Here is a 288,358-nt window from a genome sequence, read left to right as displayed (position 1 = left end):
TTATTTTTCTAACATTTAGAACAATTTTTTGCTTAATATTGTATGGCCATGGGCCCCTGTGAAAAGGGGTTCCATTAAGCACTTTTGTGAGATTTTAATTATAGTTTTTAGTATATCCATGTGTAAATTTTAGTGACAATGCTCTATCTCTGAATGTCAAAATAACTATAAATACATTTAGTTCTTTTTCTATATAAAATGAAATATGCCTATTGTTATCTTTCAGAAGAGAAAATAGGTCTTTACATTAAAAGTAAGGAAACATTTTATTAAAAATGTCTTGTCACTATTTGTTGTAATATAGTGCTTTTATAAAATATCTGTCATTATTTACTCACTATTTTCACAAAAATTCGGAGTTCAGAAATAATTTTACTGTTGCTATTAGCAGTATATCCCCTTGGTGTCTGTGACCTCCATAAGCTTCTAGAGGAAGCTTAATATAGCAAGGAGACAAACTAGTCAGCATTGCAGAATTTTGGGAAATTTGAAAGGCCTCATGATGACTGTTGCACCATGGAGTTAGGAAATGGTACATACCAAGCCTAACTCAAAACTTTAAGTTTTTTCAAATCTTTATGTAGAATAAAATCCATTTTTCCATGGCAGTATTTTTTCATACTCTCCTCCATACCATAACAACCCATCCCAGTGATTGCTGGCAGGGGAATTTCCAGAGAGAGAGGGGGGTGGGAAAAATTGAGCCTCCTCAGAGAGCCCATTCAGTAATTGTTTTTCTTATGAGTTCTTGGTCCCTGTAACATAAAACAAGCACCCACAAGCAAGACAACAAGCCTCAGATGGATCCAAGAACTAATTGTATTTTGGCTCTCAAGATCTTGCTTTCTCGTAAAGATATGCTTTTCTTAGAGTCTAGAACATCAGATAATATGTCATACAGATCAAATTGTGAAAATATCTAATGCTACAAAAGTTTTAACACATATGATACAAAAAGCACAGGCAACAGAAGAAAAAAGCTAGATAAATTTAACTTCATAAAAATTAAACATTTTTGCACATCGAGCAGACACTATGAACAGAGTGAAAGGTAACCCATAGAATAGGAGAGAATATTTGCAAATCAATACCTGACAAGGGATTAATATCTACGTTAAATAAAGAACTCCTACAACTCAACAATTAAAAAACCCAAATGACTCAATTTAAAAAGGATTCAGACAGACATTTCTTCAAAGAAGATATACCACATGTAAATAACCACATGTAAATAATAACCACATGTAAAAATGTTCAACACTACTAATTGTTAGTAATGGAAATTCAAATAGGAATAGTAAAATAATAGGAATAAGAATATTGAAATCAAATTATTTTGAGATACCATTTCATATCCATTGGGATGGGTAATATCTTTAAAAAGGAAGAGAAACTAACAAGTACTGACAAGAATATGGAAAAATCAGAAATCTTGTGCATTCTTGGTGGGAATGTAAAATGGTGCAGCTGCTATGGAAAACAGCATGGTGTTTGCTCAAAAAATAGAATCGCCATATGATCCAGAAATTTCACTTCAGGGTATATACTTCAAAGAATTGAAAGCAGGGGCTTGAACAGATGTTCACTATGTACACTAATGTTCATATTTTTCACAATTCACATTCATAGCATTATTCACAACTGCCAAAAGGTAGAAACAACCCAAATGTCCATTGATGGCTAAATGGTTAAACAAAATGTGATCTATACGCATAAGGGAATACTATTCAACTTCAAAAATGTAAGAAATTCTGGGATGCCTGGGTGGCTCAGCAGTTGGGCATCTGCCTTTGGCTCAAGGCGTGATCCCAGTCCTGGGATTGAGTCCCACATCAGGCTCCCTGGGGGGTGCCTGCTTCTCCCTCTGCCTGTTTCTGCCTCTCTCTGTGTCTCTCATGAATAAATGAATAAAATATTTTAAAAAATGAAAATAAAAATGTAAGAAATTCTGACACATGATACAACATGGATAAACTTTGAAGACATTATGCTAAGTGAAATAAGACAATGACAGAAGGACAAAAATTATGTAGTTCCACTTATGTTAGGTACCTAGAGTGATCAGGTTCATAGCTACAAAAAAACAGAATGGTAGTTGACAGGAACTGGAGGAAATGGGGTATGGGAATAAGAGTTATTGTCTAATGGGTACAGATTTACAGTTTGGGAATATGAAACAGTTCTGTAGATGTATAGTGTGATAGTTGTACAATGATGTGAATATACCACTAATATGCCACTAAACCGTGAACCTAAGAATTGCTAAAATGGCATACTTTGTTGTGATATTTTATCACAATAAAGAATCATAACACAATAGGAAATGCCAGTGATCCTTATAGATGAATGACAGATGATAGATGGGATAGATAGATGATAGATGATAGATAGATAGATAGATAGATAGATAGATAGATAGATGATAGAACAAAGAGATAATGGATGGGAACTTTTGAGAATTATTTAAAGAATTTTTAACTTGAGTAAAAGTGGTAAAGAAATACAGATAGAGCAGGCTTGAATTCAGACCTTAGATGCTTAAGTTGGGAATCCAGTATAGCTTGTCCAAATTTCATTCATTATTCTTAACCTATCTCTATTCAACATATAAGACTTCTAGAATATCTCTGTCTTAGGCTGCCAAGTTCCTTGTTTTTAGAGATAAATAAAAGGATCCCAAGGTTATACTGGAATTAAGCTGGAGGACATTCTGAATAGTCAGAGGCAAACACAGTGCAAGGGGCAGGTACAGATAACAGTCAAGGAGGGGAGCCAAAGGTCAGTACTGGAAATCTAATCTCAGTTATTACATCTAAAGACCAAGTTGGGGGGATAGTTAGGAGGAAAAAGAAATGATCAGAATCTGGGATTGCCAAAACAGAGTGCAAGGCAATAAAATATTACATGGTTCAAGAAAAAAGCCATTAGCTTTACTTTTACAGAATGCTAGCCAAGTCTTACTAAGTTGTAGATCAGTCAAAAGAAAGCCCTATACTAAGAGGAACTTTGTTTTCATATTTTATTCTCTATGTCCAGATCTCATATTTATTGCATTTTTTCCATCTCCATATGTCTCTCTTTCTATCTTCTGGTCTCATTTCTTTCATCATCACAATTCAGATTATACTAGGATCTTGCCAACATTGGACAAGGAAGAAAAGTAGGAAGTTAAAATTGCGTGGAGAACAGATGGTGGCTGAGAAGTGCACTTGAGCTCAGACAGGGCTGGAGACAACTAAATAACTGCAGCAACAAATCTCAGTTAAGGCACTTCTATGGTTTATCCTATGGCCAAAGAACAGTAGGATCTCAGACAGTCAGTAGTATCGGAAGGTCCAATGAAGTGGGCAGGAAATTCCAAGTGATGGCTCAGTTTGTTCTGGGACTGAGAAGATGTCCAAATGTAGTAAGATTTCTATTAGGGGGATGGGGACAGGAAGATGAAGAATTGTCTCTAGACTCGAAGGGTAAAATTGCCTGGAACTAGACCAGGCAGTTTCATGTCTGAGATTAAAGCAAGAGGAGAGGACAGAGGTAAATGATAGAGTAGCTACAGAGAAAATTCACAGTAATGCATACATAAGTAAATAAGTCCTGTTTTTTGACCAAGGCCAGTACAGAACACAGATACAAGGAGATATTAATTCAAGGACTAATTAGGACAAATTATTGGGAACATGGTTAGATAGAAGATTGTGGGAGCTAATGGCCTATTGATTGGTTTGCTGAAACCTGCTGCTGAGAATAGTGCTTATATGTTTATTCATCCTGTCAGTGTAAACTTAAGAACCAGGGAAAACTGCATGCGGTTCAGGCTTAGTCAATCTGTTGAGCCAGGGTGAAAAGGAGACAGTCATTAACACTTGATTTCTTTCCTCCCTTATTTCTCTTTTGTTGCTGCATTTCTTTTTAATTGGATAAAGTGAAGAAGAATAATTTGACTTTTAAGTCATGTTTATTGAGTGGCATTTTTTTCATATATCTCAACTCTGCTGTTCCAAAGCAAAACAAAATGAAACTACAACCCGAAAATTACTGTGTTCTAATATATGTGGTTCTAGCATAGATCTAATCTAAGGCAAGTAGACATAAATGAAACTCTGGAATTAATAATAGAGGAATATCTGTAGTGCCAGATTTTACTATTAGGTAAAAAATTTATTTGAGATTTTAGTTTTTTAATCAGTCAGTTCTTATACAAACTAGCAGCCAGAAGAGTTTGGCTTAGCAAGTTCTGTGTTTTAAGAGAATTTAAATTATTATGATTCCAGGCAGACCATGTGTTTCCCAGTTCACCACAATATCTATGACCTCCTGCTGATGATACTTAGCTGTTATTTACGTTTTTCTAACCTGTTTGGTCACAGAATATGATTATTATTTTTAAAGAAGAACCTTGATATATTTTGAGAAATATATTTAGTGAGTTGGCAAGTTTTCAAAGCCCAGCATAATTTTAGTAGCAAACCTCAAGAAAGGAAAGACAAAGCTGTACAGATGTGATTAATGATAAGCTCAGCTCTATCTCTGCCTAAGGGACATACTCCCTACAGACCAGTTTCGTAGTCCATGTACCAAGTTTATTGTTATTGGCAGAAAACTACAAGCTACTACATGATGTAGGTTATTTATTTATTTTGTTCCCATCTCCCTACTTATTTTTTAAAATAGACTTATTTTTAAAAAACAGTTTTTGATTTATAGAAAAATTGAGATAATACTATAGAGAGTTTCCATATGTCCTATACCCAGTTTCTCCAATTATTAACATCTTACATTAGTGGGGTACCAATACTGTGACATTATTGTTATGGACTGAACGTTCTGTCCCCCACCACAAAATTTATATGTTGAAATTCTAACCCCCAAAGTAATGGTATTTAGAGGCAAGTCCTTTAGGATGAAATTAGGCCATGAGAGTAGAAGCCTCTTGAAAGGGATTAGTGCTCTCATGAGAAGACATGAGAGCTTGCTCATACTCTACTTTCTGTGATGTGGGATGACAAAGCAGGACTCAGAAGACTTCGAGTGGGGAAAGAATCCTTAATAGAACCCCGGCTGGCTGACATGAATTTCCAACCTCCAGAACTGTGAGAAATAAAGTCTGTTGTTTATAAGCCACCCAGTCTATGGTACTTTTTTTATAGCAGCCTAAATTGACTAAGACAATATTAACTGAAGTCCATACTTTATTCAGATTTTCATGGATTTTACCTAATGTTCTTTTTCTGTTCTAAAATTAATCCAGGATACATTACACTTAGTTGTCTTTTAGACTCATTTTAGATATAGCAGTTTCTCAGAACTTCCTTGTTTAAGATAACCTTGATAGTTTTGAGGAGCACTGGTCAGATATACTATAGACTGTCTCTCTACTGAAATTTATCTCATGTTTTTCTTATGATTAGAATGAGATCATAAGTTTTCAGGAGGAAGACCAGGGGGGTAAGGTGCCATTTTCATTACCTCATTGCATTCTATCAATATAATTTGTCACTGTTGATGTTTGACATAACATTTTTCAGGTTTCTCTGCTGTAAAGTCACTCTTCCTCCCCTTCCATAAGGTACTTTTTTGGGGGTGAAGTCATTATGCCCAGCCCACACCCAGGAGTACATAGTTACATTTCATCTCCTTGAGAAAGGAGAATCTGCGTAAATTATTTGGAATTCTTCTGCATGGGAGATTTGTCTCTTCTCTATTTATTTATTCACTCAACCATTTATTTACATCAGTATGGACTCATGACTATTTTTGTTATGTTTGGGGTTTACAATATTTATTTTGTTCTCAATTTGTTCAAACATTGGGCATAGTTCCAGCTTTCAGTTGGCTCCTGTTCTTCTTTGACATGCCCTCATGGGGTTTTTTTGGAGGGAGGCACTTCCTTACTTTCTAAAGCTGGATGCTTAAGACTTCTTGTATAGTCTTCTTGACCCAGTCCTCTGACCAAACATTTCTCAAAAAATCCTTGCTTCATTTTATTGGAAAATGGTGTGCTTGTTGCTACTAGAGTGTCATCACATCTAGGTCCTATCAGTAGATGAAAGAAGGAAATATTTCTGTATTTACTAACCTCTTTATAAGTATTTCCTTTTTTAAAATTTGTTCATGAGAGACACACAGAGAGAGGCAGAGATGTAGGCAGAGGGAGAAGCAGGCTCCCTGCAGGGAGCCTGATGTGGGACTTGATCCCAGGACTCTGGGATCATGCCCTGAGCCAAAGGCAGATGCTCAACCACTGAGCCACCCAGGTGCACGTCTTTATAAGTCTTTATTTATGTATCCATCTATATCTATACTAAGCTAACTATGAATTCATATTGATATCTCTAATTCTAATCCATCACTACATAGACGATTTTAATATCTTCCTCTTGCTTATCTAAGAGCAGCTACTCCAACAGTGAGGACTGGCTCTCAACATGCATTCGTTTATTTAGCTGTTCAATTACACTTTTCAGTTATATATGTAGCAGCATCAAATTGTCAATCCATATTCTCTTATACAACAGATTTTTTTCAAGAGTCAAAATTTCAAAACTTAAATCTGTAAGAACTAATGTATTATATTTAAGGCAAGTATAAAAATGGCATTCATTCTAATCCTAATAAATGCTACACAGAGCATACCATATTTAAATCAGAGTTCATCTATTTTTGTTCACTATAAAATCTGATCAAAATTTTAAGTGATTGGGGAAGGTATGGATTGAAACATAAACCACATAACTTACATTACATAGCTTACATAAAATCTATGTAATATTACTTGTACTTCTATTTTGAGATTAAAGAAAATGATAGTAACCTGGGAGAGTGAAAAGAAACCTTCAGGAAAAAATTTAGTACTAGAAAAGGACTTATAAATAGAAGTCAGCGTCCGTTTCACATCAGTGTAGAGGACTCATTCAAGCTTTGCAGGAGGATTCCATAAATAAGATATTTTTTTCCAGATATATTTTAGATAGAATCAGTAATAACAAACTTTAAGACAAGTTTCAAATGAGCTGTTTACTAAATGTGACTAGTGTATAGTCAGAAAAGAATAAAACTAGTGTAGAAAGTCAGTAGCAGGCTAACTCACATAAGTCATAATAAGGCTGCTGAAGACCAGTAGAGACCTGAGCAGAAACAGGTTGTCACTTTAATAAAACATGTCTCTATATGGGATTCCTACAAGGGGCATAGTGAAAACCTTTGGAAGCATAAGGAAAAAGTAACTCCTGGCAGACGTATCTCTTAGCTTGCTTTCCCATAAGCATTTAATTTAGGAAAACACTAAAAATATAAATGTGAAGGTATTTTGAACAGCAGGGAATAAATGGCAGATTAATTTAAGAAGCAGACAGTGAAAAGAACTACATCATATCATGATAAAAACATGAGCAAAATTGTGCCCTATGAAATCGAATTGCTTAGATACATTAAGATAGATCTTCAGCCCCAGTACCATGATTTTTTACAAAGCTGTTGGAACATTCCTCTAGATAGGTCTGAAGCAGACTTTACATGGAAATATCTGCAAATATTTTTCCCATCGTAGTTTTCCAATATACTCTTAAGTCTATCAGCTTACTAAATGATGTTGGAAAGTCTTGTAACAATAATATTTATCTAACTTACTTGATTTTTATTTATGGGAATGCAAAAAGTGTAGAAAGTCCTCTTTCTTCACTCACTGGGAGTTGGGTTCTTTGACCCTTAAGTAATCTTTTGGAGAATTCCTGATTGCTCCATGTGTAAATCTTGTGGGAACAAACAGCCTGGTATTTACTGTGTTACATCAAAAATTTCCCTATCTGTTGTCTGTGATGTCTGCAAATTCAGCTGATGGTTACTAAATGTCGGGCAATTGTTGGCTTCTGTTTTTTTTTTTTTTTTTAAGTGAGTAATGGAGAAATTATTGCTTTTTAAGCTTTTTTTCGTTATGCAGGGTTAATGCAGTCTTAAGCAATTTTTGTTTGCTGTATTACTACCACAAGCCAAAAGCAAAATTGTTTTCCATCTTTTTTTCTGAAGTTTTCAAACCTAGCCTGGATGGCAAAACAAATGTATTATAGTAAGAAATTATTTTCTGCTGATTTGCCAAAATCTTGATAATAAAAGATTTTGCTTAGGTAACCTTAACCTATGAATCTATGTCTTGGTACATTTCTAACAAACAAATAAACAGCAGTTATGAAAATTATTTGTATGTTGTACATATGATGTATTATGCATTATAGTATTTTACATTTAATGCAGTTTTAAGGTGAGCACTTTATTATTCTCTCTCTATCCCTTTTTATTTTGCGCATGTGTATTTGTATTTTTACATTTATGTTTCTACTTGGTAAAATTGGATTTGTAAGTTGTATTCCATATGAATGGATTAAAGTTATAGAGTAATAGATTGCAAGTTCAAGTTTGTGTCAAAGTCTGTGTCTATATAAATAAAACCCATGTCTAGGGATCCCTGGGCGGCTCCGCGGTTTAGCACCTGCCTTCCGGCCACTGCGTGATCCTGGAGTCCCGAGATCCAGCACCACGTCGGGCTCCCTGCATGGAGCCTGCTTCTCCCTCTGCCTGTGTCCCTGCCTCTATCTCTCTTTATGTCTCTCATGAATAAATAAATAAAATCTTTTAAAAAATTGTTTAAAAAAAACAAAAAAGCAAAACAAAACCCATGACTACACACATAATTTTACTAATATCACTTCTGCAAAATAAAACAAAAATTTTCAGTTCAGCAAATTGACTGGCTTTTCCTTTTCTCTCACTCTTGCTCTCTCATAATTCTCTTATTCTTTTACATTGTTCCTTTTTGGCTTGTTTACATGATGCCTAATCTCTAGTTTGATAAAATAGAATACTTTTTGATAGAATACTTTGCTGTCCTATAGCACTGACAACATAAACGAGAAAGTGGGGGAAAATCTGTTAGCACATTTTAAAGGTGCTAAGGATGAAAATAAGTAGATTTTTAAGGAAATAGTGATTGTTAAGATTTACCAGATTGGTGCAGTTGTTTTCACCTGGCTTCCAATGTTAGACACCGATCATATTAACAATGTATAATTATCACGGGAAAAGGTTTTGTATAAAGTTGGGAGTTCTTTGATGATTCAAATTATCTACTTATTTATCAAAATCTTGAGAATAAAAGATTCTGCTTAGGTAACTTTAACCTATGAATCTATTTCTTGATGCATTTTTAGCAAAAACAAACAACAACAACAACAAAATCCCATATCTTAACATAGCAATTACGAAAACTAGTCAGTTTTGCTTGTTAAATGTACTATGTGTGTATTTTATAATTAATGCAATTTTAAGGTGAACACTGTTATTGTCTCTAATAAAAATAATAATACAGATGGCATTAAAAATCCCCCAAGATCAGACTTTTCTTTTTTATGGCTTCTCACTTCCTTTTAGGAGGAGACCCAAGAAGAATAGCCTATTAGCTTCACAATTTAAAATGAGGGTAACTGGAATCTACCAGAAGTTTTCAATTCCAAATCTAAGCCCATTAGTGATTCCATAGTCCATTTAACATAGCTTGATCTATTAATATTTGTTCTCCTTCATGCCAAACTCTAGCCACACTGAAATTATTTCACTTCTCGATTTGTGTCATGTGCTTGCCTACAAATTACTTCTCCCCTGATGTCTAGACCACCCTTTCTCACACATCCTTCTTCCCTTTGTGGGCTAACTCCTACTCATCCTTCAGACTTTAGTTTACATTTTCTCAGTGAAGCCGAGTCTAGTTAGGTAAGATAAATCTTTGCTATCTGCTTATGAACAATCCTGTATCTTTCCTATGAACATTTTGTTAAAATCACTTGTTTGCTCTCTGTTTTGTTCATTATGTATAAGATCTACAAGATGGGAGACAGCAAAGAGTAGTAAGACAAGGGAACTTGAATCTGAAGAGGAGAATGTGGAAATGAAACTTAGGCAGAACTCTGAGGAAGAAGACACCCTATAACAGGGTCTGAGAAGAAATATAGGCAGGAAGAACTCACCTTGAGAGGGAAACAATGATTTTAGGAACAGTGAGTACCAGGGTTGAATTTCCAGTTGGTTCCTGCTTGTGCTTTATTCATAAATCTTTCATTAATGTTATTGGGCTGCACATTTTTGTGCTAAAGCATATTGGGAATTAGAGGAGAGAAAGAATTGGCTTTGTGTTCCGCACCACAGATAATGTAGACCCATAGAGGAAATGGCACCTACAGGTACCTGAGTAGTTATAAGGAGCTACATGACATTGGAAAAGCAGGTTGCAATATGAACCAATGAGTGAGAAAATAGGAGAGGACTCTCTCTCTTCCTCTCAACTTTGTAGAGCTTTAAAAGAAAGTGGACTTAATATAAGTAAAAGCATTAGTAAATGAGCTGGGAGGTGGATTAAAGTGAATCAGAGTTCTAAGATCCATCTTTCTTGACCAGAAATGTAAAGTTAGGCATTGATAAGTTGGATTTCTTGAAACTATGAGTTGTTATTCTTCTTCAAGTGGTACGTTTTTAGTCATTGTCACTTCAAATGTTCCTAACCCTTTCCTCTCTCCTCTGCCTGGAAAAATCCAACTAGATATAGTAAGACCTTATCCCTAAATCTCCCATGTCTTTTCATTATTTTTCTCTATTCATTACATCTATATCTCTCTGATGTGAACTCCAGATAAAGCTCTTTGGTTTTAGTTCCTGGATCTCTGATATTTTTTTTTTCCAGCTGTGTCTACTCTGTTATAAAACTTCTCCACTGAGTATTTTAGTCAAATTATTGCATTTTGACTTTTAAGAGTTTTGTTTGACTTATTTATAAATTACTTGGTCTTTAATCATATTTAAAATTCCTTATCTCATATGTGTCAGTTTTACTCCCCAATTAGTTGAGAAGTGCCTTAATAATAAGTATCAGCTTCCTCTTTCACGGAGTGCTCAGATGTACTAAGCTGTACAAATACCTGGGTTGGTTAATTAAAAATCGTAAGTCACTCTTATTAGCAAAATGGAATACAACTGGGGAGTTGAGAAAATTTCCATCACTCTATGGAAAGGACTACTGTTTGTTACCCATCTCTGAAAAAAAATTGTTTTTTTACAAAAGTTTATAATTTTCCACATAATATAAAAAACACTAAGAGAAGCATTTTTGTTTGTTTATTAGACTTTATTTACTTATTTGAGAGAGACAGAAAGAGAACAGGAGAGGGGATAGAGACCAAGGGAGAGTGAGAATCCCAAACAGCCTCCATGCCAAGTGTGGAAATCTATGCAGGGCTGGGTCTCATGATTCTGAGATCGTGGCCTGAGCTGAAACCAAGAGTCAGACACTTAACTGACTAAGCCACCCAGGAACCCCAAGCATTTATGCTTTTCAACTCAAAATATTATTTTAATGTAAAAAAATAAATCAATAACTACCAAAGAAAGACAAACACCTGATGACTTTGACAATAAGTTTTATTTTAAATATTTTGTAGTTACATTTCTATTTCCATAGCATCAAACATAGTAGAAAAAAAAATCTCTTGGGGAACATATAAAAGCATCTTAAAGTCAAAAAAGTCAGTGTTTAAAAACACAATAAGTAAAATTATAAGAATCTATTTGTATATTATAAATATACAAATTTTAACTGGCAAGAAATTACTTCATTAATATTGCTTGTCGAGTTTTTGCTCTTTGGAGAAACAATTCTAACTCAGGGTTCTGATCATTCAACCCAGCATTGAACAAGGCTGTCAGTGACAAGACAAGACTAGGAGTATCAAAAGTAGGATTGCAGTTCAATTGAAATTTCAGATAAATAATAATATAATAAAAAATTATTGTTTGAAATCAAAATTAAATGAGTATCTCATTTTTAATTTTGCTAAATCTAGCAACCTTGTTCAAAATAGTTCTTTAATATAACATCACTAAATACCAAAATAAATATAAATTCACTACCATCATTATACTAACTTATCAACAATGCTTCCTTTCCTATTTTTCCAAATTTATGCACAGATATTCCCATATTTGTTTCTTAAATAAATACATAAATAATAAATAGGCAAACAAGTTTCACTTGAACATAATTCAGACAACATGAGAAAAAGTTAAAGTGCTTCCATATGTCCTCATATTTGTGAGGTAGGATGCTTGCTGATACCTTTTCTCCAGTTGAGGAATAAAGAAGAGATCAAGGCAAGGTTGAAAAGGGACTCATGCATCCTGGCCTGTAGGTGAGGTGGAAAGATGTAACAACAACAAAATATATCCAGGATTTCCAGCTAAATCTGAATTTACAGCAAACAATGAATATTATGTTTAATGTAAGTGCGCCTAGACATTGAATAGGGCAACATATATGAGACTTTAGAAAAAACTATTCATTGTTTTTACTTAATATTCAAATCTAACTGGGCATACTGTATTTTTATCTGGCAATCCTACACCAGGTCTACACGGGACATGAAGTACTGAAATAGATTTTTTTGAAGTCTCATTGGCATCTTTCCTGAGAAATTCTTGGAAACCACAGAGAATGTGTTTGTTGTTTCACGGATCTTGTTTCTCAGCCCTGAAAATAAATAAAATAAAACAAATTTTAATTAAGTGTCTAATAAGGAGGAAAGTATCATCCTTGAAAATATATATACTATGGAAATAAATAATCTCAGATATTCATGTGTTAGAAATACTCTAATTTTCAATTATGAGTAGAAAGATAAATTATCATCTAAACCAGAACACTTCTGAGAATGAAAGGGAACCATATCACTGATACAGGGCACAGGCATAAGCCCAGACTTCACTGGACAAACCGAGATGTATGGTCTTCCCAGTTATGAGTACAACAAACTCACTATTGCTACTATTTTTTTGTTTTTTAATTAAAGAGGCAAATTTCCAAAAGAGTAGATTTCCAGCAGCAAGAGGAAATTTATAGGCTAACATTTAGACTATATGTCTCAGGGTAAATGAAGAATCTAAAGTCAAAAAAAAAAAAAAAACTTACTTCTTTAAAAATATCTGCACAACCTTTTGTACCCATTTTTCCTTGGGGTCCAGGCACACCTCATTTCCATTGAAAAGCTTTACACTGAAATAAAAGAGATATGACTAAATCAGTATTTAGCAGGTTTCAGACATCCCTTTGCCCTTCAAGTTGTAGTTCCTGGAGTATAACCATAAAATCTGAGTCCAAGACATTTTTAACTATGGTGAATGGAAGGTACCATATTTAAATGTCATAGAGACAAAGAATCTTTCCTTTCTGTTCTGCCCACTGTTGTATTCCTACACCCTGAATTTTGTTGGATATTTACACCTTCCTCAATTATGGATTTGCCGAAGTAAAATATCTTTTGAAAGTACTTACATGATTTCTGAGTTTTCACAATGTGGGCCACTGTCAATCACTCTCAGTTCTTTAATATATTTGGGATGGAAAGGTGTGGAGTGTGTTTTTATACACTGGCATCGAAGTTCTGAACTGACTCTTGACAGAACTGCAGCTGTGAAAAAATAATAAAAACTAGGATTAATTTCATCACAAACATGACTCTGCTGATCACTTACTTTCTCTCCTTAATTCCAAGTTGATAATTTGGTAACTGTATGTTTGGTAAACATCACATCTTTAGTAAACTAATTCTTGAAGGAGAAGGCTGGATATTCTCCTAGCCCCTAAATTCAGTTTTAAAAAAAATGCTATCATTAATGACAACATTGATTGACTTCCTGCATAAGACTTGGAGTTGACTTTGTGAAATGTTGACATCCTTATGGTACTTTTTTTTCTACTTGATATTGTGTAATCTTCTATGATACCACAATGCTATTTATAGGATATAACCTAAAATTCAGTAACAGAAAAATTGCCTTTGGAAAGAATTAATAGAAATAGAAATTGCACAAAGATGTCTCAGATCTTAGCAAAATCTTTAATGCTTAGCGGAAAAAAGAAAAATGTAAGAGCTCTATGCTATAAACATTTCTAACTGTATTTCTTTCATGGGAGGGATTCCCAGAAGATTTACAATTTGTTGGGGTGTTGTCTTTAAACCAAACAGGAAATGATAGTTGTCTGAAGTTCGTCAATAAAACAGTACATGTAGTAAAATTACCTGAGTTATCTGCTCAATATTAATAAATAATATGGGTAATTGCGGCCCTAATAAGATATACTCTAGGGCGCTCAGTTGGTTAAGCATCTCACACTTGATTTAGGCTCAGGTCATGATCTCAAGGTGGTTAGATTGGGCCCCACATTGGGCTCCACACTCAGCTGGGAGTCTGCTTGAAATTCTCTCTCTCTCTCTCTCTCTCTCTCTCTCTCTCTACCCCCCCCTTTCTCTCACTCTTTAAAAATAAATAAATATATCTTTTAAAAAAGATACACTCTATAGATGTATATTAATGCATTTATATGTATGCATCCTATAGAGCACGAAAAATAGGAACAAGATGTCTATATTAATTAAACTTTATACTTTTCTAAGTGTTGTAGAGATAAAATCTAAACAAAGCTTCAATTTAATGTTAAGTGACTGCAAATATTATTTCCTTTACTTGAATAAAAAGGATGTTTGTTATTAAAGCATTAAGGGTAATCTTGCTATCTGAGGATCACATTCAGACACAGGAAAACTCTGTAAACCAGAAAAGTCTGCTTACCTTCACACAGAGCTGCGGAAAGGACAAAAGCTGCCAAGAGAGCAACAGCCAGCTTGGAAGTCATGTTTACACAAGGTGCCTTCGTTCTGGTTTCTTTCTGGCTCTTGTCCCAGAGGCTTGTGAGCTCTGCTGTCCCAAAGGACTTCTGTTGGATGGAGAGTTTCTGTGGCATTTTATATTATTCAGAGCAGCAGAGAATATGCAGCCTCATTCTTCAATTATGTCAGAGGAAATTCCACAATATGCAACCAACCTCCTGCCCTTTGAGGGCAGAAATGAGTCATCATCAAATTTGTCTCATCAAAATTTTGGCATGATTGAAGTTCTATTTGATCTTTAACATGATTTAATTTATTTTATTTAAAACATATGTGTTTTAAAACATGTTTAAAAATATTTGTTAAATTTTCAAGCTTCTTCGATACATTATCAGTTGTACTTTTCCATGTATAAATAAATTTATTGTTGTACTATCTGACAGTTGTTAGAGTAAGGTCATTTATGATTACTCTTTTAGGGCATGGTCATTTCTTTAGGTAAATTACATGTGTTGCAATGATAGAGAAGGCGATCTTGTCAACCACTTTTATTGAAGACAGTTAAGTGGCTCTGATAGATTAATTTCAACAAGGGCATAAGGACAGAATATCCCATAAGCAGTGTGAGGCAAATGTTGAAGAATGAGAAGATGGAGAAAAACAGCACATTCTACATAAAGACATTGCTCAAGGACAGGTGAATGAAGATATGTCTATGCTCCAGGAAGTGGTTCACTTGGTTGGGGTGGGATGAAGTGGTATTTAATGGGAAAGTAAGCAGTGTATGTGTAGTGGATAAAAGCATCTAGGTTCAAACTCTGGTTCAGCCACCTAATTTTTGTATGACTTTTAAACTTTCTGAGTTATAGCTTCTGTATCTACAAAATGAATTTAATAATACCCCCCCCCCCATCTCTTAAGGTTAATATCTGTAAACTTCCTGGCTTAACTTTTAAACTGGTAAATTCTCACCTATTCCAAATGCCATAACTTATATTTCTCATTTTTATCAGATATTGATTTCCATACTACAAGGATATTCAACCACTAATTATTTCCTGAAAATCTCATTTGCCATGGAGGCATTCTTGATAAAAGATCGGTTTCTGAAATACCAGTTAAGCCAGCTTACATCCTGCAATGTAACAATATAATAAAACAGAAACATCATCAGTTATAGTTATAGTTTGCTAAAATTAAAGTTCCAAATAAAAATGTGACTGCATTAGCATGCAAGTTGCCCTTTCAGGTAACTGGTTGTATGTTTTTCCCTTTCGCATTTTCTATCACCGAAGTGGGTAACTGGTTCAAGTTGCCCTTTCAAATGAAAATCTAGAATATGGAGAGTTTCAAAATCTGTAGAATCCCAGAACACTTGAGGAAGTAACTCATTTAAACATTGATATGAGATTTAAATTAAATTCTTTGACAAAAAATGATTGAAAATTAGGGCAGGAGTAACAATGTTTCAGAATCTGAGCATTTGTGGTTTGGGGAGAAAAGTTTCTTTGCTGAAAGATTTGTGTGGTGACCACAGCTTAACTTTTTATGTATCACTTCAATTTTCTTGATGTCAGGGACTATGTGCATGGGTGTATTAATTATCCTCACAGCAATGCCTTAGGTGATCATGTTCATTTTACAGACGAGGAAACTTAACAATGTCTCCAAGTTCGTATATCTAAGTAACAATGGTGATGGTTCAAAAACTTACTTTTATTAACCCTACTCTAAAAGCATTCACAAAGGGGACTGGAAAGAACTTCTCTTGAGGATACTATGATACAAAGACATCTTTTTATGACTCAGTGAAGTTTGTGAAGTTTCTTATTCTCTCCTTGGATCCTCAGAGATTAGTATGGGGTGTTTTTTTTTTTTTTTTTTTTTTTTTTTTCAGATAGAAAACACTGAGAGAAGGACTAAGACTCTGCTCACCTCTGGGCAATTACACAATTTATAAATAATTCAGTTGATTCACATCTTATTTCCTAGGAAGCTCAATAAAGCAGTAGCTTGTCCACACTAGTGTATGGGGAGACAAATGTCATGTTTGAGTGTTTTACAAAGAGGTTATACAGTTTCTTAGTAGAGGCATACATCATTTTACTGTGCTTTGTTTTACTGCACTTTACAGGTATTGTGTTTTTTATAAACAGATTTGTGGCAACCCTTTGATGAGCAAGTCTGTAGCTATTGTCTAACAACATTTACTCACTTTGCATCTTTGTGTCACATTTTGGTAATTCTGACAATATTTCAGATGTTTTCATTAGTATTATATTTTCTATGGTGATCTGTGATCAGTCATCTTTGATGTCACTATTGTAATTGTTTTGGAATGCCACAAACTACACTCATAGAAGATGACAAACTTAATAAAGGTATGTATTCTGACTGCTGCACCCACCAGCTGTTTCCCATGTTTCTCTCTCTTCTCAGGGCTCTCTATTCTCTGAGACACAACAATATTTAAATTAGGCTAATTAATAATACTACAATGACCTTTAAATATTCACGTGAAAAGAAGGTAGCACATCTCTCATTTTAAATCAAAAACAAGAAATGATTAGGATTAGTAAAGAAGACATGTCAAAAGCCAAGACAGGCCTAAAACTAGGCTTCTTAGGCTAAACAGCCAAGTTGTAAATGTAAAGTAAAAGCTCTTGAAGATATTTAGAAATGCTACTCCAGTGAACACAGGAATGATAAGAAGGAAAACAGCCTTATTACTGATATGGAGAGAGTTCAAGTGATCTGGATGACATATCAAACCAGTCACAGCATTCACTTAAGCCAAAGGGTAGTCCAGAGCAAGGCTTTAACTCTCTTCAATTCCATGACAGCTGAGAGAGGTACATAAGCTGCAGAAAGAAAGGTTTGGAGCTAGCAGTAGTTGATTCATGAAATTCGAGGAAAGAAGGAATCTCCACAACATCAAAGCGCACGTCGAAGCAGGAAGTGCTGATGAAGAAGTTGCAGGAAGTGATCCAGAAGATCTAGCTAAGATTATTCATGAAGGTGACTACACTAAGTAACAGATTTTCAGTGTAGACAAAATAGCCTTCCGTTGGAAGAGATACCATCTAGGGCTTTCATAGTGGAAGAGGAAAAGTCAATGCCTGGCTTCAAAGCTTCAAAAGACAGGCTGATTTGCTTGTTAGGTGCTAACAGAGCTGACGACCTTAAGTTGAAGACAATGCTTATTTGCCATCTCAAAAAGCCTAGGGTTTTTAAGAATTATGCCAAATATACTCTGTCTGTGGTGTCTAAAAGGAACAGGGAAGCCTGGATGACAGCACATTTATTTACGACATGGCTTACTGAATTTTTCAAGGCCACTATCTAATGCTCAGAAAAAAAAAGATTCCTTTCAAAATATTACTGCTAATTGACAAAGAAACTGGTCCCCCAAAAGCTCTGATGGAGATGTACAATGAGATTAATGTTGTTTGCATGCCTGCTTAACGTAACACAGCATCCATTCTGTAGCCCATAGATCAAGGATTGATTTCAACTTTCAAGGCATATTATTCAAGAAATACATTTCATAAGGCTATAGCTGCCATAGATAATGATTCCTATGATGGATGTGAGCAAAGTAAATCGAAAACCTTCTGGAAAGGATTCATCATCATTTTAGATGCCATTAGGGACAATTGTGATTAATGGGAAGAGGTCAAAATATTAATATTTTCACAAGAATTCAAAGAAGTTGAATCCAACCCTCATGGATGACTTTGAGGAGTTAAGACTTTAGTGGAGGCAGTACTGCAGATGTAGTGGAAATAGCAAGAGAATGAGAATTAGAAGTGGAGTCTGAAGATATGATTGAATTGCTGCAATTTCATTGATAAAACTTGAATGGATAAGGAGTTAGTTCTTATGGATGGACAAAGAAAGTGGTTTCTTGAGATGGAATCCACATCTGGCAAAGATGCTATGGTGAATGACAAAATGATTTGGAATACTACATAAACTTAGTTGATAGCAGCATCAGGGTTTGAGAAGAACGTTTCTAGTTCTGAAAGAAGTTCTACTGTGGGTAAAATGCTATCAAACAGTACTTCATGCTACAGAGAAATTGTTCATAAAAGAATCAACCAATGTGGCAAACTTCACTGTTGTCTTATTTTAAGAGACTGTGACAGCCACCTCAGTCTTCAGCAAACACCACCCCGACTGGTCAACAGAGCAACTTGGAGGCAGGACCCTCCATCAGTAAAAAGATTATAACTCACTGAAAGTTCAGATGATGATTAGCATTTTTTAGCAATAAAGTATTTGTAATTAAGGTATATATATTTTTCTTTAGCCATAATGTTACTGCACATTTAATAGACTGACATATAGTGTAAACATAACTTTTATAGGCACTGGAAAACCAAAACATTTATTTGACTTGCATTATTGTGGTGATCTGGAACCAAACTCAAAATATCTTTGAGGTATTCCTGTAATTGTGTTTCTTTTTCTTCCTTCAAATAACCTAAGACTTGAGGAGTAAGTAGTACAGGAGTTACATTGCCTTTTGTAGGAAAGTAAATGTTTATATATAATACAGTTCTTATTGTTTTTAACTCTACTTAATTTCAGGAACGTGATTGTTCATTTATTCATTTAATATACATTGGTTATTTGCTAATGCTAGACACTGTAGTGGGAGATGTAAATACTATGTAAATAAGATACAGTCTCTGACTTAAAGGAGTTTCCAGTCTAGTGCAGATTATGGATAGTTATACAAACAAGTACAATACAGTGATGGGGAGCAAGTAAGCAGGACCTCTGATGCAGTTTTGATGAATAGAGGTTTTCTGAAGAAATGACCTCAAAACTATGACCTAATATTGGTGTTGAGAAGACGAGTGGGGTGGGGAAAAGGAATGACTAAATTGCCAGTGGAGGGAATAGCAAGTACAAGGTAATGGGATGTAAAAGAATGTGGCCATTGGGTTCCAGATATTTTAGAGCACAGTATGAAAAACAGAATTTGAAGTGAGGAGTGGAAAAAGTTGGGGCCAGATATGTTAGCAAGACCTACATATTATTTTTTAAAAAGATTTTATTTATTTATTCATGAGAGACACACACAGAGAGAGAGAGAGAGAGAGAGAGAGGCAGAGACACAGGCAGAGAGAAAAGCAGGCTCCATGTAGGAAGCCTGATGTGGGACTAAATCCTGGGACTCCAGGACCATGCCCGGGGCCCAAGGCAGGTGCTAAACCACTGAGCCACCCCCCTGGGCGTGGCTCAGATCTACATCTTAAAGAAAATTCCCAGTCTCTGCTTCACTCATGATGGTTTGTCCAGTGAAGACATATTCTCACAAGGCCAGATTCTGACATGACTGAACCAGTTCATTATGATTAGGACCCAATCACACTAGTGACACCGCTAAGATGATCAGAGTTCTAAGGATTTGCAGATACTCTTCTACTTTTCCCTCATGGTTGCCTTTGTACATCTGCTGAATCTTTCTTATAGAAGGACCTCATTTCCCTCCGTTCCACGTCCTTATCTCATTCCTTAGATTATCTCATTCCACATCTCCTTATCCTCATTCCTTCAATGTCTAAGAACATCATCCTTAGATGTTGAGCTAACAAGTTCTATTTAAACCTAGATACTCACTTTTTTTTAAATGGAGGATTTATTTATAAGGTGAAATGACCTCTTTGCAAATGTTGTTCATCTCTCACAATGTAACCTTGATGCATTATGTCCTTGGATTCCTCTCTCCATCAAAAACATGGACAAAGACAAAGTGACTAGAGGCAGAATAATTCAGGCCTTGTTTCATCTCTGTAAAGGAATCCTTGTGAGGCATTTCATAATAACTAGGACTAAGTGAGGTTAAGTAGGGGGAAACGGGATAATTAGCATGTTTGAGGAAATGCCACTTTGAAATAGAGCAGAGAGAAAATTTTAGCTGAATAACAAAGCTGCACACAATTACAAATGTTTTGTTACCCTCTAGGGATGAATGCAGAGTTCTTGGATCTATCAACCATTGAGCTGTTCATTTAAGTTTCAGCCAGCTCCTGAGACATAAGAAGTACTTAACAAAGAGAGAAGAGTATCCAGAGAGCTTCACCATAGCCATGGGACCAAGTCTATCATTCAAGAAAGAGTAAAGTTCAAAAAAGCACCAATATGGGGATCCTTGGGTGGCTCAGCAGTTGAGCTCTGCCTTCGGCCCAGGGTGTGATCCTGGAATCCTGGAATCCTGGGATGGAGTCCCACATCGGGCTCTCTGCATGGAGCCTGCTTCTCCCTCTGCCCGTGTCTCTGCCTTTCTCTTTCTCTCTGTCTCTCATGAATAAATAAAATCTTAAAAAAAAAAAAGCAGCCAATATAAAGATGGGTATTTAATTTTCTGCATTGATACATAACTTCTTTCATCAAACTCCCCATGGGAAAGGTGAGTATCTTTTTGGTATATTAAATCATCCAAGTCCTTCTGCCCCCACAGCAAATAGGTATTTTAGGGTAGGGGCTATTTTTAACTATTCCCCAAAGTTGTATCTACATAATAAAGCAGAATGTGGTGGGGAAACATGGGCTTTGAAGTGATATGAATCTGGGCTTGAATCTTGTCCCACAGTTATTAAGGAAGAGACCTTGAGCAAGCTGATTCTATGCTGGTGTTGCAATCGCTGCTGCTAGTATTTGAGCTACTTTCTCAATCCTGATAGCAAAGTCTTAACTGGCACCTGGAATTTTTTCTCCATTTGAGAAAATTAGTTTCAGTTTAGCAGTTCTCAAGATTAAGAGAACCATCGACAGATGCTAAACATATATCATGGAATTGACTTACAATGTTATTAATGCTAAATCATAAATATAAAATATCTAGCCCCTGAATTTTTTTAAAAAGATTTTATTTATTTATTCATGAGAGACAGAGACAGAGAGAGGCAGAGACATAAGCAGAGGGAGAAACAGGCTCCACGCAGGGAGCCTGACGTGGGACTCCATCCCCAGTCTCCAGGATTAGGCCCTGGGCGGAAGGCGCGCTAAACCGCTGAGCCACTCAAGCTGCCCTACCCCCTGAAGTTTTAATCAATGAAACTCAGCCGAAAGATGTAAAACACACTCTTACTTTTGACAGATAATAAACACGTATATTTACCTTGTTAATAGCATAACTTATCTGCTCTAATGCCTCAAGGACATTTCAGTTCAATTTCCAAGTTCAAATATCTCCAGTTTACAATTTGTAAAAATGCTAAGTTAAGTTGGTTCATGCTGCTAAAAGTGTTCTCTACCTTGAGATAAAAGGCATTTTCCAGTCTTGACAAGTTGGAGAATCAAACAGCTAAATGCATTGGTTTTGGGCAATGGCAAGTCAGAATAACTTAATTTTAAATGTATGCAGCATAGGTGTTGGATTAAGACAAACCTACCTTCAAGCCTAGTTCCCCACTTAGCAGCCTAACAACCATGAGGAGTTTTTTAACCTCTGAATGTCAGTTTGTTCATCTCTAAAATGATCATAACACCAGTTCCAGAGAGTTAAATGAGGAAATAACTAAATTATGCCAAGAGTGGTGCCTGGCACATAGAAGATACTCAGTTAATGCCAGTTTTCTTCCCCTCTAATCTGTCACATAAACCACACTTTGCCTGGAGTGGGAGAACCACATTGCTTTGTAAAGTTTGCTAGTCAGGGGCACCGGGGTGGCTCCATTGGTTAAGCATCTGCCTTTGGCTCAGGTCATGTCCTGGAATTGAGCCCCACATCAAGCCTGCATCAAGCCCTAACCTGGCTCCTTGCTCTCCCTCTACCACTCCCCTTGCTTGTTCTCTTTCTCTCTCTCAAGTAAATAAATAAATAAATAAATAAATAAATAAATAAATAAATATTTTAAAAATAAAAGTTCACTAATCAAAAAGTAAAGATACATCAACACAACAAATCTCTTCAAGGTTCTATCTGGCTGCTTTTTTCCCCTTCCACTTGTAGAACTTTTTTTATACCTAATGATTAAATTTATTTATGTTTGTGGGTTTTAAAAAAGTACTGTTGACACACACAAAAACTGAGTACAGTTTAAATTCTATCTCCCAAATCCATGGAGATTTTGAGAGGATGTTTAAAGAATGGGATTGGAGGAAGAGGCTAGTTGTAGAAATAGGCATTTATAATGAACTTGGGATATCTGTCTTCAATATGGGAAAAAAAAATCAAATGAAAATATTTACTTGTAGTCATTTCTTTGTTAAATCTATAAAACAAAAGTTTGTACACATATTTTCCTTAGAAAATAGATTTATACTAAATTTATATAGATTTGTGCTAAATGTATATAATTTATAAAATAGATTTATATAAACCATACTAGATTTATACTAAAACCACTTAGAGATTATTTACTTCAATGTTCGCAATAAAATATATCTTCAAAATAACAACAATTATATATTATTTGTCACTAGAGTTTCTTTCGTGTGAAGTAAAGTTCATAGGAAATGAAATCACTTGGCAGAAAAGGAAGTTGCTATGTTAGAAATGACTGGACTTATGCATGTGTTTATGTCTGGAGTAAACAAGAGTCACAGAAACAACTGAGTCAAGTAACAGAAGAAAAAAAAGTTATGAAAATGTTGAAGCAAGGTGATACGATTTCTTAAGAATAGTTTTCTTTTCTCAAAAGTTCTTTTATTATTTTTATCCTTTGCTTGTACTAGACGTGATACTTTAAAAAGCTGTGTTGAGAATGAAACTCAGCAAATGGTTTAAGAAAGTAGCTTAAGCAGAAAACAAATCTTATGTTGTAATTCCTTTATTTTGTTTCTCACAACTCTCCTTCTTAAAATTTTGATTGTTTTAAAGTGTTGCCTTTCATAACATGAGGTTCACCTTAACTAGTTCTTTTCCCAACCTTGGCATTAGGGATTGCTGAAATATTTAAGACACCATTTGTCACCATTTGTACACCATGTTGGTAGATTTTGTTAAAATGAAGAACACTCAACCCGTTTGTGTAATTGTTTGTTGCTATATCTCACTCACTTGCCTGGAAATTCCACGAGGTCAGAGGCCACATCTATCTTATTTACACTGTGTGCCAGCACCTGGCTCAGTACTTGCAATTAACAGGTGCTCTAGAAACATCTCTTGGGTGAAAGTACAATTCTCAGAACCTTCCCCAACAAGAGCAATATCAACAAAAGGAAGAAAAAATGTTTATCTTTGTCCATTGTTTTATTTGCATGAACCCAGAAGAATCTAACATGGAAACTACAGTTTTAGTCCATGCTGTCTTTTAGCGGCAGATAAAACAATAACCAGCTCAACCAGGCAGCAGTTTCCTTCCTGGGTGAATTAGCCTTCTAAACTCTTTTAGTATGCTTCCGGGCTGGGGTGAGAGGCCAAATACAACAGGCAGGATAAGAAATGGAGAGCAGCATGCAGGGGATTCCAGTGACCTCGTGGACTTTCCGCATTGAGGGAGGAGAGCTCCACTGCTTCCTTCTTCCCATTGCCTGTCTTCTGCGGCCTGGAGAGTCCAGAACACGACACACAATCTTTCCAGAGGTCAGCAAGTGAACATGAATGGTGTCTCACAGGTTTAGTCTAATAAACTTTAAATGTGCTAAGACTAAACAGATTAGCTTTCTTTTTAGGTATTACCTCAGTGGTTCCTAACTTTTACTTTTTAATTCTAACCATTTAATCCTTTGAACATATAATGAAAGCTATATGCCCTTTGCTTACCTAAACCCAAATGTACAAAGTTGTACATTAAGTTTCAGGAAGTTTACTGACCATCAAAAACTCCTAAGGAGTAAGATCAATGAAGAGTAAATTGAAGGTATAACACTTGGACAATAGTTGATGAATCTCAAGTTTACTATTTCTAGATCATGTCAACTGAAAGATAAACAGTATTTTCTGAATGCTGCTTGCTGTCTCTAGATATCTCCAGGACAGAGATTTAAGAACAAAAATTCCTGAAGTTCAAAAGAGAAGGTGGAGATGGATTGAAACAAGAATGAGGAGGGCGACACCTGAGTGGCTCACTGGTTGAACGCCTGCCTTTGGCTCAGGACCTGATTCCAGGTTGGGGAATCGAGTCTTGAGTCCCACATCAGGCTCCCTGCGAGGAGCCTGCTGCTGCCCTCTCTGCCTATGTTTCTGCCTCTTTCTGTGTGTCTCTCATAAATAAATAAATAAATAAAATCTTTAGAACAAACAATACAAGAATGAGCAGGAGGAAGAAAATCTTCATATTATATGAATTCAAGGTATGAATGACCTTTGGTTTTTTTGCTGTCCATGGGAATAAACTCCAAATCCATCAAAAAAAGATGAAAACTGAGCAGTACTCTCAAATGACGCAACCTCCTTAGATAATCTGCTAAAAGACAATGTCAGTGGCAAAACGTGTCTGAGGTGGGGGGGTAAAATTTTAATCCTTTCACGATTTCCTTCAACTTGCCCAAGAGATATGTAATTCAAGAAAAAAAAAAAAGATTGTGATGGTTTAACATAAAAAGAAAACAAAGTTGGGAAATAATTCAGATTGTGTATGGGCTCAGAGATGTGGCCACATCTCTCAGAATTCTCCAAAATGATGCAAAAGAAAGATATAAAACTTCTTTTATCAACTCTACTTAATCTGGTGCCCTATGTTGTCTGATTTCTAGATGTAAGCCCCTTTTGTTTCTAGGTAGTATATTTTCCTATGTAGCAAAATTTCCTATTTGCCACATCTAGAGTGTTCTTTTTCCTGACTGTATCACATGACTCAACAAAAATAAATCCTTCCATGTGGTCCCCAAAATAGAAAAGAAGAAATCACCACCCACAAAATCTAGTTGAGTTTTTGAAACTTAGGAAAAGCTGTCCACTCCAAATCTGTTGGATGAACTTTCTGTGCACTTCTCTTTCCACAGTGGTGGAAATGCACCTGGAAAACACCACTAGCACCATCTCCTACAAAGCTGGAGATAAAAGCAAAATGGACAGGAAAGAGGAGAAATAACACACCCAGCCAGTGATAGCAAGACATGGAAGAAACCCAAAGAGAAATGAAGCAGGTATTGGAAAGCCAAGTTTAATGAGAAAAATTAAAATGGCACATTTCTTTTCTGGACTTAATGTACTTACACCTCAGCAATGAGTGCAGAGTCCTAACTCAAGAAGTAATTGCACTAACAGGATCTTGCTAGGTGAGTCAGAGGTTTTATTTGTTATAACATTCATAATAACTTACATTTTGATCTCATTTATTCTCATTTAATCAATGAGGTAACAGACTCAGAGAGGTTAAGGAATTTGCGGATGGTCACCTGGCAAGTAGCAGATAGGGTTGGGGTTTGAACCTAAACAGAGACTCTGTTTTGCCTCAGGAAGTTTCTCTCACATGTCTTTGAGTCTTAAGACTTGGTCTGGAGCACACTTCCATTCTTTCTCCCATCATCTGCTGCCTGAGAACATTTAGAAGGTTGGAAAAGATGGTCTCAGTCTTGATTCAGTGTAGGGAGAGGACAACATAATTTGATAGGACTAGTTCCTCTTCCTGTCAAGGCCTCAGGTTTTTCATTTGTACAATGGGGGAATTTGCCTATACTGTCCTTTCTGTCCGATGTATTATTCTAAGAAGCACAGAATATATAGAATAGATGGAGAACTTCCTCTAGGAAATTTGACCACTTATGTCAGGAGAGGATACTTGCCCAAACCTCAGATTCAGCAAAACTTTAATTAGTACTGCCCTTAAATGTAGCTAACTAATAAGTATCATTTTCAAGGCTCTCATCATCTGAGAGGAGAAAAACTTTAATGTGAATAGGTTTAATGAAGAAAGAACCCAGAATCAGAGGTCAGGAGGATGATGTGAGTTACCATCCAATTCTTGTCCACCACCCATTCCCACCCAGAATGAGAGGAGATGCTTCCTGTGTGTGATCTTCTTTTTTCCTGACAACCATTTCCTCTAACTTGGTTTCCTTATGACTTAGATAAGTTGCAACTGTTGGCTCTTTATTGTGAAACAAGTAATGTGGTTGGGGTTGGAAAAATTGTTCAGAGAAATCAAGCAATCAAGCCTACATGGTTTGCTGGAAAGCAAAACCATCAAAGTTTAGGAATATCATTTGAAAAATACAGGTCAAGAGGCTTCACTTTTCCATTTTCATCTATTCAACAAATATTTACAGAGCACTTTCTATATTTCAAGCACTTTTGTAGTTGCTTGGAAAAAGTTAGTGATTGACAAATCGAAATGGCTACCCTTGAGGAGTATCTTAGGTGGATAAATGTTACAGAAAAAAAACATCAAAGCATGGTAAGGGGATCAAGGGGTCAGATGGATAGGAGTGTGAGAAAATTATAGCACTGGGGAGTTAGGAAAGCCTCCTAGAGAGGTTGAAGTTGAACTAAGAATTGAAGGCTATAGGAACTGACTAAGTGGCTATCTGGGTAAGTATTCTTTTTTATTTTTTTTAAAGATTTTATTTTTTTATTCATGAGAGACAGAGAGAGAGCGAGAGAGACAGAGAGAGAGAGAGGCAGAGACATAGGTAGAGGGAGAAGCACGTTCCATGCAGGAAGCCTGATATGGGACTCAATCCCAGGTCTCCAGGATCACACCCTGGGCTCTGAAGGTGGTGCTAAACCGCTGAGCCACCCAGGCTGCCCCTGCAAAAAGACAACCAGTGGTAACAGAGTTGTGAGAATGGCTGTGGGTGTTAGGGGCAATGAGAAGGCTGGTGTGGTTGGAGCAGAGAGGGAATGAGTAGGACAAGAGGACAGAGAGTTAGGGGCCAGATCAAATAGGCTTTGTAGGTCATTATAGGGATTTCAGCTTTTACTTTGAGTGGAGAGTCATTTCAAGGTCTAAAGCAAATCAGTGACATGATGACACTCCAGCTGCTAGGGGGGAAAAGAATTCATAGTGGAGACAAAGGCAAATCGAGATGACCACTTACGGGTTATTGTGGAATACAAGAGAGAGATGATAATGTTTATGCCAGACCATGATGGTAACAGCAGAAGTGGTAACTAGTGGTCAGTTTCTGGCTATTGTTTTAAAATTAATTAATTAATTAATTAATGTATTTATTTATTTTTGTTTCTGGCTATTTTAAAGATAGCACAAAATCCTGAAGGACTGGGTAGGAAATGTGAGCAAAAACTGATTGGTCATGAAAAATTTAAGTGTATGCAATTGGAAGGATGGCTTCTCTATGAACTTAGACACTTGAGAAAGTGTTTAAACTAATGTTGCAGAATTATTGGGAAATGAGCCAATTGTTGTTTAATAGAGCTCTTTCAACTATATCCTGAATAGAGCTCCTTAATTACATTCTAGAGTTGCATGAAGTGGTGGCTTATGGCTGGTGGTGCAAGAAGACCAGGAGAGGAAGCGAGATAAGGAAGTGAGAGGTAGATTAATATCTGTGTTCCAGTCACTGTGCTAGGTTTTTTAAATATAAAAATTGTATCTGTGTAAGCTGTAAAACCTGATGATTTGATATACATATAGATAGTGAAATGATTACTATAGCCAAGCTAATTATCTCCTACCATTTTTTTTTTTTTTGGTGTGTGATGAAATTACCCAAATTCTACTATCTTAGCAAATTTCCAATATTCAATACAGTATTATTAACTATAGTCACCATGGTGTACATTATATCTCTAGACCTATACACCCTATATATCTGCAACTTTGTACCATTTGACTAATACCCTCCTACCTTCCTACCACCTCTTCACCACCGTTCTACTCTGCTTCTGCGCTTTCACTTTTTAAGATTCCACATATAAGAGAGATTATGCAGTTGTTCTTTCTGTGTCTGGCTTATTTCATTTAGAATAATATCCTCCAGGTTTATCCATGTTGTTGCAAACGGCAAGATATCCTTCTTTTTTTTTTTTTAAGATTTTATTTATTTATTTGAGAGAGAGAGAGCAAGCCTGAGAGAGAGAGCATGACATGGGGTCAGGGGAGGGACAGAGGGAGAGGAAGAAGCCGACTCCTGGCTGAGCAGGAAGCCCAACACAGGGCTCCATCCCAGGACCTCAGGATCATGACGGAAACCATCCAGGTACCCTAAGATACCCTTCTTTTTTTTTGATACCCTTCTTTTTTATATTCCATATCACAATTTCTTTTTTTCTTCCAATTTTATTGAGATAAAATTGGCATATAACATTGTATAAGTTTAAGGTATATAATGTGTTGATTGCTCCATTCAACCATGAATGGACACTTGATTTTTTTTCCCCATATTTTGGCTATTGTGAATAATCCTGCAGTGAACATGGGAATGCAGATATCTCTTCAAGGCACTTATTTCATTTTTTGGGTGGCATATGCCCAGAAATGGGATTGCTGAATCAGCTGGTAGTTCTATTTTCAGTTTTTTGAGGAACCTTCATACTGTTTTCCATAGTGGCTACATCAATTGATATCCCCACCAGTACTGTACAAAGCTTTCCTTTTCTCCACACCCTGGCCAACATTTGTTATATATTAGTTATTTTTTTTTTATAATAGTCACACTAACAGGTGTGAGATGATATTTCACTATGGTTTTGATTTCTATTTTTATGATAATTAGTGATGTGGAACATCTTTTCATATGCCTGTTGGCCAAGTATATGTCTTCTTTGGAAAAATGTCAATTCAAGTCCTTTGCCCAGTTTTATTTTATTTTTTTTTTAAATTGAGAAAGAGTCAGAGATAGCAAGAGAGAGCACCAATGGAGAGGAGAGGGAGAAGCAGACTCCTCACTGAGTTGGGAGCCTGACACGGGGCTCAATCCCAGAACCCTGGGATCATGACTGGAGCCTTAGGCATATGCTTAACCAACTGAGACACCCAGGCGCCCCAAGTCCTTTGCCCATCTTAAAATCAGGTCGGGTTTTCTCTTTTGTTTTATTTTGTGCTATTGAGTTGTATGAGTTCCTTATGTATTTTGCACATTAACTCCTTATCACTTACTCGTCTGAAAATATCTTCTTCCAATTTGTAGGTTGCCTTTTCATTTAATTGTTTCTTTTGCTGTGCAGAGGCATTTTGCTTTATTGTAATCCCACTTGTTTATTTTTGCTTTTGTTGCCTCCACTTTTGGTGTCATCTCCTAAAATTCATGGCCAAGGCCAATGTCAAGAGTTTTTTCCCGATGCCTTCTTCCAGAAGTTTTGTAGTTTTAGGTCTTACATTTAAGTCTTTAATTCATTTTCAGTTAATTTTTTATATGGTATAATATATGGGTCCAGTTTCATTATTTTGTATGTGGATATCCAGTTTTCTCAGCAGCATTTATTGAAAAGATTATTGTTTCTCCATTGTGTATTTTTGGCACCCTGGTTGAAAATTAGTTGGTCATGTACACTCGGTTTTATTTCTGAGCTCTCTATTCTGTTCCATTGTTCTATGTGTCTATTTTTATGCTGTTACTGTTCAATTTTGGTTACTACGGCTTTCTAATATAATTTGAAATAAAGAAGTGTGATATTCCCAACTCTGTTGTTTGATCTCAAGACTGTTCTAGCTATTTGGATTCTTTGATGGCTCCATAAGAATTTTAGAATTATGTTTTCTATTTCTACAAGAAATGCCATTGGAATTTTGATAGGGTTTGTGTTGGATCTGTCTATAGCTTTGAGTGTCCTAGGTTCTTTACATAAGTTAGCTCATTTGTTTTCACCACAAATTTATGTGTTTGGTGCTGTTATCTCCATTTTACCAATGAGAAAACTGAGACTTAAAGAGTAAAAATGGTGCACATATCGCTAGCAAACATCTGGATTCAAATCTGAATTCAGCTCTGAACCCTGAAGCCTGGGCTCTTTCCTCTCGATAGAATGAGGTTCAGGCTGGATATAGAGAGTTTATATCATGGTGTCCTAAGTCCTAAAACTGTATTTCAAAAGATCATTTTAAGCTTAGAAATGAAAGGAAAAGCTTCTGGTAGATGGAAAGTTGCTTACAAGAGCAATGTGTGTCCCATCACCACCGCCTCCATTAAATCTGTTCAGTAACATCTGTAGTTTGTAAACAGTTTGTCAAAGGGGTGGGGAAGAGGGGTAGGAGTATAGTTGCCCAGGATCTTGCATTCACAAAAAGTCTTAAAGCTGGTCTTTGATATTATCATTTAATTAAGTTATACCCTCAGTCACAGAGATATATTGATAGAATATTTAATATTCAACTTTGAACTGTTTATCCCATCATGGACACAGTCTGAATGCACTACAGAGTAGTACATATGTACATATTTTTAGATTTAGTTCCTCTTTCCCTTTGTAGAAAGGCCACAACACTACTTTGGGATTCAATTATTTCATTTTTATTTTTTATTTAAAAAAGTTTTTTTAAGAATTTACTTATTTCTTTGAGAGAGAAAACAAGCAGTGAGGATGGGCAGAGGGAGAGAGAGAGCGAGAAGCTGACTCCCTGGTAGGCAGGAAGCCCCATGAAATGAGGCACTCAATCCCAGGATCCAGAGATCATGACCTGAGCCAAAGGCAGACACTTAATTAACTGAGCCACTCAGTCACCATTATTTTTATTTTTTATTCTCTTTATTCTCTTTATTTATTTATTTTTAAATTCCAGTATATGTAACTGCATTATAATAAAACTAATATTCTATCAGTTTCAGATGTACAGTATAGTGCTTCAACAATTCTATATATTACTCAGTGTTCATCATAGTAAGTGTACTCTTAATCCCCTTCATATATTTCAAGAAGTGCTTTTTTTAAAATAACACCAATATATTGCAATCTTAACATAAATATATTGCAATATATTTATGCAGTCTTAAAAGTGTAATTTATTAAACATAGGCAATGGGTTTATTTTAAGAAGTCTTATAATCTTGTTATAACACTTTTTTTCTTCTTCCTCTTCTCCCCCTTACTATCTTTAATACACTGCATTTAATATACTGAATTCCAGATTTAGTATCTTGGGCTTACCTTGACTTCTCAGGGGCTTTGTGAGGGAATCCTGTAGCACAGCAAAGCCTTATCTACCTCCACAAATATACCAAGGCAAGGGAAAAAGAATTCTGAGAAAATAAGATATTTTATCTTTCCTATGATAAATAAGTGTTCCAGATGCAGGGTTTAAGCTGTGCACTAATTCCATTCTGGGCGCTTTTGTTTTTTTTTTTTTTGTTGTTGTTGTTTTTTTTTTTTCTGGGCGCTTTTGGAATCCCGCAACGCAGTAAGGGAATGTGTAGTAAGCTACTCCAGGTTGCCCTCAATCATATCTACGTGACAACATAAAAAGTGTTCTAAATGGAAAAGGCTAACACAAACAATCTTTAATGTTCAGTATGTTCCAATACAAGCCCCACCCTGGGTCAGAAAGCAGCAACACCACACTCCCGTCTACAAAAAATTTGCCAAAAGGTGGGGCTTGGGAAAGTTTCAGGAAATGCAGCCAGGATTGTAGGCAAGCACGTAGCCTTCTATTCTTCATATTTCTCATTTCTCTGGAACTATATTGGTTCACCTGTTCATTTCCTCTGTGCGTGTGTGCATGCATGCACTGTTCATGTAAACATCTGGGCTTGGCATCTGTTCTGGCTACTTTCACCCAGTTTCATCTTCATCAGATTTCCACACTTCTTGGAAATTTGGCTTTCCAGATGTCTCTTTTTCCATTGACAGTGTTGGTGTGAAGTTTGTTCTGAGTCACCTCCATTCTGAAACACGATGAGGACCAAGGTGTAGCCTCAACAACAGTGGCTGGTCAGAGTGTGTGGCTATGGACTGTGTGTGTAGGTGTGAGTCGGGGAAGGGGGCAGTCTGTCCATCCATCTGTTTAGAGAGAGGAAAGAGTGAGAGGAGGAGAAAGGAGGTGAGAAAGAAAGAAATGGGCAGGGGTGTTAGGATACCTGTTCTTCTCTCCAAAAAGCAACATTTCCTTCACACCAAGGACTGTTAAAACGGTCACATCAAAATATCTTTGGAATATGTACCAATGTAATGTATAACAGTACTTTTATTTAATTAATTAATTAATTAATTATTAATTAATTTATTTATTTATGAGAGACACACAGAGACACAGAGAGAGGCAGAGACACAGGCAGGGGGAGAAGCAGGCTCCATGCAGGAGCCCGACGTGGGACTCGATCCCACCTCTCCAGGATCATGCCCTGGGCTGCAGGTGGTGCCAAACCGCTGCGCCACCGGGGCCACCCTCTAACAGTACTTAAAAAAAAAAAAAAAAAAGAAAAGAAAAACAAAAAAAAACCACTGCGATGAAATACACATAACATACAATTCGCCTGGAAAAAAAAAAAAAACATACAATTCGCCATCTTAACTTTTTTTAAAAAAGATTTTATATATTTATTCATGAGAGACACACCAAACCGCTGAGCCCCCCGGGCTGCCCCATCTTAACTATTTTTAAGGGTACAGTTCAGTGATGTCAAGAAGTGCGTTCTCATCGTGGGGCTGCCATCAATATTGCCCCTCTTCTGAACTCTTAGTACTGACTTTTGAGGATAAATGACCTTAGCTTAAGTTGAGACTCTGACACTTAATGGAACCACTTTTGTCTGAGGCTTCTGTCTGTCTCACCTATAAATTTTTTTAAGCAAACTTACAGGATTGTTGTGAGGATTAAATAATTAATGTTTGTAAAATTTGTAAAACAAATACCTGTGTGAGGGGGTGGAGGGGTAAAGGGAGAGAGAGAATCTTAAGCAGGCCCCACATCCAGTGAGGAGCCCGATGCAGGGCTCAGTCTCACAACTCTGAGATCATGATCTGAGCTGAAATTAAGTCCACACTCAACCGACTGAACCAGCCAGGTGCCCCTAAATGATATTCTTACTGTTATTATTATGACTTCCTGGAATTCTAGCCACTTGTTACTTCTCTGTGAATGAGACGATCCCAAAGCTTTCTACAATCGTCTACTGACATCTTGTCCCTCACTCCTAGATCTTTGGCAAACATTCCCTGTTGCTCCACAGATTTTTTTATATTATTATTATTATTATTATTATTATTATTATTATTATATTTTAGAACTGTGGGTCATTTCCTATAGCAGGGAAATGGGCCCAGAGGGGGGAAAGAAAAAGAAAAAAAGTAGCTGCCCAAGCAATCAAAGAACAGTCGTTAGCACAACTCTGTTCCAACACATTCAAATTATCAAATTATCTCAACAACTAGAGCAGCAAATGCTCTGAAACAGTGGGGCGGGGCCAAGGTCTGGGCAGCCAGTTCCTAGCACAGCTTTTGCAGGGCAACCTCCATCCAAAAAGTCAGACACAGTATGCATGCCTCACTGAGATAAAAGTCCTGCTCCAGTGGACCCAAACTCTTCAAACTCCTCTCTGGCTCTGTCTGTGTCCTCTCTCACCCTCAGGTTCAGTCTTTCCATTCTTGGCTCTTGAGCCTTAGTGCAAGCTGTATTTGGGACATCCTTTCTCCACCAACCCCGTACCCCCCTCCCCGCCCCCCCTTTTTTTTTTTTTTTTTTTTGCTCAACAAACTTATTGATCCTTTGCAAGGTCTGGGCAGAAGCATTCTCTTTCCCTTGCATTCAGTCTGCCCCTGTCTGGGTTCCAGTCTCCTGATCTACTCTCCCCTAAATCTGTGGGCCTACCTGCACATTAGAATCACCTGGAAAGTTTGTTGATACACAAATCACAAGACTCTACTTTCAGACTATCTATTTCAGAAGATTTAGGAGGCCCAAGAATTTGCATTTCTATAAGTTCCTAGATGAGGTTGATGCTGTTTTTCTAGGGAACAGAATTTAAGGCCTACTGCCGTAGTCTAATATACTGTGTCTAAGTAATTTTGTTTGTTTCTCCCTTCTGGACAGTGACTTCTGTATAACAGGATGTGAACAGAGTCCCAAGATTATAGTACATAGTGAAGGCATAAAAACATTTCCTGATACCGGAGCCCTTCCAGGCTCAGCAGTCACAGTAACCATGACCATCCACAGTCCACTTCCTCTGTAGGCTCCATTATGAGAGATTTCTGAAGCATGACTCAATATATATTTCTGTCCAATCCCTCTAACTGACATGCTGCAGGAGTCATGGTATGAGTCCATTGACCACGTGTGGGATTTCCCAAGGATTTTGGAAATCTCCCTTCAAATCCCCTTGCTTCAGTGAATTTTCCATCACATGTGCCTCAAAGGTAAGAACGATAAAACACTGTTTTCCTGTGGATAAATCACCAATTGTGTAAATGTCTGTCATTGACTTTGCTATTAGGAGCCACAAAAAGAGAGGGGAAGCTACATGAGGTTTATCTTAAAATTTTGGTAAAATATTTTCCACATATAAATTATTTATATTTCTGGTAAAGGGTAGGGAGCAAGAAAGGCAGAATTCTATGTCAAGGAAAATATAGTGTTATGGAAAGAAAAGCCCCTTTGAATGTGACCTAATGGTAGTTTTTCACGGGACTAATTCTCTTCCACCTACTACTCTACTCTCCATATCTGCTTTCATACAGATGACATGACAATTTAAAATCTAAATCTACCAAATTCGGGGGAAAAATGGCTTGTTCAACTTCCGTTAAACACTTGAAGCTGGGAACCAAAGTGCTGCTTCCCAAAAGTGTTCTGGTTTCATTTTCACATGTGAAACTTGTAGGAGTTAAGATAGTCTTTTAAACTGTGCTGATAATTTCCATTAAGAAATTGCTAATAATTTCTACAGTGGTAGCTGATGAAGCTCATCCTGGCTCTGTATTTTCCAAGACTTCTGTAAAAGAAATTTCAGTTTCCTCAAGCGAGGTTAGAAGTCAGCTTTTCTGTCTAGGACTAAAAAAGATGAAGCAAGGCAATAGGAGTGATCCAGCTCCCTCATTACATATTTTCTTTTTCTTTTTTTTTTTTTTTTTGCAAATGTTGCCCAGTCCTTATGGGGTCACCCAATTCAATTTCTTTTATTTCTTTATTAACATCATAATTACCAGGTCACATGTGTTCATGTACAAAGAGCTGAGTTCAAAATGACGATTCTAGTTCATACCTCATGAATGATCAACAGTTAACTTACAGATAGTCAGAAAAAAAAATATAGTGAACAACACTATCTTTCAAGTGTTGACTATATTTCAAGTCATTTTTACCTATACACAAGTCATAGCTTTTAACGGTAACTAAGGTTGACAAATGGAGGCATAAACACAGGAAAGATTGTAGGTGTTAAGTTGCAGGCTTTCATACCTCCAAGCAACGGACCGGAGCATGCTAGACCTCGGGATTACACATCTTTATACCAGATTCTACAAGAAGCCCTTAGACAAAGCTGGGCATCTCCCTGGGGTGTTAGTTTAATGGTATGTTGAAATATTACTTTTATGGTGCACTAAAATAATCAAGAAAAAACTATTCGGTAGGAAGTGCTGTTTAAATCTTTACATTAAAACAAATGCTTTCAAAAGAATTGTACCCTTGTATGGGCCATCGGGCTTCTACTGGTGGTCCCCCATCCCTAGGCCCCAAATGCTCTCCTATGCCGTTAGAGGTACTCTGGTTGCAAGAGTGAGAAGTGCCGGTGTACCATGATTTCTGCTGACTTCTACTGACTCCTGTCAGCTCTGCTGTGTTTACCAATATGTTGCAGATAAGTGTGTGTTTATATTTTGTCTCCTGCTAGAGGCGGCACTCTGTGAGGACACACACTGTGTCGTTTAAATCTACCCCTTCCACTGTGCTCAGCACATGGCTTACTGCACTACAAACAGAGTAAGACCCATGAACTCCGGGGCAGATGTTACTTTGGGAATATTCCAGTACAGAACTGATGACAAGCAAAATTGTGGAGGAGTCGCTGTCAAAGTTCTCTCACCCGGAGAATACACTGTTAGAGAATACAGAGAATACACCCAGAGAATACAAAGTTCTCAACCACCCACTTCCACACTCTGCTTCCAGGGCCCAAGACCCTCATTGTCTTTTCTCCCTTCCCCTTTCCAAAACTCCTTCTGATTTGTCTTTTGTGACATCACATAAATGATTAATAAAACCTGGAGTGTTTCCCCCAAGAGAAAAATACATATTTGAAGAGGGAACAAATTTTTAGACCAAAGAAAATGGCAGGCATCAGTCATTCATTGGAGAGAAATTATTTTTGTCATAGAGCATTCCCAGTTCTCTTAACACAGAGACAATTACATATTCCAATGACTTATAAGGCCAGACTTGAAGTAATCCTTTGCTGGATCACATGAGTCAGACTGAACTTACTTTTTCATGGAAAAAAAAAGGAGAGAGAGAGAAAAAGATTTTCAAAGTCCAAAATAAGCAGTCTGTAACAGATAGCACTGTAGAAACCATTGGGATTAATTACATCAATGTAAGCCTTATGGCAGACAAAGTTCCATTCTCTGATATTTAAAGAAAGCCTCTTTATCCTGATGAGTCTCATTTTCCTTGTCTATTAAAGGAGTATCTTAGACAGTTATAACAGAGATTATTTAACAGTGTATTCTCTGGGTGCCAGGAACTTTCCTTAGTGCTTTCCATGAAGTAAAGTCATTTAATTCTCGCATCAACCCTAAAAAGTAGCTACTATTATTTTTTTTTATTTAAATTGAATTTGCCAACATACCATACATTATGAGTTTCAGATGTAGTTTTCAATAATTCATCAGTACTATTATTTTTTAAAGGTTTTATTTATTTATTCATGAAAAACAAAGAGAGAGGCAGAGACATGGACAGAGGGAGAAGCAGGCTCCTTGCTGGAAGCCCAATGCAGGACTCGATCCCCAGACTGGGATCATGTCCTTAGCCAAGGCAGCTCAACCGCTGAGCCACCCAGGGGTCCAATAGTATTCTTTTTTTTTTAAGTTTTAAAGTTTTAAGTTTTATTTATTTGTTGAGAGAGAGTGAGCATGGGGAGGGGCAGAGAGAGAGGGAGAGAGGACAGTCTCCTTGCTGAGCCCGGAGCCTGACTCAGGCCTGGAGACCACAACACTAGGTTCATGGCCTGAGCTGAAACCAAGAGTTGGAGGCTTAGCCAACTGAGCCACCCAGGAGCCCCAGAAGTTGGTACTGTTATTATCCTCAGTTTACAGATGAGGACACTGAGGCAGAAGAGGTTATACAGCTTATCCAAGGTCCCACCTGGACTAATGGCAGAGCAAGATTCAAACTCTGATATCAAATTCCAGAGCCTACATTCTTGCCACCTCCCATTAACTACAAAGCTCTTCTAGAAATAAGAATCTGTGACTCTTTTTTTTTTTTAAGATTTTATTTATTTATTCATGAGACACACAGAGAGAGAGAGAGAGAGAGAGAGAGAGAGAGAGAGGCAGAGACACAGGCAGAGGGAGAAGCAGGCTCCATGCAGGGAGCCCGATGTGGGACTCGATCCCCCTTCTCCAGGATCACACCCTGGGCCGAAGGCCCCGCTAAAATGCTTAGCCACCCAGGCCGCCTGTGAATCTTTTTCATTCACCCTTGCTACCTGTCTAATGTCACAGCAAAAGCTTATAAAGGGTCATAACAAAGAAACTTCACGATATGAAACACCTGCATAATGAAGAAATTACGATGACCATATGTGCCTTGTTTGTCCAACTTTCTCAGTCTATAATAATGATTTGAGAAAGAGTTATCTAAACCTCTTTGTTTCAGGCTATTTCAAAGTTGTATAGTATGTGGATTGTGGATTGTGGAGGAATACAAAGGCCACTAATATAAAATCATGGATGTTAAAAAATTTTTTCCCTTCTTTGTTGATGTTGGTGGAATGGATGAGTTTGTTGCATGTAATCCCAGTGCACATGCAGGTTGGCAACAGCCAGGATACTCAAGGTCATACCTAGAATTGGAGAGCTGTAAGTGTCCTTGGAAGTTATCTAGCCCAAATTCTACATTACAAATTAGATCTAGTTTTCACTTGGGAAGACTTTTCATAAGTCCTTCATTGGTGCTTCTGAAATGTATTTTCAGAATAGATTCACATTAGCAGGCCCCATCTTGTTTGAGCACTGTCCTTGAAGGAAAAAAATGATCAACATTCTCTAAACAGAAACCAATTTGGGAAAACATTCACTGAAAAAAGAGATAGTGCCAAAAATATTTCATGGGAGACTTGAAATATTTCTGTTTAGCAATAACATTCTTACCCAGCTTCCTCAACTTGGGTTAACCTGATCCCACTATTGATAGCATATGTTTATCTTTGCAGCTACCAAGTCTGCCAAACCCATCAACTACCCACATCTTCTTCCTACTTTTGAACCATGTACTCTCAGTGACACTGAAACTTTGAGCAAGCTTGCACATAGGATTGGGAGGATATCATTTCCCAAGCCGTGAAATATGTGTCAAAGACAATCTCTTACATTAGCCCCATTCTCATATGAAATAATTATACCACTCAATTTCTCACTTATGATTCCCCAATGAATAATGGCCCTTCCTTAGTAACTCCCTGGGTGGTTCTTCTAAAATATTTAAGCTAAGAAAAGTTTATACTATGATACTTACCCACCTTCCACATTCTAGTGTTTAGGCCTCGGTTTAACTTATAAAATAAAAACGTGAACATGGACTTACTTTACCTTCATGCAGCCCTAATTCAGATAAACTGTGGTCAGATAAATCTGGCTTCCAACCCTAGGTCTGAAGGTATAACCTTCAGCAAGTTGTTAAATAAAGGAGTTTCTAGTTCCTCCTGTGCAAATTCGGGCTAATTATAACTACCTTGAAGAATTAACCAATATAATGAGTGTATGAAGAGTAATCAACACACAATAGACATTCAATAAATAGTACAATTGTTATCACTACCATTTGCTGAAAGAATTACTCAGAGTTGTTTATTTTGAAGACCTAAATCAGCTTCCAATGGGTCAAGAGTAGCAATGAGCTATGTCAAACATTCTAATTATTTGAAAGTATGAATATTTGTAATTTGTTGGGAAGTTGATAAGGAAGACAACCTGACATGGAGGACAACATCCTATCTCACATGTGAACATCTCACATGTGAACATGTGAACATATCTCACATGGCACTGCCATAAGACAGCATTTCTTCTAATGATTTAGGAAGCTGTATCATGTATGAGAACATAAATGCTGTCATTTAGATATGCCAACCATTCCACCAGGGTTCTGACCCAGAAAATGTAAGAAGTTATGACTACTCTTTCATGTCATGAGTCTAACTTTATATATTAGTAATACAAGACTATAGTTTTATTAGTTCTGTTCTTTTTTCTTTTTCTTTTTTTTTTAATTTCAATACTTAGCTTATCATTTTCACGTGTGCTATCTTATTTAATCCTAACAACTGTAAGATTGGCATTATTACTCCCCATCAGCATTGTCAGCTACTTATTGGCCGTCAGCTATCAGAGGAAGGAAGTGTTCTGTATAACCACTGCAGACAAAGGCATTTTTTCTGGCAATGGGGCAGCTATGAGTTGTTATCAGCCAGCACTTCTAGCAGCTGAGGGATAGGTGCATGGCCTGGGAGAAAGGGGATAGGGATGGGCACCAGCAGGATCTACTATAATCCCATTTTGCAGGGGGAAAATGAGAATCAGAACATTTACATGACTTTACTATGCTCACATATCTGATAATGGAAAGCCAGATCCCAAATCAAACTGCCTGATTCCAAGTCAGGTTCTTTTTCTACCATACCACAGCTGGTTTACTGAAGGATCCTGGAGGGGCAGTTATGAATTTATATGAACCTATTATGAAGTGGTAAGTTAAGAGAATGAGTTAAGTGCATTACTCACTGTAAAAAGTAGTAGTTCCTTTAGATTTCCCTACAGTAGCCCTTATCAACTTCAGCTATTATCCCCTTTACTTTTGTTTTATGGGAATTAGAAAAATCCATGGACATTCTGTCCATGTAATCCATGATTGTACGCACCTTGATCTCAAGTCTTCTCAGAAATTCGTTCCAAACTTGAGTCTTGTTCCTTGTCTGACCTGATAGAGTAGTTTTTCATTTCCTTGGAATAAAATTCAAGTTTGAAGTCTGACCACAGAAAGCCTGATGTTCAACAAGTCTGTTCTTGTATGCTTTATGTCTTATAGATTAGTTTGGATGACATCCACAGTGAGCACTTGAACTGTGACCTCTATAAGGCATCACAATGATTGAATGGCCAGCACCTAAATTCAGTAAATTAAGGATGCTATTTTGTCTAGGGCATTACACAGGCATAGGCTTGCAAGGAGATCCTTACTCTCATGACAATTTCACATTTAAGACAAAAGTGGAGAAATGCCTGAGATATAGAAAACACTGGAGCTAAGAGGAAAGAAGTTTATTCTAATTGAGAGGACTGGGAAAGGTTTCTTGGAAAGGAATGCAAATAAATTAAATTTTGAATATTGAAGAAAATTTGAAAGACAATTATTTCCTTCCCAAAAGCAAAGGTGAGAACTGAAATCAGGAACTAAATCTACTAACTCAAGTAGATAAATATTTGGAACCAAGATCTAACAACACTAAATTCAGAAATACAATAAGGGTCAGATTTAGGATGCAGAGGATAAACAAATCTAAAATCAAAACCAAAACCTGGAGTCACAACTAAAGACTGATAGATAACCAAAACAAAACCCAGAAAAATGACAAAAGCAAAATGAAAACTGAAGATAATAATATGGAAAGTTTGACACAGAGTCTTTTATTGAAAGAGTTTTCAGAACTTAAGTTACCTTGGCATCATCTGGTCCGAAGTCACCTTGAGGCTTCTAATCGGGACCTGACCACTACTTTTAGGGATGGTGGCTTATGAAGACTTTCTGTCCAAGAATCGCTTTGGAGGAGCAAAACATCTTACTTGCTCACATTCCCAGAGAACAAGATCCTCTTAGCCCAGTCTGGGTTCTGGAAAGTACAAAAAGAAAAGTCATCTTCTCTGATATCTTAGGTCTAATATCACAAGTTAGCAATGGCCTATAACATCATAGGGTTTTTCTTCCTTCCTTCTTTTCTCCCTCCCTATCTTCCTTCCTCTCTCCCTTTCTTGTTTCCTCCCTCTCTCTCTCCCTGTCTCCCTCACCCCTCACCTTTCTTTTTTTCTTCCTTTTTAACTGTCCCTTAGCATCTCTTTTGTGCCTAGTGGCCTAGGTATTATCACATTGAAACTAATCTCAACTACTTGAGTGTCCTAATTTGTAGTTAAAAAAAAAAAAAAAAAAGAAGAAGAAGAAGAAGAAGAGGAGGAGATATGGGGGAAAAGAGTAAGAAGGAGATACTTAGGGTCAAATCTGAAAGCATTCCTTTCAGAGAGCGGAGGCATCAGGACACCTACGCATAACGTAGCTGAAGTCAAGATTCAGGGCTCTCCAGGTGAAGCAGGAGAAAGAGAGAGGAGTGGGAAATAGTATTTCCAAGTGCCTATTTGAACCATTATTTTGCATGGTCATCTCCGTTTAATCCTCTTCATGTTGTAAGTTGGTAAGTTTCCAAAAGTAAATTTACTCAGAATGAAAAACATGCTTCCTTTAACTATATGAATCCAACCTCAAGTGTAGCTCAGTTTGGTATTTTGGACCAAGTAGAGGATCTTTACTGACCTTTCTTTACTCCCAGATAAATTAAGAATCTTTGCTCTGGGGCACCTGGATGGCTCAGTTGGTTAAGCATTTGCCTTCTGCTCAGGTCATGATCCCGGAGTCCTGGGATAGAACCCCATATCATATTCCCTGTTCAGAGGGGAACCTGCTTCTCCCTCTTCCTCTCCCTCTGCCACTCTCTTGCTCTCTCTCTCTTAAATAAATAAATGAAATCTTAAAAAAAAATCTCTGCTCTTATGAGATTAAAAATCTAATTTGTTTGATTTTTACACAATTGAATAGCAGATATAGCCTAATTCATGAATGGAGAAGGAATAAGAAGTATATCATATGTTTCTGTTTTTATTGGACTATTTCCCATAACTGATATCACAGTTCTAAGAAAACCACTGGTATAACAAAGTATAACCATATACAGTCCCTGGGGATGAAAACCATTACTGATAAGTGTTGCTTCTTCAACATTGAGGGATACTAATTTCATATAAAGATCTAAACAGTTTAGCTTTTGCTTATCCACTGTGTAGAACATTTAATTCAACAAAGATTTGAGTATTTGAGTATTTCAAGATGTTATTGAAGTAGCTAGAGTTTCACAAGACTGTTTTCAAAACATTTCGCCTACAGATTCAAGATAACAATAAGGGGCACCTGGGTGGCTCATTTGGTTCTTCTGGCTGAGGTGATGATCTTAAGGTTCTGGAATCAATCGGGCTCTGTGCTCAGCAGGGAAGCTGCCTGAGCTTTCTCTCTCCCTGTTCCTCTGCCCCTCCCCTGCTCACCCACTCTCTCAAATAAATAAATAAGTAAATCTTTTTTAAAAGATAACAATAAATAAAAATATATTAGATAATCAGATTCTGAACACAATTTTTTACATTAACTGTCCCATTGATTTAGCCAGTTTTCTATTAATTGAAGAGCTTTCTTTTTTTGACATCTCTTGTTTTCTTTGAGTAAAATCTATCTTAACATAATATTTCTTGGGTGCTTATCCCTAAGAAGTTATTCATTACACAAAAAAGATGAGAAATTCATCCAGTGGAACTCATCACAAGACCTTCATGAGTACCTTTACTTTAGCACTTGACATTGGTTTAGTCCATTTTCATCATTGCTATTCATCAAATATCTTTTTCGATAAACTGTTTAAAAACTAATTACTAATAGTGATAATATAGGCCACGTACTAGCAAGTTTCTTGGGATCAAACAGTGAATGAGATAAACACAGTTCCTACTCTCACAGAGTATACAGTCCAGGGGGGCTCAACAGTTCCCTTCCCTGCTAGTTGAAGATTCTGAATTTCTAAGTATGTAGTTCTACATTTTCCTGAGCAATTATTCACATCTCTCTATCCCCTGGTCTAAATTGGTGACATTAAAAGCAGTCTATGTGGGCATCTCTTCAACCTATGATAGAATTGAGAGTTGGCAGGCCTGTGAAATCAAGCAGACCTCATTCATACGGCAAATGTTTATTGTGTACTAACTATAAACTAGTTGGTGAGGGTTACAAATTTGGCAACCGTAGACATGTTTTAGATCTCTCTGAAGATGACACATGGCAAGTATACTCCATGATAGTCTGGGATCACCTGCTCACAGGCGTTGTGAGTAGGCATCATAAGCCCAAAGCTGAGATCTGGTACTCTTGGCTGTGCCTCCCAAAATGTTTCCTGTCATCTGGTAATGTGATTGGAAGAAAGTCATTTGGCTTTCTTTATCTTCAACTGAGAAGTAATGAATTTGGGTCTGAAAAAAGAGAAAATTCTGATTCTGCATTTACTTAGCCACATCATTCCAAAACTTTGATGAGTTAAAGAGACCACTTGGCACAAATGCCCATCTCCATCCTTTGGTCATTTCACTTTTTAGTGTAAATAATACAGCTTCTCCCTTAGGATAAATGTTTCTTAGCATTTGGAGAAAACACTTAGATGGCAGGCCTCAGCCTATACCTCTCATGGCAGGTATCACCACAGCAGATACATGCAGGCACTCTATTTCCACTGTTTGAGAAGAACCATTTTCAATCTACGGGGTTAATGTGTTGAGGAAGATGTACTTATAAAGCACCAAGTAGAGTATCACACAGAGTAATCATGGAGATTGTCTTATTTTATTCCATTTTCCTTTCATCTCTCCCTCCTTTTAGCTGTCCCTTAATGCATAAAATGAATTATCCCTAAAAAGTCATTTAGGAAGCAAAATTCTATAAATCATATCTGATTCTTCACTATTATAATTTATTAAAGTATAAATTTTATAGGTAAAAGAATTTGTCTTACTTAAGATTTTATGAAATACCTCTCATTTTAAGTTTCACTGTCTTTGGAGATATAAAGCAATGCTTTCTATTAGCAGATAAAATATCTTCATGAAATTATGAATGGGACTAAATTTTACTTTGGGAAGTCCCAAGTAGATTCTTTTTTAATTGAATAAAGCATTAACTAAAGTCTTTGCCAAGCATTGTGATAGGTATTATGCTATGTTGTACAAATATTGTTTTTATTTAATTCAAACCAGTTCTGTTTGACTCTTTTTTTTGTTTGTTTGACTCTTAATAGTTTCTGTTCCTGAGCTACCAGGCTTTGATATTTATTTATTTGTTCTACTTGGCATCAAGTAGCTCCAGACTTGAATATCTAACTGTCAATTTGATTATCTCCCTTGGGAAGCAATAGGAACCTCAAACATAACTTGTACAAAATGAAAAATGATCATTTTCATCAGCAGACCAACGGTTCTGAGAACTAGGAACTAGGTTTCCCTCTTGGAAATGTCAGGATTCCTGCGCTGGGAAAAGGAAAAGACAGATCAGAGCTCCTTTCTCACAGAGCCAGGTGAAGTGGTCCTTCCCTTGCACTCTCTCATCAAGCTCAAGGTTGTATGTGCCACATACCCTATTTCTCCATGCTTTAAGGCAATGATGGACAAATTAAATTTAATATGGAAATTAAATTCTAGGAAGAAAAGGTCTATGAATTATAGAGTTTATTGAGTTATAATTTTCAGCAGTGCTTGGAAAACCTTCCTCTTTGTATGACTATGACCATATGGGACATTCTATTTCCATTCTTTTTAAGATCTCAGATGAAAAAGAACAAAGTCATCAATGGAAAACCTGGAAAACTGATAAAAGCTTGATATGCATGTATGTATTTTTGAATTATACAGAAAATTGCACACATATTTAGTTCATTTTAATTAAATTAACAATCCAGAAGAATAGAATAGAATTATGGTTAAGAATATATGGTTTTTGGAGATTCAAATTTGAATCCCAGCTCTACTAACTATCAGTTTGTGATCTTGAATGAGTTATTTAACCTCTCTGCATTCAGTAGCTACTCCAAAAAATTGAAATAAAAAGAGTACTTGTCCAACAGTGTTGTTGTAAGGAAGATTCAGTGTGTTAACAAAGGTGCTCTGAAAGTATTCTTATTATGGGGCACCTGGGTGGCTCAGTTGGTTATGAGTCTGACCCTTGGTTTTGGCTCAGGTTCATGATCTCAGGGTCCTGTGATCCAGCCAGATGCTCAGTGTGGAGTCTACCTGAGATTCTTTCTCCTCCTCCCACCCCGCACCCTTCTTCCTCCTATTCTTGCACTCTTGCTCTCTCTCTCTCAAGTAAATTAATTAATTAAATATTTTAAAAAGAAATCTATCATTATTATTATTGACCGTGATCTCCACTTATAACAATGTGACTGGAAATTTGTCTCAGTGCCAAAATGGAGAGGCTGCTTAAAACTTACAGGATAGTACTGAAGAACACATGTCTACAGTCAATTAACACTGGGTTGAACACTCAAACCACCAAACATTACCACAGATTATTGTTTTATGGACTTGTGGCACATTTCATTCTTTCTACATCTGCTTTCTCAGTCTAAAACATATGGCAGGGCATCCCAGGTGGTTCAGTGGTTTAGCGCCGCCTTCAGCCCAGGGTATGATCCTGAAGACCCAGGATCGAGTCCTGATTCAGGCTCCCTGCATGGAGCCTGCTTCTCCCTTCTCCCTCAGTGTCTCTGCCTCTCTCTCTGTGTCTCATGAATAAATAAACAAGATCTTTAAAAAAAAAATATGGTAAAGAATTTGGTTAGGAAAGAATTAAGTTAACATCCTAAAGCCTTCAGATAGAACTTAGTGCAAAATTAATGCTAAATAATTGGAAGAATTCATTTTTACCACAGATAAATTAAATTAAATTACCAGGTGGAAATTAAAAAATTTAGTACAAAAAAGTAGCTAATATATGCAGACTTGCATTCTATTCTCCTGGCGCTCCTGGCACTTCCATTTTTTACAAGTCTGCTCTGTCATTCCATACTAAATGAGGCCAGTTGCCCAACGAACCGATCACAAATGGAGTTCAAAAACTCTTGATAGTTTCTAAGTGTGGTCCATAGACCACTTCATCAAATTTGGCGGGGGGTGATTGTTAAAATAAGCAGGAACTCGAGCCCACCCTCTGTCTGCTGTGTCCAAAAGAGGGCAGTGGATTGGGAGGTGTCTACATTTTGAATAATTTCTCATGTGTGTTGTGGTATTCATTCAAGTTAGAAAGTCACTATTGTGAATTGTGACAAGGTGTTCTTAAAACTTTGGAAACAAAACAAAACAAAACCTCCTGATATTCTGGGCAGATTGTTCCTCAAATCTCATCAAAGAACTCATTTCCCTTTTTACAATGACGCAAACCCCATTCAGAGTCCTGGCAAGAAAACAGAATGTTCTTGCATTGGTTACTGGTGTCATACTTATTCACCTAAACATGGGATGTACATTTTGGGATAAACTTAAGCAATGACAGGAATTAGAAAGACCAGACCTTCGTCACAGTGGACCCAATCCTTAGAAATGTTGCCTAATAATACATTTTTTTCAGCATCATTCCTCTGTTGATATCCTGAGTCAGGAAGAGAAGCAGCAGAGCATTACCTAGCAGTTCAGGCATCTGTTCCTGGGCTGCACTTTACCTCTCCATTCGCTCCTTTTCTTCATCTCTCAAGGAAGTAGAACTTCAGACCCCAGTCTATCTGGAAAGACTGAGATAAATGTAAAGCCCTTAGTCAGCACAGGGCCCCATAACAAATACCATTATGTGATACTTATTATTATAAAAGTTGTCTGAAATCCAACTAATCTTCTTAGATAAATAATCCACCAATTTTTGTTGAACTATAATCTAAATAAATGCAGTGTTCCAAACTAAATCTTTAATCCTCCACTGAAGTGTTCTATTGTACTTTCCCACTTTCGGAAAGAATGATGGTAAATATCCTATCAGAAGAATATTTTTTAAAAAAGATAAATGATCCATGTAAATTTTTATAGTTTCAAAAAGTCTCCTCTGACCAAAAGATGCTATCATTCTTTCTTTTAGGAAAATTGCATTTTGGTAAAAACATGTATGTAGTAGGTTCTTTGATGGTATTATTTATTGGATAAGAACAGACACTTAGCTCAGTTAAAACATGAGTTATAAAGTCAAATTGTTCAGAACTAGAAACTCCCAGCCACTCAGCTCATGGCCTATGGGACTTTCGGTACCTCTCTCAGTCTCAGTTATTTATCTATAAAATAAACTAATGATGTCTTTTCATAAGATTGGTATAAAAAGTAAGTAACTGGAACCACATAAAGGTCAGTACATTGCCTAGCCCAAAGCTGATTCTCAATGTAAATTTGAATTTTCACCCTCTTTGTAACCTTTGCTCTACCATAGTCTCAAAATTCAATAGTCTGACATGATACACATATTTATAATGACTCAGAGTAACAATTTAGAGTTTGTGAATTGTTTGCATTTAGACCATTGGAAACTGAAGTCCTGGGAACCTTATTGTATTTGCAAGGTTGCTGAAGTGCAGAGCTGAGAAATCAGGGCTCAGATCCCCAGGCCTGGAACCCAGCAGACAGCCCACTTCCCCTTCCCTCCTTCAGGGGCTCTTAGATAGCCAGTACCAGGGTGATCTATTCTTTACTAAACAGTTTTCATAGAATGTACCCTATGTCTGTGAATTATTACTCTGGCTTAGGAAATTTCAATAGAAACACTTAAAGTAAGATTTTAAATTGCAAGAGGAAGTCATATGTGCTTTCCTTACTGTCCCGAAGAGGATTTTCCACATAGTTCAGGTGACTCAGCTCCGTTGCTGCAGACATCTGGCCTATCCTGAGTGCTGTGAAGCATCATGGTATTTGAACTCTGATGAGGTCTATCAAAGGAATTAACCAAACCTCTGCTAAAATGTAAGTTCTCACAGTGTAGGGAATTAGGTCGGTTTGTCGGTATGGGTGTTGTAATTGTCTAGATTAGTAGCTGGTACATGGCAGTGCACCAGGTACCAATGTAACTCAATATACATTTTTTAATGAGGGAATCCTCCTTCATATGAATGGGATTCTGACTATAACTTCCCATGAAATCCCAGACAGCCATGATGTGGTGCTCATCTCAACTGCTCTTAAGCTTTGAATAACTGACCAGGAGTTGTCCTGATATCTTTCCAACACAACTGTAAACTGGTCTAGGGCAAGGGCTGGATCTTGCCTCTTGGGGAAAGAATACTTAGCTTGGCATGTATTGAATACACAAATAATTTCTCTTTGAGGAATTACTTTTGTCTAAATAATCAAGTCACTTTTATAGACACAATTCCTTTCTAGAAGAATTCAGACAATTTGGTCCACATGCAGTGCCATAGGTAATATTTTCTTTAAAAAATCTAGAATGCTGGTATCCTAATCTGTAACCTAGTCAGCAGAATGCTGAGGTGGAGGGTCAGAGAACTCTTTCAGCCAGGTTAGGGGGAGGCCTCTCCACAGAGAACCACCTGCCAGTGACTTCACTGTTGGAATCTCCTCCTGGTTTCCCTAACTCCTTCTTTATTTATATTTCAGGAGGTAATTAATGTTTTTCAAAGCAGCATTTTTATACAGAAATATTCATAGAAACTCTGACAGTATCACCCCTAAGTAAGGAAAAAATAGTAATTAATGTATAACAAATTTCCCGTTTGGGGTAAACTCCTGTTTTAGCTTTTTGTAGTTGTTCCTCTGATGATTGCCTTTCTAGCAGGCCTTCTAAGTAGCCCACATTCCTACTATGATTATTGTGGCCACAACTTCAGAACAGGGCAGCTAACCCCAGACCTGTGCTCATACAACCAGAAAGCTTTAGCCTGGAAATGCAACAGATGTCAAACATGCACAAACATTTCTAGGACAGCATTGCAGCTAGCCACTTTCAGTGGAAATGATCTCATTGTACTCTGTGGCTACTAAAGGTCGTAACCATAATGTAAATAGTGTTTTTTTTTTTTAAGATTTTATTTATTTATTTCAGAGAGAGAGTGAGAGCATGGGGGGGTGGGGCGGTTTGCAGAGACAGAAACAGACTCTTTACTGAGCAGGGAGCCCAACATGGGGTTCGATCCCAGGATCCTAGGATCATGACCTGAGCCAAAGGCAGATGCTTAACAGACTGAGCAACCCAGGTTCCCCCAAACATACTGGAGAATAGATTTTTTGCAATCTATTCTCCAGTAAATGTGAAATCCAAGAGAGTAGGATGTTTGTAGGTGTATGTAGCACCTAGGTCTTTGATTAGCACATGGTAAGCCGTAATAGTACATGGTGCAGAGCTTATATCCCTTTTTTGGATTGAGTGCACTTTATCGTGGTCCTTATAATAATGCTAACATAGTGGATATCATGGTATAATTAACAGTGCCCAGAAGTGGAAATCAGGGACCTGACTACCACCAACAAGCAACTTTGAATGAGCAACCTCTCTGAACCTCTCCTTGAGTTGGGGTAGGTTATTTTTTAGGCCCTTCATATTTATAAAATGTTCTCTCTCTCCATCTTCATCCGGGATAATTAAACACCTTCCACCAGGGCAAGGAGACTTTCTTTGGTCACATCTTGGAACGGTGTTCCCAGGAGAAATGGGGGTGGGAATAATAAAAGTGGAACCAAGGCTAGTCGCTGAGAATTTGTACTTGGAATCTACACAGGGTAATTTGGGGATATAGAATGCTTCACCAGTTCAGGACATTTAGGAAGAGATATTTAATCTATGAGAAATAAGTTCTGATCTTTTAACACTCCATTTCTAGGCCTTTGGTTGGCATCAAAGAACATCTTCACCACTTAGTCCAATGAAGGCAAACTCTTAGGACAAACATCCTCCACCACAAGAGCTACCTGGACATATAAAACTAGACAACTGAAAGCTAAGGGAGAAAATGGAGCCACCCAGTAGAAAACAGTGCCGGTGGACGACAGAGTCCCTAAGGGGGACAGTATGTTCATACTGGGGACAGGTAGAACTCAAGGGCTGTACATGATGTCTGGAAACACTTGCAGACCAACAATTAATCCTACAGGGTCAAGAGACTATAATTCCTCTATCAAAGAATACTTACTCTTTCTGGATATTTATTTTATTTCAGTGAAACTTCTTTCTGATATATTAATGACTACTGCATTTTCACTTTAGGGAATCAGTGTACATATCCTATTAGTCAAGAGGAGACCCGGTTTTGTTTTGTTTTGTTTTGTTTTGTTTTGTTTTGTTTGAGTGGGAGTTGGAATAAAGATGTGGTTTCACCCTCAAGGGCCAGGCACCTCTACTCCCAGGATTAGATGGTAATTACTATTCCTTTAGCGAAACCTAACTACTCTGAGATGGGAGAGGGTAGGAGACAAAGAATTAGAATGTCAGTGAAACTGCCTAGTGCTGTCTCCCTGCTCCAGAGCCTCCCACTCCTAGACCTGCTTGTAGGGCCTTGGCCTTTCTGTGAAATAAACACCCCTTAGCCCTAGCCTGTAGGAAAATTCAAAGAGCTAGACTCTAAAATAAACTAATATAAGCGATATAAAGGAAGGGAAAAGAAATGTTGGGAAATATCAGGAAGGGAGACAGAACATAAAGACTCCTAACTCGGGGAAACGAACTAGGGGTGGTGGAAGGGGAGGAGGGCGGGTGTTGGAGGGGAATGGGTGACGGGCACTGAGGGGGGCACTTGACGGGATGAGCACTGGGTGTTTTTCTGTATGTTGGTAAATTGAACACCAATAAAAATTAATTAAAAAATAAATAAATAAATAAATAAAGTTCAAGAAAAAAAAGAAAAAAAAACTAATATAAGCGATAGTGTAGATGAAGAAAAAAGAAAAAGAAACACTTGGCAAAAAGAAATTGCCTTCAAGAAATTATTTTCCATGTTGTATTTGCATAAATTTGTCATGGGCTTACCATTTCAAAAGGAGGGGTAAACAGTCTGACCTTGAGTCTGCTGGCATCCTGTTGCCCTTTGCAGCCAAGGTCAGACTATGTCAACTCTTACTTCATTTCTGCTCCTCTTCAGGCTCTCAAAGCTGGCACACGATCATATTTAAAATCGTATGCAGTATGAGTGAGCAGCCTGAATTGTGCAACATTTCGTTTGGCTAATATTTCAGTTTCTTGAGTCATAGCCTGACAAGCAGCTACCCAGCGTGAAGCAGCATTTCCTGAGTCAGTGCACACTAGAAAGAAGTTAGGGATGAAGGTTACACACAGCAGACACTCTTGGGACCACCATCTGACTCCTTATTTTACAATGTAGATTCCTCTCCACTTAATTCAATGACTCACGCCTATAAATTTATAATAAACGTCAGACCTTTGGAAACATATCCCAGGACACAAGATGAACAGCATTGGGTATTCAGTCTCCTCTTGCCCTAATGGTGAAAGTTCCCCACCAAGAAACGATAGTAGCTGTCCGCTTATTAATTCGGGAGCTATTTGATGTCTCTGAAGTGATAAGTGCCAGATGGGAAATGAATTTCCTGCCACTGAAATTCCAATGCTTTAGAAACCTTTCAAGGAATAAATATAATTTTGTTCTCTACATTAACAGTAACAATTTTTTTCTTAAAACTAAAAAAATTAAGAGACTTAACAAATGTCAGCCTGCTGAATTAGGTTCCTAAACCATCAAACAGTGGGTCTACTTCATGTTGCATCTTTTTTAAAGATCCATTGAGGATTCATGAAATGCAAGACCATGATTCTCAATTTTTCCTAATTATGGCCCATTGTTCTGTTATTATAACATGACATAATTAAAATGTTCTTTCACTAATTGTTAAAGAACTTTTATTTGAAAGGAATATATGTTTGTACCCTGGAATATATGTATGTCTCATCTGGAAGCCTTAAGCATTGAAGCTATATCCCAGTGCCTTCCAGGAAAGTTTTCCTCCAATTCATTATGCACTTACTGGGTTCAAAATATCATACTATGAAATGTGACAGAGGAAAAAATATAAATATAAAGAAATTTTTTTTCAAAAAGATAACAAAATGTGGAATAATCATAATAACTACTCAGTTTTGAAACTCAGGTTTTCATTTCTTCTAGAATTCCTTTCTAAAATTCTTCCTGCAAATTTAACACTCTCTGTAGAGTGTTATACATGATATGCCACACTCTTTCTCTGCCTTGACTACTTATTATAACTTATAGGTATACTCCATAAAGAGAGAGGCCATGTGTACTCCTTTCTTTCAGCCCTAGGGTCTAATCCAGAGCCTGAATAAGGCCTGGCACCATCCTCACCTACTGACCTGTCTCTTCATTTATAGTGTGAGCTCCTTGATAGAAAAAACTGTTTTAGGGGCACTTGGGTGGCTCAGTGAGTTAAATGCCTGCTTTTGGCATAAAAACTGCTATATCATGGCTTTCAGAGCCCTTCTTAGAAATTTAATGTTTAACATATGCTTATAGAGTTGGTAAACTGAGTATACGTGGAGCCTCTAGAACTGTTGCAATTGAAGACATGCAGGAATAGCACAGTCCTTATCCCACGTGGCTTAAATGTTGGTCTGACAAATAGCTTAAAAAAATTACAAAGAAAATATAAGTTGGGAATAGCTTGGGAGTCCAAAGTAGCTTCTGGGCCCTATTCCACTCCTTAGTGATACATTTCTCTTATTGTTGCAAGGTTGCAGTTGTTGATCTTTGGTTCACCCAAGTGGTCCTCTCCTTAGAGTTGGGGTGAGGGACCTTATACTCCTTCCTCCTACCATTTTTTCTTTCCCAGTCTTGTTGTCCTTGTATATTCCTTCTCAGAACTTGTAGTGGCTCCTTTCCTTTTGGCCTCGTTTTCAGCCCTTCATCTCCAACTCTTCCCTGCCCAATCACAGAGGAGTAAAGGGAGGAAAGTGGTACCAGCAAGATAATTAAATCCTTCACATTACTCAAACCAACAATCTTGTCATCTGCTTTCCTTTGTCATCTCAGCCAATATGAACTTAATATCAGGAGCTAAAAAAAAAGAAGTTAAAAAACTCATCCTGCTACGTATGAGTTATGTTTCAGATAAGTTGACTTTGAGGTGCTAAAGGCATGTAGGAGAGAAAGGTGTCCAAGCAGATTAAAACATGAGCCTCAAAGCTCCAGATGGAGGTGGGTGGTTCAGCTCTCCATGGCTCTATAGCAGGAGAGATCAGAAGCAACACCTCTCTGTCTAGACCACTAGGACTCCAGAGTTCCTTGTTTAAAAACAGATAACTTAGAGAGACTTCTGCAAAATTTCATGGTTAATGACTGAAAAACATATTAACACTCATACACAGAATTCTGTGACCCTTGCCTCTGGCAGCTCTTTCACAGACTGAATGGCTCTCCCATGCAGTCTATTCCTCTGCCACTATGGTTTTCTGTATTCCCTCTTACTTAAAAAAATTGTGAGAATTGTCATATTCATAGAATAAATGAATAAGAATATATATATATAACTATAGTTTAAAACATTATTATAAAGTAAACATATGTGTAACCACCAGATCAAGAAATAATACATTACTATCACCCCCAGAACATTCTCCCCATGCCTCTGCCCCCTCATGTCATGTAAGCATGTTCTGGTTGTCTCAGCAATCATTCTCTCATCTTTCTTTATGCCTGCATTTCTAAATAATACAGCTCATTTTGCCCAGTTTTGTACATTATATAAATGGAATCATACTATTTACATTTTCGGTGCCTGATTCTTTTGCTTCATTGTATGTTTGTGTGATGTAAGCATGACATTTCAGGCAGCCGTGGTTGGTTTATTTTCTTTGCTATTAGTGGTTAAAAGCAGGGACTCTAGAGCCAGACTCCAGGCTTAAATCCCAGTTCTATCACTTTTCAGATGTGTAACCTTCTGTAAACTATTTCATCTCTCTGTACCTTCATTTCACCTTACCGGGAATTGGTTTCGGGTATGGCATGTGTTAGGAGCCTATCATAGGCGGACCTCCCTGGGAAACAATCTTTGAGCTGGTGATTTGCATACTTGTGGTTTATTGGAGAATGCTCTTAGGAACAACACCCAGAAGAAAGTGAAGGAAGCAGAGTTGGACAGAGGGAGAACTTGAATTTGAATTTGAATGGAGTAGTAGATGTATCAGAGCCTTCAGAAGATCCCATGGGGAGCTATGGAGCTGCGATAACCTTCTTAAATGCCTCAATTGATAGATTTGTACCCAACACCCACCAGTCTTTGAATATGGGCTTCCCCCAGCAAGAGAGGTACAGCCTTGAGCAAGATAGCTTTCTTAGGCCAAGGGAAATTCCTGAGGAGGGATTCTGCTATGAGCTGTCAGCTAGCAATACTCCTGGCAGCTGGAGAATTAGTCCTACTACCCTGAAAAGGAGATCTGAGAAGGTGTGCCAGCATCCAATACAGAGTCAACCTAATTTCCTCAAATACAAATACTCAGTTGTCCTAGCACCTTTCTCCACTGCATGCCCTATGTATGCAATACTGCCTTTTTCGTACTAAATGTTCACAAAGGAGTCTATTTCTGAGGGGTTTTTTTTTTTTCAATTCTGTTTCCTTGGTCAATTATCTAACTATGATAGAGTGATATCAACACATGTATTGACCAGTGGAATTGGAACAAGAAAAGATTTGAACTATAAATTATTAAGACTTTCTATGTTTTTCTTAGCTGCTAGACCATCTCTCTCTCCCTCTTTGCTGTACATGAAATATCCACACGTATCTTTTTCATCTGGGATGCACAGTTTACTACTCATCCTTCAAGACTAAGGTGAAATATGATTTCCCCTCAGAATCTCCCATTAGCCTCAGGTCCTTCTTCCCTTGTGATTCTTCAGAACCTCAAGAGCTGTCTCATGAGCTGTGTAAGTTTCAAATTTTGACTTAAGTCCTATTGCTGTATGATCTCAGACTAGCTATTTAATGTCTACATGTTTCTGTTTCCTCATGATTTTTGAGCATTCATTTTGAAGTGTTTCTTATATCGCCATTTAACCTTTATAATATTGCTTGAATTAGTTTTTTCTTTTTTAAAGATTTTATATATTTATTTGAGAGAAGGGAGAGAGAGCACCAATTGTGGGGAAAGGGGCAGAGGAAGAGGGAGTAGACTCCTTGCTGACCAGGAAGTCCAACTCAGGGCTCCATCCCAGGACCCTGATGCCATGACCTGAGCTGAAGGCAGACACTTAACCAACTGAGCCACCCAAGCACCCTTGAATTATTTTTATTTTCCATTCTATGTGATGAGTTTACGCACTTGTAGGTATATAGATTGATCATCTTTGTATCCTTGTCTCCTGGTACACAGTTTCAGTGTATGGACACCATAGAAATTCCAGATAGTATGGTTCATAATCTAGAATCCAAGAGGCACATGGGCCCACTAGAAAGAATGGTCAAGGATATTAATACACAAGTCACTTCTTTCTGGCAATAAAACTCCAAGACTGGAGAATTTAGTTTAAAACTGTGAAACTAGTAATATTTTCTTTCATTCTAAGCTCCATATCCTACTTCTTCTTTTCCCATAGTAAAGGATGCCCCATTCACCACTCTCACTGCCCTGCACAGCACCATAGATTTCCATGTAGGTTAGGGGAAACTGACAAACTGAAGAATAAGAAGGAGAATGAGGGGGAGAGGGAAAATGGGAGAAGGAGAAGAAAAGGAGAAAGGGGAAGAGAAGGAAAAATAAGAAGGGGAGTGGGAAAAAAGAAGGAGGATAAAGAGGGGGAGAAGAAACGGAAGAAGAAGCAGCAGCAGGAAGAGGGGGAAGAAGAAGGGGAAGAGAAAAATAGGAAGGAGAATAATCAACAACAACAGGAAGAGGAGGAGAAATAAGAAGAACATACAAAATACGGCAATATGTTTATATACCATTCCCAATAAAGCAAACTTTTAAAGATGTTTAATAGGATATCACAAAAAATAAATAGGATATCACTAAATATTCTAGTTTGATATCTGTGAATCACTTTTCTAAATGTCTGAGCTATCCCAATGAGAAAGAATAAGTAAGTCCCAGAAATCAGATGAACTATCTAGAGGATATACCACTTAGGACAATGAAGGATTATGCCAAAAGCAAAAAATTCTGCTTTTACCCTAGAAGTTCAGGAAGTAAATTTCTATTGAGCCACACAGAGTGGGTACAGTAGAAAACAAACTTACTAGAGTAAAATGGAACCAACAAAGTTTCTTCTTATTTCTGGACATTTCCTCAGGAAAGTGGATGTGAAATTAAACCAGTGAATTTGGATTCCAGAGCCTTATGCCTTTGCCTAGACCGTAGAAAGAGGAGCCAGATGGCAAGTGACAGGGCTGTCTTCAAGGTAGGTAATGGGGCTCAAAAATGAGTAGAGTCAAAGAAACTTAAGAGCCAGGGAGTTTTTAAGGCCTATTTACAAAGGGCAAAAGATTTTTTTCTTTGTTATAAGGTTTGTTTTGTGAGATCCATGAATTAGGAGGTTTTTCTTTCCCAGAACTACCTTTGTCTTCATTCTAAGTACCAATACACTGAGATCACATACAACTCAGTGAAGCAGAAACCTCTGTCCTTTTTTGGGGTATAATCTTTTGGGTAGTCTGTTACTTAGGTGATTGTATGACTAGGCTCGGAAGCTCAGGAATGTTAGTAGATCAGTAAGGCATTTGGAAAGTAGGCCATATGGGCTGCAGACATGCACGAACAGATCTCGGTTTGTTTGCTGTTGTTTCTTCCAGTTGAGAGAGAGAGAGAGAGAGAGAGAGAGAGAGTATTGTTACCATGTGCAACTGGTTGCCACTGTTAATTTTGGTGGCGAACCTCTAACTAGAAAAGATATTGCACTAATTAGGTACATAACCGTGAGGACTAAGAATATCTGAGGATTCCAAAGGGTTCTGTATTTGTGGCTATCCCTCGGCACATGGATAACTGAGTAATAAGTAGGTCAGGGCCAAGGTTGGTCAGTATGGCAATGGCCTTTTCAAGGGTGAGGGATGCTTATGTGATTATATGTTTTAATTCCCTGTACCCCTTTGTAGTCTCTTGCCTTGGGGGAGCTCTAGATTTATTGGATCTAAAGGAGATGTCTAAAGACTTCTTATTTTCTTTTGCATAAGGGTCTAAAGTAATTGAGATTATCCCAGCCATCCTGCTAGAGGAGAAGAAAGAGGAGAATGTCTTTAAAAAGAAGAGGCCTGAGAAGGGAAGAGAAATTACATTATCCAAGACTAGGAAAGGCAACATGATCTGAGTTTCTGCTAGGAATGAAAATCCTGAGCTTCTCTCAGATGCCCAGAAAGGACACAGGACGTTGGGAAAACGGTTATATTTTATATCTAGGAAAGTTAGACACAAGATCTGGAGTTCCATCTTGGCAAAGATTTTTGTGCTCCAGGCATGGTTTCTTGATCTGTGCTCCAAGCTTAAAGCTTTTTGTGCTCCAAGCATGCAGCTCTGCAGTTAAATAAGCCATGCAGGCTTGGAAAATGAGTCTTTCAGGGATTGCAAGACCAGAAGAATGTTCTTTAAATATTCTCTTTTGCATGTGTCTTCTAGGATCATAGTATATCTGGGAGATGGGTGGTGAAAATTAAGAAGCCCCATTAATGGCTGAAATTAAATCTCATGAAACTCTGGGGGAATAAAGAGTATGGTCAGATTTATATTCTTAACTTTTTTTTTTTTAAGGAATGTGAATTTTCCCACATACTTAAGTTTGTAGTGTAAGATTCATACTTGCTACACAAGGCTTGACAGTAACAAAAGGCCCTGGGTAAACAGCATTAAGTGTTTGAGAAATAGTAGATAATAGATGGGCTCCTCTTAGAAGGGTAGGTTGGGAACCCAGAATTTAAATTTATTCTACTGATTTTGCTATTAGTCCTAATTTTAAATGCAAAAGGTATAAAACAGAGCTACTGACTACTTCTTATCTCACAGAGCTTTATCTATGTATGTTTTTATGACTCAAACAATGCAAGAGAGGGAAAGCTGTCTGCATGTGAGTGTGTCAGGAAAGGGTTACATTCCAGATCCATATAAGAAAACAGAGGGGAGCTCTGTACAAGTCAAAAATTTTCAAGCCTTAGCAAATAACTTATTTATATAAAATAATGTTGATTTAAACAAGATATTATCATCAAAGGATGTGGGTCTTCCTTGGTAATATCTTCTCTGGGTACTACTCTTACAGTAAGTACCACTTACAGCACAATTCTTCAAAAGGGAATCTACAGTTGGCTGTCTTAACTTTTGTTTCTCTTTTGAGCTCAATTAAGACTTTCATCTTCACTATCCTATATAAAAATTTTTTGTCAAAGACACCAAAGACCTGTTACTAATCCCAATTGCCAAACAGTCCTGACCTTAATCAACCAGAGACCCTGAACACGAGTGATCTGAAGTATGTTTCTTCATTTAATTTCCAAGACACCTCTCTCTCTTGATTCCCTTTCTACTTCTGGGCTACCCTCCTCAATGTCCATGAAGAGACCTACTTTGTTAACTTCAGGACTCCATCTTCTAACTTCTTTTTTCTCTCTGAATCCATTGCCTTAATAATCTCATGCAGTTTCTTTGCTTTAGATACCATCTTTACACTGACAAATCCAGAATTTCTATCTCCAGACTAGACTTCTTTCTTGACTCCATACTCCTTTATCTAATTGCTTCTTTGCATTCACCATTTGAATGCCTAAAAGGCATCTCCGATGCAGCATTCCCAAAATTAAACTCCTGACACACAGCCTGTTTCTCCTTAAGCCTTCCCATTTCAGTAAATAGCTAATCTGTTCTTTAAACTGCTCAAGCATATAACTAGAATTCAGCCACTTCTTAATTCATCTTCTGCTACCACTAAAACACCACCATCATCTATCTCTCTCCTGAAGTATTGCCAAAGCCTCCCACTCAGTCTAATTGGTCTACCCATTTTTCTTTTAATCCTACACTCAATTTTCAATTGGAACATATTCATTCTGAATGAATGAATGAATGAATGAATGAATGAAAGGCTTTTATTAAAATACAAATCTTATCATGTTACTTCTCAGCACAGTATTTTCAGTGGTTCCCCATGTAAGATAACAGTCAGACGTTCTTGTTGTGGCTTTCAAGCCCATATGTTACCTCTTCCTGTGTGGCATGTCTCTAACCCCATCCTCTGCCACTTCTAAGCTTTGCCCTACACGTTCTGCTGCAACCTTCTGAGGCTGGGCTTCTCACAGGCACCGACACATTTTAAGCACGCTCCCTCAGGCTCCTCTGCCTTACATGATCTTTCTTGCTCCTTTTGTTCTCTTTGTAACTGCAAAAACTTCAGAGAAGTCTCCTGGCTACCCTAAAAAACAGGCACCCCTTAGCACTCTCTATTCCCTTCACCTCCCCATGGTATTTAAATTAACAATTTGCTAATTCTGCCAACACTCTTCCTTTTTTTTTTCTTTTTTCTTTTTTTTTTTCTTTCTAGATTTCATTTATTTATTCATGAGAGACATATATAGAGAGAGGCAGAGACATAGGCAGAGGGAGAAACAGGCTCCATGCAGGGAGCCTGACATGGAACTCCAGGATCACGCCCTGGGCCAAAGGCGGCGCTAAACCTCTGAGCCACCTGGGCTTCCCTGCCAACACTCTTCTGTTTCTAAATTAAGCAGTGAAATCATGAAGATTAAATAAACATTTTACAAAGAAACAGCAAATAAAGCTGTCAAAGAAGTGTCATACTATATTATTTTCTCCATTCGCTCTCTTATTACCTACAAATCAGCCTGTTCTGTTATTACTTATTCTAACATTGTTTTTTATTCTAGTGTCCACACCCTGACTCCAGGGCTTTCATCTCTGTGTACTTCTTATATGGAATTGCTTCTGAACTACTTCTCTCAAATATGAACTTACTCATTATAAGCAGGTACAAGCTTCTGTCGGCTTCACTATGTCTTCTAGTGTATCTATGCCAGAACATTATATAAAACACATTATTAAATCATACATTGATTTCTCTTTTTTTCTGCCTTATATTATGGATAGGATATTGAGTTCCACTAAATATGTTTGCAAAGAGATTATACTGCTTCTGCATTCCATTTTTGGACAGTGGGGAATAGTATAAGGTATTTAGTATAATAAGAAAGAGTTTATATCTATATGGTTGTAGACACTTAACCTAATCCCACTCCCTCATTTAACAGATGTGGAAACAGAAGCAAAGACTCCCAAAGACCATGATGCTGGTTGGCACAGGGCAAATGTACAATGACTTTCATTCATTCTTTTCCTATAAAACATTGCCTCAAAATGGTTCCAATTCTAAAGTAATTTAACAGAAATACCTGTTAAATCACCCTTCTTACCTAAGAATTTTTCTTTTAAAGGGAAATTTTAACCCTAATTGGATTATCTGAAATCACTTCAACACTTCATCTTTTTACAGAAATCCATAATTTAAGAGACTTGGCCTCTAATAAAAAAAATAAAGAATACAAGTTTGTAAATGTAACCTTTCAAAGAGCCATCATGCACAATTATATTATTATGCTGTTGGTTTTAAGTATAAGTTTCTATTGATTGTTCAGTGAAGTCACCCCAAGACACTCTTGTATTTCAGTACCAAATACACACAAAACGCTTATGTTGTAAGAATGTCTTTAATTCCATGGAATTATTCAATATTCAAACATGAAATCAAACATTGCACAGAGGTCTGCCGAATAGCAGCTTTTCAAATTTAACATGTAAATATGAAATTTCTGGCAGACAAAAGTAACAAACTAATTCCCAGATTGTGAATTAAAATCTATTTTGCTTATAAAAATGGTTTTAAGGCCCTACATCATGTGCAATACATGGCAGTCAGCTTTGAAACCAGAATTTGTCTTGGATGACCTCAAAGTTATCTTAGAGGGCAGCCTGGGTGGCTCAGAGGTTTAGCGCCGCCTTCCTAGAGACCTGGGATTGAGTCCGATGTCGGGCTCCCTGCATGGAGCCTGCTTCTCCCTCTGCCTGTGTCTCTGCCTCTCTCTTTCTCTATCTCTTATGAATAAACAGATAAAATCTTTTTTAAAAAAAAAGTTATCTTAGAGCTTCACTTCATGTAAATCTATAATTTTTTTTATTATTATCAACTAGATTGTGTGCTATGTCTGCGATCAGATACAAGTGTTTCCCACAAATATGGTCAGCAATATTCTTGTTTCTGCCATAGCATGAATCACAGTGCTCTACGTTAAAGTTACTTGGATATGTGCCTGGCCTCGTTGCAACACTCATGTTTATTAAGCAAATGTGTTTTGAGCACCTGCTAGATACTAGGTGCCAGGAATATGGATATAAGTATGATGGTTTTTTATTCTGCCATCATGGAATTGTCTGCTCCTAAAGAAGAGAAATCCATGTCTTTCATCTGTGTTCACCCATATGATGGCTCGGTAAGATGCTTTGCACAACATATGTTTATAAAGTTGAGCAAAAGAGAATAACAAGTTAAGAAGGAAATGAACATGCCTTTGATAGCAGGATCCAGAATACAGATGGGGAGGAGGCAAGACGGTGGAAGACTAGGGGTCCTTACTTCATCTGGTCCCCTCAAATTAGGTAGGTAACTTTCAAACCATCCTGAACACCTGTGAGTTCAACCTGAGATGTAAAGAAAGAACAGCCGGAATGCTACAGATAGCAGGATCCAGCAGCTTAGCCCAGCCTGGAAGCCCAAAGGCTTTGGATCTCTTTTGTCTTCTTATTTCAGTTTCTCATACTTTTACAAAAATAATGTTCTGAATAGGAGTGGGAGATTCTACTTCCTTCTTTGGGGGCTATCAAAAGAGGCAGAAAAATGTTTCCGTTTTAGACCATTAACACTCTGGCTTGAACCAAGTCAAAAACATTATCTAAATAAACCTGTGCTACACCAAAACACTCTAGATCCTCATTTGTACTGATTACCACTCAAAAACACTGGGTTAGGAGTGTGTTTCTTTTCCTCCCAAGGATGATTGATGATAAGAGCACACAAATCAACCAATGTAAAACATCAGGATGTAATTTAAAAGTCATCTCCGGTTTCTCCTCCAGAATGAAATCCTCCCACTTCCTTAATCTCATTCAAATAAAGTCCAAACATGAGCATTCCTTTTCACCTCCTCCTGGTGGTCACTCCCAGGAGATGAGCTCAGAAGCCTATCATTCTTTTCTCCCTATGAGCCCTCTAAATTGGCTTCAACAGGAGTTCAGAGGTTAGGGGCATCCCACACCTCTCTAGACCCTCCAGCCAGCCCATCCTTTCATTGCCCCTCAATTCTTGACATTTACTCAGGAAAACAGTCTGTTTGACCTCTACTTTCTCATAACATATTTGGAAACCTCACCACCTATGTAGTGGTAAGTAAAACTGCTCTCAGTCAGCACTTGAGAAACTTAGACTTCTAGAGATCTGTGAGTATTCATAATGATTAAAATAGGTAGGCAGATCTAGGGAGGCATGTAGGCAGATCTAGGTCTTCTCTTTTCCTTTTTTCTTTCCATGTGCCCACTCAGGAGTACCTGATCCTGCGGCCTGCTCCCTTCTTCCTGAAACTCTTTCTTCCCTTGGACTCCCTGACATTACACAATTTCAAATCTATATTTTCTCTATGGTCATACCACATCAGTTTATTTTGTAGTCTCTTTAATTCCATGTTTTAAAATATTGTTATTTCTCTCTCTTGTCTTTCTTCTTTCATTAGAATTCTCCTTATCCAAGTTACTACTGATTTGCTAATCACTCCCAATCTGTATTTTTAACCTAGATCTCTCTCCTGAAGGGGCTAAGCCATTTGGATGCTTCTGGTTCACACCAGCTGAGTAAATCCAAAACTAACTCATCATCTCCTTCTTGACTCTGGATCTCCTCTTCTCTTGTTTGTGAATAGAACCACCAATTCCTTAGTTGTCCAAGCAATTGGAATCTCTCTTTGACTTGTCTGTCTCTCTTATCCCTCCACATCCTATCAATAACTAAGACTTCTCCACTGACATCTCACCAGTCCATAAGCTTGCCTGGATTCCCTCTCCTAGATGACTAGAAAATCTTATTTCTTGCCTAAGTCTTGCTTCATTTAGTCCACTCTTCCCACTGCAGGCAGAGATGACGTTTCTAAAACACAAAACTAATTATGCTATTTCTCATCTTAAAATTCTAGGATGAGTTTTCCATTGCTATTAGGATAAAGACCAAATTTAACATGGGAGCTATAATGCCCTCCATTAATGAGCCCCTACAGCATTCTCCATAGTCTCCTCCACACTGTTTGCTTATACTTTAAGATCCAGCCACACTGAATTTCCCTGAGTTCTTAAAAATGATACGTTCTCTGTTACATTGGACTTCTATACAAGCTTGTCTCTCTTCTGGGAACACTCTCCCTTCACCCACATAGGAAGATTTTACACATAAGTTTTTATGTATAAAAAAATTTTATGTTACTTATATCTCAGTTTTGGGTCACAGGTAATTTAAATGTTTTGTATTTTCCTTTTTTTTCTATTTTATTTTTTAAATGTTCATTTAAAATACAATGAACATGTATTAGTTTTGTAATTCAAAACTCAACAATTAACATATACATACTTATGAGCCAGTAATTCCATTCTATATATGCAACAAAAATGCAAATATATTTTTTCTACCAAAGATCCAATTACTTGTGATAGAATTGTTGCCCTTTCAAATTAATTAAGTGCAAATATATTATAATTTTTTAAATGATAGTTACTATTAGGTGAAGTGTACAGTGGACCACTCCATACTATCTTTGCAATTCCTATTAATCGATTCAAAATAAAAATTAAAAATATAATAGTCATTGACATTAATATTATACAGTAACGATAAATAACATTCCTCTGACAACTAAAATTCAATTGGCAACTGAATGTGTGAAACACAATGAATCATTGATAAAACCTATTTTCCATGTTACTTTATGATTAAAAAAGTATTCCTGTAAATGAGTCATTTGAATTAGTTTTATTTATAGAAATATAAATATCAAAGAGATATTCTACAAATGTAGAACCATTGTTCAATAAAACTTTGTATTTTCCTTTCCTGGTTCCTAAAACTCAGTAAATCCAAAAGTTCATAGATTAGGGAGACTTAATGTTAAAACTAAAATGAAAAATAAATGAAGAAAAGTATGATAAAGTTTCAATGATAAATGAGGAGTGCAAAACATAGAATGTAGAGTCAATTGCTATTTTCCTTTTTCTGGGAAGTGCCTCATCTCAGCCCCCCAGAAAGATGGTACATGGAAGGCATGGGAGAGGAAAAGGAAGTGAACTTCTCAGGAGCACATGGCAGAGCCAAGACTGGATTGCCAAGTGTGGCCATCAACAACAACTACCACAACAGGAAGCACCCTCTCCTCCATGCTTCTGTGTCCACTTCCTGTCTTCACATGTCTTCATCTTGCCCAGCTCTTCCCATCTGATTGATCCATCAGTCATGCAAATGAAAAAGTTAAAATTCCCCCAGGATCCTATGGCCAGAACAGAGCTACTGATACTCCCTCCACAAACTCGCTCAATCATAAGTTTATCATAATTTTATAAATGGTACATTATTCACCTAGTTGCTCAAGTAAAAACCCAAAAACTTACCCCTGATTTCTTTATTTTTGGCTGCATTGCTATTTAAACCATCAATAAGATATCTTTTATATCCAAAACGCTTTTTAAATACCTGCATTTCTCCATCTTCACGTCTACTACCTGGGTCCAAACATCTCTTACCCGGATAAAACAGCTGGGGTGATCATTTAAGAAACAAGTCCAATCAAATTATTGCTTTGTTTAAAAACTTCCAATGACTTCCCACTGTAACTAGAATAAAATACTGACTCTTTATTGTGGCTCCTCAGTGGCCCATCTCTTCTCAGGCGGTACTCACTCTGTCCCAGCTGCCTGTGCCTTTTCCTGATCCTCAAACAAGCCAAGTTCAGTATTATCTTAGGGTCTTGCACTCTCCCTGGAAAACTCTGTCCCCAGAGGTGTGCATTGCTCAAGTCAGAGCTCAAATATCATTGCCATCTAACTGAAGCTTATTTTGGACCCCCAAACTAAATTAACCCTCTCAATGTGAAATAATTATTGTGTTCAACTATTCATTATTTATTATTATGCCTATTTTCAATCCCATGTAAGTTCTAGGTGAGCAGAGATCACTGATATTGGGGGGTCTAGAGTAGTCTGACACATGGTAGCCTCTTTAAAAGAACGTGTTGGCAAACTTTTGGCCCATTTTTCTCCTCCATCGTCTTTCATCAGGATGACTAAAATATAATGGAAAAAGAGAATAATAAAAAAGAAATTGTAGGGACCAAGAGTGGGCCACCCAAAATGTGCCACTTTGGCAAAATGATTACTTTAAATGAAAGTTAAGAGACAGCTTATTTGCAAGAAAGGCACTCAGACAGAACATGCTTCCTAAAAGTAGGAAATAAATACGTCATGAAATGTACACTCCCCATACCAAGAGGGAGACAGATACTTATCACCAGAGATAGGAAATTTAGAGCTAAGAAGGCTCTATAAACAAACCTTGTTACCTTTAACTAATCTATGACATTAACCCAAATCATGCTTAGAACTGCTTACTAACTGGAGCTCCCAAAGTTTAGTTTTCTTTGGACCTGTCAATTCCTCACAGATTTTTTTGTCTCTTTGTATAAAAACTGCCTGCCTTGGTCATTTCATTAGGTCTTATGGTCATTTTTGGCCCTCTGTGTGCATGTAATATAGCTCTGGTTTTTCCTCCTGTTACTCTGTCTTATGTAAATCTAACTCTTAGTCTAGCTAGAAGAACTTTGGACAGAAGAAAATTTCTTCCTCCTCTTTAAGATCAAGAAATAACAACATCAAGGGAAATAGAACAATTCCTCCAGATTGTTCAACACAAAATGAAAAAAAAAAAAGAGATAGACAAGTATATTGCCAAAGGATACCTATGCAAACTGTGTGCAGGCAGAGTTCAGTGGAGTTTCTCTTGACTTTGGTTAGTACACCGTAATAGCAATACTTCTGCTTGCTTTTATTTTAGTGAACATTATTTTCCACCATAGGTTCTGGGTAGAGTAATCATTGTGTTTCAAAGATATTAGTATACTATCCTTGAGTAAGAAAAAAATGAAATCAAAACACTGTCACTCTGTAATGACTGCCACACTGCTCAGCATCCCCCACTTGTCATAAGTCTCTTTCCATCTGAGGCATCAAAACCTTTTTTTTTTTAATTTTAAAAGAGAGTGAGGGAGAAGGAGAGGTGGAGATTTGTATAATCATCCATTGAATTTTGCATATAAAATAGCTATATATATATATATATATATATATATATATATATATCCAAGACGCATTGAACAGCTGGGGGATTTGTCACTAAATTATGACCCACAGGTCTAGTAAAAACCTACCTGTTGCCTGCAGAATTCCAGGTTTCTTGCAGTGTATTTTATCTCTATTCTTGCTGCTTGAGGACAGGGAAGATGCTTCCATGATATGAACCAATAATGGGAAGCCATGAGAAGCAGAATGTTGTCATAGAAAAAAATCCTCACCTCAGAACCAGGAACCTCAGGATTTGATTTCTCAGGACCTCATATCCCAGAATGCAAAATAAGCATGGACATCTTTTAGGTTTCATTAAACTCTAACGAAATAAAAATAAAAATAATTAAAGTCATTGCAGTAAAGCTTTCCTTAGGCAATCAGTGATTAAGATTATATCTGCACTGAGATAGCAGGAGAATAATAATGAAGACATTGTATTATTAAGGAGAATTTCATTAACAAAATCATCCCTAAAGAAACTGGGTTTTTTTTGGGGGGGGGGGAGATACTTCCTAAAAATGTCATCTGCCAAGGATGATTTCAACACAAAGAACAGTAAATCTGTCTAGATTAGGTGTGTTCTAGATGAGGTGTTTCCAGTTCAGTTCAATTAGTATTTACTGAGATTCTAATTTTCTAATTTCCAATTCTAATAAAAAACTTTAGCTTGACCTAAACATCACAAATTCTCTCATCAGAATTTGTACTTTGGGGGATCCCTGGGTGGCGCAGCGGTTTGGCGCCTGCCTTTGGCCCAGGGCACGATCCTGGAGACCCAGGATCGAATCCCACATCAGGCTCCCGGTGCATGGAGCCTGCTTCTCCCTCCGCCTGTGTCTCTGCCTCTCTCTCTCTCTCTGTGACTATTATAAATTAATAAATAATAAATAAAAAAATAAAATGTTTAAAAAAAAAAAAAAGAATTTGTACTTTGTAGGTTGTTTTTTTTTTTTTTTCACAAGTAGTAACGGGTTTCCATCATTGTTGAAGAAGACACATTGAGTATTTATTTATTTATTTATTTGCAGGGTGAGTGGGAGACAAGGGTGGTGGGGTGGGGGAAAGGTGAGAAAAGATACAGCCTGTCGACAACCTAAACTTTCCCAGTTGTAACCTTGGAGTCGAGAGCTTTACGTTCATCAAATCCTCACTATCCTTAAATGTTTGGATGTGAAGAAAGCCTTGGAGAAGCAGAGCTGGTTCATAGAGAGAGACTCTTTGCACCAAGGTCAGAGCAACTGAAAGAAAAAATAATGTGGAAAGTAAGCATCTATGAGGAGCCTGTAGCCAGTGACATGGCCAGAGCCCAGAGAACATGTTCAAGTCTGAGAGTCTGAAATCTGGGCTACCACAGAGAGCTCCTGGCAATTAGGTTAATGGGAGAAACGGCAGTTTCTCAGTGTACATGATGTGTGCAAATGACTGTGCTCCCTTTTTAATTCCACCCAGGTTTCCATCTAGTACCCGGGGTGCTGCTCTCTCTACCAATCCCTGGCTAGTCCAACAGTACTGCTACCAGATACTACCACATAGGTGGAAATGAGTGCCCGGTTCCTTGTGTTACCAGGTCATTAATGCACACAGAATGGCTGAAAGGCCTTTGCACTTGCTGCCCTCCCCAAAGATATATATATGCCTTGCTCACTCTCTCACATCCTCCAAGTGTCAGCTCAAATGTGGCACTATCGAAGAGGCCTCCCTTCTCCTCATTTGAAATGCCATTCCCCTACTGATCTCTATCCACTCATATATTTTTTTCAAAGCCCTGATAACCCCCTGACATATATTTTCATGTAAATATATTCATTTGTTTCTATGCTTTACAGGTGTCCATGACTAGAAAGTAAGCTCCATGAGAGTAGAGATTCCATGTGCCCATTGCTGAATCCTAGTACCTATAACAATGTGAGTCTCAGTGTAGGTGCCTAACAGACATTTGTGGACTGCATTAATTAAATGCAATCAATACATTTGATCATCCTCAGAACAAGTCAAACCCCTGGGCAGGTAGAAAAAGAAATTGTCAAAGCCATTTCCTACCACCTGTTTGGTTTTCCAAGTTTAGCTCTTCCAAAGGCTTGATGATGGTTTCCTCTCAAGAGAAGAATTAACAGATCATGGGCAGTGTGGAAGCTCATTTGTTGCTTATTTTCTAGATATGACCATAAAACTATAATTTCCCTAGAGGAAATACTTACAATGCATGTTTTAAACACTCATTTGTTCTGATAACAAAGCAGTGGCTCAAGTTTAAGGATAGGACCCTAGTGGGGATGTAGATGATACATAAGGTAACCTATATTTACCCCCACCTTTTAAAAATATTCCTAGCCTTGGTTTGGTTGATTTGGTTTAACTGGGCAGACTCAGGAATTCTTTGAGCTTTAAAAACACTAAAAAAAAAAAAAAATGCTATAGACACTTTTCTCTTTCTTAGTCTTTGCGGGAGGACACACACACACACACACACACACACACACACACGTGCAGTATAATTTCTTAGCTTGACATATCCTAAAGAGAATAAAGAGAGAGGAAGAAGGAGATGTTTACTTTCTCTTTCTCTCTTGGTTTTGGATGGCAAGTCACTAACATTTTGGGAACATTTATAAGTTTTAGCATCTTGAGTGAACCTAGATAAAGAACATCCTTGAAGGAGGTTTCACGTGATATTTTATTGAGTTCCTGCTTTGTATCAGAAAGTATGATCGATTCAGATGACTCAAAGCCATTATTTCCACTTCCACCCCCAGTTTCTAGACAGCCCATTGGGCTTGTCTGTTTGAATGTCCATGGACATTTTAAGAACTCTCTGAATTAAAGGATAGTGGGACTGAACGTACTTACTGAGTCTCTGTGTTAAATAATTCTGGCGCCAAGCAAAACAACTTAGCTTCTTGATCCAGGAAATATCTTTGCTGAAAGCTAAGACTATGAGCCATTTAGACAGCTTATTTATCAAAGCTTGTGCCTTGCTGTGCCCACTGATCCCTACCACCCTCCTCCTCCTCTTTGCAAAACTCACCTTAAAATTCCCTAGCCAAGGCCCTGATATGCTACAACTTCCCTCCCTTAACATTTTGAGATATCACTAAAATTACGTACCATTCTAATAAACTTAGCATTGCTTGATCAACAAGTTTTTCTGTAACCTTTTGGGGTTACAGAAATCTAGGTACAATTGTCTGAATCTGACCTCATTATTTCCTTCCCAAACATATTGTTTCTCCTTTGATGACATGTTAGAAGCAGAATTATCTTTACCTATGTTTCCTCACCCCCAATAAATAATCAATTCCAAAGTCAATAATTTTGTCTTCAAAAACTTTTCAATTTTCCTCTTTCAATTTATTGCGCTGTCATCTTACTTTTTTCCTTCCCCACCCTGAGTATTCTAGGTAATTAATTCCACCTACCTGGTTGGAATGCCTGCAGGTTGGCATCATGTATGCTGTTTAAATCTCACCAATGCTAAAATTCACATCTCCCAAAGAGGGGGTTTAGGAGCCTTCCCACCCCTTCCCTTTTCCTCACAGATCAGGAAGCAAGATTTGTCAAGCTCTCTTTCCTATCTAACAAAAGATCCCCTTTTATACAACAGTACCATCCCCTTGCCCTTACTCGCATGGTTACTGTTACTGTTGCTTGTTAACTTGGTTGTTACACAAGGAATTTTCCTTGGACTATTCTGGAAAAAATGAGGTTGAAGCCATGAAGATGATTTAGAAAGGAGGTAATTTTGAAGGAGAATGCTTTGCCTGTCCAGAGTCCAACATTCCTTCAGAGAAAGGAGCAGGTTCTTATCCTACAAATTCCATGGTTGTAGCCTCAGAATGAAAAAGAGATGGTATTATTAATTTACAATTCCAGGTACACCTCATTATCTCATGGGCCACAAATTTTAACATTTTTTACCAAATAGTTGACATCCTTTGATTGTCTTCTTTTGTTTCCCAAACTGGCTAAATGCTAAGTCAATGGCTCAAAGCTGAAGTATGTGGGTCTTGACTTGCAGGGTTCTCAGAGCAACTGAGAAGGATGTCTTCAGTTGTTTACCTATTGGAGGTTGGCCTGCCACAGGGCTTTCTCATGGAAGAAAATGTGAATTTTCCAGGTCAGGAAAACTCAGAATTATAGACTTACAACATGAGCTTCCTATATGCTGGAAGATGTGCATATAGACCCCAGTTACCATATAAGGAACTTCTTGCTGCCCTAATGCTTTCATGGGTCAATGATATTTTTAGCTGCATCAAGAGGTCAGCAACATAGCCTACCACAAGGCAATGATGAAGTTTTGGACTTTTGCTTTTGGGTCCCCACCATCCAGGTCAGCAGATGACCACTAAAGAGGAAATGAAATTAAGTTACTTGAGGGTGTGGAAACTAACTCAAAAATTCAAAACTGAACGGACCTTTTCAAAGATAACAGTTTACATTTATTAAATACTAAGCAAAACCATAGTTATAAAACCCCATGAGGTAGATATCATTATTATATTAATTCTACTGATGAAGAAAGAACAGCGTAGGTACAGAAAGTTTAAATAACTTACCTAGGTGGTAGAGCTTGAATTTGACCTCAGCCTACGCATGTCATTATTTTTACCAGGACTCTCAAAATGTGCTCTACAGGAAAACAGTCTTACAAGATTGTCCATAAAATTGTTTTTAGCGTCACTTAGGTACCTTCATTCCTGGCAATTTACTACAAACATCATCAAATAAAAGCTCTGAAAAGACAAAGACTTGGTTTTTTCTTTCTTTTTTTTTTTTTTTGAAAAGACTTAAACAAGTCTTTTAAACAATTTAGTATTATATTAACTTTCACAAACTTGCTAAAGCACAACATACTTTTCTGCATAACTACCACTAACAACACTCTAGCAAGCAAAAAGAAACACCATAGGATACTAGAGGATGGAATCTGAGATTCTCTTCACGTCCTTTCTAGATTTGGACACAGCATATCACAAAGAGATTTGTTTCATATTTCCCAAGCGAGTTAAAAAATAGAAATTCTTGTACATGAATCTCAACATCTCTGACACATCTGTGTGTGCGTGTGTGTGTGTGTGTGTGTGTGTGTGTGTGTGTGCTTAGTCTTTAGCTTTTACTGGTAGATGATCCAGGACAGGCTTATCTAAGTCCAGTATATAAGATCACTAACTAAAGTGCAGGCCATGAGTTGTAACTTCTCTGTGGTTTCCTAAAAATGAAAAAATAAAATTACAATGTACCAAGACCAGCTGGCTGCCCTCTGAGGTCAGCCAGAATTTCTATAGGTAGGTGACTGTGAAAAGATCATCTGGTGAATTCATAAAAGGAAACAGTCATCCAGAAATAAAGAAAAGGGAAAAGTTCAACAGAAGCTAACATCTCCCCTTCCAAAAAAATATATGCAGTCTATAGGACTCATCGGGACAAAGATTTTCAGACACGAAGTCCATATATCTGACATTGTATAGTGTGCAGAGCATAGCCTGGCTCTGAACAGATGACATACCTTTCTTTAATCACCTTACCTGAAAATGAGATAATGAAAGTCCCATTCCAAAAAGTTGTCATGATTAAGCAAGATAACGCATGTGAAGTGCTTCACGCAGTGCCAGCGCATAGTAAATGCTCATTCAAGTTGGCTACTATGAAGACAGTAGGAGGATTTCTACAGAAACTTGGCCTAAGGCAAGTTACTTCCTCTTTCTAGGAGCCTACTTTCCCGTGTTGACAGTTTTCTCAATAGTTCCTTGGCATACCAAAAAACAAAGAGGTGGGGAGAGAAAGGGACCTCATTGGATGGAAACGGTGTAAGAAGGTGTACCTGGTCTCAGTCTGACTCACAGCTTCTGACAGAAACAGGATGAGTATCCACTTCCAGGACCTCCGGTCTTACCAGTATTAAAATCATTTCTTGAAACACAAATTAGAGTTCCCTGACTAGAGCGGGACTTGCTACTAATCAGGAAGAACCTTTTTAAAATCATTTTGTTGTTCACCAATGCAGGGTTAAGGTGGGAAGTATCTTCAAATGATACTAAAAAATAACTAAAATGTATTGAGCTCTTACCATAAATTTTCTGGGCTAAGCACTTTGTAAACTTTCTTAAATTTGATACTCATAGTAAACTAATGATTCAGGCACTATTTTTATGTCAATTGTCTGAATAAGGAAATAGATCCTTAGACTGATCAAGGAACCAGCCTGAGGTCACAAACAAGGTAAGTGCTTTGATCTGATCCCAAGGAGTCCATTTCCAGTACCAATCCATTTAATGACTCTGCGGCATTGCCTACCTGGGCCAAACCCACTGCCCTGCTGAGACGATCCATTCTAAGTCACCTACAAGAAGCCGTAATGTAGATGCAGCTCTTCATTGATCAGAGAATTGGCCAAAATGCTATCTTTTAGACTAGGACGAACTGCCATCATGTTTTGTCAAAATTTTGTCCACCACTGATGGTTTTCAATCATCAGAAACTCTTGTGTTACTTGAATAATGCTAACTGGATATTTCTCTGGTTAAAAAACATACTAATTGCATATGACCTGTTCATGAATCTTCCTAATCTCTAAGTAGCAATTGGTCCTCAATATCACAACCTCTATCTTCAGTTAAGCCATTGGCAATCCTAGCATACAAACCTCCTTAAGATGAAAGGCAATAGTGAGGCCTAGGCATCCTAAAGTCATATGGACGTTGAGTGGAGAGATTATGTGAGAAAGACCATTTTGTCATCAGATTATTGCACAAAAAGTGAAACCAATCCTAGAATTTAACTCTTCTGAAACTAAGAGCCTTGTGACTGAACTGGTTGGTTATTTGTTTTGGTATTGTGAAGGGTTTGCCTTTCAAAAGATTTTTAAAAAAATTTTTTTAAAACAGTCCATTTTTTTTCTTTGTTTGACCGTCTATAGTACTTTTGCTTTGGGTATATACAGAAACTAATAAAGAAAGTCCTAGTCCTTAAATATTGTTTTAACTTGAAAATAAATTATAAGAAAGATATTTAAGGAAATCTAAAACAAAAATATTGATGCAAAATGGTGATTATAATCTAGTCACTATACAGATTATTTTGGCACAAATTTTGTGGAGCTAACCAATTTTCTAAATTGATGCCACTGGTGTACAGGCTGCTCGCAAATTGCAAATGCTGCTGTATGTCTGAATTGGAATGGACACAAATGACGATAATCTTACTTCCTTACCTAATATTTTCTCTGTGGCAGACAATATTCTCATTTAATCTTCATTAAAGCCTTATAACAGAAGTGAGAAAAGTGAGCCAAAGAGGCCAGGAGAGGCCAAGAGAGGTTCAGTGACTCACTTGAGGTCACGTAGCTTGCAAGTGGCAGAGCTGGGATTTAAACTCAGAAAATGAGGCTTCAGAGTATGGGGTCTTCACAACCATACTCTGACTCTATGTTATTCCCAAGATGTGAGCTTCAGTCACAATTCGTAGGGGCTCTTGGTGAGGAAGGTTTCTAGCTTTCCATTCAGAAAAGTCTGCAAGAGCTACCCAGACTGGGAGTGACTGGAAAAGCACAAACTGACTGGCGTAGCCAGGGCCTGCTACAAAGGCCAGCCTCACAGGACTGCCTCCTATTGAGAGACACTAGGTCAGGAGGACCGCCTCGAAATGCTGATGGGTGCAGTGCCCCTCTGGCCTGCTGCACTATGTTTCAAGAGGGAAAAAGGGTCTCTGCTATATATGAATTCCCCTGCAGATTTCCCCTATAGAATGTGAATTGTCACATCAGGTGACTAATAGGGACCAAGGAGAGAGAAGTCATAGATCAATGCCCTCCAGAAAATCATGTTCTAAAGGTCTTTATCGGCAGCTACTCTTCTTTTTTTTTTTTTAAGATTTAATTTTTTATTCATGAGAGAGAGAGAGAGAGAGAGAGAGGCAGACACACAGAGGGAGAAGCAGACTCCATGCAGGGAGCCCGATGTGGGACTCCATCCTGGGACTCCAGGATCACGCCCTGGGCTGAAGGCAGGTGCTCAATCGCTGAGCCACCCAGGGATCCCGGCAGCTACTCTTCGTTCTCGTTTTCCTCAGACTTTCTTCAGGTATATGTATTTAATTTTCAAGAAAGTTTTAGCATTTTTTTAAGATGTTTATTTTTTAAAGTAATCTCTATACCCAACGTGGGGCAGAAACTCACAACCCTGAGTTGTGAGATCAAGTATCATATGCTCTACTGACTGAGCCAGCCCAGCACCCCAAGAAAGTTTTAGTAACACATAGGTTCCGTCTTTATCAAACTGAGAAATGAACTGACTGTCAAAGTTAATCCATCGGCTCTTACAAACCAGCCAAACAAGTTAGGGTGAATCCTGCACACTCATGCCTTCCTCTGATTCAGACATACTTGTTAGTGAGGCAGAGGTTGCAATGAGCTGACTCCCGGCACTACTGATATCCTTTAGCTATGGACTCTGGGACTGAGAGACACTAACAAGCTTGGTTCAGACAGAGGACTTTGTGCTACAAAAACAACTTAATCCCATATCTACTATATATATGCCGAGCAACAACAAATCCTGACTTAATTGACAATGCTAACCCCTTTTGGTGCATTCACAGCAAACGGGAAGGCCATCTCCAAACTGCTTGAAGTATGGTAAGAGGAACTTAGAAGTGCTCGTTAATGCTAAGACAAGAAGCTTGTGTTATAGCTTTGCCAAATAACTTGTATGAAATCATGTGTTTTGAGATTATTTTCAACACAACATTTACTTAAAATCTATCAGGAGCCAGGAAATGTGTCAGCTTTTTGAAACACAAAGATAAATAAGACATGGCCACATCTAGTGCCAAACATGTAATGCAGTAGTGGAAGCAGTAATGTCCATGATATATTAATACAGAGGAGCAAAATTTGTCTTCTTTCCTTTTTGAGGTAAACTTAATTTGATGCTATCTTAGAGTGCTAGTTATAAATAGTTTGTCTTCTTAGTTTTGGACTTTGAGCAGAGGAGCAAAGGTTCCCAATTGCTAGGCAAAAACTTTTTTACAAGTTTTTTTGAGGGTGACAAAATAAGAATCACTCTTCTTACTAGAAACAGAATTTACATAATGCAAACTAAGACATTCTCATGTAAATAAATAAACCAGTCTGGGGCTAACAAGCCTATTGACATTCCCCCATGGGCCAATGTCTAAATGCCTACTGCAGAGATACTTTGAACAGGGAAAAACATTTACCAATAGTGTGATAGAGACTAATAGTTGTCAATCCAATAGACTATTCCCTTTTCTCCTGCTGAGAAAATCCTGATTTGACTATCTGTTCTCCACAATGTGACAGTGTGAATTCTGCCCCCGGGCCCACCCCCACCCCAGGGATGAACTATGACCGTTCTGAATCCATTTTCCTTTGCTAGTCATTGGTCTAGGGGTTGACCTGTGACCTATTTCTGGCCAGTTGGATGATAGAGCAATATACAAGAAAGGCTCCTGGAAAGGACTTTCTTCTCTAATAAGATAGAAGGATATGATAAATATGTTCTCTTTCTACCAAGGGCATTGTCCTGTGCAAGTATGATGTTTAGAGATACCACCCCCATCTTATAACTATGATGAAAGACTGTCAATGTGATAGGATCGCAAGAGCCTTGATAACATGGTCAATCTGCTGAATCATTCTCAAAACCAACCATTTCATGACTTTCTGTTATATGAAACCATAACAAACAATTATTTATAAATGAACAAAGTACATTTTCCCAGGCTTAAAGATAAATAAGAAGAGATATATCAAACATAGATATATCTGATTCAAAAGCCTGATTGGCCTGGTCCTCTATGGCTAGGCTAAAGAAGTAAAAAACTAAGAAAGTAAGAAATGAATATTAAATATCCTGGTTCTTTCCCTTTACACAGTGGATATACCTGTAGCATATATTGGGCAAGTACCAGATTTGTTCAGGAATTATTGTTTTCTTTGCCCTAGGTTAAGGTCAGCTGTAGAGCAGATAATACAATTCTGACTGGTGAAATTTAGTTAAATCATTCAGAACAAGACAGTTTGGTTTAAAACTGCTTTAGTGTTTCTAATCTATATGTTAGAAGTATCAACTATTTTTTTAAAGATTTTATTTACTTATTCATGAGAGACAGAGAGAGGCAGAGAGAGAGGCAGAGACAGGAAAAGCAGGCTCCATGCAAGGAGCCCAAAATGGGACTCCATCCTGGACTCCGGGATCACACCCTGAGCCGAAGGCAGATGCTCAACAGCTGAGCCACCCAGGCATCCTGAAGTATCAACAATTTTTGATAGTTTTCAGTCTAAACAAATATTCCCTGAATACGCATTCTTTTTGACTTTTAGTTGTGCACAAATTATCTTCTTTAAAAACTTCCCAGAACAACCAAATAAATTTCTGAAGGTGTCCATATTAGGTCAAATACTTAAACAATTTCTTTTTTCTGATAAAATTATGAGTCATCTGGTACTGAAAACAGAGGCATATGTGTCTCACAAGTCAAAATTAATTTAAGAAGGCTAGAGCAATTTGGAACACTCCTGGAGAAAGAATAACATTCTACTGTCATGGATAAAAATGTCAGTAGCCTCAGGAGAAGAAGCAATTCCTAGGAGAAGTGCAAATCAAAACCATGAGTGAGACATCATCTCATGCTTGTCAGAATGGCCATATCAAAAAGGCTAGAGATGACGGGTGTTGGTGAAGATGTGGAGAAAAGGAAACCCTCATGTACTGTTGGTGGGAATGTAAATTGATACAGTCACTGTGGAAAACACCATGGAGTTACAACTTTAAATAGAACTACCATAGGGTCCACCAATTCCACTTCTTTTTCTGAAGGAAACAAAAACACTAACTCAAAAAGAGATATGCACTGCCATGCTAATTGCAGCATTATTTATAATAGCTAAGATAAGGAAACAGCCCAAGTGTCTACCAATAGATGAGTGGATAAAGAGAATGTGGGAGGTGTGTGTGTGTGTGTGTATAATATATATAATAAACAATTATTTATGCAAATGAATAAAGCATGTGTATATATAAACAAATATATATAATGGAGTATAATTCAGCCATCAAAAAGGATGAAATCCTGCCATTTGCAATGACATGGATGGACTTTGAGGGCATTATACTAAGTGAAAAAAGACAGAGAAAGACAAATACTGCATAATATCACTTATACAGGGAACCCCAAGAAAATCAAATTCATAGAAAAAGAGAATAGATTTGTGATTACCTGAGGCAGTGGGTAGAAGATAGAGAAATGGAGTAAAGGTGGTCAAAAGATACAAACTTCCATTTATAAGATAAATATGTCCTGGAGTATAAGGTACAATATGATGACTATAGTTAACAATGCTGTGCGATAGATTGAAATGTGCTAAGAGAGCAAATCCTAAAAGTTCTCCTTACAAGGAAAAAAACTGTATGCGGTGCTGTTAGCTGAACATTGTGGTATCATTTTGCAATATATGTACATCAGGTCACTATGCTGAACACCTTAAATTTACACGGTGTTGTGTCAATTATATTTCAATAAAACTGAAAGGGAAAAAAGCAATTCCTGGGACAGAGAATGATCTTTTATAAAAGGCTCCCCTCGCCCCCCAAACTGGGCAGTCGTAGGAAGAGAGAGGGAAATAAGGTTCTTAGAGCCTTGCCACTCAAAGTGCAGTCCAGGAGCCAGTAGCAATGGCAACGCCCAAGAACATGTTGGAAATGCAGGAGCTCAGGCCCCATCCTAGACCTAGAGGATCAGAACCTGTGAGTTAATAAGAGGCCCAGGTGATTTGTATGCACCTTACAGTTTGAGAAGCAATGGCTTAGAGCAGTGATCCTCCACTTTGGCAGCACTTTGAATTTTCTCCAGAGCTTTAAAAAACACTACCAGCTAGGCACAAACCTCAGAACTTCTGATTTAGTTGTTCTGGGGTATAGAGGTCGTGGGTGCACTGAGGTTTTTAAAAGTTCTCTGGTGATTACAGTATGCAGCCAAGGCTGAGAACCACTGATTTAGTGAGCTGATGGTGGCAGCTTCAGCATATTTGTTTGTCCTCCTCAGTGATGCTGGGGAGTAGGTAAGTTTCTCAGTTTTAGACCTGAGGCCATGAGATCCCGTGCCAGGAGAAAGCTTTGTCGTCAGATGTGGGACATCAACAAGAAGTCAGGGAACTCTAGTGCAGTTGTGCTTTAGTTCAGGTAATAGATGTTTCCTTACAGCTGTCCATGTTCAATGAGTCTTTAAAAAGAAGAATAATCTTTGCACACTGTACTAGACAATTATGTCTATTCTTCTAACCATCCCATAAACTGTACAAAGAAGGTATTATTGTCCTTCTCTCACAGATTTGGAAACTGAGGCTCAGAGATATTAAGGTACTTACCAAGTTTGTGCGTCTGATAAACAGAGCTGTCAGGGTTTGAGGACAGATCCTTCTGTCTCCCGAGCTGACATTCTTTCCCTTGAGCTAATTGCTTTCATATGAACACGAACCATATTTCAGACTCACCAAGTTTATCACTTCTGAAAATAAACAAGATAAATCATTTTTTTTAAAAAGATGTATTTATTTGTGATAGACATAGAGAGAGAGAGACGCAGAGACACAGGAGGAGGGAGAAGCAGGCTCCATGCAGGGAGCCTGAGGCAGGACTCGATCCTGGAACTCCAGGATCACACCCTGGGCCAAAGGCAGGCGCTGAAGAAACCCGCCCCCCTGGTGAGTAAAACCAGGCCTGACCCGGAGACAGCCCATCCAGGCACCTTCTTGGAATCTAACATTCTGTTTTTCCGAGATAAGAACCCCCCCCCCCCCCCACATCCTGACTAGGAAGTCCCTGAACATGTTCGCGCTGACCTTCAAAGGGCTCAATCATGTCATAAAACCCAAATGCTAGGCGACTCCCGCGTTTTCTTTACCTTTAAAAGATGCCTGTAATTGCTAATCGGGGCTCTCTTCCTCCTCGGAGGCGGAGGGCCCGTTTGCGCAAACGTTCAAGAAACCCTCTTGCTAGTTGCATCTGCCTGTCTGGGGTCTGAGTCTCTGGGGCGTCCACCGGGACACGTTGGCACCCGTGAGTTAGGGTCCAACAGTGCCAAACCGCTGAGCCACCCAGGGATCCCCAAGATAAATCATTTTGAAAGGCAAAGAGTTATTTGATGCAATCACTCCTAATTTACCTACTTTATATATTACAAAGTTTACATAGATTTCCCAAATATATATATATATATATATTCTAAGCTCCGATTTTATCCCTCACCTGGGTGCGATTTAAAACAAACAGCTGGGCTTACTTCCTCTCCTTTCTCCTGGCCTGCACTCTCCCCCACCTCACCTCCTAGCCTCAATTAAAATGAGAGTTGCAGGCCAAAAGAAAATCACTTCATTATTGCCATGTAAGTATATTTAGCTTCCTAATTACTTGAGCTAAAGGAGGTAAGGAAGGAATAATCAAAACATTATTGCCCTGGATGGGCTTAGCAGGCCTTAATGTGATCATTTTCCTAACAAGAAACTATAGAGGCCCAGTAAGATAATCCTGGTACCCTATTCTCAACCACGTAAGAATAATATCTAGCCTGTGAAGGAAAGTCCCCATCAGAAACCCCTGGTCGGGCTTGTTTTTAAACATTTATGCCACTATATACCACAAGGCATCGCTGCAGTATCAGAGCACTCACTCTAGTCTCGGGGTCGAAGAACTGACTCTGCCTAAAATGAATTCAGTAACTGACAAAAATGATCTAGGAGGGGAAGAGAAGCTTCCAAAATATATTGGGCAGCACACAGATGCCTAAGCAGATAAAAATGATGTCTTTAAGAGTCCATCAAATGGCCACTTTATGTGCAAATATATTGTCTCCGGTACTTAGAAATCAACACGTACTGTGCTAAGTGCTCTGTGTGCATCGTCCCGTTGAATTCTCGTAGCAGCTCTCAAGAACGAATCTTCTGATTTCATTTTGCAAATGAAGATGCTGAGGCAGGCAGAGTTTGAGCGACTTTCCTAAAACCAGACTGCTTGCAACTATGTTAGCCCTAGGAATTGAATGGCCGCAACCGAAGTCCAGAGCCCATGTTTCGTAGCCCAATCTTGCCACCTATAGGTAAAATGGGATATCACTGCATATAGGGATAAGGTTTAAAACAGAAAGTCCTGGATAGGCCAGACAGACTGGCATCTCTTTTCTCTCTTCCCCCTACCCAACAGAGCTCTGATTTCCTTTAAGGAAATACCTGTAGTAACCATGCATTAATCATGATGTTTAAGTGGACTACCCATCTCGGGCTCCAAGTGGTGATCAGTTGTTATGTTCTCATACTTCTTGCAGCAACCGTCACTGTACTTTGGTTTAATCTGCATGAAGAACTGGAAATATCATGTGATATTGAGAGAAATGCCTCCTTCTACCCTGGAAATGAACAGGTAGCAGTTTCTGCTGATAGACGTCTTTTTGACCATGGAGTCACATCCTGGCTAATAATAAAGCCAGAATTAAGAGATAGAGACAAGACCTTGACCAAAACAATGTCTGATGCTGGATCTCCCTTTGGTTTTCAGTTACATGAGCTAATTAATTTGTATTATTAAGTCTCATTGACTCAGGTGTTCTGCAACAAGAGCTCTTAGCTGTCATGTAGAAACCAATAGTGTATACTTTGGTGCTTGAAATAACTTCAAATGAGGGATTTACTTTCTACACAGTATAGTTTTTTTAAAAAAATATTTTATTTATTCATGAAAGACACACAGAGAGAGGCAGAGACATGGGCAAAGGGAGAAGCAGGCTCCCTGTGGAAAGCCTGATACGGGACTGGATCCCAGGACCCCGGAATCATGACCTGAGCCAAAGGCAGATGCTTAACCACAAAGCCACCCAGGTGCCCCTACACAGTATGGTTTTAGCGAGAGCTTCATTGTAGACATCTCCCTGGAGATAAAAGAATTGTCTCTAGACCAAAGCAGTGATTAGGTAATTGTTACGCAGCTCATCTAGACTTAGTAATTTGAAATTCATCATGATAGGTTCATAAAAATTAAGACATTCACACTGAGTCAATTATATTACTATTCACCAACTTGTGTAACGGTGCGAAACACGATTTATCTCAAACTCAAGGAAAACAAGCCTTGTTTTCTGAGAATTTGGAGGAAATGTTATCAGGCATACGTGGCTTTTAGTCGAAGAACAGGAAATGATGTTGAGAAATAAATCATGACCAAACTGATTTTCTCGTTTTATTCAAAACCATTTCCGCCATGAGGTTTTCCTTAAGAATTCAAAGAATTACACATATGGAACATGACTCAGTCTCTCCACTGACCTTACTTATTGACAGTTGCAAAATTTGGCCTCCTCATATTGGATCTGATACCCTACCATAGCCCTTACATGCAAAACAGACCCTTCTCCAAACTACATCCTATATGCCTCTCTGCGTAGTTCCTGCCTCACCAGTGTTTCTCCTTACCCTCAGGTAGTTGGATCCATTCTGCTCAAGTTAGGAGGGAAGCCGCAAAATTTCAAAATGCCGTTGCAACCAAACGACAAGTGCATCAGCCAAACACAAACTGAATTGTCATCTCTCCATAAGCTGCTCTATGATAAACTTTTTTAAAGGGAGAAATACATAAAACACGTACATATGCATATATATGCACATACACGCATATTGAAATATTTGGGGAGAAGGAAGACTGCCAAACATTTAACAACCTATTACTTTTCTGAAGAAAAGTGCACTGAAAGTTGAGGAAATCAGGAGAGAAAATTTTATGTAAATTAAAGAAGTAAACCTGGACATAGATTAAAGTGAATCAATCTTCGCCTTCAAAGTTCTAGAAAATGTTTAAGTTGAAATTGCTAAGAGGTGAAGTAAAGAGGTTCTCCTGCCCCTCATCCCCCAGGACAGCACTGTAGTTGAACAAGTGGTTTGTGTCGCTCGTTGTGTGAGAGAGAAAGCACACCACGGGGAGGGGTGTCTTACTAACACATATATATTTCCATCTCCTTACCCCTATGACCTCCTTACCCCTAGGACCTAATCCTTTTCAAAAGGATAGGCTGTTTTGTTGTAGCATATATCAAAATATGTTTCCAGATAGCCCATGCTATATGGTAGAAATGTAGAAATGTTTATGTAGAAATGTTTACAAAGCATGGGCTAATTGGAATTTTTTTTTTTTTTACAGAAACATACTTTTTAAAAATTACATACCTAAGATGTTACCCTCAAATTATCTGTAGTAATTAACATTTAATAGCATCCTAATTGCAAACAACAACAAATTCCAAATATATTTGCTTTTAAATTTTTGAGATTGTCTATTAAGCCATAACTTAAATGATAATTACTGGAGCTATAATAGCCCATCGCCATTGGAGCTGTCCTGCTTTTAGTTAAATGGGTCTTTATAGTTCCACATAATCAGTCATTGAATGTGGGCAGGGTCTAGAAAGGTGTGACCTTGGGGGAGGAGACTCCCCAGCTGAGGCAAATGCTGAAGGATCCTGAACTACACTCTGCAGGACTCTCATAGCTGGGGCAGTGAAGGAAGGTCTGGGGGCCTAGCTCATGTGCACTGCAGCCTCCTCCAGTACTGCCAGGATCAGCTTCTTCACCTATGCACAGGAAGCAGCTCTTCCAGGATCTCAGGGGTCTCTCTTCTGGGAGCAATGTGAGAGAGGAAATTAAGCGGAAGGAACTATATTCTCTGTACTGCAAATGATCTTGGGATTTCAAGTGATATGTATCCCTGTCTCCCTTCTCCATTACCCATTGTAGATCTCCCTTCTCTTTAGGCAGCAACTCTGCTTGACCTTGGGGCTTCCTGGTGACATGGTCCAGAAACTTGTCCTTGAAGAGCCTAAAGCCCTGATCACTGTGACCTTCTCAAGTCAGGATTGCTACACTTGTCGATTTACTGTCAAAACTGTCCAAAGAGTGCCAAGAGTTACCTAAGTGCATCACCTGAATTTGATCTGCTGGTATGGGGTCCACATGATTTCATGTCCAATCAGAGGACACACTTTCCTCAGAGGAGAAGAATGAGTCAGCCCCTGACTGCGAGTTCTACTAGTACTTAACACAGGGCCTGGCACCCAGAAGGCTGCCATCGCCCTCAGCAATGTGCAAGGCAGGAAAAGGAGTTTACTGTGCAGATGAAATGACTTAGTGAGTGAACGCGTGCGCGCTGTGTGTGCGTGTGTGTGCGTTTCATTTGAGCCTCAAGCATGCTGGAGGGTCAATAAATATGAATTGAATGAACTGTAATTGTGCATGTACATTTTGTGAAATAAGGAATGTTAGGCACTAATATCGTCCTTGCTACCTCCAAGCATAGGAGCATGAGTGTCCAACCTCGGAGAAGAGGCGGCTTTCTGTTAGAGAACACAGATTTTTCTCTATCTGTTATATTCTATTACACATTCTATTTTTGTATTTCTATGATGTTAATCCTTCTTAGAGTTTCCCACACTCCTGTATTTGCCACTGCAGTAGGCTGACTCTGCTGGAGAAAAGGCTCATTACTGTTCTTCCTTTATTCATCACGAATCAACAGAATGCGTTGAAGACGACCTGTTGTATAGACCACACGATTAGTTAGCTCAGATGGGTCTCCGAATCCGTAACCTCTGCTGCCGAATAAAGCAGTCGCCTGATCTCAGCTCCTTTCCTTTCTAAACCGGAGCAAAGTTACTCGATGGAAACGGAATCGTGTCGTGGGGTACGGATTTGTACGGTGTGTGGTAGGGTTGTCTTAGAGACAATGCTATTTGCTATCATATTTTTTAAATTGATCCCCATGATGGATGCCCCTAATTGTCATCTTTAATATCAGTGGCTGAAATGGAAACACGACAAAGCATAATTCGTCTCAAGAGCTTCTTCAGACTCTGATTCAGACTCAGGAAGGCACAGCGCGGTATAGACGAAGGCGAGCCTTGTGGACCGTCGCCGCTTCAGGGCCCAGAACATTGCTTACACGGGGAGGGCGTCCAAGGACAGATTTAAGTGAACCACACATGGTCCTCTTCCATGTATATTATTATCTGGGTGAACTTGGGGACATTATTTAATTGAATATTTCTGAAAGTAGGTCCCCTGATGACCCACAGTTGAATCACCTGGGTGTTTATTTACATGTTATTTTTAAATCCGCCTTCAACCTGGTACACCACACCTGTGAGGTGACGGTGGCCTTAGCAGAGAATCCCATGTGTGTATTAAATCTACTCCTGGTCTGTTTTCTCCCTTTCTTCACTTGAGGAACTAATAAACTAAATCAGTTCTTCGGTACTGATGCATCTATGGAGTCATCACCACTTGCAAGGGGTTGGAAATGTGAGTCCTCATAGCTGCAGAAGCAAAGCTCAGCTGGGAAGAGTGAGGCTGAGCTTATTTCCATCCATCACATTAGGCCCTCCGCCACCAGCAGCAGCCATGGCTATGAGGGCCGGGGAGCCTGGACCAGAGTCCAGCATCAAGGATGGAGGAGGGGGTTTGTACCCAGCCAGGAGAGAAAGTAGCAGCAAACAGCCTTCCAACCAAGCTCGATTTCACAGTCTGATCCCTGAGCCAGCCACACAGCTTCACCTGGGAACTTGTTGGAAATGCAAGTTCTCAGAATTCACCAAGACCTTACGGAATCAGAAGCTCTGGGCCTGGGGCCCAGCAGTCTGTGTTCTAACAAGTCTCAGACACTGAAGTCTGAGAACCACTGCCCCAAGTGCTGCAGAACCTGGACAACTTGAGTCACTGTCCTGATTCCCTAAGGTCCAAGGCTTTTGGATGTGCACCTGCTGCAAGGTTGGGCCTCTCCTTCATGAATCAAACACGCTCTTTAGTAAAAAGATTTTTCTTCCTGGCAAATCTCACAGACCCTTAAATAATTATTAAAAAGACCTGTACACACATAAGTGTGTGTTTATTCTGACGCCACTTAAGAGCAGCAAAAAGAAAGATATTATCACCATTTTGTCAATAGTTTCCATAATTAAACATGTGAAGAGGGCTTGGCTTTGTTAAGATTCAGGGGAAATAATCCTTTTAAAATTCTCTGTCAGAGCATATTGTCTACTAGGCTAAAAGTTTCTTCTCAAATACGATATTGGCCTGAGGTGTTCAAATTCCTGGACAGTGACAATGCAGCATGAACTCAAGGTAAGCCATGCTGTCTCGTCTGGGGAAATGTGTGCCAGGTAGGGGGAAGAGCAATTGCAAACACACTGAGTGACCACCAGGAGGCCAATGTCACCAGTCAAAAACCGGGCGGTGTAGAGAGAGGACAGGAAAGTGGCCAGTTGTATAATGGAGAGCCAGACTGCACAGATCCCTGGGAGCCATCATCAGGACATCTCCTCCGAGTGAAATGAGCCATTTGAGCTTTATAAGGCAGCATGAATGGTCAGAGCTAAAAAACGTGCTCTAAAAGGACCACTTTGACTATGGTGCTAAGAATAGGCTCTGTGGGAGTAGCAGAATGGAAGCAAGAGATCACTTACTAGGTTTTCCAAAATTCATGAGTGAAACAATGATGCCTCCAACCAGATGGTAAGCAGAGGTGCTAATAATTGGAACATTCTAGATATATTCTGAAGGTAGAAGAAATAGGTTTTGCCCATGGATTGGATGGTGGAAAAGGGAGAGGGGTTGGGACTGTCTCTGTGTTTTATGGTCTTAATAATTGAAGGTTAGATTTGCCATTTACTGGGATGGAAAAATTGCAATTGGGGTGGGCGCTGGGCAGCAGTTTGCTTCCAAACATTAGGTCTGAGTTACATATTGGAACTCCAGAGGAGATGTTGAGTTGGCAGTTGGATTTAAGAGTCTGGAGTGGAGGGGCAGGGTTAGTCTGGAGAGATAACTTTAGAAGTCAGCCGTATATATCGACACTAGTTGTTTCCTGAGGAAGAAGAGAACAGTTTTATAAAACCAGCTTATAACTTACACAAGGTTGTTCAGGGCTGCTTTATTCATAACCATTAAAAACTGGAAAAAGCTCAGGTGTCCAGTACTAGGAGAATAGATAAACAAGCTGTGGTATATGCAATGGCATATTAGTCATAAAAAGTATATTTACTTCTGAAAATGGCCACTACCTGAATGAAGCTCATAGAAATGATGGTGTATGAAAGAGGTAGGACACAAAAAATACACACTTTATGATTCCATAACAAGTAGGACATGAAAAATACACACTGTATGATTCCATCTACATGGAACAGGCAAAACCAATGCGTATGGGGGAGAATCAGAACAGTAACTGCCTCTGAAGGGTTACCCCTGCAGGAATCAACTGGGAAGGCATATGAGAGATCTCTGGTGTGATGCTGACTTCAGTTTCCTGATAAAAGTTTGGGTTGCATTGGTATGTGCATTCATCTAAACTCATCCAATGGAACGTGTAAGATCTGTGCTTTTCACCGTATACAAATTACCTCTCAAAAAAGAAACAATGTTTGCTCATATGCAAATACTGAACTCTAGCTAATAACATTTGTGATATGCATACAAAGGTGGTTAGGGGTAAAATAAACTGATTTCTATAATTTACTTTGAAATATATACAAAAAAGATGATAATGAAGAATGGGTGGATGGATACATTCATCTGCAATTTTAAAAACAAGTAAAGTTAAAGTGTTAATTGCAGAATTAATGTGGTGAATATATGGGTATTCATCGTAAATTCTTTTTCTTTACACTGAAAATTTGTTATGAAAATTTTGAAATTGAAAATTATGAAACTGCTGAAAGAAGAATCAGTTTACTACGGGTTCAAAACATCGGTTACTTTTATACCCTTAAACTTCCATCTAAACTTACTAGAATTCAAGTCCCATGGGAGCAAAGCTTCTATCTTCCTACAGACTGTTCTGTGACAGACACCTGTCAGCACACTGGGACACACCAAATACATGTTCAGACAGAGCCACAGTTGACTCGTTAGGGTTTTGTATTGGGGAAGAAGAGTTTGTCAATAAACTGGAGGAAGTACAGGAAAAAAGCAAAAGACCCTACTGCTCGGGACATTTGAAAAAAACTTTTTTATTGGAGTTCAGATTGCCAACACACAGCATAACACCCAGGGCTCATCCCGCCAAGTGCCCCCCTCAGTGCCCATCACCCAGTCACCCCCACCCCCCGCCCACTTCCCTTTCCACTACCTCTTGTTCGTTTCCCAGAGTTAGGAGTCTCTCATGTTCTGTCTCCCTCCCTGATATTTTTGCTCATTTTCTCTCCTTTCCCTTTATTCTCTTTCACTAATTTTTATACTCCCCAAATGAATGAGAACATACAATGTCTGTCCTTCTCCCACTGACTTATTTCACTCAGCATCATACCCTCCAGTTCCATCCACGTTGAAGCAAATGGTGGGTATTTGTCGTTTCTCATGGCTGAGGAATATTCCATTGTACACAGAGACCACAGCTTCTTTATCCATCATCTTTCGATGGACACCGAGGCTCCTTCCACAGTTTGGCTGTTGTGGCCATTGCTGCTAGAAACATCGGGGTGCAGGTGTCCCGGCGTTTCATTGCATCTGAATCTTTGGGGTAAATCCCCAGCAGTGCAATTGCTGGGTCGTAGGGCAGGTCTATTTTTAACCATTTGAGGAACCTCCACACAGTTTTCCAAGTGGCAGTACCAGTTCACATTCCCACCAACAGTGCAAGAGGGGTTGAGGACTTTTTTTTTTTAAAGATTTTATTTATTTATTCATGAGAGACACACAGAGAGAGGCAGAGACACAGGCAGAGGGAGAAGCAGGTTCCATGCAGGGAGCTCAATGTGGGACTCGATCCCTGGACTCCAGGATCATGCCCTGAGCCAAAGACAGATGCTCAATTGCTGAGCCACCCAGGTGCTCTCCTCAGGACATTTTAAATATTTCTCCTCACTCTCTCGTGTGCTTGAGCTCCAAGGACAAGTGGGATGTAATTCTTATCTTAGCTCCTCTACAGGGAAGGTGTTTTTTCCTTTGACTTCATTTAGTAGTTTTAAAAAATCTTTGCTTTTCTGCAGTTTAACTATGGATTTTGTCATTTATCCTGCTTGGTGTGCTCTGGGCCTCCTGGCTCTATGGTTTGGTGTCTGACAATAATTTGGGGAATTTTTTGAATCGTTCTTGCTTCAAATATTTCTCCTATTCTCTCTCTTTCCTCTTCCTCCAGTATTCCTATTAGGTGTCCTGTTCCCACAATTCTTAGATACCATATTCTGGCTTTTTCAGTCTTTTTTTTCTCTTTCTTTTCAGTTTCGGATGTTTCTGTTGGTTGACATATTCACAAGCTCAGAGGTTTTTTCCTCAGCCATGCACAGTTCACCTACAAGCCCATCAAAGGCTCTGTTCATTTTCTTGCAGTGTGTTTGATCTCTAGCATTTCTTTTGTCTTCCGTCTTAGAATTCCCGTCTCTCTGCTTAGCTTACATGGCCCACCCATTCTTGCCTGTTGTCTGCTTGGACACTGGCTATTCACATGCCCAGGTTTCACCTCCAGAGGCTCTATCAGGTCTTCACAGTAAATGTCAGGCAACGTATTAATCACTGTCTTTAAAAATTTCTGTTCTCTGGGATCCCTGGGTGGCGCAGCGGTTTGGCGCCTGCCTTTGGCCCAGGGCGCGATCCTGGAGACCCGGGATCGAATCCCACATCAGGCTCCCGGTGCATGGAGCCTGCTTCTCCCTCTGCCTATGTCTCTGCCTCTCTCTCTCTCTGTGACTATCATAAATAAGAATTAAAAAAAAAAATTTCTGTTCTCATAACTCAAATATTCCTGCCATATCCATTTCTGTTCCGATGCTTGTTCCCATGCAGTCCCTTCAAATTCTTTGTTTTGCCTTTTAGTATGTCTTATGGTTTTTTTTCTTGATAACCAGACATTGTGTGTTGACTAAAAGGAACTGAGGTAAATAGTCCTTTACTAAATGTGGTGGTGAGGTGTGAGGAGAGAGAAAGTGTTCCCTAGCCTATGGCTGAGTCTACTCTTTCAGTGAGCTTGTGTCTCTGGACTGTGAACCTCACACATGCTTCTCAGTTGTCCTTCCCCCTCAGGAGGGACAGGATAACTAGAGGCGTCTGCAGCTCACATGGAAAGCCACAGGTGGCTGAAGTTGGGTATTTCCCTTCCTTCGGGTCCACTAGGCTTTAGTCAGCTCGCTCCCTGGAGGGCAGGCCTTGTGAGGAACAGAGTGCCGGGGTGTATTCTAAAGTGGAACCCCTCCACACCTTCCACCCCAACACAAGAAGCATGAGGGAATTGTTCCCTGGGATTTAGCCTGAGGATCTGGTAGAGCTCCTGGAGGTAAAGCTCACCAAAGTGGCCCCTCCATCACCAAAGACTGGTTCCCCCTGGAGTTTTTAACTCTCACTTGTCCACATGAGCCTCCAGCAATTCAGCAACTTGAGGTCAGGTTTTCTTATCCCAGCACTGGTTTCCCCCAGAGGTTTCTGCTCTTGGTTTCTCTTCTGGTAAGTCGTGATCTCTCTACTGGAGAAATAGGTTTTCTCCAGTTTGAGGGGAAGCAATTTGCCCTGTTACTTCCCCTCTCTGATGGATTTAGGAATTTCTGGTCAGTTCAGGTTTTTACTTATTGTTTAGCAGAGTGGTGACTTCCAAGCTCCTTACATACCAGACAGGAAACCAGAAGTCTTTACTTTGTTCCTTAGATTCACAACTGATCTGGTGAAGAGGCTGCTTGTGGCAGCTGAGGGGCCTGCCTTTGCAGGAAGGATTCTCTGAGGCCTGGACCCGAAAGAACAAGGTAGGCCAGTGGCAGTGGCAAGAGGAGCAAGAATCCTCTCCTCATGCATGCGTGCGCTACTTTGGCCCCTCAAGACAAAACACCCAGGTTTAGACAGCAGCCTGGGTCCTAGCGGAAACCCAGTGGCAGTGAAAGTGGTGTGGCTTTGAATGGTTGCAGAAGGGGGTCAAAGGCAAGAATATAGGACAACGGGACTAAAATCCCTGGGGAGATTCAGAAGCCCTTACTTAGAAGGGATTTTGCTGGGGCTGAGTTCTGGTGCCATTTAGCTAGAAAACAAATGGCAGTGAAATATGGGGCATGCCGTTTACCCCATGTTGAGCCACATTTCACTGCCTTGTGAGTGTCCACACCTCCTCTTATAATGTTTCTAGGTTAAGTCAAATGATTGGAGCAAAGACAGTTAGGAATATGGCAACTCTTTAGTGGCAGCAAAGAAAAGGGTTTCAAATTTGCAATGTAAAGAGCCATAAATACATCAGATAAAGTTGGCCCTTGAACAGTATGGGCATTAGAAGCACTGACCCCTGCTCTTTTGAAAATCCTCATGCCACTTTCGACTCCCCCCAAAACTTAACTACTATAGCCTACTGTTGACCAGAAGCCTTACCAATGACACAGTCAGCTAACACCTTTCATAAGCTATATGTATTAGATACATCTGTATTCTTTCAATAAAGTAGGCTAGAGAAAAGAAAACATTATCTAGAAAATCATAAGGAAGACAAAATACATTTACAGTGCTGTACCATATTTATTGGAAAAACCCCATCTGCACCTGTAAGTGGATCCCCACAATTCAAATCCATGCTGTTCAAGGGTCAACTGTAGTAACATGTGTAAAAAAGGGGAAGCTGGTGATTTGTGTCCAGGAACTGCAGTTTCAACACCAGGAGCTCACCATCATGGGTTCCTGTGGCCTCAAGTTCCCCAACTTTATAAAATAATGGCAACAAAACCAGACTCAAAGTGAGAGTTAGACAGGAACCAGGGAACCCTCTGCCTGTAAAATTGCGATGCGCATGTGAGCCTCTACTTTTCAGGTTCCAGGAAACTGTACCAGTAGGAGCCCGAAGCTGGAAAAGCTGACCCGCTGCGTCTTGGGACAGCTGGTGTGGAATTCCGAAGGGGATGCTGATGCATTCATCCCTTCCTGTGCGCGGAAAGCCCATAAACACATCTTGAGTTCCAGCCTAGAGGAGTTCAGCCTTCTGTAAGCAAAGCTGGTCACAGGACATCTGTCTGGATGCACGATGCTCAACTGCCTGCAAATGATGGGAGCGTCTGAACACCCATCCCAGCGCTCTGTCTTTCACTTTTTCCCAGGCCTTGATCTTCCCGGGGTGGATGCCAGGGGATGGGGGCAGCCTGTAAGATTAATGTGCTCGGTGTTCACACATGAAATTAGGAAGAAGAAGAGCCACTCAGAGAGTAGCTCTTTTCTACCTCATGCCCTGGCTTTCAGGAAACAACACTAGTCCCCAGAAAGATGCTGTGGAGATTACAACATTCCTGCTTTTGTCTACTGCTTTCAATAGCTACAGTATTTGAACACTCATTCAGCCCAAAGCTCTTTTAATTGTATACAGCACCCTAAGAAGGTCATACACACCCTGACATTAAGAATATAAAAACCTTGCGCGCGTGTGTGTGTGTGTGTGTGTGTTTACATGCGTATATGAGAACACGTGTTATACATTGGAAGACAGAAGAGGAAACACTGGCAACTACCTCAAGCATTAAATCAGTAGCGAACATCACCTACAACAGCCAAGACATGGAAATAACTTAAGTTCATGGATAACTGCACACACAGGCTGTGGTATATCTACAAACAAGAAATTCTGTCTGTGATAATGTGGATGGAACCTGAGGGTATTAGGCTCAGTGAAATAAGCCAGAGAGAGGAAGACAAATACTATGATCTCATAAACAAACAGACAAATCAAACTCATAGCAAAAGGGATCAGATTAGTAGTTACCTGGGACGCCTGGGTGGCTCAGCTGTTGAGCGCTGCCTTCGGCTCAGAGTGTGATCCCCACCCATATGGGGATCGGATCAAGTCCCCACATCAGGCTCCCTTCGGGGAAACTGCTTCTCCCTCTGCCTGTGTCTCTGCCTCTCTTTCTGTGTCTCTCATGAATAAATAAATAAAATCTTATAAAAAGAAAAAGACTAGTAGTTAACCAGGGGTGAGGGATAGGGGAGGAGCAGAGGCAGGTGGTCTAAAGGTACAAACCTCCAGTTATAAGATAAATAAGTACCAGGGAAGAAAACCTACAACATGGCAACCATAGCTCACACACAAAAACTTAAGAGCATAAACCGTAAGAGTTCCCATCCCAAAGACAAAATGTTTTGCTTTCTCTTTTTATTGCTTTCTATAAGAGATGATGGTTTTGCTTTCTCTTTTTATTGCTTTCTATAAGAGATGATGGTTTTGCTTTCTCTTTTTATTGCTTTCTATAAGAGATGATGGGTGTTAACTAACATATGTGGCGGTCATCTCACAAAACATGCAATGTTAGGTAAACAATACGCAGCACACCTTAGACATATACCGTGACTGGTCTCAACTGTGCCTTGATAAAACTGGGGGGAAAGTGTCGCTGACATGTACCCATACTTACTCTGGGCCAGGAGCTCTTCTAAAGGCTTTGCACATCCTCTCTGTTTACTCATTTTTATCCTCACAACAACCTCCTGAGACACATATTACTATTTTCATCATTATTCCTTTTCTGGGGGTGGGGAGGCTAAGGCACAGAGACATCAGTAGTGGAGAGGGGTTGGGATCCAGGCTGTTAGTGCTATGACCCCTGGCCTGCAGGGGCTTGCTCCCTAGGATCCATTTAGAACTCCCTGCACCTCTAGCAATTTTTGGGTGGTGTCTTTCAGGTTTTCTATGTAAAGTATCATGTCGCCTGCGAAGAGTGAAGGTTTTACTTCTTCATTGACAGTTTGGATGCCTTTTATTTCCTTTTGTAATCTGATTGCTGAGGCTAAGACTTCCAGTACTGTGTTGAGTGACAGTGGTGAGAATGGACATCCCTGTGTTGTCCCTGACTTAGGAGAAAAGCTCCCAGCTTTCCCCTCCACTGAATATGGTGTTCACTGTGGGTTTTTCATATGTGACCTTTACTATGTTGAGGAATGTTCCCTCTAAACCTACTCTGTTGAGAGTTTTATCATGAATGGATGTTGTACTTTGTCAGATGCTTTTTCTGCATCTATTGAAATGAGCATATGGTTCTATTCTTTCTTTTATTAATGTGTTGTATCATGCTGATTGATTTACAAATATTGAACCACCCTTGCAACCCAGGAATGAATCCCCCTTGATTGTGGTGAATGATTTTTTAAAATGTATTGTTGAACTTAGTCTGATAATATTTTACTGAGAATTTTTGCACCCATGTTCATCAGGGATATTGGGCTGTAGTTCTCTTTTTTAGTGGAGTCTTTATCTAGTTCTGGTATCAGAGTAATGCTGGCCTCATAGAACAAACTTAGAAGTTTCATTTCTTATCTATTTTTCAGAATAATTTGAGGAGAATAGATATTAACTCTTTTCTAAATGTTTGGTACAAGTAGCCTGAGAAGCCATCTGGCCCTGGGCTTTGTTTGTTATTTTTTTTTGTTTTTAAGATTTTATTTATTTACTTATGTTAGAGAGAGAGAGGAAGAGAGCTCAAGAGCTGAGGAAGGGTAAGGGCAAAGGGAGAGAGAGGCAGAGAATCTCAGGCTGACTCCATGCTGAGCATGGAGCCTAATACGGGGCTCAAGCACATGACCTTGAGATCATGACCTGAGCCAAACCAACCAAGGGTTAGATGCTCAGTTGATTGAGCCACCAGGGTGCCTCTATTGGGAGGTTTTTGATTACCAGTTCAATTTCTTTGCTGGTTATCAGTCTGTTCAAGTTTTTTCTTCCTGTTTCAGTTTTGGTAGTTTACATGTTTTTAGGAATTTATCCATTTCTACTCTATGATCCAGCAATTGCACTACTAGGTATTTACCCAAAGAATACAAAAATCCTAGTTTGAAGGGATACATCTACTTCAATGTTTATAGCAGCATTATCCACGATCCTCAAATTATGGAAATAGCCCAAGTGTCCATTGATTGATGAACAGATAAAGAAGATGTGATGTATATATACATAGTGGAGTATTACTTGGCCATAAAAAGAATAAAATCTTGCCATTTTCAACGATGTGGATGGAGCTAAAGAGTATTATACTAAGCAAAATAAGTCAGTCAGAGAAAGATAAGTACCATGATTTCACTCATATGTGGAGTTTAAGAAATAAAACAAATGATCATAGAAGAAAAAAGAAAAAGAGGTAAACCAAGAAATGGTCTCTTAACAGATGAAACTGATGGTCATCAGAGAGGAGGTGTGTGGGGGGATGGGTTAAATAAGTGATGGGGATCAAGGAGGGCACTTTTTCATGATGAGCACTGGGTGATGTACGGAAGTGTTGAATCACTATATTGTACACCGGAAATTAATATTACATTGCATATTAAATAACTGAAATTTGAAACTCACTAAATAGTACTGTATTCTCCAGACTACCTAATTCTGCAATTCGATTTAATTCCCCAATACCACTTTTTCTGCAGTACCTTCCTTGTTCAGATCTTTGCTTGCAGGAACATGTTGGGAGCTTAGAACCTTTGCCTGTAGGACAGGAAAATGACAGATTAGGAATGTCACATTTCAAGACATGTCTAGGAAAAAAATTAGAACATTGAGTTTCTTTGATTCCTTTCTCTTTCCTTTCAACAATGCCTTTCTGACGTTTCTCTTCTCATTGACAGGCATCTAATAGTCCAAGACCAAAAGGAAACACCCGTACTTTCTCCATAAACTATAAGTCTTCTGGGCATTGCAAGAACTGGGATGCATTTGTGTATCAGTGGTCAGTTGTAAAGGATGAGCACAACTAAAATGTTAGAGGAGGTTTGATCTAATGTTACATAATTGAAGAAATGTCTTCATCTTTGCAGCAATCATGTAGTTATGATTGCAGCCACCATTTAATGAGTAGCCACTAGTGGTTGGGCAGTATCAGATGCTCTCACTAACTATAAGATAACCTTATTACCCCCAGTTTACAAATGAGGAAACTAGGGCTTCTCTAGGCCTCCCCTGGCTGTCTTCATTCCAGCTACACTGAATTTTTCTGTCTTTTCATTTTCCTTTCTCCTTTCTGTCAAAAGTCTTTTGCAGATGTTGTTACTTCTGATTATATACTATTTCCCCCACCCTCTAACTTGTAATGCAGTTCAGAATTTATCTCAGTGTGTAATCATATATTCACCTGTGTCATTTTTAAATAATGTCTGTCTCCCATATGATACTCTGAAGTTCATTAGAGTGGGGATGTTAGGTGTCTTTGCTCATTACCAGATCATAAGAAAATAGTGCAATACCAGAGACATGGTAGGCATTCAATAATACAGGTTGCATTAATTAATTTACCCAAATTAGCAGGGCTAAGAGTCAAACTGAGTTCTGCCTGGCTCCAAAGCCTGAACTGTCTCTATTGTGCCCTGCCCTTCTAATATATTCATGGCACTTTAGGAAAATAAATAAGCCTTTTTTTTTTTATTGAGAGAGAGAGAGGCAGAGACACAGGCAGAGGGAGAAGCAGGCTCCATGCAGGGAGCCCGACGTGAGACTGGATCCTGGGTCTCCAGGATCACACCCGGGCTGCAGGCGGCGCTAAACTGCTGTGCCACCGGGGGTGCCCAAGGAAAATAAATAAGCCTTAACATTAATAACTTACATGGAGATGCCAAGAGAGTGGAGCCTGGCAGACAACAGGACAATCACATTGGCAAAAGGTAGGCCTTGGTATGAATGACATTGCAAAAAGTCTTTCAACCTTTGAATTTGTGGGGACCTATCTACCTGGCTTCTGTCATAGTTATCTGTCCATCTGTATATCTAGAAATCTGTGGTTTGCGTTTCCACCACTCGTCTTACTCTTTGCCCATCCCCACTGAATTTTAGTGGCTGTTGGTCTATATTTGTCACTTAGATGGGTAGACAGATCAATGTGATAAAGATATGGATGATATAGATGATACAGGTATAGATATGTGTGCATGTCCATCCTTTTGGAACAGATTAAAATGGATACTTGAGTCACAATGGAAAAACAAAACTTCCAACTATGATTGTTTTTTTTCTGAATTTTTTTTCACTGTTCACAGTCTATTTTTATTTTTCCTTTAGTTCCATCCCTCAATTATAACTCATAACTTCAGTCTTGGAAGTGTTAGTTTCTTGCCTTTGAGATCTTTGCCCTCTCCTGTTTACACCTCAGCAAACACCAATATGGTTTTCATTTATTAAACAACTATTATGTGCAAGGCACACAATACTTCTTCACTTATATGCTCCTGTGCAATAGGATTCCCATCTAAGGTCTCTATCAAAGGTTCTCATTTTGCAGAGTAGGAAAGTAGGGCTCCAAAAGGCCAACTAACTTCCCAAGGTCACACTTCCAGTATGAAGCAGAACCAGAATTCAAATCACATCTGGTCCCAATTGCTTTGTGTTCTTTCTGCCACACTGAAAAATGGCTAGAACATTTGAACCCAAAATTGGAAGCCACATATAGAAGAATGAAATTGGGCCATTTTCTTACACCACACACAAGGATAAACTCAAAATGGATGAAAGACCTAAATGTGAGACAGGAATCCATCAAAGTCCTAGAGGAGACCACAGACAGCAACCTCTTCGACCTCTGCCATAGCAACTTCTTGCTAGACACATCTTCAAAGGCAAGGGAAACAAACAAACAAACAAAAAACTATTGGGACTTTATCAAGATTAAAAGCTTCTGCATAGCAAAGGAAACAGTCAACAAAACTAAAAGACAGCCTACTGAATGGGAGAAGAGATTTGCAAATGACATAGCAGATAAAGGGCTAGCATCGAAGATCTACAAAGAACTTATCAAACTCAACACCCAAAAGACAAATAATCCACTCAAAAGATGGGCAGAAGACATGAACAGACATGTCGTCCAAAGAAGATACATGAAAAGATGTTCCACATCACTCGGCATCAGGGAAATACAAATCAAAACCACAATGAGATACCACCTCACACCAGTCAGAATGGCTAAAATTAACAAGAGGAAACAAAAAATGTTGGTGAGAATGCAGAGAAAGAGGAACTTTCTTACATCATTGGTGGGAATGCAAGCTGGTGTCGCCACTCTGGAAAATGGTATGAAGGTTCCTCAAGAGGTTAAAAATAGAATTACCCTGTGACCCAGCAATTACACTACTAGGGATTTACTCCAAAGATACAAATGTAGTGATCTGAAGTGGCACCTGCACCCCAATGTCCATAGCAGCAATGTCCAGAATAGTCAAACTGTGGAAAGAGCTAAGGTGTCCGTTGACAGATGACTGGATAAAGAAGATGTGGTCTATGTATACAGTGGAATATTACTCAACCATCATAAAGGATGAATACCCACCATTACATTGACATGGATGGATGCACTGAGTGAAATAAGTGAAATAAGTTAATCAGAGAAAGACCACTATATGGTTTTACTCATATGTGGAATATAAGAAAGAGCACAGAGGATCGTAGGGGAAGGGAGGGAAAACTGAATGGGAAGAAATCAGAGAGGGAGACAAACCATGAGAGACTCCTAACTCTGAGAAACAAATTGAAGGTTGAAGGAGGGGAGGTAGGTGGGGGAAGGGGTAATTGGGTGACCAGCACTGAGGAGGGCACATGATGTGATGAGCATTGGGTGTTCTAAGCAACTGATAAACCATTGAACACTCGATCTGAAACTAAATACGTACTTCATGTTGGCTATTTGGATTTAAATTAAAAAAAAAAAAAAAGAAGTAATAAAGCCAGTCATCTCAATGGCAGAGGCTGCTTGAGCCACATGAATACAATAAGGGTAGATGACAGGCTATACTTACCTTTCCCTTCATTGTCTCAAACTTTCTCTCCCCACTTGCTTCCTCTCTTCACTTGCTCCTGCATAAGGGAAACCAAGAGTACTCGACTAGTCATCTGGAAAATGTCTAAAACATTAATTCTACATTAGAATTAGAAAGATGAAAGATGTAAAAAGAAAAACAAGAAGAGAATTATCATTTATTGAGTGCCTACTTTATGCCAAGTGCTTTACAAACGGTGACCCGTTTACAACGCATAGAATGTTCTTCACATTTTGTAGGTGAGGTACACTTGAGCAGGATAAGAAACTAAATCTCAGCTTTTCATTGAGTCATTTCTTTTCCCTAAAACCTTTTTCTGGTCAATTTCATGGATGCATGTATAAATCACTGATTACTCCCAAAATTCAATACTCCAGGTCCCACCTGTCTCTTTTTTCCCAACCAGCAATTCTCAACTTTTTCATTTAGTGGAACTTCTTTACATTTCTCACAATTATTGACAACCTCAAAGAATTTTGCTTATGTAGTTTATATTTATCAATGTTCACTATGTTAGAAATTAAAACTGAGAAAAAAATTTAAATTTATTAGTGTATTTAAAAATATAATTCACTACATGTTAATTATATTTTATGAAAATAGCTATATTTTCCAAAACAAAAAACGATGTGCTGAAGAGAATGTCATTGTTTTGCAGTTTGCAAATCTCCTTAACATCTAGCATAATAGGGACGCCTGGGCGGCTCAGCCTTCAGCCCAAGGTGTGATCCTGTAGTCCCAGGATGGAGTCCCGCATCAGGCTCCTTGCATGGAGCCTGCTTTTCTCTCTGCCTGTGTCTGTGCCTCTCTCTCGCTGTGTCTCTCATGAATAAATAAATAAATATCTTAAAAATATGTATCTAGTGTAATAGAAATCGCCTGGGTTGTCATATCTGTTTCTGCCTTTAATCTGTTTTGATATTGACAAAAACTGGCGTTGTACACATATATAGTTAGAAAGAGGAGTATTTTTCTTTTTTCTTTTATTATTTATTTATTTATTTATTTATTTATTTTTTATTTATTTATTTAGTATATATACTTTTAAAGATTTTATTTACTTATTCAATGAAAGACACAGAGAAAGAAAGGCAGAGATGTAGGCAGAGAGAGAAGCAGACTCCAGGCAGGGAGCCTGATGTGGGACTCAATCCTGAGACTGTGGATCATGCCCTGAGCCAGGGGCAGGTGTCAACCACTGAGCCACCCAGGCGTCCCAATTTTGTATATTTTTTTTATTGGAGTTCGATTTGCCAACATATAGTATAACACCCAGTGCTCATCCCGTCAGGTGCCCCCCTCAGTGCCCATCACCCAGTCACCCCATCCCCCCGCCCGCCTCCCCTTCCCTTGTTCGTTCCCCAGAGTTAGGAGTCTCTCATGTTCTGTCACCCTCTCTGATTCTTTATCCCTTCATCTTTCGATGGACACCGAGGCTAAGAGGAGTATTTTAATAGCTGCTGCTTTTTATCCTAACTAATAAACGGACTCTACTCAGAAGATACATAATTACATTACTCCAGTGTTTAACTTTGCTCCACAAATATGTTATGATCTACTTGATGTCACAAGAGTTCTCAGGAGGGATCCCTTAGTGCAAACAGGATATACACCAGGAACTGCATGCTGTGGGTGTAGCCCAACCATCTCCTATGTTCTGAAACTATACAAGCACCTGTGTTTAGAATATGTGACCTGTATGTAGCTGGAGTTCTTAAAGGTGGGATAGAAAGCAATTGTGACCCTTCTAAGAAAAACAATAGTTAACAGTTTATGACATTTTAAGTCTGCCATTAGGTGTGAGGACTTTTGAATGAAAACTAAAAACCAAAAAAACAAAGCAAAACAAAACAAAACATACACACTTGCTTAGTTATTTCCACAATGACTACTGAACCAAGTGTGTGCTGTAAGCAATAGGATGGTTTAAATAATGTGAAAAGATGGGAGCTATCAAAACTGTGGTTCCTTTAGCAATAATGCAGACAAGGATCAAGAACACATCACTTATAGTCTGGATCAATGAAAATTGTGTTATTTGTTTAACATTCATATGTCCATGATTTCCTAGGAAATTCCTAAAGCCATGAGTTCTGTCCAGAAATCAGACCAAATATTCCATTTTTTAATAAGAAATAGGATCACTATTAAATACTCCATTAAAGAATGTCCAGGCTATGACTTGGCTTTCTTTTTTTTTTTTTTTTTAAGAAGTTATTTATTTATTTTGGAGAGAAAGAGAGAGAGTGTGCATGCATGCATGAGAGTGGGGAGAAGGGCAGGGAGAGAGGGATAGAGAGAATTGCAAACAGACTCCTTGCCTAGTGTGGACCCTGATGAGGGGCTTGATCTCAGGATACTGAGATCTTGACCTGAGCCAAAATAAATCCAATGTTCAACTGACCTGAGCCACCCAGGTGCCCCATGACTTGACTTTCAGTTTCTTTCAACTGCTTACACTGAGATTTAAGAACATTTACTTTAACTGCTTATAAGCTATTGTCACTTGGAATTAAACTTTTTATATGTTGTTGTTATTGTTGTTATTATTATTGCTATTGCTAGTACGTTATCCATCTTTTTCCAAAACTTGAAGAGTGTGTAGTGGGTGTGTGCATGTGTTGGAAGAAAAGGAATGAAGAAACAGAATGGTATAAAAATCAAATTGGCTAACCACCATATTTAGAAAAAAAGCAATCATTGTCAAATTCTGTTGGATTTCTTTATGTTTTATACACAATTACAATATTAGAAGGCAGTAACACTTGGGGTGGGAGAACAATTATTCTTTATTTCATTTGAAAAGGATTCTCCATTCATTTAAAAAGTATGTTTATTTGTTAAAAAAAAACAAAAACAAAAATTGTGAGGCTCTCACTTCTTAAAATTTATCAAAACACTTTTATACTTGGGTTTCTTTCTGTCACTGAATTTTGAAAGTATGTGTGCTTTTAAGTCTCCTCTCTCCTGTGGCAGAGAAGACTGAACAGAGTCTGTGTTATTGTTGAAGATTGTACCTCTTTGAGGGCAGAGACTGCCTTATGCACACTTATGTGGCCATGCTTACATCTGCCTGGAGCACAGCAAGTTTTCAATGTCTAAGTGGAAGTCTCTCCACTGGCCATTACACTGTTAAAAAATGATCTATATTTAGATAAGAAATTTTCTCGTAGAGAAGAAGTGTGCTTAGAAATGGAAATTATTTTTGTCATTTCTCAATATTACTTTTCGTTGTTCAGATTGTAAACGTAGTTGTGTGGCTTTTATGACAAATCATAACCTGATTCAAAAGTTACGCTGCAGCCCTACAATGTAACAAGAGACAGGAAACCTTTTTCAAAACTCATCAACTATGGAAACTTTTTAAATGACCTGTACATCAATAACAGCAATGCTTTCATGAAAGTTTTGGAAGAATTTTAAAAGGGAATTTCTTACCCCTTATCTCATTTTTCCCAATTAAGAGAAATTTTGTTTTTTTTTTTTACATCAAAGTTCTAAAGTCTTTTTTTTAAATAAATTTATTTTTTATTGGTGTTCAATTTGCCAACATATAGATTAACACCCAGTGCTCATCCCATCAAGTGCCCCCCTCAGTGAGTTCTAAAGTCTTTGTTTTCATAGGAAATAAATTATATGTTCCTAAATCTAAACATGAATTCTCGGAGAAGAATTCATGTTATAATTGTTGTAATTCACTAAGATCTTGAAGTTAAAAATTTCCAATTGAAAAATATATTTAGGGGATCCCTAGGTTGCACAGTGGTTTGGCGCCTGCCTTTGGCCCAGGGCGCGATCCTGGAGACCCGGGATCAAATCCCACGTCGGGCTCCCGGCATGGAGCCTGCTTCTCCCTCTGCCTGTGTCTCTGCCTCTCTCTCTCTCTCTCTCTCTGTGTGTGTGTGACTATCATTAAAAATATATGTATTTTTTATATATATATATTTATTTATTTTAAGCTTTCCATGTTGGAAAAGTAACTTCTCGTGTTGCCTCATTGTGTATGGCTGGCTTCCTTAATTAACAAGGCAATCCAATTAGGTTTTTATTGGGAGTCCCCTCAATGTTTAGAGTTACTTTACTTCCTTTTCTACTTCACTTAGTGCCTAGCATAGGCAAGTACAACTTCAGAAACAAAATGAGGTGTACGGCCATGAAACAAACTGATAGTAAATTGGGTCCCACAGCATTAGAATCAGGCAATTTCTTGTTCTTCGTGTATTTTCCTCAAGTTACAATCATCTCTATGTATTTTTCAGGGGTGATTTAGTGGTCTGTGGAAATGACTTAATCAGATGATAACCCACATCTCTTTTTGCCTCCTTTTCTGTTCTATTGCTATGGGTCGCTGTATCCCTATAGCAAAATTGCAGTAGGAACACATTGTAATACAAGTATTTGTCTCAACTTCCGATTAATGAGATAGATATTGGTCTGCATGCATATATTTGTGTGTGTATTACAAAAACACACCAGATGTATCCATTAGTTTGTGCTCTAAAACATCCTACCTCAAAACTTAGTGGCTTAACACAACCACCATTGATACCACTGATGGTTCTGTGGGTTGCCAATGTGGGCTGGGCTCAGCTGGACAGTGTTTCTGCTGTTCTCAGCTGGGCTCATCTGTGGGTCTTTATAATCAGCTGCAGATGAGTTTAGTGGCTCTGCCTTTAGGCTGTCAGTTATGGTAACGGGAACAACTGGGCCAAGGGTCTCTCATCATTTGACAGGCTAGCCCAGCCTTGTCCATACTGTGATTCTGGGCTAGAAGAGCAACAGAGGTGAAGCCTCAGGGCCCAGTTGATTTTCAAGCCTCTGCTTACGTCACTTGGAACAGACCCATCGATCAAAGCAAGTCAGAGGTCCAAACCCAGAACCCTCATAGGAAAGTCCTTCCAAGCAAAACTGGGAACAAAACAGAGCTATTCCTGCAGTAGCTGTAGCACTCATTAGAATACCCTACAAGAAGGCATTAGCAAACAACAGAAAACAAAACAAAACAAAACAAAAGTCTCCCTTTAGGAACCTTTCTCTCCTCCACCTGAAGTCAACCGCTAACATGGATTAAGCCTGGGGCCTAGGAGAAATTGCCAAAAACAATGGTTAATGGTGAAATCACTAAATATAAAACATCAAGGGAAAAGTAACAATATTTTAGTAAATACCCATAGAGAAACCATGTCAATAAAGGCATTCGCCGATTGTTTATGGTAACTATATTTGAGGGCTGGGATTATAGGTGAAATTTTCTTCTATTCATCTGTGTTTTTAAATTTTTCCACATTGCGCATGTGTAATTACGTATTTTTCATATTACAAAATAAAAATGATATACTTACAAAAGAGTAAGTACTCAAAAATAAAAGGAGTCACTGAGCCTCTGATTGGAAACCAGAAGTCAGATAAAGGCTTCAAGGATGCTTGTGATAAAAAAATGAAAAATAAAGTTGCCCTGATACCGATAATAAGCAAATGATCCCCACAGAGTGGAGATGGTGGAGGCAGAGCATAAGTTTAAGTTTAAGGAGACAAAGTTTAAGCCTGGGGGCTAGAGATGCTGCAGGTCCTGGTAGTCCTCGTTCAAAGGCTAGTCCATGCAGCAGGGGGTCATGGGGCCAACTAATCAAGTTAACACCTACAAGTAATCTCAAAATACACTGTCCTCCTATATGAGGTTGTAGAAGCTTTGATTGTGATTTAATAAGCTCATTGCCTTGAGTCTGCTCAGTTTATTAAAATAACCTTCCACAATGATAAAGATGATGATCACTCCTTCACACACAAGTGAAATAGATAAACCATCTGACCTCTTGAACACGCAGAATCCTTAAAACACCATATTTATGAAACAGGTAACCTGCAAATCTATAATAATGGTCAGTCACGTCTTTGACATTTGAACTCAAAAGACACCAGAGGTCAATTCTGCCTGCTGAACTCATTGTTGAAATTATACTGAATTTCTTTTGTGGGCTCTGAGGTTTACACTTGTAAGAATAATTTATTTCTTAAAAATTACCAATGTTTGCTTTACGAGAGAAACAGGTAAATGAACAATGACACCAAAAAGCGTTTGTGTGAGTGCATGTGTGTGTGCACGCCCACCCAAACAAGGGTGCTTCATATTCCCGCAGCGTCTGTCCTTTGAGGGTCTCTATGTCCTTGGTGCCCTTTTTGAAACTGGAGGTATTGAGGAGAAGCAAAGTCTCCAAGTTCAATTCAGTAGGTCAACGACTAAATTATTATCTAATTCCTCTTCTGTACCTCATTACAATAGTTCTTAAACTTTGATGGGTACCAGGTTCTTCTTTGGAGTGTGTGTGTGTGTGTGTGTGTGTGTGTGTGTGTGTGTGTATACATGCAGGTGCCTGTAGCCTACCCCAGATCCGCTAGGTCAGAGTCTCTTGGGTGCTTAGGCCAAGAGGTATGCAGGTTTAGCAAGTCACATAGTGGTTCTGGGGTGCCCTGAGATGTGAGAACCACTGCTCTGGGTGGAAAGGTGCTGGCAGGGAAAGGAGGTGGCGTTAGAACAAAGGAAAGAAAATAAGACATTTCTAATTCAAAGAGCACGTTTTTAAGAGAAAGAAGTGTGAATCATGACATTCTTTCCCAGGTGGTGTCATTTCTTATGGGCCACTCATTTCTCATGTGGGGAGATCAGAGTGGAGGTGGGTTAGAGTCCATGGGATTCAGCAGTTACAGTCAATTCCGTTCTCAAGGTGTGTGTCAGGGAGCAGAGGCCGGTCCTATCAGCTACTCCTAGGAAAGAAAGTAAACACTCCCAACATGCACTGAGGCTCAGGGAGTGGCTCAGGTCTCTAACACCTCCCTGCCCTGGCCACGGGGTAAGAATCAACAGCCTGCGGGGCCGAGGAGCCAGCCTGGGCCTGGGCCTGGGCCTCCCGCGGTTCGCGCTGGGCCCCAGCTCCCTGCAGGTGCACGACCCCGCCTTCCCCACCTGGTCGAGCAGGACCACACTCTCCGGAGCGAGCTCAGCTCAACGACTCAGGTACAGAGGCTTGTCCTGGTCACAGTGTGAATAACAGGTGAAACCGGGGGCAGGGGAGAGCACGCCTCGAATCCGAATCCGCCCCTGAGGTCGGGGTGAGGACAGGTTATTAGAAGGCAGAAGCCAGGGGCAGCCAAGCTGGACGTGCGCGGGCACACGTTGCACCAGACTTTGCTTTTCCTTTTGATTGTTTTCAAAATGCGCATTCCTGACCCAGGTAAGCTTGTGGGGAAAGAGGGAACGGCCTGGGGGTGAATAAAGGTGTGGCCACAGAAGCCCTTCCCCCCTGCCTCAGGGGAAGTAGCTCACCTAGCTTCACCTGGGATTGCACTTACCTTCCCCAAGGTACTGGCTCCTGCATGACATCCCCCTTTTTTCTTGAATCATCGGATTTGAAATGTCTCTTGTGTGAGGGTTCTGCTGAACTTGTATTTATTTCCACAAAGCAACAGAGACATATCCCCCTAAAAGTTGAAAAGGATTTCTGATGTACTTTAAGACTTCACAGACATTAAACTACTATGAGTAATTAAATGAGAGTCCGTGAGTTAAGGACGCAAGTTCAAATCCTGGCTTTGCCACTTACTCCTTTATCCCTTAGCAAGCTACTTAACCTGAACAAGCCTCAGTGGTCATCTGTAGAACAAGCACCATAAAAGGATATGCCAATAGGGCTTTGATGGGAATTGAACACTTAGCAAGCGTTCTGTAAGTGGTACCTCCAGTTAGCATTAGGAGAGAAGCAGCTCTGCCAAAAGGGCCAGATCAGGGAGGGTGAGCTAAGCTGGGGAGACCAGACAGTGTGGAGGTGGTAAAGGTAGACTGGTGTCCAGAGAGTGGGTCTAGGATGTGAGCAGATGGCAAATGGGCAAAACATTGTCTTTGAACGGCAGTGAAATGATCTGGCTTCTTGCTGCTTTTTGAAAAGTACCTGGTAACAAAAGCAAAATTATTTGTTACTCAATCGCTTTTACTTTGGAAAAGTAACGTTCGCATTAACTTATTATTTCTAAACAGAAAATATAATTTCGTAGTAGGAGAGTCATACGCAACCGCATATTGTGGCATTTAGTTTTATAAGACAGACTGCCCTTGAACAACTTTCAAAAAATAGACCATGTAGTCCGTGACCCTATACTGTAGTACCCATATTGTATGGTTTGTCCTGAAGTGTTACAGACTTTCGTTGTGTTTATGGACAAGAAACATACAAGAATGATACCTGTGTTTTGTTGGTCTTTACCTCTGAACTTAAATCATAGGGAAGTGAACTTACTTTATCAATCTGTATTTAAAGGGCACTTTCGTTAATGTTGCTGTTAGTTTTATTAATGTTGATAACTTTGAGGAGGGGACAAACTTAGAAGTTGTGACTAGCAAAGTATTTTCATTGACATTTTATCTTATTATTTCGATAATAAACATTTAAATGGTTTTCAGTTGATCCTAGCTTAATATCATCATCGTTTTAATGGATTCTTGTTTCAAACTGCAGATTTGAAATTCTCCAATGTAGTTATGATTGGCTACTAACTAAAGAATTGTGGGTAGACTTCTAAAGCCAATGAAACTGAACTTTTCCTATTTAACTGTCCTCTGGGGTTTGATTGTGTTTAGTGTTTATAGCTAAAAACGTATAAAATAATCTAATCCACTTAGAATAAATTATAGGACCAGTATTCACTAATTGTTTTTCAAAGAGGAAATATTCCTTCCTGCCAAATAGATACGGTTGGAACTTCTTAAACCAAGTTATTTGATTTACTGTTTCTCGATGGTGTATGTCTACACAACAAACAGTAGCCCCAATTGAGATTAATCTACTTAACCATATTTGAGATTAGTTTGAGATTAATTTATCTAATCGCATAACTGTGTTAAGTCTTCCTAGTTAAACTCTTATTTTATTTATTTTTTAAATTTTACTTATTTATTCACGAGGGACATAGAGAGAGAGATAGAGGCAGAGACACAGGCAGAGGGAGAAGCAGGCTCCATGCAGGGAGCCCGACGTGGGACTCCATCCCGGGTCTCCAGGATCACGCCCTGGACTGGAGGCGGCTCTAAACCACTGAGCCACCAGGGCTGCCCAAACTCTTATTTTAGCATTCATATATGTCTCTACTATTTCTAATACCTATAACATTTCACAATAAACCATCAAATTATTTGGTCCATGGAGAGAGAAATAACCAACACTGATTAATAAAAAGTTAACTTCCCAATTATCTTGGAAACTATCCCAACTATTGGAGATAGTATAACACATACGTAATATGTTTTTTAACAGGTAATTCAGAATTTCATATTTGATACTTGTTTTACTTTTAACTTCCTTAAATAAGAAGCATCCTATACTTTTCATTGAAATAGAAATCTAATGTTAACCATCAATTTCCTTGTACAGATTCATTGAAGATAGGGAATTTAGTATTAGTAGAGATACATGGGCTTCCTATAAAAGTTTGATTTTTTTTTATCTTGCCATATGCAATGCCAAGGATGGAGCCAGAAAGCATTACCTTAAGTAAGATAAGTCAGTCAGAGAAAGACAAATACCATATGATTTCATTCGTATGTGGTAAAAAAAAATATAAGAAACAAAACAAAGAAGGAAAAAGAGAGAGAAAAGCAAACCAAGAAACAGACTTTTAACTCTAGTGAATGAACTGATGGTCACCAAAGGGGATGTGGGTGGGGGTTGGGTGAAATAGGGGATGCGGCTGAAGGAGCGCACTTGCTGCGATGAGCACTGGGTGTTGCATGGAAGTGTTCAATCACTATACTGTACACTTGAAATTGTATATTAACTATACTGGAATTAAAAATATTTTTTAAGGGATCCCTGGGTGGCGCAGCGGTTTGGCGCCTGCCTTTGGCCCAGGGCGCGATCCTGGAGACCCGGGATCGAATCCCACGTCAGGCTCCCGGTGCATGGAGCCTGCTTCTCTCCCTCTGCCTATGTCTCTGCCTCTCTCTCTCTCTGTGACTGTAACAAAATAAATAAAAAATTAAAAAAAAATATTTTTTAAAAAGGTTGAGATTTTTAAAAAAATTCAAATGTTGGTCAATCAAAAATACAACCTGTGAGAAGGAACTTCTGAATATTCTCTCTTTGCTCTAAAGTCTAGTGTTAGAGAGGGTTAGGTTTTGTTGCAAAAATTCATCTATGGGGCACCTGGGTGGCTCAGTTAGTGAAGCGTCTGCCTCCAGCTCAGGTCCTGATTCCAGGGTCCTGCGATCAAGGCCCGCATTGAGCTCCCTGCTCAGCGGGGGAGTCTGCTTCTCCCTCTCTCTCTGCCTCTGCTTATGGTCTATCTCCCGCTCATACTTTGTCTCTCTCAAATATATAAAATCTTAAAAAAAAAAAAAAAAAAGAAATTCATCTGTCTTTCAAAGCTATCAGATATAGTGATTTCATCACTTCATAACTTCAAGTAGTAGACAAATGCTACTGCTTTCAGTGATTGAATGTGAAGATGTCTCCTTTTCAAGTGATGACCATGTAACCTCAGCCACCGAGATGACTGAAGGGCCACTTCTCCATCATCGTCCAAGAGTCTAGTCGATGGGGCTCAAGAGCAGACAGTGCTCATTCTGCAGCCAACAGAAAAACGATTCACACTCCCTGTGAAGTCAAGCTTAGAGTTTCCTCTTGGAAACTAGATGAAGCAGAGAATCCTTGAGCCATACCACAGCAGCAGTTCCAGAAGATTCCTTTGGCAGGCGGAGCAGCTCCCTTCTAGCCCGAGTAGTGACAAGATACTTTGAATCCTGAGGTGGCTTAAAGCTCATGTGCTTCTGCTCATAAAGCTCCAGTCCCCTGAGGACACTGAGAGGAAAATGGAGCCAGGGCATTCTTGCCCTGTCACTAGGCAGCAGAACAGTAAGGGTTGGCATTTCACATGAATTCCACCGGAACCAAGGGGAACGAATGTTCATATAGCCGTCTGGGAGGTTGATACATACCCTGTTTAGTACTGCTTTCAACTCAAGTGCTATAAGACATTTTTATTTGCATCTGGAAACAAGCATTTCCTAATTGCAACACATATCACTTAATAAAGTGATAGTTTTTATAGACCAGCTTCCCATGGTAGTCTTTGTGAATGAAGCAAATTCTTTAGAAAAATGTGGGGCCAGATGTTTCCCAGAAACCGTGCTTCTCTGGATTCTTTTCCTGTTTTATTAAGAGTTGGATAATGGATGGAATTATAGATTTTTTTTCTCATTTCCTTGAAATCATATAATTATATCTAGATCTACTGTTCTCAACTTTGAGGTTCCTGGTCAGAGCGTAGAGGGAACTGCTTTATTTTGGAGCTGAAAACATATTTGTAACTTTCCATTGCTTCTTCAGGTCAAAGCAGTAATTTTTTAAAACTCCTTATGTACATCCCTGAATATAATCTTACTTCATAATTTAAATACACATTTGCTATTCCAATGTTACTTTCCATTTTTTAGTAACTTTTATGATGTGTGTTATTTTTTTTAAGATTTTATTTATGTATAACAGAGAGAGAAAGAGAGGCAGAGACACAGACAGAGGGAGAAGCAAGCTCCATGCTGGGAGCCTGATGTGGGACTTGATCCCGGGACTCCAGGATCACGCCCTGGGCCAAAGGCAGGTGCCAAACCACTGAGCCACCCAAGGATCCCCTATGGTGTGTGTTATTAAGATAAGTTCATGATTTAGAGAGAACATACAAAATCAAAACAAAAATAATTATCACTCATACTTTCATGGCTCAGTTTTGTGGCTAATCTTTTAATATACCTCCCTATATATTGAACATATTCATCCTATCTGTTTTTACCTATATACTTGCACTCATACACTCACTCTAGGAGGTACAAAAAGGAAATAAGCAATAATCCTGTTCTAAAGGAAGAGTTACATTAAATAAAGTAAAATAGAGGTAGAGAGCAGTGAGTAATGGGAAAGCTGCAGGTATTTTGCTGGGAAAGTTCAGAGGCAGGAGAAACTCTCTTTGACTGGGGAATCTGGGGGAAGTTAGCATCTCTATTTCTCTAGGTCATGCAAACGGATGACTGTTGACACCTCACACACCCAGTGGCCCTGAGGACTAAGGGGCTGCACATACACACAGAAGCCACACTTCTGTGACTAGCGTCAGCCCCAGAGGAGGAACTCATGAAATATTTGTTGATTACATAAAGGAGCAGACCAAGTTTCCTCTTTTAAACAAGTAACCATTTAATCCATGATAGGGCACAGGAAGGTAATCTAAGTGACTGGCCCATTTGAGTTCATTGAGGCTGGGATTCGCGTCTCCGATCCTCTGGCCTCGTTTCGATAACTGGCCAGTCCAGGCTAGCCAACGTCTAGGCAGGATACAGAGCAGGGGCAGGCAAAGCATGGGTGCTTTCTGCTGCTGTCAGAAGCTTCTCAGGCTCCTGACCTCCTCTGCCTGTTCAGACCGAGTCTACTTTCCTGTGTCCGCCCTGCCCTGTTGAACCACTGAAGCCCGTCTGAGCTTAGACCTACGTAAAACTTCCAAGACTGTTTATTTCTCCAGGACTTGGTTGCTGACCTGTCTAATTTCCTATCTCACGAGCTCTGTTCTGGCTGGACAAAATGAAGAAATAAATAACCGAACTTATTAAATAATGATCTTATTTTTGGTACAGCCTGAGTCGATAAACTCTCACCCCGGGACCAGAGAGCTTATATGATTTACTCTCCCAGTTAAGTACATAGATTTGTAACAACTACCTCCCTCCTCAAGGCATAGTTTATCTTGTTCTACCAAACTAGTTGTGAAAATGTCCAATGTAAGACCTCTAGGCTTCTAGAATTATCATTTCCCCTTTTTTCATAAATCCTCATTCTGCTAATCATGACCTCTGTTATCCTTCTCATAAGTCTTTTGAGGAAACTAGCTCTGATGCTTGAATCATCAAGTCTCTATAATTTAGAACATTATTAGATTTATAATTAGAAGATTTCACAAAGGTCCTACCAGATTTTTAAATTGCTATAAATTATGGTTAATAGGGAGGGGAAACTGTTTGAATTCACAGATCTATTTCTCACCTTGACAATTAATAATAAAAGTGAGACTTTGACCAAGTTGCATTTTTACTTTTCAGATATTTGAACTGTTTGTACTGTTAATATTATTTCCTGTTCAATTAGCATATATTGCCCGTGAACAAAAATTTATCCTGTTTTTATTTTGTTCCATAAATTCCACTTAACTGTCTTCCTTCCTAAGGTCAGAGAATAATGGAAGGGCTTTTGAAATCCTTTAATCACATCTGAGATCTTCCGACTTGCTTCAGCAAAGCTCATGGGTCTGACAATATAATTCCACAGCAGTTATTTGGTATCTTTAGTGATACCTCAGCTATTTTTTTTTTTATAAAGGCAAATAGGGAGCTAACCAGGAAGCTCCTGCAATGGTTCTTCAGCCCATTACCAACCTCCGTTGGTGCTTCTTCAGTTCAGTATATACCCAACTTCTAGTGTTAGTAAAACTATCATGTTAACTATGAAGTCAAGAAAATTTTATAGCTAACAATTAATCCTTCAGGCCACATGTGCAACTTTACATTTAGTCAGCCACCCAGCAAACATTAATTGAATTCCTTCCATGTTCCAGGCAAAATTCTAAGAGCTGGATGAACACAGGTAAAGGCAAAAAGCCCTGGTCCAAAAGAAGCTCATTTTGTGGTTGGGGAAGACAGACACATACAGATAAGATCCTTTCAGACACTGTTAGATACCTAAATAGAAATCATGTGGTAGTGGCTGAGACTTGCTTAGGGAAAGCCTCTGAGAGAAGAGATACTTGGCCTGAGATCGGCATGATGGGAAACAGACATGAAAATCTAAGGGCAGGGCGCTCCAAGTTGGAGAAGCAATAAGTATAAATCCCTAAAATGGGAATGAGCTTAAGAAGTGACTGGAAACCAGCAAAAAGGCCAACCCAGAGAAAACGTAATCGATGGGAAAAATAAGGGGATGAACACTCAAGAGACTGACGGGATTTTGTGGGTCATCATAAGGAGGCTATATTTTATTCTAGTTCATTCTTGGAAGTCATTGAAAGTTTTTAATTATGAGATGATGATGTCTATTTCAGTCTTGAAAGTGATCATCCTCAGTGCTGTGTGGACGGTAGAATACTAGTCACGGTGTGGATGCTGGAAAACTAGCCATGAGACTGGTGCAAAAATCCAGGAGAAAGATGATGATGGCTTGGCTCAGGGTGGTCACATTGGAAATAGAACCTTGTGAGGTTCAGGTGATGTACTGGAGGTACAACCAGCAGGATTTACTTTTGGATTGGATGCTGGTTATAATGAGAGAGGAAAAATAAAATCTTAGTTATAGTGCCTCATTGGATAAATGGAAAATAATTTCTTTTCTTTTTTTTTTTACCTTCCTTTGGGCAGTGGGTGAGGGATTGCTATTCTCCTGGAGAAAGAGGACATGAAGTGTTTTCCAAACACGTTACTCCAACCAAACTAAGCTGACTTGGTAAAAGGAGAAAGTGCCTCCCCCTCTCTTTTAAAATAAAAAGTTGAACTTTTCTCTCTAGCCTAAATTTTTATTCTGGCTACCTACCCTATAATTCTATAGGCTTGAAGCAATAGTAATTAAATATTTAATTTCAGCAAAATGGAAGGACTAGAAAATATTATACTTAAAAAATCTCTGGTCGCACCCTAATGCCATTTAGATGAAGACATAAAAGAGGATGTTATTCATGTCTAACCATGATTTCCAGAGCCTGAAGGAAACTTGAAGAATGTTACATCACACCTAATCAACACTTGCGAGTCAGAGCTTGATTTTAGCTGCCTGGAAACCTAAAAATTGTGTTTGCAGGACTGGGGCAGGGTTCAGCCCATTTGAGTTGAGTGGCTATAATAAAAGAAACGTGTTCCCTTGCACAGAATCATATAGAAGAGAACTCATTCGAGAGATACTGCAAAAATAGACTTACCAAGTTGGCCAGTCCTTTCTTGCCTTGGGCCATTCATTGTGGGGTTTTTCAGTTTACATAGTACATTTTCCTCTTTCTTGCACATCTCCAAACATTGCCCTCGGATTTCTTCTCTCCTTTAGCTATTTTGTATTCCCATGTTGCCAAAAACATTTCAGTGATTATAAAATGCCTTTTGGGGTTGGGGGGTTGTAGACGCCTTTGGGAATTTAATATCTTCTTAAAGAAAATAACACTGAGCTGCTAAGCAGAAGTTTAGAATGGACTAAAAAAATTTTCACAAGTCTCTGGAAATTTCCTTTAAAAACATGGTAAGACATCTAAAATTTTTTTTTCATAAAATTCCGGAATTTTTACTATAAAATATAAAACCAGCAAGGCTTCAGAAACATTATTACAGCCAGGCAAAGTTCCTCATGCAGTTTTTTTTTTTTTTCTTTTTGTACTTCTCAATAAAAAGTAAGCTTTGCACCAAGAAACTTTCACTTTCAAACATTCCGAGCACATCTGTGCATTTATAGAAATATAGAACAGGAAGGTAACTGTTGCATCACTAAAACCTGGTCATATAAGAACTGTGGATAGGGATCCCTGGGTGGAGCAGGGGTTTAGCCCCTGCCTTTTGCCCAGGGCAGGATCCTGGAGACCTGGGATCGAGTCCCACATCGGCCTCCCGGTGCATGGAGCCTGCTTCTCCCTCTGCCTGTGTCTCTGCCTCTCTCTCTCTCTCTCTCTCTCTCTCTGTGACTATCATAAAAAAAAAAAATTAAAAAAGAACTGTGGATAAATTGAAAAATGGAAAAAAAAATCCTTAAAGCATATTCCAAATTAAAAAATTTCAGAAAAAGGATTTCTAACAGGAGTTATGCCAAATTGGATACATGTATCCAGCCATACTGGATACATTCATGACCAAAAGCATAGCTAATAGGGCCATCAACTATAAAGTGATTTTCAACACGATTTTGATCCAGGGATCCACCTAAAAATTTGCAAATCATTTGCGTTTATCATGGGCCAGCATTATGGTTTTATTGTACTTTGTTAGAAATATCACTTTATCTTGTTGCCTTTCTCTCTCTGTATCTCTCCATTGCATAGCTTTCAATCTCTCAAACTGATTACCAAGGGGAAGACTGTATGTCAAGTTATATATTTCTGGTTCATCTAGTATTTTTTTCATATGCCCTCTTTATGCCCATTTTCTTTTAGAGATTGTTATAATTAAATTATATGTTCATCTCCCTTTACTACTTATTTTCCCTAAGTTACATGAAGAATATAATTTTCAATTTAAAATCAAATTTAAAATTTGATATATTTCAAATGAAATATATCATGAGAAATAAAATGGATTTTTCTCAAAAGCATGTATTGAGCAATAAAAGCAGAGGAAAATACCTAAACATCTTAATACTTATACTGGGGGAGTGAAGGTGAGAGCAGAGAAAGGAACACACTATTACTTGTTCTCCAACAAGTCACTTTGTGAACAATTACGAAAAAAGAGGTTTAGAGACTGCCATTTGGAAATTCACTCTGAGAGAGTTCAACTTTGAAATCTGAGCTTAGTTTCATACCATTGAACATTTTGGAGGGCATCTCCTTTATCTTATTAATTCCCTTAGAGAAAAAGTCTTTGAAAAATATCTCAGAAGAGACCAATAGATAGGAAATCAAAAATTTTAATCTGTGTAACTTTTCTGAAATGCAAAAACAATGTTAGCGAAAAGAAGAAAGTAGAGGTTTTGAAAAGACATTCAGACTTTCTTCAAATGATGTGTGCCACTACTTACTAAGTGTCAGAAATACAGGTTAAGAATACCCATACCTTGCTGGGATGGTCTGAGGATTACATTAGAGAATATCCATAAAGTGGTTCACATATGGAGTGTAAGATCTGTGGCACATGGCAAAATAAAATCCTTCTCCTTCCTTCCCTTCCCAACCCAACCCTCATGCCCATGGATGAAACACAGCTTAAAAACTTGCCCGAAGTGGGGGCACCTGGGGAGCTCAGTGGCTGGGCATCTGCCTTTGGCTCAGGGCGTGACCCCAGGGTCCTGGGTTCCAGTCCCACATCGGGCTCCCCCCAGGGAGCCTTTGCCTGCATTTGCCTGTGTCTCTGCCTCTCTGTGTGTGTGTCTCATGAACAAATAAATAAAACGTTAAAAAAAAAAAAAAAAACTTGCCCGAAATACTTTGACACACCAGGGACATGACAAAATATTTCAGTTTAAGTCAGGAACTTATTTCTGAATGCATCACAGGAATATACCATTAATAATATTCTAATGTCTTAGGGTAAACTCAGATGACGTCAAAAAAGGGGAAAAGACGACTATGATGGCTCACCAGCACTCATCGTGGATCTTCGTCAATGACAGGACATTCGTTACGGGGTAACTATGCACCTCTATTATGTGTCCTTCTCCTCTGCCCACTCGCTGGATTCTGCCCGGCACCTGTCATTCCAAGCACCATGTGTGACCCACAAGATCAATAATATCAATAACATCAATGTTGATTCATAACACTGGAGACATTGGATAGGAATTTTTTTCTTAAAGGTTTTATTTATTTGTTCGTGAGAGACACAGAGAGAGGCAGAGACACAGGCAGAGGGAGAAGCAGGCTCCCTGCAGGGAGCCCCATGCGGGACTCGGGACTCGATCCCGGGACCCCGGGGTCACGCCCTAGGCCAAAGGCAGATGCTCAACCACAGAGCCACCCAGGTGCCCTTGAGTAGGAATTTGAATAAATATGGCCCTAAAGACTGCCAACCTATAACCTCTCCTGGAACAATCACTCATATTTCCTAAATAGTTGTCTAATTTCACTAAATGCTAAATTTCTATTTTAACAGTTGGCAGAATTTTCAGGAACAGCCTTAAGTAAAGGATCTAAGGCTCCTCAAAAATAATATACCCAAAGAATCCGTCCAGGGCTCTCCTGTCCTCTTTTCTCCCTCCCTTGCTCCTCAGGACACACTTCATTTTCACCGTGTCCCCACCTTGATGTTCGGTGACGCAACATATGGAAGGAACATCCACAGTTGTTTGCATGTACACAGCAAATAGCATCTTATATTGGTTGGAAGGTAACAGAGGAGGGATTTGAAAACTCTAAGGGTAGGGCTGAGCACTGAACTGGCTGAGCTGGGGCAGAAGTGGATGAGGAGAAAGATGCAACCGTTCAATAAAAACCCAAGTAGCCCTAGAACAGGACCCACGTCTCACCAGGGAGAGGAAGAAAGCCAAGGAAATAATGGTGGAAGGAAGTGGATATAAATGGAGCTGAATTGGGCCATGGGAAAGCAGAGAGAACAAATGTGGTCAAAAATGGAATTAAAGGGCAGCCTGGGTGGTTTAGCGCCACCTTCAGCCCAGGGCATGATCCTGGAGACGCGGGATCGAGTCCCATGTCGCGTTCCCTGCGTGGACGCCTGCTTCTCCCTCTACCTGTGTCTCTGCCTCTCCCTCTCACGAATAAATCAATAAAATCTTTTTAAAAAATGGAATTAAAGTCACAATTGGAGGACAAGAATGAAATATGAGAGGTGGGGAGAAGATGTAAAGGAGACAGTGGATTCATACATTCATTCCTCAAGTACTTATTAATGGCTCCCTGCAGACAGGGTTCTGCCACACAGCACCCCTAGCCTCATGGGCTTGCCTCCTGGAAGGAGGATACAGTCACTGTAAGATAAGTGAGGAGCCACATACATCATTAGACACTGGAAAGAATGAAGAATAAAAATAAAGCAGAAAGGGACTAATGAGTGCTAGGGCTGGACAGCAGGGAGTCATGATGTCCTAGCAGATGGCCAGCGGGGAGGCCTCGCTGAGCCTTAGAAGAAAAGGCTGGAGGAGGTAAGCGAGCAAGCTGTGCAGGTCGCTGACTGGTAGCAAAGGGGGCACAGCAGGTTCATGGCCCTGAGGCAGGTCCCTGTCTCCAAGAGTGGAGGCAGCCAGTGTGGGGAAATGAAGGAGGAAGGACAGCAGACACTGAGGCTCCTGACATTGTGGGCCGGAGCGTGCAGGATCCCACAGGCTGTTGTGAGACTTCAGCTTTCCCATTTGTGGCAGGAAAAGCCGTTGAAGGATATTGAGCACATGCGTGGATCAGTCTGGCTGTTGTTTTAAGAGCAGACTGAAGGGGCACCCTGGGGGATTCAGTGGTTTAGCGCCTGCCTTTGGCTCAGGGCATGACCCCAGGGTCCTGGGATCGAGTCCCACATCGGGCTCCCTGCAGGGAGCCTGCTTCTCCCTCTGCTTATGTCTCTGCCTCTCTCTGTGTGTCTCTCATGAGTAAATGAATAAAATCTTTAGAAAAAAAAGCATGCCGAAGAGGGGGACAAGAGTGGAAGCAGAGAAATTACCAAGGAGCTGATAGTTCAGGGTCGAGATGGTGCTTTGGGCCAAGGTGACAATAATGGAGGCTAAAGAAAAGGGCAAATTCTGCATATATTTTGATGGAAGAGAAATGGAACCACATTTTGGGGGAGAAGGGTCTGGGATGCTAGTGACCCTTATTTCATGTCATATTTTGAATTGATCAAATTGAGGACTGATCATTTACCTTCTGTAACCCAGGACCCCTTTCAGACCCTGGGTTCCGCATACTAATAGGAGCTCCAGATGGTAAAATAAAATATTATGACATTTACACAAACACCAGACTTGAAGACAGCATTTCTCAATGCGGCCCATGGGCCGCCCGCCTCCCAGTCAGACCGTCTGTTAACGGAGCAGATCCTGGGCTCCGCTCCACATAGACCAGGTCATTGTGATGCACACTTAAGTCTAAGAATCACTGCTCAGAGGAGGAAAGGATGAAGGTTTGAGAACTTCCGACCACCTGAAATAAACAAAACCCTGGGGAAAATTTTAAAAACAGTCGTCAGAAATTCTGAGAGTACCACTGGCCACCTGTGCTATCAACATGTCACAGGTCTGGCAAACACCTCCATTCACTTATCCACTGGACAAATGTCATTCAGCTCCCACTCCATCCAAGGCTTGTTCCAGGGAACAAGACAGAAATTGTGAACTTATTAAGGGAGTTTTATTTCCCTCCACAGAAATACAGGAAAGTAGTGGACATTAATAGGAAAATAGAATCTGCTTAGGGGAAATTTTGGCTTCAGCAAATTTCACGAGAGCTACGTATGATCAATAAAATAAGAGGTCATGATATTAATAGCATAGCAGCAATATAACATTTAAGTCTTACAACTGAGTGAGAATTCTCTGGGTTTAAAAATTTCCCTGGGTAAAGGGTGTTGGCATAAGTCAGCTTCATGCTCAAATGACTAAGTTTCCAGTTGCCGTTTCATTGCCTGAGGTCATCACTGCTCTGTTGCTACACATGGTAAATATTCTAAGTGAGCGGAGTTTAAACACATGGTTCCATCTGGTTGCTTTCAAAGTACTTTCCTTTCAGGTCCTAGTCTGAAATCAGGGTGCTTTAGAGGTGAGTAAATGCTGACCATATACTTGAAAAAGGTTCAAATCAGTTTGAGAATGCGCATCAGATTTCATTCTCAGAATTTGGCAGACTTTTTCTCCTCCTTGGGAACCTACTACAGACCCTTGCAGGCTGTAGCTCTTCCAGCAGCAGCCCACAAGGCATGTGTCCTCAGTAAATGACTCTAATTAGCATGATGTAATACATTTTAGCCGAAAGTGCATTATTCCAAACAGTGTCTTTTCCCAAGCATGTTGGCCAAGCACCTTTACTAAACAAAGGAATCAGCCACCTGTACCTCTGAGAATACATTTAGCACAAAGAGCCAGTGTTCCAGAGGCTGCTCCTGCCTGGCCAGCAGAGCCAGAGGGCAATGTCTGCCCAGTTTCCATGGCCAGGGTCTTCTCTTGATCAAAGGAATTGGCACAAACACTGCGTGCCCCAGCATGCTCTGCAGGTAGGCTTAGGAAGAAGACGCCACTCTTCTGAAGGCCACTGGACTCTTGTCTTTAATAATGGATAAGAGAGCCCTCTCTGACGTATTTCTTTTTTTTTTTTTTAAGTTTTCAGTAGCTTTTATTTTATTTTTTGTATATTTTTTATTGGAGTTCAATTTGCCAACATATAGTAAAACACCCAGTGCTCATCCCATCCAGTGCCCCTCACCCAGTCACCCCATCCCCCCCGCACCTCCCCTTCTACTACCCCTTGTTCATTTCCCAGAGTTAGGAGTCTCTCATGTTCTGTCTCCCTCTCTGATTCCCCCCCCCCATTTTCTCTCCTTTCCCCTAAAATCCCTTTCACTATTTTTTATATTCCCCAGATGAGTAAAACCATATGATGATTGTCCTTCTCCGATTGACTTACTGACTTATGTCACTCAGCATAATACCCTCCAGTTCCATCCACATCGAAGCTCAGGAACATGGCTCCAAGGGTCACTGACCACCTGCTGTGTTTCACTCTGTGAACTATCCCAATGGTCCAAGAGCCTGTTGCCACCCAGCCCTGTGGCAAGTCCAAATGGCTCCACCTCCAAAATCCAAACACTCCTCTCCAAGCCACCATCATGTCTCGCCTGGGCGACTGCAGCAGCCTCCTGTTGGGCTGCCGGCTTCTCCTCCCTGCCCCAGTAACCATGGCCCCCCAGCACCCAGGATGGCCCCTGACAATGTAAGGCACAGCATCCTGCTTGAAGCCTCTACGTTTCCTACTAGAGACTCCCTACTATCAGGAGGCTCTAAGTCCGACGTGATCCGGCCCAGAGGAGCTTTAGAACCTCATTAGAACTTCCCTTCTTTGTCTCCTTCAAACATGCCAAGCGTAGCTTTGTGTACAGGGCAATGCATCTCTTGCTTGGGATGCATTCCTTGACTCCTCATGTGGCTGGCTCCTTCCCATGATTGTGTGTTTAATATGTCAGTCCTCCTAGGGCCCTTACTGACGCGTCCTCTACCGTGCACTGCGTCATATGATCCTGTTATTCTCAGAGCGCTCCTTCCTAAGTAAAAATAGCAAATCTCTTATTTTGCTCTTTCGTTTTCTTCTGCCTTCCTCCTATAGAAAGTAAGTCCTGGTAGCAGAGACCTCACTAGCTGCATATGCTGCAGCCCCCCTAGCGTCCATTACATTGTCTGTTACATGGTAACCCCACAAAATTTTGCTGGTTATTCATGAGTATGGCAGTAGCCAACCTCAGAGAACTGAACCAGGACCTTGGTGTTTGACAGATGCTACCCTTAAGTACTGTTTTGCATCTAGGGGCAAAGTGATTACACCAGGGCTTACCTTTAATGTACGCACACATTTCCTTGGTATCTTGGTTAAAATACAGATTTTAATTTCTAACAAGGTGCCCCCCAGGTGTTCAGACAATGCTGGGATAGGAGTCACTTTTAAATCTCGTGATAGACATAATAACGGCTCCCAGAGATGACTACATCCTAATCCCCTGAAGCTGTGAATATTTTACGTTGCGTGGCAAAAAGTAATTCAGATTACTAATTGACTGATCTTAATATAGAGAGATTATCTAGATGGGCCCGATGTCATCCCAAGAGTCTTTAAATACGGGAGAGGAGGAGAGCTCTATGAGGAGTCTGTGTCAGAGCAACGCTGCAGCAAATGGTCATTGCTGCTTTGGGATGAAAAGGGGCCCAGAGCAGAGGAATGTGGGCAGGCTCTGGAAAGAAAGCAAACAGGTGAATATGTTTCCTGGTTCACAGCCCTAACAGCATTCACGAATCAGTACTGTTCTCTCCAATACACTCTGCTGCAACAAGAAAACAGACTATTTCATCAAAGTGGTAGTTTCAAGTCCTTACTTTGGATTGGAATAGAAATACAAAAATCAGTGTCGGTTTGTCAATAGTATTAGGGCTGTGAAGCAGAGACCATATTTTCCTGTGTTTCAGGCCAGAGAAGAGGATTATAGGGCATATGACTTCCTTCATTCTTTCTTCCCTGTCTGTGAACTGCTCGGGCTGCCCCTAGGAATTCAGCGTTGCACGTGATAACAGAAAACAGGGTCTGGTATGGAAGCAGGCTCATTGCCACTGCCAACTGGAATAACAGGTTGTGAATTTTTTTGCTTTTTCATAAAAGTCTTTAAAAACCCAAGCATAGAGGAAAAGGGAATAGATAAATATCTTCCCTCATCTGAGGTTGTTGGAAAACACGTAACTTGTTAAAATATCAAATACTGAGAGTTACCCTTATAAAGAGATTCTCTTAAAAATCACATGTCAGGGATCCCTGGGTGGCGCAGCGGTTCGGCGCGTGCCTTTGGCCCAGGGCGCGATCCTGGAGACCCGGGATCGAATCCCACATCGGGCTCCCGGTGCATGGAGCCTGCTTCTCCCTCTGCCTGTGTCTCTGCCTCTCTCTCTCTCTGTGTGTGACTATCATAAATAAATAATAAAAAATTTAAAAAAAAAATCACATGTCAGATCTAGAGCACACATGCCTGTTTTCTTCAGAAGCACTGGCCTTTTAACAAGGGATGTACTCCTTTGCTTCTCCCTTTTTTTTTTTAATCCCTTCTTTTATGTCTTATCAACATCTAGTGACATTATTCTGTGCAGCTAAAGCCCTTCTCTCCAGTGGTAGAGTTCATCATCGAGAAAATACTTGGGGGTTTTTGTTTTGTATCCACCAATTAGCCATCGCTTCAAGTTTCTTTTTAATACTACAAAATTATCCTTTAGTTTTTCATCCTTTTGCTGTTATCTGAATTCTAGGGGTTGAGGACCTGAGAGAAGCTGACAATTCTATCCACTAATGGCTCTGGCCCACTTTTTACAGGGGTCATCAGCAAAAGATAAATGCCTGGAAAATACAAAAGTCCAAAATGGCCAAAGGCAGCTGAGGGTTGATTGTGGTGGAGGAGAGGCAAGTCTGGTTATGCACCACCTTATTGATTCCTTATTGATTAGATTTCTTTTGGAGTTCGTGCAACTCCCAGATCCTTTTTATTATTGGTTGTCAGCAGTGAAGAGGGAGTTGGGTCTTAGGATAGAACTGTTGGGAAGAACAAAGCAAACAAATCACAGGCACTGTCACCTGACCACTAGCAATAATTATGGATACTTTAGCAGAATTACTAGAAATGTTAGAAGTCATTCCTTTTCTTTTCTTTTCAAGGTTTTATCCATTTATTTGACAGAGAGAGAGAGAGAGCACAAGCAGGGGGGCTGCAGAGGGAGAGGGAGAAGCAGACTTCACGCTGAGCAGGGAGCCCAACTCTGGGCTCCATCTCAGGGTCCTGCCATCATGTCCCAAGCTGAAGGCAGACGCCCCACCAACTGACCCCCGGGCACCCTGAAACCCTTCCTTTTCAAAAAGGGCAATAGCCTTCAAAGGAAGTCAGGAGAGGGGGGCAAATTCGGAGCTTCTTGATCATTTAGGGCTTGCATTTTTACTGCAGTCAAGACAGCCCTCCTCTTCCCAACTTGGCTGTTTTCAAACTGTGGAACCAAATCCTTTCATTTGCAATGGAAATGTGAATAACCTACTTTGCAAGCTGAGAAAGGTCTCTATGCAAAGGTTGAAAGGTAGTCTTTCTTCATTTGAGCCTGGAGGGGAAGCCAAAAGCAAAAACAACCCGAAGCTGTACTGGCTTATAGAAGAGCAGCTGCAGAAGTTTGCCTTATAAATATATATATATATTATTGGAGTTCAATTTGCCAACATACAGCATAACACCCTGGGCTCATCCCGCCAAGTGTCCTCCTCAGTGCCCGTCACCCAGTCACCCCAACCCCCTGCCCTCCTCCCTTTCCATTACCCCTTGTTCGCTTCCCAGAGTTAGGAGTCTTCATGTTCTGTCTCCCTCACTGATATTTTTACTCATTTTCTCTCCTTTCCCCTTTATTCCCTATCACTATTTTTTATATTCCCCAAATGAATGAGACCATATAATGTTTGTCCTTCTCCAATTGACTTACTTCACTCAGCATAATGCCCTCCAGGTCCATCCACCTCGAAGCAAATGGTGGGTATTTGTCATTTCTAATGCCTCAGGAATATTCCGCTGTATACACAGACCACAGCTTCTTTATCCATCATCTTTCGATGGACACCGAGGCTCCTTCCACAGTTTGGCTATTGTGGACATTGCTGATAGAAACATCGGGTGCAGGTGTCCCGGCGTTTCACTGCATCTGAATCTTTGGGGTAAATCCCCAGCAGTGCAGTTGCTGGGTCGTAGGGCAGGTCTATTTTTAACTCTTTGAGGAACCTCCACACAGTTTTCCAGAGTGGCTGTGGAGAAAGGGGAATCCTCTTGCACTGTTGGTGGGAATGTGAACTGGTACAGACACTCTAGAAGTTTGCCATTTTAATTCCAGGATTCAAGCTGACAGTAATGAAGGATAAAGTGAGTTAAGAGAAGTTTGCTACTGCTTGCGGACATCACGCAGACGTCAGGAAGATGATATGATGGTTTGTCTTGGCAAATGGCTTAATGATAAGGCTCTACTTATTTTTTTCTGGTGTCCTATTTCCTGGTTCCACCATTCCAAAAACTTACAGGAGTTTATGTTTTTGTGGAAGTAAAACTATGACATCATAATAATCGTATTATGCACTTACTGTATGAAGTTTGGGAAATAGGCAGAACTACAACTCCTAAAATAAATCACAATCCGGATTCCCAGCAAAGAGTCCCAGCTGGGTCGCCTTCACATGATTAATTCATAGTTATTTTATTAAAAACATTACATTTTAAATTCAGGGTTTTTTTTTAAGATTTTATTTATTTATTCATGAGAGACAGAGAGAGAGAGGGGCAGAGACCCAGGCAGAGGGAGAAGCAGGCTCCATGCAGGGAGCCCGACGTGGGACTCGATCCCGGGACCCCGGGGTCCCGCCCTGGGCCGAAGGCAGGTGCTAAACCGCTGAGCCACCGGGGTGCCCGTTAAATTCAGGTTTCTAACCTGACATGAAATTGTTGATCTCGATGCTAAAATTTAACATCGTCAACAAAATCCATGTGTGTTGAGCGGAGAACTGAATGTAGGACACGGCAACTTAGCATTTGTATCCTGTCTCAGTTTTTCATCTCTTTGAGGATATTCTTGCAGGCGTTTTGGGTTCCTGCTCCTAAACACGCTGGTGTGAACATCACAAGGTCATTTCCGATGCTGCTGTCACCATGGGGTTCAGGGAGGCTGGGCTGGGCCTGGCCGGTTTCAGCAAGTCTCCCGAGGTGGAGGCAACACAAACTCGGAGGCCAAACCTGCCCCCGCCCTGGCCTTAGCCCGGTTGTATCTTTCTCTGGTTTATTTCCTATCCTATGGCAGCCTCGGAAGTTTGTACTGGGTTCCCCCCCCCAACGGTCTTGCTGGTTTGCCTTTATTGGGTCCAAATTGTAAGAAGCACTTAGCAAAGAGGGGGACAAGGTTTTTGGTTTCTGGGGAAGGGACTGGATATCCATTTAATTACCCTGTAAATCGCCACTAACGCAGGAGCCAGACCTCTTATTACAACTAATATTTGACACCCGTTCCGTCTGTGGATGCAAGGCGTAACTCCATTCCATCCATCATGCTGTCCCATGCCCATGAATATTACAGTTTTATAAGATCAAATAAAAATTGTTTCTTCCGGCCAGCTAAGTAGCATGATAAGATTGAGGAACTCCTTTCTTGCTAGGTCCATTATTCATGGCAGACGTCAGTGTGTGGGTAATTCCCATCTGCTGAGCAGCTGCAATTCAGGCCACAAAGTACAAAGTACACCTAAGCATTTTACAGTGAGTTCTGGATCTAATATTGCTCATAAAACCAAGCTGGGAGCCTTAAAGGAACAGAAGCCGGGAGCCCTCCTCTGCATCCTTCCCCATGTTAAGTGTCTCCCGGCTTGCACTCATCACCAGCTACGGGCAACTCTCGGGCCGTCAGCTGCTGCCAGGATCTGATCTGCTCTGCCAGTGCACAGGGCCAGCTTCTGTCTTGGGAAGCTTATTATTCTATCCCTTCATTTAGGTAGTCCAGTTTACACGGAAGTTTGCCATTCCTCAGTTTTCTGAAAACACTGTCCATATGGGGGCACCTGGGTGGCTCACTCAGTTAGTGTCTGCCGTCAGCTCAGGTCCTGAGCTCAGGGTCTGGGATGGAGCCCCGACTTGGGCTCCCTGCTCAGTAGGGAATCTGCTTCTCCCTCTGCTTCTGTCCCTCCTCCACGCTTGTGCGTTCTCTCTCTCTCCCAAATAAGTAAATACATCTTTAAAACACTATCCATATTATATACTGTTTGATTTTTTAAAATCTTGTTGTATATCACATGCAGTATTTCATGTTCCAAAAAAGAAGCTCTCAGGAAATCCTTTTGTTATGTATCAAACAGAGTGTGTGGGGTCTTTGAACCTTATGTCTACTTCTTGGGTGTCCTTGTGGCTTCTGGACATCACAGATTTGTGAACTGAGAAGATTGGATGTGAAATCCATTGCTTTTTATCCATTTTATAGTTTTGTTAAGGCAGCTGAATAGCTGCTTAGCAGTCTGATCTAGGCTGGGTGAGGAACATCTTGGTGGCTGAGAGGACAGGTGCACGGATGTCTGTTTCCTTTTTTGAGGGGAGGAAGGTGCATATATAACATTTAAGTGGATCCAAGAAATCTGTTACAATTAGCATTGACAGGGCACGTTGTATATTAAATCACTGTCCCCTTTCCTGACTGCCTAGATGACGCTTTGTGATTACCTTCAGATGTATCTGAATCATGTAATCCCTATACGTATTTTAAGTCCCACTGAGACTTCATTCCTTTCTGTACATGTAGGACCCTTGAGCGTCTTTCCATGGTGCACAGCCTTGCTCCTGCACCTCTATCTCAGTACTGTTGCAGGAGTCCCACACTCCCTCTCTGCTTCCATCTTGTCCTAAAATCTGTGTCTTGTCAGTCCCCTAGTGGCCCTTATCATCATGTCTTTCTTTTGCCTAGAAAAAAAGCTACTTTGTTCAGTAGCTGCCTCCTGCCTGCAGGGTGAACTTTTTTAAGCTTGTTAAAATGGTTCACAAGGTTCCTGCCTGCTTCTTTAGCTCATTGCGCACCACTCTCCATTTACATGTTCAACTCTTAGATCCTGACACTCAGCTTTCTCCACAAAAACTATAGAAATAGCTCCATGTCCTTGTGAAAGTTATCTCTGCCTGGTAAGCTCCTCACACTCTTCACATTTGATCCCCTCCACCCCCCCAAGTTCACGGTAGGCAGTGTCTGTTGTCGACGCTCTCACCTGTCCTCAGGTTCAACTGTGTGAATGCATGAGTGCATGGCCATTCGCTATTAGAAGCCACAGTTTGAACCAGTTTGAACCAGATATGGATGATCATCTTGACAGTCACTCTTCATGTCCTTGTGCCTTCAGGGCCAACAACTCAGATCTACACATTACAGGCTGTTTTATGACCAGCGACCCATTGTTTCATCAGGTACACAAAAAAATCACCTTCAAAAGCTTCTTTGGCAGGGTACACACTTCTCCAGGCAGATAGAATATAGTGCAAACAAAACATACAAGCATGTTTATTCTCGTGGAGCTATGGTCTGGTGAGAGAGACCAAATACAAGACAAATAAGTATGCACAAAGTTAGAGGTGAAGCATGGGCTGAGGTAAGAAAGCAGAATATGAATGTTGGGAGAAGGCAGCGCTTTAGATTGAGTGGTCAGGAAGGACTTCTTGAGAAGGTGAATTCTGGGTAAGGAGTTAAAGAAAATGTGTGAACAGTGTGACAGCGTGGGGGATGCGGATGGAGGTCTTTCTGGACATAGGGATCAGTGCAAAGGCCCTGAGGTGAGAATGTGCCTGGCGTATTAAAGGAATATCAAGGAGGCCAGTGGTTAAAGTGTAGTGAGTGAAGGAAAGAATGGAAGGAAATGAGATCAAAGGGAAACAGAAGACCAGCTCACATCTGGCCTTTTAAGTCATTGGAAGCATGTTGGCTTTTAGTCCAAATAATGAAAAGATATTGGAGAATTTGGAGCTGAGGAGAGAAATGATCAGGTTTGCATTAAAATAACACCTGCTATTACAACAAGCTAGAGATACAGGGAGGCTTTTAGGAGACTGTTGCAGTAATCCAGGTGAAAGATGGACCAGTAGGTTAGCTGGGGAAGGCAAGGATCTTAGGCTATGGACGCACAGGGGAAAGGATAGAGGAGGGGCAGTAACCAGTATTCCTACTGCCGGAGCCTACCTGTCACGAAGGAAAAGTAACTCAGAAGCAGTGGCCATTTCTGAACTGTTACTATACCCCAGGTAGGAAACACAGTGTCAGGCACGTACTCGATGCTTAATTGAGGCTGATTAATGTTGGAAAACCAAAAAGAAATGTGATACCAAATCCCTGTTTGGTGGCCGTCTCCTGTCACAGAACAGTCTCCCACAACTTTGCCCTCAGTCATTTTACCTTCTTTCATTATTTATTTATGACCAATATTTGTTGCTGTCCCCAAAAGACTTCTGTTTTCAATGGCCTGCATTAAGTGAAAATGACAGCACAGTAAAGATTCCATTGGACCATTTCTATATCATACCTGTACGAACTAAATGCACTGTTTCTGCCTTTTACTGTTAGAGAGCCTGATTATAACCAAATGTAATTTTTTTTAGGGAACAACTTAATTCTTTATTGAAGAACTATAATATTTTTTATGGGAACCAGAAAAATCTGCATATTTTATATGGACAGGTAAGCCCATCAAAGAAATGCAATACAGTTTGATTCACAGGAAGAAATTCCATAAAGGTATGGAGGATTCAGGATGAGTTGGAGTCCATAATCTAGCAGCACAAGTGGTCTGGAAAAACTGGCAAATCTTTGACTTGATCATGATTTTCATTTTTAGACCAAATCACAAAATCCTAGTCCTGGAACATGTGACTTTTTAAGCAGTATTTTTAAATACAGGAAAGTATTTAAAAATAATTTTAATGACCTATTTACTTTCTATTTTTAAAAGTGTATAAATATCTTTTGAACAGCAAGTCCACCAGAAATCTATCATAATGCTTTTTGCCAAATGTACTAGAACATATAGAGAAGGTCGTGTCATCCCATGGTGACATTATGTGTAATGGAGAGAACTTGAAGATATCTTAAGTCTATCCCAATGAGAAATAGCTCAAAGAAATATGACATAGTCTGTAACATAGTTTGATTTGGTTGTTAAGATGAATCGGTTAAATTCCAATGGATGTGTACTATGTTATAACAACAAATTTTAAAATGTGAAAGAAACAATTCAGAAAAGTCCTGACGCTACAGAGCATTTTGGGGAGTGCAAATTGTTGGGAGTGCAGGCTGTTGTACAAACCGGGCTTCGATTTTTCGTTTCTTCCTCTTCGTCTCCTAGTAATCCTGTTTCCCACATGCCTCTCCACTCAGTCTTGTATTCTAATGGAGCTAACTTCACATCTTTTCAATATCTTCCTGGTCCCAGGGAACATTAGACATTTCTACCTCTGATTTAAATCTTCAAATCTGCTGGTATAGCATTGACTTTAGGCCAGTGCAATTTGGCTTAAAATTGCTTTAGAAGGAAACTTACAAACTACTCTGGTCTTTACTAGTGAGGTTAAATGATTTAGTTCAACTGAATATTTCAGTTACGTTCCCAAATGTGATAGATAGGAGAAGGAAGTAACTAATCTCTTTACGAAGAAATGGGCCTAATTTTAAATTATTTCAATATTGTCCTATATCTAAGATCTCTAATGTATATAACTGTAAAGATAATTTAAGAAAAGATCAAAACTTTAAAAAAGATTGTTTATATTTTGCTTCAAGTTTCTATAAAGTCCATAATGTTAAGTTTTTTCCTTTAGGAAAATATTTGAATTTTGATGTTATGAACATATAATTTGAGCCATATTCTTTCCAATTCTAGGAACAATGTTCAATTTATAATACAAAAGTCATTTAATTTTTAAAAATACATGAATAAAGTGCACAGTGAGACTATCAAATTGTTTAATCTTTCCATCTTTACTCACTGGTCAATAAAGTTAGAATACAGAATTTTCAAAATATCCTTGGTTACAATAACAAACACTGTTAAAAGGGGCAGTATGGAGGATAAAATGCAGCTTTCTTAATCTCTGATTAATTAAGCTAATATTTTTTTTAAAAAAATTATTTATTTACTTAACAGAGAGAGGGTGCACAAGTAGGCAGGGCAGCAGGCAGAGGGAGAGGGAGAAGCAGACCCCCTGTTGAGCAGAGAGCCCGATGTGGGGCTCGATCCCTGGACCCTGGGATCATGACCTGAGCTGAAGGCAGAGTCTGCCTAACCAATTGAGCTACCCAGGTGCCCCTAATTAAGCAAATACTGATTGTCTCCTGTGTGCAAGACACCATTCTAGAAGCTGCAGATATAGCAATGAAGAAATTGGACAGAATGCCTTTATGCTGCTTACATTATAGCAGACAGATAAGAAACAAAATATACAATATATCAAATGGTAATAAAGGTGGTGGGCAATAGTACAGCAGGGAAGAGGGCTCAGGGGTCTAAGTGGGGTGAGGGAAGAGGAGCATTCGATCAGAGACTCTGAGAGATGTGAAGAAGCAAACCTTGCAGAAGTCTGTGGGATGCACATTCCAGGCAGAGACAGCCTGAATAAGGGGACGGAGCCTGACTAGTGTAATTGAAGTAGAGCAGGGAAGCCAGGAGAGCAGGAATCTTATGAGAAAGGGGAATTAGTAGACATTGCAGCTGGAGACATAACTGTGAAAGGAAAGCACCAGAGTTTGTGGGTCTTGTAGATCATTGTGAAGACCTTAGCATGTATGTGCAATGAGATGGAAATCCACAGGGAAGTTTTGAGTAGAACAGTGACATTACCTAAAAGGATTCATTTTAAAAGGATCTCCCTAGCTATGCGGAGTATATGAAAGGACAAGAGAAGAATGAGAAAGAAAATTCTTACAATAATCCCAGCAAACATTGGCAATGGCATGGACCAAAATCATGGTAGTGGATACAGTGAGTGTGGTCACATTAGGGACATATTTTTAAGGTGGAGCTAACAGGATTTGCTAATGAGTTGGGTGTTGAGTACAAAAGAAAGATTAAAGGTGGCTCTAAAATTCCTGGCCTGAACAACTGGAAGGATAAGGGTGTTATTTACCAAGATGGGAAAGAGTTGGAGAGGAAAATATTCATGGGAGAAAGACCAAGAGGTAATTAGGAACATACTAAGTTTGATGGAAGGTGGGCAATTGGATGGCTGGAGTTCAGTGGGAAGGTTTGGGCTAGAAATATAAAGTTGGAAGCTATTAGTTTAGAGATAGCATTTAAGGATCCTTGAGATCGCCAAGGATACTGGTGTACATCTAAAAGAAAAGAGGCCTAAGGATTTAGACAACAAGATTAAATAAGTATAAACAAGACTTCTGTGATAATTTATTTAGTTGACCTCTAAAGAGACACTTTGTGCAATTAAAGAGTATTCTGATATTCCTTACATGAGAAAACCTTACATTGTCTGATAGCAATTGGAGTATTTTTTTCTTGAAAGCAAGAATTAGGTAATCTCAGAAGAGCAGTTATTCTTTGATTTTTTTGCTGTAAGGGATTAATTGAAGTGTAATTAAGCAAAGAAGGGACGCTATACAGCAATAACTAAAATGTAGGACCTGCGTCATGTACTGCCATTCCAGAGACCAAATTATGTTTGGTTGTTGAAAACAACTGATTGGTGACCTGACTTCTCAGTAATCTGAAACATGACCTCAAAAGTGGGAGAAAGAACACAATTTTGTTTCTGTCAGCCAAAGAAATAATAAGCAATAATATTATTGAGCACTTATTAACTGTCAGGCCCTATGAATTAGGGGTTATTATGATGTCCATTCTTCAGAAGCAGCAGGTTTAAAGGTGTCCAGCATCTCATCCAAAGTCACACAGCTGGGAAGTGGCGGATCCAGGGTTCAAACACAGGCCCGTCTGATTCCAGAGTCTGGAGTTTTCATTACACTCTCAGATAAAAATCGAGTCATTTACATTCTCTAATAATTGATTGGATGTCGTAGTACTTATTGGATGGTTGGAATATGACTCTCCTTAGTTTCTATATTTTTTGAAATTTCCATAATGACAATACATTACCCTAATAACAGAAAGGCTTTTACATAGAGAAGGGAAAAATTGATTAGAAAATAAATTTTATGGAAATATGCTTTGGTACTAATATTTACATCCACAGAATAAATAAACGTCTATAATCCATGCTTGCATGGAATTTCCTTCCTATGCTATATTTTCAACTTAAAAGATAGTCAAATGCTTTTGATTTTTTTCAAATAAATAATTTCTGTTATACAATTTATACTGCGTTTTCATATATTTTTCCCTCATTCTGCATAATAATTCCGTGAGCTAAAATTTCTTGCTCAGAAATGAGGAAACAGCCACTAAGTCTCTGAAGAGCTGTTCCTCTGATTTCTAGTTTAGTTAGAGTGCTTACTTCTGCTTTAATCTGAAGATAACAGAATTAAACTTCCAGTTCAGTGAAGAATCATGGAGTTCAGAAAGCATTTGAACACGCTATGCCCTCTGGTGGGCATGTCATTACCATATGACTTACTTTGTTGATTATAGGTGTTTCCAAAAATGAATTATTTTGAGGATAAATCGAAAAGCCAAACAATCCCACTGGGGAATTTATTTATTAAGATGCCTTACAGACTTAATTTCTACATTTTCAGTTATAAGATTTACCTTCTATAAATGACACAAAAACCATGTTTGAGATGATTGGTTTCTTCCCCAGACAGAAGAGGGCGGACTAATTGTTGAAGGAATGTTGGACATTTCCTGGGGAGTAAAACGGCCTATACAACTGAAAATCCAAGATGAGAAGCAAATCCCTTCTTTCACTATGTTGAGATCACCAGATGTCTTTTCCAAAAGGTAAGCTGCCTTTCGTGTTTTAACTCCTTAGGAGAGCATCCTCATCTTTACATACCTTTCTTGTGTGGATTCTTAGAGATGGGAGCGCTAATGCTTATAACACAATCTCATCTGATCCCCAGCAACTCTGTGAAGTAGGTGTTCAGAATCGGGGGCTCCAAGAGGTTAGGCAATTTGTGCAAAATCTCCAAACACCATGGAGCAGAACTGGACTGGACCTCAGGGCTGCCTGTCTGCTGTGTTGCTTCTCTCCTGAAGACTGCGTTCCTTTGTTAGAAAAGACAAAACGTAAAGGCAAGATTCCATTAGCCCTGACCTGGACACCGAAAGGGGAGATAAAATTTGAATTTGTCCTTTCCTTGGAACAGAGGGCTCTTCCTGAGGGGAGACTTCTGGAAAGCAGATTTAATGATGCTCCACCTAATTGTCCTGATCCTGTGCAACAGGGCACAACAAAATGCACTTGAAGCTCATAACTGCACAAGACCGTTCTCTGCCTGGGTTTATGCATCAGAACCCCAAATACAAAGGCTGGGCTGATTTTTTTCTTTATCCTTTGCAATTTTTAGAAAAACAAATATTCCCAGAGAGAATCATACATGTAATTTTTTTTCTTTTTCTCTTCTTCTCTACTTTCCCTCCTTTTTAATCCTCAACTTTCCAGCTTGTCTCCCTATTATGTATATAGAGGCACCAAGGTTTGTCCTCACTCATCCTGCCATCCATATATAACTAGATGGGCTGGAGTTCTAGGAAGAGAGGATGAAGAGAGAGCCAGGACCTTTTCCTCAATTTGATCTTTGGCCATAGGCAAGGAAAACCCAAGTATCACCTTGAAGGAAGCCCCATTTTTCCTATGGAAAGAACACTGATGCCCCACTGTGATTTATTTGCACCTTGCCAATTCTCTCAAACACGATGCTCCAGCAGTTCTGAACATTTTGTAATTCCCTACAGGTACCATGCAGTCTCTTACTTTTCTGACTCCTGGAAAGTCTACCTGCTTTTCAACATCCATTTGCCTCACTCCCTTCTCTCAATCTTTTAAGATTCTGGTCAGGTAACACATTCTCCAGAAAGTCTTTTCTGACCCTTCTGTCTGTACCAGGGGCATTGACAATTTTTCTAGAATCACTTTTAAAATGCACCATCAATTGGTTTTTTATGCCCCTAGCTCCTCCTCTGGCCCGAGGGCTTTCTCAGGGTATGGAACACACTTTATTCATCTGTTATGGTGGTGCTGGCATGAAGAAGAGACTCAAAATATAGTTTTGAATTAAGTCCCCACAAGCCTGGTAGTTACATTAACCTCTGCTCTGTTGTGAAAACTGTCTCCATCTACCATTCTGACTAGTTTCCCATCCAGGCTAAGGGTTGCCAGCAGGGAAAGGGTCCTGTGTCTATGGAAGAACAGAAGGGAGACCACAGACTTAGGCTCTGATGAAGCCCCGAATGCCTCATCTTCAGGTACCAGATGACTGATGGGCTGATGATTCTAAATGACTAGGAGCATCCTGTAAAAGGAGAAATTACCCCTGGGCTCTGCTCTTAGATCACTGTACAAGAGATGAATTTGGCAGAATTAGCTATCATTATTCATATTGCCTAAAAACTCATTGCAAAGTTCTCTGAGCAGCCAGCTGCTTTTGATACATTTTAATTATTTGAGTCATGAAAACTTAATAAGTATGGAACATTAAGGGAAGATGTCAAGGAGATGCAGTAAGGTACTTGTATTATCACATGAAACCTTTTTAAAAATAGCTACCTCAAGGTATTTTTGAGTTTTCAAATTAAAATTCAAAACACTTGCTCCTAAAAATCCTCAATTTGGGCATAACTTTCAAGAGACCGGGTGGACAAAGTAATATTGATGCCTCTCCATACACTGTGGCAGGTTAAATTTAATATTCTCATGACATGCCTTCCAGAGACACCAACTGCATTTTTCATTATTTATCAGAAAGCCCATTGCTGTGAACCGAACAGGAACTATCTCCTTTAGTTTAAAGTTGAGAAAGAATTCCCTAGAGAACTTTGCCTGCCCTTTACCACAGTAGTGAGACTTACTAGAGCATTCGAAGCAAAGGGCCCACTTGTGGTGTATCAGATCTTACTGAAGGTTAAGAATTATCAGAAAGAGATCCTACCCTCTCACACTCAAGAGCAAAGTTAGATTCAGTTGTGGTTAACTAGGCAAGAATCCTTCCTGGAAGCCAGCTGAACACTCAGCAGGAAGGGACAGCATGATTTGGAATGGCAGTTCCTTGGCCTCTGGTTCCCTAGTGGGGTGCTTGGCCACCTGAGGGTCCTATTCTTTGTTTGTTTTCTTTGTTTCAGTTCAATTCTAGACATTGTCATTCTGCCACCCTTAAGATGGCATTCACTTGAATTCTGAGCTTTGAAGGAAATCAAATGAAGAAAGAGACTATTCCCTCACTCTCACTTCTCAAGTCCCCTTTCTCATAAGGGTTCCTTGGTGCAGAACTTGTACCTCTGCTCCCACAGGGTCCCAGATGTGGTATCTTCAGTGGGTAGATGTGGAGCAAAAGACATGGAAGTTGTGTACTGAGCTGCAGGAAGGGCTGCAATCTTGTCTTTCTGTTCACCCACTGAGAGAATCATCAGTTTGTCATGCTAATTTGCTTTAATGATCTTCAAAATGAGTCACCCTGAGTCAGCTTAAAGGAGTGGTAGAAGCTTAAATATAAATCAGTCTGTTTGAACTGTGACCACTTGTGGTCCTTTATGGAAACAATTCTTTGGGCAGTACTTTGATCTTTCATATATGGTCCAAGTCCTTTGTTTCGAAAATCTTTCAAAAAATTTTTTTCAAAAAAAACCCAAGCCTTACTGAGGTTACATTTGCTTGCACAAGTTTTGATTTCAGTCTTTAATCTTTCTAAAATCTGTGTTTGCACATTTTATACAGGTCGTGACAGAATGACATAAACAACAGAAGCTGGACAAGTGTACATTAGAATAACATTCATAGTGTGGTTTTTTTCTAACAACACAGGTAGAAAAATGACCACATTCCATTTGTCTATCAAATTACTACTTCCTTTTTATTTTGCAACTCATCAGAAAAGCTCCCCACGGTTTAAATTTACCGATGGTATATATCCTGAAGCATGGTCAGAGCAATGCTAACAGTCCCAGGCTTGGGCAAGTTAAGCTATTTGATATTGCATTAAGTTCCATCCAGTTTCTTTGAACAACTCTGGGTAACTGTCCTCAAGTGTAGTCCTGTGCACAGTTGTACGTGGGTGATTCTTCGAATTACACAATCCAGAGCTCAAAATTGGTGCTTTCTACTATGACGGGTAGAGAGGAAGAAGGGCCAAAGATTCATATACTGAGCCATGTTTGTTCCCCGTGATACCACTAAACCATAAGGAAGTGAGGACAAGTGTCAAGTCTGCCAAGATAACTGAGGATTTATACAATACTGATTGGGCACTCCTGGGCACTCTCATCTTCCCCCATATGAAATAGCATTAGGCTGCCTTCCCATTTGAGTTTCTGCTTTTCGTTGGTATTGAGCCTTCCCCATTGCTAACTCTCTTTCTATGATAATAACATCTGCCTCTTGTGATAATTAATCTCTTGTAGATTAGGGAAGATGGGTAATTTTGTCTACCTTAAGAATAACTTGATTCTGAGTCAGGATCTGAATAGGTCTCCTTTGAGTTCATTATTACTTATAGTTCTTGGACTTTTCTGACACTCAACTATCTATATTCTGGAGAGTAAGGCTTATGAAAAAATTAACTAGCAAAAACATTAGAATTATCTTATTTACACTAAGACGTTATTTAGATCCTTATTTACATTATTAAGCTCAAATGATATAAAGGTTGTAAAAAGGCATCAAAAGAATTTAAAGATCAAGGGGGAAAAAATCATGTTTGTCATGTTCACCTCCACTAGTCTTAATAAGCATTTTTTTGTTATTGTTGCCACCAGTGGAATTTGGATAGAATTAGTGCTACAAATGCTACATTTGGATAGAGTATATGCCACCACTTACGGGGGTTTTTGTCATTATGCTAGAGATTTTTAGTAAGAATAAAACCAGTCCGAGTAATAAAAGTATCCATTAAACTAGAGAGACTCAGGAATATCTTAGCTCCCTAGTGGTTCCTTGCCTATCATGAAACGGATACAGGTGATCATGATGAGGATGACAATGAAAATGAGGATGATTTTGATAACTTTTAACACATATTGCAAGTTTACTATGCATATCAGGCACTGTTTGAAGAATTTTACACAAAATAACTCATTTAATCTTCTCAGCAACCCTATCCAACCTCATATAATTAACATCCCCATTTTATAGATAAGGACACGGGAGAAGGCACAGAGAAGATAAGTCACTAGATAAATAAAGTAAAAGTGACTCTCAGCCCAGGTGGTAAAAATAAGTAGTTGCCCAGTTTTATGTATTCTAATCACTAAGATGCATTGAAAATTGTTAGTATCCTATATATAAATCATAATGTTTTAGGAGAAAAGTTTCTCATATACTTTCCTCCTTTGTAAATTGCATTCACAGTGGTAAAGAGCCTTAAAGTTAAGCACCACATCTTACTGAGAGCCATTCTACCTAAAAATGCTTTGAATACAATAGGAACTCAAAGCATGTTGGAAGAATGAACACTTTTATATCTTAACTCTCCTAAGAGCATTGGGAGATATCTGTGTAAACAATGGATTATTTTGGTTTCTCCTAATTCCATTTGCATACACATTTTATAGAAGCTATACAATCTTGTGTTTCAGGGTATAACTGAATTGTCAATTTTGCTTAAAGTGAGGACAAAAGTATATAAAGCACATGATGACCATCATGGTGTAAATATAATTTTAATAAATGAAATTATTATAATCTGGACTATGCCTACCTGTGGAGGCTCTCCATGTTATATTAATGCTATGAATCTGAAAACCATTATGAATAGAACTGATGTAATTTACAAGATTTATTACTTTTCAGGGGAATGACACGCTGGGGGGAGTTTGACGATCTTTACCATATTAGTGATCTGGATAGGACCCAGATTCCAGAGCCTGAAGCAATAGTTTCCCAAGGAGGTAAGTATCAAACTCTTATCAATGGAGAGACCTCTTTTTTAATGTAAAGCATGAAGCCTAAAAGTTTCTCTGAAATTTAGCATTTTGCGCACCACTATTTAATAAAACTTTTATATTAAAAAAACTCTTAGGATCATATTAAGTCACTACAATGCTCATATGATATTTAAGAACTTTACTATATAAAAATATGATTTTTATTTATTTTTCAAGATTTATTTATTCATTTGAGAGAGAGAGCATGATGGGGAGGGGTAGAGGGAGAGAAAGGAGAGATTGTCAAGGAGACGTCCCACTGATCACAGTGCCCCACACAGGGCTCCACCTCATGACTCTATCTAGATCATGACCTGAGTGGAAACCAAGAATCGGATGCTCAACCAACTGCACCACTCAGGTGCCCCACAGCTATTTTTAAAATTACACCAACTCACTTAGATTTATTAGATTAGGGAAAGCTAATGAATTGAATAAATCTGTATATGTAAAATTCTTCAGTATTTTCCCCAGGGATTAGGATCATTTATTATACTCAGTAGTTTTTTATGTTAGACCAAATTCCTCAGACTGAATTCTATATCTTTTTAGAAGTTGAATGTTTTAGTTAGTTAGTAAGTCTTTACATAACATCATTTCCCAAAAAAAGAGGCAGATATACTGAAATCAGTATATTTGATAGAGTCATTTCAACCATTTCTTTTAAAAAGAGAACTCAACTTAAACATCAAATAAGTTCATATCGAACTCACACAAACCAATGGTAAATGGCAGCTCCTATGACATGTGACATCGGTAGCCATAGTGATGATGTGATAGTAGTAATATTAGTAGCTACCATTTCCTGAGACTCTGCTAAGTGTCAGCCATGATATTGTGTATCTTACATAGATATGGAGAACCAAGAAGGGAGGAGCTAGTGACTGAGGCTGGGGGCAGAGTTCATGTTTCTGGGGTCGTCCTATTACAAAGCTGATTTCAGACTTTTCTGGTCAACATTATCTTATTAATCTACCAACAACTTTCAATGTTTATTTTTTCCTAGCCTTTCTCAACACAGTCTTTTCTTCTGTCTCCATAAAAACCCATATTCAATAACTAACATAATGTTCCTTCCAAGATTCCCCTATCTTTGATGGCTCTTGGCATCTTTTATATAAAGGTCCTTCCAGTCAGCCTGTTGAAAACATTTCTCTAAACTCAGGGGAGGGATTCCTGGGTGGCGCAGTGGTTTGGCGCCTGCCTTTGGCCCAGGGTGTGATCCTGGAGACCCGGGATCGAGTCCTACGTCAGGCTCCCGGTGCATGGAGCCTGCTTCTCCCTCTGCCTATGTCTGCCTCTCCCTCTCTCTGTGTCACTATCATAAATAAATAAAAATTAAAAATAAATAAAAAAAAAATAAACTCAGGGGAATCCTAATTTCTTGGTATGGAAGATACCATAAAATCTATTTGTATCCAAGCACCAGTGCTAGAGGAAGATAAAATATCTCAAGACTATTGGATGATACTCTAATTAATTAGGAAATTTTTTAAAATCCCAAAGCAAAATGGAATACTATTTCCTACTGTTTGAAAACATTATAGTTCACTGCTTAGCTATATATTTTCCTATTAAATACATATACAAATCCACCCAAGGAGGTAGGTGGCTAAATGATATGGCCCTTATAATCTTTATTCTTCCCAGATTATTTATCTTATCACAGTAGCACTCTGAAGCCTTATGCAGAAGAAGAGCCAGAATCCCCATTGCTCTATCGAACCATGAGTGAAGCAACCCTGGTGAGAAAAAGGATGAAGTCTCCAATGATGGACAGAAAAGAGAGACAGAAGCATAGGGCCTCTATTAATGGGCACTTCTATAACCATGAAGTGAGTTATAATTCCATTAATGTCATTTAAATGATGTCTGTTTTTCTAACAATACCACTCGACTCAACTTACAATCAAAAATAGTAATAAAATAGTAGTAGTGTATCTCACATTTATTGGGTACTCACTATGTGTTAGGTATTAAACTGTTTTAAGTTGGATTTTGATTAATTATCTCATTAACCACTGAAACAATCCTTTGAAATAGGTACCATTATTTTCCCTGCCTGTGTTAGCTGAGGCTCCAGAAGTTAAGTAATTTGTCTTAGGTCACAGTACTTTTAAGTAGCAGCTCTGAACTTGAAGCCAGCTTTGTCTGACTCCAGAACCCAAGTATTAGCCGACGTGATGGATGAACCCTATCTCAGGGTCTGGTTCTGTGCCAAGCACTATAAAGATGGCTCAGTTAATGCCTCTGCCCACATGGAGCTCAGGTATCGGGCAAGGAAACCAGTACATCAACAAATGGCATTAGGATAATGTAAGTGCTACAATAGAGAATGGTTCAAAGTACATTTGAACATTAACATTTAAATAAAGAAAAAAAAACAGCTACAGACCTTTTATTCCAATGAATCAAATTTCTCATCTCACAGCGTTCCTTTCCGGGTCTTGAACATATATATGTATTTTTTATGTAAGCGTAGTTATACTTTGGATATAATTTGTATTCTAATTTTTCACTTGATGTTTTAAATTTATGTGTTCCTTTCCACAGTTTTTGTAAGACATTTCACTTTGTTGATGGTAGGAAATAGGTCAGATTCTAAGAACTGAAGTTTTTCATGTCATGTATTTCAGCAATTATTCATTCATTTAATAAATACTTAAAAAGCACTTATTCTGTGCCAGGTACCATCCTAAGCCCTTTAATACAAAATGTTAACTCATTCATCTGAAGCTTTTTTCCTGAAGGGCTTTATGCCTTGTTCTTTCTTCCACCCTTGGGAACATATCCATAGTGCGCCTTTGGAGACTGGTGGGGAGAAACCTCCCTTGTGAATTCTCTGTTCAAATTCAACATTTTTCTGGCTCAAGAATTTCCCCTTAGCCATTGACAGTCCCGCATAGATGTGCAGCTACCAATTGCCCTGGTTTTTATTCCTTAAAATTATGCTGTGTCGTCATCTTGTGGGGGTTGTTTGTGTTAAAGAAGGCTGTAAAAACCACATTGTTCCAAATGAACAGCCTCCAGCTGGGACCCCCTGTGCTAAGAATGAAATCGATGATACGTTGGCAGCAGAGTACACTGGCTAAATGCTTGACGGCTGCAACTTGACATCCTGATTTCAAATTCTTGATGAGCAAAGTTAAAAAAATACCTCCATCTCTTAGCTTTCATTCCTTTATCCTTCCTACTTTGCCGGTTGATGGGACTAAATGGAATGAGGTGAGCTAAGCACTGAGCACAGTGTCTGGCACAAAGAAAAACTCAATTTACATTAGTTTCATTTTTGTTGGTTAAAAGAGATCAAGCTGGAACCACACATATGTCATACAGATGCCATTCACTGCAATTTAATAACTAGCAGAAAACAAAACAAACCCTCAAGCCCCAGAGCACTCCATCAGTGAATGTGCTGCAAGAGGCATCTAGGAGTTTAAGTCGATATAGTCATAAGATGTGTTTTTATGTCACAAAACCCCATGATAACACCAATATTGTTAGGATGTGAATAACATCCATATTAGAGACTTAGATTATGATATTTGTACATAAGTTATGACTGTTGACTTGACCTGTGGTATGCTTCTACCCGTGCAATAAGAAATCATTTTATTCCATTGTGTGTTTTGGCCAAGTAAAACTCTGAAAAACATGATTCCAAGTTCGTTGTATGTTGGCACTTTGGAAGGGCTCTTGGAGATCATCTAGTCCCACTCTCTTATTTTACAAATGAAATCCTCGAGGCTTCTTAAGGCCTCAATGTTAAGTGAACTAACAAAGTTGGAGTTAGGAGACTCTATGATCTAGGTCTCTGAGTCTTAATCTAGTGCTGTTGCCAAACTCCATAAATATTCTTCATATAAACAACATAATCATATATGTAACATACTCTCGCCCTAGTACTAGATGAACATATGGGTCTACAGGACTCCATAGAACTCATAAGCACCAGTCAGATGTTTCACAGAGTGACTCATTAATGCCTCACAATGTGCACAAACACTGAATTTTCTCACACTTAGCAAGAGTTTATTCCAGAAATCCTCCATAGATCTGCTTCAAAAAATTATTTCCATACCCATATTTCCAATCACACAGATGTTGTGCATATATGCACTTTGATATTTACTCACTGATTTCCCAATAAAACATTCCACTGAGCCACCCCAGAGCCCACCCATCTCCATGTCTGCTGAACCGAACTCATTTCTAGAGTCTTGGAACACTATTCATATTACTTTGTATTTGTGTTTAGTTATAGTTAATTTAATTTAAAATCTTGAACCACATTGAAGAATGAGATGATTATCTAAGTGAAAATGTTTCGAACATCCTCTAATGATGTTTTACCTAACTTACTCTAGAAACAAACAATGTAAAGCTGCTTAGAAGGATACATAATATCCCAACAACAAAGAAAGCAAGCACAAAAGAACAAAAGTTTTAAACTGGTGATTTGGGATTTTTTTTTTTTCCACATAAGAAGGTAAGAAGGCCAGGTTCAACATATTGATTCTTGTTAGTTTGATGTAATGTTAAGAACTTTGTTTTCTTCCCAGACATCGATTTTCACTCCAGCCTTTGGATCAGAAACTAAGGTCAGAATAAATAGTAATATGAGGACTGAAGAAGTAATAGAGCAACTTCTCCAAAAATTTAAGGTAATCTTTATCGCAAAACTGAGCTAGAAGTATATTGTATATAATTTAACTGCAGATACATAAATGCACTCTTCTGAAAAAGACCTATCAACATGTGGTCTAAATTAAGTTGTTCACTTCTGAAGAATTCTTTCTTAAGTATAACATCTCTTTGTAAATGAGCCTTGAGAAATTACTTTAGCCCTAGTGAGCAGAGCTGTTTTCATGTCTAAAAGTGCAAAATGAGAGTGAGGAAACAGATTATTTGGGTCAGGTTAGTTTAGAAAACATCTGACAATGACCAATCAATCAAATATGAAAGAATTCATGTACGTTTATTTTTTTGCATTGACAGATTGAAAACAGTGCCCAAGATTTTGCACTTTACATTACTTTTGCAACAGGTGGTAAGTTTGATCACTCTTTTTATATGATTCCAGGAGGTTGTAGTTTTATGTCCATGGGGGAGGCAGAAGACAGTTAAACCTCATTCTGTGGAAGAAGGGGAAAGAAAAGAGCAAGATGGAAACGAGGGAGGGTGTTTTAGAAGATTATTCATATCTCAATTTCAGAGGAAGATAACTTAAGAATAAGGTATCCTAGAAGAGCTTATGAAGAGCTTATAATACAAAAGAGTTCATTTGCTATTTGGCCAGACATTAAATTACCTGAATGGTGGTCAGACCTGGGAGAGTCTGTGGAAAGTTCCCAAGGATTGTTATGCACTGAAGTTGTTGACTTCTATACCTCTTTCTTTTTGACTTTCCCTTCTCATTCTAGCTCTTACTGGAGCCATCAATGCAAACCATCTCTCTCTGATCTTATTACCGCTTTCTTAGCACTGTGTCTGCGACATTGTAGAGTGTTCTCCCTCAGTAGAGAAAAATATGCACAACTTGATGGTCAGGAGCAAAAGTTTGGCAGCTGGACATTGGGAAGAGGCTACACATGGGGTGCTGGGAGCAGGGATAAAAGAGAGATTAGAGAAAAAGCTAAAGAAATACTAAAATGAAATTTTTAAAAACCCTAAAGCTGAAAAAATTATGTTAAATTGTAGAAATATTTCCGGCTAAAGAGTTAGAGTGTTTGAACAGGAAATTGAACAGAATAAAATAATACTGGGACACCCAGGTGGCTCAGCTGTTGAGCGCCTGCCTTCGGCCCAGGGCATGATCCTGCAGACCCAGGATCGAGTCCCACATCGGACTCCCTGCATGGAGCCTGCTTCTCCCTCTGCCTGTGTCTCTGCCTCTCTCTCTCTCTATTGAATAATAAAATCTTAAAAATAAATAAAAACAAATAAATTAAAATTAAAATTAAAAAAAGAATAAAATAATACATTTTGATGCCAGGACAAAAATGTAAATGTAAAAAAAAATGAAAGTTGGATCTTTAAAAGTATATAAAATTAAAGTCCTTATAAATTGAAGCTTTGAAAATAAGAAATATATGAATTTTAAAAATTCTAAGGGTGTGTATATGTATATATTCATATTTTACTTGTTTAGGAAAAACTAAAAAGTATAAAATAAAAAGCAGAAAGAGACTCTATAAAAATGTAAAAGATACAAATAGCAAATTATGAAAACTATCAGATAAAAGGTTAATACCTATAATAATAGAGTTCTTGCAAAATGGTAACAAAAAGACAATTCAATGAAAACAGAACCCACAATGCAATATCAGCTCCCATTTAGCAGATTGGCAGAACGTTTCAGAAGGATTCTACCTATGCCTGGTGTGGTGAAAGGTAAAAGGGTATTTTCATGCAATTCTGATGAAAATATGACTGCTTTTACTTTTTTGGAATTTATTCTAACATTATTAACATTTACAGGATATGTATCCTTTAACTCAGCAATCCCACTGGTGAGAATCTATTCCACAAAAATGAAAGGACTAATACCTACAGATTTATGTGCAAGGCTATTTATAATGACAACAAATTAAAGACAAAGTCAGCTGTTATAGGAGAATGATTGCATAAGTGGTTGTTAAGCAGCCATCGAATGGAGTTGTTAGATGTATACAAGTTAAATGGAGGGAATTCCATAATATCTATTCTGTGAAAAAATGCAACATGCCTAAAAATGTACATAATATGATCCCATCTTTGTAAAAGAATTACAAATCCCATTTAAATATGTGTTATATAAGATCATATGACCAGAGAGAAAGGTATTAAATGATAGATACTGAGTCATGAGCATCAATTACCCAACTAGGAGGTTGGGGGAATGCAGAGAAGAGGATGGAAAAAGGAGAAACACAGAAGCAAAAAATAAATCATTTAAAAAAACATGTCTTAACTCCTAGAATCCTCTTCTGACCTCTACATGCTACAATAAAAATAGCAAGTTTCACACGACCACCTTTATGTATTGTGTTTGTGTCTGTGCACAAAGACACATACGAAGGGGCTTATACCCCACAAAGGGTAATAAGGCTGATGTCTCAGAGTTCTGGGATTCCAGGTGATTTTTACTTTCTGCTTTGTACTTGTCTCCGTGGTTTCAACTTACAATAGCATGTGTGGTTTTTAAAAACTTTATTAAAGAATCATTGGGAATAATTGACAAATATAATTGTATATATTTAAAGTATACAATATGATGATTTGATACACATTTACGTTATGCAATGATTACCAAGATCAAGATAATTAACACATCCATTACATTACATAGTTAAAGCTTTTCATGTGTGTGTGAGAGGCTCCAGATCTACTCTCAGCGACTTTTGAATGTACAATATCATATTATTAACTCTAGTCAACAAGCTGGACATTAGATCCTTAGAACTTATTCTACAAATAACTGAAAATTTGTACCTTTGTTATCATCTTTTCCCTTCCTGACAGCATGAGTTGTTGTTTTTTATAATCAGATAAAATGTCTATTTTCACTGCAAAAATGTAGGTCTTTAAAATTTTACCGGAAAAATCATGTTTTATTTCAATTTTTGTGTCAATATTCTAATACATAAAATCCAGAAGATAATCATAACTACCACCTTTTAGGGATCAGGGACAGAGAAAAGAATGGAATCAATAGCACCTGTTTAGGTATTAATCTGGAAAATACAGGTGCATTTAATACATTGTATCAACTAACTCATGATCAAGTGTTTTTCAACTTCTAGTCCATTTCAGAATTACCTGATATGTGCATTAAAATAAATATTCCCAAACTATCCAGATCCAGGAACAGTCTGGGAATATGTATTTCTGATAATTATCCCAGAAACAAAGTTATGAAGCAAGAAACCTTGCTCTGTGATATTAAGAATGTAACACACTGAGGATGCAAAACCAAGTTAATGTAAGATGTAGAGGTCAGAAGAGGATCCTAGTGGGTTAATAAGATAAGCTGAATTATTGGGTTTCTCCCTTGCTTCAGAAATGTAGAGGAATTAAAGCAATGAACTCTAATTCTATAGAAGCAAGAATGGATAATATTACTTTAATTGTGCTCTAGATCCTCTCCTAACTTTTTCCTGGGGCAAGCCCCACACAGGGGATGAGAACAGTTCTGATTCTTGGAACTTTGGTAGCCCAGGGTAATTGATTTCATTGGTGACAATGTAGAAAGGACTAATTGGTCTACCTTTTGCCCCTTTCAGTCTATGTCAACATAGCAGACAGATTATTCTTTAACAATGTAAATCAGATTATGTCACATCACTTCTCAAATCCTACGGTGGTGTTTCTTCCCCACAGTAAAGCCAGAGTCTTTATGCTGGTCCCACTACATGTTTTCTTCAACTTTTAGTAACCCTTCCATCATCTTCATGTTAGCCACCCTGGTCTCTTGTTGCTTTTGGATAGCACTAGGTGTGCACTGAGTTGGAGGGTGCCTGCCTTATTTACTTACTCTGTTTGGAACACATTCTTCCCCCAAATAGCTCCCTGGTTCCATCCCTCAACTCCGTCAGTCTTTATTCAAATGCCATGTCTTCAGTGAGGCCTTTTGAAGCCACCCCATCAATAATTGCATACTTGTCCCCTATGCATACCTATTTACACATACACATTCTTTCTACCCCTTTCCTTGCTTTATTTTTCTTCTGAGTGTTTGTCACCAATATATGACATGTTTTATTGTCTATCTTCCTTAGCATCTGTGTCTTCCACTAGAATGTAAGGTCCACAGGGGAAGTAATTTTATTCTGTTTTATAAGGTGCCCAGCACAGAAAACAATGCCTGAAACATAGTAGGAACTCAAAAAATATTTGAAGAAGGGGGGAAGGAGATGGATGTAAAGGCAATGTGTTCAGTTCATGCTGCATTCTGATAAAAATGAAATCATGGATGTGAAACTCTTTTGACAGAAAGCTGGAAGTGCTTTGGTGGGTGGGAAATTTATAACTTTAGGAAATTTGAAGTTCTAGGAATACACCAGATTGGAAGTTATTTTCTTTCTCATTTCATTATTATGGCTGAATGGATGAAGCCCTCAGATAAATGAAATAAAAAAAATATCTGTGATGTGAAACATTATGAGTATATGTTTAAGAAAGACCCAAGGATTGCATTGGAATGAGAAACAGAGGAACCATTGAAGATAATTACAAAATTTTGGACCTGAACAACTGGGAATATGGAAATACAGTAACTGAACTAGGAAAGAATCAATAAAAATTTGTTGAATGAATGAAAAATTATTAAGAATTTTGGGGGGCAGCCCCAGTGGCCCAGGGGTTTAGTGTTGCCTTAGCCTGGGGTGTGATCCTGGAGACCCAGGATCGAGTCCCATGTCGGGCTCCCTGCATGGAGCCTGCTTCTCCCTTGGTCTGTGTCTCTGCCTCTCTCTCTGTGTCTCTCGTGAATAAATAAATAAAATCATTAAAAAAAAAAGAATTTTATGGGAGTGTTACTTGATAAAAGCATAAATGGGACTGGGGATATACCTGAACATCCAAATCAAAGGTAAGGATGAATTCTATGAGATACAAATCAAATTTAAGAGATAGCAAGAGAAAGAAGTCCATTTGTACTTTTTTTTGGAAAGGTTTCAATTTTAATTTACTCATTTGAATGAGTGCCTCCTCTTGTATGTTCTGTTCATGCTTCATTCTGATAAAATGAATAATTTTTCGGTCTTCTTCCAACGTGAGCTAGAGAGAAAATGAATGGATGACTTACATTTCTTCTCTTTCTCTAGGATGGACTCCTGACTGTAGATGATTCTTGTTTTCCTTTGCAGAGCGGAAACGGCTAAAGAAGACAGATGTCCCACTACTGCATAGGCTCCTACAGGGACCTTCCAAAGACAATGCTCGCATTTTCCTCATGGATAAAGATGCAGAAGAAATTAGCAGTGATGTATGGATATTGTTACCCTGAATCTGTCTTTGCTTCCTCTTGACTTAGCACCTTTCACAGAATCTGCTTTCTTTTTTGTTTCATTTTGTGTTTTCTTTTTCCAGGTGGCTCAGTACATTAACTTTCATTTTTCTCTCCTGGAATCCATCCTTCAAAGATTAAATGAAGAAGAAAAGAAAGAGATCCAAAGAACAATAGCCAAGTAAGTCAGGAGCATGCATGCTGGGCACCCATTCCTTTAAGAGGTCCAGTGCACTAAAATGTGTTCAATTTTTAATAATTCTTTTTCTCCTTCTCATTTTCAGATTCAGTACAGAAAAGGCTATTATACTGAAATGTCTTCAAAGTAAACGGGCAGTAAAAACTGAAACAACGGTTTAGCAGTACAGCCTGCAATTGCTGAAACACTTCAACAAATTCAGAGGGATATTGCTGTTTGATGAGTGCATACATTCCATAGTCGAGTTCATACAAATACATATGAACTTGAATTTGTAGGCAATTTAGTGTTGAAGAAGCCTGTCTTTGAAGTGATGAGGTTAACTAGGGTTCATAGCTGCACTGAAAGGGGCTTGAATTTAGTTTCAGTAACTGGAACAAGCTCGGATACTGTGTATTCCAAATACTTTAAAACACTCAAAGAACTCGAATCTAAATGGTGTCTTCAGATGTCAAGTACCCTAAACTTCTTTTAGCTTGAACTTTCAGGAGAACTAAAACACCATCAACTGGTTATCAGACATGATTCAGAAGTAAAAGCAGCCAGCTCTGCAAATAAAGAGGCATATTCTTACCCTACCAAGGAACTGCATGGTAAGAGTGTTTCACAGCTCCCTGAAAGCTCTAGCATCTTTGAGAAATCCAGGACTGTCTCTTTATAGTCCATGACTTTGGGCCATTTGTAACATCAGAGCTAGTGGTCCTTTGGGTTGGAAAAGATTATGGACTCTTAAGAAATCCGAACTGGCAATTTTCTCAACCTGAACCTCCTTTCCCCCCACTCTTTCTACTCATGACTTCCAAAGTATTCTTGAGCATTTTTTTTTTTAAAGTCAGTTGAATTAGTTTTATTTTTCCAAACAAGTCTACCACGGACACCTCATATATTTAATCAGCTAGGACAAGATTTGGCCCACAGTAACCGTTTGTTGCCGAATGAAAACAAAGGATAATGCAAAACTTGTAGCTGATGGTAGGCAAGGAATCTGGAGCTCTGCTCTCTTTATCCAAGACAACTCATTCCACCGTATGAGTTACTTGAAAGTCTGCTAAAACCAATTGGAAAACAAACAAAAAATAAAACCACTGAGAATGCCACAAGTATCATCTCTGATTTTATTTATGAACTCTATGTTAGATTGGAGTTTTATGCAACACTGTTCCATTCTCTAAGCTACTTTCATTTGTATTCCTCAAAAGCGTTGTATTAAATTGTTTGGATACGTTGCATGTACTAAGGGATAAGGGTTGTATGTAATAAGCCCAAGTTGGAAGACTAATTATCAAAATAAAAATGCAAAATATTTTTAAGACCAAGGTATTACTTCCTAGTGTCACTGAAACCAAAACCTAAACTGGATGAAAGTAAAAGTGCGTTATGATCGGTAAGTCCTAGGAAAGGAAATCTTTTGACGAAAATAGAGGCTTGCTTCATTATCTCTCCAGCTATCAGTTAATAAGAAAATGGTCTCATCTTGCCAAAATTGGGCAAATGAAATAGTTAAAATTCAGTGTGCTTACAAAAAAATTTAAGTAGTGTCAGGTACCTGCCATAAATGACAGATTAATCATTAATACAAAATCTACAAGATGTGTAAGAAAAATACCAAGATGTGGTTAGGAAAAAAAAAAAAAAAGAAACCACATAAAAATTAAAATCACAGGAGAGGAAATTCCAATAGCTACCAAGTGCGGGAGGGGGACTTGTATCTCACCGGTGATCAACCTCACTATTTTGTGTCCAATAAGGAGACAGAAACACAGTAATTTAAGCAGAGGTTTAATATAAAGAATTAAGCTGTGATGATAGGTGAATAGTAAGAAAGAGAGTGCTAAAGGGTACACCAAGGCTGGGGAAGAGTACCCCAAAAAGGGCAAGTTTGGAATCAGAGGTTTGAAGTTCCCTGGAGAGGCTGTGGGTACAGCCCATGGGTGGTGGAGCAGTTTGCTGGTTGCCAGCACCACAGTCGTAGGTCGAACGAGAACACCCTTTGGGGGAAGTGGGCAAGTGTGCAGAGGGCCTCGGGGATTCTCTGAAGGCCCCGGGCCCAGATCACAGAGTGTCTGTGTCTGGGGGTCTGCCGGAAGTCTGGGGGCACAAGGAAAGCATAGAGGGTACTGCTGCAGGTGCGCCTGGACTAGGGGCTCAAGGGACCCTTTGCAGGAACCCAGGACAACTCTGTGCATGAACTGGGCAAAGGGTCTTCGAAGCTGTGTGGCGCAGAGTCTGGGCAAGTGGCTTCCCAGATGGCCATCCCGGGGTGGGGTTGGGGCAGGGCTCTCTGTAAGCAAGCCCTGAATTGAGAAGCTGGAGTGGGGAGCAGTGATTTGGCACCAGGGCACAGACCTGTACTCAGCTCCAGGCTATGTCACCGCAAGTGGGGAAGGGGTTGAGGGAACAAATGGGCAAGAGAGCTGCACCCTACAGGCAATCAGCCCTGGAGAAAGCACCCTGGGCAGAGCAGTGGAGGGAAGCCCAGGCCCAGAAGTCTTGGCCATCCGCCCCGGAATCAGACCAAACTTTCTCCTACAATGTTTCTTCATCGCCCTCTGCTGACGAAGCATGACATCACGCAAAATGCCAAGGAAAAAACCTTTAAAAGTTCCACAACCATTTTTACAGAACCAACAGTGAATTTGGAGCCGAGAGTCAATAAAATACCTGAGATGTCAGTAAAATAAAATAATAAAATAAAATTAAAATAAAATAAAATAAAATAAAATAAAATAAAATAAAATAAAATAAAATAAAATAAAATAAAATGAAAATGCACTTTTTGGTCTATTAGCAAAGATTAAGAAGTGATATTAAATACTCAACAAATTACAATAAGATGGTCACTCACACTACTGGTAGAAATAGGAATGGATATTAACTTTTCTTGAAAGCAATTCAGTAGTAAGTTCATCCTATAATTTAACTTACAGGATCTTATATTGAAATAATGAGCCATACAAAGACATTATGAAAGCTATTTATTATATTGCTGTTGTGGTAAAAGAAAGTAAATAGCTTAAATGATCAAAAATAGGAAAAAATAATTAAAGAAGGAAAAGAACATTTACTCATAGAAATGGTATGCAGCCACTAGAATTATGTTTCCAAATGAACTTTAAATATAGAAGAAAATTCTTATATATCTAAGTAAGAATATACATACAAAAATTCAAAATATCTTTTAGCCGTAAAATATGTGTGTGTGTGTGTATACACTAATATTTGTGTCGACACACAAACCAGAAAACATTAAATGTGGTTATATATGGGCTATAGAATTATGGGTAAATCATTTCTTATTTTCCCATGCTTATTAAATATTCTATAATAAACACATGTTACTTTTAAGTTAGGAAATGGAAAAGTTATGATCAGAGAGTTACCAATGGGGGACCTGGATGGCTCAGTTGGTTAAGGGTCTGACTCTGTTTCGGCTCAGGTCATGATCTCAGGGTCATAAGATTGAGCCCCACAGTGGGCTCTGCACTCAGTGCAGAGTCAGCTTGAGATTCTTTTCCCTTCCCTCTCCCTTTCCCTCTGCTCTTCCCCATGCTCGTGCTTTCTCTGTCTGTAAAAGAAATAAAATCTTTTAAAAATATGAAAGTTACCAACAAAAAGTAGCAAGAACATGCAAGCACAGAGTTCCAGTAGATGCAGAAATATCAAATTTTTAAATAAGACATTGACTTCACTTCCATGGTAGTTTTAAAATATATTCATAAAGACATTGGGCCTAGAAGTCACCTTGCACAGGGCCTAGACCTAGTGACTCAATCCTAATGAATAGAAGAAAGCAGAAGTGACGGTGTGTGATTCTGGGGCTAGGTCATATAACACTGTGGCATCCTCCTTGCTTACTCTCTTGGATCACGGGCTCTGGGGGAAGCCAACTGCCATGAGGGGGGCAGCACTGGAGAAAGGCCTGCGTGATGGGAACAGAGACCTTTGCCAAAGTCAGCAACAACTGAGGTCTCCCGTCCGAAGCCAGATGAGTGGGCCGTGTACTGGCCCCCATTAAACCTTCAGATAACAGCCCTAACAGTTTGATTACAACCTCGTGAGAGACCCTGAGCCAGAAAATCTAGCTAACCCACTCCTGGGTTCCTGATCCTCAGAAAACATATGAGAAAAGAAATGTTTCTTGTAGTATGCTGCTAAATTTTAGGGTAATTTGTTACATAGCAATAGGTAACAGACAAAAATCTGTTCAGAGGCATCTTTGCATAATATAAAAATATTAACTTTTGTCATAAAACTCTTTATCCTTGTTCTAGGTGGCTCAAATATTTCACTACCAGTTACATATTAGTTTGAATTCAATCCCAGATCATGTTATACTTATTAATGGTAGAGGACTTTTTGCATTCATCTTTGTATACTTCACTGTGCCTAATATTGTCTTGTGTATAGGATGTGCTTGATATAAATCAGTTGAATAAAAGACTTAGTGACTTAGTGAATCAGTGAGTAAAAGAATGAGTGAATGAGTTACATGAAATATTTTTTTCTAAAAACCTCCTGTATATAAACCTCCTTTTCACAAATCTGACTCAGTAGCTAAAGAAATATAGAATCTTTACTATATGGTTTCCCTGAATTTGGTGGTATATTTTATTATCTCTTGGCTATCTGAAATATGTAAATATATTATCTCTTGGCTATCTGAAATATATAAATACATTATCTCTTGGCTATATGAAACAGTAAGGCAGTGTTGCTATGGAATTTTGTCTAGGGCTGTTCACAGTGGTTTCAGGAAATGAAGGAGAAAGAAGTCCATTTTCAAGGCAGTTGATGAGGTGGAAAAGATGGCAGGTGTAACTGTTATGTTGGTCTATATCTACGTGTGAAAGGAAAGAAAGGAATAAGAGGCAATTAGAACAAAACCCTCAATGGCATCCATTGGTCTTTTAAATAATAATAGCTAACACCTATTAGGCTGAGCCATCTGAAATTGTCAACTTAACCTACAAAAGCAGCAATTTCATATTACTCACACTAATAATACTTGCCATTTGCCAAGTATGTTTTAAGGTTTATATATATTAGCTGATTTAGTGTTTATTATAGTCCCACGAATAAATTACCCTTTCAACCCAATTTTATAGATGAAGAAGAGAGCAAGCCATGGAGAGGTTAGGAGATTTGCTAAAGTCTTTAGCAGAAGAGCTAGGTAAGATTTGAATTATGCTCCAGAGTTCTCTCTCTTAACTGCTATAATCTAGGATCTCACCCTAAACTATATTCCCTCAATCTGGCATTCCTTATGTGTCCTCATTTGTAAAATGGGAATAGAAGTACCTACTTCAGTGGACAGTTGTAGAAGCTATAGGACTAATACTTTACACATAAAAGGTATCTTAGCTGCACTCCACTTATTTTGACATGTTCTTATACATTAGCAAATTAGATTCCAAAAGACATTTGTTAAGTTTCTATTGTATTTCATACACTGCTAGGTGCTACAGAGCATAATATGAACATACTAAAATCAGATAACTAATGAATTTATACAAGAGACAAACACATAAGGAATTATAACACTGGGCAGATTTCAAACTTCTGGATTTCAAACTTCAGTCAAGAGCAGAGCTGACTGGTGATGTGATGCACAGGAGTCTAAGATCATAGAGACCAGGGAAAGTCACGGAAGAAGTGGCCCTGGTCAAAGACTAGAAACTGGGCAGGGTTTGAACAGATAGAGATGTGGTGGTGTGTGAGGTGTTTTAGGGGATGGTGAGTGATTTGGTTTGGCTAGTTTTAAGACAAAAATTAAGTAGTTGGGGGCAACAAGATCTCAACAAGGATAAGGATACGATGGTGAGTCGGGGCAGAACTCAAATCGAGACCATCCATCTCCAGCAACTGGGCTCTTCACTAGTGCATTAGGGCTACTTTGTCATGTCAAAGAACATCATTATCTGAAAACTCAATGCCAGAGAAATCCTCCTGAAGCACTCATTGCAAATTGTGGTGATATTCTTTTCACAGTGTTGAGAAGACTTTCTGTGAATAGTTAACCAAATATCTAGGTTGTCTCCAGTTAACCATTGACTCTGCAGCTAAAGCCTCAGCCTTGGAAGAATTCCTCACATGTTCATTCAATTTCACATTCTCTGCTGTCCATTGATTCTTTCTCTCACATCTCTTTTCCCTAATATATATTTGTAAACTCCTTTTTGTATGTGTGCTCTCTTCTTAAATTTTTAAATTCACCTCCAACCTCCTCAACCCATTTTTCCCATCCCTCCACCTTTTATCTTTACCCTATATATGTGATGCTGACAATGGAACCCAGGAGCCCTTAAATTTATTAACTTGAGCTTTGAATTCTAGTTCCAAATCACCTGTAAATACTAGGGCAAGCTACTTAACCTCTTTGCGCTCATTGTGTTGGTCTGTAGAATGAGAAGGTTAATAATAGTATCTGCCTCATTAGATTATTATGAGTTATGAGGATCAAATAAGTTTTTTTTTTTTTTGATCAAATAAGTTTTTACAGGGAAAAACTTACAATAATATCTGGCACACAGCGCCATGCTAATTGCTATTACTGCAGCCAGTGACAATAACAAGCCAGAAGTTAAGTCTAGTTACATGTCTTAGGACATTGGCTGTTACAAAAGCAGACTTACCTAGCATGTAGGAGACAATGCACGGCCAATAGGACCTATTCCTCACCTCAGTCATGACCTTTTGGAGCTTTTCTATTAACACAAAGACTCTTGGCAAACAGAATGTTAAATATTTTCTTGATTTCATAATGTGTTCAATGCCATAGGGATGAGGCAAAGTCCTGATTCGTTCAAGACTAACTGATGTGAAAGAAAGAGAGAGAGAAAAAGAAGAAGAGACATATGTTTTCACCAAGCTGCACCAGAAGGTAAACTTTATGAAGATAGGGATTTTGTTCTGTTCTGTTTGGTCACAAGCTCCTAGAACAGTGCCTTGTACACAGCAGATACCCACTAAAAATCTATTGGATGAATAAATGTTGTAAGTGGTTCCAAATACCTTCCCAGTTCCATACTTCTTTAAAAAAAGTCAAAGCAGTTATAAAGGTAACTTATTATAAAGCACATACAATTCAGTTAATCAATAATCATTTTCTGCAGTGCTATCGACAGAAGCTTCAAAGCTGCACTGGGGTCTTTTTCACTCTAGAAACCCAGAAGCCAGCTCCCAGCCAGATGTGGCAGCCCATTGCATCTACCTGAGGTTTTGAAAGGTCCCTTGATTTCCTATTTCTGGTGCTGCTTTTGAGAAGCTGAGAGCTTATGAGAGAAAGTAAGCTGGTTGTATGCGGATTACAATACAGAGATTTCTCTGCTAAGTAGAAAAGGGTTTAGTGAAGCCTAGGCTAGTATCCTGAGTAACATTGTGAGTAGCTGAAAAATGATGCTGTTGATTTGTAGTTTCATTACTCATGAAAAACAAAAGGCAGATCTCAGCGAAGACTCTATATTGACATTTTTCTGGGATCATTTGCCTCCCAAGAGAGACTGGCACTTTTCAATCAGTTTGGATCCCTGGGGGGGAAAAAGCAAATAAGTACATCTGTAAGAAAGAGAAAAACAAAACAAAACACCTGAACATCTATGATCCCCAAATAGAAAATCTTTAAGACTTACCTGTTGTATGCCTGAAAGTGGCTTTAACATGCCCGTGGATTAAGGTCTTAGGATTCCTCATGGCCTAGTCTTTCACCTTAAGGATTTAACTAACTGCAATACCTCTTCTACTCCCAGGACCTCAGATTTAGAATTTTAAAAAGGTGATTTTCCTCACAAAAATATGGGACTCTTTTGCTACAGGGTAAAAACAATCTATATCAGTTTCTCTTTGTATTTTAAAACTTCCCAAGGCTAATCCCACACTAAATCATTGTATAATCAAGTGCAAGAACTCAAGAGGAACAAAACCACTAACATTGATCAGAGTGTCTCTACTGCCTTCATATATATTGGTATTGGCCTCTATGTTAAGCCCATCAGTTTCCCCCAGTTTTTACCATATAGTCTTTATTCAAGTAAAAGTCATTTGTGGAAGCCCACAGAGATCAATGAAAGTTATTTCATCTTTAGTGAAGTGGGAATGGGAGCCCCAGAACTCCACCGCAAAGATTAGCACATACACATACACATGCACACACACACCCCAGGTGATAGATGACTTGCACTCCTAAGAGCTCCTAGCACCCTGTGGGACATGGTTAGAAGTCTATTAATTTAGTCCTTCTTCCAACCCTCAAACAGTACCACATCTAAATAATCTGGAGACTGGAATCTTTTTAAGTTTGCTTTTAAAAATAGCTGTGAACTTTAAGGTATCCTTGTTTTTTGGTCACCCATGACTTTTAAAAATCCATCTTCATGGAAAGTTTTCCAATAAGCTTAACCTCAAGACCCTCACACTTAATCTTGTTCATTGGCTCTGAACCTAACAATAGTGTAAGTCATATTTCTCCACATCCGTCCTTCCTGACTTTATTTATTCCATAATTCCTCAGTAAATTTCTAATTTGTAATGATAACAAATGTGAGGGCAAGGGGAAGTTTCTGGTAAACGTAGGGTAGAAGAAAGGCATCTGAGGAACAACTATAATAATGAGAAATGTCCTGCATGAAATAAGGGATGGTAACTCTATATCTTGAGGCAAAGCCCAAGCAAGACTTTGAATAGAAAACATGAACTCACATGATGAGAGCACAGAAAAGAAAGAGGAAACATTTTCCTTACACTGACCCCAAATTAGTCACTCTGATTTCTTATAATCCTGGACATGTTGATAGACTGTTGCCATGTCACCCATCCTAAGATTTTGGAATAAATATTACCGATTTCTCCATATCCCTTTGACATGCTTTTCAATACTTTTTTTCATTCTAGATACTCTCTGGACACAACAATCCACCACTGTCCTTATAAAATGTATTGTCTCTCATCTCTTCCAAAATCCCAGTGCAATAATGGTAAAATTGTTATATAAAAAAAGAAGAAAGCCTTATTGATACTAAAAAGAAAAAAAAATCAATGTAACAGATATTGATGAACTTCTAGAAAAAGAAAAAAGAGAAAGTCATCAGTATGACATTGACCAATATTTCAAAGTACAAAAATAGGAGCTCAGAATAATAAAATGGTGATATGTCACAGCAGTAAAAGAGCAGAAAGTCACTGATTTCTTAGTTGCTTATGCTTCTTGTCTGCTGCCCAGCCTGCTTTTCAAACATCCTAAAGATTCCGGCAGCCACCACTATCCTTTCAATAAACTAATCTTTACTTAGCCAGAATTTGACCCCATGATTTACACCTAAAGAATCCCTATTCAGCAAAAGTGCTGTGCAAATATATAAACAAAATAATACTTTAAAATGCAAGGTCTCAGAAACTTTATCTCCCAAGTGCCCATTCTGAAATAACACAAACATACATGTGCACATATATGTTAAGAATGTAGCCCATGGGCAGCCCGGGTGGCTCAGAGGTTTAGTGCCGCCTTCAGCCCAGGATGGGATCCCGGAGCCCCGGGATTGAGTCCCGAGTCGGGCTCCCTGCATGGAGCCTGCTTCTCCCTCCTCCTGTGTCTCTGCCTCTCTCTCTGTGTCTCTCATAAATAAATAAATAAACAAAATCTTTAAAAAAAAGAAAAAGAATGTAGCCCAGCACAGGATACAAAATCAATGTCCATAATCAGTAACAATGAGACTGAAGAAAGAGAAATTAAGGAGTCAATCCCATTTACAATTGCATCCAAAAGCATAAGATACCTAGGAATAAACCTAACCAAAGAGGTAAAGGATCTATACCCTAAAAACTACAGAACACTTCTGAAAGAAATGGAGGAAGACACAAAGAGATGGAAAAATATTCCATGCTCATGGATTGGCAGAATTAATATTGTGAAAATGTCAATGTTACCCAGGGCAATGTACACGTTGATACATCCATGACGGCAGGGGAAACAAAAGCAAAAATTAATTATTGGGACTTCATCAAGATAAAAAGCTTCTGCACAGCAAAAGAAACAGTTAACAAACCTAAAAGACAACCTACAGAATGGGAGGAGATATTTGCAAATGACATATCAGATAAAGGGCTAGTTTCCAAGATCTATAAAGAACTCATTAAACTCAACACCAAAGAAACAAACAATCCAATCATGAAATGGGCAAAAGACATGAAGAGAAATCTCACAGAGGAAGACACAGACATGGCCAACACGCACATGAGAAAATGCTCTGCATCACTTGCCATCAGGGAAATATAAATCAAAACCACAGTGAGATCCCACCTCACACCAGTGAGAATGGGGAAAATTAACAAGGCAGGAAACCACGAATGTTGGAGAGGATGTGGGGAAAAGGGAACCCTCTTACACTGTTGGTGGGAATGTGAACTGGTGCAGCCACTCTGGAAAACTGTGTGGAGGTTCCTCAAAGAGTTAAAAATGGACCTGCCCTACGACCCAGCAATTGCACTGCTGGGGATTTACCCCAAAGATACAGATGCAGTGAAACGCCAGGACACCTGCACCCCAATGTTTCTAGCAGCAATGTCCACAATAGCCAAACTGTGGAAGGAGCCTCGGTGTCCATCGAAAGATGATGGATAAAGAAGATGTGGTCTGTGTATACAATGGAATATTCCTCAGCCATTAGAAACGACAAATACCCACCATTTGCTTCAACGTGGATGGAACTGGAGGGTGTTATGCTGAGTGAAGTAAGTTAATTGGAGAAGGACAAACATTATATGGTCTCATTCTTTTGGGTAATATAAAAATAGTGAAAGGGAATAAAGGGGAAAGGAGAGAAAATGAGTGAAAATATCAGAAAGGGAGACAGAACATGAGAGACTCCTAACTCTGGGAAACGAACAAGGGGTAGTGGAAGGGGAGGTGGGCAGGGGGTTGGGGTGACTGGGTGATGGGCACTGAGGGGGGCACTTGGTGGGATGAGCACGGGGTATTATGCTCTATGTTGGCAAATTGAACCCCAATAAAAAAAGAATGTAGCCCAGCAAAACATAAAATACTCCAAGAAAAAAACATAGTATTTTAGAAATAATTCAATTTACCCAGTATCACATTAAAATGAGATCCCATGTGGACAGCCATGAATCAGTCCTAGAAATAACTAGATCCAATTGGAAGATTAAGCCAGAGGACTTTTTGAAATTTACTTTTAAGATAACAGAATATTCTATTACAAAAACTGCATTATTAAGAGCCTGAAACAGTTTAGTGGTGTGATGAAAGGAGATGCTTTATTTGCCAACACAGGAAAAGAAAGACAATTGGTAACTCTCAAAAACCGAAGGATATACTAGGAAATTATAGTCCAAATGTCCCAAACTAAATAAAAGTGGCATGATTTTCTGTAGCTTAGTAGGTAAGAAAGAGATTTTAATGGTAAGTCATTCCGTTGGTCAATCCATTTGTGGTATTGATGTAAATAATATTGGAAATAAACACACAATTAAATAGACTATTTAATGGTTTCCAGTTTTTAGCATCAACTTACGAACAAAGCATAAAAACCTTATATTTAATAAGCAGATAAATAAACTCAGACAATGTAGAAGTAATGGTATATACAGCTTTAAAAAGAAAAGCTGGCAAGGAAGTCAAAGGAAGTTTAGACATATTAACTATGTTTTGGAAAATCAATAGATGTTGACTGGAATTCAAGGGCCAAGAAATATAACATATAACTAATAAGAGAGCTAAAAACACTCTGAAACAGATTAATACAGCATTCACAGATAGGGTTCTTGAAGTTAGTGTAAGTGTACTGTATTCATTATGTGATGTTAATATTCTAAGAAACTATTAAAGTGATGCTGGTGGTGCCTGGGTGGCTCAGTCAGTTACGTGTCACCCTTTGGCTCAGGTCATGATCCCGGGGGCCTGAGATCCAGCCCCGTGTCAGGCTCCCTGCTCAGTGGGGCGTCTGTTTCTCCCTCTCCCTCTGCCTCTCTGCCCTGCTCATACTCTCTCTCTCATTCTTGCTCCTTCAAATCAATAAATAAAATATTTTTAAAATAAAAAATAAATAAAACAATGATGGTAATCACTAGGAGAACTAAAAGTGAAAACTTAAAATTGGTTACCTTTTGGGAATGGGAAACGTACCCTGCTGTTCTGCTTGAGCTTTTACCATATTCATGTATTACTCCTATAATTTTCAAAGCTTGTGTAATGTGTTACAAGAAACTGAACATAGTAACTAAGAATGACCTGATTTACATAGGTTGGGGTTACCACGTTGCTTAATCTGATCTTTGTCTTTTTCTTTGGAAACACATCCAAGATTGCAGTAGCTCTGGGTCAGTAGACCCATCAAGTTGTTAAGTTCAGGCTATTTAACCAGCAGATCTTTTCACATGAACCTGTGTTAAATCATGTCTAAAAGTAGAACCTTGCTTTTTTTTTTTTCCATTGCTAAATTTCATGTATTATTTTCAAAGCATTGTTTCAACCTGCACACATTTCTGCTAATTCATGTTTAATTTCTTCTGTATTATATTCTATTGGCTGATAGAGAAATATCACAGGCTATAATTATCGTTCCCACTGACCTGGCAAAGAGAATTTCTCCTCGGACCTGAATTTTCTCCTTGAACCTGCTGATGTCTACAGTTTGTGTTATTATTTCATGAAATGTGAGATGCTTCTTCTTTGGATGATCCGAATTCACCCTGTATAGCTGAGTTTCTTCTTTTTTTTCTCGTTTTATATATTTAGGTTTCACTCTTGCCAGCATTCCAACATTGACTTTAGTTCACCCTTTTTCTCCTTAGAATTTGGCTTGCTTCTCAAAATATGTTTTCCATCTTGTCTAAAATGCTTTATCCTCCCAATAGCCAAAACAGGAAAGGCAGTCTTCAAACCTGCCCACTTTCTCTTTTAATAGGCAGAACAGGTTCACGTAACTGACTATTATAATCTCAGAAACAAAAACAAAGAAAATGCCTGTAGGTCCCTGGAGCAGTTAGTCTTTTATAGCTAACTTGGAACATGCCCAGACTGCCAATTGACTGAGTCTTTTCACTTCTGGGGTCTTGGTTGCATGGGGGTTCCTGGGGTATCTAGGTATTCCTTTGCACTATAGTCAAACCTAGACTCCTTTCATAAACATAGAAGCACAAAGACAAGAATTCTTGACGATAAGATTCTAAAATAGTTTGATCATCTATTCCCACATTTTTTGCTACACTATAAGATTATTTTTTAAATATTCTAGTCTTATCTTTATATTCAATACCTTCAAATTCTTTCCCTTTCTTTCATAAATGTTATTTTCCAATTGTTTCATTATTTCTGCTGCCATCTTTGGTACCAGCTTCACACTGAGAGTTGGGCCTATGAAAATATGAGGAGGGAATTGGGGAAGAGTTTATGATTAGCTGCTTGCACCTTAGCAATGTGATTCTTAAAGTGGCCCTCAAACCAGCCAGCATCAGCAGCGCCTAGGAACTTGTTAGAAGTGCAAATTATCAGACCCCACCCCAGAATTACTGATTCAAGTGGTGAAATTGTAGGTGGGAAATTCTGAATTTGTTTTAATAAGCTCTGGAATTGATTCTGATGCACACTATAATTTCAGAAACACTGCCTTAGAATAAGCATACAAGGGAAAACCTGACCAAACTTTAGAGATAATGTATAATTACAGATAATAAGCATTTTTATTATCTGTAATTAATTCTGGCAAATTTTAATTAACATGATACATTCTTCAGAGAGCTGCTTCTTCTTCTTTTTAAGATTTTACTTATTTATTCATGAGAGACACACAGAGAAAGGCAGAGACACAGGCAGAGGGAGAAGGCTCCCTGCCGGGAGCCTGATGCAGGACTCCATCCCAGGACCCCAGGATCAAGACCAGAGCCAAAGGCAGACGCTCAACCACTGAGCCACCCACAATGCCCCTCCAGAGACATTCTATTTTCTCCTTTAATTTGGGGGAGAAATCCTAAAAGAAAACAGAGAAGGAAGGGGAAGAAAGGGGAAGATAGTTGGGCTTTTCAACCACTAAGTTGAAGATTGCTGTTAGGTAAAAAGCATGGGAAAAAAGGACACAGAAATCTTCCTGTCACGCTGTTCACCAATAATATTTTGAGCAAGTAGTATTCTTATTCAGGAGCAAGATATAAGCACAGGCCCTTCTTCAAAGTGTTGATCTATGTGGCTACGGGGTTGTTACCCAGGTGGAGACATGTTTTCTGAATGCTTTACAAAAAAGCAAGAAGGCTTTAAAATAAATAACTAGACTCTAGCATAAGTGATTACTTTGATTGTGTATCAGCTAGTCTGGGAATCAGTAAAATTTTTCTGTAAGCAGCCTGAGAGTCATTTGGGGCTTGCAGTTCAATACAGTCCCTGTCACAGCCATTCAGTTTGGCAATTACTTAATTCAGCTGTTGTGGACAGAAAGGCGGCAGTAGACAATATGCAAATAAATGGGCATGACTGTATGTCAATGCAACCTTATTTATATAAACAGGAAGTAGAGTCCAGTAGCCTGAGGGCTGCAGTTTGCCTAACCTTGACTAGACTACAGGTGTATGATTTTTAACATAAACACATGTAAAGTTTAGCTAAATAGGTAAAAAAGAGCCATGAAGGTAATTAAGGCATTCATGAAAATTATTTCCTGTGAAAACATTTCCCTGGGCCACTACTAGACTTAACCCTGGTCCAAACCATCCCCAGCCACTTTCCTCTATAAAGGCTGCTTTATTATTTTTTTTCTTAACTACATTTTTGCATTCCTCTACTCAGATACTATAATCTACTATATCTGAGTTTCTGCTCTTTTGGTCATGTCTCTGGGAGAGCAGTTCGTCCTGGGGTCCCTCTGTGAATTTACATGAATTTTCTGTGCCAAGTCCTATCATGATATTCTTAGGAATTGAAGTCCTACAACTTAAAATGAAATCATTTACTTGTCAGCTATATGCAATTAAATTAATTACAGAAAACAATCTGTGGGTAGTCAGTGTGGTGGGTGAGCATAGATAGATACTCTTCATTGCTCTTTCCTCTCTATGTTCTTCAATCCCCGTTCTTTTTTTTTTTTTTTTCAACCCTGTTCTAATGATCTTTTGGCCACTGAGGAAATAAGACCCTTTTCACTGGTCCCTTCATTAAGCCCCACTACATTCGATGACTATTCCTAATTGTGACCCCATAAATTTCTAGAACAAAACTACCGTTTTCCCAAAGGTTTTTAAACTGTTATTTCTTTAAAATTTCATTACATTTCCAAGGATACCATTTCTCTACAATTACCAAAGTCTTCAGTTCATCCTTCCTCCTTGCACCCCCAATCCTGTACATCTCCACTCCATCTGGTGTTATGAATCTGGTATTCATCTCTATCTGTGTCAAACCCTGCTATTTTCCTCAACTAAACATAAATATTAACATATCTGAAACCCAAATATAATTGATTCCACCAAGCCATCCAGACTATGATTTTCTTCTCATTCACTCACAATGGGAATGGAGAACGTATTGGTTTTTTAATTTCAGTATATCCTAAGTACCCTGAGAGAACAGAGAAGGAAACAGAGATACCATACCTCTTCTCGGAAACACATTTCACTTGTCTCTGCTTGGCAGCACTTCTCCACCAGGTGGGCAAAATCTGCAATAATTGATTGGAACTGCATCTCTGTCGCGTATGGTTTCTGCTTCACGAGATTGCTGAGGAGCCTGAATCAGAAAGGAATGGCAGAAACACAAGTAGTCCCTGAGTCTAGAAGGCCACCTTGCACACCTGCCTTACTGATTTAAAGCTGGACACCACCCATGCCTCCTGGTTGCTCCCACTCTGCAGCTGGGAAGCCCTGAAAATGCCATGATGTGTCCCCAGATTTCACACTGCCCATCTCCATCTCCGTGTTTTATCCAACATACTTTAATTCCAGCACATCTCTTTTACATAATTCATATATTAAATTTAATTATTTTATACAATTATTACTAGGGTAAATATTTTTGTTTTCTATTTTTATTGCATTGGATGATAGATAAATTATACAGTAAATTAAATAGATTTTCTTTAATAATTTGTTATGAACATTTATTCTGAACAACTGACTTCCAAATAAATATTACAAGTATAACACACCTGGAAGTTGAGGGTCCTACAGGCGTTATTAATGATAGGTCAATAAACTAACTTGAAACTATAATGGCTTGAGCATCATCATCTCTGATTTCTTTCACCGAAGAGTTTCCCCCAGAACTGTAGTTTCAACCACTTTGAATATTCAAAAATGTGACCTGGTTTCTGTCTCTCTAATTAATAATATAGTATTCCTGGGGATCCCCGGGTGGCTCAGCAGTTTAGCACCTGCCTTTGGCCCAGGGCATGATCCTGGAGTCCCAGGATCGAGTCCCACATTGGGCTCCCTGCATGGGGCCTGCTTCTCCCTCTGCCTGTGTCTCTGCCTCTCTATGTGTCTCTCATGAATAAATAAATAAAATCTTAAAAAAAAATAGTATTCCAAATCTTCCAGTGTTATCTTCTCTCTCTCTCTTTACTGTTTAGACCAAGACAGATTTAACCAATACATTAATCAGCATTTTACTGTTCAACCAAAAACCTTTGCATATTCTTCATTTTCAAGTCACATTGATAATACCCAGTGGCCTTATTTCCACCTTGAATGGGTGTAAAATAAAATATGTCAAGGCTCTAAGTAGTTACTTCTTTTTTTTTTTTTTAAAGATTTTATTTATTTATTCATGAGAGACACACAGAGAGAGAGAAAGGCAGAGGGAGAAGCAGGCTCCATGCAGGGAGCCCGATGTGGGACTCAATCCTGGGACCCCAGGATCACACCCTGAGCCCAAGGCAGGTGCTAAACCGCTGAGCCATCCAGGGATCCCCTAAGTAGTCTTCTATGACAATTTAAACCAGAGGTCCAGTAAAATTACAGACAGTAAATATTTTAGGCTTTGCCCGCAGAGAAGCAAAATGAAGGATATTATAGAAATATAATGTTATAAATGTATTATATCTCGAGACAGAACACTCCAAACCTCTGCTTGTCTGGGGTGGGCTGCCCCTGTGGCAGGCGCAGTTTGTGTCCAGTTGCCATCGGCAGGCGAAGATAGAGAAGAGGGACCAGCCACTGAGGGAGAAGGTATGCCCTGGGGTCAGTGTCACTCTCGGCAGCAGACACGCCCTCCTCTGCTCCTGGCTGTCTCAATGTGGGCAGCTGGCCCGAGCCACTTTCTGAGTCATTTGACTTCTGGACTAAGATGACACCACCTTTTGCTGCCCATAAATGGCCAACAGCAAAGTCCTCAACATATAGGTGGCATCAGCTCAGGCACGTGGCAGCAGAGATCATGGTCACCCGTAGGGAAGGCAGGCATGGGAGCGACCTGGAGTCATGGGTGAAGCACACTGGGCCCTCTGAAGCTCTGGAGCCTTGCCCAATGAGGCAGCGCCTCAGAACCTAAAAAACAGCCACACCCCGTTGTCTACAGCATGGTGATCCCGCTAAACAACAAAACAAAACGTCCAACTTCACATGGTAGCCCACTGGACATGCCTCTTTGAACTTGCCATTTCAACTCTACCCTCTCCCACCACCCGCAATGCTCACACCCCTACGCTGCCTTGAGGATAGACAAAGCTAAACAACAGAATGACTACAAATATTAGGAAAGCACAAGCTAATGATTTCTTTTCAGAAACTGCCTCAAAAAGAGGGCTGGTTTGAAGAACACATAATTGCTGCCCCTTGGCTGCCAGACAGAGCTGAAAGAAGCAAAGAGATTTTAACTGCCTCCATGTTTGCCTCTAATTTTATGTCCTAGGAATATAGGAGAGAAAATCAGATATGGGAACAAAGACTCATGTGCAAAAATGCTCATTGTCACAATGTATAATGGGCAGAGATTGAAAACAATTTTCACGCCCAATAATTAGGAATGGCTAAATTCATTATGGTACCCGGATGGTGGAATATTACATTGCCATTAAATGTGATTTTGAAGAAAAATTGGTGACCAAAATGTATACATTATAACTTTTAAAAACTATATTAAAAAATAATGGCAAAAGCCAACATCATTTGAGTGTACTGATATTTACTGTGATCCAGGCAATGTGCTGAGAATTTATAAATATTATGCCATGTAATACTACTGTCTTTTACCTTTTCAATAAGGCTCTATGTCATCTCCATTTTACATTAGTAACGGTGATTTCAGACCTCCTGGGAATATTATAGTTCTGGGCGTATACAGCAAACCAGTGAGGTCAGTCTTCCTCCTAGAATGCCTGAGGATTGGGAACCACTCGGGAGGACTCCTCCTGAGACAGAAATCAGCCTCACGGACTTCCATCTGATAAGAAAGGTCAGCGGAAGACAAGAATGACTCCTTGGTTCCCCAACTGAGCCTTCATTAGACTCATTTCTGAGTTATATAGGATCAGGATGACTTAGAAAAATTGCCGAAAGAGAACTTTCACTTGAGTCCTGCCAACCATGGAGACGCACACAAACTGCACTGCCCTAATACCCCCTGAAAGTGTATGATCTTGGGGTCAGGGGAAAGGGACTATTTCCTTTTTAGGACAAAACATAATGCAGCCTTGTCATTTCAAGGGATCCAGTCTGCAGCTGAGCAGGAGAGAGCAGCACCTGGAGGGCATGAGTGTTCCCAGCGGCCCAGGAGTGGTGCCAGGGAAAGCAGCTTGGGGAATTACAGAGGGTGAAGGGAGTTTCATAAGCTCTCCCCTAAGGACTCTAGGGATAATTGCTGGAACTGAAATTTTTGCATAAGCAGGTAGTCACAAGACCGTGCAAAAATAGTATTATTAAATATTAGAACCATTGACTAACAGACAAAGGGCAACTGTGGGAGTGTGCACTGGTATACATATGTGACATGGCATCATATACATGTGGACAGGTATGTGACATTGTGCTTGTATACACATGTGACATCATATACGTATGTGACAACTACACCGATGTTTATAATGGGCACTTCTGCAGTGTTGGAGTAAAAGGGTCATGATTTTCTTCTCTCTTCTTTATATTCTCAATTTTCTGCAATGATTATGCATTACTTTAATGATAACATAAATTGATGTTTTAAAAGGAAATAGAATAGTATAAGGATTACTTTTTCTTTTCAACTGTTCTGTACATATTTAATCTTCTGATTAGACATAAACTTGATCCCACTTGAAAAAAAATGCTGCACTTGTTTTTAAGTGTCTCTATGTAATTTAGGTCTGTATGGTTATATATATCATCAAACCAGTCCCTACTATATTTGAATAATAATTATCTGTCTTTAAGAGACTAATTAGTAAAAGTGAGAAACACAGGCTATTTCCCATTGGAATTTGGCGAATTTTATCTTAGAAAATATTTTCCTACAAAAACAATATGACTCCTGATGCTGAAATTCACTGTCCAATCCATGAAAGCATAGGATTGCTTAAGTCCCAGGCAATAGAAACTGTCATGGGTAACCTACCCTGTGGGAATACCCTGTTTCCAAACATGCGTTTGGGGCTTTTTATGGTCTGGCTTCGGGGATTCAGCACCGAAAGGGCAGGAGCTGACAGGGGAAGGGGACAGAGTTTACTACCACAAAATTTGGACTTTTCTTTCCTTCTAATGTCATAAAAAGGGCACAAATTTTGAAGTCAAACTTACTTTGGTTCAATGAGTTAGTGTGAGGGTGGAGAAGATACTTAACCTCTCTGACCTTTATCTATGAAAAGAAAATGTGAACACCTACATTGCAAGGTATTTGTAAGGACCAAAAATAAGATATTAAAAGATTGAGAGTATAGTAATTGGCATTCTTAAGGCAACAGATAATGGCAAAGATAACAGTAATGATGAATAGTTAATAATGACACAACTTGGGACACCTGGGTGGTCAGCAGTTGAGCGCCTGCCTTTGGCCCAGGACGTGATCCTGAGGTCCAGGGATGGAGTCCCTCATGGGGCTCCCTGCATGGAGCCTGCTTCTCCCTCTGCCTGTGTCTCTGCCCCTCTCTCTCTCTCTCTTTCTCTCTCCTCTCTCTCATGAATAAATAAATATTAAAAATAAAATAATGACACAAGTTGCTTCCATTTCAAATTGTCAGTTGCTTCCAACCACAGTCTCCTTCTTCTCTGACTCCCACAAAAAATAGTACCTTGTCACAGCTTTTCTCCTACTTATTTATTTACTCATTCAGTCAATAATTGATGAGCATCTTTACAATTTCCCTAAGGATTTGAGCTGTAGATTCAATAGTAATAGAGAAACCTAATGGGAGAGGCAGGAAAGCTCCCCTGTCTATACTCTCCTCTTTTCTCACTCATAAGTGGGGTCCAAATGCCTTCATGGCTTGGTCTCTCCCAAACCCTCTAGGCCCACCCCAAAAGTGTCTCTCCCTTCACTCACTTATACCTCAGTCACACTGAATCACTCTGCTCTCCTTTTCCCCCTGTTGGGTGGGCTGGTGGCCAAATGCACTTCCCCAGAGGGACCAGGAGGGGGAAGACGAGCAAGACTGCTGGGTTTCCAGAACATCAGTGAGCAGCTGCTTATTTAAACCAGGAGACCCCAATTGTACTGGAATAGGCAAGTGAAAATAGGCACTTCCCATTATGAGAAAACAGATGATCTGGAAGCGAGATTCAGAGCTGGGGTATCAGGATGCCATGTTATCTCTCCTTGGAACTCCAGGTATAAAGACAGTCATTTCTACAACTGGGGTCTCTGCCACTTAGAAGCTTGACTTCCTCCCAAAAAAACTGTCAAACACTTGTGATCTGCTTGCAAGTGATTTACCTCCCCTGCCCACTTCCTCCTTCCACCACCCTGAACTCTCTGCCTACCAACCTGACTGCTGTTATTTAAAAATAGTTCTCTTAATTCTATTTTATAGCTTAAAAATTTTAATTTACCTTTTTAAAACTTAAATCCCATTTTCAATTCAAAACCATCAACTTGTTTTCAGTTTTTCATTTCTATGATATTAATCTTTTATTTTCATTACATTTACCCACATTTCATTTAAAGTACATTCTAGTCATTCTAGTCTTTATTCTAGTCTAAAGTACATAAAGAGAGAGAAAAGTCTTCACATTTCCACTCAATATTTTTTATTGGATTTTTAATCATTTTGCTTTGCACTTCCCGTTTCCTTTTGATTGTCTCTTTTTACATGATCTCAACTTCTACCTTCTTTTCTAACTTGCTGAAGTTTTCTTTTTCTTCCAGAAGCCCCTTCACTGTTTTCTTTCTTTGCTTGTCTTTGCGTTTATGCTGTGAAAGTCAGCCCAAATTACAAATGGATGAAAGTGGTAGAGACCCCTGGCCACTATCCCAGGAAGTAACAGGGATTTTTTTTTTTTCCAGTTTGGCCCTTGACTCCCAATATGGATTCTCCCAGAATATTCCAGAAATGTCTACATTAACTGTCTCTATGCTACTGCTTTCTCCATACAGAGAATATAGTGAATTCACTAGGACAAGGATAATTCCTAATATTTCATGCTTATTATTTTTAGCCCTTAGCTAGGGGCTCAGTGTTTTTGTTTGTTTGTTTGTTTGTTTGTTTGTTTGTTTGTTTTGAGAGGGAGAGAGAGAGAGCCAATGCATGTGAACAGGAGGGGAGGGGCAGGAGAGGGAGAGAGAATCTTAAGCAGGCTCCACACTCAGCACAGAGCCCTATTGAGGGCTTGATCTCACAAGCCTGAGATCATGACCTGAGTTGAAATCAAGAGATGGACACTTAACCTACTGAGACCCCAAGTGCCCCAAGAACTCAGTGTTTTAAAAATTATAACCAATATTATAAGCCCTTGATTAGGGCACACTAGAAGCTATATGTTGATAGTTAAAGCGTATGTGCCTTGAGCCAGGTAGCTTGGGTGAAAACTCTACCTCAACGACCTATTTACCTGTTGTGTGATCTAATACCAAGTCTTCTTGCCTTCTGAGCCTTGGTTTCCTTACAATTAAAATGGCCTATAATGTTATCTACCTCATAAATTTGTGGTATTTGGTGAGTTGCCATATATAGAGCAGTACCTACCTATGCCTGGACAACTTCCTCAAGAGAAAGCAAACCTGCACAACAGAAGTGACAGAGACCTCATTTTCCTATGTTCTCACATTAAGCCTGAGCTAACGAAAGAATGGCTAGCTAAATGTTAACAATGGTCTTTGGGTGTTTATTGGGAAGTGTCAAAATCTAGTTTGTGGTTGGCTCACCTTGGGACTGCAGAAAGGATTCCAAGGGTCAGTTGGCTTAAGAATTGCAAGTGCTATGATAAAACAGAGCAAGCAACAGCCTGTGCTTGCTGCCCACGAGTAAATGGATGTTCCAGAGGCAACAAAAACTTTGCCTCATTTGGAAAGATGACATTGTTGGATGAGTAATATTTAGATCCTGCAAGTGGATATTGTAGAGTAAATAAATTAATTAGAAATATAGTAGGCTACCAATTCTAACGATCCTGGGGGAGAAGGAACAATGAGGACTAGAGCTCACTTGCTTTCTCCTAAGGACAGGCTCAGGGGCACTATAAGGAATCACCCCACCATTGGGGGTTGGAGTGCTTTCAATGCATGCTGCTGATTCAGGGAAAACCAAATTTCACCCTTTGGCTTTTCCTAGAACAGTCACCTTTGGTCAACTCCAAATGGGGCCTCTAACATCATATTCACCAGAAGCAGAATTCATTCCAGGGGAAAATGCCTGGACCATGGGAGTATCTTGGCTCCAAGCTCAGGAGCAGAATAGGGATAAAAAGATGGGTGATTTGATGCCACTAAGAAAGGCGGTCCTTAGGTCTGCAGCAGCAAACAAATAGTCTCTTTTCTAAGACCTGACAATAAGTGTTCCGTTCACTCCATCTATGCAGGAGTGGAGAGAATTGGAAAAAAGGCCAACCATCTGTGAGATCTTAATCACCTCGTGCTCTCAGTGGCAAAGGGCAAATCAGCTGCCTACAGTTGGGTGTGCTGATTTGCTACTTCTAAAGCCAAGCCCCTGATGCCTCAGTCACCTCAGCCTCAGTCAGTCTGAAATCTGAGCCTCTCAGGTCATCTGTCATCATACTGACATTTGTACATTCCTAATCTGACCCATCTACTGCTCTCCTGATCCTCTGTCTCTTTTGTAACTTGAGGCTTTCTCAAGAAAACGTCCCTATATCCACAGCTTCTCTTCTGAAGCTTCTCTTCCTCCTTCTTGCTCTACATGAAAACATGAGGCTCCCCAGAGGACACAGCTTCCCCCAGGACCTTCCAAGAGGAGCTCTTTTTGCTTGAACTCCACTTACCTTAGTATCTAAGTCTCCTACTGCTTCCAGCTTCTCTTCTCTGCATCCTCTTTTATTTTTTTAAAGATTTTATTTATTTATTCATAGACACAGAGAGAGAGGCAGAGACACAGGCAGAGGGAGAAGCAGGCTCCATGCAGGGAGCCCAATGTGGGACTCGATTCCGGGTCTCCAGGATCACACCCCAGGATGCAGGCGGCGCCAAACTGCTGTGCCACCGGGGCTGCCCTCTGCATCCTCTTTTAAAAAGCCATAGCTCCTTTGAGTACATATTATCAAACTCTAACATTTTTCATCCCTACTTATTCCTGCCACATGGAGAGAGTCTTATTCTCCCTCAATTCTGATGACGTCAGACCCAGTTAATTACCTCTCTTTCCACCATTTATAATTTTCTGTAGTTTTGACAACTGCTTTAATGATCCACATGTGGCAGATTGATTATAAAAAATAGACCCATTGTCCATCTTTCTCTGTATTCATGACCTTTACAATGTGACTTTCCAACTCTTCCTATCAAGAAATGAAGTCTTTTTCTATACCCCTTTAATCTGGGCTGGCCCTATCCTACCTTACATGCACAGTCTCAAACATGGGCCTCAAGAGACCTCCACACATCCACCTTCTCCCAGCTATCATGAAGAAGCCTGGGTTAGCCTGCTGGGGGAAAAAAGATGGTGTGCAGCAGAGATAAAGCATCCTAGACAAGGCCATCTTAGGCCAACCAGCTCCCAGCTGACTTAGCAGCTGACTCTTGAGCAAGCCCAGCTGAGAATGGTTGAGGCTGGCCCAGGTCAACAGACTCTCCAGTCAATCTACACACTCCATTACTGACTTCATCCAGAAGCCCTTTTCACATAGATTGCATATTGGGAAACTCTGCTTAAATGTCTGGACATTGTATTCTACTGGCAACATTTCTGACCACTAGGCTTCAGTATTGGTAACAGCAACCAAATCAGAATAACACTTTGCAAAATAATAACATATTCATAAAATTGTCTAATTTATAAATGTTTTCATATGCATTATATATGTATATGTAATATACACACACACTTACAAATGTTCCAAATTTCCCATTTTAGGAAAAATACATTAGTATACTTCTCTGTCAATATTTTCTGATCAATAGACTTCAATAAATGTTCTAATTGAGGAAACAACCCATGATAGCCATATTGCAAAACTGCAGAATATTCTCAATTCTAGTTGACCTTCAATGTAACAATTAACTGATCCATTCATTACATAATACTTATATCTGGGCCCAGTTTACAGTTTTCTATACAGGCTCCCTTGTTGGCAGAACAAATTAATGAACAAATTAAACAAAGATCCTTACTTTTGTTTTTCAGTTTGGAATTCCTCCTCCTGAGCTTTGCACAAGTTCTCTTTAAGGCTGATGACTTGGTCACAGGATAAAGGAGGAGAAATGTAAGTTCCATCAACTTGCAGATCATCAAAGCATGGCTTCCTGAAGGCATATGAGTCATCACAGCAGTGGCCCACACCAGCATTGATAGGCTCTGCCTCATGTCTTCTGCATAAAGCTCCAAGAGTTAGTTTTGCCTTTCTCAGAAGAGAATTAAAATAAGAGCCATAAGGTTTGGTAATTATTTTTTTTCTTTTTTTTTACTCCACAGAGAATAAGATTCCTAAGCATTCTCAAATTCTGGTTTCTACTAATTTGGCCTAGATTTCACTGTTTGAGAAAAAGTAGGAGTGTCAGATGCAGTCTGGTTCCCAGACTTGTCCCCCCTCTTCCTCTCAATAAGCTGAGTTCACTTGGACTCCACCTCTACGTTCCTTCCTAGTCCAGCTTATAGACCAGTGTTGACTTAAGGTAGGAGTTTCTTATGCTTTTTAAATTAAAATCAAGCCTCAAGTCAACAGTACTATTAATTTGACTCAAATGTAAAATTGATGAGTGGAGTTCAAACTAAAAAGCTCAAATCCAATTTGTTTCTATTTCTTTAATGAATACCTGTAACCACGTAACCACCACACAACTTGGCATATGGTAGGTGCTTGATGAGTATTTATTGAATGAATGAATGAATGAATGAATGAATGAATGAATGATGTAAGAAATTCTTGGATCCTATTTATCTCTTTCATTTCCTTGTCTTCTTCTAGAACTGTCATCTTGCCTTGCTCCTTGTGTGTCTGATTCTTATCCTGATGCTGTCTGCAAGCCTGCCTATATGCCTTTCCAAGTATGACTACCCAAATTCCTGATCATTTATATATTTGGGGATGAAATAATTGAGACCAGTTAGCATCAACATTTCATGTATGAGTTTGTCCTTTTTATTTTTTTTTATTTTTTTTTTAAGTGAGTTTGTCCTTTTTAAATGTACCAAAGAGATCACTTAAAAATAAGGTTTTAGGGGCAGCCCGGGTGGCTCAGAGGTTTACCACCACCTTCAGCCCAGGGCGTGATCCTGGAGACCTGAGATCGAGTCCCACGTCGGGCTCTCTGCATGTAGCCTGCTTCTCCCTCTGCCTGTGTCTCTGTCTCCCTCTCTGTGTCTCTCATGAATAAATAAATAAAATTTTGAAAGAAAAATAAGGTTTTAGGAACACATAAGTGTAATTGAAAGAGTTCCCCAAGGAAGGCATGACTAGATTTTAAAAATTTATAATAAAATAAAAGGGAGAGAGAGCTAGGTGATTAAATTTTTTAAAAATCTGCAATCAAAATATTTTATTTTATCAGAAGAAAGACAAATTTAGCAGAAAGATGTTCTATCAAGAACATAAGGCAGAGAAATCTGTCACCAAACAAGAATTCAGTAGTGTTAAAAGAATACCACTTGAGAGAGATCTGGAAACTACATCTTGGAGAAATGAGCATACAGGGGTCTGGAGGGATGTTCTCCGTTGTGAGGAAGACATAATTTCTCATTCTCCAGGATAGCCTCGAAGAAATATCCCTTAAGACTATCCGTTCCCTTCTTCTAATTCCATTTGCACAACTAACCATATTCTAATTCAACTTCCTAAGTATTTTGATTCAGGAAGAAGTGTCCTCTAGTTATTAGGCCCAATTATTGTGCCATTGGAAAGACATTTCTCATTGTAAATGGACACACTGGTGTTATTCTAATAAATTTAACACTTGTGATTTTGATGTGAGATAATAGAATATATAAATATTTGATTTTTCAATTAGCAATAATCGCACCTCGGATAAACCTCATTGGCTACGATACTGCCACTGCGCAAAGCTAAATATTTGATTTTTGACCTCAGTCAGCAAGCCATGATCAGAAGCTTGGATTTTCAGCACCACCCTCCCATTCTTAAGAGAGGGGAGAGGGGCTGGCAATGGAGTTAATAATTGATTATGTATACATAAGGAAGCTTTTATAAAATCCCAACAGTTTGGGTGTTGGAGAGCTCCCAGGTAGGTGAACCCCATCCATATACTAAGAGAATGACACACCCTAACTCTGCAGGAACAGAAGCTTCTGTACTCAGGATGGTCCCAGACCTCACCTTATGTATCCCTTCATTTGGAAGTTCACCTATTTCCTTTACCATATGTTTTACTTATCTGGTAAATTTAAGCAAGTGTTCCTCTGAGTTTTATGAACTGCTCTAACAAATTAATCAGAACTGAGGATGGGGTCATGGGAATCTTAGATTTATAGCTGACTAGTCAGAATCATAGGGAGCAACCTGAACTTGCAGTTGTTATCTGAAGTGGGATGGGAGCAGTCTTATAGGACTGAGCCCTTAACCTGTGGGATCTGACACTATCATCAGGTAGATAGTGTCAGAATGAGTTAAACTGTAGGACAGCCAGCTGGTGTCACAGAGATTTGCTCGTTGTGTGGAAAAACATCTAGTGTCAGAAATGTTCTGAGTGTGGTAGTTATTTAAAGGAGAAATATGAGAAGTCTGTTTTTGTTTTTTTCCTATACATTTGATTAGGATGACTGAGTCTAAAATCAGCATTATCTTTGAAGTTGTTGACAAAGTCATTTTTGTTGGCTTGAAAATCCAAGAATTAGACCCTGGGGTATGATCCAAGCAAAGACTCATTGAGTCTGACACCAGCACCATTAAGGAAGTAACCATCTTACCTCTGCTGCTAATCAAGACAGTTGGCATGAGCTGGCCTAAAAGAAATTCTTCTGGGGACAAGAATATTAAGCTCTATTGAGAGATCATAGATGCATCCAAAAACATGAGATTGATTACTGGAGATTAGGACTTCAAGAACAGGCAAACATGAAGTCATGGACGTACTTACCAAGTCCTCCATGCAGGCAAATTGTTGCTCATCTCTAAGTGGGCAACATTTGGTGGCAGCAGCTGCCATATTCTTCGTGAACATAACCAACTCTTGCGCAGATAGTTGTGGGGCCTTCTTAGTATAAAGGATTATGAGCCTGAAAGAATAATTTTCTCTTACTCCTGGCAATGACTATGTGCCTAAAATGAAGAATTCTAGAGTTTCCTCATTATTTGACAATCTCTAGCTTAGGTTGAACAAAGCATTAAACAGGGTTTAAATCGTTTTAGTCCTTATTCTAATGGCCAATTACTTATTCAGTATACCTGGAATCCTCTTCACACATCACACATTACTATGATCCTTTTGAGAAGACGTACTTATCACAGACACTATGAGAGCTAATTTGTATGGCTACAAAATCAGACTTAGTAAATAGCTTCAGAAATAAATGTATACACGGCCATTAAAGCTCGTGTTGGTTGTCTATAATGTGTAGGAATAGGGGGACAGCAACAATCAGCAAATAGGCTCTACTTTCATGGGGCTCACACCCTAATGGGTGAGATAGCAGGTACACTCAATGTAGTGACTGTAGGCACTGACGGTACACAGAGAATGGCATCTATTCTGATCCCAGGGAGGTCAGGCAGGCTTCCTGGAGGAAATGGCATGTGAGCTAAGATCTAACAATAACATAAAGTGAGTCAGGTGAAGGGGAGTGAAAGTGGGAATGTTATTGTGTTTTGGCTTTGTGGTTTTTTTTTTTTTTTTTTTGCGGAGGGGGTAGTGACGGGGGACTGGAGACAGGCAAAGGAAGAAAGCTTAGTTACAGATTCAGATTTGCATTGTTCTTAAAATACTTGTAGTTGCCATTTAAAAAAATGAATGAAAATGGGCAAGATGTGATGTGATGTGAGGGAAAAAGCAGTTGAAGGCCATTCCAGAAATCCAGGTGAGAGATAGTGGTAGCCTGCACTAGGAGAGTGTTCTGGAAATAGAGGGATATGAGACAGATTTTAAGGAGAAAGACTCTACTGACCTGGTTTAAAGACAACAAACAATCAGAATCAATCATTACATTTATATTATAGTGGAGTTGGGGAAAGAATTTAGCTGTAACATCCAATGAACAGGAAACCTAATCCAGTGGTTCTCAGAGTGTAACTAATGGATTAGCAGTATCAGCAGCCCTGGGGACTTACTAGAAATGCAAATTCTCAGGCCCCATCCCAGACTTACTGAAAAAGAAACTCTGGGGACAGGGCTGTGTTTTAACAAGTCCTCCAGGTAATTCTGATGTACTCTAAATTTTGAGAACCATAGACCTAATCCTTAAATTAGACAGTAGCGACTGAACACAATATAGAAGTAATAAGCCAAATATTCTATGAAAAAAAATAGTTTTTTGTGGACCCATTATTCTGGACATTAATTTTATTTATGTATTTATTTGTTATTTTAAAATATCACTTAATTCCTGCACAATTTTTGTAGTAGTTTAAATACACTAGGTTTTGTAACAATAACAAAAACCTCAACCTTGTTGCATGGCTTCAGACCACAAAGGTTTATTTCTTACTCAAGCCACGTGTCTGGTGCAATTTGGCATGGTGGTTCTGCTTATCTGGATCATTGTGGAACCAAAGCAGATAGATCAGCTACCATCTCAAATGTATCTGGCTATTGTGTAAGAAGAAAAGGAGAAAATAGGAAAGTATGCATTGGTTGTTAAAGTTTCTGCTCCCAAAATTTTAGCATTTTATTAGCCAAATCAAGTCATGTTGTGAGAAATATGTGTTTTTTTAATGGACACAATATTTTGCAGATCTTTCAATCAGGAGGTTGAGTTTATTTCTCTACCTCTTGGCTCAGTTTGGCCACATGACTTACTTTGGCTGATGGGACAATAGCAGATGTAATGTAAGTAGAGTCTTAATTTTAAGCTCAATTTATGGGACACTATTCAAATTGATTTTTTCTCAACACTCTTCTTCTAAATAGACTATTACAGGGATCCCTGGGTGGCTCAGTGGTTTAGCACTTGCCTTTGGCCTGGGGCGTGATCCTGGGGTCCCGGGATCAAGTCCCATATCAGGCATGAAGCCTGCTTCTGCCTCTGCCTGTGTCTCTGCTTCTCTCTCTCTCTCTCTGTATCTCTCATGAATAAATAAATAAAATCTTTTTAAAAAAAAATAGACTATTACAGTAAGACTCTAAAGATGACTAAAAACTAGTTTTTGGTTTTTAGCATATTAATCTTTGAAAGACAACAGACTTACCAGTCTCTCTGCACACAAGGGATTCATGTATTCTCTCTGGCAAATAGTTATGGTGTCTATTCATCTCTACCCTCCATGGTGAAAATACTAAATTTACTATATGACATGACTTGAAACTGACAAAGCAACCCTAAAACTGCAGGTGAAACCCCAAAATAAATGTCCCGTTGGGAGGGAGAAGACCCCAAAGAGAGTGCAGGAAGGCAGCCAGGGCCTGCTTGGTTCCCTAACCTCTGGATATTGACCAGAATCCAGAAACTGGCCTAGAAAGCCACATAAAAACACTTGAGACTATGTGGACATTTGTATCATCAAGACAAAGATAGCTAGGCTAATTTTGGACTCATTTAATTTTTTCTTTGGCCTCTGAGATTTTAAGGTTGGATGTAGACTCAGCAACTCTCAGCATCAGGAGTTAAAAACTCACAAGTATAAATCTGGACAATATCTTGAAAGCATACCTGTCATGGAAGTAAGCGTCCCCTAATTTCTCATGTAAATCACAATCGTTTTTTACACGCTCATGGCTTTCACGAATCACTCTTTGGAACATCTCTTTCTGGAAAATAAAGACATTCAGTGTTTATCACTGTAACAGCGTATCTTGAGGTGAGATTGCAAAACCGTCTTCTGTAAAAGTTCGATGTAACTGTTTTCCTAAACCCAAGGCTTTATTTACTTAGTGATCTCGCAAGTCTTGAAAAACATGTTTTTGTAAAACAGGAATGGCCATGTACTTTGTGGAGAAAAGAAGCACCACAGGAGTGATATTTAGTTTCTGGTGATATAAACTCACGGGTGGGTTGAAATGGTGTATTTTACAAGCATAATGCACATCATTCATCAAGCCAAAAAGAGATCCTTAAAAGTAGTTTACAGGCCTAGTTTGGTCAGAGTGTGTGGTTATAATACAGCTTTTTTACATAAATAGCATAGATACAAAGATACAGATATAGGCATAGAAATACAGATACATATTAAAAAGTCACAGTTTAATAAAAACATGTAACAGCCTCCTATTTAGTAAAACACTTCACAAATACACATTGAAGCAAATCAAATGGAATTCTCAGAACTAACTGCTAGTTCAAAGAGTGCTTCAACCACACACATAAAATTCCAATGGGAAAATACAAGTGACCTTTCAGGCTTAGCTCTTCACTAAGAGGATCAGTTATCATAACTTAAAAGACCCAGTCTATCTGATCTTACTAACCAGTGTTTGTTACAGCGAAAATGTTAACAGATTTGCAAACTGTTTGCCTGAACTTTACCCTTAGCCTTGTCCTTACTGCCTGTGTGATGTTGGGCAAGTCTTTCAAGCCTTCTAAAACTCTATACTCTCATCTATAAAATGCAGTTAATAATTCTGGCCTTTCCCATGTAACTGGGCTGGTGTTAGGATAAAATGGGACACTGGTTGTAAAGTTACTTTGTGAACTCTAAACATCCATGTTCCTGAAGGTGCTATTATCATAACGACTATTGTGGAGGTCTACTGGGGCTGCCAAGAGTGCTCACTTACAGGGAAATAAATTACCTTCATTGATTCTTCTCCCTGGGAACAGAAAGGTGGTAGATGAACCCGCTTGAGCGCAGACAGGATAAGAGATGCCTTCAATCCTCTACCACCACCCCACCCTCTGTGAATATGTAAGCCATTGCTTAGAATAACAAAAGCCAGAACCACCTGGCTCCTGGTAATCCAAGGATAAGTGATCTTCTGGTCAGATAGGTAAGGTCACCTGCTTTTCTTTATGTCACATGCATCACAGAGCTGCTGCCTGTGAACAATATGATTTCTGGCCTGAAACAGGGACAGTTTCTAGGACTGCTTAATGGAAATCGTCAACCTTTCCCGACCCTAATATCCTGTGCTTTTTTGTTTCCTGCTACAGTGCCAAGCAGACACCCATTAAAAGAGAAGATCGCACAGAGAAGGTTTCATGAATCACAGAATCTATAAGACAATGACTCATGTACAGAGTTGTATGATGATGTGGCCTTTGGTTTAGATGGAAATCATACTTCTTGTGCAGTGTTGGCACTTAGCAAGAATACGCACAATTATTTTACAAAATATGGCACTACTAATAGCACTGGAATTTTTCCTATGTTGGTAATGGCTAATGAGCAACAAGTTAAAAAATAAAAAGGAATTTACCCCATGGCTATAGCATTCCAGAGGATTTTCTAATTTACAGCATTTTGCCAGTAAATTCTGATATACTGTATCCACTCTTAAAATCACCGGAACTGCCAATTCTGAATGTCTTCTTGAATATTCATAAAGAAACCTGTACCCATATAAACCATATTAGAAACAGTAAAATTCAAAAGCCATGAGTTTTCTTTCAAAAGCCAATCATTATTATGAAATTTATCCAATATTTTAACTGATTTTTAGGCATTTGGAAACCTTGGGAGGATAAGGAAATGGAATCAATAAACCTACATGATTTTTCCAAAGTCAGACAGGAGTGGTGTCCGATTCAGAACTTGAAATTAAAACAATCTGATTAGGGGATAGTTCCTGGCTCAGGGTCACTACTTACTTTTATGAGAAATTAATATCCAGTGTTTGGATGAGAGTACATCATCTTCAATCATCTTTGAGGCAAGATTATAAAAGTTTTAGATTTTTTTTGATAGAAAGTACTAGCTAGGTATTAAATAGCCATCTTCCCCTCTTTTCTAGATAAGCTTTCAAGCTTGAGTAGTCCAAGCATAATCTACACATTCTTCTGTGTTACAAGAAATTTGGATCCTAGAATATTTACAAAGGAATCACAGAATCATAAGAGACATCTTGGAAGGGATCTTATCCAACCACCTGAGTTAGTAGTTGGAACACAAGAGCCTAAGGAAATTAAGTGGCTTGACCTACATTCCAAAGTTTATGCACAACAAAGCTAGACTTGGAACTCTAGTCTCCTAACTCATGGCTGAATGTGATTTCCACTAGGAAGTTGTACCTATCGACTTCTCTGGTACCAAACGCAAGTTTAGGAATGAGTGCGTTCAGGCAGTGCCATTTACTTTTATAAGCCATATCAAATGTATTTTCAGAAATATAGTTAAAATCATCCTACAAAGAGCTTTGAGGAAAATTCAGATTCTTATGCTTAGTTGGAGTTTAATTGCTCCAAATAATGCTTCACAAAATGACTTAGGAAATACTTCAATCACACAGCAATATTGTTTTAATATTACATACCCAAATCAGTTTGTCTTGCACAAATTAATATGCATTTCTGAATGGACACTGGAGATGTTAATATTCCATCTCTCTAGTCTTTTAAATGCCCCACCATGGCTTTGGTAGTAGTTATTAAATTAATTAGAATAGAAGAGCTCTCCAGGCACACCAATCTGAAGCCCTTACCTAAGGGTGAGTACCTTAGGGCAAAGTTTGCAAACGCTTGACCCATACTGTGTTTTTAAGAATTCCTGTATTTGTTGTCAACATTTAAAGATCAAGCAACTTCCAGCTTCTTTCAAAATACAGTAGACCTAACCACTCAAAGCCTTCATTCATATATGCTAATGAGTGGCTGGAACTGTATAGGTAGCTGCCACGTTAGACTCCATCAAGCATCTCCTCTTGATCACAGTTCCCATGTAGTCACTGATTTACATCATGGGCTAGCCTCTGATCATTCAAGTCTTCAATCTTTCCCATAAAAATCCATAAATATAATATTCCCTTACTAAGACTTTACAAAAATCTGTATTACTCTTGTAAGAAGTCATCTTGCTTGTCCGAAAATTGTTTGCATACAAATCGATCTTCTGTAAATCTGCTGAGGGGCAAGGATGGAAGATCAGGTTTATCATCATTTTCTGAGTTGATAATGCATTCCCCTTGGAACGGCACAGGCAGAGCACAGCATGGAGCAATTTTACTGGATGGAATCGACTGTGAAGAACAGGTGTAGTTCATAAGCTGGCTCTATAAAACATAAAAAGGAGCAGTTATTCTTGATGACTTCATTCTGAACTTATTTATCTTTATTGTTATTACTAGAAAGCCAGAGAAAAACTTGGCATCATGTGTTGCTTTATCCTTGGCAAACTGAGAGACCAAAAGGTCATTTATAGTGACTTGTTCTAAAAAAGAAGGTTTCTCTATTTGACCTTACTTAAGTGTCAACAAGCTCTTTAAACATCTCTTAAACAACTTAGGGGAGACAGATGATATTATTGTTTCCATGGTTAGCTCCACAAAATACAAATGAAGGTTTTATTGTCTTGCTATTGTTGCTATTGTTTTAGGATTCCAGCTTAGAATACGTTTTGTCCCTATAATTTACCACATATATTGCTATAATATTACTATTAAGCTTACATATTTAACTTATTTATTTAAATAATAATACACAAATAATTATGTACATGTGTGTATGAATAAGTTAATCTCTAAACTTAAACTCACAATATAATTAGAGTCAAATAAGTAAACAACAATCATAATGCAATATAATGGAAGTTGTAAGAGAAGCACATATGTGACACTCTGGAAGGAAAAAGATTGGCAATCCAGACTGGATGGAGGTCAGAGTGTAGATATTAAACAATTTGAGTCCTGAAAGACAAATAAAAGTTGCTTGGAAACTAATGAAGAGGAATAATATTCCAAAATTGTTCAACTTTATACATAAAAAATCCTGGAAGTGAGAGAATATGATGTATATGGGGAAATAATATATAAGATATTTGGGGGTTATTGAGAAAATGTAGTTGAGAAATGATGGGGCTTACTCTGGAAAACAGTTTGGAGCTTCCTCAGAAAGTTAAAAATAGAACTACCTTATGATCCAGAAACTGTACCACTAGATATTTATTTAAATACAAAAATACTAATTCAAAGGGACACATGCACCCCTATGTTCACAGCAGCAGTATTTACCATAGCCAAATTATTGAAGCAGCCCAAGTGTCCATTGACTGATGACTGGATAAAGAAGGTGTGGTATATAAACACAATGGAATAATACTCAGCCATCAAAAGAATGAAATCTTGCCATTTGCAAGACAGGGATGGAGTGAGAGTGTATTATGCTAAGGGAAATCAATCAGAAAAAGACAACATATTATTTCACTCACCAGTGGAATTTAAAAAATGAAACAGATGAATATAGGCTGGAAAAAGAGGCAAACCATGAAACAAACTCTTAATGATAGAGAACAAACTGAGGGTTGTTAGAAGGCAGATGGGCAGGGGATGGGGTAGATGGGTGATGGGCATGAAGGAGGCACTTATGATGAGCACTGGGTGTTGTATGTAAGTGATGAACCACTGAATTCTACTCTTGAAGCCAAGGCCCAGCCATCTTGGACTATATGTGTAAAATAAGAAAGAAAACGGCCAAGAACAGACTACTGGCAATACAAATTTTTAAAGGGTAGTAGAAGAGGGGGAAGAAAAGAAACAAGAGCTTTAAATGATACACTGGACCAATGGATTTCACAGATATTTACAGAACTTTACATCCAAATGCAACTGAATACAAATTCTTCTCAAGTGCACATGGAACTTTCTCCAGAATAGACCACATACTGGGTCACAAATCATGTCTTAACTGATACCAAAAGATTGGGATTGTCCCCTGCATATTTTCAGACCACAATGCTTTGAAACTTGAACTCAATCTCAAGAAGAAATTTGGAAGAAATTCAAACCCATGGAGGTTAAAGACCATCCTGCTAAAAGATGAAAGGGTCAACCAGGAAATTAGAGAAGAATTAAAAAGATTCATGAAAACTAATGAGAATGAAGATACAAATGTTAAAAACCTTTGGGATACAGCAAAAGCAGTCCTGAGAGGGAAATACATTGCAATACAAGCATCCCTCAAAAAACTGGAAAAAACTCAAATACAAAAGCTAACCTTGCACCTAAAGGAGCTGGAGAGAGAACAGCAAATAGATCCTACACCCAGCAGAAGAAGAGAGTTAATAAAGATTCAAGCAGAACTCAATGAAATAGAGACCAGAAGAACTGTGGAACAGATCAACAAAACGAGGAGTTGGTTCTTTGAAAGAACTAATAAGATAGATAAACCATTAGCCGGCTTTGTTAAAAACGAAAGAGAAAAGACTCAAATTAATAAAATCATGAATGAAAAGGGGGAAATCACCACCAATACCAAGGAAATACAAACGATTTTATTCTTTTTTTATTTTTATTTTTTTACAAATGATTTTAAAAACATATATGAGCAGCTATACGCCAATAAATTAGGCAATCTAGAAGAAATGGACACATTTCTGGAAAACCATAAGCTACCAAAACTGGAACAGGAAGAAATAGAAAACCTGAACAGGCCGATAACCAGGGAGGAAATTGAAACAGTTATCAAAAAATTCCCAAGACACAAGAGTCCAGGGCCAGATGGCTTCCCAGGGGAATTCTATCAAACGTTTAAAGAAGCAATAATACCTATTCTACTAAAGCTGTTCGGAAAGATAGAAAGAGATGGAGTACTTCCAAACTTGTTCTATGAGGCCAGCATCACCTTAATTCCAAAACCAGACAAAGACCCCACCAAAAAGAAAAATTATAGACCAGTATCCCTGATGAACACAGATGCAAAAACTCTCAACAAGATACTAGCCAATAGAATCCAACAGTACATTAAGAAGATTATTCACCGGGGATCCCTGGGTGCACAGCGGTTTGGCGCCTGCCTTTGGCCCAGGGTGCGATCCTGGAGACCCAGGATCGAATCCCACATCGGGCTCCCGGTGCATGGAGCCTGCTTCTCCCTCTGCCTGTGTCTCTGCCTCTCTCTCTCTCTCTCTCTCTCTCTGTGACTATAATACATAAATAATAAAAAAAAAATTAAAAAAAAATTAAAAAAAAAAAAGAAGATTATTCACCATGACCAAGTGGGATTTATCCCCGGGATGCAAGGCTGGTTCAACACTCATAAGCAATCAATGTGATTGATCATATCAACAAGAGAAAAATCAAGAGCCATATTATCCTCTCATTAAATGCAGAGAAAGCATTTAACAAAATACAGCATCCATTCCTGATCAAAACTCTTCAGGGTGTAGGGATAGAGGGAACATTCCTCAGCATCTTAAAAGCCACCTACAAAAAGCCCACAGCAAATATCATTCTAATGGGGAAACACTGGGAGCTTTTCTCCTAAGATCAGGAACAGGGATGTCCACTCTCACCACTGCTATTCAACATAGTACCGGAAGTCCTCGCCTCAGCAATCAGGCAACAAAAGACATTAAAGGCAAAGAAGTCAAAGTCTCCCTCTTTGCAAATGAAATGATATTGTACATTGAAAATGCAAAAGACTCCACCATAAGATTGCTAGAACTCATACAGCAATTCTGCAGTGTGGCAGGATACAAAATCAATGCCCAGAAATCAATGGCATTTCTATACACTAACAATGAGACTGAAGAAAGAGAAATTAAGGACTCAGTTCCAATTAAAATTGCACCCAAAAGCATAAGATGCCTAGGAATAAACCTAACCAAAGAGGTAAAGGATCTATACCCTAAAAACTACAGAACACTTCTGAAAGAAATGGAGGAAGACACAAAGAGATGGAAAAATATTCCATGCTCATGGATTGGAAGAATTAATATTGTGAAAATGTCAAGACCACCCAAGGAAATTTACACATTTAATGCAATCCCTATCAAAATACCATGGACTTTCTTCAGAGAGTTGGAACAAATCATTTTAAGATTTGTGTGGAAGGGATCCCTGGGTGGCGCAGCGGTTTGGCGCCTGCCTTTGGCCCAGGGCGCGATCCTGGAGACCCGGGATCGAATCCCACATCAGGCTCCCGGTGCATGGAGCCTGCTTCTCCCTCTGCCTGTGTCTCTGCCTCTCTCTCTCTCTCTGTGACTATCATAAATAAATAAATAATTAAAAAAAAATTAAAAAAAAAAAAGATTTGTGTGGAATCAGAAAAGACCCCAAATAGCCAGGGGAATATTGAAAAAGAAAACCAGAGCTGGGGGCATCAGAATGCCAGATTTCAGGTTGTACTACAAAGCTGTGGTCATCAAGACAGTGTGGTACTGGCACAAAAACCGACACATAGATCAACGGAACAGAATAGAGAACCCAGAAATGGACCCTCAACTTTATGGTCAACTAATATTCGACAAAGTAGGAAAGACTGGAAAAAGACAGTCTCTTCAATAAATGGTGCTGGGAAAATTGGACATCCACATGCAGAAGAATAAAATTAGACCATTCTCTTATACTATACACAAAGATAAACTCAAAATGGATGAAAGATCTAAATGTGAGACAAGATTCCATCAAAATCCTAGAGGAGAACACAGGCAACACCCTTTTTGAACTTGGCCACAGCAACTTCTTGCAAGATACATCCATGAAGGCAAGGGAAACAAAAGCAAAAATTAATTATTGGGACTTCATCAAGATAAAAAGCTTCTGCACAGCAAAAGAAACAGTCCACAAAACTAAAAGACAACCTACAGAATGGGAGAGGATATTTGCAAACGACATATCAGATAAAGGGCTAGTGTCCAAGATCTATAAAGAACTTATTAAACTCAACAGCAAAGAAACAAACAATCCAATCGTGAAGTGGGCAAAAGACATGAACAGAAATCTCACAGAGGAAATGCACATGAGAAAATGCTCCGCATCACTTGCCATCAGGGAAATACAAATCAAAACCACAATGAGATCCCACCTCACACCAGTGAGAATGGGGAAAATTAACAAGACAGGAAACCACAAATGTTGGAGAGGATGTGGAGAAAAGGGAACATTCTTGCACTGTTGGTGGGAATGTGAACTGGGGCAGCCACTCTGGAAAACTGTGTGGAGGTTCCTCAAAGAGTTAAAAATAGACCTGCCCTACGACCCAGCAATTGCACTGCTGGGGATTTACCCCAAAGATTCAGAGGCAGTGAAAAACCGAGACACCTGCACTCCAACATTTATAGCAGCAATGTCCACAATAGCCAAACTGTGGAAGGAGCCTCGGTGTCCATCGAAAGATGATGGATAAAGAAGATGTGGTCTATGTATACAATGGAATATTCCTCAGCCATTAGAAACGACAAATACCCACCATTTGCTTCAACATGGATGGAACTGGAGGGTATTATGCTGAGTGAAGTAAGTCAATCGGAGAAGGACAAACATTATATGTTCTCATTCATTTGGGGAATGTAAAAAATAGTGAAAGGGAATAAAGGGGAAAGGAGAGAAAATGAGTGAAAATATCAGAAAGGGAGACAGAACATGAGAGACTCCTAACTTTGGGAAATGAACAAGGGGTAGTGGAAAGGGAGGTGGGTGGGAGGATGGGGTGACTGGGTGACGGGCACTGAGGGGGGCACTTGGCGATGAGCACTGGGTGATATGCTATATGTTGGCAAATTGAACTCCAATAAAAAAAAACAGGGGGAAGAAAATTGATGAAGGAAACTGTAAGAATACAGTCTTTCTCCACCTATCATCTTCTGCAATCATCACTGGAAAAATAAACCAGTACAGTGATTGACAGCTTTGGGTCTGAAGTCAGACTTCTTGATTTCTAGTCTTGACTGCTATCTTCCAACTGAGTGACCTAGGCAAGCCTTTTCTCCTTCAATTTCCTCATCTATAACATGGGGTTAAAATAATACTTGCTAAGATTGTGGGAATTAAATGGATTAATAATTATTAGGAAGAAAAAAAGGAGCCTGGCACAGGTTAAGTAGTAAAAAAGTGTTTTCTGAGTAAGAGTGAAGTGCTTAGAATTAGCAGTTGGCACAAAGAAATTGTTTTTTAAAAGTTTGTACTATAGCAATTATTATACAACCCCAAAATGTTGGTCCAATAGTTCTTTGAAGTCAAAGAACGAGAGAGAACTCTGCAATGTAAAATTTAATTATGTTTACTGAGTGATTTAATAGAGTTAACATTAAAAATTAACATCTACAATACAGATTACTTGCTGTTTGAATTGATGTGATGTTGTGAAGCATCATGTAATGTTATAAGCAGTGATAAGTATAGAAAACTTTCTAGGACATACAGTTCAAAGGTAATAACCCATGTATCATTCCTAAAAGCATTGGGAGAAATACTCTAATAAAAAGACAATTAAATCAATATGAAAAATAAACAGTAGAAAAGGTGCACTTATCATGATGAGCATCGGGTAATGCACAGAATTGCTGTATCACTACACTGTATACCTGGAACTAATATGACACTATGTTGACTATCTTGGAATTAACATTTTTAAAATGAATAAATAAACAAACTGGAAAATAGTGTATCAAAGAAATGATGTTCAACTGAAATCATTCTCATTAACAATGTTATTGAAAAAGAATGAGTACAGAAAAAGTAAGAAGTCAATCCAAACAACTGAAATAAAAACAGCTACACAAACCTGAGAGAGCTAATAAAATTAAAAGCAGAAACCTAGCAGAATTAGTAAATAAGTGCAAGAACTTTCCCTGGGAGAAGACCAATACATTAAGTAGGACCTTTGCAAAGCTAAATAAAGGCAAAAACGCAACTACATGGAGAAAAGAACTATAATTATATGCTTGATGTTTTTAGTTATCCAATAGTAATATTATGTAGAACCCAATACCTAAGTGAGAAGATGCTCATAAAGGAAACTTTATTTTAAAAATGTATATTATAAAACCTGACCCAAAAATGGTACAATTGATGCTCATTAGTCACAACAGTTATAAATTCACTGAATTTGTGAATACGAACTCATCAGCTCTAAGGGGAACCCAAGACTAGTTTCCTATAAGCCTCTGTCACATTTTTGTTGTCAACAGATCAAGATATAGCCTTGTTTTATGTGTGTTTCTATTTAAATACCCCTTGTTTAATATGTATTGATGATTTGTTAATGTTGAACTAATACATCTAACACATTAGTTTGTCCTTAAGGCACATCATGACTTTTTTTGTGTTTTGGAATCCCAGTCAGCACTTCAGCACTTACTATGCTTGAGGGCCATTTCAAACAGCTAAATCACACACGCACACACACACACTCTCTCTCTCTCACACACACACACACACACACACACAAACCCACACACAAAAAATGTGAAAAATGTGGCACTAGACTGCAGAAAGGACACTTATTTACAGTATGAGAGCTAAAACAAGAAGGCATTCCCTAGGGCTGTTGAGTCAGTAGTCCCCCCCCCCCAGCCAGGATTATGGGCATCACACAACTCCAATTCTTCACGGCTCTGAGCACACACCGGTCAGCCTGCAGATGACCATAAAAGTGCTGAGTGTTGATTTGGGGCTTACAAATGAATTTTGACAAATAGGTGAATTCACAAGTAGTGAATAAGTAGTGAGGATCGACTGAAAAATGTCAAAATAAATCTATAGCAAAAGAAATGGAAAAGCTGTCACCCAGGTTTCTGTCTCCATGCCTGCTCCCGTTTCATGGACAAGTTCTTTCAAACCTTCACAAAGCAGGTAATTCTCAATACTATGAAGATGTTTCAGAGATTTTTGAAAGGAAAAACAGTGTAATTTTTGGAAGTTAGCATAACTGAATACCAAAAGTATTGGTAGTTCTAGACTACCAAATACTGGAAGTTCTAGACCAATTTTATGTAAACAGAAATGCAAAAATTTGAAAATTATATATATGTAAAATCCAGAAATATAACAAAATTAAATTGATTTAAGCAACCTAAAGATGGTTAAAAATTAAGAAATCTTTAAATATAATTCACCAATGGATAAGTTAAATGGAAATCAAATGATCATCCTGAGAAAACAAAACATTTACTAATGTTCAGAAATCAAACTAATTAAAACAAAACAACTTCAGGATGCCTGGGTGGCTCAGTTGGTTAAGTGTGGAACTCTTGATTTTGGCTCAGGTCATGATCTCAGGGCCATGAGATCGAGCCCTTCATTGGGCTCCATGCTTAGTGTGGAGTCTGCTCTAGATTCTCTCCCCTCACACGCATTACCCACCCCCACCCCCATCCCTACCCTGTTGCTCATGCACATGCACATTCTCTCTCTCGAATACATAAATAAAATCTTTTTAAAAACCCAAACCTCTAAAATAAGAGTGAAAAATCTCTTAACATGTAAACAATACCTTTGTCAAGCCAGTAACTTTAAACCTGTTTCCTCCAAGTCTGGACCAAGACAGGAATACTAGAACCATTTATAGTTATCTATATTGTTTGTGGATACTAGCCAATACAATGAAGTCATTGAAGATTGTTCTGGCATTCCTGACATGATGTAGAACTATAAATGGAGTTACTGGTTGGGCATAGGTATTATTTATGTTTTAAAGGATATTAGAGATTTTGTTTTATTTTGCTTTAACTATGATTGCGTCTGTCAGGCCTCCACTTTCTTTTAACTCTACTCCCAAGTTCACCCAACCTTCATGCAAATAACATTCTAATTGCCTGTCCTGAAAATCCAGGACTCCTTCTAAGTAGGCAAGGTAGTGTTTGTTCCAGCACTAGTTGGGATTACTGCCATACAGAAAGTAACTCAAGAACAACATTATATTGTCTATCTCCAAGATGAAAGTAGCAGTGGCTCCTGTCACCTTTCCCAGCAGTAGGGCTGAATGTGGCACTGATTTGACAACCACAATGATACCAAAGAATACCTGTGGTCTGACCCTGGCTCCATTCCATTCCATTTACAAAGTAAATAGTTGAGGCTGTAGAATCCAAGGGATTCTACTGAGTGTCCATGCAATGGCTTTCTATTTTAATTTCCACTGTTACTCACATCCTTTAATCTTTCATGGAATGGGACTAAAATAGTAAAAGGTGGGGGCACCTGTCCATAAGAGTCATAGATATCCCCATGAAATTAGGATTCTAGTTTCTCTTTGTTCCTGGGTTTTATTTATCATGATGAAAATTAATCAATGTTCTAATTTGCAGAAAGAATAAGAACAGGACTTGTAATCTGTGATTACTAAAGCCTCATTGAATTTTTGACAGTTACAATTTTTCCTTCTCTGGCTTTACACTTGGATGAGGGGCGGGCGAATTCTAGGGTGTCTGTGCCCTCAAACCCCAGACCGACCTCTTTGTCTTCATGCTTCTTTTATCCTCCAGGCTGATATGGCCTGGGCTCTCAGTTGCAATTCTTGGGATTCAAAGATGAATGAAATACAAACCCTATTTCGAAGGAAATTAAAGGTCAGCTCTAAAAATTAAAGAGTAACAGAATAAAGTGAAGAAGGACAGGATAAGTAAGGAGGGAAGGAAGTGGGGGAGGAAGAGATGGAGGAGTAGAAGGAGAAAAGTAGGGAAGGAAGGAAGAAAAAAATCATTGCCTGACTTGGGATGAGAGAAGAGGGGAGACACTACTGTCAATTCTACTGGTAATATTGAGAAGTGCTCATTACTTCATTTTAGATTCATTACATATCATGGTCACCTTTTTTTTAAGAGTTGTAAGGTTTGTTGTTATTGTTTAGAATTTTAGAGTTTTTAGAATTGTAAGTTTTTTAAAGCCTGAAGTGAATTTTAAGAAAGGAGAGGCTCTCACCCTGCCAAGTACACATGCGACTACATCTCCTTCACAACATGTCTGATGCAGATTTTTAATATACACAGCCAGTCTGGCAATTTCAGAAAAGTTAGTTTTCGGTTGTTTTTTAGTCAGCAGAACCAATTCCCTGAAAAGAAAAATAAGTACATTTTAAACCATATTTTGAGTTCAATCCTTTCTAAAATTAGTTCTAGTTCATTGAGTAACCAAAATAATAGAAACACATTTGCAAATGTAGGATGAAGAGAGTATATTTTAAATATATACTTTTAAATGCCCTCTATTTCTTCAATGATAGCACTCAGAGCCACACAAAGATCTAAATCATAAAACAAACACCATTCAATTCATAATCATGCAAAATATAGTCATTTTCATCATTGAAGTTATCACTTAAAGAAGCTGAGTTGCTTAGATGGATAACTTGGAAATTTATCTGACCTGAATCTCCAAGTAAAATTCTTCATCATAAAGACAATGATTACAAGAGTCTTGGGTCTCCCTGGCCTCTCCCTATTGACAACTGAGCAACATCCCCAAAATGTCTCTGGCAAGAGGAAAAATGAGACTGCCTTGTAAGGAGAACTAAGCTCCTGTGCAGCCCAATGCTGTCCCAGATTGGGTAAGGAGGTGATATAAGGGAAGATACATCTCTTCACAGGTAAACTTGGACAGAAATACAATCTGGACCAGGAAATAGGCACACTGAGTAAAACAAAGTCTCCTCACCCCACACTCTTCCATCAAAACACCTACAAAACACCACTAAATTTTTCTGTTCTGCATTCCACTGGAGCCAAAAATCTTTCCTATCTTCTCAGAGGAAAGAAAATATTTCGTCTTCCAGCCTTTATCATGTGGAACAATTAAGTGCCTGCATCTTCATGTACAGAATCTTTTGTGCACTAAAGGCATAGGCTAAGGGATCTGACCAGATGGAAGAAACTGAGGCAGGAGATAGTGAGTAGAGAGAAGGATTGGGCGGTCTCAAGCCCAGCTCTCTGTGTCCTATCAAATGGGCAAATAGCATATGTGTAGAGAAAGGAAATAAGTTTGCATTGAGAGACATTATTAAATAAAAGAAAAATAATTTTTCACATGAGTTTGATCAAATGGGGTAATCCAAAAGCAATAAAATTCATGTATCTCAATCAGTAACTTACACTGCTTTTGCTACTTTATGGTTGAATTTAATTCCAATTTCACATAAATGGTGATGCCTCCAAGATATTTCTCTAATGTATTTTCTGATGGGTTCTAGCTGTAATTAGAAAAACAACTCATCACAGAAATGTGGTAGTAACAGAAAAAGCCACTCGTGTAATCAGTAAACAAGAAAGGAAAGTACAAAAAAAAAAAAAAAAGAAAGAAAGTACAAGTTGTTTATCTCCTCAAAATTAGAAAGTCCTTATTGCCTTATTTAAAAGAGATCAAATGTGGTTGGTTGGTTGGTTTTATAAAATAGTATCTTACTTCCCAGAAATCACTTGTTCTAGAACCTCAAACATTTGGAATGAAAAGAAGACATGAAATTAAGCAAACAAAAGTCCAGAGAGCCAAAGGAATACATTTCAATTAGGTCTTATACTTGTATCTTGTTTTTATTCAAGTTCCTAGCTCTGTCATCTTAGACATGTCTCCTACTGCTTATCTAAAATATATGCTCCAGTTTCACAATATACATTAATGAAGTCCCCCTCCCCCACAAATATGTTCATAGTTTTTAACCCAGGATTTTTACTTTTGAAACTATTGCAAATAAATTCTTCTACATAAATAAAAACATAGTTATGCAAAAAGAAGAGCATGCATATTTTGTTATGATGGTAAAATTTTGGAAACAAATAAAATGTGTCTCAACATAGTGATGGTAAAGTAAATAATGGCACATTAATTTTGACAAAATTTACACTTCTACTAAAAAGAAAGTTTGTTTAAGTCTTCAGTATGATCACAACGTACAAAACAAAATCTGTGGATAGAGAAATGAACAAAAGGAAAAATCTAAAATTGGTATCTCTATGTGTTGGAAATATTAGCAATATTTTTAAATTTCCAGAACAGCTCTATATTTTCACTTAAACATTATAATGACCAGTTGGCTAACTGTACCTTAGAGTACTATTTTTAAGAACAAATATAAAAAAATTAAAAAAATATATAAAAAAATATATATACAAAAGTAATTTTCAAACCACAAAACTGGCACAATAATCATAATTTAATAATTATTATTAAATATAACTAATTATATTTTAAATCAATTATAAATATAATTATTACTTTAATCCTTATTTTGTTGTATTCTACCCATTTAAAATCTAGTACAAATAAGATTGTCTACTTCTCCAAGAGTCTGTGAAGACTTAATTCATAAACCATATTCTCTGATCATAGACTTAATTTTTACACACTTGGTTATGTCATTTTCTCTGAGAAGAAGCCAGAACCATTAGGAATAGACATTCTGGTATCAGCAATACTGTAAAGATCATAAAGTAGGATAGAGGAGGGAAGAACTCTAAGGTAACTTCATAGGTGCATGTTATACATGAAGGAAACTTCTCCACTGAGAAGGATTAAAATTAAGAAAACTTTGTAACTTAAAAGAGTAAGCACAAGTTACTTTTAAAAAAAAAAAAACTTAACCTCCACAAAAACGTTCATTCTTAAAAATGTGAACAATGCAGACATAAGTCTGCATGATCATTTGTTTTTCTGTTTTTAATTAATGTAAACCAAAAAGCAAAAAAACTGTCCTGCTTAGGAATTCAAAATTGACTTCTGAAGCAGTCACTAGGGAACAAACAGAGAGGAAGATAATAAATTTATATAAGAAATATATTTATATATAAAATATATAATATAATATAAATTAAAGCTGTATATATATTTTTTAATTTTTATTTATTTATGATAGGAACACAGTGAGAGAGAGAGGCAGAGACACAGGCAGAGGGAGTGCTTCTCTATGCACCGGGAGCCCGACGTGGGATTCGATCCCGGATCTCCAGGATCACGCCCTGGGCCAAAGGCAGGCGCCAAACTGCTGCGCCACCCAGGGATCCCTAAAGCTGTATATTATAATGATATCATTAATATTATCTTTAATGATAATAGCTATAATTATTGAGTACTTAGCATATGACAGAAACTCTTTAGATATATTATTTAATTTCTTACAGAAAGCAGACAAAGAGGAGCTCAATATGAAAAATAGGTTTAGAGAAATAGAGAAATAGGGGTTTTGAAGAATATGAAATAAATTTACACTGAGAAGATAAAAAAAAAACAGTAAGAACAAAGTGGTCCTGTATTTAATCTTGAGAATTCATCAAAATGATTATCAAACTACTACTCATTTCAGTACAACCTTTGGAAAATCCATCTGGTGCCCTCTCTAGTAAAGATGGTCATTTTATGTTAATATTTAAATCCTGAAACGAGCATGCATGAAAAGTACTTTTATCATAGAACTAATCACTGATTTATATCCATTCAATGAAAGAGAAAGGCTACATGGTTAAAATTAAGTGTGGTAGATTGTATTTTCCAAAGATTGCTGTAGGGATATCTTCTATTCCTTGCTCTTCTTACAATGAGACTTTGACAGTCTTCCCAATCAAAAGGTACAGTATATATACTGTCCCCTTCAAACTGGTAAGGTTTTATGGTGTTTCAACCAATAGTGTATGACAGAAGTAACTTCTGAGACTAGTTCATTAAAGGCCATTCGACTTCTGCTTTAGCCACTAGTATATGCATTCTTGAAGTCTTTGGCCATATAAGCAATCCATCGGCCCTGAAGCTACCATGCTGTGAGGAATCCCAAACTAACCAAGACCACGTGGAGAGGCCCTGAGATTCTATGAGAAGAAAGAGATCTTGAACCAGCCCCTAGGTGATTCAGGCCCCCCGAGTCCTAAATTCAGCCATTGTCTGACTGCAACCCCAAGAAAGATCATGAGCCCGAACTGCTCAGATGAACCCTTCCTGGACTCCTGACCCACAGAAATCATGAGAGATAATAAAATGATCCTTGTTTTTGAGTCAATAAATTTTGGGGTATTTTGATACGCAACAATAGTAACTTGAATATTAAATATTTATGACAAAGTAGTGTCTATGCTAATTCACACTTTTCAAATTTTAATAACAATATGAATTGCTTCAGTATCTCTTTACAATGGAGTCTTATTTCGTATGTCTGGAGAAGAGCTTCAGATTCTGCATTTCCAATGAGATGCCAGGTAATGCGTACGTTGCTGGTACACAGTCCACACATTGCAGAACAAGGCTCTAAATAACAGTTGACATATGAATATTTTACCTTCATCTGGAAGCATTCAGTTTTATTTTCTTCTTGGCAACATGACTGAATAGCTGTTTCATAGCAAGCAGACATTGTCAGAATAGTGGGTCCATACAAGAATGGATACTTTCTAGACATTTCATAAATGTACCTGTAATTTGGCAAATACAAAGTTGTGTAATTTAGAATCCAAGAACATGTGCCAACACAGTTTCTTCATTTAGTTTTGTTGACCTGAAACTTCTAGAATTTCATGATGAAAGAGATAAGATAGCACTATACTATGTAAAGACATCATCACATGTCCACGTCACTCTGGACAGATCACTATGAAATTAGACATTCACAGAATGCCCGGAAAGTGACCAACTGTGACTTCCAGGCTGGTGGGGAAAGAAAAAGTAATTAAAATTTGTCATTTTTATATAAATGGAAGAAGTGGAAGATAGAAAGTTCAGTAGTCCAAGATGAATTGTAAATGCAGGATTGTACATCTGGTGCCGGAGGATTAAATTTAGAAGCTATTAGTGGGGTGAGGGGAGTCTCTCAAGATCATCCAGAAGTTCTTTCTAGACTAGGAAATGCCAGTCCTCCAAGATGTGTCCCTCAGTATTTTGGTTTGTTACTAAGCCCCCATCTTTATTTCCCTCTCTAGTTCATTTATTCCTCACACACAGAGCCTGGGCATCAGGTCTGCCTTTCACTTATAATACATGTCTCCTCCTATTTTTGCAAAGTCTGCTTAAAGACCCCACAGACACAAATGCAAAAATACTGAACAAGAGGACATTATAGGCATGCAGGGTGCCTGGGTGGCTCAGTCAATTAGGCATCTGTCTTTCACTCGGGTCCTGATATTATGGTCCTGGGGTCTAGCCCCTATGTCATGCTCCCTGCTCAGCACAGAGTCTGCCTGGCCTTCTCTCTCTCACTCTCCCTTTCCTTCTGTCCCTCCCTCTAAACGCTCATACTGTCTCTCTAATTAAAAAACAAAAACAAAAACCCAGATGATATTACAGGCAAAAACTGGCTTAATGCTCACACAAATCCATTTTCTTTTTCCATGTGCACAGGGAGACTCCTTTTCCAGACTCCCTTGCAGTTAGGTCAAGAACATGTAACTGAATTCTGGAGGATGAAATGTGAATGGACGTGCTCCACAATGCTTTGAGGTGTGGCTGGTAATGTCTCAGCACAGTTCCCTGCTCTCTCTCTCTCTCTCTCTCTTTTTTTCCTTGCTCTCTTTTTTTCTATTTCGATGACCTTGGAAACACATGCTCCAGATAATATAGAGCTGGAAACACTTGCATTCCTGGGTTACCCGTGGGAGGAGAACTGTCAGCAGCTGAGCCAAGATAGAGAGAGATGAGATGTCAAGTGTCAGGATAGCCAATTAAAACAAAATGAAAGTAACACTCAAGACTCTTACTGATTATTATAATACTATTCCTAATGCAAGTTTTTTAAGATGTAGTGTCTGTAGAGTTGGCCTATATCACCAGAAAAATGGTGACACCAGAAAATCAGGTTTTCAACATTGAAAGGATAATGGAGGAAGTGATAGAATAGGAACTTGGTTCTTGTTTTAACTTCCATCCACCACCAGTTCCTTGGATAATACATAAATCTATATTCCTGCTCCTTTGGGATCTAACTCCAAGTCCTTTTGGGAACCTAGGGAAGAATACAGCTGCAGAAGCCAATGAAGTCAAATGAAAAATTGCTACCATTGCCCTCCCTGAAATGATTGAAAAAGCAATGATATCTCATGGCAAATATCCAAGGAAATGCTTAAAATATTTTATAGAAATCCCTTAGTGCTGCAGGGTCTAGAAAACAATAACCAAAGGAGGTGGCTAGAGTTTCTGGGGTCAGGGACTATATCCATATGTGACTTCATCAGAAGAGTATTTGTTACTGCTCTCTGCCCAGATACGAATCCTGGGGCCCTAAAAAAGACAAGATTTGCAGGAGACCTGAAGCACTAACCAAACGTCAACAGACACCTTATCTAACAACTGGTGTGTAGCAATTCTGTGGTAACATTTCCTTTCGGTTAAAGGTAGAAAATCATTTTTTGTGTGTGGGTGGATGACCGAGGCGGTTGCCAGTAGAGTTGTTTACCAAGTATTTCCAGCTCCCCTCCTTTCAGGCAAATGGTAGGATTGCACATTTCTGCCTCCTGTGAGATGAGGTATGACAATGTGACTTGCTGGTTAATGATGTGTGAGTAAAAATGATGAGTGCTGTTTCTAAACAAGCTTAAGAAGCAATACATGATTTACTATTATCCCCTTCCTTTGCCATAGTAATCAAAGAAGTAAGTGTTGAGATGGTATCTTTGTCAACCTAAGTCCCTAAGAGACTATGATAGGCAGACTGCCTACCAATTTTCATTGGACAGATAGCATGAGTGAAAAAAATTCTTTTTTTTTGTTATACTGAGCTGCTGAAAATTAGAGATTATTTGCTACCACACTAAAGTTAGCTTACCCTGTAAAAGTATTATTACTTTTGCTTTTTAAAAACCTATAAAGAAAAAAGTCATCCGCAAACTATGGAGGTAGAAAAATAGGCCAAATAATAGAACCAAACATCATTCATTAACAATACTTAGAAAAAAATAGGTCTGTGATCCCCCCTCCCCCCACCCCCCAAAAAAATCCTCTTCACTCTCACTAAGCGGCCCCAAAGCCCTGGAAGTTTAGTCAATGGGCTTCTATCAGCAGAGTCTCTCAAGCCCAACTTATATAAACAGGACGACAGAACTGATATTATCAACATACAGCTGCCTCCTAACATAAGGAATCGTATTCCTTGCGAACTGAAGCCTTGTGTTTCTCTTGTCAATACCAAATTTCACCAAAGCCATTCAATACCTCTGCTCTTTATTGTCTATGCTGAATTAAGAGTTCATTTTTGTACTACGGTAACTTAGTTCCCTTGGAAGATATTCAATATGAGCCAATTCTAATTTTAAATCTCCAAAGTTTAACTCAATATAAGGAAAAGCTTTCTACTAATTAGAGACATTAAAAAAAATGGAATGTCCCTATAGTAAGATATCATAGGGTCACACTTAGTTAGAAGTGGGTTTCTACAGTCAGATATTCAATAGAAGCTTATAATAAATTAAAACTCTTATTGAAAATTCCTTAGATAATCCAAAGATACAGTAACGATGGTTTTGTGTATCTGTATACTATGCCATCTTTTATTTTATTTTTTTTAAAGATTTTATTTATTTATTCATGATAGTCAGAGAGAGAGAGAGAGGCAGAGACACAGGCAGAGGGAGAAGCAGGCTCCATGCACCGGGAGCCTGACGTGGGATTCGATCCCGGGTCTCCAGGATTGCGTCCTGGGCCAAAGGCAGGCACCAAACCGCTGCGCCACCCAGGGATCCCCGCTATGCCATCTTTTAAATCTGAAATAGCTGACTTTTCCTCCCAGCTCTGATATATGGTTACTGTTTCCTTGGTTGAGAATTAAATGAAGTTGTTGCCTTATAATTATGAGACAAGTAATTAGAAAATTATTTTTCCTCTGAATATTTATAGTTGTCTGCATATTAAGATTAGCATTTAAAATAACTCCTTATATTGACTTCATTGTAAATATTCAAGAAGAGATTAGATTCACTGTCTGAGTATAGGTTAGATTTTGTAATCTCTGAATGTTCAACCCAAACCTGATTTTATAATTCTTAGAATGGAAGCATCATAGTAAATAGGTAGCTGGGTCCTATTTTGGTTCCCATTCAGTTGCCCCTATGCCAGACAGGTTGTAACCTGCCCAACCCCCAGTCTCTTAGTCCTTTCTTTTTCTTTTTTCTTTTTTGGTAAGATTTATTTATTTGAGAGAGAAAGAGAGAGACAGAGAGGGGGAGGGAGGGAGAGAATGAGCTCTCTCTCTCTCTTTCTCTCTCAAGCAGGGGGGAAGGGCAGAGTCTTAAGCAGACCCCATCCTGACTGCAGAGCTGTATGCAGGGCTTATTCTCGAGATCCTGAGAACATGATCGTAGCTGAAATAAAAAGTTGAATGCTTAATCGACTGAGACACCTAGGGACCTAGTCCTTTCTACCTAAGGATCCAGGTCCAATTAATTTCTTCTTCAAGACTCAGTAATTCTGTACCCATATAAGTGAATTAAAGTAGTTTATGTAATTCGACATCAAGTCACTCTGCTCATTTATCTCTGATCAAAAGTTTCATGTCTAAAATCTGAAATCAAATCATTACCAAGCTCCTTGCCCTCTAGAACAAGCATCAGATCTTTGCCTTATTCCCATTATCTGAGCCTGTCTTGATAAGATAGCTAGAATTGCATTCCTTGAGGACTGAAGTCTTGTGTTTCTCTTGTCATTTCTACCTCTCTAGGCATTGGTCACCTATCTCCAAACCCAGGCACTTGCTCATACCCCACTCTTAACAGATAGACCTCTTTGCTCATTAGGAAAACAAAATAAGACCTTCCCTACCCATCTGCTATAATGCTATCTACTCTAGGTGGGAATTATAGAATCAGAGTTTATGAGCAGAAAACTCATCTCTGTCTAATCTGCAATTGCCACTTACTCCTAGTTCTCACCAAGCCTATCAGATACCCTCTCTGCTATCCCTTGATGGATCTTCCAAATGCCAGCCCCTTGCCAGAGCTATCACCCACTCTCTGTCCCTAGTACTCTCTGTGTATTATGCTCTGCTTACTTGCTGTACCTTTCAACATCATTTGCTACGGGTCTGACTAATTGTCCTAGTCATTTTTAAAATTATCTTTAAAAATGTTTTTGTCCTAGTCATTTGTAATGTTCTACATACAGATGTTTCTATGCCCTGTCTGGTTTCACTAAGGTTGTAACTGTCATTCTGAGGGAGAAGATATATATATTGTAGCTCAAAATTTTACTCTAATTCCAAGTAATAAAGCATTGTGTTCTCAGAGGCCCATATATATAAAAAAAAGATCTGTCTTCAAAATTTGAAAACACTCTTCTTCAGAGAGAAATGGCTTACCTCTCCTTCACTGACACTTGATTCTCTTTGTCCATCTCACAGATCTGCTCAGGATTTGGAATTTGGAATGCATCACTGTCATCTGCATCATCTTTTTTGTATAATAGGAAGCACTTGAGTCTTGCTTTGTTATTTATATTGCAACAGTCAGAAAACTCCTGTCTCTCAGCCTTTCCTTGGTTATTACAAATGTGTTCCAGAAAAGTAGTCATCTGCAGGAGGAAATAATAATGTAAAGGGGAAGCAGGTGTGATCTACACTCTTAGGAAAGTTAAAGGATTATTATAAAGAAGAGTCCCCTGAGTATATGATCATACACTCTGCATTTAGTAATCCCTGGACATAGCTCTCTAGAGCAGAAGTTTTTTATGTTTTTTTTTTTTTAAGATTTTTTAAATGTGTCCTTTTTATTTTTTATTTTTTTTAATTTTTTTTAATTTTTATTTATTTATGATAGTCACAGAGAGACAGAGAGAGAGAGGCAGAGACACAGGCAGAGGGAGAAGCAGGCTCCATGCACCGGGAGCCCGATGTGGGACTCGATCCCGGGTCTCCAGGATCGCGCCCTGGGCCAAAGGCAAGCGCCAAACCACTGCGCCACCCAGGGATCCCAGTTTTTTATGTTTTTAAGTCTAAATTCCCACATGTTAGACATGGGCTAAATAGAATTTATCATTCTTTAATTTCCAAAATAATTGTGATTTTGAATATGTTTTCATATAGTCATCAAAAGGCACTAAACAGAAGCCAAAATTTCAGAGCCCAGCAAAATCAAAGTATTTTTTGTAACTATCCACCAAGAAAGAAAAAGATGGTAGTTTTCTTTCCTTGCTTCCTAATTGTTTTTAGTTTGGTTTCCATGGGAAGTTATTTTAAGAATTGAACTCTGAGACAGTATGTATTCAGTGTCAAATGTTCAAATGAAAATGTAATAATTCAGTTACTTTTCAAAAACCTTTGAGTGGCAGTAAATGTGTGGGATGCTACAAACTTCAAACAATACATGCCCAGATTTAGGGGATAAAGGCAAGAAAAAAAAAAGGCCATCTTTTTGAAGTAGAATTAAAAAGGAATCACTATTAAAATAAGTGAGACTAGTCACTAGGAGAACTTCATTTCAAATGTATTTCTAGGGGCGCCTGGGTGTGCAGTCAGTTAAGCAGCTAACTCTGGATTTCAGCTAAGGTCATGGTGTCAGGGTCATGAGATCCAGCCCCTGGTAGGGACAGACTGTATTCAGCAGGGAGTCAGCTAGAGGATTCTCAGTCTCCCCCTACCTCTGCCCCTTTCTCCATTCTCTCTCTCTAAAATAAATAAACAGATCTTTAAAAATAAAATAAAATGTGTTTCTAATAAGACTGATGATTTTTTTTAAAGATTTTATTTATGTATTCATGAGTGACACAGATAGAGAGAGAGGCAGAGACAAAGGCAGGGGGAGAAGCAGGCTCCATGCAGGAAGCCTGATGTGGGACTCAATCCCAGGACTCCAGGATCACACCCTGGGCCAAAGGCAGATGCTCAACCGCTGAGCCACCCAGGTGTCCTAAGACTGATGGTTTTCTATGTCTACTAAGAGTCTAGTAAGTAGGTAGATAGGTTTTAGCCTCAAGAAGATGGATTAAAAAAAAAAATCTTACCGACAGAAAAGAAAACTATTAATTTGTAATTTAAAATGTTTGGCATGATATAAGTGATCCAAAAAATATGTGGATTGTACAAATATGTTAGTGTTCATCAAAATTTGCTCATCACAAGATAGATATACTTTATGAGACAGTAGTAATCCCCAAGATTTTTTGCTGGCTAAGAAAAAAAGCCTATAATAATATTCACTTCTTTCTTATTTTTCATGTACTTTTAAAAACTTTTTAAAATTAGTACTTTGATTTCCCAGGGACCTTTATATGAGGATGTCAGACAACAGTATTCCAGTGGGAGAGGCAAAGCAACCAACTTAAACGAACAAATTGGCATTCTAGGTTATAATTCATTCTCTTGAGTGTTTGGGTTCTCTGAGTCTGATCCCTCAGAGTTGAAATGAAAAACTGTAGATTTATAAACCTACAAAGATTATATTTTCAGTGTGATTGATATACATATTGTTTCCTTAAAATTTCATACCTAATTATTCAACATTCCACTTCATGATAACACCTTTTGGTTGGAATTTTAGTTTAAAAAAAGGAGAGAAAGGCAAAACATGATTTACCTACCAATTGGTGAGCGCATTCTGACGGTGATTCATGTGGCTTGAGAATCTTGCACTTGTCTGTTAGATCTACCAACTCTTCAACTATGGTTTGTACTTCTTCATAAGTTAACTTCTGAAGAAACTGAGCAACCATAATGCTGGTGCTGAAACATAACACTTGTAAGAGTGTTAAAGATAAAATCAAACTCTTCCTCCGTTATTGTTAGATCAAATAACAATGCCCCTCTCCCCCTTCCGAAATGATCGTGATTTCAAATTTCAGATAAGAGAATATTGATAAGACTCACATGTCTCTTAAGTTCTCCTGCAGATAATTCTGGCTATTAATGTGGCGCAAGGCTGAGAAAAAAAAAAAAAAAAACAACGAGATTTTTTTTTTTTTTGCATTAAGAGGATATTTTCAAAATTGAAATCTCCCTTTATAATTCTGAAATCCATATTTATTCACTTATAAACTTCCAGACCTATTTTATTTGCCATCAAAATTAAAATGAATTGCTAGAATATACCTTCACCTGTGTTTCAACTGCATTCTGTAAATAACTTATTTCTATTCAAATATATTGTGTACTTGAAATCTGTCATTTGCTTACAAATGAGTTGCATGTACTTGTGTTGACACACCTGAATTAATTAACATGATTTGGCTATTTGGCTATTTAACTCTTTGTATTAGAAGCTACTAGCGTATTCAAGGAATATTAAGAAAATTAAACATTGGGAGCAAACGTATAAATATTAGCACTTTGCCAGGCTTCATTTGGCAAAGACAGCATCTCAAGCATCTTGGATTTACTATCAACTTTATCTTTCTTATCACCTCCACTTACAAGTTCTCTATTAAAAACAATATCTTCTCAGGACACCTGGGTGGCTCAGCGGTTGAGTGTCTGCCTTTGGCTCAGGTCGTGATCCCAGGATCCTGGGATCGAGTCCTGCATCCAGCTCCCTGCATGGAGCCTGCTTCTCCCTTTGCCTGTGTCTCTGCCTCTCTCTATGTGACTCTTGTGAATAAATAAATAAAATCTTTTTAAAAAACCAACAAAACAATATCTTCTTATACTAATGGTTTCTTAAGAGCTGAACAGCTTTCTGTTAAATAAAGAAACATTATTATCTCTATTAATACAAAAGCTTTGGAGTCCATTACTCTGAGTTCAACTTCTAGCTCTTATATTGAGTGTGGCCTTGGGAAAATTGTGTAAGCTCTCAAAATTTCTATTTCTCTACCTAGAAAACAGAAATAAACTCTACCACATTGGATAGTTATTAGGATTCAATGGAAACATAGATGTGAAGCTCCAAGCCCAGCACCTTGCACAGAATAGGTACTGAAAAATGTGGCTCATAATTTTTTTCCTGCTACTATAAACACAGTTGCTTTATCCAAAATTGGATCGTTCAAACACATTTCAATTTCAAACACAAATTTGAAATGTATAGATCCCTCACCCAGAGTGCAAGCCAAGCTAAAACGAGATCTTTCTGTGTGTGTTGCCTCAATATATTCGCTCTCTTTCACATCCCTTCCACAAATTAATTTCTAGCAATCTCCAATGACTCTGTTGACAGTGATGAGCACTGAAGAATATAAGCCTTTCCTTACATTTAAATACATATTTTAGGAGTCATCATGCCTTATCTCCTGGCACATGGCACGTATAGATTGTAAATAGGATCCCTACCTGCAGCTAGTAAACTTCTCTGAAGAGTTTGACATTGAACGTAGCTGAAGAAAACAAGAAAACATATAGGTCTAAAAATCTTCATTGTTCCAGGTGAACCTTTAAAGAAGGTGCTCTATCATCTGAAAGAACTGAGGAATCCCTTTATACTCTTTTCAAGTAATTACTATTAATAATTAACCTTTTCCTGGTGAATATTTTTTCTAGACCAATACGACCCTGATAAAATTGAAGAAATTCATGGCAATGAAGAAATATTGCTAATGGATGGCATTCATTAATGAATACTGGATTTTAAAATGAGTCATGTCAATCTACTTGTTTTTTCAAGATTATACCATGTAGGCCTTGTAGTAATCAATAAGCACTTTTGGTAAATATTTCATTTCCTGGGAATGCCTGTTGACATGTACAAAGTTCTGAAGTGGCAGGAGGGAAGGTAAACATGTACTACCACAGATTCAAATAAATGGTTAAAGCCCTGGTTCCAGTGCTGGGCACATTTTCAACTCCTTGGAGATAGTGGGGAGCATAGGCCTTGGGAGAAAACCCAAGGAAATGGGACCTAACTTATTGAGTGTTCATTGTGAATCTGGTGATTTTTATGACTTTATGCAGATAACAGAATTCTTATTCCTTGAAAAAGAAAGTGGGACTCAAGATTATCTAGGCCTGCCTGCCATACTAGGTAACCACCTAAAAGCAGCACCTGGAAGACTCAAGTTCTGGAAATGGCCAAGAACACATCATGCAGTCTGTCTAAAGGCCATGAAGCTGTTAACAGCTCTGGCAAGGGTGAACCAAGACAACTGCTTGGGCAGGCTCTTAGCCCAGTAGCTGTATGAGATTGAGAACATCATGACACCCAAGGGCAGGCACAAGTACCACGTGGAGCTACTGGACTAGTGAAGATGTCAAGATGTGACAGTGCAGATGAAGCACATCCTGGTGCTGAAGGTGCTCTATGAGAAATGGGAGTGAGCAATGAGATTGGGCCTTTTCTTCTATCAGTTCAAGGAGTGAACTTATTCAGTGTCCCAGGACAGGCAACCAGAAATCCCTTCCGAGTGCATGCAGCTCTTGAGGCTTATATCTGAGGAGACCCAGAGAACTTGCATTTTCCCTGCCAAGTCAGGGCCTGCCCATTGGACTGAAAAGCCAGCCAAAGAAGCACCTGGAAGCCTCAAGCTCTGGGGAAGCTTGAGAGCACATCATGCAGCCTGTCTGTAGGGGACAAGTAAAGGAGTCTGGACTACTTTGCAAGTATAACACTTTGTTGGGCTGCAGGAATATCCTTCACTAAGAGACACCCAGGAGCCGTGATTACTGGCAGAGCAGACAAATCTGGAATCCTTGCAAGGGCTGATTCAAGTATGCTGACTATAGTATCCTCAACAAGAGACACTTGGGAGTCTTACTTGTTACAGAGGCCTGGGACTTCAGAAAATAGGCAGACCTGGAGGATTTGGATTGCCCTGCCATGTTGGAAACAGGAAGAAACAGAAAATTTGAACAGACCAATTACCAACAATGAAATTGAATCAGTAATCAAAAAATCCCAACAAACAAAAGTCCAGGGCCAGATGGCTTCACAGGCAAATTCTACCAAACATTTAAAGAAGAGTTAATCTATTCTATTTAAAGCAGGAGAGCTAAGTTCTTGTCTCACAGAGTCAAAGAGTGAATCTCATGGACAAAGGAGAGTGAGCAAAGCAATAGAATTTTATTAAGCAAGGATACAGAAAAGCTCTCAGGAGTGGGAGGGGTCCTGACAGGGTTACCAACATGGATCTCCACTGACAGTCTTTTATTTAGAACTGACCAGGGAGTTTGTGACCTTAACATTCTTGTGACATCTTGGCTTGAGTAAGGACTGATAATAACATCTTTAATGGCTTCCTTCTATTTTTTTAATAAATTTATTTTTTATTGGTGTTCAATTTACCAACATACAGAATAACACCCAGTGCTCATCCTGTCAAGTGCCCCCCTCAGTGCCCGTCACCCATTCACCCCCACCCCCCGCCCTCCTCCCCTTCCACCACCCCTAGTTCGTTTCCCAGAGTTAGGAGTCTTTATGTTCTGTCTCCCTTCCTGATATTTCCCAACATTTCTTCTCCCTTCCCTTATATTCCCTTTCACTATTATTTATATTCCCCAAATGAATGAGAACATACACTTTTTGTCCTTCTCCGATTGACTTATTTCACTCAGCATAATACCCTCCAGTTCCATCCACGTTGAAGCAAATGGTGGGTATTTGTCGTTTCTAATGGCTGAGGAATATTCCATTGTATACATAAACCACATCTTCTTTATCCATTCATCTTTCAATGGACACCGAGGCTCCTTCCACAGTTTGGCTATTGTGGACATCGGGGTGCTAGAAACATCGGGGTGCAGGTGTCCCGACGTTTCATTGCATCTGTATCTTTGGGGTAAATCCCCAGCAGTGCAATTGCTGGGTTGTAGGGCAGGTCTATTTTTAACTCTTTGAGGAACCTCCACACAGTTTTCCAGAGTGGCTGCACCAGTTCACATTCCCACCAACAGTGTAAGAGGGTTCCCCTTTCTCCGCATCCTCTCTAACATTTGTGGTTTCCTGCCTTGTTAATTTTCCCCATTCTCACTGGTGTGAGGTGGGATCTCACTGTGGTTTTGATTTGTATGTCCCTGATGGCAAGTGATGCAGAGCATTTTCTCATGTGCGTGTTGGCCATGTCTATGTCTTCCTCTGTGAGATTTCTCTTCATGTCTTTTGCCCATTTCATGATTGGATTGTTTGTTTCTTTGCTGTTGAGTTTAATAAGTTCTTTATAGATCTTGGATACTAGCCCTTTATCTGATAGGTCATTTGCAAATCTCTTCTCCCATTCTGTAGGTTGTCTTTTAGTTTTGTTGACTGTATCCTTTGCTGTGCAAAAGCTTCTTATCTTGATGAAGTCCCAATAGTTCATTTTTGCTTTTGTTTCTTTTGCCTTCGTGGATGTATCTTGCAAGAAGTTACTGTGGCTGAGTTCAGAAAGGGAGTTGCCTGGGTTCTCCTCTAGGATTTTGATGGAATCTTGTCTCACATTTAGATCTCTCATCCATTTTGAGTTTATCTTTGTGTCTGGTGCAAGAGAGTGGTCTAGTTTCATTCTTCTGCATGTGGATGTCCAATTTTCCCAGCACCATTTTTGAAGAGACTGTCTTTCTTCCAATGGGTAGTCTTTCCTCCTTTATCGAATATTAGTTGACCATAATGTTCAGGGTCTACTTCTGGGTTCTCTATTCTGTTCCATTGATCTATGTGTCTGTTTTTGTGCCAGTACCACACTGTCTTGATGACCACAGCTTTGTAGTACAACCTGAAATCTGGCATTGTGATGCCCCCAGATATGGTTTTCAAAAATTCTCAACAAGATACTAGCCAATCGGATCCAACAGTACATTAAGAAGATTATTCACCATGACCAAGTAGGATTTATCCCCGGGACACAAGGCTGGTTCAACACTCATAAAACAATCAATGTGATTCATCATATAAGCAAGAGAAAAACCAAGAACCATATGATCCTCTCATTAGATGCAGAGAAAGCATTTGACAAAATACAGCATCCATTCCTGGTCAAAACTCTTCAGAGTGTAGGGATAGAGGGCACATTTCTCAACATCTTTAAAGCCATCTACAAAAAGCCCACAGCAAATATCATTCTCAATGGGGAAGCACTGGGAGCCTTTCCCCTAAGATCAGGAACAAGACAAGGATGTCCACTCTCACGACTGCTGTTCAACATAGTTCTGGAAGTCCTCGCCTCAGCAATCAGACAACAAAAAGACATTAAAGGCATTCAAATTGGCAAAGAAGAAGTCAAACTCTCCCTCTTCGCCGATGACATGATACTCTACATAGAAAACCCAAAAGCCTCCACCCCAAGATTGCTAGAACTCATACAGCAATTTGGTAGCATGGCAGGATACAAAATCAATGCCCAGAAATCAGTGGCATTTCTATACACTAACAATGAGACTGAAGAAAGAGAAATTAAGGAGTCAATCCCATTTACAATTGCACCCAAAAGCATAAGATACCTAGGAATAAACCTAACCAAAGGGGTAAAGGATCTATACCCTAAAAACTATAGAACACTTCTGAAAGAAATGGAGGAAGACACAAAGAGATGGAAAAATATTCCATGCTCATGGATTGGCAGAATTAATATTGTGAAAATGTCAATGTTACCCATTAAACGTGTAATTTACACGTTTAATGCAATCCCTATCAAAATACCATGGACTTTCTTCAGAGAGTTAGAACAAATTATTTTAAGATTTGTGTGGAATCAGAAAAGACCCCGAATAGCCAGGGGAATTTTAAAAAAGAAATCCTTCTATTTTGTGATCTGGTTATTCTTTGTTGATCACACTGTGACTGCCATAAAAGGGCCCTCTGCCTGAGGCAAGGTGGTCTGGTTTGTTCCCATATCTCTGGTTTCTTTGCACCTTGGCATTTCTGGGATTTTTTGGTGAGCCTGATCGTATAGCCCCCTACCTTTCTCTCCCTACCTAGTGCTGCCTGTCCCTTATGCATGTTCTCCTCAAACTATTCCAAAAAAGTAGAAGGAAAACTTCATATTCATTCTAAGAGGCCAAATTACCCTGATACTAAAACCAGATAAAGACACCACAAAAAAGAGAACCACAGGCCAATATCTTTGATGAACATAAATGCAAAAATCTCAGCAAAATACTAGCAAACTGAATCCAACAATACATTTGAAAAATCATACACCACAATCAAGTAGGAATTATTCCCAGGATGCAAGAGTGGTTCAATATTTGCAAGTAAGTCAACATGATGCATCACATTAACAAGAGATAAAATGAAAACCATGTGACAATTTCAGTAGATGCAGAAAAAGCATTTTATAAAGTACCTCCATTCATGATAAAATCCCTCAACCAAGTAGGTTTACAGGGAACAAACCTCATTATAATAAAGGCCTGATATGAAAAACCCACAGTGAACACCATATTCAATGGGGGAAAAACTGAGATTTTCCCCTAAGATCAGGAACAAGACAAGGATGTCCACTCCCACCACTTTCATCCAACACAGTGTTGGAAGTCCTAGCCTCAGCAATCAGACAACAGAAAGAAATAAAAGCATCCAAATTGGTAAGGAAGAAGGTACATTTTCACTGTTTTCAGGTGACATGCTACTATATATAGAAAACCCCGAAGACTCCACCAAAAAAACTATATGATGAATGAGGGTGCCTGGGTGGCTCAGTCAGTTAAACATCTGCCTTTAGCTCAGATCATGATCCCAGAGTTCTGGGACTGACCCCAGCATTGAGCATTCTGTTCATGGGGAGTCTGCTTCTCCCTCTGCCTCTCCTTCTCCCCTTGGCTCATACTCTCTGTCTCTCTCTCTTGCTCTCTTTCTCTGTTTTACAAAACTGTAGTGATAAAAACAGTATGGTACTGGCAAAAAATAGACACAATGTTCAATGGAACATAATAGAAAACCCAGAAATAAACCCATAATTGTGTGGTCAATTAATCTTCTACAAAGGAGGAAAGATTATGCAATAGGAAAAAAAAGAGTCTCTTCAACAAATGATGTTGGGAAAACTGGACAGATACATGCAAAAGAATGAAACTAGACAACTCTCTTACATTATACACAAAAATAAACTCAAAATGGATTATAGACCTAAATGTGAGATCCGAAACCATAAAAATCCTAGAAGAGAGCACAGGCAGTAACTTCTTTGACATTGGCCATAGCAATATTTTACTAGGTATGTCTCCTGAGGCAAGGGAAATAAAAGCAAAAGTAAACTATTGGGACTACATCACAATAAAAAGCTTTGGCACAGTGAAGGAAGCAATCAATAGAACTAAAAGGAAACCTACTGACTGGGAGAAGATATTTGCAAATGACATATCTGATAAAGGGTTAGTGTCCAAAATATGTAAAGAACTGATGCAACTCAACACCCAATAAAACGAACAATCCAATTTAAAAATGAGCAGAAGACATAAACAGACATTTCTTTAAAGAAGATATCCTGATGGCCAATAGACACATGAAAAGATGCTCAATATCACTCATCATCAGGGAAATAAAAATCAAAACCACAATGAGATCTCACCTTATATCTGTCAGAATAGCTAAAATAAAAAACACAAGAAACAACAGATATTGGTGAGGATGTAGAGAAAGACAAACTCATATACTGCTGGCGGGAATGCAAACTGGTGCAACCACTGTGGACAATGGTATGGAGGTTCCTCAAAAAATTAAACATAGAAATACACTGTGCTCCAGTAATCACACAATTGAGTATGCACTCAAAAAGTACAAAAACACTAATTCAAAGGGATAAATGCATCCCTCTGTTTACTGGAGCATTATTTACAATAGCCAAATTATGGAAGCAGCCCAAGTTCCATGGACTGATGAATGGATAAAGAAGAAATGGTATACATATGCAATGGAATATTCAGCCACAAAAAGAATGAAATCTTACCACATGGATGGAGCTAAGGAGTATAATGCTGAGCAAAATAAGTCAGAGTAATACAAATAACATATGATTTCACTTCATGTGGAATTAAATGAACAAAACAACAGCAAAGAAAAAAAAAGAGGAAGAGACATAGCAAGAAACAGAGTCTAGAGGACAAACAGATGGTTAACAGAGGGGAGGTGGATGCATGAAATAGGTGAAGGGGATTAAGAGCACACTACTGTACTCTTAACTGTGTACAATAAGCATAGAGTAATGTATAGAATTGCTGAATCACTATATTGTATACCTGAAACTAATATAACACTGCATGTTAGCAATACTGGAATTAAAACAAAAAACTTAATTCAAAAAAAATGATCAATAGCAACAATAGACTCAGGAGCATGTAATTTGCTCATAGACTCACAGGTAGAAATTCAGGTCTGTCTGACTTTGGAGCCCACACCATCCAAGAGCTAGTATTGAAAACTAAGCTGTCGACATTCCTGAACTATTGTCACCTTTGCCTAACATCCAGATTGGGGGTTTAGGGGAGGAAACAGGTACTTACTGGTCAAATAGAAAGTCTAAGAAAAATGTGAAGTCCAAAAGTTTTGGAAATGGAAGATCACCAGTTACTACTTTAACAATTCCTGTCCTGAGTTTCCTTGTTTACATCTGGAGGATTTGGACCAAATAATATCTAAGCCTGGCAGTCCATCACTTGATTATACTACCCATGTGTTCTTATTTCTGGTTTCCTAGAGAATAATAATAATAATAATAATAATAATAATAATAACCACAAGTCTGTTCTTATTTAGGTTTGGGACACATCGGCTAATGATAAAGAATATGGATGATGTGTGTGGAAAACTAGAGTCAGCAAAGGAAAAATTCTCTTTGGCAGGTTTCATCATCCTTCTCAGGGTCTTCTAAAGAGCGCTAATACTCAGCATCTCTTCTGCTGTGCCCCTGAGATCTTCCTCCGAGCCTATGGAACCATCAGAACTGGACCCATTATTACACTAGGAATGGCTAATCCTTTGGGTGAGTGCCCCAGAATGTCACCTACTGCAGACATGACTAACTGATCACTGCCCTCTTTCTCTCTGAACCTTGGCTCAGCTTTAGCATTCACTGTGCAGTGCCACAAGAGAACCAGTATTAATTGATTGGGGCTGAAACTTAAAAAAACAAACAAACAAAAAACAGAAAAACTGTTGCATGTGTGTTAAACTAATTCCTCCTTTTTATAAAGAAAAAACTGGACAAAATTTACATCTTATTTGAATTCTCATCTCAGAGTAAGAGATTCTGAAAACAAAAGGTCGCGTTAGGCCCTTTATCAGTGACTAATGGAATTTCAGGCCAGAGGAAAAACAAGCAGTGAGGATTATCTAAACAAAAGCAAGGGGATGAGTTTTGTGATAAGACTTGAAAGATAGCACAGAATTTGTTCCATAAGAGAGTGAGATGTTTACACTGACATTTTTTTTGTATATTTTTTTTATTGCAGTTCAATTTGCCAACATACAGCATAACACCCAGTGCTCATCCCGTCAAGTGCCCCCCTTAGTGCCTGTCACCCAGTCTCACTGACTTTTAAGATTAAAAATGGAAAGCATACAAGAGACAGTGACAATTTTTAATAAATATTATTTCACAGTAAACCTAATTCTTATATGAGTTATAGAAACAAGAGTTTGAAGGAACCTTAGAAAGACCAGGACTGGATCTCCAGATCCCACAGAAAACCTGGGTGAGGATCGCTTGCAGTCTGGGTACTCATTGTTGTACCATGAGGCTTATCCCACTCGGAATCACCTCTAGTACTAGAAAATTCTTCATGCACTGAGTACTGGTGTGTTCTAGTCATCGGTTTGGGTTCTGTCTGAGCAGAGAACATGTGATTTGCCCTCATTCCAAATCCTCTCTTCTCTAGACAAAATACATCTTTTGAACAAACCATTCCTCTCCCTCCTTTCCCCACATCACACCAGTTACCAGCTTTTTATTAGTATGTTCTCTGGCACAACAGCAGAGAATTGTATGGCAATTTCCTCTGTGAGTATAGAGTCTTGTGATGACAAGCCCCTGGGACTCTGGTTTCACGTCTGCTGTGTGTAGCACGGTATGGGACACAGAGCAGAATCCACTAGTAGGTAGAAAATTGAATTAGCAAGCTGTGCTCTGATTCACTTCTGTTTGCTGTACTTATTATCCATTATCTAAGTAAAACTTTCTTCCTGTTCTCCTCATTAGTAAATGGAAGTTTGGAAAATGGCAAAAGGAAAAATAACTTCATGAAATAAACATCTATTGTCTGCTGGCCCTTGTATTGGGTACTTTAGATAGTAATGTGATACAGTTCTCTAAAGCCTTTGTGATGTGATGTGGATATTATTCTTCCATGTTACACAAAAATATGGAGGTCTTGGATTGTAGGGAAATTGTCTGAGGATGTACAGCAAGTTAGTGGCAGTAGGAATGGGGTGCCCCCCCCCCTTCTTCTCCCCCTACACCTTCAGCTGATTGAGTGCCGATCAATGCAGTCCCACAGCAGGGACTTTTTCTATCCGTATGACATCATATGTGATCGCTTGTTTACTATCCTTCTCCCCTGCCACGGGGAACCATCTCTAATCAGCTCACGTTTGTATGCACAATGTCTGACAAACAGTAGGAGTCTAATAAATACTTGTTGATGAAATAAATAAAAATCCCAAAGACTACACTGTAATTGCTATGCCAAAAGAACTCTGTGACTATTCTCATGTATTATTTCTTAAAGGTCATCGTCTTCAATTTCAGACATTGAAACACTAAAAACTTTAAAAGTTCAAAGAACAGTTGGGATAATCAGGCCACGAGCCCATGACCAACCTTCATTTCCTGGCTGCCCAGTTCCCCACACTCCCTCTCCTTAGACATCACTGACAAGCACTTACATCTCCAACATTAGCAGCAATTACAGCTTGGAATAGTAAGAGAAAAGAGCCATTGTCACTGATGCCTTGGGTGCTCCTCCTTTTCTATGAATGACAGATTTTATAAGTCATTCAACACGGCCACACCTAGGAGGTAGGGCGTACAGAGGTCCAGAATATTGTTCAGGGATTAGAGGACTCAAATTCAAACCTTGGTTCTGCCAATTACCAGTTGTATGACATTGAACAGATTAGTTTAACTCCCCAAGACTCAAGTTCTCTGTTTGTAAAGTGGAAATTAAAATGATAACTACTTTAAGGGTGCCTGAGTGTCTTATTTAAGCATCTGACTCTTGGTTTTGGCTTAGGTGGTGACCGCAGGTCTGTGAGATCAAGCCTCGGGTTGGGCTATGTGCTCAGCGGGGAGTCTGCTTGAGGATTCTCTTTCTCCCTCTCCCTCTGCCCCTCCCACTTGTGCTCTCTCCTTCTCTCTCTAAAATAAACAAATAAATCTTCTTAAAAAATGATATCTATTCCATAGAGTTGTTAGGATTCCATGAGATCATGCATGGAAAGTACTTAGGCCAACGTTTCATACACGGAAAGCATTCAGTGCCAGCTGGTAATGCTAGAAGCAGCAGCAGCAGGAGGCCGCTGCCCTCAGCTCCACGGGTCCTTTCCATCCAGTAGCAGCAAGAACAGCATCTGTGAGGATCCTGCCCATACCATTGCTGTTCCCTGCCTTCCTTCGAGCCATGTACATTTGCCAGTGGGCTGAGGATGCTGATGGAATGGATGTGCCTTGATTGATTGATTTTGTTATCGAGTTGACACATTACATCAGTCTTTGAGAAATAACTTTATGATTTCATTGTTTATTGCTCACTACAATAACATGATTTCAGATAGAGGTTACAGAAGAATCTTCTCACTGTGTTCTTCTCAGAAAATAAAATCCGCCACAGGACAGGCAGGAAGCAGGTAAGTCAGGGTTCCTCTCTTTTCCCTAAAACCTGGGAAAAAAACATAGTGTCTTATGCGGCACAAGAATGTGAAATAGTGTAATTTGGGTGACGAGAAGTCTTGTATATAGAAAACTGTGAGTGATAAGGATGCTGGCTTCTCATAGACTCAAACCTACTCTCTGTGGCCTCTCTTCCTAGACACGGAACGTCATTTTGTTCCTAAAGTTTGTATATGAGTCTTACATAAGCTGAAGAGAAGAGTGCATCCTTTGTATAACTGTGAAACCACAAATGTATTGATCTTCATTTATGTAAGTACTGCTGCGGCAAGACCCTGAGGACAGGTTTACGGTCGGTATTTGCAGATACAGTTGCCTCTCCATTCAGGTCCAGACAGCTGAGCTCAGTAGCAGAAAGACAGAGGACTGGGTACCTTTTGGCTAATCAGCAAAGCTGCTTGAATAGTGAGAGAAGTGCTACCACAAACACACCACAAAGAGCGGTAGACACCCAGAAAGATGTTAGAAGACCAAGATGGGCCTACGAGGCACCAGGCACATGGGATGAACCAGAATTAGACATGGAAGCACCAGAACGAAAAGCCCAGGTGACCACACAGGTTTTTCACTTGGCATTTGACTTAGATAGCAGGTATTACCTTTGGTGGGTTTTACTTTGTACTTCTCAAGCAGCCTGGCTTTTGGCTACCACCTTGGGGCCCTGGGAGGGGAAAAAAGAAACAAAAACACATAGAAAAAAATAAGACATTATTATTCGAATTTGGAGAAGTATGTTGCCTTGAATTTTGGAAAGAAAAAATAAGGCAGTCCTATATTGCACAGGAAGACAATGAACACCCTCTCTTCAAGTCCCTTTTATGAACTTCCAATGAATTCATCCCTCCTTTCCATGGCCTCAACGTACACACTCACTCAGGTAAATGCTAGATCTTGATTAATAACCTCTAATTACATTAAACATATGTTTTAAAAGCTAATAATTTGAAACACACACACACACACACACACACACACACAACTCCTCACAGATTAAGCACTCATTTGGAAAAAGTAGAGGGCTCTCGACCAGAACGAAAGCTGTGTGTGAGGATACGTGTCTGTGGCCACGCAGGAAGGATATGGGTGGCATGAATTTGCATGTGTGCAAATTGTGAGTCTGAGATGGAGTGAGAGTCGCTAGGAAAGAAATAGTGAGAAAGGAAGTTGGGAATCCGTGAGGAGGCACTTCCAAGCAGCAAGCCGTTGGGGCCGGCACTCATGGGTACCTGAGAATCCCAGACCACCGCAAGTTGGTGAGAGACTCCAGTCACTGGAGCGAAAACAAGCAGGGAGTGTGGCTCCTCTCTTGCCCCCTGGGGCACTCATCAGCGCCCCCCCACCCCCAAACTCCTCACTTCCCACACCTGACTGCTCACCTGAGGGATGCTGGGACAAGGCCTTGGAAGGTAAGACAGCCACCCACCAAGAGACTTCACATACCGATACGTGATACCCTTCCTGCTCCCCTCCCTTTAGAGCTGATAATGATTTCCTTTGCAAATCAGTTTGGCTGTTCATTTTATTAAGCTAATGAGTGATTCAAAATGGAGAGTAAGGACCAATGGCAATATTCAAGGATAATTATCACCATCCTCATTTACAGATGGTGAGGTACAGGTCAGTTTAAGGTATAGGACCAAAAGTACTGGAATTAGAACTGGGTTCTCCTGACATCTCTCACACCATGTTGTCACCAGGTAGACAGTGCCAAGGGCCTTCCACAGAAGCATCTGCATGTTAGCCTCGTAGGAGCTCTGCTCTCAGGGGCCTCAGAGACCTTGCAGGGAGGAAGCAGGATCCTACTGGGAGTTGTATTTTATGTAACCAGGAATACCAGCTGAACTTCAGTGGAAAAGAAATAGAACTACCTCTTCGTTAAAGCAGGCTTCAGGCCCCTCGGCTTTGCAGCACCTCACCACCACGTTAGTGAAATCTGTAAGCAATGACCGCAGCACCTCATCTGTAAGTTCAGGCTTTCGCTTCACCAGATTGACAAGAAACCTGTGACCCAGAGGTACCAAATAGAATTAATTAAAGACTTCTTTCTTAAGTCCCTCTTCTCCAAAGTGCTGGTCACAATATCACATGTCTTGAGGGTCTTGATTTGGGTGAGTATAAAAAGTTAAAATACTCCACTTTGAAGGGGTCTCCTAAAGCTTTCCTATTGGACTTGTGGGCTGGATTTCATGGTAACATTCTCTGGAGGGTTATATAATTGTAAGCAAAATGACGTAAAAATATTAATATATATTAGGTGTTCCTTCTGTACAGTATTGTAGATTATGTGATTAGTTTTGATCTTTCTAGAAGATTTATTTTCAAAACAACCTCTATTCCTTTTTTCTCAGTAGCTGAATGCTGTTTCCACTCTACTCGATATAGACACTACCTGAATCAAAAAAAAAAAAAAAAGGCTTATTCTTTAGCATTTATAACATTGCCTGATTGAGAAGATGAAAATAAAATTCTTGTCCCTTTTAGGTCTCTCATGTTTTCAAACATTAAGCAAATATCTATGACATTCTCTCAAGAAAGTCCAGTTCATTATGAACCTACTTATGAGCCTTTTTGCTGGTTGCCCTAACTCACCTTTCCAAATCACAGTGTACTAGACACTCCACATCTAGCAAAAGAAGAGACTATCTACTTATAAACAACAGCAATGAATAGCCTCCAGTGTTTTTCTGGATTGGAGAGATTGGGCAATTTGAGGGAAGGAACAGGATTATAACACCAAAATCACATATGCATTACAGTACATCTTCTCATTAATACATTACATGCCTTCAGGATGAAAGAGAGGTGGATGAAAAAGGATGTTTATACCTGTCTTTCTTTCTTTGGAGCTCCTCATTATGAGCCTGACATAAGTCTGTGTGAAAGGTAAATAAATCTTGAGACGTAGATGGAGGCACATATGTTTTATCAGCTTCCAGTCCCTCAAAGCAGGGCCTTCTGAAGGCAAAGTTGGTTTTACAACAGTGGTCCACATCAGGATTGATGTTCCGATTTTCATTTATTCCACATAACTCTCCAAGGACTAAATCCACCTGTGCCAATGAAAGTTGGAATTCAGATATGACTTTAAAACTTGAATAGGGTTTTGAAATATGGCTAGAGAAACATATTGTTCTATGATAACTGTTAACTGTACTCAGAACAACCCATGCTTTTGTAAATGTGATACTACATCCAAAGCAAAGTAGAAACTTGCGTTATAATAAAATTTCAAGCCATTGCAATTCAAATCCCTATATATTAATTTCTTGTTAGTGCAATCATTCTGAAACAATATGCTATTTCTGTCATTTGCCCTAACAATTTACAAATAACAAATAAGTAATAAGAAGATGTAAGAGGGGTGCCTAGGTGGCTCAGTTCATTGAGTGACGGACTCTTGACTTTGGCTCAGATCATGATCTCAAGGTACTGGGATGGAGCCTTGCATCAGGCTCTGCACTCAAGACGGAGTCTCCTTGTCCCTCTCCCTCTGCTTCTCCGCCAGCTTGCTCTCTCTTGTTTTCTCTCACTCTCTCTCAATAAAATAAAACAAAATAATAAATAAAATAAAATAAAATATTTAAAAAATAGAAGTAAGATGATTTGGAGAACCCCAAGAAAATAAGACAATCTCTTTTGCTTCTTAGGATTGTGATGTGGTGAGCCCCGCCACCCAAAATTTTGACATTCCTTGCTTAACAGTGTGGAAAACAATGAAGAAAGGCATATAACTTAACTGCATAACTGCTGTGGATCAATGAGCGTGGCAGATGTCTTTTTTTTTTTTTTTAAGGAATAGTTAGGCTCATGGGCCATACTCACCAAATTATCAACGCAGGCAAACTCTTCACTCAGTGTGCAGCAGGTGGTCAAAGCCGTCACCATTTCTTTGCCAAGAAAAGTCAGTTCCTCAGTGGAGAGCTGGGGGGCTATCTTTGTGAGCTTGACAATGTAGCTGAAAGAACATTTGTCTCTTTGGTTCTAAACAGAAACAGATACCTACTGTCCCTTGTCTAGCTACTTTAAACCCTAACTCTTCAAGGCTAGGAACAGCCAAAGTAAGGACATGAACCTCAGCTTTCTCATGAAATGGCAGAGAACTCTTCCTCACTCCCTACTTCCCCATACCCCGCCTCCTAGATTCTGCATTTTTGGCTTCCTCCTAATTTCATGGTAATCTCAGAAATTCTCAGATTTGCTCATCCTGTCTTACCTGCAGGTACAGGAGCTCCCTGGCAGCAATACCTTAGTTGGTATGTAAAATCCTGCTTGAAATTGCTTGCATAGTTAGTAAATATTTTAAAAGGAGAACTTAATTAATAGGTACATGTTGGAAAAGGATAATCTGAGATAAAGAAAACTAATATCTTTAACAGACTTAGTTTTACCAGCCAGATTGCAGAAAGAGTGAAATCATATTTTTCAAACTGCATTTTGATTTAAAGATGTTTGGTTTAAATACACACTATATTAGCCTGGTCATTAATTAAGAAAATCCAGAATAAACTGTATTATTCATTAATGCTCACAAAAGCACTAAAAAAAATAAATATCAAAGTGTAAACAAATCCAGAATTATTTCTATGAACTTGGTAAGGTGAGTTCAAATTCTGGACAAACCATCTTTACCTTGAGAAATTATAATGACCTGAATTTTGCTCTCTACCAAGCCTTTCCAAATGGGGCAGAATCCAGAGATTCTGGCTTGGGATTGAGAAAAGCAAGTAAAAACCAAGGCATTAGAGAATCAATTTCCTAGAATCTTGTATTTCTTTCATTTCTAGCCTCATTCCTGTTAAAGGCTGAATATGCATTCAAGCCTAATGTGCATTCTGGACTTTTGTATTTTTATTCTTTCCCAGTCTATAGATTTACCATAACTGAAGGACAGAGCTGAATTTTTGACACTTTGTGGCACTCTTTATTTTATCCTGGTCACAAGTGTTAAGCAACTTGTGCAAACAACTTACTAGTATTTCAGGTCATCTTTCCCCAAATTCTGGAAACGTTCACATTCTCGCTGTACGATCTTGAGGCTTTTCTCAGTTGTTTCATTGAATTTGTATTCCTAAAAATAAGAGCAATCATATTTATGAACATCTTATCTAAAATTTAATCATAAGCTTCATGTCAACTTGTCAAATAGCTTTTATTTGCACAGTATTTTCAAACTATCATTACATATATTGCTTACTAAATTGAGAGTAGTTTTTTTATGAGTGTGTAAAAATTTAAATCTTTTCAGCTCTAAACATAGATGTGGCTCTTACTAAAATTTGAAGATCCAAATTTTTCATCATCATCTTGTACATTTTTTAGACCTTTCCAGCTTATGAAGTACAAGTCAAATGTTATGTTGACAATGATCATACTTGATAATCACTTTCAAGTGCCAGGACAGTCTTTCATTTTTACGTAAAGGAAATCAGGCTTATGAAGTCAGATGACTTGCCTAGAATGACCCAGCTAGTAAGTATTGCTATAGAACACTTTTAATTACAGAATAAATTTAGTAATTCATCTTTATTTTATATCTTCTTTTTCATCAGTTAGAATTGGAACTTAAAAACTCAAATAATTGTATTGAAATATTTGACAAACTGTCTCCTTTAGCATGAAATTGGAGATCTACTGCGTGGCCACCAGAGAGAAAAAGTACACACCAGTGGATGGATGCTGTGAGGCAAACTGTGCCTCCACATGAAAAATGAATTTTCTAACACTTTAGTGATTCATTTAAAGGTTAGGAACAGATTCCTTTTAGGGACAGTGGCGGAGCTAGACTGGAAGTCAGGTCCTCTTCACTGTTCAAATACGGATGAATGTAAACTGGCTTTTATGGCAAGTGGATACAATTTTTTAAATAAAGCAAAAGCAGCACATATCAAATGAATGAGAAACAAATCAGAAACGTCAAATAATGAATTTCTCTAATACTTAAGGAATACACATGAATCGATACTAAAACACTAATTTCAATAGGAAAATGGATAACAGGCATGAGCAGCTTGTTCACAAGAAATTTATAAGTACACTAGCTAAAATCATATGGGCAAAACCTAACTTTATTTAAAAATCAAATAAATGCTTAAAACATAGTCACTATTTTTTAGATATAAATCTAGCAGTTAATTTCCTAGGGTGGTGAAGGCAGAGGTGAAGTATTTTCTTTTTCTTTTTTTTTTAAGGTTTTATTTATGAGAGAATGAGAGCACGTACGAGCACACAAATGGGGGGCGGGGGAGAGGGAGAAGCAGACTTGCTGCTGAGCAGGAAGCCCAATGTGGGGCTGGATCTGAGGACCCTGAGATCATGGCCTGAGCTGAAGGCAGACGCTTAAAAAACTGAGCCACCCATGTGCCCCTGATGTATTTTCAAGCACTGTTGTTGGACTGTATGCAAATAAAACTTTCTAAAAAGTAACTTGGGCATTTGTATCAAGTGCTGTTTTTTTTTTTTTTTAAGTCTATATGCTTTGACCTAATAATATCCCTGGGAAATTATTAAAGTCAATCTTAGGAAAATAATCATAAATATTAATAGAGATGAATGGAATGAGATATTCACTTAGGGTCACTTATAAAATTAAAAACCTAATTAAATGTTCACAACGTCCAACACACAGTAGAACATTTAAATAAATCATGATGATGAGATTTGATCATTTAAAATAAAGTACAAGGGCAGCCTGTACTTTTTAAGGCTCAGCGGTTTAGTGCCACCTTCAGTCCAGGGCGTGATCCTGGGGTCCTGGGATTGAGTCCCACAACAGGCTCTCAGCATGGAGCCTCTTTCTCCCTCTGCCTGTGTCTCTGCCTCTCTCTCTCTCTCTCTGTGCCTCTCATAAACAAATAAATAAAATCTTAAAAGAGTAAAATAAAATAAAGTACATTTTGAAGTCTGTTTAATGACATAAAAAGTTCTCTATGATAATAACTAAAAAAATAGACCCAGAGGCACCTATGTGGTTCAATCAGTTAGGCAGTCAACTCTGGATTTCAGTTCAGGTCATGATCTCAGAGGCCTGGGATTGAGCCCGGCATCAGACTCCCAGCTCAGCGAAGTGTCTGCTTGAGGATTGTCTCCCTCCTTCTCCCTCTGCCCCTCCCCCTGCTGTAAATAAATAAATAAATAAATAAATCATTTTAAAAACTAGATCCCAAAATTTCTTAAGAGATTGTTATTCTAATCTTATTGTTAGGCACACACACATGTGGATATATGCATAGAAAAGATGAAAGACAATCTTAATTATAGCTATTTCTCAGTGACAGTATCAGAGCTTTTATTTTTATCTTTGTAACTTTTTTGGCACTTTCCTAATCAGCTTTGATAATCATTTATTACTTTATAATCATAGGAAATCCAATATGGCTCAATAAAATGCAGAGTACACAAATATAGCTCTAAATGTAAAATATTGAATGGGAAGAGGGTTTTTTGCATCAACACACAGAATTAGTAGTGCAGAACAGTGTGCAGAAACCTAACACCATTTCAATCTGCCCAAGAATCAGCCCCACTGTATTTAAAGCAGACCCAGATGGGTCAATCACATTTTCTGCCCCCTAAACTGCAGTAAAACTTTGATATCAGTTTTGAAGTGTCTGTTGTGTGGCTTTGTTTTGTTTAGTTCTGTGAGCCCAGAACGGTGGAACCTACCGCGTGGCGGTAACAGTCGGGGGGGTTCTCTGTATGGCAACACTCTTGCAGAAGCTCCTCATATACTCCGGCAATTCTTAAAAGCTCCGGCGTGGACAGTTCTGGATGTCTCCTTGAGTGTTCATAAAGAAACCTGTGATGTGTAAAATGTTTCCTACATTAGACCTTAGAGAAAGAACAAAATATTAAATCCTGCAATCTTTTGCAGTAATCAGGGGTTGTAATACTGACTCTGCTTTCAAATGCTAACTCCTTCCTCCGGTTTGCTCAGGGAGTGATTTCAGAGGGTACTGGGACCACAGGACATCATTTTGCAAAGGTTCTCTTCCACGGTATTTTTTAAACTAACAGTGCTTTTACTTGAGAGGACAGAATGATTAGGGTTATTCCGACTTCATTATTAGGGGATTTGATGCGTAAAACATCAGAAATAGTGCATCATGCCATCAATCATTTAGAAAATACATATTGAGTCTAATTCTGTTGGAAACTGCATTCAGACCTCCAGCTTGAGATGGTGGAAGTATGGCTTCCTCCCCACTCCAGGGCCACCGTGGTGAGAGATTGGGAGGCAGCTGTGCCCAGGACTTCATCCCATCACTTGTCAAATACGGAGTAACCCTGGAGCTCGAAGTCATTGACAGGGGTTTCCATGGCCTCAGTGAGAGGCTCCAAGGGTCCAGGCAGTGTGATGTGGGGGAGAGATGGCAAAGCGAAAGGAAAGAGGCTAACACTTATTAAGCCCTTAGTAGGTGCTAGCACTGGATCAAGCTCCGGGCATAAGAGATACAGAAATACTTCCTAGCCTCTGGAAACACTTTTCTTATTTAACTTCACTTAGTCCTCAAGATCAGTACTATTTTACAGCTGAGAAAAGGAAGTCCCAGACCAGGTAAGCACCTTGCTGTTAATGGAAACGTAACATGTGAACCTGAGTCTCCTAGGCTGCCTACTTCATTGTTTTCTAAGCCAAGTTGACTCTCATTGCAGGAGAGGGGTGTCTCCTCTAAGCACCTCAGCTGTGCTCTTTACAATCTTCTTCGTAAAAAAGAATCTTATCTATTCCATTCAGAATAAGTTAAGATGGCCTTCTATGTTTGGTGAGAGCAATACCTCACAAAATTTTCTCAATTTCAGGGAACTCTACATCCCTTTTTGTTTTGCAGCCTTCGATTCTCCTGATTAGTCTTATTTTTTCTGACTTCATCTCTTCTGCTTCTCCACCTGCTTTCTCAATATTATTGTTGGGATATATCCTTAGACCCTAAAGCAGCAGTGTTTACCCTTCAGAGAATCAAGGACTCTTCTTAATCTAATGAAAGCCATGGACCTTTCTACAGTCATAAAATCACACCAAAAAAAAAAAAAAAAAAAAAAAAACCACCATCAAAAGGCTGTAAACAAAAAAATTCCTAGAAGCCTCCCCTAGCCTGGAAGATCCATTGAGGTCTTATGTCAAATGTTTACACCCAGAAAGACTGAATCTTAAAAATCCCTTTCTGGCTTAGCATGCTCACTGTTGCTCTGTGATTTCTCCTCAAACACTATGTTGTAATAAGATGGTGATGATGATGATGATGACGATGATAAATTGCTTCCATTTGGTGAGCACATGTGCTAGGTACAAGGGAAACACACTACCTCTAACACTTTGTTAAGCTTAATCTGAGTTAATGCCCACAACTCATGAGAAACAATAGAGCACAACGGTTACAAGAGCACGAGTCTGCAGCCAGACTGCTCACGTTTGATTCCTGGCTCCACCACATATTATCTGTGTGACTTGGGAACAAATCACTTAACCTCTGCGCTTCAGTCTCCTCACCTGTAAAATGAGGATATTAAAAGTATTCTAACCTGAGAGAGTTGTTTTGAAAGTTAAAGCTGGTTAGTGGATGAGAAGCACTTAAAATTTGGTAAGTTTTCAATAACCTGTGTCTTCCAGAGCTCCAGGTTCACATATAAAACTGTCTCGTGATATTTGAGACCACGTTGTTGGACCTGGAGGGCATCATGCCAAATGAAATAAGTCAGTCTGAGAAAGACAAATACCATATGATTCCACTATAAGTAGAATCTTAAAAAAAAAAAAAACCCAAAACAAAAAACTACAAACAGATGAATAAACAAAGAGCAGAATTAGCCTATAAATACACAGAACCGACTGATGGCTGCCAGAGTGGGGGGAGGGAGGATAGGCAAAGCAAGTGAAAGGGAGTGGGAGATACAGGCTTCCAGTTACGGAATGAATACGTCACAAGAATAAAAGGCACAGAATAGGGAATCTAGTGAATGGTACTGTGATAGTGATCATGGGATCAGGTGGTAGCTACACTCGGTGGTGAACCTATTATAATGCATAAACTTGTCAAACCCTTATGCTGTGCACCTGAAACTAATGTAACATTATGTGTCAACTATACTCAAGTAAAAAGAATTGTCTTGTGACTTCCCAATTAGTTAGTTCATGAGTATCTCAAAATCAGCGTGGTCAGATTCAAACATATGCTCTTTCCCACAAAACCTTCGACCCATACTTCCCATCTCATTGAATCTGAAAACTACTTACCCAACCACCTAAGCCCCAAACTGGGATTCATTCCAGATGAAGTTTCTAAAAAACAAAAGTGATTTTGTCCTTCCTTATTCTTCAGGGAAAGCCCTTCAGCGGCTTCTCATTACTTAGCCTGCCTGTGTGATCTGACCACATATACTTCTCACTACCTTCCTCTGTCACTGCAAATACCCTACACGAAGCCACAAGTACATCAAGTGGTTTTATACTTCTATCCATGATCTATCTCTTCTGTCTGGATAACCAAAATGTCTTTAAGCACCTCTTCCCTATCAAGCCTTTCCGGTTTCCCAGGTATATACTTGACCACTTCCTCCTCTGTCTTTACATTATAGATTACACGGTGCCATCAGAAATCAAAGAACACGTCTTGCACTCATTTATTTTTCAAGTCTGTCTCTTCCCACATCACATTCCCTTGCAGATGAAAGCTTACTGAGGATAAAAGCCATGTCAATGTATAATGCCTGGATTATATTTCATTACCAATAAAGTGGGAATGAATGAATATTCGCATATGAATTTTATGTATGATGATGTAAAACAGAGAGAGGTTAACTTGCTCAAGTGATGCAACCAAGACTCAAATCTGGTCTCTTTAGCTCCAAGTCCACTAGTTTTCCTTGAACGACTGCGGAGTGGCGTAGCATGGCAATTCAGCTTGCAACTTCCTAGGCCAGACTTCCTCTGGTCAAATCCTTACTCTGCCAGCTTTTAGCTGTGAACCTTCAACAAGTTATTTAGCTGCTCTGTACCTTTGTTTACTCATCTGAAAAAATGGGGGAAATCATACTGGTTTCACATGACTGTTGTGAGAATTAAAACAGATCATTCACACTAAGTATTGAGCCCATTGTCTGGCACATATCAAGTACTCAATAAATGTTAGCCGTCCCTATAATAACACAGTTGCATCTTCTTAAAATCACGTGAAAATGCCATTATCTGTTGCTGTGATTTTTTAAAATTATGTGATACCCAATGATTTAAATGGTTCCCATTCCTTTCACCCAAATTAGCCAAAATAGATCAAATCATAAGTTTCTGTTTGCCTTATAAATTTCAGTATAGACTTATGTTACTCAGCCATGAAGATCGTTTGATTAGCATCTCGTTCTTCACACACATTTTCGCTTTCAGTAAATTTTGCTTCTCTTAGACCTAAGTTCTTTGGTCTATCATCTTTATTTGAGGAAATGATGCACTCGCCACGCTCTGGCATTTTCTTTTCACAGCACTCTTTGATTTTGCTGGAGATGGAATCTTGTTTGGAACAAATATGGTTCATAACCTTGCTCTGTATGACAGAAGAATGAAAAATTACTTTAGTTTCCTCATTTCTTCAGGGCTGGATTTTCCTACATGATAAATGGTTGCATGCAAAGCCCACCATGCTCTTCACATCTAGAATTGCTTCATCAGATGATTTGATCATAGTATTTATTTAAATTTTGTATTAATGTAATACACATGAGTTTTTCACATGAATGCAGGTTTTATTTCTGGGGATTTAAAAGTATATAATTACGAAAATAGATACTTATAAATTCACATTTTATTGTAAAATATTAATTTTTAAAATACTTCTCTGATATATTGTAATTTTAAATTCTAAATGTTGTTTCATGCTCCTTCAATGAAGGCCACCAAAGACATGTGACTAGAATATCTAGAATCCTAGATGTCTTCTCTCATGTCCTGAAACTATATTGCCAAGCACACAGCAGAAACTCAATAAGTATTTGATAAGTGAATGAAAAAATGATAAACAAATGAACTACTATGGCAACTTCCAGATGAAGACTTCTCAAACAAAAAAAAGCTATCCTACTCATTGTTAGGAGTTTCCTATGGTTACTGTTCATTTGAAGCTGTTCAAATTGTCAAATAATATACAAAACAAAAACCCTTACTATACCCGCTCTCTACACTTCATCTCAATTCTCACCCCCACATGAAATTGTGGAAATTAAAAAAAAAAATTGTGGGAATAAGGGAGAAGGTGAAGTTTCCTTATTTACACATTAGTTGGATACTTTTTAATAAGTTGATCTGGCCCCTAATCTCTCCTCCAGACTTTCCGATATGAGTCTGCACATTCTCCCTCCTTTCTGTTCCACTTTCCCGTGTACTCTGCTGAGTTCCAGAAAATATCAAGCTATTCCAGGCCTCTCTGACTTTGCCCAAGCTGTTCTTCCTCCTCCTCTGGTGAACACTGAAGGCAGAGAATGGGATAAAGCTCTGGGTTGAAGTAAAAAAAAAAAACAAAAAAAAAAAACAAAAACGGGGTTGGGGTTGTTGTTGGAAACCATGTTTCCAACAAACCATATAGAACCAGGAAGCCAGTCCTTGCAAATACATACACACTTTACTGAAAGCCATCACTGTTCTGGCAGCACATCTCTTTAACGTCTGGGATTCACTTCTGTTTTGAACAAACTGCAGTCTAACTTCTCTTATTTCTCCATGAAGGCATTAAAAGAAGACATATTAAGAACATAATATGATCTCTTAGCTTCAGCTACAAACTTCACCAAAAAATCTTCAGTTATATTCTATTTCAGTATATAATAGTTAATATTATAAACCCACATTTCCATAATCAAACAATAAAAAATAGTGTGTGAGATTGCTTTTAATTGGAGTCTGATTAAGCACAAAATAATTCTTGGGAACATCTGTTGTCTACTGCTTGAAATAAAATATATGTATCTTCATATTGTAAGATTCAAGTTAATTAATTAACATACAGTTTCACTGTGAACTTAAAATAGTAAAACTAATTAAAGGTCACTAAGAAAAACCCTCATTTCAACTAAGAAAGTAGGGTATTTTTTCTTTTCTTTTCTTTTTTAAGATTTTTTTTTTTTTTAAGAGAGAAAGAGAGCAGGGGGAGGGGCCAAGGGAGAGAGAGACAAGGACACTCCCTACTAAGTGGGAAGCCTGAGGCGGGGCTTGATTCCAGGACTCCGAGATCATGATCTGAGCTGACTCTCTCTCTCTATGTCTACCATAAATAAATAAAAATAAGTTTTCAAACAACAACAACAACAACAAAAAGAGTTGAACAGTTAACGGACCGAGCCACCCAGGCACCTCGGAAGGTGAGATATTTTTAATGAAATTGTGTTACTTTTGTATGCATTAACAACTTAAACCATCAACAATATATTTAGCAGCATATACCCTTAGAAAATCACTTTAAAGAATAACATAGGAGTTACTTTAACATCACTTATTTGACAAGAACTACTTTACAGTGGTAAAAATCATTCTCTGAGCTTGACTATTTAATTTTTAATATCTCTAAAAGAAGATGTGCAATATTAAAGAAAACTTCAATCTGCTTTAAATGAATGTTCATAAATTCTAAATCCTTAAAATTTTAGGTCAAGGACATTTAGCATATGAAATAGAATCTGTTGAGTAATCTAACAACAATCTCATGTGTAAAAAACCCCAAAGTTTTATTTGAGCTTATTTGTTAATATTTTTTTATTTATTTTATGTCATTATTTGACATTTTATTACCATTTTAAAATATTTATTTATTTATTTTAGAGAGAGAGCAGAGAGAGGGGCAGAAAGAGGGAGAGAGAGAGAGAATCTTCAAGCTGACTCCCTGCTGAGCACAAAACCCAACTCAGGCCTGGATCCCTCAACCCTGAGATCATAATCTGAACTAAAACCAAGGAGGCAGCTTAGCTGACTGAACCACCCAGCCCCCCTTATTAACATTCTTATTTCATGTGGTAAAGTAGTCACAACCTCAGAATAAGGGCAACTTCAGAATAAAAAAATGGCTGCCCCAAATCACTATTTTCACTTGTTTTAGAGAATATTTACCCTGTCACGGATGCACTGCACAGCATCCCCTTCACAGCATCCATTGTACTTGGAAGAAACATCTTCTAGGAGGGAGGTAAGTTCCTTAAATTCAATCTTGGGAAATTTTTGACTAAGTATAGCAACATTTCTGGAAAAAGAATTGATAAAGCACTAAAACAATTTGGAGAGCAAGTAAGACAAGAGGGAATTCTTTGCTGATACAGTTTAAATAGCTGCAATAAGAATTGGTACCCTTGTTTTATTCACAGATATCTTTACCAAACAGCTGTTTATATGTGGCACAGCCTGCAGGGTCACTCAGAAACTCCTAGGCTGATATTTTGAGTCCTAGACCAGGAACAGGATAAGAAGGGCTGAGATATATTCTCCCTTCCATAATTTTTATAGCAAAACACGTTTTGTCAGGACCACAGCTTCCTGTTTTGAGATGCATAGATAATCCATCCCAGAACTCTTTCCTGCTGATCTGTTTGAGATTTTGGAATTTTTCTCAAGACATTGCAATAGCACCATTACTAATTGGTCAGGATGAGCACTGGAGATGAAATTTATCCTTGTAAAGTTGTTTCCTAGTCACTAAATTCAAAGATGGATGGATACATCCCATCTTAAGCCTAGCTGAAAAAAATAAAAATAATAAAGCCTAGCTGAGAACTCTCAGACCAATTCAGATTCCCAACTAACCAAAGAGTATCTCAGAAGTAACCCTCTTTCTCTCTAGGGTCTCTCCCTCTCCCAGCTCTTCTCTTATCTGACCTAATGTCCCGGTTCTGAGCTACCCGAGTGGACTGAGAATCATCTCAACACCTCTGAAGAAAAATAAAAATAAAAAGTCATCAACAAGTTAACAAAAACAGGACACAGAAGAGAAAATATAAGCAAAGACAAGACATGTATTTGAAACTCACATGGATTCTAAGACTTGCAGTCCAAATTTCATAAGTGCCCCACAGACATTTTTTTGAAAAGAAGATGATGCTTTTAAATACTGTATGACAAGTTCTGCCTGAAGGAGAAAAAGAAAATTCTATTGAAGCAAGAGCAAAATCTCACTATTCTCTTATTTCATAACTATGTATCAACCAAGTTTTCCAAAATTTGCTCAGAAACAGAAGGTCTTTTCGTTTTTTTTATCCTAATAAGTTTATATATCAAAAGAAATATGCGGGACACCTGGGTGGCTCAGCGGTTGAGCCTCTGCCTTGGGCTCAGGGCGTGAATCTGGAGTCCCTGGATAGAGTCCTGCCTCAGGCTCCCTGCGTGGGGCCTGCTTCTCCTTCTGCCTGTGTCTCTGCTTCTCTCTCTCTCTCTCTCTCTCTCTCTGTGTGTGTTATGAATAAATAAATAAAATCTTTTAAAAAAAAGAGATATGCATTTGTGGCACATTATAGAAGTTAGACCAGTCTTCCTGATGACTGAATTATGCTTGGTGGGAAGATGAGGATTAAATTTTATGGGTAGCCAAAAGAGGGCTTCCCCAGAATAAAAGGTAAAATGCCATCTTTACGCTAGATATTCACTCACTGGGGCTTTCTTCCAATTTCCAAGGAAGACAATGCTAGAAGAAAGACCCTGGAAATAGGCAATTGTCTTTCAAGGGTCTCAGGTAGTAAGAAATTTAGATCAGCAGCAGGTGGACAAAGGATTGAAAAAACCAGTGAAAGTGGCAAGAAAAGGACTACTAAATGGTAAACAACCGTTTGCTATAATTTAACTTTAAGTAAGGATCTGCAGTTTGTGGTGATTCCTTATCATTTTAATGAAATAAATGCAATACTCACCTTTGTTCGAAAGCAGTTAGCTTTGTCTTGTTCTTCACAACATGTTTTAGTCATCTCCTCAAAACGAGCAGCAACAGTCAGAAGTGTAGGGGCAAAAACAAAGGGGTTCCTTCTGGAAACTTCATAGATATAACTATAAAAGAGAAAAGAGAGAAGAGGGGAAAAGGGTAAAAACAGGAAAGAAAGGAAGAAAATGGTAGACAAAGGGTGAGAAGACAGGGAAAGGAAAGATAGGAAAAGACAAGAAGATCAAGTTGTAAAACTCAGAGGAAAGACTTTCCATTATGGAAGCCTTCAAAATAAGGCAACATTATCTACTCTCTAATAGAGTTTTATCAATTAACTTGCCAACTCCCAAATCAGAGTGAAGATGACAGTTTTCATCCTGAACACTGAACTATGGCTGCTCCAGGTGGTCAGCAGCCATCCCTTCCACATGCAAGGAAGAGCTACCAATGCACACTCCAACTGAGATTCCAGGATTTTATTTGCTTTCATTCAAATACACTTGTAATTTAAGTTTCAATGAGCACACCAGCTTTCCAGAAAAAGTCTGTGCTTCTGCAATTACTGAAAACAGATTTTTGGTAAACATCCATTGATTTAATGTTTACCCTCAGTAAAAGCTGCACCTTCCTAGGGCACCTGGGTGGTTCAGTCGGTTAAGCATCTGCTCTTGGCACAGGTCATGATCTCAGGGTTCTGGGATTGAGCCCCACATCATCAGGCTCCCTGTTCAGCACAGAGTCTGCTCCTCCCTCTCTCACTCAAATAAATAAATAAAATCTTTAAAAAAAGAAAAAGCTGCACCTTCCCTTTGGGAAAACTAGATTATTTCCTCCAGTAACCATTTGGCACCGTTAGGGCCTTCTACGTTAGAAAATAAATATGTATCTTTATTAAAAGGATCTTGAAAGTCGATTTCATTGAGGATGAACAATGCTGAGCACAGAATGTGACTCACAATACACATTACATGAATTAATCCATCAATGAAACTAGCTATGTTCCTTTGGATTAGATTTTGGACTCAGTCTAAGGATAATTCTTCAATTAGATAATTCTTCCACTAAAAGAAAACTTACTTGTTTAGAAAGGATTCTCTGTTACTTTTATAAGTCTGGCATTTCTCTTCAGGATCCAGGGTAGGAAGAGGAGGTAGAAATCCTGCATCAGCTTTCTTATTATGGAAGAAGCAAAGTTTTCTTTCCAAGTCAACCTTACTGCAGCAGTGTGAAAAATTATGCTTTTGTGGCAGTCCCTCCAGAGCACATATATTTTCCAGTAGAACATCATTCTGGACAATAGAAAAGTAAAAGACATCTTTTATTCATTGTAAAGTTTTATAACCTTCTGAGATGACACAATGAACACAATGAGTGATGAGTGTCCCCCTTTGGGAAAGAGATTCTAATTTTCCCAGTATTGTCAACAAAGCATTGGTACCCACACCTGTGACAACCATCCCACACTTTGGAAAATGTTTTCTACTCTATCCTGGGGCCCTTTAACCTCTTAGTCCTTTGCTACTTACATTTCCCTAATATAACAGCTTTTATCCTTTTCTCTCAAGGTGATAGGGTCAGAGTGTGAATGTGTTGATAAAGTATAGCAGTAATGTTTAGTAGTAGCCTTCAAGAAATGCAGATAGTGACACTATTTGGCAGAGGCTAAGAAAAAGCAGTGTGAAAATGGAGTATATATTGAGAAAGCAGCTAAGGATGGTACCTCTGTCCTTCTGTGCACGTTGTCAGACTATCTGCTACGTCCCTGCCTGTATGCATATGGCATGGACCATAATCTCATAGCCAATTCCTCTGGGGCAACATAATACAGAATTGCATGTATCCAAGGAAAGGACCTTATCCTAAATTCCAAATTCAGGCAAAATTAAAAATGAGGGAGCATAGAACATCTCCTTTTTTTATATTTCAAGCCAAAAATTCTCTGTTTAACAAATATGCTTATTTGTTTAAGAAACGCAAACAATTTACTTACAGCTAATTTTGAACACACTGGGAGTGTCATGTCAACCAAGCATTTATCTCTATATTCTGTCATGGCTTTTACCAACATTTCTACTTCTTCAAAGGAGGCCTCCTGAACATATTGAGCAAATACGATGATAGTGCTGCAACAGTCCACACAGAGTACACCATGATCACCTGTGGAATTTCCACTTCTGTCCAACAAAAACTCATAGAAACATTCACTTGCTGACCAGTCTCAGGAAATTATCAAAGTGTGAGGGCTATAAATTTTGCAATTTCTTGGCAATTCAGCTGTCTCATCTGAATTTTATGAGTAATGCTGTATTTACTTTTTAAATATAGCTTCCATTTAATTGAATTACTTTTGAGAAGCATTAACATTTCTGGAATATATCAAATAAGCTCATGTAAACACCATTATCATCAAAAATAGTTTAGAGAAACTCACATATATCCAACATTCTCTTCTATAAATTTCTGGGTGAAACTGACATCATCTGAAAAGCAACGATGTTTAAGTTAGTATGTATCTCAGTATTTTAACATTTTCCCACAAAATAACTGTATGTGACATCTACATTTACAAGTGTAAAATAGAAAACTAATTATAGAAAATAATTTGGCATACTTAACAAGAAGGAGAAAAGTCATATGAACCAAATTTGAGATCTTAATCATAGCTTACCATGTACTCAAGAGATATTCATTAAGTTGAATTGACTTAAATTAATTCCAAATTGACCAGACTTTAGATTTGCCACTGATGGATTCTTAGTCACAAATGCCAAATCAAGCACCATTTCCATGCTAAGTATTTATCAGGTATTACTAGAAAAATAATATGAAAGTTAACTGATATATGATGTAATGCTACTACAGGGCCCAACAAGATATGCCATAGTGTGCTAGTAGCTGGTATCATTTATAATGCTGGGCAAACACAGATATTTAGATGGACTTTGGACTAGTCTAAAATCACTGATTCCCTCCCAAATAGTATATCTTAATCACAGCACACTTATATTTGTCTGTATAGACTACTTTTATGGAGTCCTTACTTTTGCAAGGTATTGTGCTGGAGAATAAAAGGCAATCAGTGATAATGAAGACATCTCCCCTGGACCTCAGGTTTCTAGGTACTCTCATAGTGCAAGTAACTTATAAATATGACTATAATCCAATTTAGAATGTATCGTGACATCGTAAAGTAATGTAAGTAAGTATATGACAGGAATGCTTCATGATCCCTGGGTGAGAAAATCAGAAAAGGATTATAGCAAGAGTGGCATATGAATTGAGTCTGAAAAAAAAATGTACAAGATATCAGCTAGCAGAGAAATCAGGAGGCTCATCTCTCTATGTGGCAAGAATAATGTAAGTGAAATCACAAAGGTAAGAAATCTTGGGATGTATTTGAAGAAAGTCAATTAATCTCCTTTCATGAGAGCGTGGGTCATAAAGAATGGACACTTGGATTCATATTATAGAGGTCTTGCATATAAAGCCTAAGAGTTTGGGCTTCAATTAGAAGCCATAAAGACCCATTGGAAATGTTTATATAGAATAGAAATATGATTATTTTTTAAATGGAAGTATAATTAACATACAGTGTTATATTAGTTTCAGATGTACAGCATATTGCTTTGATAATTCTATATATTATTTAATGCTCACCACAATAAATAAATATAGTCACTATCTGCCATTCATATAACATTACAATATTATTGACTATATTCCCTATGCTGTGATTTTCATCTCCATGACTTCTTATTTCATAACTGGAAGTTTATATCTCTTAATACCATTTATTTCACCCATTCCTTTACCCACCTTCCTTTTGGCAACCACCAGTTTGTTCTCTGTATTTGAGTCTGGGTTTTTTGTTTGTTTTGTATTTTAGATTCCACATATAAGTGAAATGACATGGTATTTGTCTTTCTCAGTCTAATTTCACATAGGATAATACCCTAAAGTTCCTCCCATGTTGTTACAAATGGCAAAATCTCATTCTTTTTTATGGCTGAGTAATATTCCATTATACATATACACCATATCTTCTTTTTCCATTTATCTTTTGAGGGATATTTGGGTTGCTTCTATTTCTTGGCTATTGCAAATAATGCTGCAATAAACATAGGGGTATATATATATATATATATATATATATATATATATATATCTTCAAATTAGCGTTTTCATTTTCTTTGGGTAAATCCTCAGTAGCAGCATTACTGGATCATATGGTATTTTTAATTTTTCAAGGAATCTCCATACTGATTTTCACAAGGCTGCATCAATTTACATTCCCATCAGTAGTGTACAGGTGTTCATTTTTCTCCACATCCTCACCAATGCTTGTCATTTCTTATCTAACTTATATGAACCACAACTGACTCTGAATCACCAAAGCAATCTTGAGAAAGAAGAAAACTGGAAGTATCACAATCCAGAATTCAAGATATATTACAAAGTTATAAATCAAGATAGTATGATACTGGCACAAAAATAGACCTACAGATCAATGGAACAGAATAGAAAACCCAAAAATAAACTCACATTTCTATGGTCACATATAATATGTGACAAAGAAGGTAAGGTTTCCCTATACAATAGGGAAAAGATAATCTCTTCAATAAATGGCGCTGGAAAAACTGGACAGCTACATGCAAGAAAATGAAACTGGACCATTTTCTAACACCATACACAAAAATAAACTCAAATGTATTAAAGACCTAAAGGTGAGACCTGAAACTATAAAATCCCTAGGAGAAAACACAGGCAATAATCTTTTTGACATCAGGCTTAGCAACATTTTTCTAGATGTGTCTCCTGAGGCAAGGGAAGCAAAAGCAAAAATAAATTATCGAGACTATGTCAAAATAAAAAGCTTTTACACAGAGAAGTAAACCATCAACAAGATTAAAAGGCAACCTACTGAATGGGAGAAGATATTTGCAAATTATATATTTAGTAAGGAGTTAATATCCAAAATAAATAAAGAGCTTAAACAACTCAATACAAAAACAAAACAAACAAACAAAAAACCACACACACAAAGAAAGAACAAAAAACCCCAAGCAATCCAAGTAAAAAATGGACAGAGGATCTGAATAGATATTTTTTCCAAAGAAGACATACATATGGTAAACAGATATATGAAAAGATGCTCAACATCACTAATCATCAGGGAAACACAAATCAAAACCACAATGAGGTATCACATAATATGATCATTTTATATGCTACAAAATACCAGCCCGGTAGTGGTATATCTAATATGCAGGGAATTAGAAATAGACACAGAGCCTGACAAAGAGAAAGTGACAACAACTATTTGTCAAATAGATAGGTGGGAGAATGAATGGATGAATAGAAGAAAAGCAAGAAGGCCATTAGGAGACTTTTGCAGTTGTTCTATTAAGAAATCAGCAAGGCATGAATTTTTTTAGAAGTACTGGAAATGCAAAGCACAGATGCAAAATATATTGAAGAGACAAAAATCAACAGGATTTTTGAAGAAGTCACTACAAAGGGCAAAGGAGAAGAACTCAGAAGTGACCATTTTTTAAGCCCGGTGCCTGGTCTCACTAGCAGGCACTGTGGGGAGTATGAAACTAAGTCAGACACAATCCACATCTTCAGGGCCGCTGCAGTGCTCATGGCACTTTTGCACAAATTACAAAAAAGTCCTTCATCCATGCCAGAACAATTACAAAAAGACATCTCTTCTAAACAGACGAAATTCAAAATGTTCCCCCTTTGGAAATTAAAAATATATGTCACCCTTTCCCCCAGGATGACACTGCCTTGGCCAGATTCACAAGTGTGTACAAACTTGAGGACATTTATTTATAAACCGTCCGGTTGGAAGAAGCCGGGACCTGCGTACACTAAAGATGTTTGTCACCTAGTTGGGAGATACATTAGACAACCAAAGATTATAGAAAAATCCCATCTCACATTTAATATTCCCCTGTTACCATACACCACATACATTTGCAAGAAATGCTAATATTTTCAAATCCAAATTATATATTGCAACAACACTTTCTAAATTGCCATTAAGCTGGTGATCATTTGCTGGGTGTTATAACTACTATCTCTGTCTATAGATTGGGTAACATGACCACAAAACAAAATCTGGGAAGGTTAGTTCAGCATATGTGACCAGTATATTTAAACTCATGGCGGGGGGCGAGGAGGGGGAGTGAAAAATTAAATGGAATTAAAACAAGATTAAAAAATTAGAAATTATCCCCACATAGTCATTCCTTACCTATTATACAAGTAAATTTCTTACCTAAGTCTTGAGGCTGTGTGGGCAGTGTTAGAGATTCAGGCACAAAGAACAGGAAAATAACAAAACCTGTAAGTTTCAACTGTTTCATTTTTTTTTTTTTAAGAAATCACATTCACAAAAGAAAGTAATGTAACTGAAGAAGATCAAGTTTTTATATTATTCTTTGACACTATTAGTAAAAAAGTAACCTGTCTAACCTATTTCTCATATACCTCACGTTTGATTTTTATTTGATCACACTGCAGATTTTTTTGCTAATTATTAACTAGGAAAAAATTATCTCTGTGTTTTACTGGAAAAATCTATTGAGTTAGAAAAAAAAAAGTCCACAGGTTAAGTATGCACAATACCTAATCAAATAGACAACTGAAAAAAAATCTTAAACCATTGCAAATGCTGAAGGAATAGGGTCTAAAATAATTCATCAAAGAGGGAGTACAACTAGAAAGATGCTAACTTTCATTAGAAATCAAAGGAAATTAAATTTTTAAAAGTATAATTTTTATATACCTGACAGAATTAGAAAAAAGAAAATAATTAAGATGTCTAATTTTGGAAAGCATATAATAAAACAAGTCTCACATTATCAAAGCTTTTGGAAAAAAGTTTATAATAAAATAAATAAATATAAGAAATATATATTTATATCTAAATAATAATAATATATATAAAATAAATATAATAAATAAATAAAATAAAAAAGTTTATAATAAAGATCAATAATCTTGAAAATATTCATATTGTTTGAGCCAATCACTCAAATTCTGAGAATCTACACTAAGAATGATCCTAAATATGGAAATATTTGTAAATACATGGTAAACAGGAAGTCCATTTTTTAGTTATGCCCACTAAAAGGGCCTGAAAACAATAGCAACCCAGTAGTAAGGAGCACATTTTGTGCCCACATTTTGGGTTCTAAACAGTCTTCTCTAGTACAAGGATCCTAAACTTTTTTTTTTTTTTTTTTTTTTATTTATGATAGTCACACACAGAGAGAGAGAGAGAGAGAAAGAGAGAGGCAGAGACAGGCAGAGGGAGAAGCAGGCTCCATGCAGGGAGCCCGACGTGGGACCCGATCCTGGGTCTCCAGGACCACACCCTGGGCCAAAGGCAGGCGCCAAACCACTGCGCCACCCAGGGATCCCGGATCCTGAACTTCTTAGAGAAATGAATAATTCCAGAGTTGGGACATGAAAGGTAGAAGATGAGCTGAGAACATGTCGCCAGAAACTAAGAAAGTGCTCAAAAATTGACAGGGTCATATGCCAAATGGTCAAAGCCAATAGGACAATTTGACATTATGAATAGTAGGAATGCATTATAACCCATTGTGTTTTTGAGAGAGAGTTTTTGGATCTATACGAATCCAAAATTAAAGCAAAAGTAAGGAAAGGAAAGTTCTTCTCTACAGAAGAATGCCAACTAAAAATGTAGTTCGAAACAAAGCATCACTATTTGAAACACCATAGTATACACTAAACAGTGATATAGTCTCTATGTGGGTTACTATTGGTGTCTATAACTACTGAATCTAAAGAATATATAATGACCGGGGAAATATTTACTACATAATATTTGGAGAAAGAGTAGAATCTAAAATTGTTTACGTTATGTGTAGAAAGTGGTAATGTAAACAGACCTATTAAACCAAAAGAAAGGGAGAGAGAGAGAAGGAGGAGCTTGTAATGAGCAATGAAGAGAGAGGAAGATACCACAGTTTCCAATAGCTATCCATATGCTGGGATAATTCCAAATAGATCAGACATCCTAATGTAAAAAGGAAAAACAAGCAAACATAAGAGTACTAGAAGAAACACAAGTGAAGTGGGAACATTTTTTTTTTTCTAACTATGATGTAAAATCCAGGAACAGTCATAAGTTCAACTACATAAAAAGAAATTTAGGGCAGCCCAGGTGGCTCAGCGGTTAGCGCTGCCTTCAGTCCAGGGTGTAATCTGGAGACCCAGGATCGAGTCCCACGTCAGGCATCCATGCATGGAGCCTGCTTCTCCCTCTGCCTGTGTCTCTGCCTCTCTCTCTCTCTCTCTCTCTCTCTCTTTCTCTCTGTCTCTCATGAATAAATAAATAAATCTTAAAAAAAATAAAAAAAAGAAAAAAGAAAGAAAGAAATTTAAAGACTACATGGAAAACCCCTGCAGGCAAAGTTGAAAACACAGAGGAAAAACCAATAAGGTAACTGTCATCTATATCATACAAAGAACTCTGGAAATTCGAGGACGCAAAAAGAAACCAACAATCTGATAGAAAAATAGTAAAATGATCTAAGTAAATAGTACATAAGAGGAAAAAAAACTCATGGGTTCTAAACATAAAAAAAAGATTTTCCTAATAAGAGAAATGCACATCTAAACAACACCACAGCAGCATTTCTCACCTATATGATTGGCAAAAATCTACAAGTTTGGCAATATTCTGTGCAGGTAAAACAGTGGGGAAATAGTTCTTGTCATCCATCACTGGTGAGAATGCAAAATGGTGCCATAAGGCCTATGGAGGAGAATTTGGCAATATCTAAAAATATGTGCATTTGTCCTCTGGGGCAATAGACTTTCTAGAAGGCACCTATCCTAAGAATACACTGCCAATATTCCTAAATGACCGAAGCACTAGGTTATTCGTAATGGCACTATTTGTAAAAGCAAAAGGTTGGAAAGAATTCAAATGCCCAGAATAGGTCAGTTAATAAGCTATAGCATATCCACACAAAGAAATTCTATGAAATTGTTTAAAATCATTGAAGAAAGAATTTATGCAGCATATGGAGTTATCACCAAGATTATATTCTTAAGTGAAAAAGGCAAGGTATAGAACAATATAAGAAATATGTAACCTCTCATATAATAAAGATGGAATAGTGTAATAGGAATATATTTATGCATGTTTGCTTAGATATTAAAAATAAAGAACAGAATGATTAAGAGAATTAAGGAAAGCTGCTATCTACATGAGAAAGGGGAAAATGGAGACTAGGATAGAAGGAATGTTAGTTCTATTATAACAAAAATGCCATAAATTGCTATACAAAATGCCATAAACAACAGAATTTTATTTCTCACACTTCTGGAAGCCGGGGTCTGCAACAGGGCACCAGTGTGGTGGGGTTTTGGGGAAAGCCTCTTGCAGACTGCTGACTTCTCATGGTATCCCCGTCCTGCAGAAAGAGGGTGTCAGGGTAATGCTGGCCTCATGGACTGGGTTGGAAAATACTCCCTTCTCTTCATTTTCTGGAAATGTTCTGTAGAATTAGTATTATTTCTTCTTGATATGTCTAGTAGAATTCACCAGTGAAGCCTAAAGTTTTCTCTGTGGAATGACTTTAACTACATTTCCTTTGCTTTACTAGATCTATCACTTATCAGATTATCTTATTTTTCTTGACTGAGCTTTATTAATTTGGTGGTTAATGGCATTTGCCCACTTCCTCTAAGTTGTCGAATTTATTGGCAAAATATTTGTCAAAATAGCCCCTTATCATTTTAATTTTTAAGGGAATATCTCCTCTTCCATTCCTGAGATAGGTAATTTGTCTGTTCTCTTTTTACCTCCAAAAAAATCTGGTGAGAAGTTTATCAATATTATTCACCTTCTCAAAGAACCAGCATGAGGTTTCACTTGTGTTTTTGTGTTTTCTCTTTTGTTGATTTCTGTTTTGACCTTTATTATGTCCTTTCTCCAATTTATTTTGTTTTAATTTGCTCCTTTTTCGTTGTTATTGTTCTGAAGGTGGAAGCTGGGTTTACTATTTGAGATCTTCCTTTTTTTCTAATATATGTGCTATAAATTTCCTGTAAGCACTGTTTTACTCATATCCCACAAATTCTGATATGTTGCTTATTTTCATTCAGTTCAAAAAATTTTTTTAAATTTTTATTTATTTATTTGACAGAGAGAGCAAGGGTAGCAGCAGGCAGGGGAGAAGGAGAAACAGGCTCCCTTGTTGTGCAAAGAGCTCAATGTAGGGCTCAATCCCAGAACCCTGGGATCATGACCTGAGCAGAAGGCAGACGTTTAACCAGGTACCCCCAAATATTTTTAAATTCCCATTGTTTCCCCTTTCATATATGAACTCTTTAGAAGTGTATTATTTAGTTCATGAGCTTTTTTGGATTTCCAGAGATCTTACTATTACTCATTACCAATTTAATTCCATATTATCAAGCAATTCTCTTGAATCTCCCTTAACTCTTTGAAGTGGCATCACAGGGAGAAGACAAATTCATTAAATGGAATCCATCAGGGGATCCCTGGGTGGCCCAGCAGTTCAGCGGCCTGCATTCGGCCCAGGGCATGATCCTGGAGTCCCGGGATCGAGTCCCACATTGGGCTCCCTGCATGGAACCTGCTGCTCCCTCTTCCTGGGTCTTTGCTCCCCCTCTCTCTGTCTCTCATGAATAAATAAATAAAATCTTAAAAAAAAAAGAAAAAGAAATACACCAGCGCTGGTGCAACTGAAGAGTGGCAGGGAAGAAGCTGGAAGAGCTTATTCAGGCTGGTCTATATCCACCTGTTTTCAATATTTTGTCATCCCAACAGTTTAGTCCTATCCTGATATAATGTTGTGAACGCCAAGCAATCAGGGCACCTGCTTCTGATTTATAGTAATGGGGCAAGTGATGATCTTTGCAATTTAGTGTACAGACAAGATCACAAGTTAAGATCTATCCCCTCCCCAAACCCTCTTACATTGCTGATGGGAACCAAACTGGTGCAGCCACTCTGGAAAACAGGGTGGAGGTTCCTCAAAAAGTGAAAAATAGGGCAGCCCGGATGCCTCAGCGGTTTAGCGCCACCTTCAGCGGTGGGCGTGATCCTGGAGACCTGGGATCGAGTCCCATGGAGTCCCACATCAGGTTCCCTGCATGAAGCCTGCTTGTGTCTCTGCCTCTCTCTCTCTCTCTCTCTCTCTCTCTCTCTGTGTGTGTGTGTGTGTGTGTGTGTGTGTGTGTCTCATGAATAAATAAATAAAATCTTTTTTTAAAAAAAGTGAAAAATAGAACCACCCTATGATCCAGCGATTATACTACTGGGTATTTACCCAATGAATACATAAATACTGATCCAAAGGGTTACATGTACCCCAACGTTTATAGCAGCATTATCAACAATAGCCAATTATGGAAAGAGCCCAAATGTTCATTGACTGGCAAATGGGTAAAAAAAGCTATAATACATATGTATGAATATATAGAATATATATAGAGAGAAATATTACTCCACCATAAAAAAGAATGAAATCTTTCCATTTGGAACGACGTGGGTAGAGCTAAAGAGTATAATGCTAAGTGAAATAAGTCAATCAGAGAAAGACAAATATCACGGTTTCACAGATATGTGGAATTTAAGAAACAAAACAAATGAACATGAAGAGAAAAAAAGAGATAAGCAGACTTAACTATCAAGAACAAACTGATGGTCACCAGAGGGTAAGTGGGGGTGGTGGAATGAACAATATGATGGTCGGGTTTGGGAAGGCACTTGTGGTGAGCACTGGGGCATGTATGGAAGTGTTGAATCACTAATTTCTATACCTGGAACTAATATTACACTGTATGTTAACTAACTGGAATTTCAATAAAAATGTAAAGAAAATAAATAAAATCTCTCCTCCATCCCCCCGCCATCACCTACCCACCCTCTTTTTTTATTTTTAAAGATTTTATTTATTTATTTATTTACTTACTTACTTATTTACTTATTTGACAGAGAAAGAAAGAGAGCATGAGTAGGGAGAGCTACAGAGGGAGAGAGGGAAGTAGACTCTCCATGGAGCAGGGAGCCCCATGCAGGGCTTGATCCCGGGACTCTTAGCTAACTTAGCCACCCAGGTGCCACCCTATCCACCCTCTTAAAGCCAGCTGCCCTAAACTGCTACACTCACCAGATCTTAAGAATCTTCAACTTCCTCAGAGGTTTCTCATATTTTTATATTAATTTATCAGATCTATGTTTCTCTTTCTTCCCAGTGTGACCTTTAGAAGATGGAGCTAGCAACCACTCTAGTTCACCGTGTTATTTAAAACAAAAAATACACCCCATGGCATGTGGGATTCACATATTCAACAAATATTTATAGAATGCTTATTATGTTCCAGGCACTGTTCTGTATGTTGAGGATAACAAGTGAATCAGACAGAAATCCCTCTCTTCAGGGGCTTATACTAGTGGGGATAGACAGAAAATAAACAAACAAGGAAAATCTGGTGTATGTCAGATGGTAATAATTAGTGGGGAAGATAGGTAAAGGGATGCAACTTAAAATAAGTCAGTCAAGGAAGCCAGCAGGTGATAATGAATAGAAGCCAGAGGAAGTGATGGAGAAAGCCCCACATATCTAAGGGTAGTTTTCCAAGCAAGAAGAATCACAGGTCAAAACTCTGAGCAGGAAATGAACTGGTAACTTGAAGAATAGCCTGAACAAAAAGACCCAATGGAAAGGGGAAAGAAAGGGGGATAGGAAGATATCATAATGTAGGGTCAGTGCACAGACTTTGTATTTTACTCTGAGAGATATGGGAAGCCGTTTGAAGTTTTAAGTGGAAAAGTGCCGCAATGTACTTATTTATGTGTAAAGGATCATTTCAGTTACTAATATTGAGACTAGAGCTGGGGGTGGGTGAAGGGTACTTAAAAGGAAACCATTTAGGAAGATATCGCAAAATCCACGTATTATTATTTTGCCTTGCACTAAGGGTATGGAGAAAGAGTAAAATTCTGGATTACTCTGAAGGTAGAACCAATAGGCATTGCTCATAGGTTGAATGTAGGAGTGATATGGAAAAAGAAACCATAGATATCTCTAGGGCTTCTGGCTTAAGCTACAAGAAGGATGGCAAGACAGAAGGAGACACAAGTTTGAGACAGGACAGAGTTCAGTTTGGAATGTGTTATGTTTGAGTTGTTTCTGCAATATCAACATGAAGATGTCAAGGAGAAAGTAACACATGAGCCTGGAAGGAAAGGAAGAAATCTAGGGTGGAGATATAAATACGTCAACATCTAGATGGTATTAATGCACAAAGTCTAGGTGAGATCACCTAGGGAGGGAATTTAGATTCAGGAGAGTTGCTTTGGGACACTCCAACATTCAGAGGTCAAAGAGTTGCAGGAAATGCAATGAGCATGAGGAGATGCAGCCAATAAGATCAGAATAAAATGTCGATGCCAAGTAAGTAAATGTTTCAAGGAGAAAGAAGTGATCAAGTGTGTCATATTAAGCTAAGAGAAGCTGGGTAAACTGAGGACTGAGAATTGACCACGGCATTTTGCATCATGGAAGTCATTATAACCTTGGCTATGCAACTTTCTACTTTACTATTTGTCTAACTTGTTTTTCAAAGAAGTAGAAATGCTCTAAAATTTCCAATTTGCTATTGTATTTGTGATACTTTGTCTTTGTGTTTCCAATCATTTCTTTTCTTTATATATGTCCGTGAAATGTAATTTGGCTCATAAATTTCCCTAATAGTTTTATCTTCATTAAATGTTCCTCTTAATAGTAAACAAATATATTTTTTCCTGTTTAATGCTTTTAAATTGAATTCTGGCTTCATCTTATTGTGATTTCTGATCTAAAGGTATTGTAACACCAAAACCAGACAAGGTCCACAGATGTTACAACAGAATTGCAAGAAAAATGTAGAGTACAAAGCAATTGAGTTAGAATGGAAAGCTCATTTTATTGCTCTGGAGCAATTGTTTTCTCCTGGAGCAGAGGCCAAACCATGAATGTGATTTTTATATTTCTATTCAAAGCTAATATGATAAACAGCCTCCCTGCTGATGGGCTAATCTTTTTGCACCACTTGCTGACCTTGCCCCTCTGCTTTCCCTTGCATGTACTCCCCATACCCCATATCTCATGAGTTACCTTCCTAAAAGCTAACCATGGTGACTCTCCTCTGCTTAGATGTCATTTTGGTCCCCTGGTACTTACATAATATTGCCCAAACCCTTTGGAAAAAAACTCATGAGAGTCTTCTCAGTCCTACAGTTTCCATGTCTTGCTTCATCTCCTGTATCTATACCCTTCCTACCCACCCAGTACTGCCCTAAAACCATTCATCATATTTGGTCAAAAGCTGTTTTCCTCTTTAATGAATTGGACTTCTCCTTTATGTGAACTGATGAATGCCCATTCATCTTCGAGGCTCTTCTTAAAAGTCTGTCTCTTCAGTGTGAGCATTTCTCCAGGCAGAATTGCCCTCTTCTACTCATTGATTCGCACCACAATTTGTTGCCACTTCTATAGTGATTATAATCTTGTTGAGTTGCTATTAATTGCTTCCTTCTCTTCCTTCTACCTGGAGGACAGTGACTGCACCCAGAACGGGACCTGGTACCCAGTGAGTGTTCAAGAAATACTTGTGAAATAAGAAAAATCAACTGCTAAAAATGTAAATTATATTTAATCAAAACAACTACAATAGGGATCCCTGGGTGGCGCAGCGGTTTGGCGCCTGCCTTTGGCCCAGGGCGCGATTCTGGAGACCCGGGATCGAATCCCACGTCGGGCTCCTAGTGCATGGAGCCTGCTTCTCCCTCTGCCTGTGTCTCTGCCTCTCTCTCTCTCTCTGTGACTATCATAAATAAATAAAAATTAAAAAAAAAAAACAACTACAATAAACACTTACATTAAAAATATCTATGACCAATAGGGAACTGAACAAGATTGAGAAAAAAAGTAGATGTTAAATTTTGAGTAGCATCATTCTTGATGGATCCCATAAAAGCATAATTTCTTTTTTTCATCTCTAGTGTATCTGTTAGAATACATAAGTGGGCATTTAGTGAACAATACTCTGGCATCGCAGTACTTAACTTGAACACTTTTATTAGTGCACCAAGAAATCTAACCTTAATTTTTTTTAAAGATTTTATTTATTTATTCATGAGAAACACAGAGAGAGAGAGAGAGAGGCAGAGACACAGGCAGAGAGAGAAGCAGGCTCTATGCAGGGAGCCCAATGTGGGACTCAATTCCGTGACTCCAGGATCACCCCCTGGGCCGAAGGCAGACACTCAACCACTGAGCCACCCAGGTGTCCTGAAATCTAGCCTTTAGGGTAGACTCCGTCCTTGAGTGGCTTTAATCTCCTACAACAACCAACACCCAGTGTTTTTATATCAGAATCTGCTTCAGACAATGGTACACATAACTCTTTTTAAAGGTTATCTATAAACTTTCATAAATAAGCAGGCTAAGAAAAAGGAAACATTTGGAGATACTTTATTTATATGATAGAGAAATCTCACATTAAAGTCTTCATCATTTCATTAATTCACGAAAAGCACTATCTCAGAATTAAAGGAAAAGATTCACACCAAACCATAAAGACTTGTTCTGGCTTCTTTTCTTCCCCCTGTAACACAAACAAAAATATATTATGTAGTAATTCAATGAATGGGTGCAGAAGGTGACTGGTTCTATTATTTTACATCAGAGAAAAACTAAATAGATGGGAAGGACTTCTGATGGTGCTCTCTGAAACTTTAGAAATAACCTAAGATAATTTTGAGGTTGCTGATTCACTGATTTACCATTGTGGACACAGTTTTGTTCTAGTGTTTTTATTTTTTTTTAAATTTTTATTTATTTATTTATTTTATTTATGATAGTCACAGAGAGAGAGAGAGAGAGAGAGGCAGAGACATAGGCAGAGGGAGAAGCAGGCTCTAGGGTTTTTAAAATAAACTTTTTGTTGAATTGTAGTTTGTTTTTAAGATAAGCATTTTTTTTAAAGATTTTATTTATTCATAGACACACACAGAGACAGGCAGAGACACAGGCAGAGGGAGAGGGAGAAGCAGGCTCCACGCAGAGAGCCTGAGGTGGGACTCGATCCAGGGTCTCCAGGATCACACCCCAGGCTGCAGGCGGTGCCAAACCGCTGCACCACCGGGGCTGCCCAAGAGAAGCATTTAATGGTAGGTCTTAGGACATGTTTCACGATGGATCGCTATTTTGGGAGAATGATCATTATATTTACCCTTGTCTGAATTTTTTGTTACCTGAAGTAATTTAAACTCCCAAAGCAGCACGAGTTTTTGAAATCAATTTTGGACCCTGAAAATTAAAAACAAGTAAGAATCATTAGATGAAGAGATGGACGACTGTGTCAGTTATACAGTTAACCCTCCACTGTGTGGGGGTGAATTCTGGTACATCTCTGATGCCAACATGCTGGGCAATGGAAGTCAGAGAAAAAAAAAAAATCCACTCAAACCTACAGTAGAGATAGTTTGTTCTTATATCAATCTCCAAGCTGTTACCAATCTTCACCCCATTCCTCATCTTCCTCCACAAGTCAACCATAGAAATTGGAAGGTTTGCAAGAAAGTACGGCCATTGTGTGTTAATGGTCTCTACATTTTTTTTAAAAAGAAATTTATTTATTCATGAGAGACACAGAGAAAGAGGCAGAGACACAGACCAAGGGAGAAGCAGGCTCCCTGCAGGGAGCCTAATGTAGGACTTGATCCCAGAACCCTGGAATCATGCCCTGAGCCAAAGAAAGACGCTCAACCGCTGAGCCACCAGGCGTCCCTAATGGTCTGTACATCTAAATGAATGTCTTCTCACATCAAGGGACATTTATCTTATTTGTATCATATTTATCAGAAATGATTTACATCAAACCTATTTTATCAGTTTTGTTTTATCTGATTTGCTCATCTGTGTTCCATGCTCTTCCACTAAAGACAGACACATACCAATTAATTGTGTACTTGGCGAAAAGGCTGAATCATAGGATATCTTTTAAAATTATAATGACGTTATATTCAAATACATCTAGTTACATAAAGACTTACAAAATGTAGCAAGTAACAAATCTACTAAATACAAAACTACTAAATACTACAAAACTACTAAATAACAAGATTAAGATAATTCCTAATTACTACTCTGTTGGAATACTAAGGCATGCCCCTAAAGGAGTTCAAGAATAGTTTTTTATAAATATCTTCCCATATCTTGTTTGCACAATTAATTTGTTATTAAATCCTTTTAATCCATTTAGCTAAATTGATCAGTTTTAGGCCAGAAACTGTCTAAATTATCATCAATTAATTATATATTCACTTTATAGTTTCCTCTACCAGGAAATAAATTAAATTTACTAATTCTCTTAACTTATTAAAAATAATTCTTCTTCCTAATATTTAGTGAGAAAATTGGGATTATTTCTTAAATGTCATAAAATCCTTCAATCTATTTCTAAATACATTGAAATCTCTCTGGCATTATTTTAAAGTTATAGATGTGTGGAATATTCTATTCATTTTTCATTACAGAAAATTTCCTCCCAAAGATTTTCAGTGTGAAAATCAGCTGCGTGTACCTCTTCCTCAAAGCAGGCTTCCTGCTCTTGGCCTTGGCAGCACTTTTCCAGTAGACCAGAGAAATCTGCAATGACAGTCTCAAGTTGTTCTTCTGTTATTTGTGGCTTTTGCTTCACAAGGTTAATGAGAAATCTATAAAACAAAAGAGAAGTCTGTTATACAAAGGTATTTTTCTAAAGCCTCCCTAGTGGAGAATTTTTAAAGCCCTCGCACTCCTCCCCCCAAGCCCTCACTGCATCAACCCATCACCAGACTTACAACATATACTCTGTAGAATGCCTTTTTTTTTTTTTAATTTTTTTTTAATTTTCTAATTAAGATTTTATTTTGGAATGTTCTCCGGTTAAATTTTCAGATATATTCAAGTGGCATCCTTGAACAAAACCAGTCTGGTACATTATGAAAAACCTTATAAAGAACCACATCTAACACATATTAAGTCAGGCAGAAATCCTTCATCTGGTATTGTTAAGGGGGGAACCCCAACTTTTCTTTTAAGGCTTAGATTCTAACTCATTAAATAATTTCAATAAAATCTAGAGAATGTTGGGTGCCTCCGTGGCTCAGTTGGTTAAGCATCTGCCTTCAGCTGGGTCACGATCCCCCTTTCATCGGGCTCCCTGCTTCTCCCAGACCATTTCTGATGAAATACTGAAGCTAGAAATAGACAGATGTTCCACGGGTCTGGATTAGTGCAGATAATAGATTTTATAGTTCTACCATACTTACATGTTGGAAGACACAATCTTTGTCTTACTCGCCTAGAATATTGTCTCCAGTTCTCCACTCTAAAGTGTGTCCTCTCCATACTCAAATGCCCAGATTTCCAAACTCCTGCCATCCGTAATGATCGCACTCTTACCTGCGCGTTGGCCCCACCAATCACCTGCACTACTCATTTAGCAACACTTTCATGTTGGAATTCATGTTGATGGGGGAATAGGGAAGACTTGCCAGAGGAGGCAGTATTCTTATTATACCTTGGAACACGACACAGGTTGTGACAGAGGGAAAGGGAGGAATAGGTTTTTTGAAATGAAGGAAGACCATTTCAAAAGCAAGTGAGTATTAAAATGTATGGGAATTTGGAGAATATAGGTTCCGTTGACTTGGATTACCATCACCATTACAGAATGTCTCCCACAATGAATTGTGCATTCCACCTCATATCACGCACACTTCTTGGCTGAATCAATTATGGTTATTCTCTTCAAAAAGTAAATAGTGTGAAAAAAGATTCAATGGTGTTTTCCCAGTGTTTTGGAATGAAAGTACTTAAACTTACTACAAAGACATATCCTAATTCTCCAAAATAGATTGTCCACTTTCCCTCGGTCCCAACACGTAACACAACAATAGTTACAATGGAACTATCTTTACAAACAAAAAATTGACTGCCCTAGTGTATCTTTCCAAACCTGGGTTCCATGAGGCTGTGAAGACACTGAGACAAAACTATGTTAAAAGCCACTTGAAGTGCTTTGGGGCAATAGTATTCTACTAACGAGCCCAAGGCTGTTGGGTGTAAGGTAGAAACCTGAGCTACTATTTAGTGTTGCTGGTGTTCTCCATGCCAGAAAATAACAATTTCTTACTGTTGCTTCATTGTTTGTAGTGCTACACCCTGAGCCTGGCACAAATCCTTATGGAAGATGAACTTGTCAGCAGAGAAGGGTGAAGGGATATATGTTTCATCCACCACTAAGCTGCTGAAACACGGCCTCCTGTTGGCATATGAAGAACTGCAGCACTGGCCGACACCAGGATTTATAGGAGTCTCCTCATGCCTGATGCATAATTGTCCAATAATAAGATCAGCCTGGTTAGGAGAATGAGAAAGAAGGAAGCAAGGAGATTCAGCATTAGCCACTACGTTGACTCAGGTTTCCAGAAAGTTGTTGTGACTTTTAATGCCCAGTAATTTATAATTACTATTACAGAAGAATTTGCTATCTCTGTAGGGTCATGTGTTGCTACATTGTGGATTCTTTTTTTTATCCACTTGTTTGGAATAGACCTCACCATTTAGTGGCAGATACTCCATAGGTAGTGTTGATAGTCCTTGCAGCTAGTTGTGTCAGCTATTTGAAAACACTTCCACTTACATACATACTTTCAAAGGAGAAGAAATTATCTGCCCTGACCTAGGAAATCAATACATGGTTTAAAATTTTCACGTATTTCTAGTTGGGCTTTCCACTTTATTTTGGGGATCCAGAGAATGACTTTCTGAAGGTTGGAACAGCATAAGCCTAGCATGTTCGTATATATACACACATGCACACGTGCATGCACACAGCTAATATATAATCCTAATTGAAAAGAAATAAGGCCGAGGAGTCTGGGTGGCCAGTCAGTGAAGTGTCCAACTCTCGATTTAGGCTCAGGTCATGATCTCACAGTCGTGGGATTGGCCCGGTCTCATGCTCTGTGCTCAATGGGGAATCTGCTAGAGATTCTCTCTCCCTCTCCCTCTCACCTTCTCCCTACTCTCTCTCTCTCCTTCGAAAATAAATAAATAATTCTTAAAAAGAAAAAAAGAAAAGAAGTAAGGCTAAAGTATGTGTGTGTGCGGGTGTGTGTGCATGTGTGTGTCTTTGAAGGCTTTCCTGATGTAGAATCCTCCTACCATCCACACTCAGAAATATTTCTTAAATACATACCAATGAGTTGTAATAAGGACCAACACGTTTTGTGCGCATACTATGTATCAGGCTGGTGCTGAATGAGTTACAAGGATTACAAGGATTACTTCATTTAAGACAGTCATCCTATGTGGGCGGTACAATTCTTATTCCCAAATGTCAGATGAAAAAGCTCAAGCCTAGAGATATAACTAGCTTTCCAGAGTGACACCGCTAACAAGTGGTGAAAGTGGGATGGGGATGTAGGCAGGAGGCCTCCAGAACCTACATTCCTGATCTGTTACAACATCCTGTGTCCCTGCTGCCTCGCAACGTGTGGAATATAAAATGATAATGATGATGCTGAATCACAGGCATTCTTTCACTCCTAACTCTTGGTGGAAAATTCCAAGACATAAGACTAGCTGGCAAATAAGCCCTCAGCATCAAAGAGAGGGAAAGGGCAACAATAAATGTACAATTTTGTTCACTGTTGTGACTTTAAGGGAAAAAAGAATGAAAAAAATTCAGCCTGTAATCTTATGTATGAGACTAGTGACATGAGAAAGTGAAGATGGTTGAAATAACTAGGAAGTCATTTTATTATTCAGAAGGACTTAGCCTGTTCTACATTCTTTACCTTGTTAAAGGGGGGGAAACGTCCCTAATATAATAAGATCATACTATAAAAGGCAAAAAATACCGGTATGGCTAAAAATAAAATGACTAATTTTCATCTCTCAAAAGTGAAGCTTTCTATTTTTTAAAATTCAATTAACATTTTCTTTCACTGTGTCCATTAGATCAAACTCAGTGCTCCTGGGTCCACAGCGGAGTAACTGAGACACGTGTGTATACTAGAGTCAGTGGGCTAATAGCACAGCGGCAGTGGAGGCATGTGTGACCAGCAAGGAAATTCTGAAGCAGATATGGCACTGGGTGCTGGAGCCTGGGCTCGGGGAAGCATATGCATTCAGATATCAGCCCTACCATATACTACCTGGAACACATCGGTCCTAACATAACTTCTTGGAGCCTCATTTTCTCTACCTATAAAATGAAGATGGTAATGGGGCATCTCAAGAGAGAGTATTATAATAGCTAAATGATAATACTTTTTTTTTTTTAAGTGCAGTTTGGGTCTTTAGCACAATCTTGAACAATTGCTATGTTGTTATTAGGGAGAAGTGATGGTCTCCACGTTGGTTCAGGAAACGTGTCTGGTAAGATGTAGAGCATCAAGGTGTGGGTGAGTTTGAAGTACAACAGGCTCACTCCTTGGTTTTTCTTTTCTTTCTTTCTTTCTTTCTTTCTTTTTTTTTTTTTTTAACATTATTTAGTGAACAAAAAGAAGAAATCGTGAAATGAATGATGTGCTGGTTATTCTATCCTTCCCATACACAGAGCTTGCTCAGACTGTGTTAGATACGTTGGCTGTGCTCCCACCAGCCGTTCTAGAAGGAGGAAAGACTGGCCATGTGCCAACAGTCCAGAGCCAAGTTCATGCCCTCTCCAACTGTAGCAAATTGAGCAAGTCTAGGAAAGCCATCTCCATAGTGGTTTTTACCATTTCCCCCAAACGGGAATTAAGGGACTATTTCAAGTAAAACAGGGCAGAAACAGAAGGGGACTACATAAAATACTCACCGCTCCCTCACCACAGGCCAGTTGTCTGTCCTCACTGAGTTGGCAACAAGTGGCTGCTGCGGTCGCCATTTTCCTGGTGAAGGCCATCAGCTCAGGTGGGGTCAGCTGAGGGGCTTTCTTTGTGTAAGCAACAAGAAACCTGAAAGAAGCATTTTTCACCCAATCTTACTGAGTCATTTAGGAGCTTCTGGACCCCTCACTCCTTCTCAAAGACCCCTTTTTGGTACTGGAAGCCATGAAGTCAGCTCATTTGTTTTATCCACATGGTACTTGGACCACCTTCCAAGATGTGTTTTCTCTGACAGCCACCTCCCGTGCTTCTATTATATCAACATAACACAATGAAAACAAACCCTGGAGGGCAGGCTGACTTCAATTCCTAAACTCGAAGCTTCACTGATTTGAATTTTGATCAATTCGGTATTTCCACTCTGACACACTGTAACAGAATAAATGTCTTTCCTGCAACAATCTACATGATCTGGGGAACCCCAGCCAGTACCAAAGATCAGACTCTCACAAGCCATTCTTCTCCCTTCCTAAAAGGGGGAGATGGGGATGCCTACTTTCACCCAAGGAAAATTGGGTGATCAGATTACACTGATTTTCCATCTGAAATAGGGGCTGAAATTAGAGCAGCGTGGGGTGACTAATTTAGGTTGATAATTCCCTCACCAGTTCATCATTTTAAATCACTAAAAATGCTGTTTTAAAAAACATACGCATTTTGTAAGTAATATTCTCCTAGTTTCTGGAAGAGGCCACAGCTTCGCTTTGCCAGTGCTTGACTTTCTTGGATGTATTTCTCTAATTCTTCTTCCTGAAAATACAAGCATTATCATGTACTTTTTTCTCTTCCTGGACACAAAACCTTGTGTGTAGAAGTTAATTGATAATGTATTATCCTATTATACTAATCTTAGGGGAAAAAAAAACAATTTTTAGAGGTTTCTTATATGAAAGGTAGTAAAGTGTGAATGGTGAGAATTAAAGCAAATGGACTTTGGGGATTTTGTGAATCACAAAGTTATTTGATGACAGGATTCAATCTTTGTATAAAGGATTACAGTTCTTTCTGTATGACTTCTGGCTTCTCTGGAGCTATTAAAAATGAATATTACTTTTCTTCTATGTGTCAAGGAACGTTTAGTTAACATTTGCACTTCTAAGTAGGCCACTAGTTGTCAACTACTAGTTAATAACAAATTACTATGTAGATGACTACTTATTAGATATAACTAGCTAGCTACTAGTTAATAGCTAGATGCCTTCAAACAAACAGCATTTTTAATGGATAATATCCATGCAGTTTTTCAGACTCTCCCTTTTTCAGTTTACCCCTTTATCCTGGCATTCAAGAGGGTTTTCAGACTGAGAGCACTTCTCCAATAACTCCTGGTATCCTTTAGCGACTCTTAGAACGACTGGGACAGCAAGTTTTGTATGTCTTCTCGAATATTCATAAGTAAATCTGAAATATGTATAAAAAAGCATGTTAATGAAATAAGAGACAATTCATTCCTGTGTTACATGCCATGCAAAAGTTAACATTCAAATCCATAAACCTGGAAATCAAATTATGACTTAAACTATATGCATGGTAAAACCATTAACACAAATCACAATCCCTCCAATTGTTCTAAAACAATATTTTGTTTTCTTTTGCACTCTTCACCTGGGTTTTTCAATTATGAGCTTGCCAGTCATTCATTCAACAATGTTTTTCCAGTGCCCTACTCTATGCAAGCATTTCTTTAAGCAGTAAGGATTCAATATGCATAAGATAAAATGCCTGACCTCTCAAAAGCATACATTAACAAGAAATAGGTCATCAAATTCAGGTAGTGATAAATCAGTGAGAAATAAAGGAAGATAGAATAGAGGGGGGAAAAAAAGAATAGAGGGGGGGAAAAGTGACTCCTGATTGACAGCATTGGTTAAGAAATGTCTCTTTGGGCAGCTCTTTTGGAAAAGAACCTGGGTGAAGGAAGTTACACAAGGATCCAAGGGAGGATCATTCCCAGCTGAGAAAATTTCTACTGCAAAGAAATTTTCTAAGTAAAGAACTGCTTCTATTAAATAAACAATTCGTTTTGGATGCGTGGATGGGTAAATTTAAAGATAATTCCTGGATTTTCTAATTGTATTCCCAAGATGTAAGTCATATTTAGTTCTGCCACCGATAAATTTTCAGTGCAGGTTTCTTCAATCTGGACTTTGTTCTTGTGTGCATAATTTTATTTAGCAGAGCAAGCAGTGTATGAATGTCCAACCTGGAAGCAATGGTAGAATGATATCCTTAGGGAATATTAAAAAGAAAACTAGGCCATTATTTTCATTCTTACATTAGAAGCAGACTCTTACATTTATAAAGACCCTTGCAGATCATTAAGCGTAATATCCTAAGAGTTGCAAAAATCCCCCCTCTGATGGTGTCCGTAGTTATACACTGCACTATAAAGGAAAATATATTAACTGGACTGCTTGCTTTCCTGAAAGGCAAATAGAATGAAAACATGTCCTGTCAATTATACTGATACAATTAACTACTATACTGCAAGTATCTCTTACATATGTATTGATTTTCTGCAAAAATAAAACATACGTTAAATAAATAGCCAACAAACTGTTCTAAAAAAAGCTTTTCTATCTACCACTATCTATTGAGTAACGCTTTGGGGGAAGTTCTTAAAACATGCATAATGAAAAAGCACATCCATAACCATGAACCCTTCTTATCACAAAATATTCATATCCTTTTGGAAGCTCAGTGGTGGTCTTCTTATGAGCAATCCATACAAAGATGATAATGCTTCTGATCCCAGAGAAATCAATACAAAATAAAATATAACTTCAGTTAATAACAGCAATAGTGAAAGCCTTGGCAGTATAAGATAGATCCCATTTCCTTAATCTCTACTTACCTGCTTAAATAATTTGGGCTCAGAACATTCTAGCATCACCCTCACATACTGAGCTCGAAAACCATAGCCATCATTTCCCATTTCAGCCACACAAAGCTGTCAGCTGCATCCTAATCTTTACTTATGTGAACATACATTTACAGAGTGTGTTACCTTGCCATGAAAAGATCTTTTTCCCTTGAAGAAAATTGGTTGAAATCTCTCTCTCCTAAAAACCTATTTAGATTTGGAGATAGGCCTTCAGGTTTGCCATCATTTTCTGCATGAATTATGCATTGACCAAGTTCAAGTATGGGCAGCTTGCAGCATTCAGCTATTTTGCTTGACAAAATATCTTGTTGAGAACATATGTAGGACATAATTTTTTCCTGTTAATAGGAAAAATTAAGAATAACTGTAAAGGTTTATTTTTTAATGCAGGACCTCAGGGCCAGTTCTAGGGAGGACAGGAAGGAGGGAAGGAGGGATGGACGGAGGGAGGATACAAGGGTGGGAGGGAGATAAGGGGGAGATAAGGAAGGAATGGAGAAAAGACATTTTACCTTGTCTCCCATCTTAGTGCTTCCTCCCTACTTTGCCTTTCCTCACTCCTTTTCACCTACCCCCATTTGTTCATTTCTTCTTTTCATAGTTGTCAGCTAAAACCTATTTCATTGGATTAGAAAGATTTTAAAAACAAAAGAGAGATATGCTCTTCAAACCAAATGGCCTGCACATTGGTATATATCTTTCTATTACTGTTGAAATTGCTACTGGACAACATTTGGTGTTGATGTCCTAATATAGAGAGCAAACTTTCCTCTCCTTTTTCAGGACAATCTGCAGTGACTCGCCATGACCTCCAGAGGGCAGGCTCTAGATAATGAAATGGAGGCTCCTCTAAGCGGATAGAATGAAGCAGAGCTTATACATCCCCATCAAGGGACTAAAACTTCTATGCATTCTGACTAGGGACAAATAGCAAGCATTATTCAGCCATTAAAATCAATTTACATACCATACGGAAGTTAATTTTTCCACTTTAAAGGAAAAGGGTATTTATGAGCTCCAAAAATTTAAAAATAATTTTTAAATGCCTATAGAAATTAGTAAAATTGTCAACTAAAACCAGGAAAACTAGCTTCAAAGAAAAACAAAATGTTCTAATTATGGTCCCTACTATGCAAGCAGAAACTTCTTGGAGGAAAAAGAAGTGAAATAGGAAACCTGTCTTTGGGAATCTTCCTTGGCTCCTCACATCAGGCTCTCGGCCTGTGCTCAGAGGCTGTCACCCTCAGGCCTGTCTTACAGCCTCGGCTTCTGGCTGACTTCCAGGACTCTTTCAGCCAAACTGCCAAGGGACTGGCTCAAATAAGCATTTTCCAGGACTCTTTCAGCCAAACTGCCAAGGGACTGGCTCAAATAAGCACATTTCCAAAAGGAATGTGTTTGAAAACCACATTCAAGCCCAGATTTTCTAGCCATTTGAATATCTAAGAGCGATGATTTTAAGCCTTCTTGGAGAAGAAAGTATATCACCAGGAACTGGAGAGGGAGCAACTGGGGATAGATAAGCCTCTTGAAGGGTATCTAGGAAGTCTAAGGTTGACCCAAAATAGATGAAGGCCACAATGCTTAAACGGGACTATGACATGTTTGAGGATTCTGTACTGGAGGGTGTTTCGGTTTTGGTTGTTAATTCTCCGAGAGCTCTTTATCCGCAGCTCTCTTTGGCATGGTTGGCTTTGTACCTCGTAGAACGGCTTCTTGTATTATCTTTGTTGTTTCCTGTGTTATTTTGTCGTATCCATATAATAGATATCTCTATATGATACATACAGTAGAGCCCCTTCCGTGTTTCAGGCATCATGCTGTCAGCCCTCGGAGATAACAGTAAACAGGACATAGTCCCTATGTGTCTCATCTCCATCAGACTGTAAATTCCTTGAGCTTAACTGGTGCCTTCATAACAAGTGTCCTTCACAGTGTCTAGCACACAGAGAGTAGTCAATATATATTTGTTAAATTAAATAATAAATGGGTAGAAAAACAAATTTGTTAAAAGTAAAAGAGTCTGTCCCCCCCTCCCCCCCCCATCCCTAGATCCTATGTGGAGTTTTCAATCTCCTTCAGAAAAGAGAATGAGTGAGCACTGGTCTCATGAAAGGGAAGCACCTTTTAAGTGAAAGGTAGGCTCCACAAAAGGTGGCTTCAGTCTTACTATCAAGAAGTCTGTGACTTTACTCAGCCAGCTACGTGCCTCCGCTGTGAACAACCCAGACAGCCTTCTCCCATTTAGTATGAGTATAAAAGAGAGTATAAAAGAGAGAAAACAAAGTGGGATTATCTCTTTTTTAGGAAGCAAGACTCTTTACCCCATCCTGCAGACACTCCAGCACATTTCCTCTGCAACATTCCTCATGGATGTGGGCCACATCCAGGACCAGTTTCTGAATTTCAGTAAAATTGGCTTTGGAGAACTTTTGACTCAGTTTAGTAACCGTTCTAAAGGGGGGGGGGGGGGAAGGAAATAGAAGTCAGTCCTGGTTATCTACCAACATTAAATAATATTTAGAGGTATTAGTATAGTTGCTGCTCCCAAGAGAAAGAACTGAAGTGCTCTTACTGTCTAAAAAGAGAAAGTTATAAGTCTTGTGAATTCCAGCCCAATCTTTGAAGGCAACAGCTCTCCAAATTGACCTGTCCCCACAAATAGGTTGGACATAATTGATTTGTCTTCAGAACCTTTCCTGTGAATTGGGATAAAATCTACCTTTTTTGCTGTTCACCCGTGATGCTGGGTGTTTGGAAACACCGTAGTGAGTGGGTGGGTAAAAATTAAAAGCAATTAAGAAATAGAAAATTTCATGAGAATAATAATCATTTCTTACTTGGGAGAAAAAAATCCTTCTGGGAATATAGGGAGGGGTGTGTATGTGCAAATCAAATGAGGTGAGGCAAGAGAGTAGAGCAGACTAAACATCTTGGTCAGCATGCCAAGCCATGTAGTGTGGCCCAAAATGGAAATGAGAAGTAAAAATTCTTGTATCTTCTACCTGTTTCCTTAAATTTTAAGAGATGTCTAGATGAGATCACTACTCCCTAGAGCAACTGGTGTTGTTACTATTCCTGATAAGGGTAGATTTTCTTTATGAATTTCTAACATTTAAGTTTAATCACTTATGTATAGTAAATGATAAATAAGGTCATTATTATAATATTTTAATTTATATTTTATTAGCAAGATAAACTCAAAGCAGTTCATGAATCAATCTAAGTTTCTTTTTTTTTTTTTTTAAAGATTTTATTTATTTATTCATGAGAGAGAGAGAGAGAGAGGCAGAGACACAGGCAGAGGGAGAAGCAGGCTCCATGCAAGGAGCCCGATGTGGGACTCGATCCTGGGTCTCCAGGATCATGCCCTGGGCTAAAGGCAGTGCTAAACCACTGAGCCACCCAGGCTGCCTTCAATCTAAGTTTCTAATAGAGTTGTAAGGTAGTTAAAGCAAAATCTGACCTATTCCAAGAAACAAAATTCAGTCTTGAAACTAAATTAATGATTAAAAACCTTAACCTAGATCTCCACTGTGTAAAATATTTTTAAATGTGTAACTTAACAAACAAATAAATAAATGAACCTTGGGTGCATGTACTTAACACTCTTCAATTAGCATTTCCGATATTTTCCTACACTAGAAAGGTCTCATCATAAAAGTTGAAAAGCATTTTAAACCAGTTACATAGTTTAACATTTTCTAGTAGCCACATTACAAGGTAAAAAGGAAAAAGTTAAATTCACCTTAATAGTATTTTTTGCCCCCCACATATCAAAAATAATACCATTTCAACATATGACTTCATTCATATGTGGAATCTAAAAAAATAAAACGAATGAATAGACAAACAGAAAACAGAATCAGACCTATTAATACAGAGAACAAACTGGTGGTTGCTAGAGAAAAAGGGGGGTTGGAGCATGAGCAAAATGGGTGTGGGGGAGTGGACGATATGAGCATCTGGTTCTGGAATGAATAAACCATGGGGATCAAAGGCCAGCATAGGGAGTATAGTCAACGATATTGTAACAGCATCTGTGCTGACAGGCGGTAGCTACATTTGGGATGAGCACAGCGTACGGTATAAAGAGGTTGAATCACTGTGTTGTGCACCTGAAACTAACAACATTGTGTGTCAACCATACACAAATTAAGAAATTCTTTTAAAAAATTATTTCAATGTGCAATTAACATAAAAGCCTATTAAGAAGATATGGTATGGTCTCTTTTTCATACAAAGTCTGTAAAATCTGGCGTATATTTTACACTTGGAGCACAATTCCACATTCACATCAGCCTGATTTCAAATGCTCAGGAGCTGCATGTGGCTAGTGGTAGCCATGCCGTGTAGCACGGCCTGAATCCATTGGTGATTCTGATTCTTTACATCCAAAGCCAAAGTCTCAACTGTCAGGATACAGACAATTCAAGACCACTGACCTAGCACCTGGGTATAAGGAAAATAAATTATGATCAGAACCTAGAACACTGGGCTCTGATAACTGGCAGTGTGGTCTTGAGTAAATCGTTGTTTTTGGTTTTGTTTTAAGATCTTATTCATTTATTCATGAGAGACACACAGAGAGGCAGAGACATTAGGCAGAGGGAGAAGCAGGCTCCATGCAGGGAGCCTGATGCGGGACTCGATCCCGGGACTCCAGGATCACACTCTGGGCCAAAGGCAGACGCTTAACTGCTGAGCCACCCAGGCATCCTGAGTAAATGGTTTTTAATTTCTCTGGGTCTCAGGTTATTCACATGTCAAAAATGAAGAGGTTGAACTAGATGATTAACTGGGTTTTTAATTATTATTGTTATTCTGTATCCTAACAACAAAGATAGAATGTAAGACAGAGGTAAATTAGGTAGGCTTTAAAAAGTGTTTTAGCAGCAGACTATCGGCTAGCCTCCTTCCAGGCCTGAGATTTCGTGATCTAAATTGCGTTAGCTCTCAGCAAAGGAACCTTCATTCTCTATGACAGTGACTATGAGAATGAGCTCAAGCTGCAAAATGGGAGTTTTACACATCTCACCTTCTTCCCTAGACACAGTTTAAACTTACATGGCTCGGAAGGTGCGAGGTCCAAAATTTCTCATTACCGCACATATATGTTGATTTAACAAACTGCTTTCTCTTAATTCTTTTGTAATCAATGATGTCTAGATCCAGAAGAAACAAGGTATTAGGAAAGGAGGCAATAAAAAAACAGATACAGGTAAAACATGAAAAAAAAAAAAAAACCAGATACAGGTATAACATGAAACCATAAAAAATTTTACTAAAATTATAAGTGGGTTATATTTTTACAAAACTTTGTTCATTCGTTCTCTCTTTTAGGCTGGTTTATACATATATCTATGCCAGACAGATTTCTTTAAAATACCTTCAACCAAGAACATTATAACTTTCTTCTAGAGATAACAAGTAAACAACTGCTTCTCCTTCTGCCTGTGTTTCTGCCTCTCTGTGTGTTTCTCATGAATAAATAAATAAAATCTTAAAAATAATTAATTGAAACCTGATAATTTCTTAAATGTCTGCTCGGTCACAAAAGCAGAATGCCACAGTCCGACATTGTGGGAATAGTCACAGTTTCTAGGAAACTTTCTTGAAGGACTTCCAGCGGCAAGTGATCAATTCTGGATGTTATTCTAGTTCTCCGAACCGAAGAAAGCTACTCATTTCTCTGAACCCAAGTTTCCTTTTGTTAGATAATGTTTACACCTCACATTTGTTCTAAGGATCAAAAGCATAAAGTATTTGTTGTAGTTTCTTTCTCTTTTTTTCTTTCTTCCTTATGCCTCCTTTTCTCCTCCTGCTCCTTCTACCCCATCTTCTTTCACCTTCTATTCCTCTCTCTTTCCTTTATGTTATCACGCATACCCCTGTCTTCTTTTATCCCCTCTCCTCCCAAACTCACATCCTTAGTCTTATAAAAATGTTCTGGCCAAAGGAGTGAACACAAAACAGCAAGTCTAGCCATTTTAGCCCAAAGAATATCAGACGGCTGAAATATGCTCAATTCTGAACATGGTATTCTGCATGCAAAGCATATTTCCATTTTTAACTTCATTTGGTCTTAATGAGTCATAGCCAGATTAAAGTATTGGTTCAGATATCTGTGCAAATAGAATACCTTTGTTTGGAAGCATTCGACCGCATTTTCAGCTTTGCAGCAAGGTGGAATTATTTTGCCATAGTGGGCAGCCAAAGAAAGAATCGTGGGTGCATACAGAAAGGGGTGCCTTCTTGCTGTCTCATAGATGTACCTATGAAACGAAAAGGAGCTGTAAGAGTTGCAAACATATAAAAATAGGACTACCACTAGAACTGGACTCGAGTCTGCTTAAAGAGTCAGAAAACAGTCATATTTTTTCCACGTGCTGACCAAAATTGTACTTACTACAGATCCGCAGGGGGAGGAACAATCTGACCACCAATACCACGTGTTATCATGAGAGCCAAATAGGCAGAAATGCAGACTATGGTTCTTATCAAGGTGTCCTTTCCAATAAGCACACTCAGACGTGTTTGGAGGGTCAGTAAATCCGGACCTCCACTAAGTAGAACAGAGAGGTGGAGTCTTTTTGCCTCATCAGTACAGAATGGAGTCATCCACCTTGCCAGTCTCCGTAGCAGAGATGGTGTAAAGACAGGCCCTCTATTTCTCTGGCTCAGGCGTGCAAGACAGCAGCGTGCCAGACCAACGTGATTGAGAGTCAGATACAGGAATCCCCAACAGAGAGCCTGAGTCCAAGTCCCTGCTTGGGAATGTGCTAGCACTGTGCCCTCAGCCCTCAGTTTGAATTACCTTAACCTTCTAAACTTCAGTTTCGTCATCTGCAAAACGGGAAGAAGAATGAAGTGAAAGAGGACAGGAGACTTTAAAGGCAGGTAATGAGCGTTAATCTGATCAGAAGTGCCAAGCACACACGGTCCTACAGCATCCTGAATGCTCAGTGACTGGTAGCCATGCTTATGTACCTCAAGCTCTCTTGGTTTTCTAAAAATTTTTTCATTTCCAGGCAATTTGGTGAACATGACACACCAACTGTTTGGAAGGAATCACTTTGTGTGGTACTGAAATATTCTTGGGCAAGCTAAAATGGAGAGATTAAAAGGGGGAAAACAAAAGTATATCTCAAGAGACTAAAGGAAGAACCGATGGGTCTGACATCTGGTCTGTACTGCATCTACCAGGCACAAGGTTGCACTTAACATGGCTCACCCAACTTTCCAAGGTAGGACCTCAGCAGGTGCAACATTATTGCCACTTCTCCATGTTTTAGGGTACATCTGTAAGTCTCAGCAATACTACATTCTGCTTGATACTGCTCTTCTTTGGGGGTTTCAATCTACCTTTAAATTGCATCTTTACCTGTTCATGAACATATCCCTGTTTTCTTCATATGCCTTACAACTGGTGACGGGTTCTGCAACTTGGAAGGGTGGGATGGATGGTGGAGCAGCCTTTTTGTGTGCTAGGAAACAGTTATGTCTTTCCTCTTCTCTTTGGCTGCAGCAATCTGCAAGTCCATACTTTTCGGAAATTTCCTTCTCATGGCAAATTTCTTCCAGAAAGGCAGGTAGCTATAAGAAAAATTTGTTTTTAATGAAAGACAATTAAGTTTACTTTGAGATTCTGTAAAACACATGAAGAGAGTTTTCTATTATTCCAAATTAGAAGTACAGATTAAAAAATAATCCCCTATACAAATCCCAATATCTTTAATTTCAGCCTGATGAGAGCTTTCTTTCCTGACTTTTGGGCAATGGAATTTTAGTTTCCCACCTTGAGACATACACATGACTGTTAGACAAGATTACTTTATCTTAAAAGGAAGAGAGCCATGCAATATTGTTTTTCTCCACCAAAATGTTTGAAATATTTTATTTTTCCCTTTTATATTGTCAGCAGTTTGGCTCCATGATGTCTATAAGCTTTTTGAAAAATACATAAACCACTATTTATATTGCCCTAATTTTACCAAAATCAGATGATGACACCAATAGTTTAAAGAATGCCTCCAAGAAATACACATGTTTCATTCTTCTCTGGAAATTTTTATTTAGTTTTTATTACTGCTAAAATTTAGAGAACCCTAGAAATTTTAAGTAAGACTTTCAATTCCCAATCCACATAAAAATCATGCCTTTAAGTTTACAATGATAAATCACCAACCTGTAAACACTACCGTGAACCTCTCATTGGATGTAAAGTTGCAACATGGAATGTATTTTGCTTAATTTATACATGTTTGCTTAATTTATACATACAAGACAAGCCAAAAATAGAGATGCAAAACATGGAGTTTTATTAAATCACCAATTTCAGAGTTGGAAAGTATTTTATATCTTTAAAAAGGCATCTTCTCTACAATATTCCAGATACATTGACTTTTGGCCACTCATCAATCCCACCATGACAGAAGATTTTTTGGATCTTTCGTTCTATAACTGGGTAGCTCTAATCATTATAAAGTTCCTAGTTTTTTCCTATTGAGATAAAATAAACAACAATAACTCTTATGTATTGATCTTCTACATTAAGATATGCTTGTACTAAAAGAAAACCTATTTGTCGTTTAACTGAAATTCAAATTTAAGTGAATTTCATATTTTGTTATTGCTCATTTGCTAATTCTGGCAGCCTCAGCATGTGCTACACCCCTCAGGGTCACCGTAGTGTAGAGTACAAGTGTAATGAAGCCACTCAGGGTGTTAGCCCTGGAGCCTGATGGCCTCGTTTGAATTCTGGGCTCCCTTTATTTTTTTTTATTTTTTTTTAATCTTTTATTTATTTATGATAGTCACAGAGAGATAGAGAGAGGCAGAGACGCAGGCAGAGGGAGAAGCAGGCTCCATGCACCGGGAGCCCGACGTGGGACTCGATCCCGGGTCTCCAGGATCACGCCCTGGGCCAAAGGCAGGCGCCAAACCGCTGCGCCACCCAGGGATCCCTGGGCTCCCTTTAAAAAGTTATTTAATCTCTCTGTGCCTCAGCTTCCTCAACAGGAAGAATAGCATTTATCTGCTAAGATTATTGTAAAGATCTAATAAATTTATATTGTAGGCAAAGAGGATATTCTGCCCCAGAGAGGGTCTCTTGGCTCCCTGGACATCCATCTGATTCATCAGGGCTATGTTCTGTGCCATAAAATATTTTTATTATCGATGGGTATAGAACACTCCCAAGAATAATGCCTGTCACACTGTGTGATTAGTAAAAAGTAACTTCTATTACTGTTATTATATCTGTCTTTATGAACAACAACCCTGAAATGGAAATGGAAGCTATTATTATTCCTTATTTTACAGATACGGAAACTAAATTTCAGAGAAGTTAAATAACATATTCGTGGTCACCCAGATACTCTAACTTCAGAAACTTAGCTCTTAGTCGTCACGCGTGTATATATTGTTTCTTTATAACAGGCACCCACTCTTTTCAGCCTTCTTCAGCAATTCAGAATTAATCTAATTCCCCTTTCATGCGATTGCTCTTCAAATATTTAAATGTATCTCTCATGCTGTGCCTGTATCTGCTCTTCTGCCTGCGAAACTTGGTTAAATATCCCAGTAGGATTGCATTATTATTATTATTCACTCACCTGGTTTTCTAAACATCCTCCTGGCTGCTCGCTGCCAGTAGATTTCTCAATTACAGTCAATATATCTTTCACCATTTTGCTTACTTCTTTGTAAGTGGCTTCTTGGACAAACTGAGCAAAAAATATGGTAGCTCTGAAACAAAAATACATACCAATGCTCAGGATCAGACATGTCAAGCTGCATTTTCTAAAGTGTACCCTTTGTTTGTTTCGGTTTTCTGTTATGTGACCTGTTTAAGGGGTGACTTTTGCTAAAAATTTATGTAAAAATAGATTCTAGTCATCCAGAAAGAAATATCAGTCACCTTGCCACTCCCCACTCCAAATATACATATATCTATTAAAAACTCAGATTAGATTTCCCATAAGAGTGGTTCCTGCTTTTGTGGTCACTTACCCACTACAGTGTATCTATAGCTATATTCTATGGTTCCTTATAAATTTAAGCAAAGAATTAGTCATTAGACCTCTGCCTGTAGCTATTCTCAGCCTGATCAAGATTTAATCCAAAAAAAAAAAAAAATTTAATCCAAGTTGGCGTTCATGGATGGACCCAAATAATTGTTTTAACAGGTTTCTGGGTGCAAGTAGTAGCAGTAGCCCACTACTTTAACTTCCTTCCTTTTTCTTTTTTTTTTGACACAGATAGTCTTTTTTTTTTAAAGATTTTATTTATTTATTCATGAGAGACACAGAAAGAGAGAGACAGGGAGAGGCAGGCAGAGGGAGAAGCAGGCTCTTGGCAAGGAGCCCGTTGTGGGACTCGATTCCGGATCCTGGGATTACGCCCTGAGCCAAAGGCAGATGCTCAACCGCTGAGCCACCCAGGCTTCCCTTAACTTCCTTATTAGAAACTTCAGGCACGTGGAATAGAATCAAAAGAAATATGCACTCTCTGAAAATAATAGAAGGTAGAATATTTTACCTCCTATTATCTGCTACTAGGATTTACATAGTATTCAGAAAAGAGAATATTGTAATATCATCCTATTGGTAATGATGTGGAAAATTCCTGTATTTATGTATGGTGGTTACCGTTGATCCAATATTAATCTTGAGTTTCTAAAATCTGATGTAGTTTTTCCCATGGAATTTCAAGGAATCAAGAGGTTAATATCTAAGGCATGGCCAACAGCTCAACCTCTTCAATATCAATATGAGTAACTTCTTCAATTTACTTTTGTACTTTTCAGAACTCAAAGAGCTATTCAGGTCTATTTAATTACCTAACTAAAATTATCACTACTTCATATTTGAAGTGCATTTATATGAACAAAACTTACAGGTCAACTAAATTCATTTCTGCAGAACATTGGGAAGAATCCAAGATGGAAGCTGGAAAGCAAAATAAACTCCATGAGAAATGATGTTTTCAACTGATAACTGTTTTCAACTGTTATCATCATTGTTATACATAAATGTTTGTGTTAATGTTAGAACTTTTTAACTTTAGAACAATTTAGAACTGTACAACTTTGTATTTAAGGTATAACTATACAATTTTAGAACCATACAACTGAGAAGATGTTAGGGAACATCTATCAAAACATCTTAATTTTGTACTTGAGAAAACTAGGAAACTAAAGAATAGCTAATTTAACAAGAATAATTTATGGTAGGGCTAGCACTAAAATCCAGTTGTTTGGATCCCCCCTTGTACTGTGATGTTCTAATTGGCTTGGAAATCAAAGGATTAAAAATACACTTCAGTCCTCCTTTTGAACATGATTATACCACAGTTCACTTGCCTATTTCTATCCCAGTCACACCATTTCTTCTTTAGTTAAATAATGACTCATTTTTCTGAAGTAAAGAATAAAGATATTACTTATTTTACCAGTCTGAGAGGATTTTATATGTTAAGGAAGAATTATAGCCTCATATATAGCGATAGATCGAGATATATCAAAGATTTAGATATTTCGAAGTTAATATGTATATCAACTAAATAAATAAAGTACAAAACATTGATTCAATGTGGAATATATAAGCCATTCATAGGTAATGTTAAGCACCGCCATGATTTTGTAAACCTCTTGTAAAGTCACAAGTTTATCATTCATTTAAAGATATTCACCGTTAAGTGTTTTTCCTCTATGTGGAACAGGAAGTATAAATAAATCAGGACAAATGAATAAATCCAAATTTAAGAACTCTCATATACAGAAAAGACAAAAAAGAAAATACAAAATATCTTACCTATTCCATATGCATTTCTATGCATTGTCCTGGATTCAGAAAAATTTAGTAGGAAAATGGAAAAAAATGATACCACCCACTTCATGGTTGCTAGTTATTTTGTTGTTGGCAATGATGGGGGGGGAGAATATTGAAAATCATGCTGTAATTCTTTTATATCCTTCTCAAGCAATGCTTGTTAATTAGTAATCTTTTGTTAGTGTATGGGGCTATCTGTTACTTGATTTCCTTAGGTTGTAAATGGGACAACTTGTCAATAATTAACAGCACAGGGATTATTTGCATTTTATGTTCAAGGACACAGACTTCTTTTGGAGGAAGAGGGAGAAAACTTCAAATTTATCTCATTTTGCAAATATAACAAATACTCTTCTCAATCTACAGTACTGTCAAAGAAATATTTTTCCCTAAATTGCACAATAATTAACTCCTTTCAAATTAAAAAGTTAAAGGCTCCATAAAGATGAAGACTTCAGACTTTCTATGAAATTCAACTAAATGCATGAGGTCATTTAAAAAATACTAATTGAATGTTTATCATATGCCAGGCACTGGACATAGTATTTGACCAACTCAGACTTCACTGAAGAATTCATTGCTTGATTGTTATGTTGTTTAGGTTAAAAATCCTCTTCATCTGATTTTATGTCAATAAAACCCATTTTTAAGTATTTAGTATACTGCGTATGGCTTAACAGAAAACTTTGAGTACAAACTTTGATGACCCAAGCCCTATAATAATTTTATTTGTTACAAAATAATTTTACATGTATGTCAGACTGAAATGGATCAGCTGCACTGTTCATTCAGCAACTCAAATGGTTATGTTAATACTAAGGAGCACTTACAAGCACTGACTGATTCTAGGAGCAGTTCACCTCATAACTTTCGGGTAAGGGCTCTCAATTTCAGCCGCACATTTAAACCGCTAGAGGAACTTTTGAAATCCCCATTGCCTAGACTGTACCCCACATCTGTTAAATCAGAAGCTTTGGAGGTGAGATCCATGTGTCAGTATTTTCTAAACCTTTACAGATTATTCACTCTTCCAAAGTTAAGATTAAAAAAAAAAAATGAACCACAGGCAAAAGTAAATAACATGGTGCATTCATTGAGTGAGGTAATATACAGCCATCAAAATAATTTTGTGGAAGAATATTTGATAATATGAAAATATGCTCATAGTATGTCCCTAAGTAAAAAACAGGAGAAAAGTTATCAAATAACCCCATTTTTTGTAATTCTCTGGTCCTTCCCCCTGCTCAAAAATATATATATATATAGAGAGAGAGAGAGAAGACAGGAATAGTAGATCACAAGGTTTTAACACTTTCTCTAGATAGTAAAAATTACCAGTGAATTCCTCTTCCTCACTCTTTCTCTTTCAAAACTTGGTCAATGAAAGGTTAATTATATAATTTAAAAATAAAGATTAAAAAATTGTTTGTATCTTTAAAACATAAATTATACACATGAGTCAGTCAGGAAAAACAAATACCATATGATTTCACTCGTATGCGGAATATAAACAAGCAAAAGGAAAAGAAGAGAGAGGCACACCAAGAACTGTTAACTGTACACAACAAACGGAATAAATCCATGGTTACCAGAGGGAGGTGGGTGGGGGCGTGGGTGAAATAGGTGATGGGGATGAAGGAGGGCCCTTGCTGTAATGAGCACCTAGTGTTGTATGGACGTGTTGAATCACTCTCTTGTACACCTGAAACTAATATTACACTGTTTGTTAACTTCCTGTAATTTAAATTAAAAATTTATTAAAAATAAATACATTTTACTGCAACTCACGAGGGCAAACACTTAGGTGAAGTTTTATCAAGATCTTTTTACTTAAACTTCTAGCACTTCCGGGAGATACAAAGATTTAGTATAGCATGGACAAGTTCTTCATTCCGGGTCAAGTAAAATTCCCATTTGTCTGATAATTTCTGTTAATTTTCTGCTACATGGGGGCACCCTAGGTTTTGGCTCCTAAAGAACATGCTAATGGGGACAAACCTTGTTCTTCCTCCCTACTGAGAAGCATTGCTGACCTCGTCCTCCCATTTGAGTATCAGTGGGTCACCACTCTCCTGCCATCCAGAAGAGGGCTCTTTACTCAAGTTTGTGGAGAAAAAACAGCATTAATCAGGAAGAACTAAACCCATTTTACAGAACAAACTATAAACAGTGTTGCTAAGCAGGGGCAAAATATCCCAAAGGCTTTCACAGTGCCTGGTCCACAGTTCACCCTTTGCGACATTTACTGAATGAATGCTGAGTATATTGGTTTAAAGACAGGAATTTAGGGTAGAGGAGGAAGGTGCATTTGGCAAATCTCAGATTCTATACGCTCTGGTATCTTTCTGACTTTACAACCCTTCTTTCAAGTTTTATGCTAATATATATATGCTAATATATATATGTCATATATATGTATATCATATATGTGTGTGTGTGTGTGTGTATATATATATAATCGGCAAGGCTGGGCAATCCAATCTTCTTATTTCATCAAAAGATTAGAGGGGGAAAAAAAAGAAGATTAGAGGGGTCATATGCAAAATGTCTGGCAAGTAGTAGGCATTTACTACAGTGTGACTATTTCAATATAATAGATAGACATCTAAACAGATAACTACAAATAATATGTGCACGTCAAGCTGAGGTGTAATCTGTCAGCCACCAACTCATCAGGAAGCTGACAAGACTAAACCAGGCGTAACAACCTTCCCATCAGTCCAGGTCCTATTTGAATCTCTCCTCTGATAATGAGCTGGTTTTGTGCCATCCTTTGGTCTCCTTCCATATTCTCCCTTACAGAGCAGGTCACTGCCATTCCCTGCCCAGTGATCAGAAAGGCAGTAGAATGTCACTGTTAGACATGATGCAAGCTAGGGTTTGAATTTTTGCCCTGCTACTTAGCCCAACATGACTTTGAGTGAGTTGTTTAATTCTTCTGAGCTTTATTTTAATCATCCATAAAATGAGAGCAGTGATAATACCTTCTTTATGGCTGAATGAGGATTAAATAAATTAATGAATGTAAATGGCTCAGCATAGGGTCCTGCACAGAGTAGCACTTAATAAATGGAAGTTTTATTTATTCATTCAAAAGTCGAAGTGTCCTTTGATGGGAATCATCAGCAAAACCTCTCCCTGGGGAAGAAAAAGCAAAGACTGTTTCTGTTAGTATGGTCCTTAGGAGAAGAAATCTAAGGTGGCCACACGTAGCAGAAAATGAACAGAAACCATCAAATAAATTGGAGGTTTACTTGACAAGTAACAGGCACCATCCCTGCTTTCACTGAGCTGCATCTAATAGGAGAGACAGACAATTATGTCGGCAATCACAATAGGCATGATGGATGCAGTGATAAGTAGAGTGAAAACCATTTTTCAAGGAAGTTAGGAAAGCCTTCTTGGAATAAATAACCTCTCAGTGGAGACTGGTAGAAAATATGGAGGTGGGCCACATAAAGAGAGGGAAAATATCCCAGACAAATGTAGAGAGCAGTGCAAAGGCCCAGAGGTGGGAGCATGGCATATTTACAGAACTAAAAGGAATGTAATTTCAATGAAATACAAAGTTTAAAAATGAGAAAACTTACTCTGTAAAGGGAATTTCTGGCATAGTTAGCAGGGTTACATCTCAGAGACCTTTTCAATCAAGTTTACACCTCATCCTAAGAGAATGGCAGACCAAAGAGGGAACTGATAAAAATCACATTTGTGTTTAGAAACCATCTCTCTTGTTATAAAAGGGAACAAGATTGTGAAGAAGACCACTTAGGAAGTTTTTTGCAATAAAGTGGTCCAGGAAGTGGCCTGAATGAGAGTAGTGCTAATGGAAAATGAGAGTTGTATGTAGAGTCAAGCGATAAGAGGGACACAAAACCACAGGGACTTACTGACCACATGTTCAGTGTGGGATATACTGAGCTTAAGACAGAGTGGCCAGTGTGTTCAAACAGTTAGGGTTTTAGCCTGTTGACCTAGTGTAATTATTAAGCAGAACACCCCAGTTTTGCATGTTGAAGTATCTTTAAGATCTCCAAGTGGAGAAGTAGAATAGTGCTCCTTGTCCTTTGGGACAAGATCAAGGCTGGAGACGGAGATTCAGGAATCATCAACTTGTAGAAGGTCATTGTAGCCACGTGATTGGAGGAGAAAGAGAGACCACAGTGAGGAGAGGTACCCTGAGGGACATGAGATTTTACAAGACAACAGAAAGAAGAGCTTTGAACCACAGTTTGCCTACTAACTACAAACAACCCTTGATCCATATGTCATTGCTCAAAGTGTAGCCCTAAGTACACAGTTCACATCAAACGCTTTTCCATTGCTGATTCTGTTTGCTTTTTCATAAATCTATGAAACTGCTCCAAAGCAACAGAGCATGGTAAACTGGATTTGGGTATCGGACAGATTCTAATCTTGGCTGTGCCAATAATTAGCTGTATAAGAGTAGGCAAAGAACTTAATTTCTCTGGTTCTTAATTTTCTTACCTATATAACGAAATGATAATATTTCCCCTGGGTTTTTTATATATAGATGAAATACTATACTTAAAGTATCTGGCACCTAAAAGACATTTTTTTTCAATGACAATAATTATGATCACGAGTATCATAGCTATCAGTGAGATGTACTCTAATTCCAATCCGTTTGGCCGTCCATGTGACTTCTAGAAAAATGCCTTCACCGCAGACAATACCAGATGATTTATTCTTCTGAGATCTATTTTGATCTTTGTTGCTTTGAGTGGCTAGTTGTTTGAAAGTTTGATTTTTATCTTTTATGTCACTTCCTCTTCCTCATCAATGCTTGTAAAAACTTTATCTGTCCTTTAAAGTCTGTATAAAATAATTTTCCATGAATTACGTCTGGTTACTCCCTAACTAGGAAAGAACCCTCTCCCTTTTGACAACTTATAACCCCCTTTAGACTGTTTTCACACGAGACTTCTTCAACCTTATATCATGTTTGTGAGCTTATGCGATTCTTCCTAGATAGCTGACTTCTTGGATTCGAAGACTCCTCTCAGCACTCGTACAGTGCCCAGCACACTGGCTGGCGCACAGTGGAACCTTTCTAAGTAGGAAATGCATAGCACTGAATTAGACTGTTATGGTCGGGGTTTATGCACTAGTTGCCCTCACTCATTCGTTTGACTCAAATACCCTATTCATGTTGACATTTATATTTTCTCTGATATTTGGAGTCTAGAGGCCCTGGGACAGATCTGAGAAGAGGACAATACCTGGGGTCTTGGGAGGAAGCTGATGAGTCTGTTTGCAAGTCCTGTAGCTTAAATCAAACTCCACACACCAGACATAACCAACATTCCAGTAGGATGAATGTCTTCAAAGTGCTTCCACCCAGTTAGGTCCTCTTGTCCCTTCACATTTAATTGCATTTAGGCCCATGCTGATCCCACGTATAGAGAGCAACCAGAATTACCACCATTACCCTCCCCAGGTTTCTAAGAATCCAAGAGTAGGGGAGGATTGCACGCATTTATCCTTGACTCCTCTGGTTCTTAGTCTCTAGTGCTGCTAAATTCTCTTTCCATGTGCTTTATCTTCTCTCTTATACATGCTCTCTCTTCCCTGTCCTAAACCTCATGCTGCATATCCCCCAATTGCTTTTTCAAAAAAGCCCCCAACACAAGTTTGTATTAACGAACTTGAAATCAAACACGAAATTGACTTTTCAGCTGTATCAATACCACCTGACTCCTCACGGAGCTCTGACCAACCTTCTCCTTTCTTGTGCTCTCTCCCCGCCTCCTTTCTTATCTTTTTTCATCTAGTTGTGTCTCCTACTCCCCTTCTTATTACTGTTTTCAGGCAGAACATAGCATCTCTCCCTTTGTTTCATTTGAGCCTGTCTAAATCATGCTTTGGAAGGAGGAGGCCACCTTTCACATTTGCTTCCTCCCACCCCCTACTCCCCACCCCCCCCCCCCACTCCAAGAAGCTATCAAAGTATTTTCCTTCATTCCTTCATCAAAGGAATTTTGCCTCTGGTTTTCAAGGGGGAAAAACATGTTTTTCTTCCCTTCTAGATGGAGAACAAAGTGAGAGGGATCAGAGTCAGAAAAGGCTGGCAATCTGCCTGCCAAACTTGAAAGGATCACAGTGTCACAAGGTCAGCAAGGTGAAGTAAGACATCAGTGTGAGTCAAGCAGAGATAGAGCAAAGTCCGTTAAGGGTAAATTGGAAATACATTTCACAAAAACCTACGTTCCATTAAGAGCATTTCTCCTTATATGGGTCTGCTGCTCCTGCTAGGCTAGTTATGAGTCCTTGAAACAGCTGAACTGGCCCACATATTCAGACAGATGATAAACTACTTGAGGGAAACAATCATACTTTGAGACCATCTCCAAAAAGTCTTAGAATGATAACTTGTACATAAAAAGCACTTTCTACATATTTTTTTGCATGGCATACACTTTCTCTGATGAGGAAATACTCATGACCCCTCTCTTCCTAGCTACTGTAGCAATGGCATGTTATGAAAAATAGTAAAGGGAGTCTTTGGCTTTATGCCATCATTGGCTCAATGGCTGGTTACTCCCTTTCCTTGCCAAGGTTGAGAAATGGCTCATTGTCATAGGAAATTTAGAACAATCCCCTACGTGGTCCAGAGATCTCATATAACTGTTATAGACTAAATGTTTGTGCCCTCTCGAAATTCATATGTTGAAGTCCTATACCCCAATGTATGGTATTTGGAGATGGGGCCTTTGGGGGGTAATTAGATTTAGATAAGGTCACGAGAGTAGGACATTTGCTATGGCTTGATTATATTTATAAGAAAAGACACAAGAGAGCTCTCTCTCTCTCTCTCTCTCTCTCTTCTGCCGTGTGAGGACATTGCAAGAAGGCAGCCATCTGCAAGCCAGGAAGCAAGCGCTCACCTGAAACTGAATCTTGGACTTTATAAAACTACAGCAAAATAAATTCCTGTTTAAGCCACCCAAGTTATGGCATTTTGTGTGGCAGCCCAAGCAGATTCACACACACTCACACACACACACACACACATCCCTGTAAATATATAGTCTTCTTGTAGAAAATATATGGAATACAAAACCTAGAATTATTATCTATTGTTCTTTAGCAAATTGTGCTGCTTCCCAGAACATAGACTTTGTATTTCTAAATAAGACCTCTTATTTGGGGCAATGCTGTTTGCTTTTGATGTTCCTAAAACAGAATAAGAACATCTGTGTTTCCAGTATTGTGTAGGAGACAAGAAGTTTGTGAGTGGATTGTACTGTGGTCCTGAAATTTCTGTCATGAAAAAAATAATAAGTATCCCTCCATTTCCATCCTCAATACCTCACAATTATCCTTGCATTGAATCCTTTTTGTCTCAAGCAATGAATCTGTGGGCCACCCCAATCACAAAGTTGGAGAGGCTAGCTAGCTCTCTCATCTGAGACCATTTGGAATATAGAAGACACAATCTTTCAGCACTGAAAAAAAAGCAGTGAATCAAATATCTGGATATTTTTGGTGGTGGTCCACATTTTTTTCTTATTGCAGTTTAAAAAAATAGAAACCAAGGGATCATCTTTCCGGGAATGCAGAGTCTTCTTAATTTGGGCACGTAGTCTGTTTGATAGCCACTGGAGCCAACACTATGCTCTGCTCCCTCGTGGCCTCTGCTCTTATGCCCAAGTATCAAGCCCAAAGGAACGGGCTAGCCATATCTGAAACTTTAGAGTGTTCTTCCACCTTGTTGATGTCTCCGTCCATCACTGGAAATCCTTGAGGATCTTGATACTCAGATGTGTGTCTCCTCACATCACCAAACCAATTACTTTACCAGGGGTGGATGACAGCCTCCACTCACCCAAACAGGACAGACTTCCTCTCTCTGCCATTTACTGTACCCCCAGTGATGCTGCTCCTTAGTTTCCAGTGACACTATCTTTAATTCAATTCCTCCCTTGAGATTTTTTTTTCAAGATTTCATTTTATTTATATGACTGAGAGAGAGCACAAGCAGGTGGAGTGGCAGGCAGAGGGAGAGGGAGAAGCAGGTTCCCCACCAAGCAAAGACCCCAACTTAGGGCTCTATCCCAGAACCGCAGGATCATGACCTGAGCTGAAGGCAGATGCTTAACTAACTGAGCCACCCAGGTGCCCCCTCCCTCCAGATTCTTAAGATCAGCTTTTTAAGGAACCAGCTCTTTGGGTGCATATATCAATTCACTAAGTGAATAAAGGAAGAAATATGCAACAGACAGAACTGAGTAAGACCTAAGTGGAGACAAAAAGTAAATATGGAAAAATGATCTGTTCGTTTGCATGCAGTATTTCTCAGATGTCCTGGCAACTGCTAATAGTTCAGTGCTAAAGAAATTTTTTTTTAATAGACTTCTATGTCCCAGTTTCTTTTTTTTTTTTTTTAATTTATGATAGTCACAGAGAGAGAAAGAGAGAGAGAGAGAGAGAGGCGGAGACACAGGCAGAGGGAGAAGCAGGCTCCATGCACCGGGAGCCCGACGTGGGATTCGATCCCGGGTCTCCAGGATCGCGCCCTGGGCCAAAGGCAGGCGCCAAACCGCTGCACCACCCAGGGATCCCCCAGTGCTAAAGAAATTACACAAGGTTCACATGAATTAAGTGGACAAAATGCTGTTTATCTATATGTCAACCATCATATGTAATATTTTATAAACAAAAAAAATTTATTAGAAAAAGATTCTACTTTTCCCAAAAGATATATCTCAAAATACTAAAGCACTTTCTTTGGTGTCATATAAGTATTCATATACTTTTTTTAAAAAAGTATTCATATACTTGTCAGTTACTCACATGAGAGATAATTTGGATAATTTTAGATCAATTGAGCTGGTGCAAAAGCGACACCACCAATGGACCATTACTTGGTCAATCAGCTTTAAACATTCAGTTCTTGAGATATTGTAATTTGAAGTCATCTTCATTATTTCACATTTTTAAATAAAATGTATCATTATTATTACCTTAAAGCATAAACTTGCATGATACAAATCTGCATAAAATTCCCTTTACTATATTTACTGTTTTGGAAGTTCTAGAAATTATTATAAGCCAGGATTCTGTGATTTTTAGTTCAGAATATTTATAGCCCTTAGTATAAATAAATTTATTCCTCTAATTTTTTATTGAATATGCACTAGGTACCAGGTTACGATAAGTGCAGACACATGGGCTTCCAATCCATGTCCCTTCTGATGAGAAATACTGGTTAGTAGAAGAGAGATATATAAATGAACTGATACCATTAAATGAGCTTGCTCTCAAGAGTCAGCACCATGTGTGTTTAAATTTCAGGTCTAGAACTGGATTTTACATGTTTAAAGTGGATATAAAATCTCCCATAATTACAATAAAGGGTGAATGCCACAATAATTCAAGTTCAAAAGTGAAGGGGCATCAGGGAAGGAAGTGACTAACAATGAATGGAAATTTCCTCAAAGAAGGTGACCTTTCAGTTGAATTAAGTAGGTAAAGAGACAGACAGACAGACATTCCAAGTAGAAGAAGAACGTATGCACAAAAAAGGGACGCCTGGGTGGCTCAATGGTCGAGCACCCACCTTTGGCTCAGGCCGTGATCCCAGGGTCCTGGGATCGAGTGCCCCATCAGGCTCCCCGCAGGAAGCCTGCATCTTCCTCTGCCTGTGTCTCTGCCTCTCTCTGTGTGTCCCTTGTGAATAAAAAATAAAATCTTAAAAAAAAGAGAAAGCACAAAAAAGCACGGTGTATTAAGGAATAGTATGAAGTTCAAACTGCTTAGAATCTTGAAGGGGAGGTGAAAAAAGAGATGAGAAAGGTAATCACTTTATAAAGTGACTGAAGAGGAGCAAAGAGAGTTGTCAGGTGAGAAGCAAGGGTGGAAACTGTGTGATTCCATGCGTGATGTCCACATAGCCCACACATCCGGCATTAAACCGTGTTCATCACACGGTCAACCACAACCTTTGGAAACCAAATCTCTAAAATGTTAACAATGGTAATAAAATAACTGGGCCCCTGTTGTTCAACTCCAGGTGGCACTCTTCACATTTTATTCCATATTAATAATGTCCTCTGGATTTATGCAACACCAGCATGGGCCCATGTGAGATTCATTAATTTATTACTTAAGATTTAAAATATGGATAGAGAGGGAAGTGATACTTACATGCTTTATTGTCCAGTAAGTGCACATGAAGATGCATCCTAATGTCCAGACAGCATATCCTCCTATTCAGGTCCCGATACTCTCTTTGTTGGTACTGTCCTCTTTATTGTCAAATGCATCTCATTTCTGGCTAATTTTCTATCTATAATCTCAAGGAAAAGGTAGCAGTGCTGTTATTATTCATGGCGTGATCGCTCCTTGGAGCTTATTTGTATTGAAACAAAAGAATCTCCCTTCTTGCCTCTATGGTTCTCAATTATCACCTATTTAAAGTAGTAATGGTTACATCATTATTCACAATGACACATCATTCATCATGTCACCATAAATTCTGGCTTCCGATGATTCTCTTGAATGTTATCATTGTGCCTCATTGATGATAACCACAAATGTCTCTGGTCTTTTTAAATTTATCATTATGACTTTCTTAGCGTAAACATAGATCAGCACATCTTCCACCCATATTTCTACTGAACTTTTAGATCATAATCACTGCATTTCTAGAATGCAAACTCTTTCAATGTTAACTCCACTCCTGGTTTCCACACACAGCCACCAACAGGGATGATAGGTGAGGGCCCTGTGATGACGCAAGAGTGATTCCATTCCAACAAGGGGTATTTGGCAGGGCTTAAGATACTTGGCAGAGGGGCGTGACATAACCGAACTGACAGAAGCAAGAGAGGACCTCAACTGGAAAGGCCCAGTGGCGTTGCAAAGCAATTGTCTACAAAGCCCTTGGAATAGATAGACATGTAAACCCCTGAAGACTACATGACACTTGATGTGGAGTTTGTGGAAGGATTAGAACGACCATCCTGGGTGCCAATGGAAGGAAGTACACAAAGGACACCTGTCACCACTTCCCACCTTTGCATACGGAAGACAGAGGCTGTCTTATTGGAACACAGACAGGAAAAAAACTGCTGGATGGACCCACGGATGCAGTTCAAGCCAAAAGTCAGTCAACCTCCCAAACCCTAAGTTCATCTTGTGTCCAATGTGAGTGAGTCACCCAAAACTCACCAGTCACAACCTCACTAAAGAGGGTAGAAGAAAAATGGAGCTCAGTAACTGAAAAATAGGGTTATAAGGTATATAGACACTGTACTCTAGTCAGTAAATTTGTTTCCTATGGAGATATGGGTCAATAATTTTGAAACTTTTCATATGTATCCTGGGGTTGAACAAATAAGTAAATTCATGGTAAGTAATGGGAGCCAAGCTTCTATGAAAGAGCTGAGTAATAAATATGCAAGAAAGGAAGGTTTGAATGAACTTTGTGGTTCTGGGAAAAGTCAGAGACATCAGTATGAACCCTATCTATCTCTGTAGATAGACAGGTAGATGAAGATAGATCGATAGGTAAATGATAGATAGATGATAGATAATACAGAAATAATTACAGGTATGTGTTTGTAAGTGAGCTAATATACAAACCCACATTTCTTAGCTCTCTTCCCTGAAAGAGTCTAGAAGCAGTGAGACCTCATTAACAAACACAACCCATGCTCAGATTATTGTTTAAACACCACTATGTATTCAACAGAACCAGAGATCCCTGAAGAAATTACTGTTTCCAGGTCTGAGGAAAGGAAAGTAACAAGATGAGCCTGGAGTATCTCCGAGTGCCAGAGAGTAAAGAAATGCTCAAAAAGTCAAGTATGGGGGCAAGTAAGAGGGACTCAGAAGCCAAACTGAAAGAACTCACAAAGGCCAAAGCTGAAATAATTTGAGCAACAAAAAAAAAATATGTAGCATTGAATTATAACCCAAAGTACAAAGTAAATATACATGAATTCATACTAGCATAAAGTGAACAAGTAAATAAATGGAGTGAAGTGACATATCTTCCTTACAGAAAAATCCTAAACACACACACACACACACACACACACACACACACACACACACCAGTGTGTCTGCACCCTTCTGGTGGCCCAAATTTCTGCACTGTGCAGCAAAAGGCACACTGCAACAGCCATCCAGCCAGAATAATGCGCTTACTAGGCTGCCTGTCAGAAGTAGAGCAGGCCTTGGGCTCCTGAACCACTCAGCCTCAAATGTCTGAGCTCCCCAGGGGAATCTTACCCCTTAGGAAGCAGGGAAGCTGAACTCTGGGAGTTCTGTTTTGGAGCTTCTTCCTCCAAAAGTTTTAAGTCCTCCTTCACTGACCAAGTGACAATGCCATCCAGGTAGGGCACCCGGACCTGATCCTGTGTGGGCCCAGTTCTGTGAAAACATCTTATTCAAAATTTTCTAGATCTGTCTCCAGGGTCTTTGATGAGCCAGTGCCTACCATCTCCACTTTTCCCCTTCTGGGATCTCTCTCAACTTTGTGATGATTGCATCCAATGTGGAAAAGTATTTGATATAGTCAGTGGTGAGGCCAAAGTAGGTGGTGTGTGGAAATGGGTGGAGATAGAGGGATGGAGGTGGGGAGGCTGTGGGATGCAACATTCCAGAAATGAAAGGAGACTTTCTAAACTTGGTACAAAAATCTTTTTGCAAGCATCATACTTAAAATGAAACTATAAAACATCATTAGGGAAAAGATAAATTGTGGATGGCAGGTACATATGAGACCTATTCTATAAAAAAATTCTAAAGTACACAACCTATTAAGGTTATAAATAACTTTATGCATGTAAATTCATAGATAACTGTCTTATATCAGTGGTTACCTCTGGGAACAGGGACAAGAGGCTCAATTTTGAGTGTAACATCTCAATTCTTACATTTCACCTTTCAACTCTTGCACTCTCTCAGTCCTATGTCTTTCTCACTCTTCTATTGCACCTGTGTTCAGATCTTTTGATCCCCCCTCCAACAATGCTCCTCCAAACAGGTGGTGAACTTAAACTTCTTACACCTGTTCATGTATTGTCATCCTACACTGCCTTACCTTTTTTTTTTGAGGCTCAGTTTTTTTTTTTCCAGTTCAATTAACCACTCTTATAATCATCTCTATCCTCTTTGTCCGTCACATACCTTAGTCCTGGTAGTAAGGAAAAGCCTATACCAGTTTTCATTCTTTTATTCAGAGTTATCATAATGTTAAAATATTTATTTGAATGTTTATGATCCATAACTCAGAAGATTATTAATGTTTCTTTTCATCAGTTAGCCCCTAAAGGACTAGACTGAAGTGGGAAAAGAGAGAACAGTGGGATATTCACAGATCCTACACAATTTTCAGGATGGCAATACATCTGTGAAAAATAACACTCCTGGACAATAATGTTAGATTCTTTTCATTTTTTATTAATTGCAGCACAGAGAAAAGAGGCAAAATGTTTAAAAGAATTTGTGTTCTTAAGACAGAGGGTTGGTTTTACACCAACAGAAAAGAAAAACAGATGAATAAGCTCTAGGTCTTCATTTCTCTTTTTTTCTCTTATTCTCAGGGAAAGCTAAAAGACAAAAAGACAAATATAAGTATTGTTTGTAAAATGGTCTGAGCTTTGAAATCTATTCAAATCAATGTTGAATTGCTTAGATTGTTCCTGCAATTTCCACAAAAGAAAATCATTCAGCCTGTCCTAGACTCTGAATTCTTCTATTGGGCTGGGGCAGAGGACACACCAATAAGTATTGTAAAGTCCTCTCTTTGTCTCTGATGTCATCAGTTCCTCAGGCTTCAAAATCCCAAGCTTGCCATCATCACTTACTTAATACCTACTTCTTATCTAAATTAATTACCAACAAAACAAGTGTCTTCTCAAAGTTAGAACTTTCCGAAGAAAATCTTGCCATTTAGGATGAAAACAAATCACATTTTAAGAAGATTGAATTTACAAAGATACAAAGTTGCTTCCTCCCTTGAATGCACAATATGTAGGTATTATCAGGTGGGCAAAGAGTAAGTGAAAACCTAGTAGTGGGGACAGAAAATAATTCATGCTAGAAAATAGTTGGACAATTTGTTTTTAAAAAGAAAGTTGATACTATTTTTTTAATTTCCCCCAGAATATTACAACCAAAATGGATGAATATGTTTATGTTCAAGCATTTAAATTTTAAAGTGGGCTTAGTAGCAAGTTACTCACTATAAAGTACAAATTTACATAAGGTAGATCTATCACATTCTCCAATAAAATTACTTTGTTACCGGGCTGTTAGATTGAACCGTGTGAAATTATTGCTATTAAACTGTGTTTTTACCTTAAAACTTTCATATGGTCCAGCCTACTATCCAAACACCCCACTGTTAAACCATTGCTTAGTTGAATGATTCTATCTACTGTGTCACATTAGGTCAGAATAGGAAACTGGTTAACTCTCAAGCATTGGTCTGAATTTTGAATTGGGGCTCCACCCCTCATGAGCTGGATGGTCCTTGGGTAAATTATGGAACCTATATCTATCTGTGCCTTCATTTTCTCATCTGAAAAATGGGAAAACTAATGGCACTCAATTCAGGCTACTATTTTGAGAATTAAATAAATGAATACATATAAAGGTCTTAGAACGGTGACTGGCACTGGTCTATATGGCTCTTGGTAAATGATTGGTCAATCTTTGCTATTTTAATAGTAACTATTATAATTACTTTTTAAAAACCAAAATCCAAAGTATAGTTACCTGAGATGTTTGTTATTGTGTTCTTTCAGACTAAGGCAGCTTGAGCAGCAGCAACGAGTTTTGGACCCTGAATACAGAGAGATGACAGATTAGGGAAAAATATTAGCATCACTATTAGGATAAAAAATTATACAGCCATCTGTAATTACAAACTAATTTTACACGAATCACATTCTTTAATTCCACTTTGGTAGTAGAATCTCTACAAGGAAGGCTACTGGCATCCATTGTTCCCAAAGGAATAAAAACATTACCCTCACGTCATAGGGGGAATAGTAAATGATTCAGACATTTAAATATAAAGTTCCCCCATTAACCTAGAAAATCAAACTCAAATTCAACCAAATCACAAACCAGCATTTTTTCAAAAATATGTTTAAATAAATTAATGTATCAGCTCAAAAACTTGAGCCTTACAAATATTTCTATCTGTATTTATAAACATCACAACTTTGGGAACAGAACAAACACTATAAATGTTTACTAATATGCTCCAAGTGCAGCAGGAGATTAAAAATGAGAACTATTGAAGTAATTTTGTCAGATAATTGTATGTGGAATAAGATTCTGGTCTTGAATATACAGTGTCCTTCAGACATATAAAACCCTAAGTCCTGGCCAGATCAAATGCAACAAGAAAGGAAATTAGTCATGTCGCAATGAAGAACTCCAGTACCTCTTCAGAAAAGCAGCCCTCTTTATTTTCAGCTGCGCAGCACTTCTCTACAAAGGCTCCAAAATCTCCCATAACAGTTTTCAGTTGTTCATCTGTTGCCTTGGGCTTGTGTTTCAGCAGTTCAACAAGTGCACTGCATTGGAATGAAAAGAAAACAAAACAACAGCAAAAAATCAGGGAAAAAAAGTTTGCCTACGTATAGAAAGTAATGGAATGAGTAAATAGTAGGATTAAAAGGCACAGCAGAGGGAATATCGTCAATGATACTGTAATAGTGTTGTATGGTGAAGGACGGTCGCTATACTTGTGGTGAGCACAGTATAATGTACAGACTTGTCAAATCACTATGTTGTACACCTGAAGCTAATGTAACCTTGTGTGTCAATTACACTTCAATTTTCTAAAAAGGGAAAAAGAAAAATAGAGATGGTAAAGACAGTTGCATTATCGTTTAAGATTATAAGTCGTGGAGCCTGGCAACTCTGAGCTTGAGGCCCAGGCTTACCACTTTAAGCTTTAATAGTCTCGCTTGCATAATGAGAATAAAGTCCACCCTCCCAGAGTTGGTGGAAGGATCAAAAGAGATAATCAATGTAAATTGCTCAACATCTGTAGTATCAATAAATCGATAGATCTCTTTTCAGTAAGTCTCTGGAAAGGATGTCATTGCACTTATACATTATTCAGATTTTAGTAGTTATACAATATTAAATAGAACAAAAGCAGTTATACCATATTGAATGGAATTTTCTCGTGATTTAGGAGCTAAAACTTATCCTTAAAAGCTTAATTATCCTGTTGGACTCCATCTTAAAAGTTTATAACCTGAGAGTCTTTATATTTGGTCTGCAAAATTTACCCCATTCAGTTAAGATGGGAGAGGCCATAGATAATAAAACTATCCAAACTGACGGAAGCTGGTAGTGGTTCTCTTTCATTGACATCCACAAGGATAATAGTGCTAGAGAGAGGTTGGGGGTTTTGCAATATTACCCATAAGTCTATGGCCATGATTAGAACCCCCAAGATAACACTATAAACATTTACTAATATGCTCCAAGATAACAACTTTATGGTGCTAAATTTCATGCATTTCCAACTCCTGTGACAGCAATAGGGTTTCAAGCCTCAGAACTCATTTTCCTAGATATTTTTCACTCAAGTCCAATTCTCAAAAGTTATATGTTGAGGATTGCCTTGCCTGTGGGTTGCCATTGAACAAACTTAAAATGAATGGTTAATTCATGCCTAGAAATAAATTCCATGATTTCTAATAACTAATTTGTTATTTGCACAAAGGCATCAGTTAATTGTTCATCTTTTTCTGATGAACTTGTCTTAAGACACTATTCCACTGTAGCTTTTATCCATAAGATTATTCTGAATGATTTGTAGACAAGATTATACCACAGAGGGTTTTTTGCTAAGAAAACAAAACGCTATCCACTTTATTCTTGACATTTTTATCAGCTTACTAAGACCAATACATAAATACTATTTTCTAAAGAACATAATCTCTACCTCAGAAAAAGTTACACATTTCAACTTACAACTCTCACTCTCAAGACTCTATATGCTTACAGTAATGAAATATTACTCACGTTTGTTTCTTGACTTGTTTCTCAGCCTCAGGAAGTGTGCATAAATCTGCATGGAAGGTGAATGTTTCAGCATTAAACTCTTTGGGAACATAGGTCTCATCGACTTCCAGACCAGAAAAGCATGGTCGTCTGTTCACCAAGGACTCCGAGCAGCATTTGCTAACTCTGTCGCTCACTGGGGTCTTCTCGTGCAACACACACAACCGGTTCAGGACCACGGACAGCTAAAGAACAGGTAGGAGGGTAGAAATTCAAAAGAAGCATTAAAAAGTTTTCCATGAAAAAAAAAAAAGTTTTCCATGAACTCCTACTTTCCAATGGACTAAAAGGTATGTTATATTTTAACTAGCAATGTTTATTTTTTTTTTTTAAAGGATTTTTGGAGAGGAACCAACCTGCTGGTGGAAGCGGAAGTGGTTAGAGTTTTTGTTTTTTTTTAATTTATCCATGATAGTCACAGAGAGAGAGAGAGAGAGGCAGAGACACAAGCAGGCTCCATGCACCGGGAGCCCGACGTGGGACCTGATCCCGAGTCTCCAGGATCGCGCCCTGGGCCAAAGGCAGGCGCCAAACCACTGCGCCACCCAGGGATCCCAGCAATGTTTAATCTAAGGTTGATTTGAGGAAGTGATTTGCTTAACTTTGGAACTACAAATAATGAGGGACTTTTAAAAGTATTTTCTCTTAAATATGTCTACATTTTAAGAATAATTCACTTGAGAAAATAATTGATTAAAATAATTTGACATGAGTCTTAAGATATGTATTAGAGTAGGAAGGAAATAGTCTTACACTGATACATATTTTAAAAATACCCTAAAGAATATGAAAGTGTTTTAACTGCTAGGATTAAACATAGAAAATTCATGGAATTTTTGTCAATTTATCATTTTGGGGATCTTATACAAATCCTCGTTCAGGATACTATAGATGACCAAGTTCTGGCTGCCACTACCAAATACACACACGTGCATGCACATACATGTTAGTTCAGCCCTGTTTCTGAAAGTTAGCTTTGTCCATTTCTAAAGGCAAAAATTAATTATTAATTTATTATACATAAAAGACTCACATAGTCTTCAGCACAGGACATTCTCTCTGATTCAGGTTTCTTACAACATTTGGTGCCCACTTTTCCTAGTTTTCTTGAGACCTCCACGAGAGTTGGAGTTGACACTTGGGGTGCTTTCTTGGTGTAACGAACTAAGAGCCTGTAACAAAATAGTCCATGTGTTTTCAGCCAGGCAAGAAACTGTCTTTCTCTAACATAGTAAGTCAAGCAGAGAACGCTTAGGTAAAATTAACTAGAATGACTTTCCATCCATAAAATTATCTCTGTCTCCAGGTTAGTTGAGTAGTATGTGGGAGGACCTGGTCCTGAGTAACTAGTTAAGCTTATCTTTGTTTCCACCTGTGCTATTCAATCTTAGGAAAGTGACTTACTTTATCATAACTCAATGACACTAGTATATTTATTTATTGTTTCTTTCTTTCAATAAAACCTACTGACATCTTAATATATGTCAATATCATGCTAAATTTGAAAGATATGTATAAGTTTTCTCATCTATAAAATGGAAAAAAATTATATCTGACTCAATAGGGATGGTGCAAGCATCAAATTAAAATAAAGTATGCAATCAACCTGGCATAGTATCTAGCACATAATAATCACTTATTAAGAGTTCAAATCACCACCAAAAGTCATGTGTGACTACAATCTACTCAAGAGAAGATACTATATCTGGTTTTCTATTCTTATCCCCAGCACCCATAGTTAGAAGAATGCTAACATATGTAAACTGAACAGTAAATATCTACTGAATGATGTGTCTTTTATCTTTACCTCCATAGATAAGGCTCTATGTGGATCAGGACATTAGTCTATCAGCTTATATATTACTTCTGAGCTACTATTATTCAAAGTCTACCACTGCCTCCTTTGTAAAGCATTGCTATGTTTTGTTTGCCCATAAGCTGTTCCTTAACCTTCAAGGGGCATCCTTGGTTCCTATATTCCATGATTTGCTACTTCCCTTTCTAATCCCAAGAGGCCAATTTTTTAAACTGCACTCAAATATAGGCCTCTCCATTCCATTAACCATTTTCTCTCTCCCTCTCCAGTCTTTCTTGATAGAGAGAGATTAGGAATATATACTATATTTTCATGAATAAAATGTCTATGATAAGTGGTATATATATTGAGTCTTAAATAATAACAAATTGATCAAGAAAAAAAATCAGCCGATAAACAAAAATACTTACGCATTTTGGAAGCCATACTCTCCAAGTTTTTCAAAAAGTTCACAGTTTGTTTTGACTAAATTCTGAGGCTCATCCACAAGAGGTTTAAATTCATCAAGCTGAAAGGTAAAAGAATGGTGTTGATAGAATTCCGCCTGAGGACCAAACACAGGGTTTTTTTACACCCCTCTAGGCAGAATGAGATCCTTCCTCCTTTCTGCTCAAAGTCATGTAATTAGACCTTTGATGCCAAATCTATCAAACATGTTCAAACTGTTATTTTATTCAGGGAGGGCGTACAGTATAAGAGATTAAGAATACTCAGGCTCTGGAGTGTTACTGCTGGTGTTAGAACCAGACCATCCAACTCATTTTCTAATTGTGTAATTACACCCCTCATCTCCAAACTTTAAAACCCTTGCTGCTAAAATGGGGATTAAAAAGAAGAAGAAGAAGAGAAAAAGAAATAAAGAGACAAAAGAAGAGAAAAAGAAAAAAAATTAAATTTGGATAAAGATGATATTCACCTCAAGAATCGTTCTACAAACCACCTGAGCTAATGAATTTAAAACAGTGCCTGGCAGATAATAAAAGCTTAACAAATGATGCCTCTGACTATATCATCATTATTAAGCCATCTATCTAGTTGGATTCTGAGCTCCCTGAGATAAGAGAGTTTACCTTAGTCATTGGCTCCAGTATGGTGTTTGGCATACAGTAGGTTCTTGATAGAGGAAAGAATGACTTTCCTTTGATTTTGAAGTCTGGAAACTACTTACTATATATGCCAGGAGTGCTAAATATCTTAAACATGTTAAAATTCTCTTAAACTATAGCTGAATATGGCAAAAATCCTCAAGATTTCCTCCCCTTACTTAAAGTCTTGTAAAACTATCTCTAAACTTTTTCCAAAAAATCTGAAAATATTCTAAATGAATAGATTTCACAATCTTCCTTAAGATGCTAATTCTTGATATTTGGTAAGTCTTAGAATCCGGTTAACTTTATATCTAAGTTAAGCCTCTTAACACTTAAATTTATCTTATTTTGTTCTCAGGAGTGTAAAAATGAAGAAAAGCATGGTCAAAATTTTGTGAAATTAGAGACTGCTCCCTTTAGATCTTTCCTTTCTAGACTATTCTAGGTTTTATTAACCATTCCATTTAAAGCTATTTTTCCTGTAATATTTAAGAGCACAAAACTGAAACCACACCAAGAAAAGATCTAAATCGCACTATTTAGCAACTCACATTCTTGGATTATTTTTCTTTCTCATTATTAAGGATCATCAGCCAGAGGATGACACTTTTTCCCTTTGAGAAACCTACCACTTTGGCATAGCATGTAGGAGGATCATCGGTGGCACAGCATTTCTCTAGTGTGGCTTCATATTCCTTGGCGAGTCTCAAAAGCAATGAGACAGAGTACTCTGGATGCCTTCTCGAGTATTCATACAAAAACCTGATTCAGATGAAAATAAAATAGTTTTACTTGGATTTAGTTAG

The 288,358-nt window shown here is 38.5% G+C and overlaps 6 protein-coding genes and 1 non-coding gene across 10 annotated transcripts in view; 1 reads left to right on the top strand and 6 right to left on the bottom strand.

Moving 5' to 3' along the window:
• Positions 1-11,460: 11,460 nt before the first annotated feature.
• Positions 11,461-14,796, bottom strand: CXCL8 (C-X-C motif chemokine ligand 8). The gene is made up of 4 exons (XM_041726045.1): positions 14,662-14,796; positions 13,364-13,499; positions 13,001-13,084; positions 11,461-12,562 (listed from the first exon to the last, which is right to left on the bottom strand). Exons 1-4 carry the CDS (start codon positions 14,723-14,725, stop codon positions 12,541-12,543), a joined length of 306 nt encoding a protein of 101 aa, XP_041581979.1. The 5' UTR covers positions 14,726-14,796; the 3' UTR covers positions 11,461-12,540.
• Positions 14,797-85,379: 70,583 nt separating this feature from the next.
• On the top strand, positions 85,380-149,223 carry RASSF6 (Ras association domain family member 6). The gene is made up of 13 exons (XM_041726897.1): positions 85,380-85,613; positions 91,747-91,916; positions 105,508-105,714; positions 115,997-116,095; positions 128,281-128,359; positions 132,445-132,584; positions 137,587-137,684; positions 139,371-139,555; positions 142,283-142,384; positions 142,719-142,770; positions 147,569-147,687; positions 147,792-147,889; positions 147,993-149,223. The coding sequence occupies exons 1-13, from the start codon at positions 85,380-85,382 to the stop codon at positions 148,066-148,068; spliced, it is 1,659 nt and encodes a 552-aa protein (XP_041582831.1). The 3' UTR covers positions 148,069-149,223.
• A 5,541-nt stretch (positions 149,224-154,764) lies between these two features.
• LOC121473389 (alpha-fetoprotein-like) lies at positions 154,765-204,672 on the bottom strand. 3 transcript variants are annotated; one of them, XM_041725708.1, is made up of 14 exons: positions 204,538-204,672; positions 203,140-203,191; positions 202,854-202,995; positions 200,638-200,849; positions 195,640-195,772; positions 192,473-192,570; positions 191,307-191,436; positions 181,507-181,721; positions 179,934-180,066; positions 178,231-178,328; positions 175,506-175,644; positions 172,587-172,813; positions 163,496-163,628; positions 154,765-155,433 (listed from the first exon to the last, which is right to left on the bottom strand). In XM_041725708.1, the coding sequence occupies exons 1-14, from the start codon at positions 204,620-204,622 to the stop codon at positions 155,386-155,388; spliced, it is 1,845 nt and encodes a 614-aa protein (XP_041581642.1). In that variant the 5' UTR covers positions 204,623-204,672; the 3' UTR covers positions 154,765-155,385. The 3 variants fall into 3 exon arrangements, with proteins under 3 accessions (XP_041581642.1, XP_041581643.1, XP_041581645.1); XM_041725709.1 differs by having other exon boundaries at positions 202,854-203,008; positions 204,538-204,627; XM_041725711.1 differs by lacking the exons at positions 179,934-180,066; positions 181,507-181,721.
• On the bottom strand, positions 174,335-174,476 carry LOC121474387. The gene has a single exon (XR_005983390.1). It is a non-coding gene; the product is annotated as a U4 spliceosomal RNA (small nuclear RNA).
• A 10,157-nt stretch (positions 204,673-214,829) lies between the features above and the next one.
• AFM (afamin) lies at positions 214,830-237,327 on the bottom strand. Of its 2 annotated transcripts, XM_041726432.1 has the most exons (16): positions 237,156-237,289; positions 233,538-233,680; positions 233,301-233,349; positions 232,860-232,992; positions 231,947-232,158; positions 230,862-230,994; positions 229,989-230,086; positions 229,078-229,207; positions 226,314-226,528; positions 222,657-222,789; positions 219,965-220,062; positions 218,817-218,949; positions 217,821-218,044; positions 216,863-216,995; positions 215,594-215,655; positions 214,830-214,983 (listed from the first exon to the last, which is right to left on the bottom strand). In XM_041726432.1, exons 4-15 carry the CDS (start codon positions 232,935-232,937, stop codon positions 215,620-215,622), a joined length of 1,623 nt encoding a protein of 540 aa, XP_041582366.1. In that variant the 5' UTR covers positions 232,938-232,992; positions 233,301-233,349; positions 233,538-233,680; positions 237,156-237,289; the 3' UTR covers positions 214,830-214,983; positions 215,594-215,619. The 2 variants fall into 2 exon arrangements, with proteins under 2 accessions (XP_041582366.1, XP_041582365.1); XM_041726431.1 differs by lacking the exon at positions 233,538-233,680 and having other exon boundaries at positions 237,156-237,327.
• A 9,062-nt stretch (positions 237,328-246,389) lies between these two features.
• On the bottom strand, positions 246,390-267,696 carry LOC121473483 (alpha fetoprotein). Its single transcript, XM_041725904.1, has 15 exons — positions 267,561-267,696; positions 266,645-266,696; positions 265,362-265,494; positions 263,129-263,340; positions 261,887-262,019; positions 260,812-260,909; positions 258,069-258,198; positions 255,868-256,082; positions 254,129-254,261; positions 253,513-253,610; positions 252,791-252,929; positions 250,115-250,338; positions 248,519-248,651; positions 247,188-247,242; positions 246,390-246,538 (listed from the first exon to the last, which is right to left on the bottom strand). Exons 1-14 carry the CDS (start codon positions 267,643-267,645, stop codon positions 247,198-247,200), a joined length of 1,830 nt encoding a protein of 609 aa, XP_041581838.1. The 5' UTR covers positions 267,646-267,696; the 3' UTR covers positions 246,390-246,538; positions 247,188-247,197.
• Positions 267,697-280,991: 13,295 nt separating this feature from the next.
• Positions 280,992-288,358, bottom strand: part of ALB (albumin) — a 16,262-nt gene continuing 8,895 nt past the window's right edge. The window contains exons 9-15 of the mRNA XM_041725890.1: positions 288,182-288,314; positions 286,875-286,972; positions 285,682-285,820; positions 284,610-284,833; positions 283,009-283,141; positions 282,333-282,399; positions 280,992-281,161 (exon numbers count right to left, since the gene is read on the bottom strand). Of these exons, the coding sequence (XP_041581824.1) occupies positions 282,358-282,399; positions 283,009-283,141; positions 284,610-284,833; positions 285,682-285,820; positions 286,875-286,972; positions 288,182-288,314 (769 nt within the window). The 3' untranslated portion in view covers positions 280,992-281,161; positions 282,333-282,357. The remainder of the gene's footprint in view (positions 281,162-282,332; positions 282,400-283,008; positions 283,142-284,609; positions 284,834-285,681; positions 285,821-286,874; positions 286,973-288,181; positions 288,315-288,358) is intronic.

The sequence above is a fragment of the Vulpes lagopus genome, chromosome 12, assembly GCF_018345385.1.
Source record: "Vulpes lagopus strain Blue_001 chromosome 12, ASM1834538v1, whole genome shotgun sequence".
In the NCBI taxonomy this organism is placed as follows: Eukaryota; Metazoa; Chordata; class Mammalia; order Carnivora; family Canidae; genus Vulpes; species Vulpes lagopus.
This window is presented reverse-complemented; position numbering and strand designations above follow the sequence as displayed.

What these genes read in the sequence shown, in the direction of transcription:
- LOC121473389 (XM_041725708.1), bottom strand. Translation starts at nt 204,622, where the DNA reads ATGAAGATTTTTAGACCTATATGTTTTCTTGTTTTCTTCAGCTACGTT. An exon ending in CAAGATGACTTCTTACAAGA is followed by an intron (nt 180,067 to 181,506) that starts GTAATACAGATT and finishes ATATGGGTACAG; the next exon opens with GTTTCTTTATGAATATTCAA. An exon ending in TGGAATGCTATAGCCATGGG is followed by an intron (nt 178,329 to 179,933) that starts GTAAATTCCTTT and finishes TTTATTTTCCAG; the next exon opens with AAAGAGATGTTCCAAAGAGT.
- LOC121473483 (XM_041725904.1), bottom strand. Translation starts at nt 267,645, where the DNA reads ATGAAGTGGGTGGTATCATTTTTTTCCATTTTCCTACTAAATTTTTCT. An exon ending in GAATATTACTTACAAAATGC is followed by an intron (nt 252,930 to 253,512) that starts GTATGTTTTTTA and finishes TGCTTCTTTCAG; the next exon opens with GTTTCTTGTTGCTTACACAA. An exon ending in AAGCCTGCTTTGAGGAAGAG is followed by an intron (nt 247,243 to 248,518) that starts GTACACGCAGCT and finishes TTTAATTTTCAG; the next exon opens with GGTCCAAAATTGATTTCAAA.
- RASSF6 (XM_041726897.1), top strand. Translation starts at nt 85,380, where the DNA reads ATGGCTATGAGGGCCGGGGAGCCTGGACCAGAGTCCAGCATCAAGGAT. An exon ending in TGCATATTTTATATGGACAG is followed by an intron (nt 128,360 to 132,444) that starts GTAAGCCCATCA and finishes TTTCTTCCCCAG; the next exon opens with ACAGAAGAGGGCGGACTAAT. An exon ending in CCAGATGTCTTTTCCAAAAG is followed by an intron (nt 132,585 to 137,586) that starts GTAAGCTGCCTT and finishes ATTACTTTTCAG; the next exon opens with GGGAATGACACGCTGGGGGG.
- AFM (XM_041726431.1), bottom strand. Translation starts at nt 237,243, where the DNA reads ATGAAACAGTTGAAACTTACAGGTTTTGTTATTTTCCTGTTCTTTGTG. An exon ending in CAGTGTGTTCAAAATTAGCT is followed by an intron (nt 232,159 to 232,859) that starts GTAAGTAAATTG and finishes TCTATTGTCCAG; the next exon opens with AATGATGTTCTACTGGAAAA. An exon ending in CTCCAAAGAAAGAAAGACAG is followed by an intron (nt 216,996 to 217,820) that starts GTATAAACATCC and finishes TCTGGGTCACAG; the next exon opens with GTTTCTTGTCAATCTGGTGA.
- CXCL8 (XM_041726045.1), bottom strand. Translation starts at nt 14,725, where the DNA reads ATGACTTCCAAGCTGGCTGTTGCTCTCTTGGCAGCTTTTGTCCTTTCC. An exon ending in TGTGAAAACTCAGAAATCAT is followed by an intron (nt 13,085 to 13,363) that starts GTAAGTACTTTC and finishes CTTTTATTTCAG; the next exon opens with TGTAAAGCTTTTCAATGGAA. An exon ending in GTGCAGATATTTTTAAAGAA is followed by an intron (nt 12,563 to 13,000) that starts GTAAGTTTTTTT and finishes ATTTATTTTCAG; the next exon opens with GGCTGAGAAACAAGATCCGT.